This window comes from Zootoca vivipara, chromosome 7 (assembly GCF_963506605.1).
Source record: "Zootoca vivipara chromosome 7, rZooViv1.1, whole genome shotgun sequence".
Lineage (NCBI taxonomy): Eukaryota > Metazoa > Chordata > Lepidosauria > Squamata > Lacertidae > Zootoca > Zootoca vivipara.
Genome location: NC_083282.1, coordinates 17,104,756 through 17,329,451, shown reverse-complemented (window position 1 = coordinate 17,329,451; position 224,696 = coordinate 17,104,756). Strand labels below are relative to the sequence as shown.

Here is a 224,696-nt window from a genome sequence, read left to right as displayed (position 1 = left end):
AGCCTAGCAGTTTGAAAGCACACCAGTGCAAGTAGATAAATAGGTACCGCTGCGGCGGGAAGGTAAATGGCATTTCCATGCACTCTGGCTTCTGTGATGGTGTTCTGTTGCACCAGAAACGGTTTAGTCATGCTGACCACATGACCCAGAAAGCTGTCTGTGGACAAAAGCTGGCTCCCTCGGCATGAAGCGAGATGAGCACCACACCCCATAGTTGCCTTTGGCTGGACTTTGCCATGCGAGGGTCATTTACCCTTCTTCTTTTTACATTACTGTCCCAGCACAGCAGGTTTTGTAAGGTGTCATCTGCTAAGAACTATAGAGGTAGTTCTTCCAATTACAAAGGAAGTTAAATTGTTTTTCCCTCAGCTTACATCCAAACACAGCTTGATTATTAAAAGACATGTTCTTTGAATCCACAGGACACAATCCAACCATAAAATATTTTTAGGTCCCATTCATTTCAATGGGAGACTTGTCTGGAATATAAGCAAGGAACGCAGTGGGAATTAATTCTGAATAAACATGCATAGGATTTCTCTGTAAATCTAACCAGCTGAAATCAATAGAACTTGTTTCATGCTTCGCATTGGCTAGATCGTGCCCAAACTGTTTATTTTGGTGATGCAGTTACAATGGTAGCATCACTTCCATTTTCTTTAAAGAATTCACATTGTAGTAACAAAAGCTGTATAGTGGTGGTTGTCACTTGTAATGACTGCTATGCTATTTTAGATATTCCAACCACTATGGAAATTTTCAGTACCTACTCTTTGAAGACAACAACTTTTAACTACTGTACCTCTCAATTTAAAATTATGCAACAGATTGTTGTTGGTTTGCAGAGTGGTGGAAATTATTTGCAATATGGCCTTAGAGTTTGGCCAATGGGTTTGGCCAGTGTGGGTTTAGTGTGAATCGTGCCAGAATGACAGGAAATACCTCTGTTGTAACAAAAGGAAGATCCTGTGGATATTGGAGAAATGAGCATGAAAGTATATTGTGCATATAATTTGAGGTTAAAATAGGGCAGGTGTATTCTTTTCTGGACACTGTATCTCTTTAAGAGCTTGGACAATAACCCAAGCTCCACAGGTATGCTTAACGTTACAGTGAGGAAAGAAACAACACCTGTTCACTTACATTTTGCTTTGGGACTTTAAAAGGGACATATTACCTGTTTTAGCTAGAACCTTAGTGCTGAGAGACCTGTGCTGTCAATTCACAGTATTCCTTTATTTCTCCATCGTATGTTACCTGAATGTCAAAAGAGCCCCTTTCCTTTGGCTTTGCTAGGTCTTACCCATACTGCTCTGGTTTGGTAGTTAAAGGAACATGTCCGGCATCTGGGTTCTAAAGTGCCTGTCCTTGTAGGACTGCATTGTCATTTTTGCTTAAGAGAAGGCTGGCTTTGATAGGTAAAAGATGCATGTGATGTGCAGACAACTCTACTTTATGTTGGTGAGGTTCCCCATGAAAGATCCTCTTGTGGTAAGAGAAACCAATACTGCCAACCTGAAGTGGAAGCGAATGTGCGTCAGAAGGGCTTTATTCTTGTTCAGCATGTCCAAAATACTCTTAGTCATGTGCTTGAAAAGTCAGAGTCACTAATAAAGAGGCAGAGTAGGCGACATGCGGCAACATTATAATTTGCTGAGCAGCTTTGCCATTTCAAAGATCACGGCCATTAATTAGCAATTGACTTTGTACTTAACAATCCAGTGTTTTCCTCCTAAATGAGTCTCTTAAATTCACAAAGGAAAAGAGGTCTGTCATGGAAAACTCCTCCGCCTTTATTACATGCATTAATTCCGTGTCCAGGAGAGGATATTAATCAGACAGGACTCAATAGCTAACAGGGGCTCACTGTATTTTAAAAAAATAATAATAATTCAAGACAACAGCTGCTCAAAGCATAGCTGGAAGGAGAAGGACAGCTCTTCTTTATAAAGCTTCAATTAAGAAATTGAATAATTGATGAAAAACTTTTTTTTCCTTCCAGGAAGTTCCAGGCTAATGTGATTGTGGGAAGTTGCCTTGGGTTCTGTTCCATTCTGTTTTTTCCCCTTCACTGTTACAAGTCTCCCATCTTGATTAGGATCAGTATCCAGAAGCTCTCTCCAAGATGGCCATGGTCATTCAAGTCAGGTGAATCAGCTGCTAACCCAGTGATGAGCATGTTGTTTGATATGCCTGTCATCACTGGCAAAATGCCTCCTAAGAACCTAGGAAGCTGCCATAAACCAAGTCAGACCATTAGTCCAATGAGTTCAGTCTTGTCTTCGCTGACTAGCTGCAGTGCCTCAATTTCAAACAAGGTTCTCTCCCAGCCCTACCTGGAGATGGCAGGAATTGAATCTGGGATCTTCTGCACACAAAGCTATCACTGAGCTTTTGCTCTTCACCATAAGCACTTAATAAGAGTTCCGACTCTCTTGCGTTGTCTGTGATAGCCATTTCATGTGATAAGCTGACTGTGGAAATGCAGCATTCTTGCCTAATATAGTATGATAAGAGCATGGCTTCACCTAGCTATTTAAATGTAGACTGGTTACAGGTAGGTAGCCGTGTTGGTCTGGATCGAAGTAAAATAAAAAAATTCCTTCAGTAGCACCTTAAAGACCAACTAAGTTTTTATTTTGGTATGAGCTTTCGTGTGCATGCACACTTCTTCAGATACCTGAAGAAGTGTGCATGCACACGAAAGCTCATACCAAAATAAAAACTTAGTTAGTCTTTAAGGTGCTACTGAAGGAATTTTTTTATTTTAAATGTAGACTGGTAATTCTAACTAACACTTAATTTGAAATAAAATATGGGAGTTATCACAGAGCTGTCAGAATGCTATACTAAAACAAGAAAGAGGGAAATGTTGCAGCTAGTAACTAGCAAGCATAAGATTTTGGTGCAGCACAGCAGAGACATAAATATGAAGGCATTGGGCTACATTTTTCTATCAGCAAGAGATGATACCTGTCATTTGAATGCCTTGTCCCAGTGACAGATTGCTATCTTGCGTTTTCCCTTGACTTCTCCATAGCTAAAGAGTTAGTTCACATGTTGAATTTTTACTTTCATGCACCCAGAACCTGGTCTATTGAAGGAAATAAGTCTCCATGATACTTCAGGGCACAAGGTTTACCAAAACAGGCAGTTGCATGGACAATCAAGCATCCACTTCCTTCTTTAGCTGTCAAACATCTCCAATCAGTATACCCCCAGTTCCATTCATCCCGATTCATGATGGGCATTTTGAGGGGAACAGCCAGTGAACATGTGATGGGAGGCACCACACATTAAGGTTGAAATAAAAGTCATTCACATCCCAAGTGGCAACGCCACTTATACCACACATATTTGTTTTATCTATTTAAGGATTTCTATCTCATCCTTCTAAGAATTCTCCAGGGCAGATATACAACGTATATAAACAAAATAGAAACAATAAAAAACTAAAGACAATTAAAAATTCATATAATCATAGCATAAAATCAGATTCTCCAGGAATGAAGATCATTTTAAAGGCCTTGGGAAATGAAAATGATTTCATCTATTGCCAGAAAGATAGCAGAGTCAGTGCCCAACAAATCTCCCGAAGGAGAACATTCCATAACTGGTACATCACCACCAAAAAGACCCTTTTCACCTCAGATGGTGGAGTACCTAAGGGAAAGTCACTGAAAACTACCTTAATGTATGTACAGGCTGAAGTAGAGTCAGGTGAGCTTCAGGTACCTGAGACTTAAGTCGTGCACAGCTCAATTCACTAATCTTTTGAATTGAACTAGAAATTGGATGGGATTCAGTGCCGCTATTTAAGCACTGATGAGGTGTGAACCCAACACCCATTCTCATCATCTTAGTGACTGTATTTTGAACTAACTAAAGACAATCAAAGGCCGCCTCATATAAAATGCCACAAAGCAATCTAACCTAGAGGTTACAAGAGAATGGATTACTAGGACTAGGCCATGTCTGTCAGAAGGGGTCATAGCTGAAACATGCCAGCTGCAGCAAAGGACACTCCAAGCTGTGGAGGCCATGTGGGCCACCAGAGGCAAAGGTGGACTAATAAGCACAGCCAAGCTGCAAATGTGGTCCTTCAGGGGGACGGCAAGCCTACCCCCCCAAAAAAAAGTGCATTTAGCGTTCAACATGTATCATGAGAAATTCCCAATAATGCATTCAGCTTCTGGCAAAATCACCAGGGTTTTTGTATTTATTTTTTAAAAGGAGGCTATGACTGCACATTATGCAAAAGCCATCCCACAAAACCCATGAAAGGTTTACAGCTGCAAATGCTTCTGCTCCATTAGACCTACAGATTATAATACTACTCTCAGTGCTATGTAATGGATGTCTAATCATTCTAACCTGCCTGAAAAGAGATACCACCTTCATGCAGTCAGACATCTGTGGTTGTCCATGTACGCTACTGTAACATTAATTAACATGTTGTGCTGCTGTTCATTCATAATCTATTCATGCTTCATTTATTTAAAAGAAAAAGAGCATGTGAATTGCTATAACTGCTGCAGAATACCCTTTGTGTACATTTTTGTTCTTCCTTGCAAGACTGTGAATGCTTCGGCCACTCCAACCGGTGCAGTTACATCGATCTGCTCAGTGCATTCATTTGTGTGAGCTGTAAACACAACACTAGAGGGCAGCACTGTGAGTTGTGCAGGCTGGGCTACTACAGAAATGCTGCGGCAAAACTGGACGATGAAAATGTATGCATAGGTCAGTTTCATTCTAATTCTGGCGTTTCGTTCTCTGCCTTTTTTCAGCTGTTCAGACCTCTTTAGTACATAAGCAAGACATTTCCAACGTTTCGCTTCGTTATACCACCTGAGCTAGAGCTAGAGTGAGCTTTTATCAACGGAGGAGAATCTGCACACTTTGCATGCATTTGTTCTAAGAATCTAAGCCTTAAGCATCTAGTTTGAATAAGGACGACATAGGGTTGTGATGGTCATGGCTCAGTATTTTAGACATTTCCCCCCCCTTCAAAAAAATAAACCTGATATTGCCAATTGCTGTAGATCTAGACCCCGTTCCCAACAATGGATTCCAAACCCGCTATTACAGCCATTTATTTAAACACCAGCATGAGATTCCATTGGAGAATCTATATAATTGGATCAAAAATTTCAGGATTCACAGATCACAGCACCCACCCATATGTAACCCAGTACATATAATAGAGTACAGGTCTTCAGCCAGTGGGTCGGGACCCATAGTCTACGTGGATCATACCAAAGCAAGACTCCTCAACCAAGCCTGGAGACTGCAGCTTCCCCCCTCCCCTTATGTAAGAGAGCTTCCTCCCCACATTGCCTCTCCCAGCCTTACTGCCATTTCCTCCCCACTCCCTACTGGGAACATGCTGCCTGGCTATCCATCTCATTTTCCATGGCCCCAGAATGCGTTGTAGCAGGATGCCCAGAAGCCATGGGATTCCTCTCCATAGAAGAGAGGGGCTGTATTGTTTCTGTTGATGGCACTTGTGGGGCACTCGCTCAGGGCAGGAATGAATCCAGGCATCCCAATTCTAGAGAGCAAGCCTTGTAATGTGAGGGTTTGCTCACTAGTAATAACTGCTACTCCAGTGCACACTTGACTTGGAGTAGAAGGGTTGGACAGGAACAGCGGGGGATCCCACTAGAGCTTAATGGGCAACCATGCCTAAGATATTCAATTTTGGGTGTGCCCTCTATTTTGGGTCCAGTCCCCTTGAGATTTTTATAGTTCCCCATCACCTTTGATTATGAGCATGGATAGATTTCTCTTGCTGCAGCTGGATTCCCAGAGGAGGGTTACTTGGGGAGTAAAAGCTGCTTGGGTTCAGCTATGGTAGGGCTTTCCCTTTTTTTCTTTTTACTCCCAGTTTAAAGTTAGTGCATAGGAGTTGTACTGCTGTCACTTGCAGTCCAACTTTCTGAGGACGCTCCTCAGAATACAGTTGTGGGGCTTTACTGCCAGGAAAATGTGCCCATATAGGATTGTGACTTTACAACCTGGTTTGGATTGCTATGTGTTTACTGGAGAGCAGGTCTCATAGGATTATTGAAGAGTTTCAGTCAAATCATTTGTTCATTCAGGAGTACGATTGCAATGCCGATCTCGCTGACCTGGGAATATGCCCCATTGAATTCAGCAGGGCTTCCTTTTGAGTAGACATGGCTAGGGATTCGCTGTAATGCTTGCTTTACACACTGACTAGGCAGCCAGGCATCTTGCACACTCAGGCCTCTTACGCACCAGCCCCCTGCCTGCCAATAATACTTAGAAGTAAGGTCAATTTAGTTAAATGGGACTTACTCCCTATTCAATGGCTTAGGACAACAGCAAGCAATTGTTGTGTAGATTAAGTTGTGAGGTTACTGAAGCATTTTGATTTATTCTGTGTACATTTGATTTCAGGCACATTGATACAAGGAGAGGACAGATAGGGAGGTGGTTCTGAGAGAGGGAAAGAAATTCATCTACAGAAGCTGACAAAAAAGAAAAGGAGAGGAGACTCAGCTCTCCAGATTAATTCATTAATTTTAAATTAATATGCAAATCTAATGCATGTCTACTCAGAAGTAAGGCCCATTTATTTTATGGGCCTTATTCACAAATAAGCATGCAACCTTAGTATGTCAGGGTTGATTTGGAATGCAAATTAGCTTTATTTAGTTGATTTTTTTATAAAGAATTATAAGATGGCAAGACTGCAAATTAAGAGGGGGGAAATGGATGCTGTTTTGAAATGACAACTCTTAGGTTGATTCAGTGAGGAAGAATCTGGGGAGTTCCTTCAAATCATCATCCAACACAGGGGCAACAAAGAACAACTGATATCTATATTAGGTTCTGAGGCTGCTGAACCTCCCTGATAAATCCTGCTCATTTTTATTTCAGGCAAGCTGACATTAGGAAGGGGACAAGGGGCACCAAGAGATGAATTAAAGGTGGCAGAGAAGGTAACACAAGCTGGAAGAAAGTGAGGAAAGAAAAAGCCGAAAATGAGAGGGAGAAATGTAATAGTGAGCAGGTAAAGTGAAGTACAGTGGTGCCTCGCTAGACGAATTTAATCCGTTCCACGGGTCTTTTCTTATAACGAAAGAATCATCTAGCAAATCCCATAGGAATGCAATGAAATTTTTTTGAATTTTTTTTGCCCATAGGAACGCATTAATTGAATTTCAATGCATTCCTATGGGAAACCGCGATTTGCTAGACGAATTTTTCATAAAACGAATTTGTCTAGCGAGGCAACCTCCGCTCGAAAAATCCTTTCATTAAGCGGAAATTTCGTTAAGCAGGGCATTCGTTAAGTGAGGCACCACTGTAAAAGGAAGAAAGTTTGAGAAGGTAAAGAGAATGTAGAAGACGGCATGCACAGAGAGAAAGAGGAAACAGACAGATTGTGAAAGGTGGTGACAACAGATAAAGAACTGAGAAAGTGCAAGGAGGAGGTGGAAGAAGAGAGGAGAGAAAAACAGAAGCAACGCAGGTGATGGAGGACAAAAAGTGCCAGAAGGTAGGGAGAGGAAAAGGCAGCAAGAAGGGATAGCGAAATAAAGGAGGTGACTTATTTTACTGGAAGTGATAGAAATACTTTTTTGGTAACAAATCACAAGCATGAATGACGGTGCTGGCTTGTCCTCTTGCTCAATATTGGCCCCAGCCCCAGCTCCTGAATTAAGAATAACCGGAAATAAAAGACAGGATACAACTATTAAAAGGGTTCAAATGTTTGACCAACAATACAGGAAATATTGGTTCACTTTTATTGAAAAAAAGAATAGTACCCTGATTCCCCAGGGTTTGATATGTGGTGAGGTACTAGCACTATTAAATATAAATCAAAAGTGAAAATGTGAAAGTGGATCCCATGTTCTTAAGGTGTGTCTTCAGTTTGGACTGGTTGAAGACCCCTGTAATAGAGCAGTCATAGAATATGGAACTGATTTAATTCCAGTAAATTCCGTTGTATGAATGAGAAATCTGCTCAATCCTAACAGAATTTGAAGACTTTATTAGCATCTATGTATTCAAGAGCAACGTTGGTACTCCTTGTTCCTGTTCCCTTATTGATATGTGTAAACATATGCAGGAACGTTCAAAAGCAAAATAAGATTGACCACAGGAAAGTATCAGGCGTAAAGACCAGCTGCACAAAATATTGAAAAGAATAATTTTTAAATATGCCACAATATGTGCTCCTGTAAACCACAAAAAGGTGGAAACTGGCAGCTATTTACAGTTGTAGAGTAGATCCCCCGGAACAAGTTTGTTCACACAGCCCAATGCATACTAGATTCCATTGGTCAATGCTTAGTTTAGACAAAACCTCAATCATAGATCACATTTACTGAAAATTGAGCTTTGCCCAAATACAAATGTAGAGAATTTCACAAAACAGGTGTGATGAACTTTCAACACACACCATCCATTTGGAGGAAACTCGCCTGCAGTTAACACACTCCTAACTTTTTTACCACAACTCGGCAGGGTACCAACTGTGTGTAGAACACGAAAAAGAAAAATCTGTATTCAAGATCTCTGATAATGTACAGAGTTCATACAATCTCCTGCACAGAAGAGTTGTCCATGTAGGAAATCAATCCTAAACCAGCCCTTTAGACCAGAATACAGTTCATAAATTGGACTGACCAAACCAGCCTACCAGTTCTGTATTGCCGGCTGCCAGGGGATTGATAACCCTATTTTTTATTTTTGCAGCACAGCATTATTATCATTGTTGCTGTTGATACTGTTTTTTACATTGTTATCCCACATTTTTGTCCATAGTAGGCTGTCATGCATTGTTGGGTTACAAATTCTGCAAGACTGACATAAGGTTATGAAGTTAAATGTGTTTTCATAATCAGCTATCTACTCCAGCTCCTTGCCAATGCCCGATTCTATACACATAAACTATAGATGGTACTTGTTTGCCAATTCCTTTCTTCAAATAGAACACCATTAGTCAATTACAATATACTGCAAAGTCTCAAAAAAACAAGCTACACTACAGCAACAACCATTTCCTTCAGACATTGTTCAGGGAGCATGATTGTCAATTTCCCAGATTAACATTTGTCATAAATATAGCCTCACACTATGGTCATTAGCTACCAAATTATCTTAAAACCATGATCTGCTGAGGAGGTTCTATGTTGTTTTTTAATTGCACACCTGAGACGTTTGTACAGTATTGTATTGCTTAAACAAACAAACTTTTGTGCTTGGATTAGAATATCCTCTATCCACCACAATGCCTTCTATCATTTATACAAAGAGATTTTTTATTTATTTTCTAGCAATTTAAAGTATATTTTGTGCAATAAAAATACAACAGATCCACATTAATCTACATTTTTAAATAATCAGGGTAGGGTGAGGTGTCAATCACAACTTATTTTGCTCTCGTGCACAATCTTTCAAATACCTTATTTCATAAAAGAACACAGCATCCAGAAACATGCATGGACATACAATAGAATGCTCACATCCCTTTTAAAGTCATTTGGTCCTAAGTGAAACGAAAAGATTGATTCCTTTGAACTTAATTATGCTGCACTAATACTAACTACGTGTGTATGACAAGTAACAAGGCAGCCATTCATACTGCCCTGCTCAATACAATTAACACATCTGACAAGCACAGGTCTTTTAAACAGAGCATCATTTGCTAATTAGCGCTTGATAGAGACAAGGAACATTATCTTTCTGATATCAGAGGTATGTGCCTAGCTTCAGAGATCTGTGAGGAAGTTACCTCATAGTTTCCTTCTTTTGAACTGGAAACAGGCAGGAGAAAAGGGCACCAGTAACCCAGCTAGTGGAGTCTGAGGGGGTCCTTTAGAGCAGCTCTCTGAAGTAGGACGACCAATTGCCTGTGTAAGAGTTTCGGATCAAGGCCAACAGGGAACCTAGCTATTTGTAAAGCTAAAGAACTGGCTGGACTTTGAAAAAGCCAGCTTGGAAGGAAGGAAAGATAGAAACTTGAGTGCACCAGTGTGATGTTGGACTCTGGTCTTCCAGACAGTGGTTCACTGAGAAGAGCCTGGGCTCAACTCTATCTGGAAATCATAGCTTGGGGGCCCCTTAAATGTATGGAGATGTTGGCCCAGCTCCCAGAAAAATCAGTACCCTTTGAAGATGGAGAAACTTTCTCCTTGCTGTCTTCAGCAACCTAAGCAATAGAAGCATTTTTTTAAGGTTCCAGTGGTACCTGGGTTTTTGCAATCTGATTAGGCCCGTCGAATGGTATTTAACTGTTTCTCATTGGCTTCTGCACTTACAGTCATGTACAGAAGATTCATGTTCCTGGTCCTCTCTATGTGCATGTTCGCATTCATGGGGAAAGCATTAGTGTGAAACAGGTTGCAAGAGATTTATAGTCACAGCATTTTGTCCGTCCCTCCCCTCACACACACACACAATTGTGTTCACACTTTCCTGTTGCCATATCACATGACTTGCTGTAGCTGCAGCCCTGTGTCACTTGCACCATGCTAACATTTTCTCACCCAGCCACAGGCAGACATGTAATTAAAAAAGCGGCTATGGCTGGTTTAGCTGAAACGGATGCATGCACAGACCCCTAGAGAAAGCTTTTCACTGGCTCCAGCTGCTCTTCACCAGAAAACATGGGCAGCATAAGCAGAATGTGCAATCAGTATTCAGAACATTGCTTTATTGCACCCTCACTGAATAATGTCAAACACGAAAGACAATTCCTTAACTTTTATGCTTAGTTTAAACAGTTGTTGCTTTGTTAAATAAAACGTGAAGAGTCAAGGAACATCCTTAGAATAATTATTTAGTAGAGTAGTGCTCAGACAACCGACTATAAATAGAGCATACATGTTTGATGACTAAACTGCTTTAAAAAAACAACAACACCCAACTCATCACAAGCAGAAAACTAGCGCATCAGGAAAAGAGCTGGGCTAGAACCTTCCTTCTATACTAGTTTTCCATCTTCCGTGAGGTGGGGCTGTCCCCCACTCTCAGTCTAAAGTGATTCTAAATTCGTAAATTTGTTCTCAAACTATGTCATGTGATATAATCCTATATAATAAAGTCCAAGTGTCTCTGCATCCAGATTTCCCGTGTGTCCCTGGGTTACTGCGCATGGGCCCCAGGGACACAGGGATTGGACAGCAGAGACTGGACGCACACAGGCGCGCGCTCTCCCCCCCACCTACCGTTTCCCTTCGGCTGCCAACCACCGCTCCTGGCTGGACTGAGCGTTGGCGGGGGGGGAGCGCGCACGTGTGTGCGTCCAGCAAGGACAGGTCCCGGGGTTCGGAGAAGCGCTGTGCAAGCGCTTCTCCGAAACCCGGGATGCCTCCTTCCTGTCCGCGGCTTGGGGAGAGGAGCGGAGGAGGAGAAAGCAGCGCTTTCTTCTCCTCCGTTCCTGTCCCCCTGCTGCCGACAACAAGGACAGGTCCCAGGGTTCGGAGAAGCGCTGCGCAAGCGCTTCTCCTCCAAACCCCAGGGTGTTCTAGCGCCCGTTATTGAACAGGCTGAAATACACTAGTGGTCCAATAAAACACCACCCATCTACATTTTTCTCAAAGGCCAGCAGTTTTGTAATAAGAAATATGTGTGTGTTCCTTCAGGACCATGAAAATTTTTCAAGCCTACATTTTTGCTGTTTCAAAGGCTGCTATGCATTGAACTAAAACAATGTGTGCCAATGGAGAGAAGGGGAGGGGGGAGTATGTGGAGTCACTTACTTAGTTCTAGGTGTGCCCCTTCAGTCAGTCACCTCACAATTTGACCCAGACATTATTTTCCAGCCAGGGCTTCAACACATCTCTTAAGATAATGGGTGCTTTGAGAGTTGCCAAAGAACTGTGATTATTTGAGTACAAGCTCTGACTCACCATTCTTTATCTCATTCGGCTGATACATTAGAGTCCTAGCTATAGCATGTATCCTTTGCCACATCATTGTCTGTATGACGTCTTTCACCAACTTCTAAAAAGGTTTCCATCACCCAGATTTTTTCTGCAAGATGGTATACTGCAAGATGGTTCCCTACATTTCTGACAGCCAGTGTATGTATCCCACTACACACAAAAATATTGTAGGTGCATGCACCTTTCCTTATAATGCCTGAAAGAAATGAGTTTGAGAGGGATAATTAAAAACAAAACATCTATCGACCTGCAGAGAAGCTCATTCCCTTGTGTTTCTGTGCAGGTTAATATTCGGGGGGGGGGGTAACTCCTGGCTCCAAAACAGAACAGTAATTCATATGGAGATTAATTACACCGGAAGGTATCTTTTTGTCACACTAAGATGCCTCATTTGACAGTTCAGGAATGATCAGCCACGCTGCATATGTGGGCAGCATGTCCAGTCATTAATACTTCTTTGGCCCATAACTCACTTTGCACCAGTGAAATCTGCCGGGTTCTGGATCTAGACACATCAAAGAAGCGTTTCAGTTAAATGCTTTGTAAACTTTGTGTGAGAAATCAGGTTGGGGGGAAAAACGGAACTCCACATCGCCATCTGGTGTTACAGTGTTAGAACACATATACAACACATATAAAACGCTCTTTCTTTGCCAATGTAGCTGTGTCCAAGGTGAAATACTAGCACCATTGAACTCAATGCCAAACTTTGGCTGACTTTGGCAATGACAGGATTTCTCCCTCTGTTTGTTAAACAGGTAAAGGCCAATCGGCTCTTATTTCCATGTAAACACCTGACTTTAAATACATTTATCCACCTCTGACAACCTTGGTTCTGAACCCATTTAAAAGTAAGTTCTGAATATAAATTTCATTCAGAATTGTCTCTTTTTTCTCCTGTGACATACCACATGGTTGGATGCCTTTGCCGAGGGCAAAATTCTCAGGAACTTTGTTAATGTATTGCAGATAACCAACTGACAGGATTAGCATTATTTCAATTGGCACATTTTTCCAAACCACCACCAATAGCACTAACCTACATTCCTTTGGAAATGCCACCTGTAATTTGTAAGGATTGAAATCCTGAGCAATAGATGCAATATTTGCTACTCTAAACATTTTCCCTCTAAGCTTCTCCTCTCCCCCCCCCCTCCATTTCTATTTGCAATGTTAAAATATTCTAAGTTTCCCCCTCCTGTTTTGTCATTTCTGATCTCACGGATTCATAATGAAATCCCAGGGAACAAATCTAAATGGAATGATTAAAAGAAAAAATAGAGCTGTTCACCCAGCATGGTCTCTAAATTCAAAAAGAAATAGTCGCACTCTTTGCATTTGATAGCAGATATCAGGGGGGTTGGGAAAGTTATTATTAACTTGAAGTCTCAATTCTAACTACACAAATCAAAATCAGATCCTCAAGGAACTACCAGAAGTGCAAACAATGAGATAAACAAGGCAGGGATATATAGGGAAGATGCGAATCACATAGCGTTCCAGACATTGACAACCTGATTTTTTAATTTAAAAAAATCATGATTTGCAATAGAATCATACAATTGGAAGATACCTAGTTGGTCATCTAATCAGAGGCAGCAACCAGCCTCTGCTTAAACACCCCCAGCATGTATACATTACAGCCCTGGGCCAAATCTGACTCCCCAGTTGCCAACCAGGAAAGGGGAAAAAAAACATGACCAGAGTGTGACTGCACTGCATGTATAGACCTGCCAGCACCCTACTTGGGGGAGTGTCAGTGGGAATCTGGCTTGCCATTATCACAGCAGCAGCAGCACCCTCCCTGCAACAAAGCACTCCAGAGATTTAGAACCAATAGGAGTGCCAGATGAGAACATACATTTCCTAGAAATAAAATATGAAAACAAAATAGGTTCAATAAAACTGATCCAGTGGTTTTTATAAGGCACACATTATCACAAAAATCCATATGGTCAAAGTTTGTGCATTTTACATCTGTATGTTTTTACATTCAATGCGGCAACAAAAATGACAGGCTTAGGTTTAAGTTATTATTGGCCAAGGCTCTGGGACACTGTCATTCATCTTCTGCCCATTGAGTTCTCTCAAGTAGGATATTGTGGCATAACTTAAAAGGTGTACTAACATTGCAAGAGAGAGAAAAATACAGCCTGTAAACTCCAATCACTAAAATGCCATGAATAAATTAAGCTCATGCCCATAAACATAAAGGAAGACTGCCTTGGAAATTAGTAAAGTGCATTTATGTTGCCATTTAGAAAATATTCAGCATCAAGTGTGGAGTCTTACCTATTTTAATAATTTAAAACGAGCTTTAACTTGATGGTCTATTGATGTTTCCTGAAATACCAAGCTGTCTTAACGTTCATTAAAATGATATAAAAACGTGAAGACCAAGTTGTAAGTGCTGTCACAGTTAGTTACTTCTGAGAACTTCATTCTTCGCTTTATTTCTGCTAATTTTCTGCTCATACCACCATGGAAATGTGCCATTAAGGGTGGTATCCCAACTAAACAGTTCCACTAATGTAAGAACTTTTGGAATCTAGGGAGCCAGACCATTAGTCCAGCTTGCTTACTGCCTGATAGTGGTTCTCTGGCATTTCAAGGCAAAAGGTCTCTCCTAGCTCTACCTATAGGTGCCAGGGATTGAATTTGGGACCCTCTGCCTGCAAAGAACATGCTGAGACCCTTCTGGAGGGCTGGGGAAGACCTCAGAAAGCCTCAGGATAAATGGAGGGAGCAAAGTTTCATTGCGCAGCAAAAATCAATTACACTAGTAGAACTGCTTAACTGAATACCACCCTAAATGTATAGCAGTAGTTTTCAGTAGTTCAAGCAGGGACCCACCTTTAATCAAAAAAACTGCAACACAGGACCCACTTTCAATCTTTTTATCATATCTTTCTCATTTCTCCCTTGTCATTTTCTTTATTAAAAGTAAACACACAAAAATAAATTTTGTTGTGTGTTGTAATGGAGTCATTGCTGGGATCCACCTTGGATTGGGGGTATGACTCAGTTATGGATCCCCTTGCATCAGTTGAAGACTGATATTCTCAGTGCTTCCCAAACTCGGCCCTCCAGATGTTTTGGGACTACAACTCCCATCATCCCTAGGTCAGGGATGATGGGAATTGTAGTCCAAAAACAGCTGGAGACCCAAGTTTGGGAAACCCCATTCTAAACCAATGAGCAAGTGGACTTTCCAGCAGTCTGCCCTTATAAAACCATCTTCCTTTATGGTTAAACTTGGCTGCTGTTACCCCTATCAGTAATGAATGACTTTTAATCTTTTACCCCTGTACCAAGTTCATATGTGTTGTCTTGTTTCTGCAGAATGTAACTGTAGCCGTTTTGGCTCAGTCCATGATCGCTGTAATGAAAGAGGAATTTGTGAGTGTAAGCAGGGAGCAACAGGGCCTAAGTGTGATAAGTGTCTGCGGGGATATAACTGGCACAACCAGGGTTGTCAATGTAAGTAATTGCCCTACATCTGCCCTCCTCCTCCTCTTCTCCCCACGCTTTGCTGCCTGCGCTTCTGTGTGCCAATGTGTGCAGTCCCTCAGCACTTTTTTTTATATAAAAAAAAGAGAAACCTTTCTGCAAGGTCTCAAAACTCCTTCAGCCTGAAGTTTAATGAAAGCACTCAAAAGGTAGCAAATTGGCTATGCAATTTATTTCGTTTCAACATCCTGCATAGGTGCAGTGCCATCTCCCTTTCCTTCTGCTAATGCCTGGAGAAACCTTTAACTAAGATAGCACATATATGCACCTTGTCAGCTACAATCAACTAAAGTATGATAAGCTATATCACCAGTGTCTTTGTTCTAAAGGCATATTGAAAACAGAAAGGCGAGAAGAATTGTGCATGTACATTCATTTCGTTGCATTGCCCTTTCCTAGACCCTAGAAATTTTAATTAATATATTGAGCTGTTACTTTCTATACCAGGCTTAGGGAACCTCCAGATGTTGCCAACAGCCCCCGCCAGCATGGCCAATGGTCTGGAATGATGGGAATTGTAGTCCACCAAAATCTGGAAGGGCACGGTTTCCCCCTCCATGCTCTATAAAACCCTAACTGTGGATGTTCTGGTTTACTATCTATTGTCTAACCATTCAAAACTGAATACGAAGAAATGTGACAAAGTTCGTTTGAACTGTAGGAGACAAATCTATGTAGCAAATATTTTTCTGGATCGCTCCAATAATACAGTGCTACTTGTTCATTTTTCCAACAGAGCAGGAGTGGGAAATGTGTGGTTTTCCCCTTGTTGAGGGTTTGCAGTCACTTGGGAGAGGGGGTAATCTACTGGGGGGGTTGTCACATGCAAAGATTTAATAGAATGGGAGCCATTGGAAGGCACTGACAAAGGTCACACACCATATTTAATGTGGCATAAGTCATGGTAATTTCTTAAGGGTGCTGAGGGGCATTAAGATGGAGACACCTTACAGAGCCACAATTCCAAGCACTCTCAATGAACTACAGTTCCCAGGATCCTTTGGGGGAAGCCATGACTGTTAAAAATTGTAAAATTGTGCTTTCAATGTATATGGATGTGACCAAAGCCTGGGAGGAGCCCAAGCCTAATATTGGCAGGGACAGAGCTTTCCCTTTTCTCCAGTTTCCTCCTTGTCACTCACATGAAATTAGGCCAAGGACCATATGAAATTGTGTCCCAAGGTTGCCCACACAGAGAAGCTCCTAAGTAAAGGTCTGCCTACCAAGTGGTCCACCAAGCCATGGCCCTGTGCAGATGTAACACTTTTCAAAGTCACAAACATAGTATTCTTCAAATATAATGCAAACCATGGTTAGCTTTAAACTGGAGCTTTAAAGCAGGTTTGTAAACCATCATTAAAGCTAACTATGGTTAAGTGTTAACCTCAGTGTAGAAATAATGCTAACACCAGTATATACTAGAAAAGGAAAGGGAGCAGGACTTATAAGTAGGAAAGAAGAGGGAAGGGGGACTAGTATATGAGTCGAGGGGGCACACCCATTGTTGAGCATGGGAAATATTACCTGTGCCACTGGGCCAATATAGTGCAGGAATCCTGGTCCTTGAAGGTGCAGTGCAGGGTGGGTGCAAAAAAAAGGGAGCTTAATTGAGTAGAAACAAGAATGAATTTTCAGGTAGGTGAAATGCAATTATCCAATTAGAATTCATCAACTTCTATAGTCTTGCAGTGGAAGTCTCTGGAGCAGAGTGAGCTATTCAGAACAAACATTTCATTAAACACATCTTGCCTAGCTCTCCATTAGTGGATTATCAAGAACAAGCTTTGATTTGATGTGTTCATTACTTGATGTTGTGTGCTTTACGCAAATGTATTTCCATTTGTGCCTTGTTTATTGGCTATTTGCCAGTTCCACCCTGTGGTCATTAAGTGCATTTCCCTTCATCTTCCAGCAAGCATGCAAAATCACCTTCATCTTCTAAAGTTAGGGTGCGCCCTAAATCTACAATGGTGTACTAAAGGTTACAGGATTTGGGCAACCTTTAGGCAAGTTAGCATCAATATCCTGTCCCTCCATCCTCCCCCACCCCTTTAATCTGGAAGTGGGTTCCTGCAGAGTAATAATTGTCCCATGCAACCTCCATCTGTCTCAAGTACTTAGTGCAGTGCAAGAATAGTTTGGGGACTGGTGGGTCCTTCAGTAGTTTTGTAGCTTTGGCACATATGCAAAGGGAAACTTGCCAGCCTCTGGCACTCTTCCTGGTAGCTTGCTTTGAATGTAGGGGTATTACACTATTAAACTAGATGTCATTTGGAAATCTCTTGATATTATCTTAATGCTACATCCTTGCTCCTGGTGCAACTGCTGAAGGTTCCACAAGATCTAACAAATACTGTTGTATGAACCCCTGACTTCATTGAATGGCCTCTCATTTCAGACCACCACCATCCCTCAGAATGCAAGTCCCTTCTTTCTACTCATTATACATTTATCAAACATAATGGAAGGCTACTCCAACTCTAAACTTGCATGTATGTCTATATCTCCCATAGAAATATGGCACTTTAAGGTGTTTGACTTTGACTGCATCATATACTAAATTTTGATAATGTGGGAGACCGCAGAGACAGAAGGGAGTAAAGGAAAGTGGGGATTCCACGACAAGGGACAAATGTAAACAAACGCCATTTTAAGTTCAGTTAAGTTGGGGGTATTGCATACAGCATTAGCCTAAAGGCAAATCAATATGCAACTTGAGCTGCTGGCAGAGGTTCAAGTTATGGTAAGCAACAACCCCTGATAACACTGGTTCTGTTCCCGATGCTTATGCAACACCAGTTGAAACATCATTTTCCTGAATCTAAATATTTGTCAGTGCTGTAACATCCAGTTAGATTTTGATATATTTTAAAGTTACTGAAAGGCTGCTGTTGTACTGTTTCTGATTTGTTTTTATACTGTAATCTGTCCTGAAACCCCGAGCAGTATATAGAGTTCAAGGAAGGTGCAAATCAACTTACACTTTCCCAGAGTACTCAGTAGACCAAATGTTTTCTGAATTCATTTGCGTGTTTTTAAAGAGAAATTGCTGTGCTGGATACAGCTCATATCTCTACTTACCTTGATACCCATGCATTCTATTAGTCTAGGTTCCCACCCCTCTTACACTTTAATTTAGCAAAGGAGACATCATGCAAATGAATCACTATCAAGGTACACCATTTGTTACACATTAATAGTTGCCCAAAACTGCTACCAGATTGGGATCTTGGCATGTAAAAATAGCTGCTATTGATTTGCTTAAATCCACACTGACATTTTCAATTGATCATCACTTTGGATTGAGTTAAGCTATAGACCCTGTTCCAAAAAAGTTTACTTAGGGGTTTCAGAGGAGGCTACAGGAGGTTCACAGACAGACAGATGAGTAGCCAGAAAATCTGAGGAGGTGTTTTTTCCATAAAATATTTTAAAAAGAATTGTATATATTTTACCGGGAACTAGCCTTCAAATTAGCATGCATTTTGAAGTGTTTTGATGTCAGCTTGTGCTACCTATAGGTCTTCTGCCCGATTCCCTATTTTTCAGTCCAGGACTCTGTAAACTTTATAATCAGCTCCTTTCATGTTCACTTCATTTATTTCTCAAGGAAATTTATTATAGTAGTACAGAAAATTACAAGAACAGCAACAGCAGCAACATCTCTCTAATGTGCTATAAAGTCTCCCAAAAGATTACTTGCATGAGCATGCAAAGCATACACTCAATATAAATCCTTGTCTCAGCTGAAACTAAGCTTTAATGACAACTAGTAGAATATGTGTAGCATGGGCAAAGTTAATGAAGACAGAGCCAGAGAACTGGTGTTATGCAGAAGGGGGGGGTATTTTTTTTAAAGGCAGAACCCAACAACAGGGAAGGGAGGGGTAGTGGGTCTGCTGTGAGATGTGTTGCAAGGTGGGTGGGAGGGGGAGAGAGAGAGAGAGAGAGAGATGCATTGCTATGTCCAATGGAAGGTATAATATATAGAGAGAATGAAGAAATATAAGGGCCCATGGCCTCAGCCACACTTGCATCCAAGCATGCAAATGAACTCAACAAACATATGTAATGAGATATTTAGCTCAGAGACAGTGTGCAATGGAGAGGTTACATTTTGCACTAGTATGTTAGAAAATCAGTACTTTGATAAAAGTCAAAAGCTTAACATCAACAAAATGTACAGTTTTATTGCAAGATATAAATATTGATTACTATGCAGTCTTCTGCTGAAGGAAGAAGAATTGGCGAAGCAAACAGCATGTAAATTGGATTGGTAGTATGTTTTTGCCTGGGGCAGAAGGAGTGGTGAGAGACAGCAAATAAATAAGTGGAACCTAATTGGCAAGAGGAAAGAGGAGGGGAACAAGATTATGTGTTACTAGCAGGCAAAATGCAGTAACTGGGGTCAAGGTACTTTGGTGGATATGCAAAATGACAGTGAGGCTGATTTCAGAAACAAAGGATAGTGTGGAAGGTCCTTTGGGGTGAAGTCATGGTAAAGGGAATGGCCCCGCCCAGAGAACCCTACAACGCAAGCTGTATTTACAATAGGCATATGCATGTGGAAGAGGAGTCCTTGCTGTTACCGTACACCAACCTCATGCAATTTGAAATTTGGCCTTCTGTCATGAATCTATGCAATTGTCCCTGCTCACATGGTTGTGTCATTCAGATACAGCTGCCAATTGCATGGGATGCATAGTGGTTCCTTGGTGGCTGCGGATACATCTAAAACATACCTTACAGAGCTCTGGTTCTGCCCAAGAACTATCCCTCCGGCACATTCCCCTGGAGGCCAAGTTCTCATCTGCATATGCAATCTGCTTCTGCAAGGCTCAACTAGATGTTACTACATGAGACTATACCTGTAAGGTTTCTGGTGTTAGAAATCTGTATCATGCTTCCAAGGAGACCCCCTGTATCAGTGCAGCATAATAACATCTGTGTGCCATGGCAATACAGGAGGTCTCTGTGAAAGTTACTGCATGGGCTACAGCATCTGACAACTCATGCAGATCTGCAGAATTCTGGATTCTGTTTAGGTTATTTCTTTTGTATATGTCTGCTGCCATTTGATTTAATTTATTAATATTATGCCTCAAGGGCCAAGAATGTTCATGCAATATCTTATTTTACAGAATTTACTTACTATTTTAATTTGATGTTAAGAAGACAAGCCACAGGACACCTAATTCATCACATGCATCCATGGACCTCTGCAATATAAAGTTGTTACTGATTTACTGATTTGAAATGTTCAAGGCAAATTTGTAACCATAGACAGCATAGATGCAAGATGTTACTGAAAATTGACAGTGGGTGTTATCTGCTAACGTGTTGGTAGTCAGGGGAAGGGGGTGAAACTGTCCATTCAATAAGCACAGCTGCTAGGGTCTGGGACCAGGGTTGCCACCAAATTTACCTACAGCAACATTTTATGGTAAACTTGAAGGTTCCTACACAGAAGAAATCCCAAGGAATTTTGAAGGGAGCAAAGAGTTTTAGTAAGTTCTTTTAAAAAAAAAGTCAAGGGGGCTTTACATATTCCCTGTATCCCTATTACAATGTCCTTTCTTATGGTAGTAGAGATGACCCTTGTGAATGTAGGATTTATACCAAAGAATCAGCACCCTATACCTTGTTTTTATCTGTGTTGATTCTACACTACTAGCTGGCAAATATATTAACAAAAAAGAGCAGACAAATAAATAATGACATTGCACATCTAAGGATTTCTTTTTCTGATATTTAGATAGAAACAACTTTGAAAAATGTGCCACATCACCTGCTTTAACATTTCACCTGGAGGGAATCTGTTGCACATTTCAATGCATTCAAATGACTATGTAACAGTTTTTAAGTTTTTCATTTGTAATATCACATATTCCTATGTTTCAAACAGAGACTAGGAAATATAGGGGGAGGGGAAAATCAGAGTGAGAATTGCTAAATCTTAAACTTCTCAGGAGGGACGCGGGTGGCACTGTGGTCTAAACCACAGAGCCTAGGGCTTGCCGATCAGAAGGTTGGCGATTCGAATCCCTACAACGGGGTGAGCTCCCATTGCTCGGTCCCTGCTCCTGCCAACCTAGCAGTTCGAAAGCACGTAAAGTGCAAGTAGAAAAATAGTGCAAGTAGAAAGTGCAAGTAGAAAAATAGGTACCGCTCCAGCAGGAAGGTAAACGACATTTCCGTACGCTGCTATGTTTTGCCAGAAGCGGCTTAGTCATGCTGGCCACATGACCCAGAAGCTGTACGCCAGCTTCCTCAGCCAATAAAGTGAGATGAGCACCACAACCACAGTTGTCCACGACTGGACCTAATGGTCAGGGGTCCCTTTACCTTTACCTTTAAACTACTCAGGAGGCAGCTTCTAAAGCAGTGACCCCAGTAGAAGCTTCCATGTGACAGTGAGACCTCCATCTCTGTTTCTGAATGAGGCACCTTTGCTCTCTCTCCTAGTTTCCAAAGGATTTTTCTCTAAAGCTGCTGGCAACACTACACACACACACACACACACACACACACACACACACACACATCCATGCTCCTAAGTCAAGTGAGAGCAAAAGCTTTTCCAAAACGGCTGGAGTGCATGTCTGCATAAGAAGACACAGATGTCTTATCCTCCAAGAAGGCTCCCTTCCAGGAAGTCAAGACTTCTTTGCTAGAGTATATAAAGGAGGGGTGACAACCTATAGTCCTCCATATATTTCTGGACCATGACTCCATCTCCCCTGGCAAAAGCTGGCTGGGGCTTGTGGAACCTGGAGATCCATAGGTGCTCTATCCCTGGTATAAAGCATCAGTCAACACCAAACACTTCCAGTGCCTCTGAGTCTTGTGTCTGGCCTAAGCCTGTAGTTTGGGAAGCTCTCCATGGTCCTGACTCTTATCTGCCTTTATTGCATTTCGCCACATCTGACTGGAATATACCCACAGACTCCAGCCTGGAACAGGAAGAGGATGTGGTTTTATTAACACTGAAGGCAGAGATATTTGCAAGTTTCACTTGGGGCAACATTCAAACACTGTTCAGGCGACTACTCTGCACAATATTAAGTGCTGAGATAGCTGGCTTGCATGGCAATGGTCAAGATTAAAAGGCAATGGTTTGCCTAAAGCCACATAATGAATTAATGACTGAATTGAACTTCATGTCTGGAAGTTATCAGCTCAGTTCTCTTAGATATTTCACTTCACTCATAACCATGTATTTAACCTTTCTATGCATTTGAGATCATGTATGACCTCAATGGGATGTAAAACTGTAAAATGTTTGCCCCCTAACATGTGTGACTTCATTCTGCCTGTAAAATGGAATAGTTCATTATTTGGAGGTGTTACAAATCACATCCTTTACTTACTGTGCATTTTTTATCCCAACTAAACTGAATTAGGGATGCAGGCATGAAACACTGAACGTCTGTGGCCCTATTGTGAAAATTTTCATTTAAGTGGAGGACATTTAGATAAAGTGTTAAGCATTATTTATTTTATGATACCACCAATATAGTTTGATTTGAAAGGGAAAGTGAATGAATAATGGTATCAGGTTTGTGTGGATCTCCATAGGAAATTATCTTTTAGAGATCCCAAATTACATTCCTGTGCATACTTCTAAACTGTGTTCTAAACAATCTGTAATACATTTTTTTTTGATAAAGATGGCCTAAATACATCTCATTTTAACAAAGCAAAACAGAAAGACTTTATTTGGTTACATTTGACAAAATATTATCAATAAAGTGTAGTGGTTGTTTTAGTGTAGTGAGTTAAATGGCACATTTGTTCAGCTCTCACTATGATGTGTTGTTGCGATGCAAATAAACACTAATTTAGCCACATGGGAAACTTTTATAACATGTCTGACACTTGTTGCAACATTCTAAGTTGGAAAAATGTGATGATGCCCTGAAGCTGCACTTATGAATTTACCATCAACTCTTTTAAATGAAGGCAATGTAGTGGAGTTATTATATGAGGGCTTCATGCCAATTGGAGAACAAAATGTGTCCCAGGGGCTGGTTCAATAAGTTGACTCTGGCCAGGAAGTACATTGGTCTGCTTTAGTAATGCTGTTCTTATGGATCTTTAAAAAAAAACAAAAAACCCACTTCATTTTCATACAACCTCATATGTTGGCCTTACATCAGTCAGAGTATAATGTGTTGCCATGGATGTAGTAATGGGGCACCATACTAGAAATGCAACTAACAGTTACCTGTAAGACTTCAGTACTGTATAGGCAAAGAAGCATAATTTTTCACATCTGTTGAGGTAGATGTCTCAGACGATGGTCCCAGTGAAGCATGACCGTTTCTTAGGAGGCTGTCAACTCCCCTAGATGGTCTCAGCAGAAACCGAAAGGGTTTTTCATGCCCTCTCCCCAAATTAAAAAAATACAGTTGTATCCAATGCTGTTGTCCCATTAGCACAAAGACTTCCTCCTGCACATCAGGGACTTCCTCTCCCTGTGCGCCTTCCACCCACCCCCAAATCTAGAGGGAAAGGGAGTTCTTGAACTAACAGGATGACTTTGTTAGATGCAACCCATAATGTTCGGATGAAGTTGACTATGCTGGAGGAGAGGCATTCAGCTTTGCTGAAGGTCCCAAGCATCTCCAGTTAAAATAACTTTTGGCTGCAGGGCTGGGAAAAGCCCCCTTTCTGCTTCAGACCTAGGGGTCCACTGCTACTCAGAACAGCACTGGGCTAGATTTCATTTATTGCATTACAAAATATTCTCATAGCTGCCAAGTTTTCCCTTTTCTCGCGAGGAAGCCTATTCAGCATAAGGGGAAATCCCTTTAAAAAAGGGATAACTTGGCAGCTATGTATTCTGTCCTGACCTTTAACATGAAAGTTTTCAGACAAATGGCAGCTTCATATGTTCATTATGTGTTCATCCATATCCTTGCAATCCCATCCCCACAGCCAGAGATTCAGTTTTAGTCCAGGAAACTCCAAGAGGATACTCGCTCAAATTATGGTGAAATATTAGATATACCCACTCATAAGTGTCCAAAAATTACAGTCCAAGGAAAGAGCCATCTTGCTTTATCAGCAGGGTCACATGTGAGTTATTGGCACTTCTGTAGCATGCAAACAATAATGAATGTATAAAAAGTTAAACGAGGAGCCTGTTTCTTCTCTTCAGAAAGTATAATTTTTAAGTGGTTAATACTTGATAGCTTGGTAATAAATATTTCAGTACAAGATACGGCAATCAGAAGTAGCTTGGAATGAAAATGCAAAGGGAGCTTAGAACAGAAAGAGACAGAGCTTCTATTGGGTGCATGAAATAAACCAGCTTGAAAGATTAAAACAACAATTGCTACGTTGGACTGCAAATCTATTGAAGGGGAAAAATATAATGTTGTTTATTGAGAAGAATTATTCATTGCTCATTTGAGCAAAAGTAGACATGGGCAGCTGGTATTGTGAAATGACAGGTGGGCAGACATTACTGTAAAAGTTTGTCCTCAGTAGGAGTTGTGAAATTTGTATAAACTGCTTGCTCATCACTGACTTAGAACAGGTACAAAAAAATCCCCAACAATCCAGCAATATATAAACCTGGCATTAAGGCCAGATATGAATACATATGAAATAAAGAAGTCATTAATATTAAACCCCATTGCATTTTTTAAAAAGTCAAGATCATTAAAAAGAAATGTTGCTAGATATGCGGTGTGTCCATGGATAGATCCCCTCAGTTTGTGGCAAGTCTGGTGGCAGAGCAACTTCACCTAAGGTGGACAGCTATTTCCCCGCCCCACAACTCTACTACCTACTGCCAAATACTATATAACAATACTACCCAAATGACAACGGGGCCACAATCAGAAAGCAAGCATGGATCCTGGGCTAAAGAATTCCCACCACCACCACCACCAAATGATGCAAATCAAATAGGGCGAACCCACCAGGTCACCATGTGGGGTGTTCTATGGCTCACTGGCCCCTGACTGGGCCTTCGGACACAACCTTCCCCCTGGTCTCCTTTACTGGCTATGGATCCAATCCAATGCCTCTTTCCACCAAAAAGTTGTGGCAGTAGCTATGAGGCAGGCCCAATTTGTGGGCAAGGGAATTCTTTAGCCCAGGATCCATGGGCCTGAATATTGTGACTCATCAATTCCACAAGGAAGTCTCATGCTGACTGCTGACTGCTCCCAGTGCAGCTGGTTTAAATGCTGTGGCAGTGGACCAGAGTGAAGCCTGGGTCCATCGCCAGAGCCCCGCCCACCCAAATGGCCATGATTGGCCAATTCAAATAAAATTCAGTGGTAAATCTCGTTGACCCCTGCGGCCAGCTGAGGCTGATGATGGAGTCAGCCAGGTGTGCAGATAGGAACCCGCTGTTAATGGTAAACAGTCTTTACTGATTTTACAGATAGGGCTTCCTCCCAGGTAAGTGGTTATAGGATTGCAGTCTGAATCTCTTTACTTGCATCTGTTAAGGTTATTTCAACAGCAACAAAGAAATACCATTGGCAACAAAAAAGAAAAATTAAAGCAGCTCTACTACTAGCATTTAGCCGGGAATTAAGTGCTATGAACCGTTTAAGTCTTACATCTCAGTAAATATTGCATGGGATTGGGCTACATAAGTGTGAAGCAACAAACTGCATTTTTGAGAGCTACGGACAGATCGTTCCAAATACAAACAGGAACACGCAATCTCTCAAACATGTTCCCAGACATGTCCCCTGGCAGAGGATACATATGCAGAGATACACTGATTCTGGCCATTGAAGGAGCTTTTGAGCCGAAGCACACACTATATCCTCATTATATATCAGCAGGAGATTATTCAGCAGGGTGTTCAGTTAATGAGATGCTGCACTGTGGAAAATTTGGAAAAGTAGCCATTTTGGTGTCACAATGTGAAGTCCTCTTTCAGTGAAAAAGATGCTTAACTTAAATTGTTGTTACTGTCTAGGTTTTTTTCTTTCTTTTAAAAAATTCTTATTTCCAAGGCAGTTGTGGAGAGACAGTTTCACTATATGTGGCCCTCCCCAACCACAATAACTAAGACTGGGTTTGGAGAATAAGGCAGGAGCTGCTGGATATTATAATGTAAACGGGTCGGTATCTTTGAGCCCAGTCACCCACTTGTACCAATAGTAGAAGAGATTTTTAAACCTCTTTAACAGGCACAAGTACAGAAGCATTGGGCTGCAATCCTACACATACTCAGTAAGCCACACTGAATTCAGTGGGACTTACTTTTGAGTATGCACATATAGGCTTGTGCTCTTGTGACATACCTAACATCAACGCAGCTGTGCCAGTTTAATATGTTCTTCTTCATCCAGCTTTCTCACGCAGCAATACAAGGGACACAACTTAGTCTCATTGGCACAAAAACATACCAGAATTGCAGACCCAAGGTCAAACAGCATCACCCCAAAATGTACCCTGTCCACATTCACAATTTTCAAATACCAGGGCATCACCCATAGCACTTTAAACAAGCTAGCTATTATACATGATATGCTCGTGTTTAGTTTATCACCGTGCAGTATATAGTGGTACCTCTGGTTAAGAACTTAATTCGTTCCGGAGGTCCGTTCTTAACCTGAAACTGTTCTTAACCTGAGACGCCACTTTAGCTAATGGGGGCTCCTGCTGCCGCCACGCCGCCGGAGCACGATTTCTGTTCTCATCCTGAAGCCAAGTTCTTAACCCGAGGTACAGTACTATTTCTGGGTTAGCGGAGTCTGTAACCTGAAGCATTTGTAACCTGAAGCGTTTGTAACCCGAGGTACCACCAAATGTTTAGCTGCATGCCTGTAATATAAAGTTTTATGTGACTTTCAGATTCCTTTCCTCATGACAGATCCTTGCCGTATTTACCAACCTGGTCTTTCCCAATATGCTTCTCAAACACATGATAAACTAAGAAGATCCTTCTGGATCAGGCCAATGACCCATCTAACCTAGCATTATGGTCTCACAGTGGCCAACCAGCTGCCTTCGGGAAGCCCACAAACAGGGCCTGAGCACAACAGCACTCTCCCCACCCCCCTGTTCCACCTATCTGTTCTCTTCCAGCACTTCTACTCCCAGTATTGCTTCCCTACACATCTTACTCCTTTCCCCCTTCTTCCCTTGGATAATCTGACCTGCCATTTCCACCAATGGCAGCTGCAGGCTCTTCAAACTGCCAAACTGCTGTGCAACAGAAAGGCAGCTGGGGTCATTACTGAAAGAGGCTTCTTCATCGCCACTAGAGCCATAAAACAATTCCCTTTGTAGATTACAGTACAGATACTGAGAAGAACCAGGCTTCTCTGTTTCCTTTGAAAAGTGTTTAAAGTTCTAGCCATCATTTGAGAGCCTTGAGCAACTTCACTATGTTAGAACCAGGGCTTTTTCCCCAGCCAGAATTCAGTTCCAGCACCTCTCAGGTGGGCCATTTAAAAGGGAAAATATTGTGAGAAAACATTTAAAAGAGAAAATGTTGTGAACATTTTGCTTCTTATTTAAAAGTCTTTGTTGATAAGAAAACGTATAAATCTTAAATACCATTTCATAATTTAAAGAGGTATGAGTGGGAGGCATTCCAATAAAGAGATTATTTATTTTCACCTTATATTTTACAGTGCTGGCACAGTGACGTAGCAATAAATAACCTGCCTTTTTCCACACATAAAGCAAATAGGGGGTATTGCGCCTCATAACTAATATAAATCCTGATTTTTTTCCACCTGTTAGCTTGGTTCATAAAAGTAATATTATAATTTTACTTTACTTTGCAACCTCCACAGATAATTCTTCGGAGTTTGTCAATCTAAGCCTTGCTTCCATCGCCATACAAATTTGAGGGTTTGAAAAGGGACATCTTGTTCTGTGGAGAGCACCCCCTAAACTTGCATTCATCCGCGAGTAAAGCAACACAGGATGTATTTCACAAGGCCTTCTGCCTATATCACCATAACCACATTTGCAATCCCTGATCCCTATGGAGAAGGCCAAGAATGCAGTCCTTTCCTCCTAGCTGGAAGCAAGGTTTACAGCCAGATACAAAGAGCTTGCACATGTGGCTCTGCCATATTCTAATTATCCATTCATTTATTCATTAAATGCATTTATTAAATTTATATTCTTCCCTTCAAACCCAGAGCAGTGGATGACAATATATATATATAAAATATGGAGATCATAAAACAACAGTTATAAACTGGATATTTTATTTATTTATTCCTTCACTTAATTTTTCATTTGTGCCACATTCTGCTCTTGTAACTGGTGTTCCTACTGCTTTTTCGTTAGGTTTCCCCCAGAAAACATAACATTTAAATTAACTGATAACCTATTCAATTTCAAGCCATAATGTGGAAAAATGGCCTCTTTGCTTCTATTCAGCTCATATCAATACATCAAGTAAAATCCCAATTTGTGTGATTTATTTTAGTGGGGAGGAGGGAAATCTAAAATGGAATTTGCACAAATTGTCAAAACAATAAACTGCCATTTTGTTCAAAGCCAAAGCATTATTAAAAATAGGACTGGCTTCTAGTGCCCCCCCCCCAAAAAATGCACAACACTAAAGTGAAGCAGTAATTAAAGTTTTTAATTGGCATGGATAATCCAGACAGAAATCTAATATCTTTCTCATTTTGAGGAAATCCAAATCCAAAGGATTCTCTTTTAGCTACCCAAATGTAGAATAATTCTTTTCAAAGCATTTCCATAAGCATTTTGCTATGCACAGCAGGTATCTCACGTGAAAATTTACATAACAGACTTGACTTACCTCTTTGGATCCATTCTAATCTACTTATTAAAATGTGTAGGGCAGTTTTTTTTTCTTCCCTGACAAAAAAACTGGAGTGTACATATATAGCTCAGCCAGAACAAATTTCTCTTTTAAGTCAAGCATACAATTTTCGAATGTGGTATTAGACAAGAGTCTGTACGGAAACCCACCGTATTGCTCAGTAACCCTCTAATCACACCCCAGTGCAAGGTTTCCATAAAAGAGCTGTGCTCCAGTATTATCTGCACGCTTGTTAATAATTCAGAAAATGGGGAATTGTATAGCTATAATCCAGAGATCAGGTCCCCATAAACTCTCATTGCCAACTGTGGGGGTTTATACTGTGTACTGAATGCTTTTTTCTCTTCTGTAGTAAACAGTGCACCCAAGTTGCATACACAAGGCTATATTTAATATTCACATAATATGGAGGCAGTTTACTGAGAGCTGGTCCTGAAATGAAGGTGGCAGAACAGCCATTTTATGGAGAACAGTGAGATAGATTTCACATTTTTCACAAGCCTGAACCCAACTCATGAGACTAGTTGAAAGAAACCACCTTACTAACTGAATTCTTGGGAAATAAATAATTACTGATGAGAACAAAAGCTTTTATCAAAAGTCTATTGTTTTATCTAGTTTTGAATCCATTTCAAAAATTTCTACACACACACAATTTACCGTCCTTGAGAAATATACACATTGTCATTGCCCTCACTTTCTTTAACTGACTTTAGTTGCCTTCAGTGATCATCATATAGTCATATATCTTTATAGCATCATAACCTAATTACATCCACTATATCAAGGGTGGAGTGGAGAACTGGATTTGTCCAGGAGGACAAGTCCGAGACGTGAGCAAGGCCTCTCATCTGTCAATCAACTCATAGTTGGGTATGTGTAGCCTGGTAAAGAGAAGACTGAGGAGGTGATTTCATAGCCATCCTAAAATATACATGAAGGGTTGTTACATAGAAGATGGAGCAAGCTTCTTTTCTCCTGCTCCAGAGGGACCCAAACCAATGGATTCAAATTGCAGGAAATGAGATTCTGACTAAACATTAGAAGAACTTTCTGACAGCAAGAGCTGGCAGCTGGCAGTGGAACAGACTACCTTGGAAAGCGTATAATCTACTTCCTTGGAGGTTTTTTAAAAAAAACAGGTTGGATGGCTATCTATCAGGGATTCTTTAGTTGCAATCCCTGCATTGCAGTTTCAAGTGGGACCCAGAGAAGGAGCTAAGTAGTGCTGGCAGTAGGCCCTTCCAAGACCTGAGGCAAGTGCCCAACCATGTCAACCTCTGGTGCCACGGGTAGGAAAGGAGGAGTGTGTTCTCAGGGCAGGGAGTTGTGGGTGGGGCTTCTTAATAGTAGAAGCAGTGGGGTGGGCAGATGGGAATTTTGATTGAAACCATAATAATAATAATAATAATAATAATAATAATAATAATAATAATAATTTACTTATACCCTGCTCATCTGGCTGGGTTTCCCCAGCTACTCTGGGCGGCTCCCAAAAGATATAATAATAATAATAATAATAATAATAATAATAATAATAATACGATAAAACATCAGACATTAAAAGAATGTAGAGGCACATGAGATTCATTTCTCCCTTTCAAACATACCAAGCAGTCCAAATCACTGCCGTTCCTACTAGAAAGACTTCGTCTTCTGGTCTGGTTGCATACTCCTGACTCTCTTAAGACTGCCCAAGGCTCTGTGTTATGACATGTGGCTTTCCTCCATCAAAAAAAATTAGGTTGTCAGTACCTTCGGGGAAGAGGAATCTACATTTTCATGCGGCCTGTTACTGCATACTTGGTACAGATTTTCATATATAGATATATGTAATGTCCAACCTAAAGCTGAACAGGAAAACATTTGCTCTCCTTCATTGTGGGAATCTTTTATCACATTTGAATACTACTATGTTCCCTTCGTTTTCTTATCTCTAAGCCGTATGTGCACAGTTCCTTTGGCCTTTCATTACCAGCCTCATGCTTTTGAACTTCATTATCACATTTACAGCTTTCCCCAGTCTTCACCAACTGATTGTACCCCTCAGGTGACTCCAGCAGCTTTGGGGACTGTATTATGAACTGCCTGGTATCCAAAGGCAATCAAAAGGATTTATGGCATGGCTGGAGCTGAGGATTCCTTCCCACCCTTAAGAATCTTCTTCCTGAAAGCACTTGATCTAAATCAGACAACTGCACAAGCTTAGTTAACCGCGCCTCCCCTTGCCTAAGAACAACTGGAGGGCTCCATCCCCTCTGGGACAACAGTAATTCTAAAATGCCTAATCCTGGATTTATTTTCAATTTTGTCCGTTTTAGAAAGCAATCTCTTGTTATCCTCTATCAGGCCTGTCAAAACGACTATATGATGTGAGATTATTATCTCTGTCTGGAGAGAGTGCCCACTTATTCTTTTGTGCATTGCTGGATATTGTTCCTTTACTCTTTTACCTTTTCTGTTATTTCAAAGTCCTTGGTAGCTGCATTTCTACTGTCACACACCTCTGGAACCGATTGTGTGATTTCATAACATTTTTGAGCACAGCAGATACAGAATAGTTTTAAGTCTATTTCTCTATACCCCTGGTCTCAAAAGATCTTTCCTTCCTTCCTTCCTTCCTTCCTTCCTTCCTTCCTTCCTTCCTTCCTTCCTTCCTTCCTTCCTTCCTTCCTTCCTTCCTTCCCACCTTGAACATATTAGGAAGTGTTGAGGTTTCTAAATTGTGACTTACATTGCCCATATGCAAACATTCTGAATGAGAAAATCCAAACATAAGTTTCTGCTTCCCATATTTTCATGGAGCAGAGTCTATATGAATTACTACAGTCCTGATCCTATTTCATAGTTTAGCCCAAAATTGGGTCATCATCAAACATGGCACCACTGCCTTACTCTTCAGAAGCCGGTGGATCCTGATCAGAAACTGGCTTAAAATAACTTGCTACGCCAACAACTGTAAGATTTTTAAAAAAACAAAACAAAACAAAACTCATTCTCCAGAGATCTAGTATAACTTCAAATAAATACTTACAGAAGGTCATTATGTGTGATGCTTTGAAAATAATCTGATTTAATTCACTGGGACTTATTCCAAATTAAGTGTGCATAGCCCTATGCTACAGTCCTATGAATATTTACTTGGGGATAAGACCACTGAATGCATTGGGATTTACTTTTGAGTAAACACATGTAGGATCGAGTTGTTATTCAGCAATGAGTTGCCTTTGGGCAATATTGTTAAGTTGTTTTTATGATTTTGAATTAACTTTGTTTCAAATTAAATGGGTAGCTACCAAATTCCTTTCAGATGCAATAGTCGAAGAGGCACCCATCCTCCAGCTCTGTGGCTGATCTTGAGTTTTCTTAAGCACTCCCCACCCCCTTTAATATGCAATTAATTACTTCAACTTCTCAAAGACCATTACTTTCACTTTTTTTGTCTCATGGGGGGGACGGGGGGGGACGTTTCTGTTTCAACCTAGTCTTCATGTTATAATTATTCATTCTTTCCATAGCGTTGGAGTAAGTGGTTGTTTTTCGTAGCAGCATATAGCTTTCTTTCACATGATTTCACATTGTAAAAATAGGAAAAATGATATAATGTGTGTGTGTGTGTGTGTGTGTGTGTGTGTACTAATCCACCACATGAGTGTCACTTTTTAGAAGATCTACTGCTGTGCCAGAGATCAGAAGCTGTTACATTCGTTTTCCAGTCCATATTGCTGGAATCGTGACTTCATTCAAAATCGGGGTCGGGAAAACCTTAGGTGAAATGTTAAGAAGCATGAAAAGCCTGCAATCAGCAGCACCTAAATATAGTATACTGACTCTCATAATCTTTAATAGGGTCATCCATTATGCTATAATGATTATAGGGTGTCTGCCTTGAGTGGCTCCTTTCCCTTCAGTCTTAACACTTTGGGTCAGTCTCAAATGCCACCTTTTCTCAGCTGCTTCGGCATTAATCAGCCACCAAGTGGAAGAAATGGCTGCTTTTCCCAGGAGGCCACTAGCAATTGCATCCCACATCTCCCATTGCCAAAATGTGGAAATCCATCAGTCCCAGCTATTAAGTGCTAATGAGAGCAAGGTTTCTGTGCATTTCATAGCCGTGTGGGAGCAGGGATTTCATCAGGTGATACTTGTCTCACTTGTAGATGACAAACTGCCACCTTTCTATGCAACTGTAAAAGTACGCCAGCACAGTGTGCTTCTGTGCATCTTCCCCTTATTGGAGTGATGCACAGTCCAATAATGGACTTGCACCAGTGATGGCTTGCACCAGTCTATTACTGGTATTCAGTATTTTATATTTATTCAATATGTTATCAGCTTTTGTCATGTGATGGTGAGACCTTTGTTCTTGAATCCTGTTTTAGGTACATAAAATACATGAAAGCTACTTTTGACCTATCTGGCCCCATATGAAGCTGTGGCATCCCCAGACACTCTGAGGTTCTCCACTAGTGTACTATACATCTCAGTTGCATCTCTTCCCTGTTAGTGAAAGGGATTCACATGCCCAAGAACGCTGTTCTCACTGCAGCATACATTGATCAAAACAACTCTTCCTTCTTTTTTGCTAGATTAGCAAATATTAATGACACTGGGATTAGGAAAAAAATGGCTTCTTGTGAATCTATACTGCCATTTTCTAACACGTGAATTTGTGCTACAGTGTTGTGATTATGCCTCTGAAGTTGTTGTGCTTGCTAATCTGCCGTGAACCAGTCATAGTTGGAAGCTATTTACTACGGGTCCTACCAAATGTCCTTTTATTCAAATATTGCTTCTGTCTGATGGTGTGAGTGAAAGCAACTTGTGTGGCAGACAAGTCATCAAGGAAGAAAGAAATTTGTGGCGGTAGCCAAAGTTTGAAGAGTATAGATGACTCACCAGCTTCACTCAAACATCAAAGATAAAGAATAGAGATAAGAATTTGCCTTCACTTTTTTGGCTTGCATGTCATACCATGGGTCAAGCTACTAGTATCCTTTCTATATAGCGCTCTAAGTGCTTATGACAGGGCATTTAATTAACTATTAGTTTCCCATTTAATTATTTAAGGCTAGTAATGATCAATATCCATGCTATTGCATTGATACTCCATGCCTGGCATTGCCCAGTTTAGAAAGAAACAAAGAAACACCAAACCACAGCTGCCCTTTTCAAACATGCTGAATCTTTTAAGGGATTTTGCAGCTGGAGTTTTCTACAAAAGTTTTATTTCTTTCAAGCCAAAGATCATATGTGAATATTAGATATAAGCAGAATATTAGATATAAGCAGCATAGTCTACCTTATGCACACTTAAGTCCTATATATGTCTACTCCAAAATAGTCTCATTGGGTCAATGGAACTATACCTCTTATGGTAAGTGTTCATAGGATTACAGCCTTGCTGAGGGTATAGACTGTAAGGAATAATAATTGCTGATCATGTGACTGCAGTGCAAAGCAGTAGACACATCTTTTATCAACAGCACAAATCTTTGTTCTCTCCCCAAAGGCATTGTTTTTCAGTGCTGTTGGAAATGCATCACTTTACACCCAGCACCACAAACAGAAATAGAACTCAACATATGCTATGGTATTCACTGGAGTCAATTTATTAATCTAGATGCATATACATATTTGAGTGAACCAGTCTGAAGATTTCCAAACAAATGTGGAAATTCACAAAATATAATATTGCTATGAGTATCTAAGAAAAAGTCTAGTTCCTTATTCTGCATTTATTTCTTCTGTTGCTGCTTGCAATCTTTTCCCAGACTTGAAATCTCATCAGACTTGCTTTATGGTTTATTATTTCTCTTGGTTTATATTTGCAATATAAATATGCCCAATTAGGCTCGTCTAGTGTGCTATATTAAAGAAGTCTAAAATGCAGACATATGGTCATCATCATCACAATTCCCTGAGCAAGCAGCATTTATAATGGCTTAATATGCAGTTGTGACATTTACAGATCAGAAACTGTGGATGCATTTCAGTGTTGTGTCAACGGGTCATAAAAAATACATTAGTGCTGTAAAAGGAATCACAGAGGAAGGTGACGAAGGAAGAACATGTTTAGATGCTGCCTGTTGGTTGCCCTCCTGTTAATTATGGCACGGTATGCTGGAGAGGAAGTGAAAGAGCATTATTATTCAACACATTTGCATGAACAGAATTAGAAGTCAACTGTGCATCGGGAACAAAGGGCATGCTTTATAAGCAATTCCACCAAGCACTACTTGTTGCTGCAACCTCTGTTGATTTGAATATAGCGAACACATGAAACTTCCTTATATATGTGTCAGGGTTTGGTCCATCCTGCCCAGTGCTGGCAGCAGCTCTCCTAGTCCTACTCAGGTTTGCTCCCTGAGATTGTTCTAACTAGAAATGGAGTCTTGGATTGAACCTGAGAACTTCTGCTTAAACAACATGCATTGAATTACTGAGCTATGGCCTTCCCTCGATAAAGAAGACCATGGGGGATTTATTTGATTCGTACTTTGAGTGTTTAAACTCCTTTTAGAATATATCATAAAAAAAAGAAGGATTAGCAAGAGATTGGACAGAGAATGCATGCTGGGTGGGTGGGTGGAAGGAAGGAAGAGAATATACATAGGAAGAAATATTTTAAAATGTGACATATGTACTTCTCAGTTAATTGTTGTCTTGTGTCTAGTAGTCACTTTGGTGTTGTTGTTGTTTTAAAAAGGGGGAAATTTGTCCTATTTCTTTCTTTATTCACTTGCTTATGAGATTCCCCAGAAGCATGCTCTCATTGCTCTGCTATATCCTCCTCGTGCTTTCAGCTTACCTTCTACAGATAAGTTCGCTTAGTGTAATGGCATCATGTCTCATACTGGTATTTTGCTTTCGGCAACTAAGTGTTGCCTTTTTGTTAACGTACAAGTTTTGTCCTGTTTGCTGCAAATATCATCATTGTATATAAATATGACTATTAATAATTCCAGTTCAATAATAATAATAATAATAATGACAACATATAGAGATTCTGTATGACAACATATAGAGTCAATGGTGTTTCCCTTTGCTATGCCTTGTCTGTCAGGAAAACTGCACCTGTAAGGCACTCCAAAGGCAGGGCCGGCCCAGCTCAAAGGCAATTGCCTCAGGCAGCAGGATCCACAGGGACAGCAGATACTGATACCAATGTTCACTCACCCCTTCTTCCCTGGGGGGGCACCAAAATGTCTTGGGCTGGCCCTGTCCAAAGGTATAAAATTACTTGGATACTGAATAACTGTGAGCCTGCAATCTGACAACAAATTAAGTAGGCATTGATCCCAAAAAATCCCCATTGCATTTCTGTCCGTGTAACTGGGCACTTGAGCCTTGATTAAGCATTCACCTGAATGCTTGTGTGGGCTAGAAGTAGAGAGAGGTGACGGTGTTTCTGGACATGCTGCCTTCACTTCAGAACTTCCTGCATTTGGAGAAGACTGTATCAGGGCACATGAGTATGCTTAGCATCCCCCTTCAGACCTCTCCTCTCCAGACAAAGGAGGTCTGAAATGCAGCTGGTCCACATGGGAGGGTTGGGATCAGGACTTGCATGCTCCCCTCTGCCCTGCCTGCCCTCTTTAAGCGCACACATGTTCACTCCGAAAGCCTGGAGAAAGCTACCAGTAATATTGATAGCACAATCCTATGCATGTGCATTCAGAAGTAACTCCCACTGTGTTAATCTGGGCTTACTCCCATTTAGGGTGCATAGGATTGCCGCTTAAAGCTTTTGGCTTCCATCCAAGAAAGTCATTTACATGCAAGTAATACTTGGAATTTATATAGACGCTCAAAAGAATTGCATAGAAGTCAAAGGAAGGAATCAGTTGAGTTAAAGGAGCAGGCACTGCTGCAGAGAAATCTTCAAAGATCCTGTTATGTGCCTGTGACTGAGTTTATTTGAGCCAGGTTCACTGTCTCCAATAATTCAAAGTGGACTAGTGTATTTTGCCATCTCACAACAAAAATCTAATGTGAGCATGGTAAACATAATGGGTTGGATCCATCAATGCCCTTCTACCCACAGAGGGAGGCTTCTACTAACAAAATGGCTATTTCACATAGCACACAGAAGGTTTGTATGAGAAAGATGAAGCAAACAGCACAATCCTAACCATTTCTACTCAGAAGCCAGTCCCGTTGAAAGCAACGGAGCTTGCTCCCAGGTAAATGGGGTTAGGATTGCAGCGTAAAACCACAATTGTTATTCTTTTGGTGCAGTATCAAATTCAACTTCTTGCACAAGCTGGAGAATTGCTATAGAACCTACCAATTTATAGCGCTGCATGTATTTGCAGAAAAGTGCTGTGTGCTATTTTCCTTCCACTCACTGTTCTTTGAATCTCAGCTCTATAGTTTGCATTTAAAGCAATGATTACCAACGTATATACAGATTTTGGAAACACACAGAGCCACCTGTTACACAGAACTGTATGCCTGGTTTTCCATTATTCACCTAATTATTTATAACTTTTGAGTGTTGGTTACATGCACCCAAGAAGATTTCTTCATGGGCATCTCATCAGGGTTATGCCACAGTATAATTTTAGCGCTGAATTAGTGGTGTAATCTCTGGGCATATTCACATAGCTTTCAAGTCACATTCAGAACATTCATGAAGCATAGATCTCCCAAGACCGTACCACCACTGTAGGTGGGGCAATAGCATTTTCCTGCGTGTGGAAAAGTGGCATATCAGGGAGTGAGTTGGACTAGTAACCTTTTCTCTAACATGTTACATTTTCTGGATGGGAATGCTCAAACATGTGATCCTACACCTGCTGTCTATAGTGGTACAGTCCCAGAAAGTCTATACTGTAATTTTTTTCTGCATGCATAGCTTGGATAAATCTGCACAATACACAAGTGCAAAATTCCACAGTCTAAAATGGTCTAGGTTTTCCCCTTTGATCACTGAACTTAAGCAGATTGCCATAGGCTGGTGGACAGCATGTCTGGCTTTCTTATGTTCACCATGAGGAAAAGGTGATGCCTCCCCCCGCATGAGATTATATGTATCCCAGACTGGCAACCTTGTGCGTGTTCTATCCTGAACACCAGTGTCTGTGGTAACCCTGGTATAACATGAACATGGGAAGGTAATTTAAGCCTTCAGCTGGGAGCTGTAACACAGGTTGGTTTATACACAAGTTGGAAAACCAGCACATTCAGTGTGCATAACTGCTGGCTGTGGGGGGCAAACACTTGACTGCTTATAGGCTGCGTATATAAAGCTAACCCTTTCAGGGAGGTGAGGGGATGAAGTCACAGAGATTCATGACCAAAGAGGCAGGCCCACCACTCTCATGCCACATTCTTCAGTACATTTGCTGGTGAGTAATTACCATGGGTTTAGCAAAGCTACTCACAAGTAAATGCACCAAGTACTGAAATTATTGGAGTTTGGGGGCGGGGCGAGTTGAAGAACCAATGCTTTTATTTTTATTTTTCCTCATTGCTTGTCATAACCAAGTCACTTACACTGATTATGCTTTTCTCTTTCCACTCCTCCTTGCAGCAAACGTATGTGACAATGAACTTCAGATTTGCCAGAATGGGGGAACGTGCCACAACAATGTCCGCTGCCAGTGCCCCGCAGCCTACACTGGTGTGTTGTGTGAGAAGCGGAGTTGTGAAATGGACCCAGACGGTTGCAGTCAAAGCTCTGCGCAAGGGGCAATATCATTACCACGTGTTATACTCCTATTACCACTTATTGCTCCATTAGGATTAAGTGGGTTTCTCATATTCTAGGCAACCCAGCTTTGGAGGATCGACTTCAGACTGCTTAAAAGAAAAACAAAAAAAGAACATGCCACAGGAAATCTGGAGAAAAGAAATTGCAGCAGCAGCAGCAAGCAGATGCTAATAAGTCTTTCAAAAACATAAAACGGGGGGAAACTAAAATCTCCACACATATATAGACTCTATAAAGGCCCAAACGAACTAAGCCATATCTATCCATTGTGGAGAACCCAGCGAGTCAAGACTGTTATTTTCTGACTCAAGCTTAAGTCAGCAGCTGCCAATACTATTACTACTAAGTCACGGCTGCAAAAGCTTAACACGGGATCGAAAAGGCTTTCGTAACCACCCCCAGACGGGAATACAAAAAGAAAGAAAGAAACTACAAAACCTTGCTCCTCCAATCTGGTGCGCAACTGTACCTCTTCCCAGTGTGTGGACCAACCAAATAGAGGCAATTCTTTGCTGTCAGTGCATTGTGGGTATAAGGAAATCTGTTTCAAAGCTGCCATATTGGCCTGCTTCAGCCCCTGAAATTCCCTTTCCAACTGTGCTTTAGTGAACGTTGCTCTGTAACCCTTGTTGGTTGAACGATTTCTTTGTCTGATGTTAGTAATGCACATGTGTACCAGCTCCCTCCTCAATAAATCTAAAGCCAGTCATACCCTTGTATATTTTAGAAGCACTGCATCAAGTTCATGCAGTGCTGACCTACTGTACAAGAGTGGCTATAGGACAAAAAAAGAGTGTATTTATCCTTTTGTATTCAAATGAAGTTATTTTTCTTGACTAACGTAAGACGTAGATTTTTTGTATTATTGCCAATTTGTGTTAACAGACAATTTATTAATGTACTTTAATCCTAATCAGATTAAGGGGGGGAAGTTATTTTTTATTTTCATCCTCTTTTTTATTTCTTTTTTCTTTCGCTTTTCATTTAATTGTGCAGAGATTTCTCTGTATGGGCAACGTGCTGGCATCAAAGAATATCAGTTTACATATTATAGCAAGTGTAATAAGATTCCACCAAAGGACATTCTAAATGTTTTCTGTTGCTTTAACACTGGAAGATTTAAGAGAATAAAGATTCCTGCGTAAACGATTTCAGGGATTAGTACTGCAATTTCTTAACTGCATTTTACCAGGTTGATGGAATAGAAATTCAAATGCAGAATTGTGCAAACACAATGAGATGGATGTGAAAGAAAACTCCCCAAATGATTCAGAGATGGCAATTATGAGTGGCAAGACCATGGTAGATAATGTTTCAGCTGGCAGACAAGCTCAATTCATTTCCTTCTAATCAATTCATTTTAACTACAATCTTATACCAACTTACTTGGGATCAAGCCCCATTAGCTTCAATGGGACTTACTTATGGGTAGGATGCCTCGGTTTACAACTGTCAAAATACTTATTATAATTTCTGCTAACTAATTTATTCACAGCAATACATATAACTCATATAACATGTATCAAAATAGCTTTATAAAGCTGAAATGAAAATTTGTAGAAGCGTCAATGTTCGCAATTCATATTTCGATGTTGATTTTTTAAAGTCAAGCTTCAATATATGAAACTTACAAGTCAAAATATGACATGAAAATTCAGCATTCAAATATTTGGACTGATTAAATGAATGAAGGCAATATAAAGTACTTAAGTATAAGTAATCTATGCAAAACTGCCAAATACTGATTGCTACTATGTCAGATACAGTCAACTTATCTAATTAGTTAACTGTATAGCATGCTTTCAACAAAGAGGTTCCCAGAATAACTGACAAAAGATAAAAGAACAAAACACTATCATAAACAATTAATCAAAATGGTACTAGAATAGCAGCTTCTAGCAGCATTTTTAACAGTTTGAAAAAGCCAAGAGAATGCAAGTTTCATCACTGCAAAGATGAAGGCCCTAGGCAAGTCCCTGGGAAGGAATTTCCAAAGGCAGGGTGCCACAACCAAGAAGGCCATATTTCTAGTTCCCACTTATGAAGACAGAGGCACTCACAGGAGAACCTTTGTAGATACCTTCGGTGCACATACTGGTTGATACGGAATGAAGTGCTTGTTGCTGTTTATTGCCATGTGTTAGAAACTATCAAACACTGATTGGTATTGCATGTCAGGTCTCCAGTAGTGTTAAACACTGATGGATACATGTCAGCAACTGACTAGGGCTGAATGCCACTTGTCAGATATCAGATATATTGACTATTGTTGCAAAACCTTTGGGTGTCAAGTGCTGAATTTTCAAGTATATGTCAAATATGTGCACATCAATATCATATCCGTGATCAAAAATCCTGAACGCATTATTTTGAGAACTGGGGCGGGATGGGTGTGTTTTGCTATACACCTAAGCTAAAATAGGTCTGTGGTTAACAGATGTGTGGTATGATTGCCAGCGCTGTGGAGCAACAAATGTCTTCATTACAACCCCACTCCCCGATAAGCGTTCTGAGTACTTTGCTAGGTGATCTGTTTGCCTCCCAATGTTAGACTCTGAATAGGTACTACCAGGAGAATGATTTGCATCTGTTTTACAAAGATAGTTAACTCTATGGATGCATATAAGTGAGATGCAAGATCTCAACTTACCTGATACACTGCTTCATGCCTCAACATAACAGGAGGAGCCTGCACAGCACAAGGCTATGGTAGTATGATTTACTCTACAATAGTTCTTCCATGATCTACTTTCTCTGTGCAGTAAGAGATTGATCAGATGGATTCACATTTTTGCCATGTTTTCGGGAAAACTTAGCAGAACTGGCTTGTGACACATCATTAAAATAAAATAGACTGAATATTGAAATATTGGGAGTGTTTGGACATACGTAGCTGAATAAAAGCCATAATTGTCTGTATTTGATTGGAATGTGTTCAGAAGTCTGAAAGGCTTCCACAAATAGGCACTAGATGGAAATCATGGTGCTATAACAGAATGCTAGAAAGAAAAGTGGAATTCCTTGGTCTTTACAATAGCACTTGCTAAGTTTGCATGTAATGACGCTCCCCCAAATATTATCAATCCACTGCTGTTTAGAAGGCTGCCTGGCAGACTTCCAGGTACGTGCTAAACATTGCTTTCCTGTTGCATCAGGCATCCAGAGTTGTAGGTTCAAAACAATGAAGCAGCGTAGCTTCATGAATTACCGTCCTATGGTCTAGTGTAGAGAAAATTTTGGTAGTAATGAATCACATTCCCCAAACTCATACACAGCTGGACATGCCCGTCAAAAGTGGAAGAACACAGCTCTTCCAAGAATGCTAACTATGGTTTGGATGCCTTGTGGTGGTAAAGAACCACATACTGAGAACTTTACAGGATATATTTGCCCCAGAGTCATCTTTTCCAATACTTAAGCCTAAAATTCATCTTCTTAACTCAAATTTATTCTGCTGCAAAACATCTGGAGAAGGTTGACAGTAATGAAGTAGCTGCAGATTCCAACGGCCCATCATCTGAATATTCATATGCATCCCAAACCTTAGTCTGTCTAAGGAAATGTATGGACAACCCCCACCCTATGCATAAAAGAGCACAGCTGCATGATTTAAGTTTTAATAAAGCCAAATTTAGTATTTAAAAAGAAGTGTCAAAATATACAGTAGCACGTAGTGGGGAAAGTGCTGCTCTAGCAAATAAAAGTTTGTTTAAAAGTATTGCCCAAGGTGTAATAAATTCCTGTTTCTGCCTTTTATTAGCCCAATTACCGCATGTGACAGCAAGAGATGGAGCAAGGAGTGGAAGCAAAAAATACTAAACACAGCAATGTTTCAAAGACAAGGAAGAGTCAAAAAGTGGCAACACAGGGCGAATTTGCTTAGGAGCAGATATTCTATCACACATAATGCAAATATTTTACCAATATAATAGCCTCGAATGGAAAACAATTAATCAGCACAGACAGAAAGCCCAAGAGAATCCAGCTATTTTGTTCCCTCCAGGCTCTGTATTCTCTGAATTAGGCAGTCTATAGTCTTTGAATCATCTTTGATAGACTTGCCTGCACCTCAAGGGAATAATGATTTGGCTGGCAAATACTCCCCAGGAACACCCACCAGGGGAGAAGTCTGTCTTACCAGTTTTGTTTCTCAGAAAGCCAATATAGAGAATGACAGTAGCAGTAAACTGGTGATATTTGTGGAGTCCTCCACAGCAGCACAGCTGATGGACTGTTTGTTATTTGCACCATCAGGCTTTTTGGGTGTACTGGAATAAGATAAGGCAAAGATAAATTAAAGCTTTGGCTGACTGCCAGCAACGACCTACATGAAATTGTAGATTTACACCAGAAGCGCACTCATGATAATAAACAGAAAATTATATTGCAGCCTCACAGAGGAGTGTAAATGCAAATACAGCTGACTGACACATGGCACCAAGGATTACTTATAATTAAAGTGGATTTCTAATATTAAAATGTGGAATTTAAGCTGCCTTGAAATTTATTAGAACAGAACAAAACAAAAAAAACCCAGGCTATGTAATTATCAGAAAAGGTGCTCTTCAGCCATCATTGTACACTTAAAGCTTTCCAGAAATGCTCAGGATTGTGCATGTTTGATTATAGAGGAATTTGCAAGCCAATGGCAAACTACTATGAATTTCATACTTTGGCCATTCGAATTCAACGTACCCTAAGGGGAATCTCAACTTGTGTTTCTCTAAGAAGAGCCTGCCACAGTTTATAGCAGGCATCCCCAAACTGCGGCCATCCAGATGTTTTGGCCAGCAACTCCCATGATCCCTAGCTAACAGGACCAGTGGTCGGGGAAGATGGGAATTGTAGTCCAAAACATCTGGAGGGCCGATGTTTGGGGATGCCTGGTTTATAGCAAACTGCCTTTGAATTGAAGGAGAATTTCAAAAGCAGTTTGTGGGGTGGCATGCGGATTTGTTGTTCAAAGAAAAAGCCAAAAAAACACGACCCACTAGGCACACCCAATCCCGTGGACATGCTTCTAGTAGCTCTTTGAACACTGACCAGGATGTTCCATTTGTGCATTGAATGATCTTAGGGGTGTGTGTTCATTTCAGGAGCAAATAGGCCAGATTCATGGAAACAACATGCACTGACAACATTAAAACGAAAAACAAAACTTCTGCATATTCATAGCTCCAAAGGGATGTCCCTATACCAAGGGCGGTCCAACACACAGCATTTTATGGCATCTCCTAGGTGAGACATCTTAGTGTTTAAATATTGCTCTTTCATTATCCATTATCATTCTTGCTTACTTTAATTCCTGTTTAATTTCACAATATTCCAGATAGAGATTTAAATAAGCAAAGGCTTTGGTATTCCTACATTTTTTCTGACATGAAATGAATAGGTTAGTTTATAATTAATGCTTTAATTCCTGCCTTGCTCTACTCTCATATTGGGGCTGGGGGGGGGCTAGAAATCTGGATGGCAAATTAAAGAGTGGCAACATTTAAGATTAAGTGATATTTTTATTAACTTCCAATAATTGCTACTGAAATAGGCCATTATTCCATGATATGTAATTATGGTAATATTCAGACCTGCTGAGGAAAATTAGGGAGATCTCAAGAGTAAAAATAATGTCCATTTTGTTCCCCTTGTCATAAAAATTTTCTCAGATGTAGTTTTTACTGTTCTTTCATTAGGGAACTAAAAATTCTGGTGGAAGGATGATTTATGAAAATTAAATGTGCAAATTCCAGTTTTAGCTGCATAATCCCTAAGACTCCCACATACGGCAGAATAACACTTTAAAAGTAGTGTTCGCTTCACAGGGCTATTTGGTTTTTGGAAGCAATAGGGGACAAATTCCACTTATATTTGGGCCTATGGTCCAATGTCTTTGGAAGCTTCCATGACCACTTAAATTGTCAGCAAATTTACTATGGAAAAGTAGTGTGTGGTATTGTTTTAACTTTAAAAAATCTGGTGCAATTTTTTAAGAAAATTCGGCTGTCCATTCAGACCTTCTCCTGGAAAAGATAACCCGCACAGTGGCAGGGGATTTGCGAAGGCCTCTGAGCATCAGCTCCACCTAGATTGGGCTTTTCAGCATACACAACACCCGTTTTCATGCTTGTTTTCTCTTTTGGATTAGGACATTTGGGGACAGCCAAATATCTAGTGTACCAATTTACATGATGGGAGTCACATGGATTTTCATCACCAGTTGAATGCAGTTTTTCTTTTTGGTAATGCAACTTGGCACAGCTGCATCTGACTCTTGGCAGGGTTTTTGTACAGCAATCATAGTCAGCCAGAACTGCAATCAAACCAGCCATCTTCAAATTATTATGTAAAATATTATCCATCTAATTTACAAGTAGGTGTAACCAGGCATATTAACCCATTAGTAATTCTAAGGCTGCAAGCCTCCAACTATTTTGGTTGGAGCAATTTTGTTGAGTAATTGAACAGGCTTACTCCAGAATAACTTGTTGGAGGCTACAGGCAAAAAAAAAAAAAAATCCGCTTTACCTACAGCAACAAACAAACTGTGAAAGTCAAATAAAGGAGATCCTAAATTATCCCAACGAAGGAATTATTTTCATAAAAGTGATTTTTAGCTGCTGTTTAGAATGCAAAGTTAATTAACGCAAGGCATTGGGATATATCTGGAGGACAATAATGCTTTAATAGAAACATTAATGTGCATCTTTTAGAAATAAATTGAGAACATATTGAAATATAGGAGGATGGAAACAGTAAACAGAAAAATAAGGAAAATGTCAAAGTAGCACATGACTTCATTGGTTGCATTCATGCATCCTAAGCTTCTATTGTCATTACATCTCTTAATCCATGGATGATTCAAGAGTATAAATGGAGTTTCCATATTATACTCCTGGAGCTTACAAGGCGCCATTTTGACATGACAGTACAGCACTACGTGGCTGGCCCTAAACATTTCCTTACCCCAGAAAAGAATGCAAACCTCACCACTCATTCTCACTGTCTTCTTTTACCCAGAGGTTTAATTACAAGTTATAAGACAGATAAATAAATGATACATAAGATTTTTCTCATTTGTTTGTTATATTGAGGAAGGTGCAAGACTCATTGTTAAACCTAGAGAAAGAGGTGAAGGGTTTGAGAAAAGAGGGTGAGCTTAAGCAGACAATTAATGCATTTTACCTCTCCCAATAATATTTTCCAACCCAATTTCCCCTAATTCAGGAATAAGAAAAGAGATTTAAAAAAACAACAACCTGGATACAAGAAATGGAAGGAGATTTTCAGAGGAGAACAGCAAGCATGGGAAGAATTATGTGTCTGACTTTTTTGGTTTTTCCTTTACAAAAACCTCCTACGTTTGGATTACCTTGGCAAACTCAGTACCTTGTACAGCAGTCCCACAAAATATACATGCATTTAACCTGTGCACGTTCAGTTTTGTGTGTGTATTGCAAAAAAAATCAAATAAATAACACTAAAAGGGGGGCAGGCATCCAGGAAAAATGACTTTGGCAATCCTGCCCACCATCGCATTGAATGTGTTTTAACCATACACGATTTTGGCTTTAGGTGCAATCCACAGAATGTAACCCCTGCGTAAATTGAGGGCTTACTATAGTTCAACCTCCTCCCCGATACAGTACTGTTTTTGCTTGCTCGTGTTTTACACAAAATGCCTTTTACACCAATTCCTTTCTTGCCTACTACGTAAGAACTACTTCACCAGTCTCTTCCCCCGCCTCCAGTCAGCTGACTGCTCCATACCTCCCATAGGTCAAGCAGTGAGAGAAATCCCATGTGTATGATACAAATGAGACACCATTGAACAGAAATGTTAGGGACCTGGAGATCCAGGGAACCCATGGAGAGGTCAGGCCTCATTGTACCACAAGTGTTATCCTCAGTGCCAACCATAGAAATGCGTGGTTACACATTACCTCAGATCCTTGTTCTTCTCCATCTGATGGTCACCGCTTCAGGACTTCAGGAAACAACGATTCATCACAGGAAAGCTGCAAGGCCCATTGGCTCATATGTACCTTCTTTCATTCACCAGCAAGCACAGCTCTAGCCTGCTTTCTGTGTGAGAATTTTTCCACATGTGAACCCAGTCAGGGTATGATCTCTCTTAGTGCTCATTGCACACAATGCAGTGACTGTTCTTGTCCCACCACTGTGTCATCATAGGCTCATGTGTATACTTAATTAAAACAGTGGGGCCAGCTGCTCAGCTAACCACCATCAGCTTCTATAAGTGTCATTGATTGGTTCAAGCCTACTTCTTTTTATTATGTTTCTTCCCTTATAGCTTGCTCATGAAGGAGACAATGCCTCTGTTCACTTGCTTCTGAATGTTCTTGCAGCAGGAAAGCTCTGCTTCCAGAGATGAAAAAGAAATGCTGAGTTCTTTCAGGTGCTGTAAGAGTCTTTGTAGTTTTGCTGCAAATGACTAAACACAGCTGCCCATCTGCAGAACCAGTATACTGTACTCAACTGAGCTCACATCCATGCAATTAATATTTGAAAGGCGGTTTTCTACCTTCATGTTATTCTGAAGCAGAAGCAATTTAGAATTTACCTATTTCTGAGTGATTGCAACAGAGCTAAAAAAGAAAAAGAAAGCAGTAATATATCTGCCTTATTTTTCAAAGAAACTGGACAGCTGCAAAGCATTTGACACCTGCCCCCTTTCGTTAAATTTATTAATGCCCACATAATGTGTGCTGCATTAAGCCTCTAAATTAATGCGTAAAATCTATTGCACCTTGAGAATAAATTCATTTGCAGAGGCCTGGGATTCTGACATTATTGGGGTTTGATACATGGATATTTCGGCTTCCTAGAAACTTGGTTTTGAAGGACTCTCCATTTTGAATGGCCTCATAAATATATATTGAATTTAATCTTCTCAGATGTAAAACCCATTTTCCAGTTGTTTAGGTGGTTTGGGGGCTGGTTAGGAGAAACAGAATCTGCAAGTATTTTTGTTGTATGGAGCTAATTAGTTCATAAATCAACATGTCTAAGTATGGTGGAGATTACCCTCAAGCCAGCAGAGAGTGAATTGCCGCACACATAACTGCACTTTTAAAGACCTTTTACCTATCTCTAATGTCCCCATCTTCTCAGACTATTAACTTTTCTGTAGCAATTTAGCTAAGTACTTAGTGGTAACTCAGCAGGTTTTTATGCCACTTCCTGTCTGGGGGACTTGGGGGGGGGTTACCTTCCCTCTCCTTCTATTTACCTCATTCAGGCTGTACATTAATGCTCCACACACCTCAAAAGTAATTTTTGAAGTTCATAACCAGCCACACCGCATTCGGTGTAGAACTGAATGTACACAGCACTTGATGAATTGTTGTGATTACTTTTAATATACCTCTGAAGGGTGACCAGAATGAGGTAACAACTGGGATCTCATACTGTTCCTAGCTGTGAGGGAATGTTAGCACCTGTGGTGTTTCTCGCCCCTGCCTGCCTGACCAGCTGCACCTGGCAATATTCCTGCATGTTCACACTTATTAAAAACACAGAAACCCTATTCTCCTTTGCATTTGGCTAGCTGCTTCAAAGTAACTTTAGAGAGCCCTCAGGTGTTTCCTATCAGCCCTTCCCCCCAAACATGATTTTCCTCAGCCATATTCTCCCATGTAAACTGAGGGGCAATTTTGGGGTTCTCCAAGCCCTTTGATTTTTCCTCCCTCAAACAAGTACCCCCCAGCTTCCAATTTCCTCTGAGGTGCATGAAGGGAAGAACTTTGCAAAAGCCCTTGGTGACATTTGTTGGCATTTCAACCCTCCCATTGCGATTCTTGCAAGAATCGCCTGATCTTTGTTTTGCTCTCATGTTACTGAGGGCCAGTGTGGTGTAGTGGTAAGAGCAGTAGACTCCTAATCTGGTGTACCAGGTTTGCATCTCCGCTCCTCCACATGCAGCTGCTGGGTGACCTTGGGCTAGTCACACTTCTCTGAAGTCTCTCAGCCCCACCCACCTCACAGAGTGTTTGTTGTGGGAGAGGAAGAGAAAGAAGAATGTTAGCCGCTTTGAGACTCCTTCTGGTAGTGATAAAGCGGGATATCAAGTCCAAACTCCTCCTCCTCCTCCTCTTCTTCTTCTTCTGAGAAAGGAGGGGGTGGAAGCTGCTCTTTGGTTCTTCCATTTCTTGCCTGAAAGTTTTCGCTCTTATCTATGTAGAGATAAGATGGCTACATGGGAACTGCTCTTCTCATCATAGCTGCCAAGTTATCCCTTTTTTACAGGGATTTTCCCTTATGCTGAATAGGCTTCCTCGCGAGAAAAGCGAAAACTTGGCAGCTATGCTTCTCATGTATGGCTGTAGTGTTTTGTAGTAACTGTTAGAAATAAATTAGGTATGCTTCAAAACCTCCACAGCTTCGCTTCCGTTACTCTACTGCATTTGAGGTGCTCACAATGAGCAGATGTGAGTCCATTGCACCAGGACCTTTTCTCCGGGAATTCTGTCTTCGTTCCTGTGATCGGAAGATCAGTGAAGGTGCTCCAGTTGCCTAGCCCATGCACGTGCTTAAGACGTGGGCTGAACAGGGCGTACTGTTGACTTCACACAGGAGAAGTTTAGAGGAAATTGGCCTGGGTGCGACTTGGGCAGGAGGCAGCACAGTTTGTTCATGGCCCTTCAGCCCTTGCTTAATGTTGTCATTTTAAATTAGTTGCCCACAAGGTCTTGGCAGTTTTACAATGCTATACAAAATGAGTTTGCAAGTATGGGTAGGGGGTTGGGGTAAAGTATGTGTGCCCAAGTGAGGACCTCTGTGGGCAGATGTGTGCCCACTGGTGCCATGTTGGTGACCCCCTGCTTCAGAGGCATCTTGCAAGACCTTTTGCACCCTGCAGAACTCCCGAAAGGAGTTCTTAAAACAATACACCTCTCAGGCGCTGTTACACAGCATATTTCCTTAAGCATGTTTTCAGAAGCAGGTCTTGTACATCTGCATAGCTATGAAACTGGAGGGTAGAGAGCTGCTGCTAGTCATTTTAAGCGATCCTGAGCTAGTTAGTCAAGAATCTGACACTTTATAAGGAAACTTCTTACAGCAGGAAGGTAAAGGCAGCCCAAGACGTTTTGATGGCCAAGGCAGAATAGTCCAACTTGCAACTTCCCCCTGGTGGTAAAAGTATCATTATGATAACAAAATAATTGTCAATTTGCTGTTCTTTAGTGTTCTTTAGAGCCAGTGTGGTGTAGTGGTTAAGAGCAGTAGACTCGTAATCTGGGGAACCAGGTTCGCATCTCCGCTCCTCCACATGCAGCTGCTGGGTGACCTTGGGCTAGTCACACTTCTCTGAAGTCTCTCAGCCCCATTCACCTCACAGAGTGTTTGTTGTGGGGGAGAAAGGGAAAGGAGAATGTTAGTCGCTTTGAGACTCCTTTGGGTAGTGATAAAGCGGGATATCAAATCCAAACTCCTACTCCTTCTCGTCCTCCTCCTCTTCTTCTTCCCGTTCAAATCACCAACCGCCTAAAGGCCACTTCATCCCACTTAATAGTAGGACTAGGCCAGGTAACTGGTTCAGTCCTCTCTTGTTGCCTCAGCCCTATTTCAAGTCACCAGTTCCAGGTGAGAACTCAGCAACTGTAACTCCAGCCCATTTGAATGGGCTTCGAGTCAGAAGGGGGGGGGGGAGTTTTACGTGGGAAAGTGACAAAAATAACCCCAGAAGGCTTGCCTTCTCAGTGCCATTTCTTCCTCCTGCATTTCTACTTTTGTCATGCATTATTGCAGAATAGAAATTATCTTCTTTCAAACGTTCCCACAGCTACAGCAATGCTGGTAACAAATGTCTTAATTTCAAAAGCAAGGGCAGCATAGTGGATACCATTTCAATCCAGAGGGAGAATAAAGTTCTCCAAATGAAGTTGTTTGCACCTGCAGTTTGCTTGTTTGTTTGTTTGCTTGTTTGTTTGTTTGCCTGCCGCCGCCGCAGTTGCTGCCGTCCGCTGCATCACCACAACTGTCTTAATCTACATAAGCATTTTGTACTGAGCTGTCTTAACCGACATGATTTTTTTTCTGATAAAAAGCACTGCCCTCCACCCCACCCACCCTCAGAACAATTATTTATGACACTATTGTGAGATAACTAGGCAGCCGACAGGGAAATACACTTGCTTTCCAACAAATACCAAATGTATTGTTAACTGTGCTGTTTCTCTGCGTTCTTGGTTTGAAGTGAGTGTGAGAGCAGGCCGGTAGACTGAACACTGGGTTGGGAAATAAGAGGGCTGGTTTCTAAGTTCATTGCTAGCAGATTCAATGAAATCTTACTGTCTCTTAGCCTTCAGCTGCAATTCTACATAAGCCTACTTCTGGCACAATTACATCTTACTAAACATGCCTAAGATTGACCTGCATATTCCACACAGCAACAAATTGCTTTAGGAGTCAGCTAGGCACAGATGAAGGGACGCGGGTGGCGCTGTGGTCTAAACCACCGAGCCTCTTGGGCTTGCCGATCAGAAGGTCGGCAGTTCGAATCCCCACTATGGGGTGAGCTCCTGTTGCTTGGTCCCAGCCAACCTAGCAGTTCGAAATGGCGTTTCCATGCACTGCTCTGGTTTCAGTGTTCCGTTGTGCCAGAAGCAGCTTAGTCATGCTGGCCACATGGCCCAGAAAAACTGTCTGTGGACAAACGCCGGCTCCCTCAGCCTGTAAAGTGAGATGAGCGCCGCAACCCCAGAGTCGTCCACAACTGGACTTAACTGTCAGGGGTCCTTTACCTTTTTAGGCACAGGTGAAGCCCCAGTTTAGGAATACTGAGGCAAGCCATTATTCTCTCAGTCTGTCATATGCAGGTAGTAGTAACACAAACCTTGCTTGAAGGGCCATTGTGATAATACATGGAATAAATTATTAACAATGGGTTGGCTCTAGAGAAACTGGTGGAAGAGGATAAACAGGTGGTTTTCCTGTCCCATCCTCTTCCCCCCAAAATAGGTCAGGGGACCCCAGTGAATGTGGTGTCATGTGACATAGGGTGTGTGTGAAGGGGAACAGAAGGATAACTGAAGGTCAAGCTGACACACCCTCCACGAGCAACATAAATGAAGGAGGTGCTTAATTTTTAAAGGCTCGGGATTGCTAGAGTATCATTGCCTCTGATTTAGAATCCTTAACCCAGCTCTATATGTCTAGATGATGATCGCAATTCCTCAAGGAATACCCCCTTTTTAACATTGCAGATTGTACCAACAAAACATGTAGGCCACCAAGGAGCTTATTGGGACCACGGTGTAATTACAGGTATCTAGTTGCCTACTTTTGATTATTAAATATGTTAGGAAACAGGTTGCTTTGGGAGCCCGATGACCGCTCCTTATTGCCTTACGCAGTAACTGCAGCGTGCAGAGTTGATCTAAACAAAATGTCAACCACTTCAATTATAAAAAAATTCCTTCAGTAGCACCTTAAAGACCAACTAAGTTTTTATTTTGGTATGAGCTTTCATGTGCATGCACACTTCTTCAGATACACTGGAAACGGAAGTGTCAGGCCCTTATATATAGACATCAGATTCTTATCTCATTATGCATGATCAAGCTTTCTTTAGCACCTCAGCCCTTGTTTTTCCCCCCAGGACTAATTGCAGCCATCAGCAGCCGTTAACAGCCATCCACAGGTTTACCACTCCCATCAGCCCATCACCCATCCCCACCACCCTCTGTATATATATATAAGGGCCTGACACTTCCGTTTCCAGTGTATCTGAAGAAGTGTGCATGCACACGAAAGCTCATACCAAAATAAAAACTTAGTTGGTCTTTAAGGTGCTACTGAAGGAATTTTTTTATTTTGCTTCGACTCAGACCAACACGGCTACCTACCTGTCACTTCAATTATAGTTCTCTGAAGCGACTTACCGGTACCCCTATTGGTTCTCTCTTTTGAGCGAACAGTGTTGTACCTTGCTTCCTCTCAAGTGATTTTTCTCGATTTTGGTGTCCTATCTTTTTTGTGTAAACCACTTTCACAGTCAAGCGCTATATAATATTTTTAAAAAAGAAATATTTAAAATGCTCATTTTTGAAACTAAAAGGCAGGACTGATTAAAGATGGCTGAGAGACACACAGTTCTGCTTGCTGTAATAATATGAACAAACTCTCTGCATATGTGACTCTGTCCATAAAAAGTTCTCTCACTGTTACGAAAACAGCTCTAGGAATGCTTGATTTCCCAACAATTCCTTCCTCCTGTACCTTTAACAGTAGCCTGGGGATCAAAGTAGACAAGCATAAAAAGAGAAGTTCATACAAAAGCCCTCATGTCTTGGCCATGACCCTACTATGCCAATGCATCTACTTACCAGGAAACCAGAGGTTTACTGTTAAGGAGGAAGAAAGCTGTATGCACAGAGTGCCCCCCCCCAAAAAAAATAGGCCAATCAGGAGTGAAGGAGCCTTATGCATTTGCAGGATACTGGCAGCATGGTCAGCAGCTCAATTGGTATGGGGGGCATGGGCAGAAGGCATATTCCTGCCACCCACTTCACACATTCATTGAATGTAGAAAATACCTCCCCAAGGTTGCCACTAAAAATGACAAAAGCCTTGCTGAGTCCCCCACTCCTTCTGTCTCCATAATCTAGTTACAGGAATGATTGATATGACCGTGTGATATGGTGATGGTTTCTTTGCTTTCATGCTGGGCTGGAGGATGAGAGAAGTGTGCATGGCATGATTTCACACATTTCCATAGCTGGGGTTGCCATTTTCAGCATCAACCTTGCATTTGGTGTCATGACTAGGTCGGTGCTTTGCCAGATTGGCATGTATACATTTAGCAGCTTTTTAAAGCAAAGGAGCAAAGGGGAAATAGAAATGGAGAAACAGAGAGAGCCCACCCCCCCCCACCTCTCTATCTGTAAAGAAAGGGGAAAGGCACTGGGCAAAAAAGTGATATAATTGCAATATCATTGACCCATAAATCATAATAAAGTGAGGCCTTTGACTGAACACGACGGTCCATTCACTACAGAATAAAAGATAAACAGAAAGGGGGGGAAGGGAGCAAGAAAACAATGACATTTCAAGCTCTCGCTCAAACACATTACCAAACTTTTTTTTCCCCTTTCAGGCCTGATTCGTCACATTTCAGCCATTTAAATGAACTCAATGTGAGTCAAATGTATAGCTGAAAGGATAAAACATTTGAGTATGTAATCTGTTTAACTGAGCCTCAGTACTTAAGATTGTATTGCTGTGGAAGAGAAAGAAGAGACTTAAATTTTCTCTAATTTGTCATGCTTTTCAGTAGCATTTGAATGGTTGCCGCAAGAAGGCCCTCACTTTGGCAAAAATTTTTTGCTGTGCTCAGTTAGCTTTATCTTTTTCAAGTTGGGTGGAGGGTAGCCAGGTGTCCCAGTTTATGCAGAGCCAGTCCTCTATCTGAAGGGCTGTCTGAGGGCAGTCCTTTGTATGAAGATGCCCTCTGTTTGAAGGGCTGCCTGTCCAGTCCAGTCCAAGCCCTGTTTAAAGAACTGTAAGAAGGGAGAGGGCACAAGGTGAAGGGGATGACAGAGGACAAGTTGGTTGGACAGTGTTCTCGAAGCTACGAACATGAGTCTGACCAAACTGCGGGAGGCAGTGGAAAACAGGAGTGCCTGGCGTGCTATGGTCCATGGGGTCACGAAGAGTCGGACACGACTAAACAACAGAAGAAGAAGAAGAAGAAGAAGAAGAAGAAGAAGAAGAAGAAGAAGAAGAAGAAGAAGAAGAAGAAGAAGAAGAAGGGAGAGCACAGTGTTTCAAGAGGCCTATCAACAGAGAGCACTCGGACAGCATACTGAAAAGGCACACAGGCCAGCTGGCCCCAGTCTTCCCCACTGTGGTGATGTGCACCGTATTTCTATTTAAATTATAGCAATTGTTTCTAACTCTGCATCAATACATAGAAAATTAGTGTGCAATTTTATGCAAATCCAAGCCCTCTTTTGTGTGGTGCACAAGCAGCCACTACACCAGTGTTGTTGGTTACTTATTTGTTTAATAAACTGCACATGCCGTTTGTTTGTATAAATACCGTAAAACCCTCAGCCTCATCAACTCAGCTCTACCTCATTGTATGTCCAAGGTCACATCCACAGCATACACTTAATGCTCTTGGCTTCTGCTAAAGGATCCTGGAAACTGTAGTTTATGCCTCACAGATCTGCAAAACCCTTAATAAAATACAGCTCCAACCTTCTTTTGGTGAAGCCACTTGCTTTAAAGGTATGGTGTTGGTGTCATGGGAACAGAATATACAGAGAGGATAATGCATTGGTTTGTTTTTACACCCCGACTAGGGGTGAGCAAAAACCTGAAATGACAGGAATGAAGTGTCAAGACACAGTACTTTTTTATATTAAAAAAACCCACTCTGTCCCTCCAACTAAACTTTTCATAAGTTTAGGGCTGCCAGATTAGAACCTAAGGGTGGTAATGTGAGGCAGAGGATGTTCTGTTGCTTCACTTGTAAGCACGCCTTTCTTTGTGAGCAGTAAAAAGGTAAAGGTAAAGGGACCCCTGACCATTAGGTCCAGTCGTGACCGACTCTGGGGTTGCACGCTCATCTCGCATTATTGGCCGAGGGAGCCGGCGTATAGCTTCCAGGTCATGTGGACAGCATGACAAAGCCGCTTCTGGCAAACCAGAGCAGCACACGGAAACACCGTTTACCTTCCCGCTGTAGCGGTTCCTATTTATCTACTTGCATTTTGACGTGCTTTCGAACTGCTAGGTTGGCAGGAGCTGGGACCAAGCAACGGGAGCTCACCCTGTCACAGGGATTCAAACCACCGACCTTCTGATCAGCAAGCCCTAGGCTCAGTGTTTTAACCACAGCGGCACCTGGGTCCCTTTCGTGAGTAGTAAGTATGGCTTTATTCGTGAGCAGACTATTCCACATGAAAAGGCCTAAGTCCAGGTAAAGGAAATTGTTACTGAGCTCTTTAGCAGGTACAGTATGTCTCACTCCCTTTCTCCATTCAGTTTTCTTTTAAATGCACTGATGCGAGAAGAAGCCCCAGGTTGCTGCCGCTGCTCACACTAGTTCATTTCTTTCATGGCTCTCCCTTACCCTCCAACATTCCTAAGATGTTCCAAGAACATTCCAAGCACCGGTTCATCCTCCTCCCCCCTGAGCTTGGCAGCAGCAGTACCGGCTGAGGAAATAGAGACATTCAGGGATGGCTTTCGTAATTTCGAGACTGTCCCTGAAAAATCAGGACACTTGGAGGGCATGCTCTTCCCCTGCCCCCTGCCCCCTCCAACAGAAGTCAGGAAAAGGTGGAGTTTTGCTTACCATTAAAATGGATAGATAAAAGGAGTTGAATTTCTGTTTGTTGACATGATAGTTAAAAGGTACAGGAGCCTGGCCATCTTTGTTTGTGCTCATTTTTCCATTTTAGCTCACGTGGACTGCAAGGGCATGCATCTGCAAAGTAGCAGAGAAGCACTCAGCAGACATTCAACAAGCACATCTCCTGCACTTCAGGACTTCTCATGATCTCAAGTTTAGCCACACTGGATTGCCTCTAGTCCTATACTAGGTTCTCACCCCAATGCCATTTTTACCTGGAAATGATTCCCCATTTATCTCAATAGTACTGCCCCCGGCACCACCGACATGTGGGGTTACAACTGCAGCTATAGAGTGATGCCAACCATGTACGCTCAGGTATCTGACTGAGTCCAGCTGGACTACTCCTAATAAGCATGTTTTAGGATTATAACCTTAAGCGACAGTCCCATTCCTTTTATTGTTGCAGCAAAGGCAATACATGAGCAAGTGTAGTTTTTCCAAGCACAGTGCTGCAATGATTGCAGGAGATGTACCAGGGGGATCCCTGCCCCCCTCACTAATGCCAAACTGGTAAAGGTCCAATTGTCTTTTTACCACTGGACAGGATAACCCAGCGTTCAGATAGCTAAAAGTGTCCTATTTTATTAAACCACTGAACTGCTTAACTAACTGAGGCATGATTCTGAATCATAGGATTTTAAAATAATAGATTTTTTAAAAACAAACAAACCAAAAAGCTGGCAAATTAATTACCGGTACTACTCGCTTTCTTTTGAGCAGAATGATTCTTCAGCCATTTGCTCTTGCTCAGGTAAGACTGACATCTTGTGGTCACCAGGAATATTTCAGTCTATTAACCAAACATCTGTATGCCCCCTCAGATACAAGCAAGCATGCTAATGACTGCATTATCATTTAAACAAAACACAAAACAGTCTGGAGCAATGTAAGATGCAATTATTTCACCTAATTAGATCTGGTGCTGGTTTCAGTCCTGGATGCTGATGAGACAAGCTGAAGCATAATTGGAAAGATTAAAACGCAGCTATCGGTAATCTGGTTGTTTGGTTAACTAGATTATTTCTTGCAAGGTTTGGAGAATCCTAAAGTGAAAACAATTTTGGGAAGGAGGGGAGGGGTCAAAACAAAAGAAGCATATAGTATGTTTGCAGGGTGAGTAAATGCAAAAAGGTTGTTGTTATTTTTTAAGCACTTCTGCAGAGGCAGGAATTTTGGCAGGTGCAGTTTGACTTTGACATGCTGCAAGGGATGGAAAAGTTGAACCAGCTGAAATTCATTATTCTCCAGATCAAGCAAAGATATATCTGTGCCAGATATTTAAACTAGCTTATTATTATTTATTTCAAAATATCTACCCACACACCTACAGCATTTTCCCTAGTGACATGCAGTTAAAAACATTCTGTATAGTTGATGGAATCCAGTTGCTTTCCTTGCAGGTCCCCCGGCAGCTTCTGATTTTGCAGATGCCTCTGCCAACACAAAAGGAGGGGAGGCGATTTTTGCCCCAATGACAAATCAAAAAAATCATATTCAGATAGTTGGGGGATTCTCTGGAGCAGGGTGGAAGATGGTGTGAAGTTCTACTGAATGATGAACAAAACAGCAAAAAAATTGCTTCCCTGCCTCATCTACTAGTGGAGGCACTCACTTGATTAGAAGCCTTTCCACAGGCACAATGGGAATTAATTGACTTCTACCCAATACAATCAGTAAGATGTGCCCAGGTCTTCTGTGATGCTACTGGAATAGTATATGTAACAGTGGAATGCACATGACCCCTTCATGTTCCTGATTATTTGAGAAAGTGATGTGGTTGAATTGGGCTTTTTCTAACTTCTTAAGAAGACATCTAAGTTAGGCTGAGCCCCAATTACAAATGATGGTCTATCCACTACTAGACTGCTTGGTACAGCCTGCACGTTTGAATGTTTCTGTGTTGCATATATGGTATCCACAAGTGTGGGGTCGGCTTATGGGTGGCACAAATCCACACAGCAAATATTCCCCATAAATTACAGTGGGGACGGCAATGTTGCAACGGGGATGCTACTTTTGTATTTATTGTTTCACAATAAATGGAGGACTCCCTTGTCCTGCATGGGGTAACTGTTCCCCTGAAGGACCAGGTGCGCAGCCTGGGAGTCATTTTGGACTCACAGCTGTCCATGGAGGCGCAGGTAAACTCTTTATCCAGGGCAGCTGTTTACAAGCTCCATCTGGTACGCAGGCTGAGACCCTATCTGCCCGCGGACTGTCTCGCCAGAGTGGTGCATGCTCTAGTTATCTCTCACTTGGATTACTGCAATGCGCTCTATGTGGGGCTACCTTTGAAGGTGACCTGGAAACTAAAACTAATCCAGAATGCGGCAGCTAGAGTGGTGACTGGGAGCGGCCACCAAGACCACATAACACTGGTCTTGAAAGATCTACATTGGCTCCCAGTATGTTTCTGAGCGCAATTCAAAGTGTTGGTGCATTCCTTTAAAGCCCTAAATGGCCTCAATCCAGTATACCTGAAGGAGCGTCTCCACCCCTATCGTTCTGCCCGGATACTGAGGTCCAGCGCTGAGGGCCTTCTGGCGGTTCCCTCACTGAGAGAAGCCAAGTTACAGGGAACCAGGTAGAGGGCCTTCTCGGTAGTGGCGCCCGCCCTGTGGAACGCCCTCCCACCAGATGTCAAAGAGAAAAACATCTGCCAGACTTTTAGAAGACATCTGAAGGCAGCCCTGTTTAGGGAAGCTTTTAATGTTTAACAGACCATTGTATTTTAATATTTTCTTGGAAGCCGCCCAGAGTGGCTGGGAAACCCAGCCAGATGGGCGGGGTATAAATTATTATTATTATTATTATTAATAATAATAATAATAATAATAATAATAATGTAATAATGAGTGCTATAGTTCAAAGAAGACATAATGAGAAAGGGAAAAGAAAAGGGATTTAGGGTTGGATGGAAGAACATTTTGCCAGTTACTAGTTTGATCTGGAAAACATTTAAGAGAAGTAAACCACTGAGCCTAGGGCTTGCTGATCAGAAGGTCGGCGGTTCGAATCCCTGTGACGGGGTGAGCTCCCGTTGCTTGGTCCCAGCTCCTGCCAACCTAGCAGTTCGAAAGCATGTCAAAATGCAAGTAGATAAATAGGAACCGCTACAGCGGGAAAGTAAACGGCGTTTCCATGTGCTGCTCTGGTTTGCCAGAAGCGGCTTTGTCATGCTGGCCACATGACCTGGAAGCTATACGCCGGCTCCCTCAGCCAATAATGCGAGATGAGCGCGCAACCCCAGAGTCGGTCACGACTGGACCTAATGGTCAGGGGTCCCTTTACCTTTACCTAAGAGTGTAAAATGTTTAAGGCACAAGCAGTGGGAACTGGAAAAGTGAAAGTTAAAAGCATCTGTGTACATTGCAGGGCTATCCAGTCCAGTCCACAGAACACCCAAAGTGCCTATAAAATGCTTGGCAATCCAGTATAACTTTGGCTCGTTTTAGTGGCCATTATAAACACATCAAAACAATTCTTGGTTAACATGGTAGGCAAAATTTGAGTGCAGGGGAAGGACGATTGCAGACAAATGATATCAAGGCCAAGAGAACTTTGGGCTACAATTAGTACTTCATTGCTCTTTAAACTGCCCAAACGTTAGCACATACGAATTCTGACAGTTTGACAAAGATGTATGTGTAGCCTTGCCAATGCCATGCAGGCAAATGTCACTTATGTCGTTATTAGAAATCGCCCTAAAGCTAACATCGTATGTCTTTTTGACAAGATGAATGGTTGGCTTCTGACAATGAATAATTTTCATTTATACTGGAAGAAAACGTTATAAGGCTTCTTCAATTAAAGAAATGCATACAGTATATGGGATTGCAGATTATTAATTAAGAAAGTTATGCACATGTTCAGATATGGAGGTTATCTCTTTGTGGTCTTCCAGAAGTTGATGACAAAATGAGTATGCTTAAAACCATATTTACTCAAATCTAATGCTCAACTTTTTTGGCCAAATTATGTTGCAAAAATCAAGGTGTGCATTAGATTTGATGGCACATTTACATTTGCCAGCAAATGCTTTTTTTGTTTTGTTTCAAGCTTCTGAAAAGTGAGGAGCATGTTAGATTCAATGGCGCATTAGACTCGAGTAAATACAGGTATACTGTATTGCTGGATAAATGCTTATTTTCCTCTGACTCAAGTATTTGTTGTGTTTATAAGTACTATGTGAAGCACAAGCTTAAGAGTTAACACCTGCCCTGCAATTATTATTTATCATTTAAGTGACCTAAGTCTGTTTTCATTTAGCACACTTGGGATAAATAAGGAGCCTAGGACAGTATCCATAGATCATCTTTATCCTTATAAAGAAAATATGCTCACAGAAAGCTATATCCAACACTCAATAACCACGGCATCAAGGTAGCGACTTGCATCTTTGAATGCACCACCAATGGAATGGTGATATAATTTCACATCACCTCAAATCCAGCACTTTTGAATGAATTCAGTTAACACATTTAGCTGCAAGTTATGCATTTTTGAATAATGAAGTGGTGAGAGATCTCATCCACTGCCAATGAGAACCATGGCTGATGGGGATTTCTCCAAGTCCAATACTCTGTACCCTACCTGGAATACTGTGTCCAGTTCTGGACACCACAGTTCAAGAAGGATACTGACAAGCTGGAACGTGTCCAGAGGAGGGCAACCAAAATGGTCAAAGGCCTGGAAACAATGCCTTATGAGGAACGGCTTAGGGAGCTGGGTATGTTTAGCCTGGAGAAGAGAAGGTTAAGGGGTGATATGATAGCCATGTTCAAATATATAAAAGGATGTCATATAGAAGAGGGTGAAAGGTTGTTTTCTGCTGCTCCAGAGAAGCGGACACAGAGCAATGGATTCAAGCTACAAGAAAGAAGATTCCACCTAAACATTAGGAAAAACTTCCTGACAGTAAGAGCTGTTCGGCAGTGGAATTTGCTACCAAGGAGTGTGGTGGAGTCTCCTTCTTTGGAGGTCTTTAAGCGGAGGCTTGACAGCCATCTGTCAGGAATGCTTTGATGGCGTTTCCTGATAGGCAGGGGGTTGGACTGGATGGCCCTTGTGGTCTCTTCCAACTCTTTGATTCTACATCACACTGCCTCTCATTGCCCTTTACTGGTTACATCTCATAATGGGCAGAGATAGTGCATGTGTATATATAACATATACAGCCACAGACATGCATACAAGTACAAAGCAAGAGACAATAGGATTATAATAAACTCCTAAATGCCTTCCAGTCATTTCAATTTTTCATTGCGCAAGGACTCAGAGGATCCAGCCTCTGGGTTGGAACACTGGCAGAAGTGCAAAGACTCAGCTCTGAACAATCCCACAAGCGCTGCAATTCCCAGTGTGTTTTTTTCTTCTCAGTTATGGGTCATGCATTTATCTCAAAATATTCCTAGCATACAAAGCATGCGCGAATGGATGGATGGGCAAGTGTAATTTGATATGTGTTCATTTCTCAAGAAAAGATACAAAATGTGTCCTCCATTATGCACTCTCATCCTACCAGAACTCAGAGCCAGTCAATCACATCTGACTGGTAGCAGATTCAAGACAGTTAAATGCATGTTTAACTTACATAGCTTATACAGATTCGTGGAGGACAGGTCTATCTAATGGTTATTGGTCATGATGATAAGGTAGAACTTCCATGTTCAAAAGCAGAATTACTTTGAATACCAAGTGCTAGTGACAAACCATGGGCAACTACTAGTGGTGGTATCTGGCCCCCTATGGTTTGAAAAAGGATGCCGCTAAAATGGTCTAATCCTGCAGGGTTGTTCTCATGATTTCTTGACTCTGTGATAACTTGCTAATATTTTCTGGCTTCCAAAATGAGCAATTTCAACATCATCATCATCATCATCATTATGAAAGGAAGATGAGAGTGTTCCACATCAGCTAAGCTTTAAAAAGAAAAGAAAAAAGACGGCTGTATTTCAGAACTGTGTTTTGCAGGGACATAAAAGAAGGCTTTTAAAAGCCCAGGGAATGATTCCTAGGGTCAGAAGACCTTTTCAGATTTGAACTCGTGTGTCAAAAGAATGGAGCTATGAAAGAGAGAGAGATATTTAGCACAAGGTATCTTGTTTAGGATCTTACTGATGTAGCAAATGAAGAAATTAACGGATGAAAGGTATGGCGAAGCAATTAATAGTAGTATAAGAAAAAAATATTCCATTAATTCACAGTGATGACATAGATCAGCAGTTTTCAAACGTTTTGCTTTCAAAAGAATTTCTTTCTGCATTAGCTCGTTCAGCACAGCCCCCCCCCCCACCTATGTTGCAGAGGATTCTGGGTCTTGTTCTGTGGTGATATACTCAGCTCTTGTGAGGCGCTGTTTGGCCCACTTGAACACACCAAACGGTCCTTAAAAATTGAAGAACTGGGCAATTAATAGTGGTGGGCAACACTGATTTTCAGAGCAGCTTATCTGCCATTATTGATGAACCTCTGGTGCAGTTTCTGGTGGAACCTCTAAGCTGGATCACAGGAGGAAATGTTATAATAAATAAGGAGCGGGTATAATTAGAGAGTAGCCAAAATATCACTGAGGTGCTCCTTCGGCTTGAATTTGGCAGGGGCACAGTACAAAATGCCCCCTTAAAGTCCTTCCCAAAATTATTTTGATTTTGTTTATTCTGTCGTTGTTCATTGTTGTTTAGTCGTTTCCGACTGTTCGTGACCCCATGGACCATAGCACGCCAGGCACTCCTGTCTTGCACTGCCTCCCGCAGTTTTGTCAAACTCATGTTCGTAGCTTCGAGAACACTGTCCAACCATCTCGTCCTCTGTCGTCCCCTTCTCCTAGTGCCCTCAATCTTTCCCAACATCAGGGTCTTTTCCAGGGAGTCTTCTCTTCTCATGAGGTGGCCAAAGTATTGGAGCCTCAGCTTCACGATCTGTCCTTCCAGTGAGCACTCAGGGCTGATTTCCTTCAGAATGGATAGGTTTGATCTCCTTGCAGTCCATGGGACTCTCAAGAGTCTCCTCCAGCACCATAATTCAAAAGCATCAATTCTTCGGCGATCAGCCTTCTTTATGGTCCAGCTCTCACTTCCATACATCACTACTGGGAAAACCATAGCTTTAACTATACGGACCTTTGTAGGCAAGGTGATGTCTCTGCTTTTTAAGATGCTGTCTAGGTTTGTCATTGCTTTTCTCCCAAGAAGCAGGGGTCTTTTAATTTCGTGACTGCTGTCACCATCTGCAGTGATCAAGGAGCCCAAGAAAGTAAAATCTCTCACTGCCTCCATTTCTTCCCCTTCTATTTGCCAGGAGGTGATGGGACCAGTGGCCATGATCTTGGTTTTTTTGATGTTGAGCTTCAGACCATATATAAAAGTCGTTGTTCATAGCTACAAAAATTGCCTCTTTCTCACAGCCTCAATGCACTGAGCAGGAAAGTAAGGGAACTTTCCCCAATTGCCCAAGCAATTGTGCTCACTAACCTCTGGTCTTTGAAAAGACATATAACAAACAATCCCCACCCCCAACAAACATTCTTTGCATATACAATGTAAACGTTAAGCAGGTTTGTGTAATAGCTTAGAACTGATTACATCGGTAAGGTGTCTTCTACGCTCCACCCTAATAGATTGTCCCAGAGTGAGAGGTGGGTACCTGGTATATAAGGGGTCAAAGTCCTTTCCACTGTGCTGAATAAATCTGTGCAATGCCATGTCAAAATCGCTTTCAGTCTTTTATGTCCCTGATTGCTCTAAGACTCTTTGTTAGTTTCCCCATAAGGGCTATATTACATAGTCTTCTATCCCATCATGCCTCTACAATTAAGTTAGTAGCCATTTTCCAATATTGTGTTAGTATATTGCTTAGCTGCAGACTTGCAAAAAGTAGTGTTTTTTATCCTGCTTCTCTGTTATAAAAACACACAAAGCTGCTTACAGAGATTAACATAGTGGAAGAATAAACAATAAAAACTAAAAATGCACAATACCAGTGATAAGACCAAAGCATTTAAAAACAGCCGATTATAAGTAAAACGATTGACTTCTTTCTTTTCTATTCCCCCCTACCACCTACCACAGTTGGACCAACAAATAAATGACAAAAGGAGAGCTCAACTTTGCAGCCCATGGAAAGAGCTGTGAAGCTGGAATTGATGTTTCAGCTGAGCTCTGATGGCCTCATATAGACATATAACTGAGCCTTACAAAACAATGCATAATCAAGTGTTCAATATGTTGCTAGAAAGATATGAGACACGTTGGGAATAATAAGGAACCTTTACAAAATAGCAAGCCAAGCCATTGCAATATAACCAGTCATAAGATCTGAGTCATTAAACAAGAAATTAACCAGTTTATTAATATATTCACATATTTACACAATATTACAAATTAAAGTACTGCCCCAGCTCCCCGAGTGAGAGCAAGGTCAGGCAGAGAGGCAAAAAGAAAATGCATTGCAGAAAGAAGGGGGGGAAAGCAATGGCTCTGGCATTTTAAATCTTTGGTATTTGAAATATAATACAATGCAGCGTTTAATTTGTTCAACACAGGGCATTACAAACAACACAACAAGCACAGTCCTGTCCAGAGTTCTGCAGGTGCACACACAGAGCTTCAGAATGACTAAGCTCCTACATTCGCTACCCTGGAAAGAGAAGAGAAAGCCCGGCAGTGCAAAAGGTTTCATGTTGGATTGCAAAGTCACAATCCAGAGACTCTGTTCAACCCTTAATAGATATGCAACAGTAAAAGAAGATGGAGCCTTGGTCCACCCTTACCCTCTCCTCCCCACTGCTGTGAAACCAAGAGAAGTCCCTCCTTGTTCTAACAGGCAGGTGGAGAGAGTGATTTATGGAACCAAGAGATGAGCAAGGTGTTTATCTGCTATTGAAAACTGACCACTTCAGTTGCACAAACCATACTGTTTCTCTCCTCTTGCTGAAGTTAATGCAGAAGCTCTTCCACAAGTGGAAATCCCCTGCCCCTAAAGAACTGCTGGGCCGAGGTGCGTGAATAGGAGGGAAGTGTTTAGATATGACATGACTTCACTGAGTTCCATTAAGCCCCTGAGTTGCAACAATTAGCAAACAGCAACTTTAGGTTACCTAAACTATTAATCAAAATCTTTTCTTGAAAAGATACATTTCTTAATCTTTACCTTAAGCTGCTTCTCCCTCTACAAGACAGATAAACACTGATGACACAGCACAATACATTTCACAGACCTAGAGACAAAACCATATCCCATTAAAAGTCAGAAATAGCTTTTGGTAAAGCAATTTTGCCCATTTAGAGATCAAGTCCACTAGACAAAACTAGTTAGTACAGGGGAAAAAAGCACCAAGGGAGCATTCCTAATCTAACATTTAAGATCAGGTCATTTTATAAAATACATTTCTGCAATCTTTTACAAATGCTGCAGCTGGTTCCACCAAAATGATGTATTCAATAAAATCAAAGTTGACATCATTTTGAACTTCTGTAGGCTACAGGTATACGCAGAGATATCCTCTTTGCTTGATGTAAAGCTCCTTGATGGGGGCAGATTGGAGAGGCCTTGCAAATTCTGGATCAATTGGCAACTGAATGGCCAAGCATTCAACTAGAGGCAAGTGAGCATTAGGAATGGCAAGGGGAGAGAGGGGGACAGAATGCGCTGTGTGCACCAAGTTGGGATGGTCTCTAGGCACAATACACAACCTTGTGAGATGGAACAAAGATATCCAAGGCTTCTGCTAATTTTATGGGTAATGACACTCAGGCAAAACATCATCCAGAGATGTGTTGTTGTTTTTCTGATGGTGGATCCAAGAGGCCCTCCTTGTTAATCCAGAGTGCTTTTGCACATGCAGGGAATTTTTTTTGGTTTTCACTTCTGCTTTCAGCTTCTCACAAGTAGGGAACCCATGGTGGAAGTATGCTCTGACCTTCAGGAGCAGCTTCTTGGTGAAAGAGGTACAGGTATGGGAAACTTGGGTCTTCAATCAGTTCAGGAAGCACCAGATCCTTCGGATCCCACCCTATGTATTCGCCAGACAATTTGCTTGAATATTTTCTTGTTACGTGTTGTGTGTGGCATCATTCTCTACTGTTTTAACTCTTGGGATCTGGGCATCAGGTATTACTTGCTCTCCTATACAGTTCTGCAATTCTGCTCTCTACTTGACAAAACGGAGGGATGAAACATGAAGGCGAGAACCCTCAGAGATCTGATTGTTAGTGTCCTAGAAACTGCAAGGAGCTTATTAACTTGTACCAAATATTGCAATTTACTATTATAAGTGGAAAAAATATGAGTCCTCCAGCCCAATAATGAAAGCCGGTGAATGAGGAAATTACCATTTGTCTCAGAAAGAAAGCACAGTTCAATCCCTTTTTCTAACACAACTGTATGGTAACCCACAAAACACTTCCTGAAGTTTGCTATTTCATAAAACTTTTTAAAGGGGGGTGGGGAAGAGAGAAGACGACACAGACAAGCCAGTTAAAATGACCCTTGAATTAAAGACTGAACTCCTTTGTATTTTTCCTCCCCAGAATTACACGCAGAGCTGTGTTGAATTTAGCTTAGTCCCCATAAAGTGTGTTTAGAGGCTGCATCCTTGATGGCTATGCAGTCATTGGCAAGGTTAATTGCTGCTGCTGGATATTTCAAGACAAATAATATTGACCACATGACTACTGGAATGCTAAAACTCCCCCCACCCCTCCTCCTGGAAGCTATGATAGGCAACAATAAAGCAAGCCTTCATCTCCTAATGCCATCAGAGATGTTAGCTAACAGGAAAAGAAAAAAGAAACGAAGGTTAGTAAATAGCTACCCATACTTAGTATTCAATGTGTACAGCAGGATGGAATGAAAAGAAGCGTTTTTTAAAAAGTCTGTTTTGAAGTGATTTTTCAGGAAGGTGAAGTTAGAGTTTTGAACTGGTCCCCAGTGGTGATGGGCAGGCAGTTTGCTTCTTTGCACAGATCTGAGTGAGATATTAATCTGTCAACACAAACTTCTTCAGTAATCCCAGTGTTAAGACTGGAGGGTTTTAACAGACAGGAGCGCTGCATTTCAAATACTTAACAAGACGAATAATGCTTTGCAGATGGCTGAAATTCACAGTCCCTGAAGTTTATGATCGAGAGCACCAGCTAAGTCTCCAAATCATTCATCCTCTTCTACATACGTTGAGGGAAACCAACCCACCTAAAGGGAACATCAAGAAAGAAAAGGCACAACATATTAAATTGATATTCCTTTGGCACAGAATAATTTTCTTCAGAACCCACCTGTTCAAATTAGGTATGATTCACAACAGTGAGAAAGGGGATGAAAAGGGTATGACAAACTAATTTTTGTGGCAGAGCATTCAATGTCTCTCTGGATAAAGATATCAAGTTAATGACCCAAAGCGTGCAAAAAATAGGAATGTGATCAGAAATAGGGCTGACTGCCAACATTAGATTTAGCAATTCAGGAACTTTTGGCATTCAGCTGAGACAGGAATACAATCATGCCAAGCGCAGACTCAGTACTCAGCAAATGAGGCAGCAGACCTGCTTGTACCACTTCAAGCAGCAAGTGGGCACTCATATGATTGACTGAATGTGTGTGTGTGTGTGTGTGTGTTTGTATACCCTCTACACAGAAAACTGAGGGTTAAATTACTCTCACTGCATAGTCAATAAGGACTGTGAATGCACTCAAGACATAGAAAACTACTCAAGCAAACCAAACAGCGGTTGAAGCATCTGTCTTGCTCCTAAGACTAGCATGGGACAAGAGGCGAATTCTATTAACTGCATTGGCCTTGCACTGTCTTTGAGAAGAGGTTTCTCACATGCTCACATACAGTTTCCCATGCTTTCATCATGCCTAGAATTGATTTCCACAATGTGTTTTATTGGGGGGGGGGGAGACTGCCCCGAAAGACAACTCAAATGCTTAAGCTGGAACAATCCACTTGATATTGGTTTGCTTCCAGACTCAATTTAAAGTGCCAATGCTTACTTTTATGCCATTTGCGGCCTGGGGCTCACACATCTTTTGAGATAGCCTCTTCCTGGACAAGCCCTGCTGCAGCTGAGTTCTGCAGTTTGGAACCACTTCGAAGTGCCTTTACCTCTGGCTCAGAAATGAACTCACCAGTAAGGTAGAGCTGCTCTGGGTCTCCCATAGAAATGTTTTGAAAGCTATATTGCTGCTGCTTATGCCATTTTAATTTGCTAATTGTTGAGCACTATTCATTTTAAGTATTTTATTTTCTGGTTTCGTTCAAGACCCTAACAGTGCAACCTTGGGCATCTCCACTTAAGAGTAAGCCCTACTGAATACAATGGGACTCAAGGAATAGCGTGTTTCAGCTCAAACCTCAGAAACTTAGGATAAAAAATAGTTCAAATAAACAGAACAAAATTAAAGAAGCATTTGCTAACATTCTTCAAAGCATGGAATGTACAAAAAGTATGCTGTCAAAAACATAAACCTACCCTTCCATTTACTTCACCTCTCCACCAGCCATTGGCACTAATCTTGGTGTAAATTTTGACCACATCTCCTTTGACCAGGGACAGTTCACGCATATCTCGCGCACAGAAGTCATAGCGGGCAACAGCTATACCGAGAACCTTGGGACTCAGCACTGCTTGAGAATACAGAAAGGCAACGTAATTAGAAATTCACTAAACTGTGTAGCTGTTGAATTATTTCAGCACAGCATACAATTGTAGTACAAGTGCAAGCAAATGTATTTTTTAAACACAGAAATGCAAGCGGACCGTGTGGAAAAGTGCAAAAGAAATCCATTCAGTGTGATGTTTTCTTGACTAGACTTTTCTGTTTGTTTGTTTTAAACAAAGCCAAAACAGAAACCCAGAAAAAGCAGGGGAAATCATCCTAAATAGACATTGACTGGGAACCAAATGGGTCATAGGTATTACACACACCCTGAGGCTTTTGCACGTGAAATGTTGGGAGATAACTTCCGAGTAACATGAAGGGTTGCAAAAAGAAAGAGAAAAAAATCAGCACCTTTGCACACACACAAACACACACACAGAGATTTCTCATATATGGGGCTCATTAGATGTTGGTCATTCTGTTGAAATAAACGGAACACATTTCTAAGGACATCTGCTTCGGTTCAGGATGGTATAAGTAATTAGACAATCCCAACCTATTTTCAAAAAACAGAAATCACTTCACTAAGCCTAAGCCTAATTATTACTAAGCCTAATTATTCTATGCACACTTTCTTGATAATAAGACCCCCATGGAGCTTATTTCTGAGTAAATATGCATGAGAATGCACTGTAAGAAACAAAGGGCATGGGCCAGTCAAATTTGTTTTATCTTTTTGCAAACTGCTTTTTAAAACAAAAAACAATCAAGTGCTGTCATGTATTATCTCGCTGAGATTCCTGCATTGCAAGGATGATCCTCAGGCTCCTTTCCAATTCTACAATTCTATTATTCTACGTATAAATTTAAATAAATAAATGGCTTTTAAATTCCCCTCTCCCCCCCCCATACACAAATACACACACACTGCAACTATGTGGAGCATTATCACAGATGAACACCTCCTTCCCACACAGGCTGTTGTGCATGTATCAGTGGGGCGTTAATGATCACAAGCAATCAGCCAGAATCTTAAAAAGGACATATATCACACAGGAGAGAAGGAGCTGCAGGGACCTACCGTTTGGTCAGCTGAGACACTGGCAAGTTCTGCCTCCTCCTCTTTTTGAACTGTTTCCATTCCAGGAGTTCCTTACAAGAACTATTTAACTAGCTCCTTCAATTTGCTTTCCTCCCCGCATCCCTCCCCAACCTTTCTTCCATTTGTATAACTTCTCGTAGATTGCAAGCCTGAGCACAAGGACTGCCTTACTACTACTTATACAGAATCATTGTAGAGTCGGAAGGGGCCACAATGGTCACCTATTCCAACCTCCTGCAATGCAGGAACGTTTTTGCCCAACATGGCGCTCGAACCCATGACCCTGAGATTAAGAGTCTCATGCTCTACTGACTGAGCTGGAAGTGGAGGGGATATTACTTCACTCTGGAAACCCTGTTTTTGTTGTTCTTGAGGGGATTTAGATAAGATGCTTTAGATAAGTAATTAGATGACAAAACTGGACATTGTTGTGCTCTTATTCAGGAATGAAGCCATGCAGAAGACTTTAAAAAAACCTGCAAGGGACCAGGAACGGGACTGAATAGTGTTATCAAGTCAATAAGAATTATTTGCAGCATGACCAACCTCCATGCTTAACCTTATCATGAATTTGGGGGATTCACCTTAAATAGTGTTGGCACTTTAAGGAAGGAATGGAGATCATGTGACACTTCATATGCTGATGGACTCCAACTTCCATCAGCCCTAGCCAGCATGGCCAATGGTCAGGGATGGTGGGTGTTGGAGTTCAACATCATCTGGAAGGCCACAGATCCCTGAGGAAACTAGCATTCAAGAAGCATCCACTGTTCTCTCATGTCACCTTTTCCTACTATATTTTTATTTCTGGATCTAAATACCAAATGTGACATGCAAGAGACAAAATCAATATAAGTGCTAGCAACCTAAGCATGGAAACAGCAGGGGGGAATACATTATAAAACATGCACAACCAAATCAGTCCACAGTTAAAAATGATCAGAAAGTCAAAAAGTTTTAAGCAGCTAAAAATATATATTCTGGTGTTTTTTTAAAATCCTTCCTTAACAGGAAGAAATCAGTGGGTAGAGCTAAGAGGAAGGGCATGCCATAATCTGCATTTCCCTACTTTAAAAATATCATTGGCACAATGTCCAAGCAGTTCAGTAAATGATGGGGTGTGTACCAAAGTAATGGCTGCTGAGCCTAAAGTGGAGAAAGAGAGACAGAGAGAGGCAAAGCCACTCCCTTCAAGCTAGTCTTAGAAGTCAAGCAAAGTGACTTCATGATCATTCCAACTAGAGCAGTGAAGACGGAAAGAAATTTCTCAGATCACTGCAAAAAACGATTCTTGGGTGCAAAGGCACAATCATTATCACAGCAAACTGAGGAGGGGTAGAGGTGGTTACATTTACTGAACCCAAATTATTTCATCATGGGGGGGGGGGCATAGCTGCAAAGTTTTCCCTTTTCTCGCGAGGAAGCCTATTCAGCATAAGGGAAAATCCCTGTAAAAAAGGGATAACTTGGCAGCTATGGGGGGGGATGCTTCCACCACCCAGCCACCACCCCAACAAAACAAAAAGGCCATTGCAGACAGAAGAACTGGCTCCCCCCAATATAAAACCACAAGAGTTATATATAAAATGGCATCCAAAGGAGAAAAATATATACACAGCTATGATGAAGATCACCATTTGCGTTCCAAAATTGCTGCATACGCTTTTGTGTCATAGTTTATTGTGGACTCATATGGTAAAGGTAAAGGGACCCCTGACCATTAGGTCCAGTCGTGACCGACTCTGGGGTTGCGGCGCTCATCTCGCGTTATTGGCCGAGGGAGCCGGCGAACAGCTTCATATGGCACCAAAAGACAATTATTTTACACACTGCGGCAGTTTTCCCATAACAGTAATAGATACAGTGGAACCTCAGTTTATGAACACCTCGGTTTATGAATTTTCGGTTTATGAACGCCGCGGACCCATCTGGAACGGATTAATTCACTTTCCATTACTTTTAATGGGAAAGCTCGCTTCAGTTTATGAACGCTTCAGTTTATGAACAGACTTCCGGAACCAATTACACCCATGTTTCAGTTTATGAACGCTTCAGTTTAAGTACTTCACGGACCCGTCTGGAACGGATTAATCCACTTTCCATTACTTTCAATGGAAAAGTTTGCTTCAGTTTATGAACGGTTACTCCGCGGACCGTCTGGAACGGATTAATCCACTTTCCATTACTTTCAATGGGAAAGTTCGCTTCAGTTTATGAACGCTTCAGTTTATGAACAGACTTCCGGAACCAATTGTGTTCATAAACCGAGGTACCACTGTACTGTACTTTGGGGGGAAATAATAACTGTATAGACTTCAGTGACCAAAATTGAAATGCCTCATATAAAATTGCAGCCTGAAAATAAATTATGCCCTATTTTTGTCACTATAGTACCTAATGCACACTCCCTTTAAGCAGCCAGTATTATAAATATAAGACCACATCAATACTTTGGGGAGAAAAGGTAGGGGAGGGAATAAGAAAATCCGCCATTTGATTATCGCTTACATTTCCAATATGTAAACATTGTCCACTACTGTTCATAAACCAACACTTTTGCCAAAGTTGTCAAATGCTGTAATTTTTTGCTTACATCACTTTAGGAGAGATACATCAACTATGACAAGAGGAAAGCAGGAACCATGAGGATAGGAACTCCAAGAATGCACAGAGGCTAAATAAGGAGGACTTTAAGTAAGGGGTTGTTCACATCAAGCAAGATTTTGTGACAGGTGTTCCACTAAAGCCAGGATTTCATTTGAAATCCTGCTTCCAATAATGTCTTGAGAAGCCTACAAACAAGTCACGAAGACACCAGTCCTTCCTTGTTATTTGTATCCCCTTGGAGGTACACCAGGTCTATAAACAGAGGCTCCATTTAGTCATTGTGGCTGTCAGTAACCTCCAGAAAAATGTCTAATCTTCTTTTAGTCACTGTGTTTACAACCAGAAGCCCCAAGAAGATTTGCAAAGCAGAGGAGCTAACAGAGTTGCTGACTGCCATGCATCCTACTTGCCATTTGGTAGATTTGCCTCAAGTTTGTGGAAGTTTCTTTCCCACCCATCCTTTTGCTACTGAGACTACATTTGTCAGCCTCCATCTCCTGGCCCACCAAAACATCTCATCAGGGATGGGGCACCTATGGACTTCCAGATGTTGTTGGATTCCCAACTCCCATCAGTCCCAGACAGCATGTCTAATGGTCAAGGTCTGCAGCAGTTGTTGTCCAGCAGCATCTGGAAGTCTAAAGGTTCTGTTTCCAGGCTATACTTCAATCCATCCCTCATATTTTTAACCGACCAGATTGGCAGTCCTAGGTGTAGATAGTTATATCCTAGTTACAGGTAGGTAGCCGTGTTGGTCTGACGTAGTCGAAACAAAATATAAAAAAATCCTTCCAGCAGCACCTTAAAGACCAACTAAGTTTTTTATTTTGGTATGAGCTTTCGTGTGCATGCACACTTCTTCAGATACGTATCTGAAGAAATATGCATGCACACGAAAGCTCATACCAAAATAAAAAACTTAGTTGGTCTTTAAGGTGCTGCTGGAAGGAATATAGTTACATCCTGTATTTCTAATAAAATATTCTCGCTCTGACTATGGAGGGTCTCTTTTAGCTATCAAGTGATGATTTTTACTCTAGGTAAGACTTTTTTTTTTATACTGATATCGCACACAACACACAAACACATTTTAGGGCTGGGTGAGCTGTGAATATAAATAGATATATAACAGAGAGGTCACATCCGTAGAGCTCTCTCTGCTCTTAAAAGAAAAAAGAAACTTGGCCCTTTGTGGCATCTTAAAAAATTCTAAATGCTTCTTGACGTACAATGAAAGTTTGAAAGAGAATAAGAAACACAATAAAAATGCATAGAAAATAAAAAACAGATGGACAGTGTGCATGCAAAACTCTAATGAAGGTTGTTGTTTTTTTAGACTGAAGTATTTTACCAAAGAATGCTGTTGCATTAAGCTCTGACTTAGGGATGGGACGAATATTTTGATTCACAAATGCATTGTTTTCAGATTTTGAGACTATGTCCAGATAGAATATGGTAATTTGAGATGTTCAACAGCTATTTATAGTATCATCGCGATCATACATATTAGGCTTAGTTCAGCCACAGCTGTGTAGAACTGCAAATTCTGAATGCATATTATTATTATTCCAAGATCAGCCTTGATGGCCTTTCACCTTTCTCACAAATGTATGGGAATCATCTATTTGAGAGCAGCACCTGCATAGCTGAGAAAACACTGGCTAACCAAACTTTGTATGTGTTCATCTGTGTGTGAGATCACATGGCAATCCCACTGAATGGTGTCCCATTCACTCGTTTGGCCAGGTTAAATATTCTCCCAGCCGTGGAGCAGCTGTTCAGAAATAAGTCACTTTCAAAAGGCTAGGAGACCATCTTTATAAACCATAATTTGATGTTTAGTCAAATTATATTCAACTGGGGGGGGGGGCAGGGGAGAATCCGTCCCTTCCCTAGCTTGCACTGCACACAGAGACAGAAATAATTTATTTGCAAAACAGAAGCAAATTGAGAAGAAATATAAAAGCAGTAAAGCAGTACCTGACCAGAAAGGAGTGGAGGAAGGGGGAACAAAGCTGTAGTCTGGAGGAGTTACAAAAGAAAACCCACAGAACAAAGAAGGGGCTTAGAGAAAGAAAGGAAAAAGAGAGAGAGAAGCAAAATGACATTGAAATATCGATAAAATAATATTGGTAATATAATACTGCTGATAAAATTAGTTAAATGATATTGAAATATTAGCAACCCACACCATACATTTAAAACACTCTTCTATTTTTAATTACAGAATCCTGGGAACTGTAGTTTGTTAAGGGTGCTGGCCTCACAGACCTACGCAATTCCAAGCACCTGCAGCGAACTACAGTTCCACGCATTCTTCATACCTCATACCTCATAAAATGGTATAAGAGTGTTTCAAAGGTATGGTGTGGCTGCCTCTCTTAACAAGAAACATGGATTTCCCGGAAGAAACTTGGTGTTTTTTTCATACTCCCCAAACTCAAAAATCTGTGCCTTCTTTTTTTTCTTTTTTCTTTTCTCTTACCGAGCTGAGGTACAGAGGCTGTGGATTTGCTCTAACTCCTCCACTTGCATAGCTCCATTCCTCACCACTTCCTCCCCCACCTCAGAATAAGTATCAATGCACAGTGTGCAGAATGAAGCCATTAGTCAATGCCTTCCACCCTGGAGCAGTGGCATTATTAGTGCTTAGAGCATCAAGACTATGGTGAGGAAGACCCAAGGTTCAGACTTCCAATCACCCATGAAGCTTACAGGACCAGTCACTCTCTCTTAGTCTAACCTTTCTCCCAGGATTGTTAATTTGGGGCATGGGAGAAGCAAGGAAAGGAAAACGCGTGTGTCTCTTTGAGTTGGGGGGGGGGCTGTTAAATAAATAAATAAATAAATAAATAAATAAATAAATAAATAAAGCAAGTGGCTTCTAGATAAGCAAGCAAAATAATATGAATTCAAACTTCCCAGATTTGTGGCTGATTTTCTCTCAAAAAGGTATGCACGCAGAAGTTGGTTGCATTGTTGTTTCAACAACACCCCTGTTTGTGACAGGGCAGCAAAATGTATGCAGAATGCTTACTTTTTAGGCACTACTTGCTAGACGCTTAAAACTTCCTAACATAGATGTACCACTTTGTATTGTGGGGAGCACCATGCAGAGCATAAATAAGCACCTCGCTGCTATCATTTCCTGAATCAAAGAGGACACCAGTGCCTTTAACAGTTGCATAGCGGGAGATGTTTAATACCGTATGTGCAGCTTCTCCTATCACATGTGGTACGCAGACCCTCCCAAGTGTCCCTATTTTCCAGGAACAGTCCCTATTTTCCAGGAAGCCCATCCCGGTTTCTGATGTGGACCCGGAATGTCCCGCTTTTCCTTAGGATGTCCCTAATTTCATCAGAAAAATGTTGGAGGGTATGGAGTTAGGCGACTCCCAAGCCAAGGAGATGAGTACAACTTTTAGCAGACATCTGAAGGCAGCCCTGTATAGGGAAGTTTTAAAATGTTTTATTATGTTTTTATGTATGTTGGAAGCCGCCTAGAGTGGCTGGGGCAACCCACTCAGATGGGTGGAGTATAAATAATAAAATTCTTCTTCTTATGGAATAAGAATAATAATTCATTGGAGAAGTGTTGAAGGGTATGCAATAGGAGAGTTCTTTAGGGACAGAACTTGTGTTCTTTTCTTTCTCTCCTTGGAGGCTACATCTGTCCCCCTTCCCCTATCTTACCTTGCACATGGTACTAGCTCATATGAGAAGTGGCTGTGACTTACGTCACCCCTTCACTTTCCTGACGTTCCACTGCAGCAGAAAGCAGAAGGGTCTCGGTACTACACCATAAGGTAAAAAGGTAAAAGTAAAGGACCCATGGATGGTTAAGTCTAGTCAAAGGCAACTATGGGGTTGCAGCGCTAATCTTGCTTTCAGGCCGAGGGAGCCAGCATTTGTCCACAGACAGTTTTCTGGGTCATGGCCAGCATGACTAAAACACTTGGCACAATGGGACATCGTGACAGAAGCCAGAGCACGTGGAAACGTTGTTTACCTTCCCGCCGCAGCGGTACCTATTTATCTACTTGCACTGGTATGCTTTCAAACTGTTAGGCTGGCAGAAGCTGCAACAGAGCAACGGGAGATCACCCCGTTGTGTGGATTTGAACCGCCCACCTTCCAATCGGCAAGCTCAAGAGGCTCAGTGGTTTAGACCACAGCGCCACCTTTACCTTTACTCCACCATAGCCCAAATCAACAAATAATGTGGCACAGAACTATCTGACTCCAACCTTGCCCCTAGAAACCACATAAGCCCAAAAATGCACAAGTAATTATCATCGGCTGCAGTAAAGCTCACTCTGCTATTTCCTGGATCCCACAAGGTCATTGTGAAAGAACCACATAATTATGGCCTCAACCACATTTTGAATAGAAATAAGAAACCAAGAAAGAGCTGACAATTTTCCAATCTAGTTCAATATTACTTCCCCCCCCCCCAACAACTGAGCAATGCTGCAGGATTAGCAGGTTGAAAAGGAAGGCTGGTAAGGTATACTTCTCTTTCACATTCTATGGAGGAAAATTGTTCCTGGGTTGGGACTGCACCTCTTAGCAAAACCCTTGGCCAACTCCCCTCTATTAGCCTGAGGTGAAGGGAACATTTTAGATCACTATTTTCTCTTTTAAAAAAATTTATATAGAGATATAAGATGAGAGGATGCTAGCCTGAGACTTTAAGAAGATGAAGGTTCAAATTCCTAATCAGCTATGGATTTCCAGTGCCACTTTGGACAAGTCACTGATTCGTTTTCCAAAAAGGAAGGTCAAGAAAATAGTTTTTACATACAGGCTCTGGGAGGGCATGTGGAGTCTTTCCATGGCGAGACTAAGGAATGGAACATTCTTTTTATTTTTTGCAACACAGCCGAGAAATCCTTAGAAACACCTTCCCCTGAAAACCTGCTGCTTTTCAGATGTTTTGGAGTACAACTTTCATCAGTCAGAGTCAACATGACCAATGACTACGACTTCCATACAGTCCAAAATACTGTATAACCAGGTTGGGGAAGGCTGGGTTAGGAGAATCCAGCCTTTAATTACTTCACTGGTGATTTATCAGCCACTTTACCCTTAGAGCTCAGTGTGGCTTCTTAAATGTGCCTTTGGATCATGTTTTCAAATTGTATCAGAAATGTGTGCAAGCATTTGTAAGGCAAATCAACAGAACTTCTGTAAAGGAAAAAGGCAAGATTCTTCTGGATATTGAGAGACTTGGATGAACCACATGAATATGGGTAAATCAAATATGAACTGGTTGGACTTTTGGAAAGTGTGTGTGTGTGTGTGTGTTTTAAAATAAAGGTCATCAATGTTGCACCCATGGGTGGAAGCCTTCCCTGGCACCTGAATAGCCCTTGCCGTTCCACCTGCTGAAATGAGGCTTGAAAGAAGCATTTATGTTATGGCCAACATAATAACAGGTTGTGGTATGTACTTTGGCACCTAAAACAGTTTGCAAATGTGCCCATGGACCCAAAAAGATTGGTGCACCCTGGCATGGTGAATAAACAAGAGAGTAGATTTTTTTTCATTAACTACTATTCACATGGTAGAAAGTAGGTATAAGTATAAACTATTAGTTATTATAGTAGAATTATAACAGTGAAGTGACTCAGGACCTAACTTTAGATGAGGATACATAGTATGAGGTCAGAAGAAGATATTAATCCCATTAAAACTGTGAGTAGACACCTAAGCCCAGTTCAAATGTAGCAGTAATATATGATGAGTACAACCTTAGTACACACACTCCCCAAACCTCTGCTTCCAGTTGTAGAATACAGCAGTTTGACCACTACATGTGAACGCTGAGAACTGGTTTTGTGTTCAAAGCAGATATAAATGAAACCACAACAGATTCCGGTTTGGAAACAGATTCCGGTTTGGAAACAGATTATGGCTTGCACAAACTACTTTCTGCTGCAATGGCAAACATCAGAAGAAGCAAAACTTGAAGCAAACGCTTCAGATCTCTTTCTCCTTGAACCCAAAGGATTTAGTGTGGCTCCTTCTAATAACAAACCACATTTTTGTTGTCCCATGCAGTTACTATCCTCCTTGGTTACAATACTTGGTTCCTAGCTGTGGGATCATAGGCACATTCCATACACCTACAATCAAGCTTTAGATCTTCATGCTCAACAGGGGAAAGTCAGGGGAAGAGAAGCAGGAGTTAATTATATTAACATTAGCTCCATTTACTAATTTAACAAGAATGTGTGTACGATACCTGTTCCTGTTCCTACACAAGAATAACTAGAATTAAAATAACAGACCCATGAAATAAAGTGAGACAAGAGAAAGAAGTAGGGATTTTAAAAGCTCTCAAGCAAATGCAAGGGGAAAGGAATGCATATACACGAATTAGAAACCAAAATAAGCATTAGAAAGGGGTGTTAGGCAGAAAAGAAAAGAAAATCATAAACTGACAAAACAACAAAGACTGTTTGATGGGGAGAACCGAATGGGGAGTATAGAACACAATAGGAAGGACAAGATAATTTTGTTTAATTCTATGCACACGCACACACGCAACTAAGTTCTGCTGAATTCAATGGGATTTATGTAGATGGCCAAAGGCATATTTTTGCCTGAGACAGACAAGATGGCACCCCTCCCCATTCCACATACAAAAGCTGGTTGGACTGGCAAGTAGATCTTACTACACCACTACAGACAAGGTAGAACCGTAGAATTATAGAGTTGGAAGGTACCTCAAGGGACGTCTAGTCCAACCCCCAGCAATGCAGGAATTGGTTGCCCTCCTCTGCACACATTTCAGATTGTCAACAGCCTTCTTAAATTGTGGTGCCCAGACCACAGGTGTGGTGCCCAGACCACAGGTGTGGTCTGACCAAGGCAGAAGAGAACAGTACTTCTGTTGATGCAACCTAGAATAGCATTCACTTTTTTGCTGCTGCTGCATCACACTGTTGATTCATGTGAAGCTTGTGGTCTACTAAGACCACCAGATCCTTTTCACATGTACCGCTGGCAATACAGGTGTCTCCCATCTTACAGTGTGCTGTAGGCAATGCAGGTGTTACATCCATATTACAAAGTGATAGAAAAACTGCCTGATGTGAGAGTGTCCTATTTATTTTCCTACAAACCTCATCTGCTAAATAAGAAGCTCTTGGAAATAAGAGGTGAACATCTTAAATGAGCAAAAAGTGACGGGCTCTTCAAAATCAGAGTTATGAATGGCCATAATGGGATCTTTTAGTTTGTTGGTCAAAAGCATTAAAAGCAATCATTCCTCCTTATCTGATATTGAGTGTTATATGGACCTACTTCGCTTAAAACACTGCAATTTTGTTTTTTAAGAACATCTACAAATCATGTGGCAGTTTTTTCAACATGCTTCCATTTATCAATGGAATATTATTAGGCCACACTCAATTCCTTATGTCTAAACATATATACAGTCGTACCTTGGTTCTCGAACGCCTTGGTACGCGTTGAACGGACGTCCCGAAGGGATTCCATTCAAGAACCAAGGTACGACTTTACATTGTCAATTGCTGAGCAAGTGGTAATGAAGACATGCTTTTGAGTGGGGTGGGGTGTGCAAATGTGTGCACACAAAAGAGAAGGAGAGAGAGAGCACATTCAAATGACATCAATGTTATTCATTCTGTCCACTGGGTACTCACCCCATAGTCCAGGGATGGGGAGCCTGTGCCCTCCCAAAGGTTGTTGGCCTACAACTCCCATCAGTCCCAGACAACATGGTTAATGGTTAGGGTTTATAGGAGTTGTAGTCCAGTAACACCTGAAGGACCAGGGGTTCTCCATTGTGACTACTGTATATTCAGAAGATAATCATTAGATGTTAGGGGAGAGGAGAAGTGGGAAAGCTTAATCCTTCCCCTGCCTATTGCTTTTTCCCTGCATTCCCCTTCCGGAACTTCTTTTCTCTAGCGATTGTTCATTGTCTACTGCACACATCCAGCCTTTTCTCTTCAAATATGAGCCCTTTCCCTAAGGAATTTTCGATGTTTGATGGTTATTCAGGTTCTCGTGCCAAAGCCTTCCATTCAATATCTAGTCAGGCCCCAGAAAGATATTCTAACAAGAGCAACATTGTAGAGGAAAATCTGTTAAGAACTTAAAAGTTTCTTCACAGAAATTCTGCTCTTTAAATCACACAAATTATTCATTTAAATGCCAAATGCAAGATTAGAATTACATGTTTATTAATTCATGTAGCCGAAAACAGCGCAGCCAATGCAAAATGTCTGTTTACAAATCAATCGCTCACTTACATTTTTAATAGATGTTTGAGCGGTGATTTGATTTAAGGACAGGCAGTCAGGAAGTCTAACTAGACCTGTTCATAAACCTGTCAGCAGATCCTGTTTCTGCTTAGCTGCAGGGAAACAAAAAAAAAAAAACCTAGCTAAAAGCATTATCATATTAATTGGTTCTGTGTCAAAAATGCAAAATGAAGATGTTTTTAACCTACTGCTATTCCTTTGTTATTAAATGACAGCAAATTCTAATGCTCACAGTTGCCACATGCTCTGTTGCCACTTGCTCTGTTGCTCCGTTGGTCCAGCGAATTTTCACATTCTTTGTATGGGTACTGAAGAGTTGTATCCAGACTTCGGAAGCCTTCTTTGAGAGAGTGGTGCTTGTAATACTCCACAAGTTCCTTCCAGAAGACAGGGGGAAATAGATTAGAAATCTTTAGTTTGTGCTTTCTCCCACCAGTATTTAAGGCACATAAACTTTAATGCAGCTTTATAGAAATAGATGCACCCAGTTCACAACAGTGGTACCTCGGTTTGCGAACGCAATCCATTCCGCGGAGGCGTTCACTCGCCAAACGCATGCTTCTGTGCGTGCGCGAAGCGCCGATAGAACGCTTCTGCGCACGCACGCGCTGCACAGATCGCTTCTGCGCATCCGAGTGCCACGGAACCCAGATGTAAACACTTCCGGGTCCGCGGCATTCATAAACGGAGGCGTTCATAAACGGAGGTAGGCGTAAACCGAGGTTCCACTGTACTGTTGCAGGAATAGTACTGGAACTATGTCGGTACTCTTTGCTTGTTATTGAAGAGGTACTTGTGTGATGAAAGATCAAAGACAAGGCACATCAATTACACAAACAGTACAGGTTTAATTCATACATGAGAGATACAGTGGAACCTTGCAAGACGAATGACTCGCGCAATGGAAAACTCGCAATATGAAAGCGTTTTGCAATCTTTTTGTTGACTCGCAAGACGAACTTCTCTATGGCCGTGCTTCGCAAGACAAATTTTTTTGCATTGATTTGTTTTAATTGGAAAACCACAAAACGGAATTTTCGTAATACAAAACGACTCGCGGAACGAATTAATTTCGTCTTGCGAGGCATCACTGTATTGCATTTGCATTTTCAGCATTCAGGAATTAAGCTGGAGGGCATCTGCATATGTGAGATTGGCCTATTTATCATAAAAAGCTGGTGGGGGTAAGCATGTCAGCTTCTTAGTGAAACAATTCTCACATTAAGAAGAAAAAATCCTGCGCACTGAAACAATCATGCCAAGCTAGAAACATTCACCATGACACCTACATTTCTATGCACAGGGAATTGCGAGCCCCTCTTCAGGGGTGTAAAGTCCTAACATATGTTTATTACTTTGCCTGGCATTTGTGACTTTCACCTCACATTCCTTTTCCCCATGTGGTTATCATTGCCTCTACACTTGTACTTATTCTTGTACATACAGTTCAGGTGTATGCGACATATTTTTCTCATATGGTTTGGCTTCCTGACACACTTGCAAACCATTCACATGATGTTTTGACCCTTGGAAAGGCCATTACTCGTAATGCACACCAGGAACCTATGCCACACAGGTAGAAGTTTTTGCATGCGCTCAAGCCAGTGTGCAAATAAACACACACACAAAACAACAACTAAAACTTGCTAAAGTTTCTCGTTGTCCAGATCAGTATACTGTATACATTTATCCAACTCCTAACAGTCAGCTGTAAAAGTTAGCAATCACCATCTGTTAAAACACCAGTGACAAACGTACTGACTAATCCCAAAGCAGTAAAAACAACCCACCAGACGTTCTCCCGCAGCTTTGAAAGTGAGGTTTTAAAATGATGATAAAATGAGGTTTTCTACATGTACAGTTTTGCAATCAACAAACCAGACACTCCTGTCCAATTGCTTTGTAGTTACATGTGCTGAGGTTCTTTAATGTTAACTCCTTACTCTAAACCAGGCATAGGCAACCTTGTCTCTCCAGATGTTTTGGAACTACAACTCCCATGATCCCTAGCTAACAGGGTCAGTGGTCAGGGATCATGGGAGTTGTAGTTCCAAAACATCTGGAGAGACAAGGTTGCCTATGCCTGCTCTAAACTCTCAATTGTTATTGAGAATTCTGTTAACTGTACGATCAGACCATCCAAGCAAACGGCCGTTCGTTTTTCAGAACCTTATTTTTGTGCGCCAACTATTGTTTCTTTCCAATATTTTATATGGCTGTTACGGAAGCATGAAGAATCTTTCTGAATTTCAATATGAATTGGCCCTGATATGGCTGTTCCAAACTAAGGTGTGGATTGGCACATAGCTATGAACCGTTTTCATACTTCCTGAATCTTCTGACTCAGTTCTCCACTTATCAAAATGATTGTTTAAAATGCTTTAGAAACATGTATTGAAATATTTATCTAAATGCTGATTTAAAAACAAAAATACAGACAGTAGGGAACAGACTTATGAGCAAACACATGCAGAAGTAACAAGCATCAGATAAAGACTGATTCTTCCATCTCTAGTTACTACCCTCCAGCCCAATTAAAAACCCTCTCTTGTTCTCAGTTGTGTTGCAAGAAATAGTTGAATTTTCATGGAGCAACACAATAATGTGCAGGCATGTGGCATAATGAATACATTACAAGGTGAGAAAAAACTCAGTAAGCAAATGATCTTTTTTTTTTAATGCTCATGAGTCATACCGCTCATAAAGGAAACTCATATACCAAACTACAGTAATTCTTAATTGAAGCTTCCAAATGCCTTTGAGCTCCTCACATGCAACTGTATGATCACACGTTCCTTAAAATTAAAAATGACATGGTATAAAATCCTTTTAACTATGTCTTCTCACAAATGTAGGTTTATACATTCACACTAGAAGCCGATTTAAGCACAAAGTGCTTAAAACTGCACAGGTGACCCAGAGATTTCTAAACACTGACCACAATCCAACCAAAGCTAAACAGTTAAATCCATTTCGATTTCCACTGCAAGAAATTCAAGTACACACTTAATACACTTACTGGAATGAATGGGACTTAGAAGTGATTAGCTTTGGCTCGATCATTAAGATCGGCTCAGTTTTGAACTGCTTATGAGTGTGTACTGTACATGATCTACACAGGGACCCTTGCCAGCATGAAAACCTTTCGCTACTGCTGGGTTGGTTTTCTCTCCAAACACAAAATCTGTCATAACACTATTCGTGTTTTACATTTATCTCGACAGTGTGCAATAGTATCTTTTCAGCTGACGGCAACATATGAGAAAACTAGCTGAGCAGAAGATCGTGGAAGGCCTCACATGGGTTCAGTTTCTGATTAGACAGCAGCCCCATTCAGGTGTTTGAGCAAACACATAAGGGCTTAAACTGTGGAGGAAGATAGGGGTGTGTATACAAGCCAAACTCCAAATGCCCCACATGCTCTGGCACCACATTAGACCCCCATGCATTCAGTTGAACACGCTCCAAAGATCGCTACGATCAGGAACACTTCTTCTTCAAACCTTCATGTTTAAAACACAGCTGGCACATTTCGGGGTACAGGGTGGGGCTTACATGTGTTCTCCCTTCTCTTCCACAGTTTAAGGCCACATAAACATTTGCCTGAAAGCCAATATAGGGCTAAGCTGAATACTGCGTGTGCCCATGTCTATGTGTGTGTGTCGAACAACTGTGTGCAAGGAAGCTCCAGTTCCGCTTGTCAAAGGATTGCTTCCCTCTTCCTGTGCCTTCCAAGTGTTCCCAAGAACAGCAGGTCAGCTGTCTGTGAACATGCCACCGTCTCATCTCCCCACTTTCTGCTGGCTTTTAAACAGTGGGGGGGAAGGTTGGCCTACAAGATTCTTACTAAGCACACAAGACATCAGGACTCTTGGAAACAACAACTGCTGTCTTTCAAAGAAGATGAGCCGTGATAAGAAGGGTTTTTAAAAATAATAATAATAATAATAATTCATCAGATGGCATTAGGAACAGGTCAGGGCAGCACCTCCTGTTATCTTTGGAAAGCAGAAAGCACACTTCCAAGAGCCACCTGTATATCAGAAGATGAATGCAAAATGAAAGGTGATGGTGGAACTATAAGGTATATCTCTGTGTCACAGATGATACACTAAGAGCTTCAGTCTGAAAGTGATAACTGTAGCCTGCATATCTGCTCTGCAAGACGGAAGTATTTATTATAATTCACTGCCATATCGCATGATCTTGAACAGCATACACCATTGTGACTCCCCAAAAGTGCAAGCAACAAGACAAACTACTCAAATGCACAGATTCCAAATTCCCCTTTAAGAGTCAGTATAGTGCAGTGCTTCGAGTGCCAAAGACCACAGAAACTCACCAGCCTCAGTACTTCTCTTTCTCTCTCTCTCTCTCTCCTCCCCCCCCTGCATAACCCACCTCACAAGGTTGCTGTCGGGCAGCTATAGGCAAACTCGGCCCTCCAGATGTTTTGGGACTACAACTCCCATCATCCCTAGCTAACAGGAACAGTGTTCAGGGATGATGGGAGTTCTAGTCCCAAAACATCTGGGGGGCTGAGTTTGCCTATGCCTGCTGTAGGGGGAGGAACCTGCAAGTCACCCCGAGCTCTTTGGAGCAAAGCCGGAACAAAAACGTAGTAAAATCAATCAAGATAAATTATATAGCATTTCCAGATGGCGCTTGTATTGAGTTGTGGGGATGCTGTCATTTTTCTGGTTCTACCAAACAGTTCATATGTGAACACTTTCCAAACCCCAAGATAGTCAAGGCACAGTTGTTTTGGGATTTTATTGGAGGCACACTTCAGTCTCATGTTCCAAATACTTTTCAGTATGAAAAAGTGCTAGATGAATTCAACTTCTGCCTCCAGGGCAAGTGCCATCTTGGCCCCGTGACCATGGGTGCCCAGGGCTGTGGGTGCCATGCAGCCCTCTCACCTAAATTTGTGGGTGCCTGGTCCCTTCGTGGGGAATTTTGTGGGTGCTTGGGCCCCCAGGGCCCCCGGGAGTTGACACCTATGCTCCAGGGCTTGGAAGAGCTACACTCTAGGGTTTGTTTCTTATTCAGGAATCAGGATCAAAAAGATTTTTGGCATATAAGACCGTCTGCCTCGGGCTTTCATTGTGGCCCCGAAAGTATACAACTACAAGGGAGTAAAGTGAACTAAACTCAGTGGGACTTGCCTCTGAATAAGCATGCAGAGGAGCAGGTTTTAAAACACATTTAACAATAATTCTCCTGCCTGGTGTAATGCAGACCATGCCTTTCTAATGATAAGCTAGATGATCCTACAAAGAACTTTAAAAATCTAAAGGAAGAGAAGCAGGTACCCACACCCCTTGCACGACTCTTTTCTTCACTAGCTCTTCTACTTTTAATTATTTATTTTTGGTGGGATTTTAGTATCTTACATTTCAGGGCAACAGTTTGAAATGCTAGAAATTCTAAATATTTGTTCTGACTTGCATTTATGGAGGAAATCAAGCTCAGCAGGCACACCCTCCCATTGGTTTTTTATTCTGGAATCCTTGCAAGCTCCAATTAGCAAAGATGTGATAATTGGGGCCCCACCCTAAGCACTTTTCCAGTTTCTTATATCTCCACACTTCATTTGCATTAATCACTTAAACAAACTTCAAAGCCTGCCTGGGCCTCCTGTTGTTATCAATTCACTTGAGTCAAAGAAAAGCCACTCGCCAGAACAGGGATGGGAATCTGGCATGACCTCCTTGCCAGTGTTTTTGTGGACTGCAAGTTAGGTGGGATGCTTGTTTTGGGATAAACATCATCTGAGTTACAGAGGCAATCAAGCATTTAACTGGATCATTTCTATCATGCCCTTAATCCAAAGATCTCAAGACGAGTAAAAACAATTTCAAGGAAATTGGAATACTGATAAAATCATTTTAAAAAATAACTCTAAAATACATCACAAATATATCCAAGGAACATCAGTGTTAACTCCCAAACAGCTGTGTTTAAAGCCATCTTTTGAGCTTGTGACTAAACAACAGCAGTGACGATGCAAACCAAATTTCAAGGGATAGGACAGGCATAGGCAAACTCGGCCCCCCAGATGTTTTGGGACTACAACTCCCATCATCCCTGACCACTGGGTCCTGTTAGCTAGGGATAATCGGAGTTGTAGTCCCAAAACATCTGGAGGGCCGAGTTTGCCTATGCCTGGGATAGGAAGTTCCAGAGCTGGGATGCTACAATGGGGAAACCCTCCCCCCCCACACACACCCCACACACCCAATGCACAGATCCCACTGATGGGACATAAAGAAGGGCCAGCCTGGCTGATCTTAACTTCTGGACAGAGTAATTTAACACAATACAAAAAAATAGCAAAACTGAAACAAAATCAGTATGTTCCCTTCTATCACACCACGGGCTAATCATTTATTCTGGGAGAACTTATTCTGGAAAACTTAATACAACACCTCATTCTGTTACATTTTAAAGGCTGCAGTGGAGGCAACACCTCCTCAAAACAGTATTAGTTATCACTGCCATAAAGATACAGTGATCTGGGAAGAATGCAAGAGACATTTTAAAGAAATCTCTGAAATTCCTTGTACAAGCAGACTGAGCATGATCCCTGAATTCTGGTTATGCTAAGAAGTTCAAAGATCAAAGCAAAATCATAGAGTCATGGAATTGCGGCGTTAGAAGGGACCCCAATGGTCTGCTAGCCTAGTCCAACACCTTGCAGGGAAGGGATCTCAATTAAGCATCCATGACAAATGACCGTCCAACAATTCCTTAGAAACCTCCAGGGAAGGAGAGTCCATCACCTTCTAACAGAGTCTGTTCCACTCTTGAACAGTTTGATGTATAGAATCTCCTTTCTTGTAACTTGAAGCCACTGGTTCAGGTCCTATTGTCGGGAGCAGGATAAAGCAAGCTTGCTCCATCTCCCATGTGGCAGCCCTTTAGATTTTTGAATATGGCTATCACATCTCCTCTCAGTCTCCTCTTTTCCAGGCTAAACATACCAACTTCTTTAACTGTTCCTCTTAAAGCTTGGTTTCGAGACCCTTGATCATCTTGGTCACCCTCCCTTGCACACGTTCCAGCTTGTCAATATTCGTCTTAAATTGTGGCACCCAGAACTAGACACAGTACTCCAGGTGTGGTCTGACCAAGGCAGATTAGAGCAACACTATGACTTCCCTAGATTGGGACACTAAACCTCTGTTGATGGCAGCCTAGAATAGCACTAGCTTTTTTTGCTGCTGCTTCACACTGTTGACTCCTGTTAAGTTTGTGGTCTACTAAGACCCCTAGGTCCATTTCGCATGTACTGTACTACTGAAAAGCCAGATGTCCCCCATTTTATATTTGTGCAGCTGGTTCTTCCTGCCTAAGTGTAGAACCTTACTTTTGTCCCTATTGAAATTCATTTTGTTTATTTAGGCCCAGTCATCTTGAATCCCAATTCTGTCTTCTGCGGCATTAGTTCCCCTCCCAGTTTGATGTCATCTGCAAATTTGATGCGCATCCCCTATTCCATCGTCCAAGTTGTTTATAAAGATGTTTAGCATAACTTCTAATCATTCTATTCTTTCAAATCACTGCTTTAGGCTTGCACAATGGAAGCATAATGCATAAGCTGTTCTCTCATCAGAAATTCATTCAATATTCTCATTCTATTCAGCTACTTTTAAGTCTCTAAAAGCAACATCAATGAGGGCAAGCTTTAGACCAAATAAGCAGAGGGGAAATGTACTGTTATTTATGAAACACAGTAATTGCACGGTTTGACTGGACCAAAGCTCCACCCCAAATGATTGCTCAGGACTACTTCAGATACAATAATCTGCATTAAAAAGGGGAAGAATTGGTGACACACACACTTCTTTGGAAAAGTCCCCATTTAAGACTGCACCAAAGTAGCACGACAAAAGGATGAATGAGTCATCACATCTAACACCACTACCAAACAAATCCCTGAGAAGCAAATTCAGAAACTGCAAGAATATATAACTCATCCATCTCTTGGTTACTGAGAGACAATAGTGTTTGTGAACATAAAGGGATCATTATTGGACCTTGAATTTACTCAATCCATCAAAAAACTGTTTTTTGACAGTTTCCATCTCAACAGTGAATTCTACTGATTATTATGCATTGTATGAAAACTACTTCATTTCTCTATCATAAACCTGCTGCTTCAAAATCCACGCATTTGGAGAAAAAGTAAACTATATTTTTATTTTATCTGTGTTTACAGATCAAAATAATTCTAATCATTTAGTAGGATGGATTGCCTGGACATTCACAACTAAGTATATTATTAATATTTTAGTTACAGGTAGGTAGCCATGTTGGTCTGAGTCGAAGCAAAATAAAAAAATTCCTTCAGTAGCACCTTAAAGACCAACTAAGTTTTTATTTTGGTATGAGCTTTCGTGTGCATGCACACTTCTTCAGAAGAAGTGTGAAGAAGAAGTGTGCATGCACACGAAAGCTCATACCAAAATAAAAACTTAGTTGGTCTTTAAGGTGCTACTGAAGGAATTTTTTTATTAATATTTTAATTAGTATAATGAAACACCACAAACTATGGAACGTTCCTAGTAGGACAAATCAAAGAAAAAACTAGCAGTATAGAGAAAGACTACATCCTGTATTCTTGACATGTTTGTAGGGTGACTCATTTGCTAGGGATAAAAACTATATAAATAAACCAAGGCAGTTTGATCTGTTTATCTGCAACATATACGCATGTTGCTTGATGACCTCGAAATGTGTTCTGATAAAGGGCAATCTTTTTTCCCACAGCTACTGGGCTGGGGATGGAGGGGGGTAGGCAGCTTTAAAGCCCTTGGTCGCATTTGTTGCCTCAGTTGGAAGACAGATTCAACTTTTTAATTACCACTTGATCACCAGGATTGTGATTGCAAACAGTCTTAGAAGTTAACCAATTCACTGAAGCCATATTGAGTATTTGTCATGCATTCTAGCAGTAAAAAAATATACTGACTGTTTTAGCATTATTCTGCTGTGTTTGTTTTTTCTAGAACTGCAAAGAATCAGTTTTCAAAAAGATAAAGTTAGATGATATATTTGCAAAGAGAGAAACCAAAACTTATGCTTACCATTAAACTTTTAAATTTCCTATTTTCTGCAATGTGAAAAAAGCATTCTCTTGTGAAAATCTTTATGTGCTTCACTTCATTATTGTACCTATGGGCAATGAATAACATGAATATAAATGTGTTTTTAATCAGCAACAATCAATAAATTACTTGAGGGCATGCCCCACCACTACACAAATAAATTCTTAAGACAAAATGTATATCCATGCCAATACACCCTTGACACCTAATTAACAAAACACATTTATTAGGGTTTGGCTCAAGATGCAGACTCAATTCAGATTTTAGAAAAGGCCTCCCAGCAAGATCTGATTATGGGATCCTGTAATGCTGATTGCATTCAACTTCATATTGACAAAACAGACCAGCAGCTTTATTTAAAATTAATATTCCTTAGACTTTAAGCTTGTTTCCATTTGCAATCAATTCAAGGGAAATATTCTATTTGACTTCAGTTGGTAGTCAAATCAATTTTAAACATTTTCTAGTTAAAATGCAAATGGACCACTAAATCACCTTATGCTAACTAGCATAAAGTCATTTGTGTCCTAACTCATACATTAATTAGCGCACTGCACCACAGCCTCCACTGAATAGATTACTAACAAAAGAGGATGCTTGAAGATCAAAGGAAATGAACCTGATTGGCTTTGTGGGAGATGAAGAAGGATGTGCAGACTGAAATGCAGCACAGTTGCAATGCAAGAGCATTTGTATCTGTGCAGCAGCAGATCCTTACTAACACACACACACACACACAGTGTGATTCACAAGCAAAAATGGTCCACTGCATATTTAACTATCCTTGTGCTGGATTAGGGAACACTGACCTTCAATAAAAGTTTCATGAGCTGTATCAACAAGGCAAAAGTACTTCTCAAACTATCCAGATTTTCATAAATGACAGAATATATTATTTTTCGCAAAATGTAACTGAAGCAGGCAATGAGAATGTCGTCTATTGGTCACATCTATTCACACAAGAGCTGAAACAATAATGGAAAGGAGAAATGCATTTGCAGGAGGCGAGAATTAATTCTCACTTACTTAATGCTAATGCTGATGGCATATTCTCCCGATTCCGTAGTCCTATACCGCACTAAGTATGTGCTGTTTACCCGGTTAATAAGTTCAGTCTCTGCTTGCGGCCTTTCCATCATTCCAGCATACCTGCAACAAAGTGTGTGCAGTGTTACTAACAACATTTTCCTTAAAAGGGGACACTAAGCAGATGAACCAAAGGCACACTGCAGTGGCACTTCCATGAGCTGAGCGGCTCATAGCTCCACCCACCCCATCACAAGCGAGGCTGGGGTTTTCGGCTGGTTTGGCAAGCGGCTTGTGAGGTGGCATCGTGGGGGAAATTAAGATTTGCTGAAGTTTTGTGGCATGTGCCCAGTCCCTTCCACATAGGCCACGACCTAGCACTGAAACAGGATAAATGATTGCACCAGCAAGAATCATGAGCTTGGATAGAGGTGGACCATGCATGTCCTGATATTCATCAGCAACTGATACCCACCTCTATTAAGTTGGTTGCTACATACTCAGTGGCGAATCCAATTATGGGAATTTCATTCACTCGACTGTGTTACATTGTTATTATTGTTATTCTTATTAGCCTTTAGACAATAAAATCATACAGAGTCATCCAAACACATTAGTAATCCAAACACATACAATAAATAAAAGACTAGATAGACTGCGTTGCATTGTACCAGTTGCGGACTTAGTATTCTAGCAGATGGGCTGCATGCACAGAAACATTTCACATGTGTGGGGTCTACAAAGGTGTTCTGTACATGAAATCCATGTCTGCTTACTGGATTGAATGCAATGGCACTTCGCTTCTATGATTAGAACAGAAATTCCAGTATAGGTACAATCAGGGCTTTTTTCAACCGCAACTCAGTTCCAGTACCTCTTGGGTAGACACCATTGCCATGAGTTCCAGCACCTCTTTTCCCAGAAAAATCCCTTCATTGCTGTATAACCAATATCTTAGCCATTCCAAAATGTGCCAAGACATAATAGTGTGACTTGCAATAACCACTGCTGTGCAATAAAAATTAATGGTTTCTGTGGGATTCTGGTTGAGTCTCCTTCACCTATCAGTAGCTTGTGAGGACCAGTACTTCTGCTGAATTACTGTATTTCATCGGAGATGCATCAGAATCACCTGTCCCTTAGAAGAGTTTTGTGTGAGAGAGAGACAGTTGCCAAAAGTTGGGGAAACATCACATTATATGCTTGCATATAACACATGATCCTGATTTATCATCAACATCATTGTGGATGGCCATTCAAACATAGGACACTGTTTTTTATTGGGAAACTAGTCAGGTAAATGTCTAAGCAAGAATTGAACATTCACAGTTGATGGAAATAGGAATTGATGGGAAACTATTAGAAATTAAGTAAAAGTATTTTATTGTGAGCAGCAAAGGAGGGAGGGTAAAGAAGCATCTTGAAGGGTGGGGTGGAAAAGTCCATTTTAACTTTTGTGTTAAATTTGAATTAATTTGTTGTTAATTTGGAAAATGAATACAAATTAGTTGGCAAGAACTGGAAAATGAACACAAATTAGTTGGCAAGAAAGGAACCTGTTTTATACTGGTAAGACTATTGGTCCCTCTGCAATCTATGTTGATGGCAGAGGCTTTCTACGGTTTAAGACAGGGAACCTCTTACAGCCCAAGCCAGAGATGCCAGGACTGAACTGGGGAGCTTCTGCTTGAAAAGCAGATGCTCTGTCACTTAGCTACCGTCATTCCACCAAATGGGAGGTTCCAGGAAGCCAGGCAGTTCAAAGACAAACAGAAACTGGAATTCGCAAGCAAAATCCTTATTTCCCATGTGCACTTGGGCTGAATAGATACATCACTATCTATTCCTCCAATGTCTATGGGACCTCTCTCATCCACAAACTGAGATCAGAGGAACCTGTAAGGAGGGGTGTGGCTGAGGTTCATGAACTTGCATAGAGGAGTTTTATCTTGTATTTTATTCTGTGAACCGCCCTGGGGTCTCTTGATGAAGGGCAGTAAAACAACAAGCAGCAGCAGCAACAACAACAACAGAAAGAGTATGCTGGTGATCAGGGACTGTCTCATCTCAGATTTGGCATGAGATTATTAGATTTCACTCTAACGGAAAGTGTGTGTGTGTGTGTGTGTGTGTGTGTGTGTGAGAGAGAGAGAGAGAGAGAGAGAGAGAGAGAGAGAGAGAATGAATTTGTATAAAGAGACTGTCAAAATCATAAAGTATGGTAAACCTATGAAAAATGCCGTCAGGCAGTGATATTCAATTATTTTTGCCTACATTGCAACAAAATGCCTTCTGCAGAAGATCAGGAAGGTTAAACTACAACAAATTAGATTGCTATTAATAACAGGTTTTTTGCTCAGGCTATTTATTTAAACTCCCAGGCACTACCAAAAACTAAAACAAACATAGTTTGGAAGCACTCACCATGGTTGGGAAGAATAGTCTACTGGTTTAGGAACCTAATATCGAAAAAAATAAAAGAGAAATAAATTACATGCAGAATATTGTGATGTACTGTATTGAATAAATAGCGTTGTGCTACGGCTTTAAGACAAGGATACAGTGGACGCTCGGGTTGCAAACGTGATCCATGCGGGAGGCACGTTTGCAACCCGCAGCATTCGCAACCCGCAGCGCCGCATCTGCGCACGCGCGGGTCGCAATTCAGTGCTTCTGCACATGCACGAGCGCTGAAACCCGGAAACAACCCATTCCGGGACTTCCTGGTTCGGCACAGTGCGCAACCCGAAAATACACAACCTGAAGTGGCTATAACCCGAGTATGACTGTATAAGTGATCGTAAAATTGAGGAAACCTATAATTCTACCCATTATTTAAAATTAATGACTAAAATAATGTGTTATTACAGCACTGGTTCACATAATTACATCTGCACAGCTACTTAATTATGATAGGTGACAACTTTAGAAACCTGGCTATGCCCCACCCCCACCCCGCTATATATATATATATATATATATATATATATATATATATATATATATATATATATATATATATATACTGGGTGTCTGCATAACTACATTTGGTAATAAATTTGTCTACTTCAGCCAATAAAATGGTCATCTATGTGGTGCTACCTTTGAAATTTACTCGGAAGCTACAACTAATACAGAATACAGCAGCTAGACTGGGAATGGGAGTGGCCACAAGAACCATATAACACCAGTTCTAAAATCTACACTGGCTCCCAGTACATTTCCAAGCGCAATTCAAAGTGCTGGTGTTGATCATTAAAGCCCTAAACAGCCTCAGCTTTGTATATCTTAAGGAGCGTCTCCACCCCCATCGTTCATCCCGGACACTGAGGTCCAGCTCTGAGGGCCTTCAGGCGGTTCTCTCACTACGAGAAATGAAGTTACAGGGAACCAGACAGACAGCCTTCTCGGTAGTGGCGCCCGCCCTGTAGAACGCCCTCCGAGTGTACGTCAAGGAGATAAACAACTACATGATAGTCAGAAGACAGCTGAATGAAGGCAGCCCTGTATAGGGAAGTTTTAAAATATTTGAGGTTTTTATATTTTGTTGGAAGCTGCCCAGAGTGACTAGGGCAACCCAATCAGATAGGTAGGGTACAGATGAAAATAAAATCATTGTCATCTACTGAAACATGTACATACACTGAGTTGTTTTAAGTATCCAGCCAAACCATATGGTGTAGACTCCAACTCCCATCAGCCCAAGCCAGCATGGCCAATGGTCAGAGATGATGGGAGTTGTAGTCCAGCAACACTGGCACAGCACCGTGTTGCTGATTCCTGTACTAAACTCTATATACCAACAGCATTTATTTAAAAGGGGGAAAGGGAAGAGAGGGTGGAGGAGCCAAGTTATTTTGAGAGTGATATTTCTGCCTGGGAAACGAGTGGCTTCTGTAGATATTCTGTAGATGTGGCTTTCTGTAGATGTTGCCAGGAGGAAGCAGAAGCCCCACCTTACCCCTGGCTCCTTCCCCTTGTACTCATACACACTGATGGAGATGCAAGTGTGGCACTATGGTGTGTTTAAGCCTGGGCCCCAGACTACTGCTTTGGCAAGATGATTTTAATGGTTGGTTGACTGATTCTACTATTCCATCTGTTTTTGGTTGTTCTGCTATATATGGCGCAAAATTGCCAGTTTTAATTTTAAAAGGGTAAAGGGACCCCTGACCATTAGGTCCAGTCGTGACCGACTCTGGGGTTGCGCGCTCATCTCGCATTATTGGCCAAGGGAGCCGGCGTATAGCTTCCAGGTCATGTGGCCAGCATGACAAATCTGCTTCTGGCAAACCAGAGCAGCACATGGAAACGCCGTTTACCTTCCCGCTGTAGTGGTTCCTATTTATCTACTTGCATTTTGACGTGCTTTCGAACTGCTAGGTTGGCAGGAGCTGGGACCAAGCAACGGGAGCTCATCCCATCACAGGGATTCAAACCGCCAACCTTCTGATCAGCAAGTCCTAGGCTTAGTAGTTTAACCACAGCGCCACCTGGTATGTTTTATAGCATTTGTTAGTGGATCTACGTATTTGTAACTGTTTCGCAACTGCACACATTCAGGATATAAATAAAATATATTTATCACCATCTTCTGTCTATTTCACATGCACAGTGAATAACGTCAGCACCACCACCGCCTCCTCTCTGTGCTGGGTATGCCATGGCATATCTGCTAAACTGTAATATACAAAACAATCCCGAACCCTGGAATGATATCATCATCACAGGACTGTCGAGATAATAAATGGTGCAGATTTCATATGGTAACTAACCGCAACAAAAATGGAAAGAAATAAAGTGAATTATAAGCTGTTATTTATCCAATACAGAAGACTTCTTGCTGCCATATATTCCATACTGCAGATAGGGGGAAAATGCTTTATCAGTGTATCTGAGAACACACCATAGTATAGATATTCCAGACCTCAGCCATTTTTCATTCAATATTTATTCTTCATGCCTTTTGATGTATGTATTTTATACTGTTTCTGGGCACTTTTATATGGGCTGGTTGTAAAGGCTGTTATTTAATAATAATAGTAAAAGCGATGGTGCATTGAAAATTTGATAGATGTTTCATCATCTCCGTTATCATTTGTCATAAGGGAATGTTTATACTTTGCCCTTCCAGGTGAACAGTGGTGAAGCATCAATTTATCTTTCTAGCAAGAGTCTGCCTGTAATATGCTGAAAATGGATGTTTATTCATATTGCAGATTTATGCAAGCTTCATGACTGAACTTCTCCCTGATAAGAATGCATTCCACTGAAAACTGTATCTTAGACGGCAATTTTCATTCTGCTTTGGGGCTTCGCTGAGTTTTGCTTTTAGGTGTTTCTCCTTTTTTTGTTTCTTTTTCTTTCTTTTTCCCCCTTTTTCCTGTTTTTTGCTACTTGCAGATGGATTCAAAAGAGAGGGGGTGGGAGCACATGTGCAATTGTCGCACACATGACAACATTCAAATATTCTTGACCTCTCTATGGAACGTTATATCATGTAGGTCAGGCATCCCCAAACTGCGGCCCTCCAGATGTTTTGGCCTACAACTCCCATGATCCCTAGCTAACAGGACAAGTGGTTGGGGAAGATGGGAGCTGTAGTCCAAAACATCTGGAGAGCCGAAGTTTGGGGATGCCTGATGTAGGTAAACTGTAGCTGTGAAACATTATGTCCTCGCTTCAGAAGAAGCTCAAGAACAGGAATGAAAAGAAGCCCTGCCTACAAATGGATTGTTCACAATTTAAAACTAGAGTTCAGAAGGAGGTTTTGAAACCTTTAGCAACAAATGACACATTACATTAAATGCTCGAATACATGCAATGTATCTGGTAGGGTTGCCATATTTCAAAAAGTAAAAACCAGGACACCCCAAAATTTTAAGAAGCCACTGGAACTGTTCAGCTTTTTCTTTTTTTTGAGAAAGCCCCCAAAATTGTTGAGCACCCACTGCCACTTGTAGCACTTCTGCTCAGGTGCAAGGAGGCTTACCTGGCAGTGGCTAGGGTATAATTCTCTGCCAACAAGGATATTCAAAAGCAAGAGGAGGAAGTTGCAGCATCTCCCTTCCCTTTGCTCACTTACAAGCTTACAATCAGCAGAGCTGAGCATCTGCTTAGTTGTCAGACCACTTCTTCACAGCTTCTGGGTAAGTGAGCAAGGAGAGGGGAGCAAGGAGCAAATATATGTCACCAGGGGACGATGTAGAGCAGCGATCATCATCAATGGGAAATTGCACTGAGACCTATATTACGGGGGGGGGGGGGGGGTGTTAGCGTTTTTCCAGACCAGTGTAGATACAGCCCAAGTGGCAGTGGGTACCAGGTAGAGCAGGCAACATCCCAATCCTGTGGGACTTGTTTAGGGCACATCATGAGCCCCAGTAAAAGCCTCTACATGCTGGGTACACATGGCATGCCTGATTTAACATAAATGCAAAACTGTGTATGTTATTATAGAAGCAAAGAACCTCACAGGAGGTTCATATCTTATTGTATAAGCAAAGAACCTCGCCCAGAATTTGCCATACTTATGATTTCTATGTTGTGATTTGTATTCCTGTGCTTCAGTTGTGGTCAAAAAGTGGCTCCTATAAATCTAACCTCACTGGATACTTTTTAAAAAAATCAGATATGGAATTGCCCGCTATTATAGGTTTCCACTACAGTAAAATTGGAAAGACTTGGGTAATGGAAGTTGTTCACTCTTAACAGCTATGGTAACAGTCCTTTAGGAGACTGAAAAGCCATTTCTACCTTAAAATGTTATTTAGGTTTCCCAACCTTCAAGGAAACGTCCTTTAAAAAACTCCCTCTGTGGCATGGATCTCTAGCTTGAGGCATGAGGAACAATTTGCCTTTGAGTCACATTTCTTCAGTGAACTTACTGTGTGACTATAGTATCCTGAAGACAACATTCCAAGGGCAACAGGAGAATGATGGGGCGGGGGGGGGGGGCAGCAATTTTGTCCAAAGTTACAGCGTATAGCTGGAGCCACCACCGTTGCTCCTTCCAGTCCTAATCCAACTGCCTGATTCTACAAACCTGGTATAAAATGTGCTGACTCAGGCAGAGCTTTGCTGGCAGATAAAATTATAACAGCACAAGCTGCAAGTCATGGGCAATTTAAAACATTCAGAGATGATGCATGCCTTTGATAGGAAAGAAGGAGAAGGGATCTAGGAAAGTCAAACCAAGCAGACATATTACAAAATGGGCCAAGAGCTCTGGCTTGATAGCTTTTCTTGTTTTCAGATGCCTTTCTGAGTCCATTATTATGGTCTAATCTTTTTCTATAACCCAAGGTGACTGGGGAATGTATTAGAAATGGAGTGTTCTTGCCCCACTTTTAAGACAGCAGCTTTATTGCACAATACATTTATTGTAGTTATGACTGTATCTTATTTGAAAACTAGTTAGACAATTTAACTTATTAAATTCTGACGAGTTAAACCTGTCTCTTGTGCAGGGTTCCTTCTGACTTCCAATTTTAAGTCCAATAACAAAGAACATAACCATGTTACATTTTAAAATAAAATTAAGTGTAGCATGTAAACAAAAGGAATCACAAAAGTAATGTAAATCCCACTAGGCAGGATTAATAAAAACCTTAGAATGAACCAGGCAAGCTCACTGCAGACATTTTTGTGAAAACAATTATACTGACAAACACAATTACATCGGTCTACTTACGCAAGGGCAAGGCTTTACTGCATCACTTGGAAAGAAACCAAGCTCCCGGGTCACTACATTTCTACCCTAAAAAGAAACAAAAAGATCCAGTTAGGGGAAAACAACACACACAACTCACCATTGTGCATACAACCATACATCCAAAGCAACTCCAAATTTCCATATAACAGTTATCAACATGTGCATAGTAATCTGTTCATATTCCATAGCTATTGGACTGGCCTACGTTACATGAAGATACAGTGGTACCTTGGTTTACAACCATAATCTGTTCCGGAGGTCCGGTTGTAAAAGGGACATGCACTTCCGGATTTGACATGGTTGTAATCCAAAACGGTTGTAATCCAAAGCGGTTGCAAACCAAGGTACCACTGTAACTCTGCAGGCAATGACTTTCAGTGATGGGATGAATTCCATCATTTGGTGAACACCAGATTTTTTGCATCCCTCCCCCATTTCAAATTAGTCCCCAGAATAGAGATGGTTGAATAAATCTACATCTGGTCCATGTCACAAACGTAAATTCATAAATCCATTTTGTCCTTTTTCTGCATCAATATAAGTGGTACCTCAGCTTAAGAATTTAATTCGTTCTGGAGGTCCGCTCTTAACCTGAAACTGTTCTTAACCTGAGGTACCACTTTAGCTAATGGGGCCTCCCGCTGCCACCACACAATTTCTGTTCTCATCCTGAAGCAAAGTTCTTAACACAAGGTACTATTTCTGGGTTAGCGGAGTCTGTAACCTGAAGCGTCTGTAACCTGAAGCGTCTGTAACCTGAAGCGTCTGTAACCCGAGGTACCACTGTACTTTTTAAGCCCAATGTAATTGTTTGTAGGTTCCCTGTTCAGAGGTTCTTTCACTGGGCCTACCTGAGGAGGTACATAGTTGTGGGGTCAACCAGGGAGCGAAGCAGTCAATACGGTAGTTGCTTTTGTGCACAGTAAATCCTTCCCCACAGAGCCAGGATACTTTCCTAAGGAGCTACACACCCCTACTGTAGTAATTCCTACCTTTATCTCTACCTTTACAGTCCCCTGTGATCTCTCTGAGTACCCAATAGCTACAAACATTGATTCTGATACTTGAAACTGGAATTTTTTGAGCAATGCATATGTAATATGTAGATGTAAGTTTGGGGATGTAAAACAGGTATATGATTACTTCTTTGTACAAACCTAAATTCAAAGTTTTTTTAAACAAACAAACAACAACAACAACAACAACAACATTGCTATTTCTCCACAGTGCTGCTGACTGGCTTCCAGAGATCCTTGCAAGGCATAAAACTCTTTATATACAGTGGTACCTCGGGTTACGAACAGCTCGGGTTACAAACACTTCGGGTTTCAGACTCCGCTAACCCGGAAGTAGTACCTTGGGTTAAGAACTTTACCTCAGAATGAGAACAGAAATCCCGTGCCAGCAGCGTGGCAGCGGCGGAAGGCCCCATTACCTAAAGTGGTACCTCAGGTTAAGAACAGTTTCAGGTTAAGAACGGACGTCTGGAACGAATTAAGTTTGTAACCAGAGGTACCACTGTAATTGAACTAACACCAGGTAGGTAGCCTGATACTGAAGAGGTGTGCATGCACACGAAAGCTCATACCAATGACAAACTTAGTTGGTCTCTAAGGTGCTACTGGAATGAATTATTTTTGTTATGTATGAACTAACACCGTTGCTGAAAATTAGGCCCTTGCCAGTGTTTTGAGTCCACAAAACTCTCCAGTTTTCAAATTTTAATGGTAGAACTCTTATGCCATTAACAGGTCAACCCTTGAGAATAACTGCACTGGCAATGCAGAGCACTGGTCAGCAATTAGCTTTCCTGATTTTATTTTAGTGAGGAGCTGCAGGCCAAGGAGCTCTTCATCATTCCACAAACTGGGACGGCTGACTAATTTCAGCATCATAGATGCTCCTCTATAGGAGGAGGGGGCAGCTCTCAATGGTTCAGTATCAACGTGCAGATCAAATGAGTTATGGATGAAATCCCTGTGTACAGAGAAGTATTACATCCATTTTTTAAAAAAGAACTCTGTCCTAATCCTCTCCCTGATGTGCTAGTTTTCTTTACACAATAAAAGTCTTATATATTGCATTCAAATAAGCAACACACAGATTGCATTTTTAAGTAGCGTGATTCCAGATGGGATCTACCACATTATTATTCTGAACATGCAGATTGGCTTTAATAGATCTGGATTTCTTTTCTTATGAAAAGGCTTCCTAAAATGAGGCATGATGGTTGCCATGTGCCAGTCCTGGGGATTTCCATTCTTAACAAGCAATAACATCACTTCAAATGCAAGACAAATGAAGCACAAAACTGACGAATTAAGGAGGAGTTTCAGGCACTTGTCTGGAGCGCTGAATAAAGTTGCAATATTGGGCCTTTGAACTACAACCTGCCTTTATCATAGATGGGTTTTTTGTTTTGGGTTTGCTTTTTTAATTTGTTCCAAGCCAAGAGGTGCATTCCTAACCCTGGGGATAAGCTCTCAGCGATAACAAAAGACAGTATATAACGTAAGCTCTGATGCAATGCTGCCTTTGCAGGTTCTCTTTGCAATTGCACAATATCCACTGGTTTCTTTTACCGTAAAAAGAAAAGACAAGCGTTTGGGTTTTTTTTGGTACAGATGAAGGCTATGTTCAACAACTTTACCAGAAAGCCAGTGCCATTGAACTCAAGTGGAATTTAACTTGGAACTACATAAACATGTTTAAGATTGCCAATTAGACATGTCTAACCAAATTTCTATATCTATCTATCAAACCAGCCTTTTGATTATTTAAGATAATTTACTCAATATAAACCTTGATGAGTCAGCACAGCAATGCAAGTGACACAGACTCTGGTCCCAATTGATCCACAGCTTTTAGTGAAGCTCAAGTAAAAGTACTGCCCTCCTCTTTGTTTTGATTCTTTGTGGTGCTTCCCATCCCCACCTCCCACATTCTTGCACATGACATAGTCTGGAAGGGGGCAGGTTAGCATGTGATCTAGTGTTCCAGACAACCTTTGGAGAAGACAAAAAAGCCTAGAAATTGTATGCAAGTAAGGATTACTGATCAAATGCTGCGCTCTTTTAAAAGCTCGTGAAAGAAATGTCTCAAAAATCCCAAAGCATTTCAATAGCAGCCACTTCTGCCCCTTCTCAAATGACAGGAGTTGTCAACAGCTCCCTGCAGGAACAAACAATCCCTGCAGAAACAAATGATGTCAGAGAGCTGAATCTGGCAGGGAGTGCACCCAGAAATCAGTAAAAAGCAAAACAAAACAGGTTTGTTTGCTTGTTTACATTGGTTGCTGTGTTTTCTGGAAATGACAGCACATCAAACTGGAAAGTAGCACAGATGACCTGGGTGAGAGAGATGCAGAAAGATACATGCCCAGGATACTGCTGGCTGCCAGGGGATTCAGACGGAGAGAAGAATATGAGCTGAGCTGAGCTGAGCTGGGCTGGGCTGGGAGGAAGGGCAAAAAGCAAGAACAAGAAAAGACCTTCCTGCAATGATGAGTGGAACAGAGGGTATGAGAGAATTGAGAGTGCTGTACACCCTGCTGAACAGGCTTATTTTGGCCCCTATAGTCAAAGAGGGAAGTTATTATGCTAGGGAGCTGTAACTGTAATAAGAATTAAAATGCATTTAAAGCTGCAGTGCCTCAAAGCTTACCACAACCTCCTCATAGGTTTAGCTACCCTAGGTAGCTCTGTAGGAGGCCTGATTGTTGTTGTCCCCCCCCCCCCCCGCTCCCCCAATTTGATTTGGCTTGAAGCTGGGCTATTGGTTAAGTGGAAACTTCCCCAACATTACACAAAGTAGGAACCATGGCTTCTCATACAGAGGCAACCGATTAGCCCTGGGGAGATGCAGTGGGCCTGGTCGTGGGCACCAGTCAGTGACATCTTCAGTTTCTTCTGCTAATGAAACAGAACTGCCAAGTACCTTACCTGCCAAAACAAGCTGTGTGCATCCCCTTTGATGAGTTCAATTATGTCCCCGATCTGGATATGTAAAGGAGGGCCGTCATGTGGAGCTGGCTGTGGTGTCCCGCTATAGTTTCGAATTACTTGCATTTTTGGCAAGCCTGAAAAGAAAAACCGCATATACACACACGGGTTAGCTATATGTGGTGAATTATCCAAAATCAATGGCCCTACCAATGGACTCAGATCTAGAGCAGGACCCCTCCAATAGGGCCAGCTCAGTCTGCAGAATGAGCCCCCCCCACCCTCTCTCCCAAAGGACAGCATCACATTGATAGGGTTGATGTTTTCAATCCCCCAAAGAATTTTGTTTTGAGTTTTATGCTGGCTGTTGTGTCATCTCCTGCTGTCATGTTACGTGTTGTTGTTGTTGTTGTTGTTGTTGTTGTTGTTGTTGTTGTTATACCTATGTTTTATTGTTTTAGCCACTATCATCTACTTTAAAGATCATTTGGTTGAAAAGCAGGATGCCAGTGGGAAAATACACACCAAAATCAGATTAAAATGAAAAATACAAAAGCACAGTGCAAGCCAATGAATTGCTTATTCAGAAGTAAGCCCTAGGGAACTAAAGGAGACTTTTACTTGTAGGTACATGTGTATAGGATTGCAGCCACAAGGGGGGGGGGGGGAGACAAAATCTGAATGCTTCAAATAACCTGACTACATCCAACAAATGGATTAGGGTGGAGGAAGAGTCAAATTGTACGTTGACATATGGACTAAGAAATGAAAGGAGGAGACCCTTTTCACTATCAAGCCTCCTCCCCTGTATTATTTTTTTTAATGTGGTTGCGCAAGAAAAAAAATTTTCTCTAGGCTGCTGCTTAGTTCATGAAAGCACAGCACGTACAGTTTAATGGAAAATAATCAATTTTTTCATCAGTTCACTCCTGTCCTCCTATTAATTCTCTCTTGAGGCACTAGTCAATTTCATCGCCACGGAGGCTCATCCATTCCTGAGTGTGCATACAGCTCTGGCCCTGTAAAAGATTTATATCTTAAGGTTATCTTTCTAATTTTAGAGCCATAAAGAGGTGATAGATGTGATGAGGTAATGCTTTAGACGCTGATATGGAGAAATTCCGTGCGTTCACATCAGTCTTCTTTGAGTGCATCACTGAAAGGGAAACGTGCCCAAGACAACTGGAAATCACAAGTCACTCCATGTTTCTGATATAATCATCTGAAAAGGAAATCTATTTTTTTTCTTAAGTGTTATTGGATTTACAGAGTAATTCAATCGTTCAATTGCACTCTACAAGCAAAGGAACTCCAATGCAGTTGCTTGTAGTGGCCTCTCTGCCAAATTGTCTTGTTAAAAGGGCATTTTCTAACAGAAAAAAAGCTCTTCACCAGCTCAAAAGTTTTGTTTTTAGTAAAGAGAAAGAAGAAGAAAAGCTTTAAAAAAATAGTTAATGTGGTTCCTCTAATTCAAGGTTATGACAGGTATTTACTAAGAGCTTATCCTGTTGATCATGCCCAAGCCATATTTTAGCTTCCATAGGACACTTGCTAAGTCTCCAATGCAAATGCAATATTGTGATAGTTCTTATGCAGCTTATGGAGAAAGACCGTGTTGCAGGAGATTTGACATAAGGGGGAGTGAAACCTTCCCTATTGCTTCTGCAGATATTTCACCATCACCCAGAAATGATTTCACAGGTCGGGACATTTATGTACAAACATGGATGTGGCAGGTAGGATTTTCAACATTACTAGTTCACACGAGCTCCTAACATTGCTCTGTCCCCTACTTAAAAGCACAGAGGCCTGCCTTGAAATTGTGGGCTGTTTCCTGCATTTGAATGATCCAGCTTCTATAGTGTTTTGGAAAATGATACATGAGGCCTTATTAGAGAACTCTAATCATTTAGCTGTTGTGACATCCAAGGAAGCTTGAAACAGGAAAAAAAACACTGGCCATGTTGCACCTTTGATTAAAACAGAGCACTTATCCCTGATGTGCTTGTTTTCCTCATGCAAGGAACTTGCTTATATGGAGGAGCCCTCAGTTACATAAGCCCTCACCTGCAGCCTAAAATGCAAGCTACCACAGCAGCTGTTCCAGAGCGCCCGGCCAGAATTTCAAGGCTAAGCAAAGTCATATTAAAGCTATTGACTTAACGAGGGAAGGTCACATCAGGTGACATTTTACATCAGATGTTTACTGTGAGCATGCAAGGCATGCACAGACTCATCTGGAAGAGCCACTGGCAATTGTAATCTATCTAATCTGGCAGCTGTAACACTTATGTGCATAAGGTTTATGCTGCTCCACAAAGCCACCTTTTAAAACCCCAATTTTGTGCAAAATCATTTGTGCAAATTCATGCAAAAGTCACTGGTTATTTGTTCACGAACATAGTAATGACCTGTCTAAATTGCACTCATATGGTGTAAAGCCATCCAAGCTGGTGGTCCTTACTGCAACATCTCGGAGAAAATTTCACAGTTAAACTATGTGTGAAGAAGTAGTTTCTTTTGTCTTACTTGAATTTCCCAACATTCAGCTTTGTTGGATGGCCCCGAGTTCTAGTATTATGTGGGATATTAGCTTACTGAATGTGGCACAAGGATGTCTCAAATACAAGCAGCAACAGAAACACAAAGCTCCATGTACCAGTTTCTGTTTGACTCCAATTTACGAACATCATTTTACAAATTTATTTTACCAATTCTGCTCATAGTTAAAAGGCGAACCAGAACATGTTTATCCTCCAAGCCCAATAACCATTCAACACTCCCTCCTCCAAACGTGTTAAGGCTCCTCAGGTAAATGGAAACTTTCTGACTCATGCATAGCATGCTCACCTGAGAGTTCAGCCTACCCAGACATCTGGAGATTGCCTGTATTGATTAAGGATATAGAACCAGCATTTCTAGAGGTAACATGCATTATTCACTACTTTCAAAGTTTCAAAAGCAGGAAGGCACATGAGCCTTATCATGTTAAGAAGCAGAAAAACCATGCTACTATGGTATGGGGTATGGGCGGGGGAATAGAGAATTGTTCTCCACCAGTTTGGGCAATGCACTTGAGAGTATAGTAGCAAGTCAGTTTCAGGAGTGCTTGAGAGAAGCTGATTGTTTAGGCCCATTTCAATCTGGCTTCACACTGGTTTTGGCACTGAAATGGCTTTGGTCACCTTGGCCGATGGCCTTTAATTGGAAGAAGGAAAGTGGGAATGCCAATTCTCCTTGATGTCTCAGCAGTTTATCATTATGCATGGTATCTGGTGGGTTTAGGAGTTGGAAGCACATTGTTATAGTGGTTCCACTCCTACCTACTGGGCTGGTTCCAGGTAGTACCATGTTTCTCCGAAAATAAGCTATACCCCGAAAATAAGCCATAGTGATAGGCTGTTTAACCTTGTAGGTTAAACTGTACCATACTGAATAAAAAACAGTAAGACATCCCCTGAAAATAAGCCACCGTGTGTTTTTTGCGGAAAAATAAATATAAGACGGTGTCTTATTTTTGGAGAAACACGGTAGCAATGGAGGACATCTGCTTAGCTGCTTGGCAACTGTGCTGTGGGATCCACGGGGCTCTATGTTGTCCTCCACACTATTTAACATCTATGGATTACTGCAATGCACTCTGCATGGGGCTGCACTTGATGACAACTTAGAAACTTGAACTGGTCCAAAATCCAACAGCCAGATTACTGGCTGGGGTTACATTCAGAACTCATATAACCCCTGGGTTAGAACAGCTATGTTGATTGCCAGTTTGTTTCTGGGCCCAATTCACGGTGTTCATGTTAGTGTTTAAAGCCTTAAACGACTTAGACCAATATCTGAAAGATAACCCCCTTCCCTATAGACCCTCTCAAGTGTTAAGATCAGCAGAGGTGGCCCTCTTGGTAGTTCCACTGCTCTCAGAAGCTGATGTGGGGTAGCCTGGGAGAGGACATTCTTTGTAGCAATCCCCAAGTTGTGGCAAAAATAATAATAATAATCAGAGTTTTGTTCATTCACTCAGCAAATCCCCCTCTTCTCCCTAATATGCTTTCATAGTTCTCCTTCCTGAATGTCTAAATGCTTCTCTCCTTTTCCCAGTCTTTTGCAGGCTTCAAGTGGGAAGTAGGTAAAGCTTTGTGTTCTCTGTTCAACCTCTCTGAATTGGAGACTACAAACCACCATCATTCAAGTTGCTACTGTGGCGGCTGAACATACAATTTATTTAAAAAAAAGCAACAGAGAACATTTATTCATTACATCCAACAATGTATCATTAATATTTTAAAACTTTATAATGGAGTAGCAATAGCATGACAGTACACTTTTTTAAAATAACGATACCTCCCACAATACAAGCCTTCACTAGGAAGCTTTGCTTTTCACTCTCACTACTAAGGAAAGCAACCATCTCTTTTTCGTGTGCAGATTATAAAGTTGGGAGATTTCTCTGATGGTCATTTAATAAAATTATTCTGACCACAATTATGATGTCTCACAAATTGATGGAAGTTTTAAATTAACTAACAGCCTCTAAAATGAGCCAACACCAATGCAATGTATCTTCTCAGGTCAGAGGAAATGGCTTACAGAATAAAACTAACAGAACCTTCTGCACCATTTGTTATCAAGGGTAGGCTCATGTGAGAATGCACTGCAGTAGTCTAGCTGAAGAGTTCGATCGTGAACATTACCTTTTCTAAGTACAGCTATGAATACTTTTATCTTGCGTAGCTCTGTCTGGAGTGCTACCTCCACATGGCCTTTCTTTACATCATAACATGTCACGACAGCCTGTTCCTATCAGACTCAATTCTAGCAGAATTCAACAGCAGTGTCAGGCATGCAAGTTCATCCTCCAAGTGACTTAGGGGTGGGAGCTGCAGTACTCCAAAATGGCCCATGCAATAAGTTAAACAATAACCTAAGAAATTAAACAGAATCAGGCAAGGGTTCTAGTGCTTCAGATGGAAGTTACTATTAAATTCAGTAGCTCCCGTTAAAGATTAATCAGACAAACTGATTATGTGACTACATAATATGGAAGTGTGACTGTGTTAGACATCAAGGTCTTTAATTTTAGCCACAGAAAAGGAAATTACTTGCAGTGTACTTCTGTTCTTCATTATTCAAAGAGGACATTTTAGGAGTTATTGAGGACAAGAGTAGCTACAGGGTTATGGGGTTCTTCAAGGGGAGTCTGGAAAGGCAGGAGGCAGCCCCCCCCCCTAATCCTGCTTCTGGACCAAGGTTCCTAGTCTTGAAGGCATCCCTCCAGAGCCAGGAGGGAACTGCAAGTATTCCTCTCTAGGCTACCCTTTCCATTTACTTTATTTCCATTCATGAATCATTTCATAGGAAACATCTCAAGACAGCTTCAAGAAAAAACATATACTGTACAAACAATTTCAAATCCCATACAGGTACCGCCTGGGATAAATAATTAATTTTTAAATAAACCACCTTAAAATGCTTGTTGAAGGAGGAAGATGAGAAAGCCTACATGAACAGAGTCAACAGAAGATGTACACAGCAGGTGATTTGAGGACAAACATCTCATCTTCTTAAAGGGGAGGGATTGTGTTAGGTTTCTGCCCTTTCCCCCTTCTTGGGCAGCAGTGGGAAACCTCCAGCTCATAGGCATAATAAGGCCTGGCATGGGCTTCTACTTTGGCTCACAGGGCCACTTTCCCCAAACTATGCCCACCTGTACCACACCTGGCATCCAATGTGCCATCAGGTGTAGAGCAGCTAAAAACATAGCTGCAAAGGAACCATCTTGGACGTACGAGTGTACTCCTGGCTGTTCTTTGGCCACCAAGGCTTCTTGTAACTGTGAATCAGCTGATTGGCACTGATACCAAGGAAACTTTGCAATGCAGTCAGATCCTGCCCAAAGGGGCATGCTTTAAGTGTCGATCAGCTGATTAGTACTTATAGTAAGCCTTGCAATGAAACCCCTCCTTTGACTGTGCAGTTTGAAATTAAACTCTATGGACAAAGAAAGTGACATTTCTCCTTGCAGACTAGCTTGAATTGAAACTACTTGTAAAGGAAAACACTTCATCTGACATCCATGGTGGCCTCAAGAGAGATAGATAGGTGAGTGGGCCACCCATCAGTCACAGTGGTTCTGGGGGGTATGTCAGGATCTGGCCTGCCAAATGAATCCAGTTGCTCACTCCACTTTAGAGCAGAGCATGGCAGCAGCTCCACACAGTTCCTTCAGCAAGCTACTGAAGCAGAATTTTCCCCCACAAGAGATAAGATCATTTAGCCTTCAGTAGTTTTACAAAGCTTTGTTAAGTCTCCATGTGAGAAGTGCTTTGAAGCAGCAGTTAAATTATTACTGAATTAAATGAATGAGTCACCTTTGGTGGAGGGGAAATACTCCCTTTTGCTTTGTGTTAACCTTCTTAATAGTAACGACAACAACATTCCTAACATTCAGTGATTGATTTCTTGGTTAGGCTTCTGAGGAAGAGTGTGATAATTAATAACAGTAGTGACTATACTTGAGAATTACTGCAAGAGTCAAGTCTCCATTGTTACAGCACATGAATCCCAAGGGGTGTCCAGAGCACAGTCTAGTCCTCTTGTGCTGGATGAGTTTCAGTTGGTAAGGCTTGAGGACATGGACAAGGTGACTGGAACGGTCAGGGCAGCCACTTGCGTTCAGGACTCTTGCCCCACTTGACTGATGGAAACCAGCAGGGAGGGGAAAGCTGGCTGGGCCAGGGAGGTGATTAATGCCTCCTTGTGAGAGAGAGGGTGTTCCCTGCCTGCTTGAAGGAGGCACTGGTAAAACTACTCCTAAAGAAATCCTCCTTGGACTCAGAAAACCTAAGTTACTACCAGAGGTGTCTTTTCCATTCGGTTTAGTGGCACCCTGCGTGCTGCTCATGTTCGGGGAAGCGAGTGAGGCGCTGCTGCTGAGGCAGCCGGCTCCAGGTGCCCGCCGCGTCATGCCATCCCGCCAACTCATCTGGTCGGCGGGGGGCATGGTATGCTGGGTTTAAATGGCAGCGGGTAGGCTGTGCAGACCATTCGCCTCCTCTCTGCCATCCGGGTGGGCATAAAGTTGGAGTGCAGAGGGAAGGGGGGGGGTCTTCCAGGCCAAGCCAGGTGCGTGTGCCCGGCTGGCTTGTCTGGGAGGCAGGCGCTGGGCTGGCTGGCTTGTGTGCCGCCCCCCGGCCCCCCTCCTTTGGCTGCGCCGCGCAGGCTCTATGACCCCCGAGGTTCCAAGCACTGATGACACGGATTCTGAGGCTCAGTTACAGAAGCATCAGCAAGAGGAGGTGGAGAAGCAGGCGCTCCTGCAGCCGCCACTGGCGACAGCGGCTCAACTGGGCAAGAGAGGAGAGTGCTGCGTGCGCAGCCCCAACTCTGCCTCCCAGCTCTGGCTGACGAAGTTCAGTGGCACAGGAGGAGGAGGAGGAGGAGCTGCAATATGAACCACTGCCTTGAAGCAGCAAGTGCAGCCAGCTGCTTTCCCATAATAATAATAATAATTTTGACACCATCGACCATAACATCCTTCTGGACCATCTAGAGGGGTTGGGAGCTGGGGGCACTGTCATACAGTGGTTCCGCTCCTTCCTCCTAGGCCGTGTTCAGAAAGTGGGGGGGGTGAGTGTTCGGACCCCTGGGCTCTCACTTGTGGGGTGCCTCAGGGTTCCGTTCTCTCCCCCATGCTTTTTAACATCTACATGCAGCCGCTGGGAGAGCTCATCAGGGGGTTTGGACTGGGTATTCATCAGTATGCGGATGATACCCAGCTCTACCTCTCTTTTAAATCAGAACCAGTGAAGGCGGTGAAGGTCCTGTGTGAGTGCCCGGAGGCGGTTGGAGGATGGATGGCGGCTAAAAGATTGAGGTTGAATCCTGACAAGACAGAAGTACTGTTTGTGGGGGACAGGAGGCGGGCAGGTGTGGAGGACTCCCTGGTCCTGAATGGGGTAACTGTGCCCCTGAAGGACCTGGTGTGCAGCCTGGGAGTCATTCTGGACTCACAGCTGTCCATGGAGGTGCAGGTCAATTCTGTGTCCAGGGCAGCTGTCTATCAGCTCCACCTGGTACGCAGGCTGAAACCCTACCTGCCTGCAGATTGTCTCACCAGAGTGGTGCATGCTCTAGTTATCTCCCGCTTGGACTACTGCAATGCGCTCTATGTGGGGCTACCTTTGAAGGTGACCCGGAAACTACAACTAATCCAGAATGCGGCAGCTAGAGTGGTGACTGGGAGCGGCCACCGAGACCACATAACACCGGTCTTGAAAGATCTACATTGGCTCCCAGTACGTTTCCGAGCACAATTCAAAGTCTTGGTGCTGACCTTTAAAGCCCTAAATGGCCTCGGTCGAGTATACCTAAAGGAGCGTCTCCACCCCCATCGTTCTGCCCGGACATTGAGGTCCAGCTCCGAGGGCCTTCTGGCGGTTCCCTCATTGCGAGAAGCCAAGTTGCAGGGAACCAGGTAGAGGGCCTTCTCAGTGGTGGCGCCTGCCCTGTGGAACACCCTCCCATCAGATGTCAAAAAGGAAAACAGCTACCAGATTTTTAGAAGACATCTGAAGGCAGCCCTGTTTAGGGAGGCTTTAAATGTTTAAGAAATTAGTGTATATTAATGTTTCTGTTGGAAGCCGCCCAGAGTGGCTGGGGAAACCCAGCCAGATGGGTGGGGTATAAATAAATTATTATTATTATTATTATTATTATTATTAATACTTCGCCCATCTGGTCGGGTCCCCCCCCCCCGCCACTCTGGGCGGCTTCCAACAACATTAAAATATCACAGATTAAAAACTTCCCTAAACAGGGCTGCCTTGCTCTTGCTTTGAGAAGTCAGGCAAACACACAGCAAGAGTAAGCGAGTAGGTTCTGGGGCTCAGCAGGGACCCCCCTGCTGGGGTTGAGGGCTTTGGCATGTGCCTCATGATGCAAACCCAGGATATGTATTTGTCATATTTAATATTATTTGTTACAGTATTGGGAACACACTTCTTTGGCAGGGGGGGTGGGAATCGAGTTCTGTAAGGACAGGTAACGGAAGGCACCCCACCTATCAAGGCTTTTCTGGAGAGAAAATATGTCTGAAGATCTGCATAAATATAACCTTTTCCACCTGCCCCCCCTTTCTTCTTTTTTTCTTCTTCCCAGGAGGGGTGAGGGGTTAAAATGAGAAGGAGCTGGATTTGTTTTGATCGCTGGCAGTTTATTAATCTTTAAATCCTACCTGAGATGAAATGGATCAGCCCTATGGGTAGATACTAAATGTGAGTGTGTGAGAGAGAGAGAGATCAGACATGAGCAGCTTTTGGGCTGAGTAGCAAGGCTAGGCTTACTGGTATTTGCAAGTTGTATGGCAAGTTTGCAGCAAGATCATATGCATAACATCCCATTGTAGAGCAACTTGGGGGAAAAGAATAAGGGAACACAGTACAGTTAAGAAAATAAGAAGTGTGCATGCACACAAAAACTTATACCCAGTGGTGGTGTTGTATACTTAATAAAAAGTGCAATGTTAATAAATGAGCAAGTAAAAAGTTTGTTTATGTTTCCTGTTTTCTTTTCCCAAGCAAAGATAATGTGTAAGCATGGTGTCAGCCCCCTTAAAAAAGGTCGAAAACTCTGGGAAACGGGGGGAGGCCACCGGAGGGATCTTTGCACCACGGCACCACAGCGCCGGATATGCTTAAGACAGCCCTGGTTACTACCGGCCAGTTGCTAATCTTCCCCTTCTCTGCTTTTGTAAGATTCAGCACTCAAAATACACAACAGACCCTGACCATGAAGTATACCGTGGTACCTCAGGTTACAGATGCTTCAGGTTACAGATGCTTCGGGTTACAAACTCTGCTAACCAGGACGTGGTTGCTCCAGGTTAAGAACTTTGCCCCAGGAGAAGAATGGAAATCGTGTGCCAGTGGCGGAGCAGCAGCAGGAGGCCCCATTAGCGAAAGCAAGCCTCAGGTTAAGAACAGTTTCAGGTTAAGAACGGACCTCTGGCACGAATTAAGTTCTTAACCTGAAGTACCACTGTAATCAGGCAGAATCACCAAGTTCTGTTGAGAAAATAAAACTATATAGAAGCCAGACTTGCAAGAAAGTGTCTTAACAGAAATAAGCCAGAGCAGGCCATGTGGTACTACAAATTCCATCCACATCTTTAAAAAACAGGGGGACTTTGCTGCTGCTCCCCTTCCCTGCCCCATCGTCAACTTGAAGACAACAGCAAAAACTATCAGCCAAGTTGTACAGAGGCAGGGTATTTGCCCATCTAGCAGTACATAGGCTTTTAAAAGTTGGTTGGAGGCAAGAGGCATGCTGGTTCTTGTCCTGCAACTGAGAGTTAATGTATTATTTAGGGGCGAGGCAGTATAGTTGGCATAACTGCAACAGTTGAAATAATACTGCCAAGCATTGAACAAGAGATTTTACAGAAAATAAGCATATCAGATGGTGAAACCACTGAGTTGGTTTAATTGCCGTTGTTGAGTCATCTAGTTTTGTACCTAGCTGCAATCATCAGAGGCGCAAAGATAACTTCTAACCTGCAGGGTTCAATGTAATTATGGGAGGCAGTTTAAAACTCTTTGTTTTGGTTTAGGGGTTGTTGTTTTTTTGCAGCCGTCATGAGACACTTCAGCAATGGACGTGCTAAGAGACTTAAGCTGCATGAATCATAAGGATAATGGCAGCTGTAAAAACAGATTCTGGAACTACACGTGCTCCACCATGAATAATTACTGGCATGGACCTGTGCAATGAGATTCCCGTTGTGCCCAGAAGTAATGAGATATTACTCTCTAGGCATCAAGCAATTTTTAAAAAATGGGTTAGGCTGATGGTTCTCAGACTGTGAAGCATCATGGGGGAGGGTGAAGCAAAGTGGCTTCTGAAGGGGTGTGTGCATCAATCCAGGTGCATCAATCCAGGTGTGTGCATGAGTTAACAGGAAAAATATGTTCTGTAGTGGTGGATGAAATGGAGCCCAGCACCAGGTACAATGCTTTTGATTAAAGCAATCCATTGGGCACAGGACAAGCAAAATTATATCAATGTGGAGAATAGCCACTCCACCTCCCTGTCCAATCTTGACAATGGGTGCTGGCCAAAACATAGCTTGCTGCACTACCAAACCAGGTTTCAGTAATATGTACCAGATAGGCTCCTTCCTTCAGGACTTGGGAATCCTTAATTTATTAAGTCCTTAATTCATTAGCCTCTGTGCTAATTTATTTATAACTTTTCAATGTGGAAAAGTATCTCCAAGGGCACAGTGAAGCAACACTTGGCTTCAGGCCACAGCTATATTTCTTTCAAAATGCCCAATCTGGTAAGGTTGTTTTTTTTACAAAGGGAGTGGTTAGTCAAGACAATTTAACCATTTGCATTTCAACTCCCATGCAACTGAGCAGTAAGCACAGCAGCTCTTTTTTCCTGCAGATATGAAGATTCCATCATCACCTGCTTAGTTCTAGACTTGGAACTCCAGTTTCAGATGCAAATCATTCTTACATTACTAGATTTAACAACTCAATAATTTGACTTGCTTTTGAAAAAGAGCTCATTAAAAGGAGAGGGGGGAAAGAACCACCCTCCTCACACAGTTACTGTATATATGTGCATTCAACGCTTACGAGAAAGAACTCGCATTTGATTTTATCAGTCAAACGACCAGAACTACATGTTTATTCAGTCAAACCACATTTGCAAAAACCCTGGTACTGCTTTCTTTGACAGAATCCTGGGTCTCATGAGAGGTGGGGGAGACAGTTGTAGAGGGAATGAGGAGAAAGATTAAGAACATAAAGAGTCAAAGTGCATTCTGTTTGGAGTCTGCTACCTTCAGACTCTATGAAAAACAGCAGCTGTTGAGAATAGAGTGTTGCAAGATTAGGCATCGATTTTAAAATACTTGCTCTGTTTAAGCAGCATAAGGAGAGGGAAGAGTTACCAAAAGCCCAGAGGCTTCTAAGTATGTAAGCAAAGTTTAAGAGCAACACTTGTAAAAGCAAAGCAGCAAAGCACACATACAAACACACACACACACAGTTCAGATAGTCTTATGATAGTCATATGACTGTACCCTTGAAAACACGGTCAGGAAAGTGATTAGCAGCCTGAGAGCTTATTTGAATCCAGGCCATAAAATTCAGCAAAACTAAAAGGTCCTAGTGCTGAAATAATGATTTCCACTAGTGCAACATCAAAACACACTGCACTGACAGTCTTGACTGTTTCAGTGAATATAGCAGCAGCTGCATGCAGGAGAGTGCTACTACAACAGTGCATGCAACTTTACTTTTAGTAGTAAGAAACTATTACACAGAGATGCCTGCAGCCTCAACGCTGGCAATATTTTAAGCGGGCTTAAAAACCTCTCGGATCACTTTCTCTTAATGGCTGTTTTCTCAGAATTGGTTGCTTTCCTACGAATAGTGCTGATGGTTGAATGTTCATTTGTTTTGATATTTTTATCAAAGGAAAGAGGCTGTATAAATAACATCTGATAATGAGATCCAAACCATTAATTATCCTGTGCTAATTCTAAAGTTTTAATGATGAAAAGGAGAAACACAAACCTGGGTCCATATGCCTGGAGCTCTTTCGGAGTCCATTTGGCCGTCTCTGTGTATTTGAAAAGCACAAGTTAGATACTTGTTTTGAAAACCCATTCCTATCCAGTTAGTCTCCACACTCCTTTGACTTTCGTTTAAGGCCTCTTCCTAGAAGGGCTGGCCCAAGACATTTTGCTGTCCTCAATGGAAGCCAAATAGTGCTTGCACACTCTCCCTCACCTTGGACAGGCACTGCAACAGTTCCTGCCCCCCCGTCCCGGCATGTTCCATGTCACAGTGCCCAACAGGCGAGGCGGATGCAAAAAATTATAATAATCCCCTCTTCCTAAAATTTACTTTCAAGGTAAGGCATAAAATGTGCAGTAGTGTGGAATATAAATTACAGACAAAGCTCACCACGTACAAAGAGTGTTGTTTCCCATCCCTCAGACGGAGCACCTGTCATTAAAGGTTTCTGCAGAATTTACTTGGTATAGGCAGTGATGAGCAGGTTGCATTTGTGTGTTTAAAAAAGCAGGCAGCTGTTACTCTGCAGAAGATGTTCTGCATGTCTGTTCTGCCCATGATCTCACTAAAAACGTGTGCAGCTTCCCAATTCACATATAACTAAAGCCATTTTCACTTTCCAGAAAGAAGAAGAAGGCTTCAAAAGCTTCAATTTTCATTTACAGTGAAGCTCTAACTGACCACATAAAAGCGTATGAGGCTGTTGCAAATGTAATTATAATAAAAAGTAATTTCTACTCCACTTTTATGTTCCTTGCTAGAGTGGAAGAAATGAGCTGCAATTTTGAGAGCGAACGGAGGTCCTGATTATTTTGCACGCTACCATGAGATAATTCTGCAACAGCCGTTTACAGAAGAAACTCCTTTTTAAAATATTTTTATTAACCTCCAAGGCAAGTTTGGGAGGAAGGGGAAAGTAGAACATTACACAACATTACATAATAATGACTACCTTAAAAGACCAAGTCAACAAGAGTCTTGTAAATTGCAGGGCCCAAAGGGGGCCCTGTACTTTCTGGTGCTGAAGGCAGAATGTTCAGATGGGGGTTTAAAAAAAAATCTTTTACTTTTTAACAACATTTGCCTGTTACAAGTTAGGAGGTACAATGTATGTTTTGAAACACTTAAAAATGCAACAAAATACGCATTTTTATAAAGTAATTAACAAGTCGCTGCCCCTTAGCACTATCCCAAACTCTACTGCCTGAGGCAGGCCAACTCAGCCTGCAAAGCAGTGGCAATGGCTTCAGCTAGGCCTCCTCCACCAAGCTCTACGGGGGAGAAATGCTCTCAAGGAACATTCAGTAGCTTCAGCATCACATCACCAGACATAAGAAACATCTCGTGCAGGCAAAGACGACTCTGGTCAAGAGTGTGACACAAACAATAGTTATACTGCAGTGAACTTCTCCCTCCTTCTTGAAGCTCTGCAACCAACCAACCTGTACTTTGAGATTATATAATCTCCTCAGGAAACAGAGCACCGTTTTACAGCCATGCGTGCTGGGCCTCTAGACTGAGACCAAATTGTGCAGACCCTACTAACCAACAGGAATTGGTGTGTAACCATTTGCACATGCAGGCACCACGTTGGCCTGAACCTCTGTCAAAGCAGGTGCAAATCAGAGAGCCCAAACACCAACTGACTCATGTTTTTATGGCCTTTACTGCTTGGTAATCATTAACTGGCTGGTTCACACAAGAGCTTTCCGGGACATGGAAGCTCCCAGTGGTGTTCATCCTGGATTTACCACCTCAGGAGCCATCTCACTACTGTCCATCTATTTTGCAGAATGTAATGTTTATCATTCCTGTGCATCAATGGAACAAGGGGCGGACTTTTAGTTCATTTGCTTTTTGGTGGATCTTCTCAATAAGATTATTATTTTGCACCTGTCCGCAACACCCTAAATCCAGTGCTAATGGAATCATCCCTAAGTGTCCAGCACTGTTCCACAGAGAATGGAGAACATAATGCAAGGCAGGGAGAGAATTTCTAATTCCACTTTTATTACTTAAGACTTATTGAGAACCAACTTCATTTGCTTAAGGATCAATTGTTAGTTCCAAGTAATTTCCCTGTATTGCCTCATTGCTGGAGAATGTATGGAACATGCTGCTTAGGGGTAAATCCACACTTCCAATGAAGTCTTAAGCTCCCAGTTGACATAAATCCCCTTCCAAATGGAAACGAAACAGGCTACCGAAAAATGTAAGCATTGCACGATATAATACAATGTACAGTTAAGTAACGTTCCCCATGCAGCCTTTTCATTGTCCACATTTAACCTAGCCCCACATTTCAGGGCAGTATAAAAGGATAAAAGAGAATAAATGCAACGTTGCTTTCCAAAACCAAGGAAAAAGAAACCTTTCTCAAAATGGACCAAAAATAACACAGTATTCTGGGATTATCGTTATCTCATTGAACATGTGCCCATTTGCCCATTACTATTCTGTCACAATATTAAAGATTCTCCAAGTGATCCCATGGCAAAGGATTCAGCTTCGGAAATCGGCATTTGACTGCACATTTTACAGCACACAGATTGAGAACTGCTGAACTTTATACTCCTGCATTACTCTTACATCAGTAGGTTGCGAAAAAAATTAGACTGCTTGTAATTCTTCTGCTAAATCCCATGGTAGTTTATCACACTGAACCATTACTTTTTATACATGTTCTGCTAATGTCTTGGACACCAAGGAAGTCTGGAGAAAACATCAGCCCCATGAAATTAATAAGAAATCTGGGGCATGAGGCAACTAAAGTATCCTTGTATTTTTCTTTTTCTAAAGAGTATTATATGCTATCCCCACTGAAACCAATGGGACTTGAAAATTCTTAATCTTGAGCAGATTCAACACTTTCGCTATCTTTTAAATCCAATTTTGCCAGAGCACAAGCACAAAAGCCTTAAATGATCCCAGCACTAACACCAAAAAAATGAAATGTTTTAGATCAGCCACAAAATAAATGTCAACCCAAACTTCAAAAAGTTACACTTACCTCATGTTTCAGGCTCCCGTGTTCTGAAACAAATGTAAAAATTGGCATGGTCAGAAACTGAAAGTTCACTCCGTTCAACAGTAATTCTTTGCTGTGTGGTTTGGTGAGAGTACACGGAGCTGCTTTGTTTAGCTAGCTGATACCTGTTTTATGCTCCACCAGCCCTGGGGCTCAGCTCGTTATTTTGCACACCGTGTTCACTTAGTTTTATTGGCTCAGGTTAAGCAGCACTGAACAGCCATAAACAGATTCAAGTTTATGCTTAACTCTGACGACACGCAGCTTTCCAAACCAACAGATCAACTATATACATTCTGAAATAGTTTGATGAAAGGAAAAAACTCAGAAGCTCAGACTTTACAGATTCAACACTGCAGTGCAAGACTTCAGGAGACAGCATGAGAACTTCTCTTCCTAAGGGAAATGAATCTGGGAACTATTACGTCACAGAATGCAAAATCCTTATTTATTTTGCATTCTGGCAATAATGTTTTCCAGGAAGTTTTTGCATTCATACAATATATTGTGATGCCATGGATATTCCCAATAAAATAACTTGTTATGCTGGAATTTGGACTCTCTTATGTGGTACAAGCATACATAAAGCAGTAGCAACAAATACAATTACTAAGAGCTGCATTTTTCATTGCTGGAAATCTTTCGAAAAGTCAAGGAAACTTCAGCCATATGAGGTGGGGATGCCCATACACAAAAGTTTATCGGAAGAAAATGAACATTTTAAGACAGAAATTATCAAATAACACTATACTATTAAACTTGCTACCCGTTTTTCAGCCTACCCAGGAGTTTTCATATGAAAGGAATGTAAGGTTAGTTATATATGGTAACAACTGCTAGTTTTTACTAAATATTGGAAACTGCCCACACCAAACTTCAAAGTTTTTAAAAGATATATAATAGGTTTTTTAAATAGATATATATCAAAGCAGAATTGTCAAAAACTTTATGGGAAAATGGCCACTGTTTATTGATTTTTGTAACCTGAATTTATTAATGGTAAGCTGGCAATTATACTCTAATATGCATAATTTTGAAAAAGCATTTTAATAATGTGTGGATGTTACTTTTAGGTTAGAGTGAGTTGCATCAAAGCTGCAGGAGCAGCATTTCGCTTGCACAGTACTGTATTTGATTTCAATCAAATACCTCACCAGTCATACCCCAAGCCGTTGCTGCTTAGAAGCTCTAAGTTTTGCAGATGGATATTGAAGATTAAGAAGAGGTTTCTGGCTTTCCGAAGTGCTGTAAATATTGCTTAGTACTAAACTGATGTTCTGCAGGGGAAAGGCTACCTTCTCTCTTTCAATTCCAGCTGTATGTTTATAAAGTAGATATTGCAAAAACAAGAATCTGGATAGAAAGGAGGAAAAGAAACCAGAGTTCTGCAGCTGGCTGACATGAAACAGTCTTGTTGTTAGGTTGTGCTGGTAGTTTTGAGGCAGTAATCCTGCTTTAAAAACAAGCACTGTCTTACTGGTATGCGCGCACACACACACACACACACTGCTTATATGCTGTGTTAAATGCTGCAAAACACACCCGAAGAGCACAATCATACTTATACTACTCAAATATAAACCCCACTGTATTCAATGGAGTTTCCTCCATAGTAAGTATGTTGAGGATTGCAGCCTAAATCTTCAAGTACTATCTTGTCATTATAAAACTGATCCTGCAACACTACTATACCACATTCCCACTACTTAGGAAAGTGGAGTGTTTGAAACAACACTGTTTCTTATAAAAAGACAGAGAAAACTAAGAAAGAAACTGCATGTGCCACATCTTAAGATGGCCACTCCTATGAACAAAGTTCAACTTTGGGCATTTTTTTAAATGTATGCTCAGAGTATACAGTCCAAGACATGAGTGGGCCTGCCCTCCACTTTGTTTGAATAGCTTATCTTGAAATGAAGCACAACTCATGCTGTTTGGCAATACATATTCTGTAATGCAACTGCTAGATCTGTTTATTTCCAGGCAGGTTTCCAAGTTTTATCCCTGCACGTTGCCTTACTGAAAACACAATACTGAATAGACCACTTTGGAAACATCAAGTCCAAACTGGCCTTAAGAACATGAGAATCTCCTTGTGGGATCACACCACCGACTTAGCAATCCATCTCTCACACCTGGCAGCCAAGTGCCCTTAGGACACAATGTCTCAAATCTCAACATGGCGAACTTAAAAATGCATGCCTCCACGACATTTTTGATGTACACATAAAACCACAACAAGGCCATGGTTCTGTGTTGCATCTGCATGTTACTAAAACAAGGGAAGGCATGAGGGCAGCCAAGCTTGGCTAAGGGCCAGTTCATGTGTTACATTTGATAACTCAACGTTTGAGATGTTTCAAGTGCATGTGTGAAAGCAGCAATGTGTTCACCACAGGTGTAGGCTCACAAGGGAACCATGAACTGCATGTACACAGCAAGGCCAAAAAAAAAGGCAATTTGCCTCTGCTAATGTATGGATTAGTTACATATGGTAACTACGAAGACTGAATATTTCTACCTATTTTTGTCAACTTTTAGCTCTACATTCATCCCTCTTCAACAGTAATACAAAAGGATACATGCTGATACTACCTCTGATTGAATCAGATTCAGCTTACCACTGGTCTGGTGAAATATGTCTCCATCAACTTCTGCAGGATTAAATCTTGCCAAGGTATATTCATTCACCTTATCACATAAACTTCTAATTAGAAGTTCAGGAAGAAGGTTCTGCTTTCCTTTCTTTTCCAGTTATCTACTTGGCAGGTAACCGTGATGGAAAGTGGTGGTGGTGGGGGGGGCGCACATGCAATAAAGCAATCAGTGGTTCAGCAAAGTGTTGGGGAGCACCTCAGTCTACACTTGAGCAACAAGTTGCTGAAACAGAAACCCTATTAGCTCCTTGTATCACATCCTGACTAAAACTGTACAGACTCCTCTTCCTGGTCATCTGCAGACTTGGCACTGAAGATGGCAAAGGCGAGACCAGCAACTCTCTAGCTTGCAAGCTACCATGATGGCACAGGGAATAAGAGGGTTAAGTCAAATTACTATATATGCCTGGACAACAATGCATTTCAATTATAGTAACCACCCTGAAGCCCTGATTAATGAAACCTGATGCAAAAGAACAATGTTCCTATACCTATAATAGTCCTTCAGAAGCAGCAATATAAGCATGTGAAAAGTTGCATCTTCAGAAATTATCCTAGGCACAACTATTAAAAGGTACAGGAGCCCTGTAGTTATTTGCATTTTGTCACCCTATCAACTATACTAAGGTTTGCATATTCTTCCCAAGTCCTTTTCAGGGTGCAATTAAAAAATTTCACCTTGAAAGCTAGAGGCACAGATCACACATAGACAATCTCGTGGATTAAGGAATTGAATAAATTATCATTTTACAACAACACAGCGGCAATATGTTCTTTTTCAACTTTATTTAAAACCTCTGTCCAATTTCCTAAAATTAGAAATGCATTAAAAATGACCTAATCATGAACATACTTAGATTGTTTTGTCAAAAGCATAACGGTTTTCAGCTCTGGCATCTAATCTGAATAAAACCTAAAGGGAAGGAAAACATTTCAAATGCTCTCCACAAAGGCCTGGCCTGGACATAACACTAATTATAGTTTCTTTAACCCCGAGTTTATTGTTGGCTTACAAACATTGGTTTGTTTTAACTATGGCTTGGTGTTATGTGCAAGCACAGCACCTTATCTGAACTATGGTTTGTCTGACTACCCTACCCCAACCACACATGAAGCTACAAGAACAACAGACGTGACGATGCTGCTGTGACCTATAAATGCAGGCTGGTGGGTGGAGCTGGCTATCTCTGTTGTATTTCAGAAGTCTAGATCTGCTGCAATTTATTATACTACCCACATGATGTCGTTCTCATTTATAGTGGTGTTTTAAGAGGATCTCTTATCTATTTGTTTTGAGTTATTTTAAATGTGGATTTGTACATTCTTTTGGCATTTATTTGTGATTTTTATGGTGCTGTAAAATGCTCAGAGATTTCTTTGAAGTGGTATATAAAATACCTAAATAAAAAAAGCACAGCCTGAGGCAAGAGCCGCTAAAACAAAGCAAACTTGGGGGGATGGGAGTCATGGTCAGCTTGATAATCCGTGGGAAAACTTGTGGTCAATTTGTGGCTTGTTAAACAAACCATGGCATAGCATTTTGTGCGGACCTGGCCGTTATGTCATGCCCCTGGGAGTGATAAATCAAAAGGAAAATGCTATGAAAATGTCTTCAAAGGGAACCTTACATAATTATAGTCAAATGTCTTGATAGGACAACATATCCATGTTGATAAGAGGCAGGGAAGTTTAATCAGGGAAGTATCTCAAATATATTTATTTTCAGGGATGGGTTTTTTGAATTGCAATAGCTTTGAAATCTAACTTTCACTACAGCACTGGAGGATTTCTGGACCCATTTTGAGTTGAGCCCAGGTATGTAAGAAGGCATCGTTTTCTGTTCCACCATTCCCAATATGCAGCGCTGTCTGTTCTGCTGCAGGTTTGTCTTCTTCCCAAAACTACATGATTTGTCTTACTGTCCCACTGTGATGAAATTTCATGGCTTACGTAAAATGCACAATTACATAAATCATATTGTCATCACATTACTGTTGCCACTGGCTCCATCTACATACACTGGAATGCAGCCCCTGAATCACTGTTGTGTGTGGCTCCCAGTGGAAAAAGGTTGAACAGCCCTCAGTTGTGTGGGGGGATCTGGCCCTCCACCAGAATTCTGAGGCACCCGGACTGTAGCTATCCCACCCTTGCTGTTTCATGTTGCAACATACTGAGGTAGAGCATGAGACACTTAACCGCAGGGTCGTGGGTTCGAGCGCTACGTTGGGCAAAAGGTTCCTGCATGGCAAGGGGTTTTACTAGATGGCCCTCATGGTCCCTGCCAACTCCACAATTCTATGAGTCTCTTATTCCAGGACTTCAAAATGCAATTATAATTATGATTATAAAAGATCACTACAAAAAAATATCTGCAATGCAATGAACACAAATTAGAAGACAATTAAGCCTTAATTATAACTGGCAAGCTTTATAGTCTAATTAAAAAATTTATCCCAAACAATAAAAATGACTTACCACCCAAATTAGCTCTGCCACAATTGTCTAGCCTTCCCAAACATTCTTTGTGGACTCCAGCTCCGCACTTTGAACATAAATAGCCTTGACAAAAGGTTCCCCTACAATACAAAGTAAGACGGTGGGGAAAATTAGAAGAAAAAACTCGACCTTTTGTGTACAACCATGTTATTTGCAAGGCAGTTTGGAAAGTTGTATCCTGTAGTCTCCAGAATGGGCCAGGAACTGGGGGGAAACAGGCCTGGGTTTAGATACCACAACAAGCCAGACTCTGCCTTGCTTCCCGGCAGCATAGCAACAGGAGGATGGAAGGAGGAGCAGGGGGAGAAGTTTTCAGCACTGTACACCAGCATTCTGTTTGTCCACATTAAACCATAGTTTGCTTTTGACTATGGTTTAATATGACAGGCAAATCAGAGTGCAGAAATTCATAATTTCCTTTTTTGCTTTCACATAAATGCACTGGATCATCACGATTTCTGTATTACCTTCCATAGCCAAGAACACATTACAATAGAAATACATTTTTTAATGTGCAATAAATCTTTCAGGGGCAATGAAGAAAGAAGAAATGGCTTATCTAAGGAAAAAATAACTTTATGGCTCATTAACAATAAAGGCTTCTCAGGGTTTGGGGGCCATCCAGCTGAGGTTCCACTCTTTATTCCACAAAGAGTAAATTGTGTTTAGTAATAGCCACATGTTGCTTCAAACTGTTCAAGGAATGAGGTTTGATGGTTTTTCATTTCCATTGACTTTAACCGACCAAAATCTTTTCATAGACACTTAACCTCCCAATCACCTCTCGTTCATAGAATATTCTCTGTGTTCTGGCCATAGTACAAGTTTACAAGAGAGAAATTTCTTTGGACCACTTGTGGAGAAAACAAGACTGCAAATAACGATTGTGGCTCATAACAATGAGCAAGCTGTCAGAATGCTAACTTCAGGAACACCATGAAAAAACCTTTTGAAACTGAAATAATGAAAGCAACAGAGCGTTAGGATCAAAAGAAGCTGCATGTGTATGCAGAGGAAAATTGAATAAGCAACCAGAATGTTCATTATTGATTCCAGAGGAGACAAGCCACTTTTTAAACTTAACAACAGCTTGGCTCCTCAGCATTAGAAATTACTAAAAGAAAAACCGTTTTTTTGTGTGTGTTTCTGGTTATCCAGACACATGCTACTTCTTTGGGTCCAAACCTTGGTCTGAAAATTCACACTAGAAATAGTTATGGCATGCAGTGGGTACAAATTACAGCTACAGAGTTTTAAAATGATTCAGTGCTAGAAAAACTAAAGTTCCATTTTGGAACCTTTCCAAAGCTTACTCACCTATTCTGTCTGCTTTTCATTTTAAAAAATATTATTGGTGGTTATATCTAGTAAGTGATCTACCATTTTTGTTTTCACAATTTCTACTTCTTTTCTAAATGCAGAGGCTATTTTTACCAAGCACCAGCTTTTTAAAAACTCTTTCAAATTACCACTAGGAAATTGCCAGCTTCCTTATTCTAAATCTAAACAAACTCTTCATTTACCAGACCACAGAGATGGAGGGCCAGGTTTTATAATAATGCTGTCAGCTCTGCGAATCTCCCTCCCTCCCTCCCTCCCTAGTTTCAGGTTTTTCAATGGCCTTGCTTTGGATCTTGGTTGGTCGCCGTTGAGGGGCCTGGTAGGAATTTTTCCCCTTGGCAGATTGGCTTAGCCATTTGGTTTTCACCTACCTCATAGCAATCGTCACAACTTTGCAAGGTTTGCAGTTAGGCATTGGATGACCTCATGTTGGGGGAGGGAACGCCCAGCCATCGCCTACCCCTCCAAGCTTAAGGGTATTCCGTTAAAGGAATCCGGGGGTGTGGATCTCGTCCAAAGTCCGGGCGGGGCTAGGGCCATGCCACAACCCCTTGGGGAGCTTGAGTTGGTTTGCATCGATGGGGCTCCCCCTACCGGTGGTTTATCCTTACCAGACTTCCTGCGCATCGGAGTCAGACATAGTCTGGTCTATCCAATGCCTAAGCCAATTACCGCTCACATTCTGTTACCAATAAAGTTGTGGCCTAAATTTGCCCAATAACATTAACCATATATTCTGTGTCCTTGTGACTTTATTCCTCCTCGAAGGGGTGGTTGCAGGGACTCGACACACAAGCCAGGCTCTTCCTTCTATCAACCGTCACATGGCAGCAGTCATTTATATATTGTTCACCATGCTACAGTCGAAATGTGAAGAAAAGGGGATGCAGGGCCATTCCATCTGCGTAGCTAAGAGTCTAGCAATGTTTGGGTCTCCCTTTCCTTGAACTGTTTCAATCTCAGTTCATCATTAGAACTTTGAACTAAGCACTGTACCTGAATTCACTTATTTCCCTCCTCTTGCCTAATACATTTTCCTTTTATGTTGTGGTTTTTAGATTAGCATCCCAAGGACATGGACTGCTCTGTTTGGATTGATATGTAAGGCACTGAAAGTGAGAGTAAACATTTGTGCCTTCAATAACTGTAGGTTTCACAGTTATGAGCTCAGACATAGCAAATATATTATGCATGAAAGAAGGGATGTAGCATTAACATTAAATAGTGGGATTTCTCCCTCGCTCCCTCTTTCACTCCCATAAATTTGAAAGCTTTTTCTTTTCTTTTCATAGAATCATAGAATCATAGAGTTGGAAGAGACCACAAGGGCCATCCAGTCCAACCCCCTGCCAAGCAGGAAATACCATCAAAGCATTCCTGGCATATGCCTGTCAAGCCTCCGCTTAAAGACCTCCAAAGAAGGAGACTCCACCACACTCCTTGGCAGCAAATTCCACTGCCAAACAGCTCTTACTGTCAGGAAGTTCTTCCTAATGTTTAGGTGGAATCTTCTTTCTTGTAGTTTGAATCCATTGCTCCGTGTCCGCTTCTCTGGAGCAGCAGAAAACAATCTTTCTCCCTCCTCTATATGACATCCTTTTATATATTTGAACATGGCTATCATATCACCCCTTAACCTTCTCTTCTCCAGGCTAAACATACCCAGCTCCCTAGGCCGTTCCTCATAAGGCATCATTTCCAGGCCTTTGACCATTTTCGTTGCCCTCTTCTGGACACGTTCCAGCTTGTCTGTATCCTTCTGGAACTGTGGTGCCCAGAACTGGACACAGTACTCCAGGTGAGGTCTGACCAGAGCAGAATACAGTGGTACTATTACTTCCCTTGATCTAGATGCTATACTCCTATTGATGCAGCCCAGAATTGCATTGGCTTTTTTAGCTGCTGCATCACACTGTTGACTCATGTCAAGTTTGTGGTCTACCAAGACTCCTAGATCCTTTTCACATGTACTGCTCTCAAGCCAGGTGTCACCCATCCTGTATTATCCCTTTTATTATCCCCCCCAAGTGTAGTACTTTACATTTCTCCTTGTTAAAATTCATCTTGTTTGCTTGGGCCCAGTTGTCTAATCTGTTCAGGTCATTTTGAAGTGTGATCCTGTCCTCTGGGGTATTGGCCACCCCTCCCAATTTGGTGTCATCTGCAAACTTGCTCAGGATGCCCTCAAGCCCATCACCCAAGTCATTGATAAAGATGTTGAATAAGACTGGGCCCAAGACAGAACCCTGTGGCACCCCACTAGTCACTACTCTCCAGGATGAGGAGGAGCCATTGATGAGCACCCTTTGGGTTCGGTCAGTAAGCCAGTTACAAATCCACTGAATGGTAGCATTGTCTAGCCCGCATTTTACCAGCTTCTTTACAAGAATATCATGGGGCACCTTGTCAAAGGCCTTGCTGAAATCAAGATAGGCTACATCCACAGCGTTCCCTTCATCTACCAGGCTTGTAATTCTGTCAAAAAATGAGATCAGATTAGTCTGACATGACTTATTTTTCAGAAACCCATGCTGACTTTTAGTGATCACAGAGTTTCTTTCTAGGTGCTCACAGACCGTTTGCTTAATGATCTGCTCTAGAATCTTTCCTGGTATTGATGTCAGGCTGACTGGGCGGTAATTGTTTGGGTCCTCTCTTTCCCCCTTTTTGAAAATAGGGACAACATTTGCCCTCCTCCAGTCTGCTGGAAGTTCGCCTGTTCTCCAGGAATTTTCAAAGATTATTGCCAGTGGTTCTGAAATCTCCTCTGCCAGTTCTTTTAATACTCTTGGATGCAGTTCATCTGGCCCTGCAGACTTGAATACATCTAAACTAGCCAAGTATTATTGTATTACCTCCTTACTTATTCTGGGCTGTGTTTCCCCTGCTGAATCATCTGCTCCATATTCTTCAGGTCGGGCATTGTTTTCTTTTTTGGAGAAGACTGAGGCAAAGAAGGCATTGAGGAGTTCTGCCCTTTCTCTGTCCCCTGTTCGCATTTCACCATCTTCTCCTCTAAGTGACCCCACTGTTTCCTTGTTCTTCCTTTTGCTACGGATATACCCATAAAAGCCCTTTTTGATGCTTTTAACCTCTCTAGCAAGCCTGAATTCATTCTGTGCTTTAGCTTTTCTGACTTTTTCTCTACATGTGCTGGCTATATGTTTGAATTCCTCTCTGGTGATTTCCCCCCTTTTCCATTTTTTGTACATATCCCTTTTAAATCTTAACTCAGTTAAAAGTTCTTTAGATAGCCACCCTGGCTTCTTTAGGCACCTTCCATGTTTCCATCTCATTGGTATTGCCTGAAGTTGTGCTTTTAATATCTCCCTTTTAACAAACTCCCAACCATCATGAACTCCCTTCCCTTTTAGTATTTCTGTCCATGGGATCTCACCCAGCGTTTCCCTAAGTTTTCTGAAGTCGGCTTTCTTAAAGTCTAGGATCTGAGTCTTAGTATGCTTGGTTGCTCCTTTCCACTGAATAATAAACTCCAGAAGAGCATGATCACTTTTCTTTACAAACATTTTATTTCAGCTTGATAAAAATTTGGTAGGAACTCCATGAGCAAAAAAACCATTGTTCTACAGACCCCACAAGCCACCAGTTGCACAGATGAGATTTATCTATCAGCAAAACTATATCTTTAGCTACAAATACTCATGTAGTTTAGACACTACAGCCAGATTTATCCTGATACTGAATTATCAGTTTGTGCAAGTTGGATTTTAAATCCTATCAGTTTTTAACAGGAGACCTTGTTCTAGCCAGACGGATAATTTTAATTAATTTATTCAATGCAATAGTTTTTTTCCCCAACTTTGGTGTAATTCTAATTATTATTCGGCTCCCTTGACACTTACCTCAGAAGCATCTGACAGACTTTGCAGGATGTTACACGAGTGAAGGTATGCATTTTGAAGTTATGAGTATTTGTTTCTCCATAATGCGGCCTTATGTTGGACCTAGAAAAAGATACAGTTTTTAGTTCAATATTTGTAAATATTTGCAGAGCACAGGAACCAATATTTTTGTTGCTATGCTTAGAGCAATAAAATATAGTAAATGATAAAGCTGAACAAAAAGGGCCAGCAAGGAGCTTCAAAAAGATCTCTCCAAACCGGGCATTAAAACAGCAAATGTGGTTCAGTGTAAACAGTGTAAAGTGGTGCGTCTCTGGACAATATCAATGTCAGGAATGGGCCAGCCCAACTCATGTCTGCCTCTTGGCCTCCCTCCTCTTCTGCTGCCACTTCTGCTTCTGGACTTCTCTCCACCATAGAGTCTCCCCGATCATTAACCCTGTTACCTCTTCAGTTTCTGACACCTCCCAATCTTCTCCCTCTTCTCACTCATTGTTGCCCCACCACCGATCCCCTGACTCTGAGCCTTCTTCCCTTGGGGAAGAAGCTGGTGCCTCCTACCATACCTCTGCGTACAGCCAGCCCATGACAATCAATACTGATACTGATATTCAGTATATGCAAACACAGTCTGAACTAGCAGTGTCTGACCAGGAAAGAGACCCGGGGGTTGTGGTGGATAGCTTGAGAAAATGTGCAGCAGCTCTGAAAAGGGTTGATTCCAAGTGAAAACTGAGTCCTGCCAGAATCTTCCATAGCTGTGTAAACAAAGCTACTCAGCCCTGGGTTAGAACTGCTCCAATTTCTACCTTTCCAGAAATGCTACGAAGACATGCAAAATATTTCTAAACATTGCACCAAGAGCCATAAACACAGTCTTCCTGACCTTAAAGCACTGTGAAGGTTCTTCAAAGGCCTCGCTCTCACTAACCCCTTCCTGCTCCATCTTCAAATCTCCTACTCTTCTCTCTGGTTCCTGTTGCATTGCCTTTCAGCCACATTGCACCCCTGGACTCCCGTAACTTCCTACTGAATTATTCTGATAGATTTGTTTCTAGAACAGGTTATTGTGAACATTCCAGCTTCCTATCAGCTCAGCTAATCAATGTTAGAAGTTTCACTGCCATTAGCACAAAGCAATATAGATTTATGCAAAACATATAAAGAATCTGAATTGAGTAGAGGAGATTAATCAGAAAGAAAACCTCATACAATATGCCTGGAGGACATTCATTATGATGATGTTTCTATTATGGTAAAAACAATGCCAAGAACAAACATTTGCAGGTAGATTTAGTCATATCTAATATTGAAAAAGACATGAGAAAAATATATACAGACAGTCAAAATGTTATGTTTGGAAATGTCCTGTTCACTGTTTTCCATCACCTTACCACCATATCCTGTAGCAGTGTCTATAAAATACTCAAATGATAACTGTTTTATGCTGTTGTTTATGCAAATCTCTCAAACGCTGCTCATTCTTGGAGTCATATCTCATATGAGCCTATTTTAATGCACTTATTCCTCTTAACTACAACATTGCCTGTTTGTATTTCAATAGTTTATTGGTTAAACAGGGGGCACAAGACAATAACGCAAATAAGAAATGTATCAGTGACTTTTGTCTTTTGCTCCTGTATGGATTTTCCAGCAAAAGCTACATTTGCTCAAATTGTCATCTGCACACAGACCTGTCTAAATAAGCAATTGGAAATGAACACACCAGCTGCTAATAGAACACATTACCCTTATGTGTGTGACCTACATGTGCAATTTTTATAATGCCAACATTGATTTCAAGTCACAGTAAAATGTAGTTTGTGTCACAATGTGTAATGTTTATTTTATAGCTTTGTGTTTCGCCTTTATCACATTAACAAGTGAGTAGAAATATTAAAAAGTGTAGGACTACCAAAGTAATATACAGAAAACTACCGTATTTTTCCATGTATAAGACTAGGTTTTCCCCCTAAAAAATAAAGTCAAAAATTAGGGGGTGTCTTATACACGGATACATCTCCCCGTTTTCTTAAATCTGAGTCCCCCAAAATAGGGGATGTCTTATACATGGGGGCGTCTTATAGACGGAAAAATTCGGTAATTTTCTCCCAAGCTCATTAGGCATTTACATTTCATCTCCACTGTTGAAAATTGTAGAGTGGGAACATGGATAAACAATGAATTTTTTGTCACAGAAATTCTTTCATGATTCTGTAATATTACAATTGACAAGAGATGCCACATGGGATATATGAGAAAGAAGAGGAGGAGGAGGAAGAGGAGGACGACAGCTTGGATTCATCCTGATCTAGAGATCTACTGGTCAGCTAAGCCAGTGTTTCTCAACCTTTTTTGGGCCACGGCACACTTGTTCCGTGAAAAAAATCACGAGGCACACCACCATTAACAAAGTTTAAAAAATTATGCCGCCCTATATTATAATTATGACTGTAAGAAACACTTGCCAAATATTGCTTTCTGGCGGGTCAAGCTCATTGCGGCCACGGGCAGGGCGGGAGAAAGCGAGGCAAAGATGGGGGTATGGGATAAAAGGAAGGAGGGGAGAGGGGAGCGCTTAGTGTTGGGAGAATGGCAGCTGGGCTGGAAGAGCGGCGGCGGCGCCTGCATGCGCTCCCTCCTCGCGCGCTCTAGCTCTCCGCTGCCGTGTTGGCGCCTCGCAGTTCGCGAGCCGCTACCTGCGTGCGCGCCCCCGCACGCCTGCCTCGCCTTGCCGCGACTTGGCCAACTTTCCTGCCCACCAGCTCTCGCCTGCGCTCCTCCTTCCCCCCGCCCCCTCTCCCCCCTCCCACTCTCGGCGGCGGATCCCTTTACCTTGGGAGAGGAGGGAGCCTGGGCGCTGTACGGCGGCGCTGCTCTCTCTCGGGGGGTTTTCAGCAGCCGTAAAGCGGCGTGAGAGAGAAGCGGGTGGCTTTCCCTCAGTCTCCCTCCCAAAATTTATTTGCAAAAAAAGGGGGGGAGGCTCTGGCTGGCTTCCTGCAGCTAGAGCGGAAGGGGACCACGATGCTGCAAAATCGCCCTTCTCACGTCACGGCACACCAGCCAGCGTCTCGCGGCACAGTAGTGTTCCGGGGAACAGCGGTTGAGAAACGCTGAGCTAAGCTATACAATTTTGGTCATGCTCTGAACTAACAGCATAAAATGCTATCTTGCAAGAGAAAGATGCAATTTGCAACAGCAAATGTACCCAATAACAAACATCAACAATGTGTTATTTTCTACTCTGCTTTCCAAGACTTGTTTCTTGAGTTAGGTCTCATTGAAGTGGCAGGCTTATGGCTGGGCTGTACGACTTCAGGCTAGTGAAGCAAGCAAAGTTAAAACTTGGGGAGTTAAGAATACAAACTTCCTCGGTGAAAATTGCCTCACTGGGCAGTAAGCCACTATGCTCATTTCTCAAGAGCAGAAATACAAGCACAATGTGGGTTTCAGAAACACACACTGCAAACTCTCATCTAAAGTACTTTGAAGTTCCACAGATTTCAATGGTAAAGTTAGATCTTAGATTTTCACGCACTGAATTCATGCACAGTGCTTATATTTGGCTGGATCATGATGCTGGGATTGGAAATGGCAGTAGTGGCAGCAAATGGTTCAGGGCAGTCCCCAAAGGAAGCAACAACAAGTAATGTGAAACAGAGGCCACCTTCACCAAACCACAGAGTCTTAAATCTGAATCTCACCCCACAGCTCCCATCTCCATGCACAGTCTTTGCTCAATAATATTGACTCACACAAGACAATGTGAATCAATACTTCAGGCTCCATTCACATGCAGCTGAAAACCATCAATTTGTGGGAACATTCACAAGTTCTCCTAAAATTTCCATGTTATTTAATCACTCTTTCCCCATGGATTAAAGAAATATTATGATTCAATACTACACAATTACTTGCATTATATATAAGGACTTTTAATGTTGAATGTCTTACTGTGCTTTTATATTTTGTTGGAAGCTACCCAGAGTGGCTGTATGCTGTACGTATGGAAGCTGTACGCCGGCTCCCTCAGCCAGTAAAGCAAGATGAGTGCCACAACCCCAGAGTCTTCCATGACTGGACCTAATGGTCAGGGGTCCCTTTACCTTTACCTTTACACAGAGTGACTGGGGCAACCCAGTCAGATAGACAGGGCACACAAAAAATCATCATAATCATCATCATCATTATATGGATTCACATCAAGAGTTCCGTGATTGAACCTGCTTAGCTCCTTAAAGGTAAAGAGACCCCTGACCATTAGGTCCAGTCATGGAAGACTCTGGGGTTGTGGCACTCATCTCGCTTTATTGGCCGAGAGGGAGCCGGCGTACAGCTTCCAGGTCACGTGGCCAGCATGACTAAGCCGCTTCTGGCAAACTAGAGCAGCGCACGGAAACGCTCAGCTCCTTAGATCCAAATTTAATGTCTCATTTATACTTTTACGTAATTAGCCACACCTCAGTGTGCTAAAGGCAAGAGAGAGATAAGGACAGCCTCTCAGATGACAGTCTACCTTTCTTGCTAAAACCAGTGAGCACAAAGCCCACTTTGGCCTATTGCTGATAAGAGGCTTCATTGTTGGGTCTTCTGCGTAGCTCCTTGTGTTAGCCAGAGCTGACTACAGACAAATGTTGCTGGACTCCCAACACCCATGAGACCATGGTCAGGGATTATAGGAGTTGTGGTCCACAACATGTGGAGCGCCACAAGTTTGCAATCCCCTCCTTAGGTTTCATGTTCAAGTCCTACTAACACCACCGTGAAGGAAGATGGACACTGAAAACAGAATAAAAAGCAGATAGGAAAGTGAAATCCCTCCGATCCAATTTTCCTACAAATGGAAGGAGGAAAATCCTTATCAAAACACTATAATGCTGCATTAACTGTGGGCTTGAAAGCTCTTTTGCTCATTTCAATATTTGACCAGGCATTATGCATTGTGTCACAGTGGTTTATGTAGTCAAATTATATGTCACATCTGATGAGACTAAAATAATGTGATATGAAACACAAGAGCAAGATGTGTCAAATCATAAGTTTATTCGGGTACTTCCTACTGGGAGAGCTTCTGAAATGTTTCATTATTTCAATACTTCCTGCAATGAAAGCCAAAATATTTAATACTCAAGAAGTTTAATTCTTGGGGCATAAGCTTACTCCACTTGGGGATATAAGAGAATAGAGGAAATGACAAAGACCAATTAATACCACGTAACTTGAGGATAAATGTGTTTTTAGCATCCTAGTTAAAGCATAAACTATTTTTTTTATTTTATACCTTTTGGTAAGCCCATGTTCACTATATCCTCAATATGCCTTTTACTTAAGAGAAAAAGATGCCTCTCATTTAATTCCTGGTGTTCATACTAATTTTTTTGTTAACCTGACCTCAACATAGCCCATTCTGTTTGCAAAGATAAGTGAGAGGGAAGGTCATTGCCTTTCCCTTCCCCCCAAATTCTCTCCACCAGTGGGGTGGGGAATTGGTTGGCACCATAGAATCATAGAAATGCAGAGTTGCAAGGGACCCAAACAGCATCTAGTCCAGCCCCTGCAATGCAGGAATATCAAATAGATCATACATGACATATGGGCATCCAACAACCTCTGCTTAAAATCCTCCAAGGAAGGAGAATCCACCACCTCAAACTGTTCCGCCATCAAACAGCTCTTGCTGTCAGAAAGCTCTTCCTGATGTTTAGTCAGAATCTCTTTTCTTGTGACTTGAACTCATTGGTTCAGGTCCTAGCCTCTAGAACAAGAAAAAACAAGCTGGCTCCATCTTCCATGTGACAGCCCTTTAGATATTTGAATGTGGCTATCATATCTCCTCTCAATCTCCTCTTTACCAGGCTAAGCATACCCAATTCACCTCAACCGTTCCTCTTAAGACTTAGTTTCTAGTCCTTTTATCATCTTGGTCACCCTCCTCTGCACATGTTCCAGCTTGTCAATAGCTTTCTTAAATTGTGATGCTCAGAACTGGACATAGTACTCCAGGCATGGTCTGGCCAAGGCAAAATAGAGTGGGACTATTACTTCCCTAGATCAGGACACTATATGTCAATTGATTAAGCCTAGAATAGCATTAGCTTTTTTGCTGCTGCACCACATTGTTGACTCATGTATAAGCTTGTGGTCCTGCATCTTTTATCTGTGCAGCTATTTCTTTGTTCTTCCTGTCCAAGTGTAGAACGTTACATTTGTCATTTTGTTAGTTTAGCCACAGTTCTTTGTTAAGGTCATCTTGAATCCCTATTCCGTCTTCTGCAGCATTAGTTACCCCTCCCAGGTTGCTGTCATCTGCAAATTAGATAAGCATGCCCCTCAATACCTTCATCCAAGTCATTTTTAAAGAAATTGAACAACAATAGGCCTAGGTTAAAACCCTGTGACACCCCACTTGTCACTTTTTTCCAGGGTGACAAGGACTCATTAATAAGCACTAACCAGCTACAAATCTACCTAACACTCACCTGGTCCAGCCCACATTTTACCAGCTTCTCCTCCAGAATATCATGGGGGACTCTGTCAAAAGCCTTAGTGCAATCAAAATACATTACATCCACAGCATAATAACAATATTGTATTATGTTCTTCATCTCATAATAATGTTTCTCCGCTTCTTTGAAGATATGTAATTGGATACTAGTGTATTATCCACCTAAATTGGTTGGAGCCCACCCACACCCAAAATGTATTTTGGACAATTATGGCCACCACTGCCTAGATGTTGTCTAGTCAGACACTGCCACTTCTTTGCATTACTACCTGACAACATTTGGAACAATTTGATTCCTTGGGGGTGTGAAAAAAAGACTGAGTCCAAAGTGCTTGTTACGTGTCCTGAACCCTAGAGATAGTGCAGAGAGTAAATCAATAAATATGTAAATGCACATAACAGGACAGGGGCCAAATAATATTCCTACAGAATCGGTTGGTGTCTTAACACCAAAATCTGAGCTAGTGTGCGAGCTTAGGCCTAAATTAACAAAAAGGTAGAGAAATGCATTTCAGATTCCTGGGAACCAGCAGCAAATGTACGGGCACTTATCCAACCAAGAAGCATGAATGTTGTTGCCAAACCTGCTCAGCTCTTTAGATTCAGTGTGTGGTCTCCAGAATGCACTAGTAACATGGTTTAACTTATCATCAGATTTAGGCTTCTATGGACAGTTTGAAGTTACAACTAAGACTGCACCAAAAAGCAACTGTACTTCCATCTGTAATACTTTATCATGCACAGCTCCTGTATGCATCATCCTAAATAGGCGTTGGTATCTGATAACTTATCCTAGGATGATCTATTAGAAAAGGGTTGTGAAGTACAGTACAATGGGTTTTCATTCTTTTGGGAGGAATGACTCTTCATTCCCACAGAAGGTCAAGTTCCTAAAAATAAAACATGTCCAAATCCCTCCTGCAGAGATTCTGTAACACTAAAAAATCTATTTCCTTCCATGCAGTGTTTCTGCTAGAGAAAGAATTTTACACACCGCATTTCAACATTAGCTGCTTTTTTTAAAAAATGGATCTGACACACAAAAGGTTTTTTGAAAGAAAGATTGGGGGCTTATATATACGGCTTTAAATGACACTAACATGCTAGGAAGCCCATTGCATAATAAAATAAGTTCAGTTTGACATATGGCCAAAGTGAAGCATTGCGCTGCATAGCGAATGATAAGTTTTTAAGATTCCAAAAATTCCAAAATCGTGTATTGGAGAAACACTGTTATTGTCATGAGAGAGTAATTTTAGAAGTAAGATACTGAAATAATCAACAGCTCAAGTGGGCCTAAAGTTCCCAAGCACGCAGCAAGCCCTGCTGTCTAGCCTGCTAGTGGGGTGAAGAGTTATCTTGCAAACTTGCAATATGAGACTCATTCCTTGAATGAGCCTGTCCCATAAATATAATCTCACAAGTCATGAATTTCTATTCATCTAGTTTGCACGTTAATGCGCCACCCAAGACAGAATGTAAAAGGCCCTGTTAATTGGAAGATTGGGCTACTGATGGGTATCACTCATCCAACAACTAGGAACCAGTGGGAGAGGAAATAATGGTATCCCATATATATAAGCCATTTGTAGCCTAAGTGAAGGAAAAAATCGAATTTGTATAATCCTTCCTTGCATTGCTGCCTGGAGGTGATTCTTATTCACCACATGGGACTGGAGGAGTATCTATCTACAACCCTGGACTGAAGGTAGAATGCTTTCAAGGTCACTTAGCTATCAAAGCTCTTCTAGGGAGACTATTCCAGAGATATTCAGCTCCAGTAGTTAAGAAAAAAATCCCAATTCCCAGCCCTAATTTGTTAAAGACCAACCAATAGCCATTGGTTTGTATGCCCACAATTGCTTTTTAGCCTAATTAAGTTTGTTCTCTCTTACTTGTGTTGCTCCCACCGATGCATTTGAAGAGCTGAATCGCATCCTATCCTATCCCACCCCATTGCCCTTTTTGTTTGTCTTAAGCCGGTGGTTCTTCAGCAGCTATTCAATACTGACCAAGTTTCGGCAATTAAAACCCATGCACATTCTCACCTTTCTATGTCGAGGCCGCAGCAGAGTCATTGCTTAAACCCATTACAAACATTTCAATTAAATCTTGAAAAATTGCTTTCCTAGGGCACTTAATTAACAACTCACCTCTTCCCACCTAGATGTCAAGTAATTTCAATTTAATTAATTTCCCCCCAACAATTGGGGTGGGGGTGTATTTAAGGGAGGAAATACCTTTCTGCCTAAAATTTCAATATGAAATAAGTCATTTGTTGTTGTTTTCACAACAAACCTAACTAAACTTTAGTCCAAAGGAAACATTGGCCCAAAAGGACATGATTACACAAGTAAGCTTAGGCCTAGTCGATACAAACTGTAGATCGCATGATAAAACAATTCCTGGAATCTATCACTTCAAACTGTAAGTGACAGATCTGCATGACTGAATGCTCCCCTCAATATAAAGTTCTCAAGGACATAAAAAATGAGACACTGTGAATAGCTATAGCATAGCAGTCTAAAGTAGTGTACTTGTCAAAAACAGATATATTCTATATACGTTGCAACATAAAACGTATAATTCCCTTCAAGACTTTTAAAAATCTGACTCTAAGAGCCACTTCAGATAAGGAAAAATAACAAGGCAGATGTTTTTTTCTTGATGGAATGGGAACAGCATGTGAATTTGATGAATGCATTAAATACCAAAAGTGTGGTTAATCTCCTCCAACAGCAGGTGGAGCTGTACCCTATCCATGTTGTTTAGTTAAAGCAGGCATCCCCAAACTTCGGCCTTCCAGATGTTTTGGACTACAATTCCCATCATCCCTGACCACTGGTCCTGTTAGCTAGGGATCATGGGAGTTGTAGGCCAAAACATCTGGAGGGCCGCAGTTTGGGGATGCCTGAGTTAAAGATTGCTTGTTCCACTTTTTTTTTGTCTGATCCAAGCAAATCCTTGCCTAACTTCCTGTTTTTCTCTCACTAATCATGCTGTACTATGTTGCTTGCAGTCTGTTTCAGTAGTAAATGATTTCTAGTTCCAGTGTTTGGGGAGCTGTTTGGTTTTCTTAGTAATACTAGTGTTCTGATAACACCTTTTCCCATCGTTTGGGGTCTTCAACAAGAGAGAAGAGGTGTGTCATGTTAGAAGAACACCTCTATCTGCCCACAGATAAACGTGACTTTAAATCCACCAAACAGTGTAGTTGGTGCCAGGTTGCTCAGCGGAGTAAGATGGTCTGAGCACATACCAATCTTGGCCCAACTGCACTGGCAACCAATTAGATCTGGGTCCAAAACAGAATGCTGGTTTTGACCTATAAAGCTTGATATAGGTCAGAACCCCAATCCATCAAGCATATGATACTGACCCAGACCTTGTGACTGTTGACTGAGGCCCTTCTTTGGCCCCTCCTGAGGAGGTCAAGAGAGTGGCAACACAAAATGGGCCTTTTTCAGTGGTGGCTCCCCATTTGTAGAACACTCCCCCGGTAGGCCTGCCTCGTGCCATTATTACATAGCTTTAAGCACCAGGCAAAAACGCTTTCTTTTTTGCCATGCCTTTGGCTCTGTGACCTCATTGAGTGGGATGTTTAAATCCTGCCTTTTAAAAATAAAATTGCCTGTCTTTGTTTATTTTATGCTTGTTAATAAATATAAATCAGGCTTAAAAAATATACAAGGCAATTCAAAAGAAAAATCCATAAAAGCATAGTTAAAAACCAAGATAAAGACCAATAGAACATTTAAAACAAACAGAACTAAATCATCTGACTGCATAGGCTCACAGAAATATAAAAGTTTTTCAGCACTGCCTTATATTGCTTTAGTGTCACAATATCTGTGCTCTGGAATTCCCTATTTGTGACACTAAAGCAATGACTCCTTGTAAATGAGGAACGAACACTGTGCGGCATTGGAAAATTCAAGTTCTACATACTGAAGTGATCAAATGGGCTTGTATGGTACTTTTATGCCAAAGGACACAAGGACCTAGCAAGCATATTGCTCAGGGCTTGAAAGCTGAAAGGGGAGAAGTCCCCAACTTTTAGGGAACAGGAGTGAAAAAGGAGGGGGTGAATTCGCTCAGAAAAGCCACAGTTTATTTATAAGGCTAGCCAAAATGCAAAGCGGTTTTGTTCAGAATTTAAAACTGTTGTGACGTGGGGTTTGTGATTTCAGCTCTCTTGACAAAACATGCTGGAGACAGTTCTCTAGTAACAGCTCTTTATTAAAGTGAACAAGACTGAAGACTGAGGAGAGGAAAGCTACATTTATAGGGACAGGGGACTAGCTAGGAAGGGATACATTTTGGAGGGAACAATATCACGCAATCACAGTGCTGCCTTTTGGAGGAAACCAATAAGACAGAGGATCCAAATACAGCAGCTTAAATGAACCAATAGTAGCTGTACCCTCTGGGACCAAAAGGCAGTTACTTTATCCTAATGCAAATACAGACAATAATAATACAGATATAAAATCCTTTGACTCAATACACAACACCCCTCCCCCCCTAGTGAGCACAGCAGACGTAATCCCTCAGGTACTGTGGGGTCCTACAACGTCTACCTGATCTCCTGACAACAGGTGTTGCAGGTTCTGGATTGGGTGTTACCTGTGGTGGAGGGGCTGCTATAGGGGTTTCATCAGGAACAGAGGGAGTCCCAGACATCTCAGGGTCCCCGACCTGTACCTCGTCATCATGAGGACTAGCAGACCCTGGTTCATTTGCTGAAGCCCCTGGTGACTGCACCTCTGGACCATTTTCACTCTGGTCTCGCAGCTGTGCGTCATTAGCCAGGGATGAATTATCTGACTCCTCCCTGCTGAGCGCCCGGCGCCTCAGCTGATCTATATGTCTCTTCCAAACTTGCCCATTTTCCAAGGTCACATAATAGGACACAGGTCCACTAGCCCGGGTGATCACACCAGCCACCCACCGCGGACCTCGTGAATAGTTCCTCACCCAGACCAGATCTTCAGGGGCGAGATACCTTGTTGTGTCAGTCTCAGCCTGGGGGGTTGCTCTTGAATTACGGTTTGGCATTTTATCTGGGTGGACATAATCCAGCACCGTTACCAGTCTTCTACCTAAGAGCAGCTCGGCTGGCGACTTGCCCGTCGCAGTACACGGCGTCGCATGCTGCAAAAATAACATTCGCGCAATGCGAGCCGACCAGTTACCCTCCATTAAGCGCGCAATGGATTCTTTGGCTGTTCTTACCATGCGCTCAGCCTGCCCATTGGAGGATGGGTGAAAGGGCGCGGATGTGACCCCTCTTATGAAGTTATCAGCCAAGAATGCCCTGAATTCTTGGGATACAAAAGCTGCCCCATTATCTGATACAATGGTCTCAGGTAACCCGTGGGTAGCAAACAGCTGCCTCAACACCTTGATTACGGCAGCTGATGCCATGCTAGGGACCATCGCCACTTCTAACCATTTGGAATATGCATCAACGATAACCAAAAAGACCTTCCCTTGGAATGGCCCCGCAAAATCTATGTGCAGCCAGCTCCAGGGAGTCCTGGACTGCTCCCACCAGTGGACTGGTGCTCTGGCCACTTCTGGCCGCACCTCTTGGCATGCCTTGCATGTTCGTACCCATTGTTCTATGTTCTGGTCCATTCCAGGCCACCACACATAACATCGGGCTAGCGACTTCATCCTGACCATTCCCGGGTGTCCCATGTGAAGCGTCTCAAGAACCCTGTTTCTCAGTGGTGCTGGGATGATCACCCTATCTCCCCATAGGAGACAACCCTTATGCATGGACAATTCGTGCTGCCTTGTCGCATAAGGCCTGAATTTTTCTTCATGCGGACCACCTGGCCACCCCCTCCCCACCCAAGTGAGCACACGGGAGAGAACAGCATCTTTCCTCGTTTTCTCAGCTATATCCGTAGCTGTTACAGGAGCCCCCGGAAGTGTTTCTAGCATCATAATGTGCTCCGCCGGAGCAGGATCCTCATTGCTCCCGCCAGGAAGGGGCAAGCGACTCAGCGCATCAGCATGGCACAATTGTTTCCCCAGCACATGGGTCAAGGTGTACTGGAACCCATTCAGGAATATTGACCAACGCAACATTCTGGGGGAGAGAATTTGTGGCGTTTGTTTGTTTGGGTTGAACAACCCTAACAGTGGTTTGTGGTCCGTTTCAATGGAGAATTGGCGACCGTACAAATAATCATAGAACCTTTTGATTCCGGACACAATAGCCAGTGCCTCTTTATCAATTTGAGCATAGTTGCGCTCCGTGGGCGACAACGTACGGGAATAGAAAGAGATGGGCTTTTCCGACCCATCCGGTTCCCTATGACTCAGCACAGCCCCCAGACCGTATTGAGAGGCATCACATGCCAGGACCAGCGGCTTTGACTCATCATAATGAGCAAGGACGCTCCTGCTACTCAGCATTCCTCGCAAGGAGTCAAAAGCCTTCTGCTGCTCCCGCCCCCATCGCCACACATTCTTTTTCTGCAATAGTCTATGTAATGGTTCAGCTACCGAAGCTTTCTGGGGTAAGAACGAATGATAAAAGTTAATAAGTCCCAGGAATGACTGCAACTCCGTCTTGTTCTGTGGTCGTGGTGCCTCGATGATGGCCTTAATCTTAGCATCTGTGGGGTGGATGCCTGATGCATCAATTTTAAACCCCAAGAAATCCACCGTTGGCACCCCAAAACTGCATTTTTCCTTTTTCAGTTGCAACCCCACCTCCTTGAACTTGAGCAACACTGCACGGACACGCGCAACCAGTTCCTGTGGGTCTTTTCCAGCAATCAAAACGTCATCAAAAAATGGCAAGACCCCCGGCAGACCTCTTAACAGGCGTTCCATGAGCCCTTGAAAAATCCCTGGGGCCACACAAACGCCGAACTGTAATCTGTTAACTCTGAACGCCCCTTTATGTGTGACAATAGTCTGTGCTTCCGCTGATTGTGGGGTTACTGGCAGCTGTTGGTAAGCTTGTGCCAGGTCAATTTTGGCGAACACCTTGCCCCCAGCCAGTTTAGCCAACAGATGTGATACAACTGGAATGGGGTATGAGTTTCCCCTGAGTGCCTTATTGATAGTACATTTGTAATCTGCACATATCCTGACTTCCCCATTTGCTTTAAGGGGCGTGACGATTGGAGTCTCCCACTTAGCAGAGTCCACGGGTGAGAGAACTCCCTGCTTGACCAATTTATCCAGCTCTGCCTCGATCTTGGGTTGCAGTGCAAATGGCACTCGCCTTGGTTTGAGTCGGATTGGAGCCACCCCGGGGTCCAACTCGAAGTCAACTGGGGGCCCTTTATAACAACCCAGTTTTCCATTAAAGAGACCAGCAAATTCCTTGCATAATACCTCGCTCATCTCAGGGCAGGTTTGGATTGAATTAAGCCCTGAGATACTCAGTCCCAGGGCAGGGAACCAGTCAGTGCCCAGGAGACTGGGGCGACTGCCCTTCGCAATCACCAGTTTGAGTACAGCCTGTTTGTCCCGGAACTGTACTCTCACGGCACACATTCCCATAACATGGATGCGGCCTGCTGAGTACGACTGCAAGGTTGCCGGAAAGGGCTCCAGAGGGGGCAACTTACCCCTGGGGAAGAATGTCTTCGCGGTCTGGTCTGACACGATGGTGAATGCAGATCCGGAGTCCACCTCCATGTCGCACTGCTGACCCTCAATCTTCACCTTGACGTGTGCCTTGCCTTGCGCTGGAAACTGCACGGCCCTCCCATTGATCTCCGTTACGTAGTGGCAGTCCTTTAGAAAACGAGTTGCTGTGGGCGGTCTGCGATGCTCCAGTCTAGGTGCTCCTGTCGCTCCCGACGCCGCCGATCTACAGACCCTGGCGATGTGACCCGTCTTTCCGCACGTCCGGCAGATGGCATCCCTGAAACGACAACTCTTCCTTTCATGGTTTCCGCCACAACCTGGGCAACTGCCTCGGCGATCTCTGTGCACTGTGCAGGCCTGACGCACCGACTCAACCCCACGGACTGGGCTCTGGCTTGGAGTAGCCTCTAGCTCGTCCATGGCATGCGCAACTTCTATCTGTGGCTTAGTGGCCTTGCGACTGGCATCAAGCTCCTCTCTTTCATAATTCTCCGTGGCGGTGGCCTCCTTCAAGGCTGAAGCAAGGGTAACCTCTTCTTTAGCCACGATGCGTCTTCTGGCTTTCTTGCTGCTCAGACCACCAATAAACCGATCCAGGAGAGTCTCTTCCAGATTTTGGAAGCCGCAGTGCTGAGCGAGCTTCCGGAGTTCAGCCAGAAATGCGGATACAGACTCCCCAGCATGCTGCTGCCTCTTATGGAACTCCATCCGCCGGGCCATCTTGGTCTCAGTAGGCGCCAAGTGGCTTGTTAGTCAGGCAAGAATATCTTGGAGAGATGTCTCACTCAGCTTCGCTGGAGCAAGTAATGCCTTGGCTAGCTTGAAGGTCTCGGGCCCACAGTAGCTCAGGAATGTGGCCCTTCTTTTGCTGCCATCGGTGATCCCTTGAGCCACTGCGAAGAACTCGAAGCGTTCGACGTAGTCTCCCAGGTGTGGGGCTCTGATGGCTGGAAGGGCTCCAATACCCTTGGACTCTCCATTGTCCTAGCGGGCAGGGTCGTCTTCTCAGCTGGCCAGTGAGTCTTGTTCTCAGCTGCAATCCGGACTCTGAGGCAGGGTTGTGTTTAACCGCTCCTCAGCATTCCGGATCCCACCTTCGTCGCCAGTTGTTGTGACGTGGGGTTTGTGATTTCAGCTCTCTTGACAAAACATGCTGGAGACAGTTCTCTAGTAACAGCTCTTTATTAAAGTGAACAAGACTGAAGACTGAGGAGAGGAAAGCTACATTTATAGGGACAGGGGACTAGCTAGGAAGGGATACATTTTGGAGGGAACAATATCACGCAATCACAGTGCTGCCTTTTGGAGGAAACCAATAAGACAGAGGATCCAAATACAGCAGCTTAAATGAACCAATAGTAGTTGTACCCTCTGGGACCAAAAGGCAGTTACTTTATCCTAATGCAAATACAGACAATAATAATACAGATATAAAATCCTTTGACTCAATACACAACAAAAACAATGCAATTCTATATACACTTACTAAGAAATAGGTTCCACTGAATTCATAGACAAATACTTAATGTTGTTCTATATGTGTGCATTAGAGACGCAGGTGGTGCTGTGGGTTAAACCACAGAGCCCAGGGCTTGCCGATCAGAAGGTCGGCGGTTCGAATCCCTGCGACAGGGTGACCTCCCGTTGCTTGGTCCCAGCTCCTGCCAACCTAGCAGTTCGAAAGCACGTCAAAGTGCAAGTAGATAAATAGGTACTGCTCCAAGCGGAAAGGTAAACGACGTTTCCGTGCGCTGCTGGCCACATGACCTGGAAGCTGTACGCCAGCTCCCTCGGCCAATAATGCAAGATGAGCGCCGCAACCCCAGAGTTGGTCACGACTGGATTAATGGTCAGGGGTCCCTTTACCTTTATATGTGTGCATTGTGCTAGTTTCCAATTATTATAATAACAAATGGCAAATTGAAATATTATCCAGTCTCCAGGTTCCACTGAATTCAATGGGGCTCAACCCTGGATAAGTGGGTGACTGGTTACTAGTTATTTCCTGTGAGGGAGAGTTCATTTCCAAAACTCAGCAACATCAAACTCAGCCTAGACAAGAACCACCAGACCAAGAAACAGAACGAACTATAAATCTGACAGGGAACGTGTGTGGTCAAAGAGAAAAGATTGCTGGGCAGGCAATGTCAGATAGAAAATAGGAAGAGAGACCCCTTGAACCTGCTAATTTACCTATTCTCTAGGTCTCTTTTTTGCTAATTAAACCTTCCAGAAGCAACCCTCATTTGTAAGGGCAATGTACTTGAACAGCAAAAATGTACACTGGAGGTTCTTAAACACAATGGAAACTGAGTGCCATTTATGCATTCCCAGACAAAGGGGAAATTTACATTCCAGCCCATTTCTGCAGATGCCACCCACCATGCACCAACAAAACCACAGGAGACTGGATAATATTTCAATTTGTCATTTGTTATTATAATAATTGGAAACTAAAACAATACACACATATAGAAGAACGTAAGTATTTGTCTATGGGTAATATTGATAAACCAACGGAAGACATACAATGCAAGAAGGGATATTTCCACAACATCTCTCAACATTTCCACAAAATGTTTCCCTTCTGGAGAAATTCTCTTCATTATGTTTAGGACTTCCTAGCTGTAGCTCAGAAATAATCTTTGAAGAACAGCATTTACTGAATTAATCGATCAATCAAGTCTCCATATGTTAATACTCATACATCCCAGATTTGTCACATCAAAGGATTTCTAGCAGAAAGGCATGTTGCCTAATTAAATTAACTGTATCACAAATAAACTGTGCTTTTGATCAAGAGAATGCAATTTACTTCTAAGACTTTGCAAGAAAATTTGCTTATTTGATCATAGGGTGGCTGCCCTTTTAGAGATTAAAGGATTTAATCTTGCTAGCTTTCTGGGTATGTAGTGCATTGTTTCAATCAAGCTAATGACCATGCTTTAGCCTCTTTCTTCCTATGGAAGAACAATTCAGGTTCACAATGATTTATTCATGTAACAATCTATGGACTGTAATAACCAAGATATATGAAGGCACCATTTTTCATTCATACCAATCCACTGCTGGATAAAGACCTTATCAAACTGCATCCAACTTTCTCCTGACAGGTTGTTGAATAACTGGTTCTTAACCCCACATTAGGGCTTTGCATTTTATCCTGCAGTCTGCCCAGCTTTGCAGTTAAATTCAGCTGTAGAACAACCACGTGCTATGCTATGCCTATTACAGCACGACATAACTCAAGATTTGGTTCTATGCTGAACTAAAATGCTGATCAATAAAAGCCCTAGTTTACCTTTATCTCTGCACATGTTTGGAAATCTGAAGGACTAAACTGTGACATCAAGAGGGAGGCATACCCAGCTCCATTTGGACTTTAAATAGAGAAGCCTTATTTTAGCATTTTGCTTCATGGTCTGACACACAGTACCTAATCAAAAGCAGAGTCAAGAAGCTGAAAGTTTAAGGAGAAAACAGTAGGGAGAAAATGCTTAACCTTTTCATATTTACTTATTTCCCCACTAAAACTGTACCTACAACCTGCAAGCTGCTGCTTCACCCACAGGTGCATGTCATATCCATCCCAGACTTCAGAAAAGGTAGGTGTAAGCACTGATTTAGCTGAACTTTTTCCAGTGCAAAAGGCTCTCTACATAGGACTGCCTTTACAAACTTGAACTGTCTACAAACTTGAGCAGGTGCAACCTTCAGCCACCAGAATGCTTGTTTGACATCTGATGAGAGATGAACAAATGGGAAAGTACTAATACTAGCCTTTTTAAAGCCTTGAATGTTTCAACTCAGGTTTTTTTAAAAGACCACCTATGTCCATATGAACCTGATTGACTCCAAAGTATTTGGGCTCACCTCTGAGGTCAGGTTGGCAGCTACCAGAGACAGGTCTTTTAAGTAGTAACTCTACAATAATGGAATCACCTCAGCCAAAAACACTCATTGGCCACCTATCAACAGCTAAGCATCATGACATACCAATATATCACAATGTCTGAAATAAGGATGGAGCTATGTAGAGGCGTAGGCTGGCTTCATGGTTTTTCCCACAATATGGACTGATATATCAATATATTGCCCAGCCCTAATGTTCATCTTTAGCTCACACTGATCCTGTTCCCAGCCACTATGAAAATGGGCCAATATTATAATGCTTGGCATGAATCCAAATCAGTACAACATAGTACTGTATTTGGTGAAATGTATTTTACATGGGTAGCCATTACATTAAAGCTGTGCTGCTCTATTTTGAGTCATCTGCAGTTGACAGTCTTCAAGGGCAGCCCCCTTTAAAGCCCATGGTTGTAGTCCTAGTAAGAGGCTGCCAAGGCATGCAGAAGGAGAAATGTAATGCATCTGATAGCAATGTTGGGTAAGGTATTGCTACAGTATTTTCTTCTGTGTATCTTGGAAGGAGGCATCATCATATGAAAACAGAAAAAATGTTTGGTTTTTAATGGCCTGGAAGAGAGTTTGAATAATGAAGTGGAAAATTCTGCTGATGAAAAAAAAATTCAGAGAGGATTAAGGAGGGTTGTGAGAAAGAGCTGGAAGACCCTAAAGAAATGAATGAGCTAGTCATCATTATGACAGGTGAAATTTAACCTAAGTGAGAGCTTAAGATGCTGCACAGTAGATTGAAATAGAAAGCTTCTGAGGTAAACTACATGCTGAGTTTACACTCTGATAAGTCCCAAGTCAAGCGTCCGCAGGCTCTCAAGCAAAGCTATCCGGATGTAATTGTGAACAGCTCAGTGAAACCATCTGTTCACTGCACAGCAGAGCGAGAGTGCATGCATGTGTGGTCCGTGTGTGGGAATAACACAGTGCAGAAAATATACTGCCGGTAAATCAATATTTTACATCCTTGACTTGCATACTAACCTATACTGCTTCCTGATCCCCTCAGCAATGATTTAAAAAAATTTTTTAGGAAAAAACCCTGATGTTGGTAAAGTTCATAATTATTACAAATTTGTCCAGCTCCCAATGCTCATCTGTATTACAAAGTTATCATTTCCCCCAAACCTTATTTAATGCCAGCCCCTTACCTATGATAAACGTTACAGTGCCTGCCAGCCTTTTACATCGTCAATTCTTCTTTGTTTGGGTCTTTTGAATATTGCCCCTGTGTAGAGTGGGTTGTGCTGAGCACTCCTACAGAATGTTTTTCTCTGATTTATTTTCACCCAATTGAATTTACTTCCAGTATCAAAGCCTGAAGTGAGTAGAGTTACCTCAGGGAAAGGACAGCTCACACAAACACACCCGCTGTGATTTAAAATCGCACAATTACAGATTTAAAACCGCACAAAAAATGTTTTCCTGCTTGTCTGTAATGGTTTTCATGCCATTGTTCAGTTTCAGGAAAATTCAGGGCTGGTACAACTTGTAGGCCAGCTTTCATTATAGGCACTCATAGGTGGCGCCTGAGGTACCAGAATTCAAGACAGCCTGGAAATGCCTCAAGATGGTCACAGCCCCACAATTCTACAATCTTTTCAGTTATAGGTCTTTGTTTTGATCCACTGACTGAAGGTTCAGGGGAAGGACTGAACCTTGAAATGGGAACACAGTCCTCTGAATGACAACAGAATAACTAAACCCACTGCTCTAAGTCAGCGGTATAACTTAGGAAAGAAAATAAGTCAATGTCAACAGCTCTCAGGAGACCTACATTTCCAATAGTTCTCCACACTTTTGCACCCCAGTTCACCACTCATCAGCATGCTAGTGAGTGAATGAGAAAGGGAAACAAGGGACAAGCCTTTCTCCATTCTCCACATGCCCCCTGCCTCTACTCCAGTCACTGAGCCTTGCCAAGGAAGGGAAAGAGAAGGGTGTTTTGGGTGTGGGGGTTGGTGTCAAGGCATTTTGGAGATTTGGGTATGGTCATTTTTCTGGGCCTCAGATTGGCTTGGGGAAATGATCCAAGTTCTAGTTTGAGTTCCTTTTTCTTTTTATTTAAAGAACACAGATAATTAAAAATATATATATCCTTAAACATAGAAACACAAACAAGAAACAGCAAGTGGTTCGTGCTTTCTGTCCCCACATAGATTACATCGTCTGAATAAACTTACATGGTCGGTCCCCCCCGAGAGTCTGAATGCTCTTTTTTTAAGTTTTGAATCCGAAACAAACAAAGCAGAATAACAGTGTGTATCCCAAATATCCCTCATTTGGAGACAGCCTGTCAAATGTGAGAGAGTCCTTTTTGCTTCCTAAATGATCGGAGGAGAAGGCAACGTGCAACAGTAACAGATCTTTTAACAAATCCATAAGGGAATATGGAAGAGCTTTAGTTGCATGGGAATGTATGTGAGATATCCCTCACTTGAGCATTCTGAACATTAGTGATTGCCAAATTTTGAAATATAGGCATCACATGTTTCGATATACAAAGATGAAAAGTGCCAATGCAGCCTAGAAAGCAACGCTGTAGATTGCTTTGGACCTGTGCTCTTTAGATTGCAGGCTGTCCGTCATGAAGAAGAGTGTTCAGCCAGGTTTGGTGTGGACAGGGCCCCCAAGAGGAATGCATTGGCTGGGAAACCGCTAATTTAATTTTCAATCCAGAGTAAGCCAAAAGTGGAACCCACAGAGAAGTCAAGAGCATTAAGCTATAGTGAGCCTCCAAATCCCTTGGTTCTATTCAGTTATGATAATCAACAACAACAAATCACCTTTACTAAAGGAGGGTTATGAGTAGTGCTGCTTGTTGGCTGACGCCCAACACTTTTATAAGCCTGTGAGGTTTTAATAGCTGACAGCATACGTGCAGGAAAGCAGACAACTGGAAGGCATTAAAAACACTAATGTCTTCATCAAAACAGCAGCAGAAGCTAAGTAAATCACTCACAGCGTCAATTGTTGGTTCACTTAAAATGTATGCAATGTGCTTGCTGGGTCATTTGAGCTGCATGATGTATTAAAGCTCCTGGTGGAAATAATCAAGTTCTTGCTATCTCCGTTTAGGAACACATGATAAAGTGCTAGCTTTTGGAAAAAGAAACTATTACCCAAGCAGAAGCAACACTTCCTTATATTGTCATCATCAGAAGCATAGTTGGTGTCAAATAGTAACTTAAAGGTTGAGCTACACACGAGGAGTCCCTGGCGTGAATTGATTTGGTGCTACTCTTTCTCGGCTGCCCATCTATATAATATGGGGGTACAAATACTAAAACTACCTCACAAACTGAACTGCCTAACAATCATATAACAAGGCAGTGAATAAAAACAAAACAAAAAACCTGCAACAACATATGAAACCCAAACTAAGCCCCTGGGTCCCAAATCCTTTAGCATACAACCCAAATGCATGCTGAAATAACCCCACGTCTTCACTGCTTGTCAAGTACATGGCGCTAATCTGAAACATGGGTTTCAGACTAGAGTTGGGGAGAACCAGGTTGGAATCTCCACTCAGTTGTGAAGCTTAGATCATTCATTCTCTCTTAGCCTTACCAACCTCACAGGGCTGTGAAGAGGATGAAGTGCATACTACTTTGACATTGCTGGAGGAATGGATGGATAAAAATGTAATAAATATCAGGCCAGACATAGCTGGATGCTCTGTAGTATACATACCATGACTGAAAAGGCCCTTATTCCTGTGCTCACCTGTTGCACCTTAAATAGTGGAAGGACACAGAGCAGTGTCTCTGATGTTGATCTGAGGGCACAGGGAAGGTCTGTATGGGAAGTATGTTTCCTTCCAAACAAACCAGAAATGGAAGCCATGGCTGGTACTTGGCCTATCACAAAGCCATTATGTGGTTTGTTTCCTCCCTTGTGTGCCAACAACAGGAGCAGAGTGAGGTGAAAAGCAGAGGCTTTTGAGCAGCGAACACCAGCATGCTGCGCATCACACGAAATCCAGGTTTGCTGATAACTATGATTTAATGACAATTGAACCAGGAGGTGTAAATCTTCTGTACGGAAGTCAAATGGAAATCCTTGGGGAAAACACAGTGATGGAAATCCCTTGTTCCTAAGCTACAAAGCAGCTCCTCTCAAGACATTTTAACTTGTTTATTTATTGTTAGGAGTTTTATTTATTGTTAGAACTTTATTTGGAACTTCATGAAGTAAATCAGAAACCAAAGAAATGGCATAATAATTGATGGGGGTGGAGTGGGGGAGAGGCTGTTGGCAAACATAAGATACAAAACAGATATACTTCCAATATGCAGCACACACTTTTTAGGATTACAGGATTCTGTAATACATAAACTGTTGTTGTTGTTGTGTTAAAAAGCAGAGAATCAAATCTTTGAAGATAAATTTAATAAAACCAAGAAACCTGATCCAAATACCACATAATAAATTAGTTAGAAGCCACTAGGAAAAATGCCAACATCCCCATCTCCCTTAGTAATACATTTTAGTTTACCAAGGCAATGATAGCAAAATCAGCCACAATTATGTTAAATATTTATTGCTAAATCCATTAATATGTTCCCTAGATACTGGAGCACTAAGGCACAAGCTTTAGAGAGGAAAGCAGCCTACCAAAACATAGCTTAGAGCTCCCTCTTCCTTTCCTTGGAGGAATTGCACTTTTGGCAGCTTGGAGGCTTTCGAGGCAAGTATATTTGAAATGACTGCATGGTCATAAACACTGTCAAATCATTGGTGCATTATGAAATTAATTACATGTGCAATACTCACAGTGCCATTTCAAACTGCTCCAGCCACTTTTTCTTCAAATCTTTCGTTTTGCAGTAGAATTCTAGCCCATTTTGGCCTTGTATGTGGATGAGGTAGAAGCCGTAAGACCACTGTTTAAAGGACAAGGCAATGCTAAGGTTATCTATGAAGAATTCATGTGCAGCTGCTTCAGAACTTCTGAAGGCCAAACACTGCCTATTTCCAGTTCAATTACAACGATTAATAAATAATAATAATAATAATAATAATAATAATAATAATAATAATTTTATTTATACCCCGTCCTCTCCAGCCAAAGCCGGGCCCCAAGCGGCTAACACCAAATATAAAACAACTGATTAAAATACAACTCAACAACAAGACTACATACATCAAAATTAAATTAAAAATGCAGCCTCATATAAATGGGGGAGGGAATCAGGTTGGCTCCAGGCCAAATGCCAGGCGGAACAACTCTGTCTTACAGGCCCTGTAGAAAGAAATCAGGTCCCGCAGGGCCCTGGTCTCAGGGGACAGAGCATTCCACCAGGTCGGGGCCAGTGTTGAGAAGGCCCTGGTTCTAGTAGAGGCTAATCTGATTTCCTTCGGGCCCAGGACCTCTAAGGTATTACTGTTTATGGACCTTAAGGTCCTCAGCGGGGCATACCGGGAGAGACGGTCCCGTAAGTACAAGGGTCGTAGGCCATAATATATAACAGTAATAGCTAGAATTTACATAAAGCTTTAGTGTGTTTCCAAAGCTTCATACAACACAATTTATATGTGTCTACTCAGTCGTCATACACATTTTAGAGCCATTTTAGAGCCACCATGCAGAATAAGGGAATAACATTAATGACTCCAGGCGTTATGTTTTTGAGGGGGGGCCCTCCACCCACATAAAAAGGTCCTTATCAAAAGTGAACAAAACATTTATTTCTGATGAGGGTTTGTGGATAAATAAACATGGAAGGGAATGCTTTAAACCTCTTAAATACCGCAAAGCTCTGCAAATTTCAGCAAAACATCTTACGAATGAAGAAAAATCCTATACTTTTTACCTTTTTGTTCTCTTTGTCCGTGGTGGGGTTATTGGCTATTTTGTATTCCTGAAGATCAATTATTTCCTTCATTTCATAATTATCACCTCGCCGTTTGCATACAATTACAGCCAAGTCAAATAAGAATATATGCCTGTGAAGTAGAAAATAAAATATAATCAGATGTCATAAGTTGTCTTTTCCAATATTACCTGAATTCCAACAGCAATTGTTACACATTATATGTGCATTATATGTACAGCACATTGATAAATGTCACTGCATGGCAACTATTAAATGCCATTGTCATGCATTAAATCCCATGGTCATATGTAAGCTATCAGTTTCTGCAGGAAATCAAATGGCAAAAACCTTCTAATTTTGCTAAATATACTGATCCCAAATATTTCTATCCAATATCTAAGTCAAAAGCTGAATACTGAAAGAATATTACCGATTAAAATTCACAGAGGATAAATTTAGGGTTCAGTCGAAAAGTGTGGGGACCCTATTAACAAAGCATGATCTCACCACACTAAGAGGGCTTACATTTCATCAGTCTTTCAAGGTACACATGGATGGGGTAGATAGAACAAGTACAGCAACTACTTTAAAGAAGGCAACCCTCAGTAATATGTACAATATAACTATCCCTGACTTGAGAAGTGACTTGCTAAGAGAAGGCTGTTCTACAACTAGAACATTTTTTTGCCTAAGGAGCACTGCCCCGCCTGCAAAAAATAAAATAAAAAAATGGCACCTTTTGCTTGAAAAACAAAACCTGCAAAAATCAGGACAGTCCTAATATAGTTGAGCTTTATTCAAAATATGGAAGTAAATTAAACCTCTTGTTGCACAACAGTTTAACATACACAACAGTTCTTCTGTCATATTTCAAGAGCATTTATCTAGTATAAATTACACACCTTGTTTTGTTTTAAAAAAGAAAGCCTCATACTCTGCTCACCTATCCTGCCTTGCCCTTTTGTCCAGAGTTGTTATTCTTATTTCACCATCACCCTGTGGTCTTCCATACAGTAAAAGTGACTGGTTCTGAAAATGTAAGAATAGCATAAATTACTTAAGAGTTCACTGGCAGCATCTGTTTCTTCAAGAAACACCTTGGTGCTATGAACCTATCCAAGCTATATTTTTTAATTAAAAAAAATTATTGTCCCCAAAACTACTCCAGAGATTCTTTTTAGAACCACTTAAGATTGCAGAGGGGCAGAAATAAGAAAGTAACATTGCATTTTCCAGTTTCACCAAAGTTTTCCACCACCGTAATTTCCATAACCCTGCAAACATGGAAGAAGCTCACTTGGTCCCTTCTTACCTGATCAACCTACAGTGGTACCTCGGGTTACAGACGCTTCAGGTTACAGACTCCGCTAACCCAGAAATAGTACCTTTCCTTCAGGATGAGAACAGAAATCGCATGTCGGCGGCGTGGCAGCAGTGGGAGGCCCCATTAGCTAAAGTGGTACCTCAGGTTAAGAACAGTTTCAGGTTAAGAACAGACCTCCAGAACAAATTAAATTCTTAACCTGAGGTACCACTGTATATACTTTCGGGTCAACCATCAGACTCCTGCCTTGCCTTTATGGCTCTCAAGTGCTGATCTAGGTTATTTATGTCCCTCAGCTTCCATGTTCCTCTTCTTCCTGACAGCCTGCATGTCATCTCCCTCTTCCTTATTTACCTGATCACTGCTTTCCTGCATCTATGTTCCAGCCCCACTTGCAACATCCTGGCTCTGCCTCTGGGCCTGCCATTCATCCTGCCTCTCTCAGTTGGCCCCAGAACTCCACTCTGACTCCAATTCCAGTCCTGCCAGGATTTTCACTCTCAGCTCACTGTGTGCTCAAGCTCAGACTTTGCCTTTGTCCAAGCTCCTACTTTTAAGAATGAAGCAGCAGCAAGCTCACCCCAAAAAGGAACAGTAGAACAACATACAAAGTTTGAAGGGTAACACAGGACAGAGACATACCAAATTCTCAATTGATGACTGAAATTGTTTAATTTCACGGAGGGTTTCATTATCTCGCTTCACTTCATTTACATACTGTGCCAAGTCCTAAAACACAGAAGAGGGAATGATATCTGAGGTGCAACAGCCATGAGCTAAATTGTTACACTTAATTAGAAAAACTGACTACTACGAGACACTTCCCATGCTACAGTAGAAACAATTATGTATTAAAACATTAGCAGGTACAAACTGTATATAAATATAAATTGTGAGACACATAATCCACCCTGCAAAACATGTGGACAATACCACGTGTCACGTCAATCAAGCTTCCTTGACTAATTTTTCTGTAGTGAGGGAGGAGTGGGAGATGAGTAGCATGCTCACACTTCTTTGTGGGGCAGAGAGAACATTAAAGGTAAAGGGGCCCCTGACCATCAGGTCCAGTCGTGTCCGACTCTGGGGTTGCTGCGCTCATCTCACTCTATAGGCCGAGGGAGCCGCTGTTTGTCCGCAGACAGCTTCCGGGTCATGTGGCCAGCATGACAAAGCTGCTTCTGGCAAACCAGAGCAGCGCACGGAAACGCCGTTTACCTTCCCGCCGGAGCGGTCCCTATTTATCTACTTGCACTTTGATGTGCTTTCGAACTGCTAGGTGGGCAGGAGCTGGGACCAAGCAACGGGAGCTCACCCCGTTGCAGGGATTCGAACCGCCGACCTTCTGATCAGCAAGCCCTAGACTCTGTGGATTAACCCACAGCACCACCTGGGTCCTGAGAACATAGTAAACCTTTAAGTGTAAACCTCTTTCTACCACAGTGTGAGAACACACAGTATGCTTAAGATAGTAAAAAAAACCAAATAGGGCTCAGAACCAAGAGCTCTAGGAACAATTGAATCATATAGCAATAGCGCATATGCTCACTTCAAAAACTGAATATGAAAGCTTTTTTAAACATTTTCCTGCAGCAGCACAGTTAGAATGGGTCCAAGACTGATCTCCCTCCTTGAATTGACTCAACAGATAATAATATAAAGCTAGGGAATAAAACTAGAGTCAAACCAATTATGCGTGCCAGGCACGTAGATGATTTAGGTGGGGTCACAGCTCAACGACAGAGCATCTGCTTCATATCTAGACGATATGAGATTCAATCCCCAGCATCTGCAAGGAGGGCTGAGAGAGACTTCCTGCCTTAGACTCCGGAGAGGTGTTGCCGGTTAGTGTAGAGTACTATACTGAGCTAGAACCCATGGTCTGGCTCAGTGTGTACGGTAAGTCAGTTTCTTATATAGGTTTGTATTATACTTTGTGCTTTAAATGGGAGAAACAATGTGCAATCAAGCGGACTGAAGTTAACATGCATTTGACACACAACAACGCTATAGAGCCTTTTCCTTTCAAACATCAATATTAATTTGTTCTGATGAGCTTGGCTCTGAATTGGGAAAACTCTACACCTGCGTTTGGGTATTAGTGAACATACGAGCTGGTGTGCAGTAATGCAGAAACAACACATTGCAGGTAGATATATAATTAATTTCTCCCCAAAAAAGACTCTTACAATTTTACACCAGAGAGAGTTTACATAACCAATCTGTTAGTCACACTTACCTTCATTGCATCAAGCGCCTGTTTCAGATTGTTCTTCTCAGTTTGGTCACTAGTATGTTTTACCAACTCCTGTATTGAAGAATACACAGATATTTCTTGTGATAGCTATTGGCCATTCAACACAGTTTTTTTTAAAAAAAAATGCTGAACTTATCAGTTTTAAAAACAGAACCATTTTGCCTTAGGAAGAAAATGATGTGTTGATCTCATCATTATTTGTAGAAGCCCAGAATATGAGGTATATTATGTATATGCTATACCCCACATGCTTTTATTCAATACATGAAGTGAAGACACAGTTTTCACTATTAAAAAGCCTCTATCTGGAATGTTGCCCTCCACATAACAGTACCAAATCCAAGGATCTGAAAAACAGCCTTCTCAATAACTTTGAGATTAAATTTTCATGTTTTACCCTCAAAGTTTCAGAGGGCAAAATTGCAAAAGTCCTTGGGATTAATTTTCATTTCAGAACATGGGTTAAATTTCATAGAAATTCATCACAATTCCAAGCTAATTTTATCTATTCCAAGCTATAAAAAAAATCTTACACATTTATTTAGGCTGCAATCAGGCAGATTTACCAGAGAATATTAAATAAATGGGTTTCACTGCTGAGGGGGCTTCCAGATGGCCTATTTATTGAGCACTCATCCTGATTTGCTTGCAAGGAGATTACGGTATATGACAATGACTATTGAATGAGAATTCATTCTTATTTGTCTGTGGAGAGGCTAGGTGATCCTGTGTCAAGCAAGTGCTATTCCACACTTTCCAGTGTAATATCCTTGTTGCCAAAGGTCTGATCTTTGGGGGAAAGGTTGTTTTGTTGCCCAAGAGCTCCAAATCAGCTTTAATTGCGCAATGTGAATTCACCAGTATGTGACTGAACCCCACCCAAAAAAGGCAAAAGTCTGGAAGCACCGCGAGTAGACATATAGGTGATTGTACTGATATCCCCCTCCTCCTATACCCTGTGTGCTTTTGTGTAACTGATCTACACGTTCCCCATACTTATTTATAAACACTTCAAAATTTGTATGTAACTCCAAAAATCTCACAAGGCAAATTATTCCCTAACTCATCCTCAATAGCCAAGCCTTTTACATGTTCAGTTCCCTTTCTCCATTACTGGACTGCGTACTCAAGGATTTAATGGAAAACAGATTCCTTTCAAGAATCCTTTCAATCTTGAGCATCAAGGAAAAGGGCAGAAATTTAGGTGGGCCTTTCTGCCTAAAATTTCCTCTCTAGGTTTCAGCCTTAGTGGGAATGTTCAAGTAGCACTTGAAGTGTATAACAGCACCTATAACAGGAATTAGGGGGGGGGGGGGAGTAAATGTTTGAAAGGGGAATTAGACCAGTTTACTGAACTGGGCCCCCATTGCAATCAGTGACTAACTTGTATAATTGGTTTGAGACAATGCAGGACCCTTCTGCAATATACATTTAAAGGAGTATCATAGCACCTTAAGCAGTCATGGCTTCCGCAAAGAATCCTAGGGATTGTAGTTTTTTTAAGTGTGCTGAGAGTTGTTAGAAGGCTTCCAATCCCCTCTTAAGAACTACAATTCCCAGAGTTCTCTAGGAGGAAGGATTAACTGTTAAACCAGGCACCCCCAAACTTCGGCCCTCCAGATGTTTTGGACTACAATTCCCATCTTCCCCGACCACTGGTCCTGTTAGCTAGGGATCATGGGAGTTGTAGGCAAAACATCTGGAGGGCCGCAGTTTGGGGATGCCTGTGCTAAACCATGCTGGAAACTCAGTTCATTCAGATGCATTTCAGGAAGCATGATATGCACAATGGAAAAGAACACTGCAAAGGGGGGGCGGATTGCTTCTTGCACAGGTAGAAGTTCTTTTTAAAATGACGTTTTATAAGCATCAGCAAAGCTGACAGTCTAATGGAGTAATATATTTCCTTGCAACTGAACTAATGAGTCTCCCAGCACAGCTATCAAATGATATTTATAGGACTCTCTAGCATCATTATAGGACTAACTGCACCGAAGCCACAAGCTCCGTGGGTTATAATGGGAAGCATTCAAAATAACTATTGCTTTATTATAATTCAGTACAGCAAGGAAATAGGCTAGAAAGTGCTTGAGCCTTGTCCAGCTTCAACTTCAAAAAGCAGAGGCACGCACGAAAAGCATCACCCAGCATCAGCTTGGTAGCACTACCTGAATGCACCAGATTATTTTATTATTGTTTTGTTGTATTTTGACTGAAGTTACTGCGAAACCAGTCTTAAATTATTGTCCAACAGGCTTAGGGAATCTTTCTAAATAACGGCACTTTTCTGTGGTTTATTCTCAGTGCTTTACTGCAATTATCATGTGACTTGAAATCCCTAGGGCAAGCTGCCCATCCCTTGACAGGTGCATCATTAATACAACTCTCTGCATGAGTCAGGGCCATCATGCTGTTCTTGCCAATGAACGCCAGTGACATGGCTCATGGGTGGGGAAACTCACAAGGTGAAAACACTGACTAGCTCAGTGCAACAAGCTGCAGCCCTTGGCAAGCAAGTGATGAAGGGAGGGGGGGTTAAGATCACACCTGCACATGCAATCTCTCTCTTAAGACCATCATCACCACCACCACCACTATTGCATCTCTTTGTCTCACAAGCATGAAAAAGAGACAGAAACAGTGAATGATTGTGATCATATTAAGACAAAAACAGAGATTCTCTCCAAGGGAATGAAGCCATGCCGGGGGGTGAGGGGGGGGTTGCCCTGTACTAAATGATACAATGTGTAGCAGGTGAGGAGATTTTCATTTCCCCAGACGTTATCTTTGGATACGTTGTAGTGGTGTCATTACAAGCTGCTTGTTTTATTTTGATTTTATTCTGTGACTGGTGTTATTCTCTTTTAGAGAAAGACTTGACATCTTTCCGCAAGGCCTGCAAGATGGAGCTGTTCCACCAGGCCTTTGGCCAAGGCACAGCCTGACCCCCTTTTTCCTTCTGTAATCTTCATAGAACTCTAACCCAATGGCTGCCATTAATTTGATTGTGAATTGATTCTAGAATGTATTTTAATTGATTGTGAGATTTTATGTACAAAAAATTATTATTTTCTTGTTGCAATGAAAAAAACTGAATAAGGTAAGACAGGGGTCCCCAGACTTACCACCCCACAGCGGGCCAGAGGGTGGGTGAGCGCGCACACACACACTATTTCCAGCGCACTTCCAGGTCGCTGGAACAACGGAAATGGCTTGTGCGCATGGGTCTCCTCAGACCCGGAAGTGCACCAGAAATGACGCTTGCACACAAGCTATTTCCGGCGCTCTGGAAGTGGGCCGCCGCACCGCACTGCTAAGAGCGGGCGGTGGGGCAGGCCGGATAAATCGGTCCATCAGGGTATATCTGGCCCGTGGGCCGTAGTCTGGGAACCTCTGAGCTAAGGATACTGGAAGTGGGGAGAGAACTAGCACTAATCCTGAGAGACAACTACCAGTATGTTGCGTATCAAGGGAAGATGATACAACAACAACAACAACAACAACAACAACAACAACAACAACAACAACAACAACAACAACAACAAATGGCAAGTGCTCCACACCAATGAGGGTAAGCGTACAGCCACTAAAAAAGAAACAAAAAACAACAACAAAAGAAAGTAGACTACAGGTAAATTTGACAGGGTATTCTGAATGGCACTAGGTGTAGGACTTCTCACCTACCACTTTGTGCTTTGAATGGAAGACACAATCTGTGGCACTAACATGACCACAATTCTAAATGGAAAAGTTCCATAATTGCCGTGTTAGTTGGGGTTAGAAGAAAGCAACCTGAGCTAGTGGTTGAGTACTGATCAAAACAGTGTGAAGTTCATATAATTTAAAGGTGAAGTACCTGAAGCAGAAGGTGGTATTTCAGAACTCGCTGCATTGGAACCACAAGAAGATCCCGCAAAGTAAACTTCCCATTATTGGCTCTTTTGGAACATTCCTATTTAAAGAAGCAAAGGGCTCGATGTGACTTGGTATAATCAATACAGCAAAGTAACGTCTTTAATTTTCTGAAGCAGGCAGACCAGTTATCCAAACTGGTGGCAACAGGATGGTAGAGTTCTGAGGTTACAGAATGGACTGTATCACATAAGAGCATAAGGTCTGCAGGATCAAGCGAATGGGCCCATCTGGTCCAGTATCTTATTCTCACAGCAGCCAGTTGCTTATGGAATGCCAAAGGCAGGACCTGAGTGCAACAGCACTCTCTCACTTGTGATTCCTGGGAACTGGCATTCAGAGGCACACTGCCTCCAACAGTGGGGACAGAACATAGCCATGATGGCTAGCAGGTATTAATATCCTTATCCTCCATGAATGTGTCTCTTCAGACAAGAGGTGACAGGTTGTTTTTTCATACTGTCTTATATAACAATTTCCCCCATATAAAAATGCATGACAGCAAGAAGTGGGATTTGTTTAGTCGTGTCCGACTCTTCGTGACCCCATGGACCATAGCACGCCAGGCACTCCTGTCTTGCACAAGAAGTGGGATAGGTTACAAGATTTCTACCTCAAATGTGGAGGGGGTTTTTTCCTCCTATGGGGAAAAATTCAAACATGGCACCCCCCACGGGCAATTCACTCTACCACCTCAGGATCCTACCACAGGCCTAACTCCAATTTTGTAGAAATGAACTCATAAGACATAGATTGACATATAGGGTTGTCAGTCAATGAAATTAATGGACTAAATTATGTGCATTGACTTCAATAGGTCACTGTGGGTAGAACGTAGGTGAATACAATCCATACTCTCCATGCTACGATTCGAGATCGAGGTACAGTTTGTTTGTTTTTAAGAAGAGCAGTTTCAGTGATACCTCGAGTTTCAATTTAACATCTTCTTTGGTCTTGGAAATGTTATCCAAACAGGATATGGCTGTTTCTACTTGACTGCAGTACTGCCCATAAATAACTAATCTAGATCAAGAGGAAAGAGAACAAGCAATTAATCTTTTTATCAACTCCACCAGCTTCAATTTCCACACAAAACTTTGTCATCTCACAACCCAACCCTGTAAGGGGCTGCTGTTTTCCAGCTCCATCCCATCATTCTTGTTCTACCATAGACTGCCATCATTGCATACAGATTGGCCTCTTAGGAATGTGTGCAGTCCCTACAGGTGTTCAAAATTGTAACACCCACTTCAAAGTATGTGCTGTGGTTTAATGCCTACATTTTATTAACTTAAAAATACAGCTGCAAAAACCTTTTGGAACAGAACAAGTCTTATTAGTATTTGTTATGTTAATAGGCAGACTTCAAAGGATTTGATGAATAATACTCTGCAGTGTAGGATTAGCACCAGATTAATTACACAGAGTCCTTTTTATAGCAACAGCAGGGCAAGCATGCCCATTTACCTGTTTACGTTATATGAGCATTTAATTCAAGATAATAACATGTTGGCTCAAAGAACCAAGTGGCAATAGTCACAAAGATCAGACAGACTTACTTTGACTGATTTTCATAAGCTATGGAAAAGAAAGCACAAAAATTTCAAAACTCCCTTGTGCAATAAGCTATTCTGTTCCATTAACATTTTCTGCATTTAAAAATGGCTTCTTCCAACCCCAATAATAATTTTTCAAGTACTTGTGATTTTCAGTTCTCAGTCTTACCATTGCTCTGAATCCCGTTGTGAGGGAATATAAATGAAAACCAACCCTACAAACACAACCTACCTGGGGTTGACCCACTTCAGAATACAAACAGAAAGTGCATGTCATGGGTGAATCAAAAACTCCCCATCTATGGAGAGCTCGCATGTCTATCCAAGCCTTTGCCCCAAAATGCTAACTTGCTTTGTGCATGAAGCTGTGTTAATAAAAAATGGAACAAAACAAGGAGCAGCATTCAAAACATGCATTTAATCCCACTTGCTTTAGGAAATGGTGCAAACCTAATAATTCTATGCTTCAAAGGTATCTGAACATGTAGATCAATAAAAGATCAAGAGAACACAGCATAGAAAATTCTTGAGAGCCAGCATACAGAACTTTCCCATACACCTTTTCCCGATTGGCATTCACAGGAAGGAAGTGAACAGGCTTGCTTCTCTCCCCAGCCATCTATTCCCTCCCTGGTTCCTGAAAGATGGTAGGATGTGAAGCTACTGAAGGTTAATGTGAAAGAGTGGATGCTAAGGCACACAGAGTCGAGCCCTGATAAAGTCATGGAATGAATAACAGTGTTTTGCATCAGTCATAGGTTCTTGGTTATTTAAGATCAAGAGAAGAGGATGATGAGGTCAGATTGTCAAAATAGATAACATCTGAGCAGCATGTGGCCTATTCATCAACATGTGTATTGCACTTTGAGATAACATGACATAATGCTGTTTTATGCAAAATAAGGCTGAGAGTTGTGAAAAGAAAACAGCACTGCCAGAGAACAGGGAGACTGACACAGTATATGCTAAAGAATAATGCTCTCTGAAATTTGGTTTAGCATTCAGCACATTGAAAGCTATATGCTAATGTTACACATACTATTTCTGGTTATAATAAAAAAAAATACAGTTTCTCTAAAAGCACACTACACAAAACAAGAGCATATTTCTAATGCATAAAGGAATATGAATAGCTTATGTTAAAGTTATCGGCATTGTACATTTTAAAAACTCGGTTATTACCTTTCCTTGTAGCTTATAAAAATTTGATACAGGTTCTGGTCACTTTTGTTTACGATGGATTCATGAATATCCTGTGTTAAACTTCTGTGGATTTTCACCAAGTCCTACAACAAAAACATCCTATAAAACTTCTACAATTATGTTTGATACTGCCATGTAAAGCCACTGTTTTCACGTATACAGTAAAATTATACAGTAAAATAATTCATAGATTGATTCATCCTAGACACCTTCTAATTGAATTTATATTTTGAATGAAAAAGATGGCACAATAAATATATCTTGAATATACATAGTTATATATCTACTCATTAAACTTAAAACTGCAAATGTTTAAGAAATGCAAAACACCTTCCCCTCTATGTTGGAGACATAGAATTTGTCTCAGTTCCATGGTAAAATTATAACATTTTGAGGCAAGTAAACATGTTGGGCCTGGTGCAGACCTGGGTTTAAGACTGCAGGCTACAAAAACTCTCCCCCATCCATCCCCATCCTCCATTTAAGTCCATGGTTGAATGAGACTAAATTTTATTACAGTTAAAATGAACCCAGGAAAAATCTAAGCTTCATTTCCTTAACTAAAGCCGGTTTCTTAAAACAGAATTTAATGAAAGATCCAGGTGCAAAGGATGGGATGTATTTGCACAGGAAAAAGGGAAGGGAAGCCAAGCAATCACCAAGCGCAGTCTAGTCACTAGTTGGCATTATACCTGCTCCAGGTTTTAGAGATAAAAGAATTAAAGATTCACATCCCACTACTTCAACAAAAAAATCATTTGGCACATTACACTGGACAGCTTAATAGCATCATACTGACAAGCTACATGAAATCTTAACATCTTGCTCAAGAAACAGAAGGTGCTGAGACAAGCAGAGTGGAAAAGCAATAAACATTTCTATTTACAGAGTTTGTAGATACTACACATTTTCTAACTGTTCTCAGAAATATACAGGTATATATTTGCAAAGCTCTGCAAGGCTGAAATAAGAGCCATCTAAAATAACCCCTCATCTTTCAAGAATTTACAGTCAAGTGCTCTTGTGGCCAGAGACATATTAGGGACGCAAAACAGGTAAAGGACCCCTGGACAGTTAAGTCCAGTAAAAGGCAACTATGGGGTCGCAGCGCTCATCTCACTTTCAGGCTGAGTGAGCCAGTGTTTGTCCACAGAGAGCTTTCTGGGTCATGTGGCCAGCATGACTAAACCACTTCTGGTGCAACAGAACACCATCACAGAAGCAGAGTGCATGGAAACGCCGTTTACCTTCCCATCACAGCGGTACCTATTTATCTACTCACACTGGCGTGCTTTCAAACTGCTAGGTTGGCAGGAGCTGGGACAGAGCAATGGGAGTTCACCCCGTCACGGGGATTCGAACTGCCGACCTTCTGATCAGCAAGCCCAAGAGGCTCAGTGGTTTAGACCACTGCACCACCCACATCTCTTGGACAGGTAAAACAGGTGCAATATGCAGGACCAGGTCTGTGTTCATAGATGTGGACAACAAACATCATGAGGAACATCAGCTACCCTGCCCTCTGCCCGCTGCTGTGAGAAACATCATGGAAAGGGTATCTCTAGGACTAAAGTGAAACTGTAAAAACCCCTTTATTTTTTTGGTTATTGGATGCTGGATGTTGCTAATGGCTCTTATGTTATTAGGAAATTCTTTTTGCACTACTAGGTTTTGAAATGTCTTGTTTTCTTTGTTGTAAGCCACTTTGAGCATGATTTTTTTTTGCATGGAAAAGTGGCATACAAATAAAATGAATGAATGAAGCAGGTGATGATCACAGAGCTGCTCTGAATTATATTTACACACACTTCACACACCAGGCAGTTGAGTTTACAGTACCCCAAGTACACTGGCTCCTAATTTCATGCGTTTATAGTTGCCTAGATCAGTGTTCTTCAACTTTGGGTCTCCAGGTATGGGTGGACTACAACTCCCAACATCCTTGACCATTGAGCTAAACTGGCAGTGGATCATGGATGTTGTATCTATCCACATCTGGAGACCCAAGGTGGTGCCCACTTTTCTGTATGTTGTTATCTAAGCCCGTCTACCTATTAAACCAGGAAACCAGAAGGAAGCCTCCTTGTATATAACATCTATCTCTACCCTAACAATATTCTCAAACAGTATCTTGCAGACTTCCACCTATTACAGAGGACAACAGACAAAACATTCCAAGGCATTACATACGGGAATGTTGATGAATACTGTCTCAAACTCTGAAGTGGTCAGAAACCTTTTCAGGGGAACCATAAAAAACTGTAAGAGAAAAATGAACACATATTGCATTAACATATTTTGCCTTCCACTACAAAGGACATTTCTGAATATGTGATTCCTATTCAGAGAGGGCAAGGGTAACAATGACCCCCCCCCCACACACACACACACACTGTATTTTAGATGTATATGTTTTGTGACTGCCTAATTTGCTTTGCATACCCTACGTGATAATGGGTATAAACCAGTGCTGCCCAAACTTCTGGTAGCCAAGGCACACTCCCCCCCCCTTAATTAAATTTGGAAGCACATTTCGTTCCAAAGGATGAAAGGGCTAACTTTTTGAGCATGCATTGTAAGAATTACACATCTGCAATGAAGTTCATCCTCTGTGTTTTTGCTCTCAATGTGCCTTCCCACTTGAAAGAGGTAGCGCATGCAGAAATGAGGACAAGTCATTTGGCTATGTCTCTGCAATAAGAATGACTGAATTCCACAAAAGAGACTGCAGCATTATATGAAAGCTGAACAAAAGTTTCCCTGGTGAAAATTTCAGGGAGGAAAAATGAGCCAAATTTGTTTCAAGGTATGAAGCAGTAAACCTTAAATGTTCCAATGTTCCCTTTATTTTTGCATATACGTGCTGGCAACAGAAACAGTAGTGAAAGCAGAATTCCTTTTGATGGTCATCAGCTCGCCTCAAATATTCTCTGAACATTACAGTAAGTCACAATTTCCAAAGATGCTGAGCCACCATTTATTTACATCTCATAGAAAAGTCTCTTGGAATGTCACAGGCAAGCTGACTGAAAAGAGGCAAGTCCAGAACAGTAGGTCCCACAAAGATACAATGGGAAGCCTCCAGTTGTCTGGGCACATTTAATTTCAAGGGCCTATTAATTCATTTACTTCTAAAGGCACACAGTTTGGAAATTAAAATTAGATGGGCCAACTGACTATATTTACAAGCCAAACATATGGTTTACTTGTTTTCAGAGCAACCACAAGACTGTTCCCCCTCTCTCCCCCAGCTGAGAATGCTGCTGTAGTTACTGTTACTGCTCTTAAAATTGTAAAGTTGTTTTGGAATTTAATCTTCAGTATATCCAAGAGCAGAGTTTTGAAACATGCTAGTCTCTCTGCCAGTAGCAGCCAATGAGGCTACGCAGGTGCGTGCGGCGCCATTGCTCTCCTGGCTTCCCAACACAACAGGTAGTGGGCTGAGAATCCTTCTGCCACATGCTCCACTGGGTATAACAAGAAAACAATGAACAGGGTGGTGATACAATGACCACTGCAATTGACACAAGATAATATCACCAAGGCAACTATCTGTAAACAAGCAACAAATGTCCATAAAAATGGCAAAAATGGTTTCTTTCCCAAATTGGTTTTATCTTAAAAGGTAAAGGGCCCCCTGACCATCAGGTCCAGTTGTGTCCGACTCTGGGGTTGCAGCGCTCATCTTGCTCTATAGGCCGAGGGAGCCGGCGTTTGTCCGCAAACAGCTTCCGGATCATGTGGCCAGCATGACAAAGCTGCTTCTGGCGAACCAGAGCAGCACACGGAAACGCCGTTTACCTTCCCGCCAGAGCAGTCCCTATTTATCTACTTGCACTTTGATATGCTTTCGAACTGCTAGGTGGGCAGGAGCTGGGACCAAGCAGCGAGAGCTCACCCCGTTGCAGGGATTCGAACCGCCGACCTTCTGATCAGCAAGCCCTAGACTCTGTGGTTTAACCCACAGCGCCACCTGGGTCCCTAGGTTTTATCTTAAACAATTGCAAATGCAGTAAATAAAGAGCTCACTTGTAATATATCAGTGGTTCAGTGCTCAAAACATCACAAAACTTGTGATATACCACTGGTTCAGTGCTCGGACATTGTTCCGGTAATCCGACGTTTCATCGCTAAAGAGCATAGGCATCGAGCTTTGTAGTAAATAAAATACAAGAGAAGACAATACGTAAACGACTCAAAACATGTCCCCATCTGCATGTTTCAATTGGGAGGAGCACAGAAAGAGGGTTAACAAACTGAAAGACATTTTCCTCTTTCTAAGAGCACTGAACCACTGATCACAAGCGACCTCTTCATTTACAGTGTTTGCTATTAAGATAAAAACTATTTGGGGGAGAAACTACTTTTGCCATTTTTATGGAAGTTTATTGTTTGTTTACAACTAGTTGCCTTGGTTGATTGCATGCTGCGCTGGGCCAACCTCCTGGCACCTCACCCCTCACCTCTCTCTCTCAGTATGTGCCAGCAACCCATTGTGTTGGGAAGCTGGGAGGGTAATGGTGGTCCACCCAGACTGCCTCACCAGCCACACCCTTTCTCTACACTCCCCAGCTGGAATGGTGCTCCTGATTGTTTTGCCAGGTCACTTTACCTTTTCAATGGATTCCAATGTTTCTGTGTATTTCTCTTCTGTTTGTTTTATTTCAGAAAGGCAGCAGCTTCTTATGTCGTTTTCAGGACATTTCTGCCAAGCCAACAAGAAGTTATTTGTAAACGTGAAACATGTTGATTTCAGGACACTTTCCTATTACATCATATTGCTTTGAAAAGCTGTCAGAGTTTATGATCAATTTGCATCAAAATGTTTTCAGATTTATTATTTGGGCTGCAGGGGACATATGTGCTGAGCTAGCTCAGTTGGTAGAATTCCGGAGTAATGGGTTTGAGCCCCCAAAGGTTCCTGCATTGCAGGGGGTTGGACTACACGATCCTTGTGGTCCCTTTCCAACTCTACAATTCTATTATTTTACATTGGTTGTTGGCCAGCCTTCCCCAACTCCCCATCAGCCCTAGTCATTGTAGCCAATGGCTGGTGGAAGTGACAGACTAAAAAAAAACCTCTTGCAACAATTAATTTCCTGATTTCTGGACTTCTTTCTTCCACCAAGCCTCTGCATGAAAGGGCTTGGAGCTTCAAGGTGTCTGCAGACATTACAAACTTTGAATTTCTTGGCATTCTTACTCTTACATGTATGAGAATTTGAAGCTAGCTCTTCTATTTTTTTGTTTTTAATCCCTGTCTTCATATTTTTTTAAAAAAAAATAAAAGATGAGAAGAGATAGCTTCAATATTTTTCCATACACTGATGAGAGTTGGGGTCTAAAACGCCAAAAAGCACCAACATGTGGAAGATTGCAGTAGACAGAGAATAGAAATATGAGAGGTTCCTGCCACAGTAGGTGCAGCTAGACAAATGGGGCAGCCCATAGAGTTGGGGTCCTCTTGCCATATATATTTCACACAAGATGCCCGACCCCATGATTACTATAACTGACTATTGTAACTGGAGTTGGGTAAAGGAACTGTAATATTTGAGTCAGGAGGGGCACCGGAACTCTTCCCACCTGTCAAATCTGGTGGGTATATGTCTAGCATATAAATAACAGACAAGAAGCTGAAACAGAGGAAGTACTCAAAGTCTGCTGCTTGTTTTCTTGATAGCTGACATGTAACAGGTGGTTACAGATGAAAGGGTCTTCTCACTGGTGACACTATAATTGTGGAATGTCCCAGCCAGCTCAGCTCAGCTAGTGGTTATGACGTTGTCATTTCAGCAACCCCCTTTTCTGTTTTCCCAGGTCTTCTAAATCTGTTTCGGTCCTTAATCATTATTTTTGCCTCCATTTATTTTGTTCTCTGCTCTTGAACTTTATGCTGCATCAGATTTTACGGTCTGCTATTCTCTTTTTACCTTATTTGTATTCTACCCATGTGGCTTATTGCCATGGGGTGGCCTATAAAATATAATATAATAACAAATATAATTAAGCAACTACAATTGTTTTAAAGAAAGAAAGGAATCCCATCCCAAAACTACAGGAAGACAACAGCGTAGTCTTAGCAGAAAGAATATTCAAAATAAGAATGTCAAATATTTATTCAAATTGATCTGGTTTGATTTACCACCCTGTTTAAGCAAACAATAAAGCAACCAGACACTGTGATCGTCATCTGAGGCCCTTCTTCATGTGCCTCCTCCACGAAAAGTCTGGAGGGTGGCAACACAAGAATGGACCTTTTCTGCAGTGGAATGCTCTCCCCAGAGAGGCTTGCCTTGCACCTTCGTTACATAGCTTTAGGCACCAGGCAAAAACATTCCTCTTCTCCCTGGCTAATTAAACAATCTACTGCCTTTTAAACAGTGATGGGGGTTATTGTTTTTGTTTCTTACTGTGGTATGTATTTTTGTGTTCCTATATTGTTAAACCACTCTGTGAATCCTCGGATGAAGGGTGGTATAGAAAAATTAATGAACAAAGTGTTGAACCATACTGGCTGGTGTGCCGCTTCAGCTTTCATCAGGTCTTCATAGACTTCGCCACCTTCGTCATCCCCATAAACACAATCATAAAGGTCTTCATCTTCATCTACACCACTTTCACTAGAACACAAAGCGGAAGGAGAAAAGACAACAAAATTAAGAACATTAACAATAGAATTTGAAGAACGTTTAGGCCTTTTAAAATTATAGGTGTGCTGGGATGTAGAACAAGTCTTAACCCTTTTGGAAGGTTCTGATATTTCTGGAGGACGACAAGGAGGGTAGAGCAACATAAACTGGCGTGATGTTGATCTGCCCTCCTTGTCCTCCTCTGGAAATATCAGAATCTTCCACTTCCATTGAGATCAGGGGTGGCTAACCTTTTTGGGGCCACAAGGACCTCTGGTCCAGCTTCCAAAGGCCACGTGTCGAAATGGACATGGCCAAATTGTTAAAAACAGGCATGGTTGTGGTTTATTTTGTTTTTAATGTTGCATTTTGGTCCTGACAGGGTTACCAGAAACTTTTGCCATCACAGTGGGGGCGCCCGCAGGACTGATTGGAAGGAAATTCAATTAAATGGATAAATTTAGGGGTCATAGGAGTGGCACATAAATAAACTCTTGGCAGCACAGTACCTATGGGAGCAGTCAGAAAATATATACTTTTTTAAAAATTAAAAATTTAAATGGACAAATGGAGGGGCTTGAGGGGACTGTATGTAGTTGACAGGCAGCAGAATCTAATTAGATGTTTCGCAGACATATGTACAACACGGTATGTTTTGTTTGTTGGTCAAAACAGTTCCATTTTCTCCTTTACATAACTACAGTCATACCTCGGGTTGCGATAGCTGCGGGTTGCGTATTTTCAACTTAAGAATGTGGCGGACCCGGAAGTGTTTGCTTCTGGGTTTCGCCCCCACGCGCATGCGCTAAAGCGTTCTGTGTGCTTCGCGCATGCTCAAAAGCGCCGCTCTGGATGCGTACTTTTCGGGGTGTGAACGGCACCCCGGAACGGATTAGGTACGTATCCAGAGGTACCATTGTAATGCTGTAGAGTCCACAAATGTACAACCTACTCTATTAAATCTGGAAGGCCTTTGTAAATGTCTTCATCATTCACACTCTCTTCTGTAGGAAATGGCCTATGGAGACAAAATATAAAAGTAAAAAAAAATTGTCAGAAACCTGAATGTTCACCTTTCCCTAAATGTGCAAGAAATAAGGCACAAACACACACACACAAACACACACACAAATAAATGTGTATACCAAGTATGGTGTGAGGCTGCATTAACAGCCTGCGTGTATTCATGTACCTGAAAGGTTTTATGTTTCTACCAATTCTTTTTTAGCATATACAGGACAATTTTAGATATTTCTCACCTTTTGCCCTTGAAAGTCAGTTTCCAATCCTAGTTAAGTGGGGACTCTTACTAAGTTTAACCACAGTTAACATTGCTACCAATGCAATGCTTGATCAGCATTATGGATATAAGTAAGGCATTTACTCCAGCTAAGTGTGTGATCCTGCACAAAAGCCTCTTGTTACATTTGCACCAAGCCTGAGCATGTCTAAAGAATGAACAATTCAATATAATGCAAGTCAGACAAAAGTTGCTGGCTGTAGATGGCCATATGCCATCTTCACTCAGATGAATACATTGAGCCTCAAGATATGCACAGGTTTGGCTCTGTGCACCATCCTCACACTCGCTTCTGAGTACATAAGCCGAAAAGTGTAAAATAAACAATAGTTTTAAAACTTGTCAAAACTGGGAAGCTATGCATTCCTGGTTTGGGATAGGCTAGGATCTTAACCTAGCTTCAAACCATGACTTACAGCCCTGGCTTGTTATGACCTGGTAGCTTCCTGGTTTAGTTCATTGAAGCATTTCTGGCATATCACAGGACTGGGAAAAGAAAGGGAAAGGAAGGAAGAGGGGAAGAGCTGAATGCGTGGTCACAAAGCTCAGTCATATTTTCACTTGTTAGACAGATATACAGTCATTCCATAGTTACCATCATTGCAAAATTGCATGAATACCATCTTATTCAGCAGCACTAATAAGTTTGCACATTCTGCTTGCTGAATTTCACTACTACTCTGAACACCCCACCACTCCACTCATTTTGTTAAATTCTCAAATGACCTAAGTACTTCAGTCAGCACATGCCCAGTAAAGGAAGCAAAGGAAAAAACGCAGTAACAAGGTTTTTCTCCTACAGTCAAGTGATGTATAAATCAAACAGTGTATAGAAGATTAGATAGATAGATAGATAGATAGATAGATAGATAGATAGATAGATAGAAAGTCATATGTACAGTTAAAACAAAAATTAAAAATTCCTTCCAGTAGCACTTTAGAGACCAACTAAGTTTGTTATTGGTATGAGCTTCCGTGTGCATGCACACTTCTTCAGATACAGTATCTGATATATGTACAGTTATTTTATCATATCATTTTGAACTCTGCTGGTGCCATTGTGCACACATTTCCTTGTTTCCTCTATTTCTACTGTGTACATAGTGAATACAAGTTTAAGTATTTTATGCTGCATAAGGGAATAGTTTTAATATAAACCCAGTTCTTAAAGTACTCCTCCATTTTAAAGAAACAACTGTGTGGTAGCATTTTAACATTCATCATTTAACTGTAACTCATCTGCTAGATGGAGAAAGATTTCACAGATGTTACTCAAGCTATCGGCCACAATAAAAGTTAAAAACAGAATCAACAACTACATTGTACCTTATTCCGGTGACTAATGCAATAGGGGTGCGGGAAAGCTTGGATAATGTTTCTATAACCTGCAGAAAGAATTGAAAACGTTAGTTTAGTTACAGAAATAAAAACCAAAAAACATAATTGAAATGCCATAAAATAATGAGCGTAAATGGCTAACATTTCGTGCTATCATTGGTTGGGATGGGAATGAGTGAGGGAAAACGGGAATTGGACTGTTATTGTAAATTTTAGCAAGAAGCAAAAAAAAAAGACAACTTCAAAATTTAATCGATATTTAAAGCAAAGCAACATTAAATCCAGTTTATACAAAGACAGAACATAAGGACAAAATAGTCAAAATAGTTGAGGAAGAAAACATTTCTCTTCCACCTTGTCACCAAAAGGGGGAACTGTAGGACAAGCCATCGCTTCAGTCCAACCAGGTCTCTCAGTAAACATACTCCAGAAACACACAGCAAAACTAACAGTAAATTCCAGCTTTGTTTTTTAATTTTTAAGACATGAACTCTAAGAATAGAATGCAAGGAATCAATAAGTATAATGCATGAAGTGAGTGGATAAGCTAATTTGTTTGGTGTGTGGGATTATTCTGCATTAATTTAAAATATTAAGCTACTCCGTGTTCTGCAATGAGATGGTTTCTTTCAATTGGAGAAGAGTTAAAGCCATAATAGATCCAATATCCCAGTTAAACATTAAGTTCTCATTTATTTGCAGAGCAGAGAGTGTGCAGAGAAATTCATAACTGGCCAGCTGGCCAGATAAGCAGCATGCATGATTGCTTAATGCTCACATATACCAGTGCAATTTGAAATAATGTACTTATCAGCCTCAAACAAAGCCTATTTATTTAGTTTAAAATTCACAGCCCATTTTTGAATAGGTCCTCAGAGCACCTCACAATGTAAAGAAATGAACAAAAACATCACCCTTACAGGAAGAGTAATATTACACAATCCAGGAGGCTAAAATACCTGTCTAAATAGGAACTTGCTGAAAGGACCAATTATTAGGCAAATTTGGCAGTCTTCCAACTTTAAGGAGCTCCCTTAGGCACTCTGAACCCAAATCATGGGCAGATTTAGAAGACCAGACCAGCACCTTTAATTTATCCCTGAAACAAACAGGTTATCAGTGGCGCTCTTTTAGCTCAGGCGTGATACATACTCTTTAGCACTAGCACTTTTTAGAAGTCGCCATGCTGTGTTGGAAGTCATGCTCTATTCAAGACCAGGTCTGTTTTCAAAGTCATTCCATGTGAACACATTATAGCGAAGTGAAGGTGAGTATTCCAGGATATGCAGAACATTAGCTACAGATGGCATACCAGCAGAAGCTGGTAAAATGGGACCAGCCCACACTGCAGGCATTTACCACTGCTGAATCATGCTATTCCCCCAGGACTTGCAAGGTTCTACACAATAGAGGAAATGAAAGTCCCTTCCTGTATATATAGCCTGCAATGTTCCATCCATACTAATGGATGTGTGGGTGTTCCTTCTGTCTTCCCATCCTTAAAAAAAAATTATATGAAGAAGTGTGCTTCCGCACATACTTCTTACCCTCCTTAAACGTTCAGTGGTTGTGGTTTGGTGCCTTAGTCTTCTGCTATGGATATTAGAATCATAACACTATAACATTATATAGGTTTTTTTATAAATAAATTGTCACATATTTGCTCTGGTAATGGCGCCTAAGAAGACAGACAGAAGGTTCTGAGCAAAAAAAGATGATATATGGGGAGGACTAATAGTTGACCCAATTACAATACAAGCCACTGGGCACTCCACCTCAGATACCTGGGCAGTAACACTACTATCTGTACATATAGGAAGCCATTGCAATTCAATGCCATCTATAGCTACAAAGCTGCCACAAACAAACTCCAAGAAAAATATTAAACAACTGCAAAGAAAGCACGACAATGATCTGTGGACAATGCCATCATTGGTGCATAGCTGCCAAGTTATCCCTTTTTTAAAGGGATTTTCCCTTATGCTGAATAGGCTTCCTCGCGAGAAAAGGGAAAACTTGGCAGCTATGCATTGGTGCTCTGCGAAAAGTGAGTGAAGGGATGGAGAAAACATCACCACAACTGGATAAATAGAGCTGAGGTCATCTTCATATTGAAGATGCCTCACTATAAACCTCCAGGTCAGCCTTCCCCAGCCCTGTGCTGTCCAGATGTTGTGGACTACAACAGCTATCACCCTTGAACCCTGGCTGCAGCTGATGGGAGTGTGAGTCCAACAACATAATTAGTCACCAGGCTGCGTCAGACTACTCCACATCAGCCTGCAGCAGCTTCACGTATACAGTATGTTTAAAGCTATGGGAGGCATGAGATCCTTGAAGAGTAACTCCCACAGTGATTAGTAGACTTCCAGCTCCATGTTCTAAAACTTCCCAGTAATGTAGGAATGGTCCCATTTTAACACAATAGCTTCCACTCCCAGCCCAGGCAGTTCAGAAGGAAATCATGGTTAATGACACTGAAAAGTCACTGAGAGATCCAGGATATTAAACAATGTCACACTCCCTGTGCCTTTTCTCTTGGTTAAACTATTCAAATATTGAGCCCCGGACAGTCTCTATGGTGAACTTCATTCAGCTGAAAGCTAAATAAGGAGAGTGGAGGTTAAGGATTCTTGGGTTACTCAAAAACAATTTAGCATTCGGAACTTGCTTTTTCCGGTCACACCCAACAGTTGGCATTGCTTCTAGGCTCTCCTTGCCAGTGGACATAGACTGCATCCAGATCATCGGTCCTGGCTTCACCAACCATGAATGACAGTCAGACTTTTTTAATGTAGCTAAAAATCTGATTGGTCCCGGCTTATTAGTTTGGTTAGTTAATGGAGATGAAACGAGAGTTGCACATTTCAAATGGAATACCTCCTGAGATGGGTGCAAACCTGGTGGCCACCTACAAGAAACGTCTGACCTCTGTAATTGCCAACAAGGGTTTTGCCACCAAGTACTAAGTCATCTTTTGCAAAGGGATCAAATACTTATTTCACTCATTATAATGCACATCAATCTCTGACTTTTGTCTTCTGGGTTTCTGGGGTTTTTCCTGTTGTTATTCTGTGTCTCACAGCTACAATAAACCTACCATTAAAATTATGGACTGGTCATTTCTTCGTCAGAGGGCAAACGGGCAAATTTAGCAGGGGATCAAATACTTTTCCCCCTCACTGTAAATCTTCCAGAAGCATGTCAAAATTGAAAGTAGACATCGTTCTTAATTACTAACATCATAGCAGGCTCTCTCTTTTTCAGCACAGTGTGTGGGAAACAGCAAGCTATAAAAAGAAGTTTCACAAAAGATATTCCAGTGCATAATTAGTGCCCACCATATTGCATTATATAATAATACAATTCAGAGGGATTCTATGTACCTCCCTAATTGTTCTGCACTTCGTAGTGTGCAAAGTTTGTCTGTGTAGCATATAGATCCCACCTTCTATTTCCTCCCCCCTCCCAAATAATAATAATAATCTTAATCATCTCACTTTCAGCATAAACTGCAAAACTTAACAGTATAAGAACCAAAGGCTACAGAAAAATGTTAAATTTTGCAATAAATATTGTGCTGAAATTTCCAGGGCACTAGGTCACCACTGTTGGTCCCAGGCCTATAGCTGGGACTTTTGTGATGAGTGCTTAAAATGTGGCACCGTTACTGTGACAGAGCAAAGAAATGAAAATTAGAACTAGATGCTGTCAACCCTGATTCCAGTGCATGGGCACTTACTGAAACATACAGCAGAAAACTGGATACTATACAAATCTAAGGACTGCAGGGGCTAGCTTTGCTTTTTAAATGAAATGAAGCCATGCCACATGTTTGTAGGGCTATTTAATTATTAACTTAAATCATTTGTGCATTGCCCTTCTCTCATGCTCAAGGTAGCTTAAAGAATTAAAACCTGAAACATTAAACAGTTCTAACGCAAATATCAATGTGCAAATCAACTGCAGGTTCCCGGCTTACAGTGTTTTCACATGTGCTTCAGTAATGAACCAGTTCCCTGTGTTCATTCTACCATGTCACAATTATGATCTACACTCTTCTAAAATGTACATAAGAGGTTGTGGTGTGCATGAGGCTATTCAAATGTGGAATAAGGCCTGAGGCTGAATCTGGCTCATCAACCTTTTCTTTTCCCCCTGAAAGAAGTTTCCCTGCATCCCTGAACAACTGGCCCTTGTGGGTTGCCATGGTACAGCAACATAAAACCTGAGAGAAGCAATACGTTCTGTGGATTTTACCTAGTCCACAGCTGCACTAGAGTACACAAGCCTAAACCCTGTCTGCTTCTAATCGGAGCAGAATTAAATATTAGTTAGCCTAAATTCAGTCTAGTCAGCACACAAAGAGGAAATAGGGAAGAATCAGCCACCCCCATGTGAGCTACTAATCTAATTTTACAGAGGGCTGAACTCCTCCTCCCCCAGAAATTGTTTTTGTAGGAATCTCTGGGCCTCTTTCACTAAATGCTGCTAAGCAAGCCCAAGAGAAACCTCCTCTTCAGCTCTGCGGTACAAAGGAAACACACTCACAGATGAGACTCATTACCCTTTTGCTCCAGAGCAATGACACTGTAGATGCCAGGAGTACTTGGGAGAAAAAAACGAACATCCTCAGAGGTAAACCACATCATCCATTAAGATCTATTTATACATCAGAGCACCCTCATCTAGATGCTTCAGAGCATGGCAAGCTCACGCAAATTGGGGCATGAATTTAAAGAGGAAAAACAGTACAGCATGCTCCTTTTCCTTCTTAGATGCACAGATCATTGTTTGGGAGAATTAGGAGACAAGTATCACAAGTACCGGGTATGATACTTAAACATTGGGCTCAGCAGTGCAGACTGCTTCTGTTCAGAGTTCCAGCCATTCCGTTCCATTTCCCCTCCTGCTTTCCCTTTGATATCACCCACCTCAGTCAGTCAGAATTCTGTATGATTTTTCACAGCAGTCAGAACAATTACAGAGAGCAATACTAAAAAGGAAGGTGAGGAGATCTATCACCCGCATTTAAGATAGCAATGGAACATTTGCAAGGAGACACATCTAGGAATAGCATGAGCCAACACAAGCCTTAAAAATACTTAACCTAGATGTTTGTCTACACTGTCAGGAAGCAGCAGAAACTTCAAGGTCAGGGAGAAGTCTCTCTCTGACGACATCCATCTTTTAAATTTTGTGCTTGAGTCAGAAGCACTGACAACATAATGAGGCTCTTCAAAGAGGCCACCCAACAGTCTAATTAATGACACTGGAGAAAAGGCCAACAGGGAACAAAGTCCATATAAAGCAAAATCCAGTGACTTGCTAGAACATAGTGATCCTCAGGTTATGAGAACCATCATAGCTTGGCTCTCAGCACAGTCTGCCAGGTAGGTGAATAATGAATCAGCTTTGAAACATTTAAAGGAGGGGCCTATATCATCAAATATTTATTCTTTTCTACAGATCTTAAAGCAAAAAATGCACTATTGTGTGCTGCTCATCAACAGTCGTCACACCGATACCATAAGCAGAGAAAAAGAAGGGGAGTTGGATGGAAGGGGTGGAGAAACAAAAAAATGCATTCCAAATGAAAATAGCCCCCCAAATTCAAATAAAATGTGTTTCTATAAGTGATTTCTGGGGACACCCATAAGAAGTTTAACAGGGTGAAAGTATGCCTCTGTCGTAACGGTAAAGGCTGTACAACTGAAACGTAAGAACAGTATTCAACAACCTGGTGCCCTACAAAAGTTGTTTGGACCAAAAATTTCTTCTCCCCTAAGCAGTGCTGGCTGGAACTGATGGAAACTGCAGTCCAAAACATCTAAATTGCACCAGGTTGGGAAAGTCTGCATTAGAAGTACTAATACAGTGGTATCTCGGTTTATGAACACAATTGGTTCCAGAAGTCTGTTCATAAACTGAAGCGTTCATAAACTGAAGCGAACTTTCCCATTGAAAGTAATGGAAAGTGGATTAATCTGTTCCAGACGGTCCACGGAGTACTTAAACTGAAGCGTTCATAAACTGAAGCGAACTTTCCCATTGAAAGTAATGGAAAGTGGATTAATCCGTTCCAGACAGGTCCGCGGAGTACTCAACCTGAAGCGTACTTAACCCGAAGCATGGGTGTAATTGGTTCTGGAAGTCTGTTCATAAACTGAAGCGTTCATAAACTGAAGCGAACTTTCCCATTGAAAGTAATGGAAAGTGAATTAATCCGTTCCAGATGGGTCCGCAGCGTTCGTAAACCAAAAAATCGTAAACCGAGGTGTTCATAAACCGAGGTTCCACAGTAGTTATGATCTACAGCAGGGGTGGCCAACTTCCAAGAGACTGCGATCTACTCACAGTTTAAAAAAATGGCAGTGATCTACCCCCTGTTTTGGGGGGTTCAGGTCAAAGTTGTTGAGCTTCTTTAGGGAAGAGGGAAGCGACGCTGAGCTTTTTTTTTAGGAAGGAAAGCCCTGTTTTGGGGGGGTTCAGGTCATTTTAGGGGTGCAGGGCAAAGATGTTGATCTTTTTTTTAGGGGAGCCAAAGTTTTTTAGCTTCTTTGGGGGGGGGGAGCCACTGATCTACCAGTGATCTACCACAGACGTCCAGTGATCTACATTTACTAATGTATTATTAATGCTTATTAATAAAAGTTTACAAACTTTGGAGAAAAAGTAGCCCTTCCCAAGTACACTCCTTTGCTACCCTCTCTTACATTAATGGATGCCATTCAATCCCAAGGGGAAGAGAAGCATTGGACTTAGGGGCGGCATTTCCAAGGAGTGAAACCTCACACGTACATACACAGGCACACATATGGAGGCTTTGTTTCTCAGACTCAGTGCCACAGTGCTTCTGTGTACAATGTTCCATCCACCCTGGCTATCTTAATGATGTCATGTTATTTACACAGTATATTGATACTGTCCTATGAGTGCACCTTTCTTCCCAGAAGGATGTCAAGTTCCCATTTCAATGGTGACCTACATTTGAGGTTTGTTTGTTTGTTTTTAGGACTCTTCTTTAATAGCAGAAAGCCATTATTACACACACCCCAAAGAAATTTTCAGAATCTGGTGAAAGCTGGATTACAATGAACAGGATTACTTATCTGATGTCAATTTCCTCCTGAACATAACACACAGCAGGCTCCAGCAGAGTTCTGCTGCTGTGTTTTTGTGCATCACAAATTAGAAAGTGTTTTCATCCTTCTGGTGTGTTAAAAAACTCATGCACTGGAGTTTTAGAGGGTGAAGTGCACATACAAGCACTGAGCTCCCAACAATTCTTCTGAGGCAATGGAAACTGCTGCTTATTAGGACGGGTAGGGTGCAAGGTAGGGAGACCAACAGGAGATGGAAACAGAGCGAACAGCTGCTGGTGCAAAGTACAATGATAAGCAGAGCCAACTCATTCTGCTTTGGTTCGCATCTTTATCTCTCTTGATTTCTAAAGAAGCAACACTCAAACTAAGGAGGAAAGCCTGCCAGCCTAGACTGGTTGCAATCAAGCAGATAGGCAGAGCAGCCTCCACTGATCTGGTGAACAAATTTAGCTTAAGTGCACACCTGGTCTAAATTTACCGTAGTTTTTTTTTAAAAAAAATGTTGCAGTCAAACAAAGAATGATTTGAATCTTTTTTGCTTGATGTAATGAAATACGCAATTGGCACTAAAAAGCCTCAGGTGTTCGTCATTTTGATAGTTGATTGTATTTGCTTAATGGCCTTTGATGTTTGGTGACAATTCCAATGTGAAGGTTGTGGGTGAAGAAAACCATTTTGCAGTTTTAAAAAAACTGGCCAGAGGAGGGTCAGGGAGGGTAACTCAAATTTGTTGCTTGTTGCTGTGTTGAATGGGCAACCCAGGACCTCCATACACACTGCCCTAGCTTGTACTCCAAGGAGGTCACTTTGGTGCTCCAAATGCAGTTGCTTGAGGGAAACTGATACCTCTTTAAAGACTAGCAAAGCTTGTTGATTTGCCTGCTGCTTTCAGGTCTGCTAAAGTCTGTATCTGTAAAACAGATCTTGTATCCAAAATGTTAAATCAGTAAGAGAGATCAAAAAACAAAAAGACTCTCAAGTTTTCAGGAGGGGAAGAAACATGCATCTCTATGTGCTGATCAGTTCTTCATGGAATCTTGTTGGAGACCGGTGTTAAGTACAGCACTGTTTGCAAACTGCTACCTCATCTGGGTCACACTGTCCTGCTGCATCTTGGCCTGGATTTCCGCAGCACCAACCATGTGGCTAAAATGATTGCATACTTCATGACCTTTCTTTACATGTTCCTCTCCACCACCCCCCTCTCCCCCCTTTTTTTCCTGGAGCTTGCTGTGCCTCTATTGTCTGAGAAGTGAACAACAACTAAGAAGCATACTGAAAAGTTTCCAATTACCATCTGCATATTAGTTATGTCAGCGTTTCTCAACCACTGTTCCGCGGCACACTAGTGTGCCGTGAGACGTTGGCTGTTGTGCCGCGACGTGCGGCGACGAGAAGGGCGATTTGCATTGTCACGTGCCTGGCGGCCGCCAATAATCAGCGCTGACCCACCGGAAAGGAAGCCGGCCAGGTCACGACGCGGGGCGAGCACAGCTCTCAACAGCCACCACCACGGGAGGGTGGTTTTAGACAAACTTAAAGAAGCTGGCTGGATGAGCTCAACCTGAAACTTGCTGAGCAAAGGATTGTGCTGGCAGAGGAATCAGCGGCTTGTGAAGCCTTATTACAGGAGATTGCAACCAACACAGCAATTGGCAAGTGTTTCTTACAGTCATAATTATATAGTCAATATAGGGCGGCACAGAGTTAATTTTTTTAACTTTTTTAATGGTGGTGTGCCTCGTGATTTTTTTCATGGAACAAGTGTGCCTTGGCCCAAAAACGGTTGAGAAACACTGAGTTATGTCACTAAATTACCTTTTAACGTTTTAAAAAATGAATTTTGTTTTTATGGTGTGGAAAGTAATCTGAGCATCTGTTAAGCAAGTGTGTTGCAATAAAATGTAATTCCCTATCAGCTTTCCTGGGCTTTAGATCAATCACCAGATTCATTAAGAACTGCCACAATTAATATGCATTTTCATCTGGCTGTACTATTACAACAGGGACAGTCAAGTCCCAGATGCAGGACCAGGGATGCTGGACTCCAGTTCCCATCATCCCTGACCATAAGCCATACTGGCTAGGTCTTCTGGGAGTTATACTCTACAGCATCTGGAGAGTGCCATCCAGACTATCCCTGTCCTGCAAAATGGCCACTGGCTTACTTCCAAATACATAAATAAGGCAAACAGAAACAATGAAAAGTATATGAATTAACTCTCCTCCTTTGATAAATTTGAGGCCTTTAATGGATTTAAAAAGAGAGTAGGCCAAATCTTTTAGACCGTTATTTCTGCGCTGAAGCTGCCCACCCTGAAATTATTTGCAATTTATAATGGGGGGGGGGCGGGCAATACAGGGATTCAACTAATGAGGAAGGAAGACCTTCAACCAAGTATTCAAGTTGTAAACTATGACAGTATGTTTTTAAATCTCGTTTACTGCCGCTGTATTTCTCCCACCTCCCACTGTTGCAATGCTGTATTTTTCCCCCACTCAGAACATCGTGATCAGTATTAGTCATACTTGGTGCTATTTTTCTAGAAAAAGAGGTCCTGGAACTCACCATGAACACATCCCTCTTTCCCTTAGAATGTCAATGGCACCCAACTGAGGTGCTGGAAATGAGATCCGACTGAAAAAAAGCCCTGCTCCTACTCAGATTAGACTCACTGAAATTAACGGGCATGACTAATTTAGGACGATTAATTCCAACACTTTGAGTATATATCTGAGTACAACTCAGAGTCCTCATCTCCAATTTATTTATTTACAGACCACTATGCATAAATGTTGAAGCAGTATACAATAAAGAAAATTCAAATACGTACTCAAAGTACAATAAGCACAACACAATAAGCATGATTTCATTTTCATATATTCATTTTTTAAAAAACCTATCCATAGAACTAAGATTGAGGGTGGGGGGGACTACTCAGCAGCATGATACGAACACCTGTAAAACACGTTATTCACACAACATCACTCTCACCATTCATTCACAAAACAACTACAACCTTCTACCACCTCATACCACCTCAATCTCTCTAACAATCAACCAATCGCACACCCAAACCACAAACACTCAGTGAATTTTCTATATGGGTAACCACAGTCAATTACACATCAGGTACAGCACATAATCAAACTTGATAACATCACCGAGGACAAATGAAGCCAATCCAGAGTGAGGGTAATAATAATAATAATAATAATAATAATAATAATATATTACTTATACCTGGCCTCCCCAGCCACTCTGGGTGGCTTCCAACAGGATATTAAGAACACAATAAAAGATCAAACATTAAAAACTTCCCTAAACAGGACTGCCTTCTAAAAGTCAGATAGTTGTTTATTGCCTTGACATCTGGTGGGAGGGCATTCTACAGGGCGGGCGCCACTACTGAGAAGGCCCTCTGCCTGGTTCCCTGTAACCTCACTTCTTGCAGGGAGGGAACCACCAGAAGGCCCTCGGAGCTGGACCTTAGTGTCCCGACTGAACGATGGGGGTGGAGGCACTTTTCCAAAGAGATTCTGTTGCCAAATGGTGCTTTCCAGCTTTCATTTCCTTGCTCTCGCTCTCTCAGCACCTGTCTCAAAACTGCTGCTTCTTTCTCACAGCCCTAAAACCTGCTCCTTTTCTCATTTCCAAAACACTTCTGCTGTTTCCTCCGCTTGCCCTCTCCTTCCAGATGGAGGGAATGATCGAGTAACCTCCCTTGAGTTCTGGTGGGTTTCACATTCCAAGCCATCCTCCAACAGTTACCATAAAGAGACACTGCTTAGATATCCTGGGCAGGGTGGATAAAAATCAATGATTTTTTTAAAAAAATCAAAAAAATCGGATTTTTTTGATTTAAATCAGATTTTTTTGATTTAAATCGATTTTTTTTATTTAAATCAGATTTTTTAAAATAAAATGCTTTTTGAGGAAAACATATTACCATCCAAAGGTTATTCCATCATGAAATAAAGATTAGTTTTTTTAATTATGTAGTATAAGGTTGTATATGTTTAATTTTTGGGGTAAATAAATTCCATTAATCCATTCACCTCTTCCAGAGGTTTTTGTAAGATTATTGGGCAGTTTCTCTGCCCACAAGATATTATCACAGGTGCTTGGTTTACTTTTGCAGTTCTCAAAACTGAATTTGACTCAACAGAGATCACATGCCTCTTCTTCACAGCAAAAATGTTATAACATGAACAGAGTTGAGAAAAAGACCTTAATCCTATTGTTCTACAAACCTATGAATACAGAAGCAACCCCTTCAGTGCTAAGTTTCAAGAAGTTCAGTGAATAGAATAGAAACAATATTTTTCTGATTGTTTGGACAGTATTTAAGTTTTTCATGTGTAGGCTGGGCTGACAGTCTAAGTTTCTTAATATATATATATATTGTTTTTGTTTAGCCAAATTAGTTAACAAACGGATGTTTGTTTAAGCAAATAACATTTGCTGAAATGTTATTGTTTCAGTTGAATAAATCTATTTAAATTGTTATTATTAAGGTAATGATTATTTTTCTCCTTCCTAAGTACAACAGTAAAGTTGTCCAAATATGAATGATTAACCTATTAAACTGGGGATAAAAAAAACTAATATGAAAAGTTGTTATTCTAAAAATCTTCATCTACTTGCATAATAAAGTTATACCAGCAAGAATTAGTCTTTATGATTTAAATCAACTATGATTTAAATCAAGCCTTACTGACTAGTGATTTAAATCGTGATTTAAATCGTGATTTAAATCAGTTTGATTTAAATCAAATCCACCCTGATCCTGGGTCATTACCAAGCACATTTCCCTGGCAAAAGGCTGGCATGGCTTGGCCAACATTTGTAACAATACTTTGGAGCAATAAAAATAATCGCGGGGAGGGGGGAGAGAAGGGAGCGTGCTTTTTATGCCGCTCAAAATGTTCCCTTCAGGTTCGTGACACTTCAGATTAATACAGCACAACCTGAATTATGTCCATATGCCAACTCATAAGGAAAGAAAACAGTTAAGCAAATGAAAAGTGACTCTCCGGTACAGAATCCCAAATAAAGGGGGGGGGACACTTTCCTTCATGATCACCAAGCCAACACAACCGATCACAAATCCTCCAGGACAAGAGGCAACTATGACTAACGTTGTGCAAAAGTTCACAGAGTCCAAGCATTTGTAAAATGCTTCAAATAATATTCGCTTCTAAACAAATGGGTTTCCTGTTCAACAAAGTATGAGTGTTAAAAGTATCATTAGCGTAGAAATAAATATTTGAAAGATGTCACTGCTGCTTTCGTTATTTATGTGAGCAGGATCTATGAAGGGAAGTAGCAGGATAGCCTGGCCCCTACGCTTGATGTCATATCCCTGTTGGCCCTGGCCCCTCTCAGTGGCTTTGTTTGTACAACATGCTAAGCCAAACCTTGGCTTAATGAAGCCACATGAATCTGCAGGCTCACTGAGATGAGCTCACAGCAATTTTGCTCTCGTCTGGTTCTTTCTTGCTGCTATGCCACACTATAGTAATCCAAGGTTTGGCTTGGTGTGCCATGCAAGCCAGCATGTCCAAGCACAGACAACTGCGAGCAGGATAAAGTGGTCTCTAGTACACTAAAACTTATTCCATAATAAATATGTCATTCTTTAAGGTGCTATAAGATACTGAAATAGCCAAAATAAAAAGCAACTGCAGAGAGAAGAAATATGCATATCTTAATAAGGCAAGGGGGTCATACGCAGCCAGATAATCATTTTACAAATCTCTGTAGGCTGCCAATAATCCCCCCCCCACTTATTCGACATTTCCTTTTGCACAAACACAGTGCCTTCTCGAAAAAGAACCAACAGCTCGTATCAAGCCCTGCGTTTTTTTCCACAAAGCCTGTGAGTAAAATGTGGACACACACACACAAAATTCTTACGAATAGTTGGAAAGTACACTGGTTGTGTCATTAAACTCAAATCCTTAGGTACAAATAAGTTACAAAAAAGTTCCTGCTGCTTCTTTAAACACACACACACACACACACACACACACACACACACACACACACGCGTGTCTCAATATGGAATGTAAAGAGGACAATACAAGTTACTCCTGCCATCTGCTACTAGGATTTATGGGTGAGCTGGGAATGGCACTTCAAGGAATCATATAATGCTACTGCTACTATTTACCACATGTGAGTTCCCCCAATACAAAAAAGCTGCTAACAGCTTTCCTTGAAACATACAGAAGAAAGAAAAACAAACTGTCCATTTCATGCAGGACAGGAAAATATGGATGTGTTTTGCATGGATGTGCTACTTTCCAACACCCCTATTTACCAGATTCAGACCCCATATTCCAATTCTTGTCCTTGGTTAATCATTGCCCCCCCCCAATTTTTCTTAATAAGGAGGTTTGGGGGGAAATGCCTCCTTTAACATTTAGTCAATACTTCACAGATACGTTAGGGCACACCTGCTTCCCTTCCATTCTTCAACAGCATGTGCCTAGCCAGAGAGTAAATATTACTGAATGCACTGGAGTTGCAGATATCAGTCCTAACAGTGGAAAGGGAGGTTTCGAAAAGAATGTTAAACAATCTAAAGCAAGTCTAAGGAGTCACAGAAATAAACAAACCAGATTGAGAATGGCTGGCTTAAACCCCAAATGGGAGCACTTTTTAATGAGAAGGGATACACTGCAAAAAATAAAAATAAAAAGTTGCAGGTTTCAATTGTTCCATAACAAGCACAGCCAGATGCACTGTGAGTTTAAATTAAGGGAGAAAAATCAACAACAATTTGTTTACCAACACATCAGAAAGCAGTGCAAGGCAGACTACAGCACAGTAAATGAACACAGCATTTGGCAAGTGAAGAGACACTTTCTGGTGACTGTCCAGGAAATAAATCACATTTGTACCAAATTATCTCATTGACAGCAGCAATAGCACTCCTCCACCTTTCTGTTGCCGTAACTGGGGAAATAACCCAGCATGTAATGCTTTTCCTGCTAATTTTTAAAGTCAATTAGAGAGTTCAGGCTTCCCACCCCCCCTTAAAAATGACATCTTTCTAGAACACAGTTCTGTATTGTGCAAATGACAAATATGCAAAGTGTGGTGTTCCAGGCTGTGATGCTTATAAAGGTGTGACAAATTTAGCAGTGGCTGCCTGTAAAATTAGATCAGCAGTCGCTGTCTAACAACATGAATCTAATCTTGTGTATTAAAAATGTTATTATTCAAGGTTCAGTTGGTATTACATTCTTATCATACGGCCTTTGTTCAAAGCAAACAGATGTAATTACTGAGAAGCTTCTTTGAAATATGATGGATTCAGCTGAAAATGCTGCACCAGTGGCTACTGTATCCACAACGAACACAACACCAACCTACAAACAAACACTTGTTGTTGGCATCCGTCTGTCTCAAGGGACAATGGAGTGCACCCCCGGGGGCAAAGTCAAACTGCTGGAGAATCACAACAACTGCTCTGCCTGCAGAGCCAGTTAACTGCTCTGCAGACATAACTGCTGCCTCCCGTGTTGTTTTTGCTGCACTGAAGTGACCTCTCCGGAGCACAAGCCTGGGCAGTATGTATGGAGGCCCTGGGCAGCCTCATCTAAGCCGCACTGATGTGATCCAAAGCAGAGTAGAGCAGAAGGAGGCATACACGATGTCATCCAACCACCTTAGGTACACAGCTCTGTATTTGTATAGGGTTTACTCCAGGCATCCCCAAACTTTGGCCCTCCAGATGTTTTGGACTACAATTCCCATCATTCCTGACCACTGGTCCTGTTAGCTAGGGATCATGGGAGTTGTAGGCCAAAACATCTGGAGGGCTGCAGTTTGGGGATGCCTGGTTTACTCCTTAGCCTTTTCTTCTCCCAAAGATGTCCCGCAAGGCAGAAGGTATGGCTTCATAGCTGCCAAGTTTTCGCTTTTCTCGCGAGGAAGCCTATTCAGCATAAGGGAAAATCCCTGTAAAAAAGGGATAACTTGGCAGCTATGTATGGCTTTTCCCTTGGGATTTACTCCTGAAGCCTTTCTCACTTATGAGTATAGCCACAAGGGAAAGGAGATTGAGGATCAGTTTTCCTTCTCCTAGATTGGGCTACCTTTCCAGGTGAATGAGCCCCATCTGCCGCTCATTTTCCTCTGTAGCACATGCAATAACCACCTTCTTGACTGTTGAACCTACTATTGATCTTGTCCGCTAAATCTGCTGGAGCCTGCCTTTGCATGCAGGCGAAGTCCCTAACTCACTGAGGATTTGAGACCCACTGACTACCCTCACCTGGTTTAGCCGGCGAGACAAAGTCATTTTTCAAGGTGTGGCCGCTGCTGCATGCCGACAGCTTCTAGGAGTCACAGATGAGAGCTGAGTGCAGGATGGCAACCAAATTGGACAAACCACCCCAGAAATGTCCCCCACCAGAGGTACCACCCCTACACATGCCCAAATCATTATTATTGCTTTGCAGTGGGCACTTGGTACAGTCTTTAGAAAATTCTGGTCATCTTTGAACAAGTTCCGGTGATGTTATGGGTATATGGATTCCTTCTTTTGAAGGAGCACTGGAAACTCAAGAGAATCGGGGGCTTTAAAGACGAGGTACTTGCCTTCATTCAGTTTCATGCAGATGAAGGAAGATGTCAAATTGGGGCAGCTGCATTGTTTTGCCCATAAGGTAAAGGTAAAGGGACCCCTGACCATTAGGTCCAGTCGTGACCGACTCTGGGGTTGCGCGGTTTTGCCCATAGGTAATGATAAAAAGAACATAAAGGCATGCCAAACACCAGTATTTTTTTCTTGCTTCAATATAAGCATGTATAAATTCACTCTTAATTTTCCTTATCAACATGCCCCCATGTGGAGAAATCAAACCACCAACAAGGGAAATGTAGAGTTAAATTTTAATTTACTAATTTCCTACAAAAGCACAACCACCGTGTGGTCCATACATGGTGACATTTTCCCAGTAAAAAACGAACACATATTTTCATCGAGAATATCCAACAGCATAAGATGCTAATTGAATTATGCACTGATTTTAAATATACATAGAATTGGATGAGAGTAAAATTGTCAATACCTTTCCAAAATCACGGACATCAAACAGGTCAAATGCTTCAAAAAGTTCACTTTTCTTCATCCCAAATGTCTCACAGCAGGCCAAAAGGAATGTTCTTATATTCTTCAAACAGAGAAACTAAAGAAATAAAAAGAGAACACTCATGTTTGTTACCAAATTATCTATAAGTACAATACAATTACAGTTTATCAGTGGATATATAGCCTTCATAAGTGGGTTGTACAAGGATAGTGGAGTAATTGGTTGTTGTTTTTGCAATCACGTGGCATCTAAATTTTGTCAAACAAATAAACAAAAACTGAGCTTCTCCCCTATCCATTGTGTTATATGAAAAACTGCCTTTGAAATTCCCTCAATTTCAAGAGCAGTTTCTCATAGGAGGGTGGGCTACTGTTTCAAAAGAGAGGAGGAAAGTCACAAAAACTCATTGGCTTCATAAAACTAGTTTCATAGCTCTGTCGATTCTAGATACTCTCTTGAATTGAAGCACTACTATTTAGTTCCTTTAGTCCCAGTTTAAACAGCCACTAACAGGAAGTATATACAATGAAAAGTGCAGTACAGACATGGCACAAGGCAATCTGTTGCCTGAAACAGAATATTGAAGTAACTCATCCTTGGTAGTAGAAATATACCGGTACTAATAAAACTAGCCTGACTATTTTGTTTGCTGCCCTCAAGTAGTCAGTTAAAATTTGCCACCTGAGGCTGGCCCTCTCACCTTGAACCCTGTTGACATCCTTGACACAATGATCAGGATGCAATTAACCTATTTAAGGTGATTTTAAGGAACAACATTTTTTAAACTCTAGAAGTCTTACAGCTGTAAGTAAGCCAAAATGCTTCTGGCATTTTACAAGGCGTTGCCGCAGTAGAATTAATTATACAACATATGAAAACAAGCACTTTGTGATTGCGTACAGACACACCAAAACAGTTAATTAGAACCCTAGTTAAACAGATTCTGTAAATACATGCACTGTACTTACAGTTTAAAAACCACCACAAATGCATACTGCATAAACGGAATGTACTGTAATAACACCCCTGAGAATTATGCAATTATGAGTTTACAGTAAGTTATGTAGAAGTAATAAACTAGTACACAACGGTTAATGTGGAAAATATGCATTTTAGTACTATTTTCTCCCCTCAGAAGTGAATCAAAGACACCTGGTTTGCTTTGAGCAAAGCTACTGCTCCAAATAATGGATATTTCCAATAGCTACAGAAATTATGAAGAATTGGCAAAGCACCTTTCAGCTGTGTTTCCTGCCTCCTACCCTGTAACAGTACATCTGGGTCAGACCTTCTCAGTTTCCTCACCCCCAGTTTTTTTCCTGAACTGGAAGTGAGCGCATGAGGCATTGATTCAGGAAGGACGTGACATAGGAAAATGTGCACCATTATTCCTGTGGCTGACCAACATCGCTCCCAACACAAGGAATCCTTAGAACTCCTGCCAACAGCCCAAGTGAAGGGAAGAAACTAACTGTTGGGATTACCCATAGACACAAAAATGCAATCCAACAAAATAGGCAATGAAGAAACCCATTAATATTTCTTGTGCTTTCCAAATTCACTTTTAAAACAATAATACAACTCTCCACCCCACCCCCACACAATTATACAACTCTCTTCTAAAGCACAAATATTTTACTCTGAGCTACCGATATTTCAACATCCTGCTTTGAAGGAAGCCCATTCCCACATCAACCCATGAGGAACACCTGCAATTTGCAGTAATTCTGAGAAATTCTGTATGGTTTTTAGGTTTTTATATTGTCATAAACTGCAGTGCTTATATTTCTTGATACATACGTACTCTAAGGATCATATAACTTCTTATGGAACAGCTTTCCCAAATGAGTTTCCCCCTTTTGTTATTCATCTCCAGTTCCCATCAGCCCCAGCCAGCATGGTCAGTGGTCAGGGATGATAGGAGCTGTAATCCAAAACATCTGGAAGGAAACTGGATGGGGAAGGCTGTTGTAGGACATGCACTCATTTTACAGTTTTGCAGGAGAAGACTGGTTCAGGCAGGCAAGAGGTCCTTTTTTTAAGGGAAAAGCTCATCTGTCATTATGGAGCTTCCCTAAAGCAATATATCTTCCCTAAAGATATATTATATATCTTTCTTTGAATATTCCCCATGCATTTTAAGAGATGAGGTAAACCAAATGTAAAGAAGAGAGAATCTCAGTGACTGAAGTCTTTCCTCTGTACACCCTTAAAAGTTGTCATATATTCTTGCTGTGGCATGCTAGAGGTTATATTCAACTAAGTTTAAGTAAGGGTAGACCTATTGAAATCAATGGCGTTGATGTAGTCATGCTGAGTAATACCAGTGGGTCTTACTCTGAGTAAAACTTGACTGAATACCACCCTTAAGCTTGAAAATTAGTTACTTAACAGTAGGGATGGGTGAATCTTATCCATTTTGGTTTCTCATTTTTTCCATTCTTAAGTTCTGTTATCCACACTTCCACATCAGTTTACAATCTTTTTTTTAAAGTCCTCATGAAAATTCATCAGCATGACAGTGCAAATTTCTCCTAAGATACACATTTTGCATGCAATTTTCCCTAATATACACATTATTGCGAATGCAAACCCTAATATTTAGCATTTTTTGCATGTTATGTTTAATAACATATTCTTATTATGTGCTCTCTACCCTAGTATATGTATTTCCATGCATATTACTTGTGCCAAAGAGAGCTGCATTGCAAAATTCGGAGAAGGGTGAATTTCTAAGGAGGGTTGTGCTTCATCATGTGTATTGTTTTAGAAAGTGTGAAACTTTTAAATGCACCCAACCCTACTCGGCTGTAGCCATTAAGAAAATCAGGCAGGGACGTTCTAGTAAACTGGAAGAGTTCTGGCTCTTCTCCATTGTTGTTTCCATCTCCTCTCCCTGCAGCCTCCTTTCAGCCCATCAATATGATGGAAATAGCTATGTGATGATGGGGAGGAGCAGACGCAGATGACAATAAGCAAAAATTATGGGCTTGTAACTTTTGTGGGCATATTTGCATGCTGCTTCCACAATATCTTATGGTGGAATTCCTTTTAACTGCAGCCTTTAATTCTGCACATGATGCTAATTTTATGTTTAAGTTCGTATGGTAAATTAAATGGGAAATTACAGGGTATGATGTTGAATTTAGCTGCTCTCTGCAACATCCAACATTCAGGAGACACTGTGAAATGGCATTCCACATCTCCTAAGACTGCTTTCGGGAGCATGAAACCAACCATTTGTCACCATTCGTCAATCTTTCTTCCATCGGAAAGAGGGACACATCTTTAGTTACCATGCACAAAAGTAATTTCTTTAAAGTAACAAGCCTCTTGACAATAGGATGAAATCACCCAGTTGCCTGAAAGCACACTTAGCGTATTTGGTTTCAGTTTTTAATGGCTCAATAGTCAACCATTTTATCTTTCAAACAGATTAAAAGGTGTCTCTCTTAACAGTTAACCTAGCCTGATTAACAGACCAGATGTGTTATTAATACTGCACTTTTAAATAAAGATAACTTTGCACCCTTTATATTTTTTATCATTTGTTGAGGACCAGAGAGAAAAAACAAATTTATAAGCCACCTCCTGACATCACGATTCACGATCTGTCCTTCCAGTGAGCACCCAGGGCTGATTTCCTTCAGAATGGATAGGTTTGATCTTCTTGCAGTCCATGGGACTCTCAAGTCTCCTCCAGCACCATACCAGTACCCTATCCTGAATGCTTGCTTGCTTACTTGGATAGATGGAGAGATGGGGGGTGAAGGTGTAGAAAGCTCAGGCTGTTGAATGCCTAGAATGTAGCCTACTGTAGAAAGGGAAGAGCCACACTGTTCCTACACCTATTTTTGGCCTCTGGTCGCCACCAACAGAATGTGGCCCCTGGAAAGCAGCCTGCAAAATGGTATTAACCCCCTGCCCCTTGAAATCATACTGATTTTACCCATATTTTTAGACAAGTCCACTTGAAGAAACATTCCACATTTACCAATAACTTACTCAACATAGTACAAAACTGATCCACAGCAACTAGTCGGGGAGAGAGATGATTTTTATGAGGTCCAAATATATATCTGTTAACAAACAGGCACCTAGTTTCTACTTAAGCTCTCAGCTTCATAGCTCTTACTGCATAATCCCCAGTATCGAACCATATGTGCATCTCCAGGAGTGAAAAATAAATAGATGGCAATGTAGCGTAGATAGACAGGTTACTGACCTAAGAGCGAAGAGATCCACGTTCAAATATCCCCACCCCACAGGAAGTTCACTGGCTGGCTTTGAACCAGCCATTCTCAGACAAATCTACTTTTGTCAGATGTTGTGAGTATAAAACTGGAAGAATTCCATGTAGGTCATCCCAAGTTCCTTAAACAAAGCACAAAGTAAACTAACAACAAAATCCTCAGCATGTTTACTCAGAAGGAAGTACATCTTAATTCTATGGGAATTTAGTATGACTGACTTTATAACAAATGTGCTTAGGATTGTAGCCTATGTTCTAAAGTTTTTCTCCCCGGACACTAATCTTACATTTAAATGTCATGGAAAACACACTTTAAACAATATTAAAGATCTGCAAGTTAAAACAGCAGCCTAGTCCTCCAATATAGCTGAGAGCTTTTCAGGAGATTCCCCCAAGACAGAGATCCAATTCACACATAACATTAAACCATAGTTTAGGGTTACATGCACAAGCCCTGAAGTGAAGCATCCGACTGAGGAGTTCCCTCCCCTTTTCCCAGCCAAGAGGAGGATTCAGTATTGCTTTCTTTGGTTCTTAGGCAGTTATTACAGGAATAATGCCTAAAAACCTTGGGAATAATGACTAAAAACATCTCCCCTATTGTCATTGTGTGGATAATGTCATTATATGACACCATACTTAGTTGTATCTGGAAATTTCCTGTGCCTGTCTTCTTGTTGGACTGAAAGTTCTTCTCTAGTTTCCTGGCTAGGGTGCCTCTAGGCATTCCATGACAGTCAACAACCAACTTTATAATGCAGGTCCTATAGCTCAATGTTGCTGGACTCCAACTCCCATGCTGGCTGGGAATGATAGGAGTTGGAGTCCATCAGCATTTGGAGGACGTCAGGTTCCCCACTGCTGTTCAAATGTAATTGAGAATATACTGGTACATTAACAGAAGAGATGGAAGAAGACTGGGGAGGGGGAGAGAGAAAAGGGCAGTTTCAAAATAATTTTTATCACTCATCAGAGAAACAACCCCCAAAGGGCCACATATTTGCGAAGATGATTCTAACATATCCCTCTATCATATCATCAAACCTTTTATTGGCATCACACTGCAGACAATCAGTTCTTCAGATGCCAACTCAACATGCTTACAGGTCTGAATTTAAAAGGTGATGTACTTTACTTGGCGCAAGTTGGCATGTACAGCAGACATAGATAACTAGGTCACAAACCAAGCAAGGCTGTCCAACAGAGCCTGTCCTTCTCCATCCATGCTATGTTGGCTGACCACCACCCAGGTTCTCTGAGATATTCTGTGTGAAGTCAGATAATTAACTGCACAGAAAGGCCTGCTCTCTGCAGAAACAGGAGTGCAGCTATGTGAATGGATCTGGAAAAATGAGGTTACTGAATATTAAGCATGCTATATCTGTTTACTGCCCTGAGACTTGCTTGTTTAGGGCAGTATACAAAATAAATAAATAAATAAATCAGGGTGCCCAGCGGAAAAATGTACCATGCCTGGCATAGAGGAAGGAGAGGAAGGCTACACTAAACCCCAAGTTACTCCTTATTTTGCTCTGCACTGACAAATCAGAAGATTGCAGCTTTGTTGTTTAACGGTAGTAGCAGTAGGAATGATAAACATTTTGCACTGCAAAATAAATTGTTAATGTTCATAACATGATTCCTTTGCAGGAATCTAGCATCAACTTTCCTAATCACAATGTCTGATCATGGGTCACAGAAGAGGACACATACTTGATGTTTATTCAGTATGGCACAGCCCAATGTGCAGTGACACAGGAAATGTACAGAAATCTAGTGCAGAAAGTACACACACAAAACAGCTATTAGACATTAAACAGGCAGGAGTTTGCAGCTGCCTTCAATAAGAAGAATGCCTCTGAACCACATTTCCAGTGAAACGCTGTGCAAGACGATGGAACATTAGGAAAAGGCATAGAGCAGCAGTACTGCTGCCCTTTTTCACATCAAAACTTTGAAAGCCAAAATACCAGAAACAGTGAACAGGTGGACTGTCACCATCTTTGTGAGGACAAACCCATGAAGCAGTAACATAACATATATTGCTAGATTACCTATCAAAAAATTGATTGATATTGAGTTCAAAAAGGAAACTATTGTTCACAGTTTTGAGAAATCATACTTCAGGATACATTTGAGTTACAATTATGCATACATACAGTACTACTTAGGTAGTACTGATTTCAGTGGGACTTTTAACAAAACTGTGGGTTGTATCCAATTAAGTCACTGTGTTAGCAGAGCACCTTCTGCCCATGTAACAGAATTTCCCCTCCCTCTCTTACCACTGCATGCCCCACCCCTCTGGCAGTTCAGTTCTTCCAACCCTGCAGAGTAGATTTAGGGGAAGAACAGGAAGAAGTTCTGTTGCGTGAGTTGAAAGTGTTCTACATGCAGAAGGACTTCACTGAATACAGACTTATCTCCGAGAATTTGGACAGCCCTGACAAATGTAATTACACCAGGTTTGCGCCCAACAAACCAAATGTCACCTACTACCTGGCTTCAATAAGCCATCCATTTTCACTGGATGACTGAAGGCAAAGCTAGGCACGATATTAGCTGTGTGTGTGCAATAAAGATTAGCATAAGGGGGGTTATTGGTAGTTTTACCACCCTCGGAGGTTCAGGTTGTGGTGACCTGGGATAGGGCATTACAGAATTCCCTCCCCACTGGGACCTTCAAAATACATCTTTTGGAGAATGCTGAAGACATACCTCCTTACTCTGACTTTTGACACTTGAGATGTGTGTTTTCAAGACCCACACTATTTCTATGGTTGTAATTTGTCTTAACTATTTTTAATACTGACTGTTAAATTGTTGTAACCCATCCTGCGACCTGCTGGTATAGGGGCAGGTAATACTATTTTAATTAATAATAACAATTTATTATTAATAACAACCTACCCCTTTTGCCATGGGAAGACTTGAAAAGCCGACCAACAGCTGAGGAGTGTAAGTTTCTCTCTCTCTGCCACAAAATTGCCTCTCCAAGCTGCTATTTGCATTTCAATGTAAGCTGTCATTGATGCCCATCAAGGTTTCCCTTGAAATGTGAAAAATGAACAAAAAATGAACAATGCATTTCATTCATGCAGTTAACACCCTATCTAGCTTGGCCCTCAGACTGCAAGAAATGGGGGGGGGGGAATCATCAAGCTTTTGGAAGGCCACAATAAATGGCTGGTGAGCTACATTCAACTGGGTGGGTCACACGTTGTACAAACTTGGGTAACACGTGACTCACACATGCCATTCTTAGATATTTGGGGGCTGGCATCCCATAGTCCAGTGATGGCGAACCTATGACACGTGTGTCAGATGTGACACACAGAGCCCTCACTGCTGGCACGCGCCCCATCGGCCCATTCACACTGTTGTTGTCCCCCCCCCATTTGTTCTCCGGCTCCTCCTCACGCTACAGCTTGCCTCCACTGTTAAAACCTGGATCCATTGTTGTTGCTGCTGCTGGTAGCCAGAGATTGGTTTTTTAACCCTTTCTGTGCTGTTTTTTCTGGCACTTTGGCAGACTATGATTGGGCATAACAGCGTTCGTTTTTTAACCCATTCTGTGCTGGGGGTTTTTGGCGCTTTGGCAGACTATGTTGGTGCTGCGTTTTAGTTCCAGCGAAGGTATTATTCATAATTTATTTCTGTTCTCTTTCCCCCCCAAAAAAGCGCAGCAGCGTTGGGGCATCCCACCCAAAAGCAAAGCAACTTTTGCACCCCCAAAAAAACCTCCAAAACTTTGGTCAGCAGCTCCCCCCAAAAAGCTCAACAACTGTGGACACTTTGTGATAAATAAGAGGTTTTTGGTTTGGTTTGGTTAAATAATTAGTTTTTGGTTTATTAAATACATTTATATATTACAATTATACCTTTTTGTTATTTAAACTATAAATATCATGAAATTATGGGGTTTTTTTCTTGAAGTGACACACCACCCGAGTTATGCTCGGGTTTTTTGGTGAATTTTGACACACCAAGCTCAAAAGGTTGCCCATCACTGCCATAGTCCCATCACATGCTTTCTGTCCTGTGATTTGCTGCACCCAACACCCACAGCTTGCCCATTTACCTCTGCAAATGTTTGTTATTATTTAGAAAGATATATAGACAGCTTAACCACAAAACCCTCTAAGCAGTGCACATAATAAAACTGTAAAACTTATTTTTTAAAACAACAACAACAAAGAAAGCTAAAATTATATGTTTGGATAGGCTTCCTGAAATTAAGAGAACTTTTCAGCAGGCATCTAAATCAATATACCTAGTGAGGATGCCTGCCTAATGACAAAAAGCTGCAGTCATCCCACCAGGCTATCAAAGCCTTATCCCCCTTCCCCATTCACTGAATTCAATGCACTCACTCAAACAGGCAACCATCGCTATTGCTCCAAACACTGGAATGCAAACAGATACAGTGAAAAGATCACCAATGGCTAGAGGACTCAACCGCTAGTGGTGGCAAGAGCAGATGCAAAACACATTGTTTCCAGTCAGGTGCCCTGATCAGAGGAACATGTGGGCAGAATTGGTGCAACACAGTAGCTAAAAGTGCGAGCTAGAAAATTCCCAGTTCACAATCTGTGATGCTCACTAGCCCAATTCCAGCAAAGGAAATGTAAAAAAAAATAAAAAAAAAATCTGTGTCTTCATAGATGCATGCACATGCAGCACTGCAGAAGAAAGGGGATAAATAGAGCTGCTTAAAAATATTTTGCTTTCAGAGTTAACAGTTTTCCTCAGAAATCATTCCTGCTCCTTAACAGATTTCAGCAGCCAAAACAGATTAAATTAGTTCTGCTCTGCCAGCACCAGTAATTGTCACTATGTTCAATAAAGATAGCTGAAAGCGTTCTGAATGAACAAAACACAGATCACTGATGAAGCCTTCATTCACAATGAATGCACCCAATGAATTCTCCATGAATCCCCCCCCCCCCGAGGAGGGGGAGGCAATAAAAGACTGCAAGAAGACTGCATTATTAGTTGTGCAATAAGGTACCTTAATTTTTATGCAAGGATAAAGAATTGTAGCCATTCTGGCAGATTGCTACATCACTTGGAGGAAAGCCACACAAGAAATCAAACCAATCTTCACCACATTCTAATATATTTCACTGTTGAGCAAGCAGCCTGCTTCCTCCTTCTTTCAAAATGATTTGAGACAGATCACTCTAGTTATAGATACCTTGGTGAATTTTTACTGCCATGCCATATGCTTATTCATTAATTCCATTTAGCCAACACTAAGCTTGAAGACTTTAGAATAATGACACCAGCTTACATCCCTTTTTCTGACATAGACAACATCAAGTTTCTTGGGCACGTATGGCTGAAACAAAATTAATTCAGCATTATTTTAAGAAAACAAAACCACAAATCCACAATTCTGCGAGAAGGAACAGTGGACACAGAGAAAGGGGGTGGAGATGCCTTAAATACTGGGCAGTATTTAAATACCCTCCTCCTATTGGGCACTCCTGTCCAGATGACCTGCTAAGTTTAAACATCATTGGCTTCATCTACTGCTATTCAGAAGTTTGCTTTGGAGACTTCCAGTTATGTACTACACACAACTTCACTGCTGTGCAGAGTTGCTTAAGAAGATCTTTAGAAGTTCAATAGGTTCAAACTGATGAAGCAATGCACCTGTGGTGTAATTTTTAAAAATACAAATAAAAAATGAAGTTGTGATCAGTGGCAATAAAAGAAAATAATGTGAAAAGGGGGGAATGCAAGCAACAAGCAGAGGTAGCAGATATAACAAGAGGTGTGCGTCACTGGAGGCATTCAAGTGACTGCGCATAAAAGCATTTATGAAACAGCAGTCAACTTATTGATTACAGTTCCCCATTTTTTATTTGTGTGTGTGGGTGGATGGGTGGGTGGGTGGGTGGGTGTTTCAGTTTGGAATGCACTTCAAGAGGCACATTGGTAAAATACAATGTTTCATGCTATGTCTTCCCCTGATTCCTGTTTAAGCTTCCTAATCTCTTACTTTCTCATTCAGATGAATCGTAAACATTTCTGGATTGCTTATCCAGAAGGGAGTGATACATTTTACATTCTCTTACTAAGCAGTGTGGTTGATTCTAAACAATTTTTTTTCAGGATCCAGAGAAGGTAAAAATCTGTCTCCATTTATAGCAGTATCAAAAAATATTTGATAAGAGTCTAGTATATTCAGGCTTTCTTCTGTATAAGCTTTTCCTAACTTTAATTTCTACATTCTGTTCTATCTGAGGTTCTAGAATGACACTACATTTTGGTAGCCCTTTTCTACTCAAAGAGTTTTATCTCCCACAAATGCTTAACAGCACAATTTACAACCCAGATTAAAGTAACACTAGACACAACCACCCACATTTAGCCTCTTTCATTCCTCCTACAAAACAGCTGATCAGTGTTAATATAGCCCATAGGTGTTAATATAGCACATGCATAAAATCCTTTTTTCACATTAAGCAGTATATAAATCATGAATAACTTCTAACACATACACATACATGCAGCTACCGGTAGTCTACGGCCATTACATTTTGAAGCATCTCTAACTATCAATTTACCTTGAATTGTGCCCAAACTACCCTTTTCCACATCCTTTACCAAAAATCCATTACACTGTACCTCCCAAAGTTTAAAATGGGTATGTTTGCAAGCACCCAGTTATAACCATACAACAATTTTAAAACTTAATTTTTAAGCTTTTTTTAAGCAGCATAATTTCTTATCATAGAATGAAGCCAACAACCAGAGTCCTTCTGTAAATTTTCAGCAGAGTCAGAAGTTAAAAATCAATTGCCACTGGATACACAAGGTATTAAATATCTACATTTTCTATACTTCGTGGCATTCTTTAGGGATTGGAGCCTGTCATTATATAGTTCATTGATCCCCGCCTTTGCCCTTGCACCAGCTGCCAATCCTTCTTGCATCAAATGTAGTAACTGAGGAACAGCTGACATGTTTCCTATGTCAGTGAGAGAGGAAGGAAGCAAACAGAATTGCTTCTCCTTTGATTATTTAAGGTTGCACTTGCAACCCCAGCCTGAAAGTACCTAAAAAATTGTTCCATATCACGGTGTTCAATCTCAGTACTTTTGTGGTTTACTTTACACCTTTGCCCCACCATTAACTGTCTGCACAATTTTTGAAAATGTAAAAGCTAGCTCTTGAGTTTCATGTTAGTATTTCCATTACGATTTATTCCTGACTTAAGTTTGCCTCCTTCACTAGCGAAGCAGCATCCTCTACTTTTATCTTATTTGCTGATAAATCAAGCACCCAATGATCCAACAACAATTGCAAGCAGTTCATGGAATTCAGGTTGAGTCCTTTTTAATATAGATTAGAACATGGGCTAGTTCTTTAAAATACCGGTACTTAGTGTTCTTAAGTACAACAAACTATTTTTTATATATATAAAAAAACAAGAACTGGTAAGAAATGTTATGATCTCATCCCTTGCATTAATGTATCAGATATGGCCTGTGCCTTCTAGCAATGAGTAGCTAGTGTAGGCCTCTCTTTGTGGAAAGGTTTTACTCTTGAGGCTATGTCAGGTTTACACAGAATCATAGTGTTATGACCCACAGCTCCAACTCCCCATCCTCAAGCAAAGAAACCTTGGGTTCATAGTACATCTCAAACCAGAAGGATAATGTGCCTTGGAACCAGACTTTCAACATCCCTGCGTCCTCAGAAGTTCCAGCACTACAGGAGCCAACGATGCCAGTAACACTCTGAGCTGAAGAAGTCACATTACTTCTTCAGACTATTATAGCTTGGATACCATAACAGATCTTCAGCTTCCCACCAGAAGTCAACAGCTCCTAAAACAGGCTGGGCTCCTTTACCAGTGGTTCATCACTCATCAGACACCAGCCAGTCAAAGGAAACTAAAGTCCTATTCAAGTCTATTTAGTCTTATATTTCTGCTTGTTGGAACGACATCCAGGTCTGCCTTGCTGGACTTCCATCCTTGGCTTCACTTGGAGCTATCCAAGGTGCTGCCCACCTTACTTGTTTGCCTTTCAGACTTTAGCCTCTGCTGGGCTTGAGCTAATTCCACCCTCTACTCTTGAGTGACCTTGCCTGGCTGGAATCTAAACAATTTTTGCTTCCTGAATTAGGAACAGGGACTAGCAGTACATGACCTGATGTCCAACCGACTGTGCACACCCATCCACTTGGGCTAGAATTTAATCCCCTGGCTGCACCAAATTATAAAGGCAACACAGACAGCTCTATGGTTCCATATTCAAAAGGGTCCCCCTGTCTTGCAAAATGGCAGTTCTCCACACTGATATGGCTATTACATGCTGGGAACAGGTGTGCAGAAGGCCCAACAGCAGAACAGCTTTCACAGGACTCCTTGCAGTACTTGCAGTGTTCACTATATTACTGTACTTTCTTCTACCTCCAACCAGAAAACAAAAACAAAGCCTATACATTATTGATAAGTCTTCCCAGCATTTCACAGAGAAGTTAAGAGGCATCAACTGAAAATACTGCCATGGTATTTTCACCCAAAGCTCAGCTCAATAATATTTATTTTATTTCTTTTTTACTCCTTTATGAGACATTCGCTTAGCAAACAGCACCTAGTTCCTTCCAACTTACAGATATTTTACTATTTTCTACTGAGCCGGTTTGTGTACTCTGTACTTGACACGGAAATGTTGGAAGAGGAAAATGGTACAGTTGCAATCATGATATTGGTGCATGCATGCCAGCATTTATTTAGCATTTTAAGAATCCTCAAAGCATTTCACATACATCATCCTGTAATCCTTAACAACCCTGTAAGGGGTATCTTTATTATCCCCCTGATACAGACAGAAGGCTGAAAGAGAGTCGCTTGCCTGAGTATTAACAAGTGAGTTCATGGCAGAGGTAAGTTTATCTGGGATTGTCTCAAGATGCCAGGGCTGGAACTGGGAACCAATTGCTCTGTACACAGATATCCCATGTGATGAATTAGTAGGGCTGCAGTTGGAGCATCCCCTTGGGCACTCATGCTGGCTATTGGTTGTCCTCAACAGGAAGGGCTCTGGTTTGTTCCGACTAGTAGCTTGATATTTTGGTTCTCCAAGTCTTGGCTCATCTCTTGACTACAACAGATTTCATTTCTACTGCCATAGAGATGTCAAATTAACCCCAAAGTGACACCAATTTGGTGACACTTTTTGCAAGTAGCAAATTTCAAGAGAAAATTGCCAAACCAATGTCTGTAAGAATTTATGCAGCCCGGTTTTACCAATTTTATTATGTGAGCCTTACTCTGAGTAACTGTGCACAGAGCTGCGGTGTGATCCACAAAGCAATGACCTTGTAAAAGTGGGGTTATTAAAGAACCACTAATTTCCTGTCATATGGGGAAACTAGGAGACTCAAGCAAGCAGAGTCTTGTCTGCTAGAATTAATTTAAGCCTCATCAATCTTATTGATCTGGAAATAAATGGGAAGTTCCATGGTGACTTTAAAAAATACATTAGAGCCCTTTTAATCCAGGAAGACAATACAAATGTGGCAAAAGCGCATTAAAAATATCCTCATAATTTTAGCATATTGTAAGTCACCTTGAGTCCTTGTTAGAACGACAATTTAGAAAATGTATAAATATATATGTCACAGACCCATGTTTACCCAAAAGCTTTTTAAAAACAAAAACAAAACCAGAGCAATGTCACCATACACTTCTACAGATTCATTTGGGGGGAGGGGAAGTAAACAGTGGTGTGTTTGCTAAATCTGTGACATGCTTGGTACCGCTGAAGTATGAATTCAGCAAGTCAAAAGTTAGAAACCAAAAAGGATAATCTGCCTGCAGCACAAGCAAAACCCAAAATGACATTTTATATGCATAAAGCTTTCCATAATACCTTTGCTTTATATAGATGAAAGAGCTTCTGTTTTCAAAGGCGTATTGTTGCTGTTCGTGATTAAAACATTGTCAACCGCCACCTACAGACTTAGTTACAGTTGGAAATAAGGAAAAGGGACAAGCAAAAGCAGGTCCATGATTGCCCTAAAAGGACCACAGACATATAGGCTGTACAAGCAACAAAATAGAGAAAGAAACAGGTAATCCAAGTAGATGCTGCAGGTGGGGTAGAGATATTATAGATGCTCCCTGCATCACAGCATTTTCATAATTTTAGACTTGACAGTGTCACTTGCAAAATGTTTCTTATTGCTGTACGGAAGCCAAAGAGAACAATTTTCAAAGTTCAGTGTACATTACAGTAAGTAAAATACATGCACCCAGTATTCACATTATAAATGCAGGACACACAAAGAGAGGGGTTCAGGAGAGGCATCATTTGCAAAGAGAAGCTATTTTTATGGTTCAGCTCTTTCAAGCCTGCAAACCAAGTGCTGAAGTGGACCAAAAGAAGTATGACTCTACTGTCATGTGTTGCTAGAGGATGGAAGTCAGGAGAGGAAGAGAGAGTTGCAATTCTGCAGCAAAACAAATAATATGGCAGGATTCACCCTCCTGAGAATCTCAGGGCCAAATCATGCAGTAGTCATGAGCCACATGTATGTTTTGCTGACATGATCTCCCCCTCCCTTTTTATCTGAATGTAACTTCTAAAGCTATTAAATGTCACTAAAGGCAGTGGGGTAAGTTGTGTACCCCTTTCCTCTTCCAGTCACCTACACACACAGAGAGACACACACCACTACCACATCCACATCCACATCCACCTCCACCCTCTTTGATCCACTGCTTTTTCAGAGAAAATATGTTTGGCTGAGTTGGTGGTGCTCAGCTAACATTTGTTTTCTTTTTTTAAAGGTGAGGGGGTGGACTCCTCCGTATTGCATAAAGGGGAGACATTCTAGAAAGCTGTGTGTGTATAAAATGTTTCTACATCTTCTAGCTTGAAAATATATGGACGAAACCAGTGGAAGTGTCAAAAGCCAAAGAGCTGGCTAAACAATATTCCCAGCAGTTGGTGGTAGGGCCTTCTTTCTTTCTTTCTTTCTTTCTTTCTCTCTCTCTCTCACTCTCTCTCTCTCTCTCTTTTCTTTTCTTTCTATTATTTACAACCCATTTTTATTGTTCACAGAGAGAGAGAAAGGAACAACAATAAAACACAACAGAACAACATTTTGTTTAAATATGGCTTAAAGTAAAAACAGACAACGTACTAATGTTAACTACCCTAGCAAGACAAAATGTATGCAAAACAAGTGAATATGCAATTTGACCCATTTATTATAATGTATGTGAGTTCAACTTTTCTTGGAGCAGAATTTGGGTTGAATCAGCAAAGTTTTGTGTTTCATTTTAAGCAGTATAGAGTAGACTCGACCCTGATGAACCCCAGCAATAAATGAGGGGGTTATAACAGAACTGATGTCAGGAGCTGTCAAAATATAGAAAGATAACAACAACAGAATCCCAATTCTAAAACTGCAATCCAGCCTTTGCTGAAGTGGATAACAAAACCTCTACTTTTAAACTCAACTGGACTGGATTAAAAGAAATGACCACCAAACATAAACCCATTTAATCGTGGTAGTAATTATGAAACAGAGAAAGGGGGAGGGGTTCAACAAACAAAAAACACTTCAAACAACTAAATTCACATAGAAAACAGGAAATCATGTAAAAGGCTTGAGGTCATATATTTCCCCTTTCCCTTTTCTCCTCTTTCTTAGCATATGTAGTAGACTGGAAGCTTTTGCTCCCAGTTTTAAACAAACCACACTTCTCTAAGTTTGAATGCCATGCAGCACTGTGGTTTCTTTAAAACTGGGAGCAAAAACTTCCAGTCTTGTACCCAAGAATGCCAAAGAGAAGGGAGAGGGTAGCAGGCAAGCTGAATACTCTCACAAGCTCATTCACATAGCACAAAACCATGGACCAATTGAAAACTTGCAAAATAAAACAAATAATTAGTTACGCCATGTTTCAAGTAACAGAAATAATTTTAGGTCCATATACAACTTGAAGATAGGTACAGCACCTATGGGCAGGTAGAGTATTATATTGAGGAAAACAACTGAAGACTAAATAACTGATAAGGGGAAGCAAAGGTAGAGTCACAGGTAGTCAGCAATTCAGTATTAACTCTGCACTAACATAAAAGGTATCCATAGCCATGTTCAGTGGATAATAAATGCACACAGATGGGTTGCAGCAAACTCTACCCGTACTCTACACATGTTCATTTGAATGCTTGAATGAAGCCCTCATACATACCACTAGCAAGTTCTGAATCATAGAATTGTAGGGTTGAAAGGGATCATCTGGGTCATCTAGTCCAACCCCCTGCAACGCAGGAATCTTTTACCTAACATGGGGCTTGAACCCACAACCCTGAGATTAAGAGTCTCGTGCTCTACCAACTCATGTTGCATAGGGTTCTTCATGTGTATACTGCATTACCTTCATTCAGGGATTCAAATGGACACATATAGACCAATAGGTAGATCTTGCCACAAGGATTTTTATTACTATTTTATTTAGTAGCCACAGATACAGCACTTAACACCTGAGCAGGCATAGTGCTTCTACAGCCAATATACAATGGAAGCTTAAGTTATCCAGGCTACTTCAAATATAAGCACATGAATTCACCTTTGAAACAGGCTGGTAAAGAGCCACTTGTCTGTGTTAGAGTGCAAACAAGGCAAAGATTTTGTAAACTGGAAGGGAGCCAATATTATTATTTCATGCCATCAAAGCTCACAAATGTAAGTGTGGACAAGACAACCAGGAAAAACACTTACTCACTTAACTGAGATTGCAGAAAGTGTTGGCGATTGGATTCCTGGGCCTGTTGGAAACACAGGTAAGTGGGGGCAGTGTGAGGGAGAAAATGGCAGCACCGGAGGAGAAAAGGACAATAAGGCATTTGGATCTGAGCAATCACTTTAAAAAAGGAAGTGTTAGAAATGTAACATGGGGTAGGAAAATTACATTAATTAAGGTGATTTGAAGGAGGTACAAAAGCAACACAAAACGTAAGAACATCTGTATTCTGCAAACTAAAAACAAAACTGACATAAGTCACAGAGTGTTTGGGGATTTCAGACTTTCTACTTCAGAGGCACAAATTGCAGGAAGTAAAAAAAAAAGTGAACGTTGCTTTCAAAGCATTTGGCTCTCTTTCAAGATAACAGCAAAACAAAACATTAGAAAAGAGGGTGGCGGATGATTCAGCCAGATAAAAATAATGTCCTTTTCGAAAGGAATGCAGTTCTAGACTTGGAGACATTAATGCAGGCTGTAAATCAATGGGCCAATGCTCCTTTATAATCATGATCTTCCCAGAACGGGTCTTGATGGGAGGCAGATATACTGCACCCTTGCCTCCTGCTTAAGGATTGGCCCAAAGGAGCTGCTAAATGGGGTGGGGAATCCTTTCAATTTGCTGAGAGCTTGGTGATGAATGTACTCCTCCCCACATCTTTTATTCCCCTATGTCCACAGCTCCTGTAGCCAATAATCAGCTTTACACATCCCACAGCAACTTATGGGGTCAGAAAGTCTGTGGTGCTTCAGCTGAGGAACCAGCTTTGAATTTCCTTCAAACTCCCCACCCCACCCCCCACCCCCAATGTGAAATTGAACTGCAAAGGGGACCGATATGCAATTTTCTATCGCGTTGCTCAATATTCTGAGCTGGGTGGCAGAAAGTCAATTGCCACAGCCATTCAAATTGTTAACACAGTTTTGTCCAGCATAGTCTGCACTCTTAATAAAAAGAGTACACCATTCCACCTGAAAGTGACCGGCTGACTTTACTACACTAAGTAACAGTTTCCAATACTCTCTATTGCACCGTGACCTCCATTCACTTCAATGTAACTTGGGCATAAGTTCGTCTTCAAATGGAGCTAGCACAGTAACTGTATTAGGTGGGATGTGATGAGAAAAGTCACTTTTATTTCCCAGTCCCATGTACCTTGATCTTGGAAATAATGTCACATTTTAGAGCAGGAGGGTAGTGATTTCTCAATTATGGGAGAAATTGATTCTGGATAACAAAATAAATTATTTCCCTAGAGCCAACTCTGCTTTTCTCCCATTTGATTACAGTCATGTAAAATAAATATACACTGACGGGGGGGGGGGTCTCTATCTTGCTACGTTTACTATTATATAGAAATGGAATCCATTTTGGAATCTGCCATCTATTGCAACCTATTTTGTTCTATGATGTAAAGCTGCACCATCATGCTAATAGAGGAGAAAGGTTTTTGCAGATATTCTCTGATCTGCAATAATTTCCAAGCAAATGAAAATCCTCTCTGAATAGCAGTTTTTATCTCCCAAGCACACTTTGCTACTACTCTAATTAACAACGACCCAGAACAGATCGGTATCTATTAGAGGAAAACTAAATATAATTTCTAATTTGGCTGGATGTATATGATTTCACTGGAGACAGGGGAGTTCAATTTGAGGCTCTTTATTATGTTGTATGTATTTAATATTGCATAACATGAAATACTATTAAAACAAAGAAAAATGGAATACACACTGCCCAGGCTTCCACCCTGGGGGAGTCACTTCAGTGCTGCTAACACAGCAGCTTGGCTTCACATCCAGATATGCACTCAATTGTTTCAAGACAGACAGGTGCCAACAACAGCATTATTATTATTATTTATTAAATTTGTATACCACCCTTCATCCAAAGATCACAGAGCGGCTCACAACGTAAAAAGACAAAATGAGAACACAAAAATCACAATATAAACAAGAGCAAGAACAAACCAATAGCACCCCTCCCAAAAACATTTTATGGGGGGGATATATAGCAGCCTGATGAAAATCTAAGATTCTACTCTTTCCCTCCAGAAGCAAAGTTCTTTTAAAACGCTTACCAAGCTACATTTGGATTTACGGACTGAAAACTCCCAAGGACAATAATTGATCTGTTTCCATAAAATTGCTCTGAGGTGTCGTATATAAATTTTATTAAATGAATATGCAAGCTATCGTTAAAGGACAGTTCTGTACAACAATATCTCTCCTTGCACCATCCATCTCATTATTCAGAAGAAACAAAGCCTATGCAACAGAGTGGCCATAAAACATGTAGCATTCAAGAGAAAGGAAGGTTCCTGGAGCAGGGAACGCACCACGCATAAATTAACTGGATCCACAAGGGATTCATGAATCCAAAACTAGTGGTAGCATGCTCCCGTTTGCAACATATGAGCCTACACATAGAATGTTACCAGCAACCCTACTGTTTCCAACACCACTCATCTGCTTTAACATACATGATCCTCTCTCATCCCCTCAAGACTGCTTTAAATTGCAAATCAGCATTCCAGTCAGTCAGTCATGGCTTTGATCTCAGCTAATCAATTTCTCAAGGCCTGCTGTACGATAGGAAGCTATAGGACTCCGCTATAAACCGAGCAACACTTGAAAAGGATTATAGGCCTACACTTCATTTTCATACATCTGACAGCACAGCTGTATGGCCGTTTTCATATATTCTTGGAACATTGTGGTTGCTGCTCACATAATATATTGGGGGGGGGGATAGGTGAGGAAGACTAACAATCGGTTCCTTCCCACACCAACACCAGCGCATTCACAGAGAGCAATGCTGGTATTTAACAATACCGTTTCGTTCACCCAACCCACATGGCAGACAGTACAGCAGCATGGAATCTAATGACAGGAAAACAACAAAATATGTATTTTCCCAGCAATCATTACCTGGCAGACTTTACAGGGAAGTGGCAGCTTTCGTGCCCCTGCAACATATGGAGTAAGCTTTAAAAAAAAGTGTTTTAAGGTGAGATAGTTATCGTGTGATGACTTTTTCTCCACATTTCCATACTTTTAAGATACCGGTATCTCATAGTCTTTTGAGTGACAGGCCACCACTTGGGGCAGTGAAAGGTAAGGTGATGCCCTAGCCCACAAAATCATGTCCACAGAGGCATGACTGGTTTTTAAATGACCCGTCCACCACAACCTCTTCCTCTCAAAGCTGAAAACATAGTTCCTTCCATTCAGCCGCATATCTAGTCTTAAAGTCCCCAAGTAAGAACCCAATGGTGGTTCAGTTCTCAAGGCTGACATGGTAGATCCAGTGCCTTGACCTTCTATATTATTTTTTTACAAAACAGAGTCCTAGGGGAATTCCTCACTAAGTTTGCTCCTTTAACTTAGCAGAGTTCATCTCACCATGCGTCTTTCCAACAGAAGCTCACATTTGAATGTGTGAACTCTACTAAGGTGAAGGGGACGAAGTGAGGCTTGCTCCCAATCCCTTCGCTGTCATTTGACAACCTGGCATTTGCATCTCTGACTCAGATGATGAAGCACTGCTGTGAAAACACACGTTCTATACCCAGTGTATGCTCAAAATTACACTGTAGTGGTTTAGACAAGGAAGCTATCACATCTGTTTCAAGTATTAATAAATTACACTCTCTGACCAAAGGAAACCAAGGTTTTAAAACGGGTTTTAAAACGCAATACAGTACATAAGGCAGTAATTATAAGATACATATTTTTAAAATCAATAGATTGCTTGTTTGCTTTGATCTTGCAAAGCAGGTAAAATGTTTTAGTATTCATATAGCACTTTAGAATGATCAAAGCACTTAGCATACATTTTCCAAGCAATCCTTACAACTGCATACTTTTTGACACATATGTAGCAAGCAAATGGAATTTAGGACTACTACACACATGCTTGCCACCCACATTTGCACAGGACATAATTTGAAATACCCCTAAAGTAATGGTATTGTGACCCGGCTACACACTCATTTGCCACCAGGTCTGGGGAAATACTATCTGATGAAGAATGATAAAGCAAGTGCTCTTGAGTGCTTCTGAGAATTAGACCAACCTACTTTCCCACATATGCGGCAGAGTTGTTGGAAATCTTTTCTTTCCACCTACTACATATATACAACCCCTGTACAGGGTACATGCTAGATCCTGTATGGCATAATGAGCACAATGTAGGGACCAGGACCTGCAAAGGGGATGGATCTCTTTAAATGCTTGGGCTGTTGGCAACAGTTTTCAATGTAGATTGGGCTTCGTACCCACCAGAGAATCTTTACAATGGAAGAACTAGATCAGGCATCCCCAAACTGCGGCCCTCCAGATGTTTTGGCCTACAACTCCCATGATCCCTAGCTAACAGGACCAGTGGTCGGGGAAGATGGGAATTGTAGTCCAAAACATCTGGAGGGCCAAAGTTTGGGGATGCCTGAACTAGATGAATCTCATAGATGCATGGAAATGTCTCAAGAGAAAATCACTTAGATGAACATCTAATGTCATATTCTAGCATAGACGTTATTGTTAAGCTGCCTTGGGCATTTTAGTTGGAAAGGAAGGTTACATAAAGTATTAAAATACAAGACAATAGGGAGGCCTAGGTTCAGATCCCCACTCAGACACACAGCTTATCGGTTGACCTTGGAACAATGTCCCAGACCAACCTACCTTATGAATGTAATACATAAAATGTTTCAATGCCAATTTGGTATCTTTATTTAGAACAAAAGCCCACAACTCTGGAAAAAAAACAGCAAAGATAGCATCATAATACAGACTGGACAAGAGGAACAGAAATTGAAGATGCAGCTACCTCATCAAAATATTATTACTAAGAATGGAAGCAAGTAGACTCATGACACTGTTTTTTCCATCAACAACAACAGAAGAACTTGGGAGGAACAAACAAGGATGGAGCAACAATGGAGAAGATACTTCAAACACAACCCATTGTTTGTTAGCAGTTCCATTTCCGAACGACCCTTCCTCCCCATGAACATACAATTCAGTAAGTCAAGCTGCAGTCCCAGAGCAGACTGCAACATGCCAATTTGTTCCACAGAACTGAATGTGAGCCACTGAAAACCAAGTCCCCTTGTATCTCTATAGTTGTCCCATTCGATACTGCAGTACATCAAGTGAATTCTGACTGCAGTGGCAAATCTATAACTTGACTGTACCACATCATATTGTAGGGGCAGAATGCTGCTGCATACAACAGCAATAACAATACCCCTCCACACATAAAAGTAAATGTCAGAGAGCAGAATTCAATACTTGCCTCCTTCCTCCATGTTTTCTGTATGGAAAGATTTTTTTTAATGAAGAAGCATTTAATCAGATGAACCTCATCTGCCAGAATAAGTAGCGCAACCCATACACAGGTTTATCACCTCCATAAATTTTAGACCTTACTATTATGTTTCATGTAATACCATGCAGAGCCTCCCATTTTCCAAAACAAGAAACAATTGTACCGTAATTAGGAACTGTGAAGTGAAGTAGGGCCCAGTGTGTCAGTAGGGAGAGCCATCTCAATCCTTTTTTTGATGGCCCCTAATTCTTTCACCTTCAGAAAGAAAAGCCACTATTTTGAGAGAGAAAACAGGGAAAGGATTATGCATTCCCTCCTTACAGGCTTTCCTCGACTCTTATAACTAACCCTGCATCTACTACTTTTCCTATAAACATGCCCCAATAAATCTTTCCCTTCTGGTTTCAATAAAACTTTGAAACTGAATGAGGTCAGAGGTAAAATCCAAGATCTTTTACTTTCCTGCTAGTAACACTGTACTCTTACAAAACAGAGAGCACAGCAAATGCTACTGTCCTGGCAATGAGCCTTAGTCACCAACATGTAATTAGCCTGGCCTCATGACACGGGGCCATATGATAGCCAAGGTACAGCCACCTCAACTCATATTTGCTTGAAGTTCAAACAACTCCAAAATTGCAAGGGGGGTCCTTTTTCTAAATTCATAGGTTTGGTTTTTGCACTTCCGTATCTCTTCTTGGGCAAACTTCATTCTTCACTTTGCTTTCTCCACACATGCACATGTATGTAAAAGGTAAAGGGGCCCCTGACCATTAGGTCCAGTCGTGACCGACTCTGAGGTTGCGCGCTCATCTCGCATTATTGGCTGAGGGAGCCGGCGTACAGCTTCCAGGTCATGTGGCCAGCATGACAAAGCCGCTTCTGGCGAACCTGAGCAGCACATGGAAACGCCGTTTACCTTCCCGCTGTAGCGGTTCCTATTTATCTACTTGCATTTTGACGTGCTTTCGAACTGCTAGGTTGGCAGGAGCTGGGACCAAGCAACGGGAGCTCACCCCGTCACAAGGATTCAAACCGCCAACCTTCTGATCAGCAAGCCCTAGGCTCAGTGATTTAACCCACAGCGCCACCTGGGTCCCTTTGCACATGTGTGTATTTGCTCCCAATACCTCATTCTGCCGCTAGTGCGGCTCCTTTCTGCTTCTCCCTCTGCTTACATCTGCTTCAATGTCTTTCTCCTTCAAAAGAGACACAGTGGACTGGTCAGCATCTCATGCTAAGCAAAACCATAGCTTCGAACGTGCAGGCTCCAGGAGAGGAGACTTTGATCGTTGCTTGTCATTTTGCTGCTGCACCACACTGGGCTAAACCATAGTTTGGCTTAGCATGTTGTCCAAACCAAGGCTCATGATTTTGCCACAGTGATTCAAATAGCAGCTTCCACTTTTATCACACAACTTCCTAAATACTGCCATGCTGGGCTGTAAATCTAGCAAATAGCATCACAATACTTCAAGTAAAAGGATAAAAATCATGAAAGTACAACATGCTCCCTTTCTTCTTGAATAGCCTCAAAATAGAAGGCACATCTCAGGACATCTTCAGATGAACCTCTGCCCTCTATCTCCTTGGCAAAATTGAAATATTGTTAGTAACGCCAAAAAGCTTTCTCTGAAGAAACATAGTAAAAGTCCTTGCTGTTCTTTCATATATACGCCTAGAGAGAAAGAGAACTTTTTCAGATCACTTTCCCCCAAGTGGTTTATGAGCAGATTGACTTTAGTGGTGTCAAACATTATTCTACAAGCATGGAAAAATAATTGGGTCTCAGTGGGGCTACTTACAGAAGTAGTTTTATATGCGTTATTAAAGCAGGTGTCCATTATTCACAGATACAAACTACACAATTCAAAAGGTCTCTGTGTACTTATACAAAGAAAATGTATCTGCTGTTCTTTATAATGTTCTCCAGCTCTTCATCAAAGAATTTCGAATTCAAAAATTGCCCCATTCTTAAGTCTTTTTTTGTCATTTGAACTGACACTATATATATATATATATATATATATATATATATATATATATATATATATATATATATATACACATACATACACACACAAACACACACACACACACACACACACACACCGTTTCCCCTTTTTTAATACGTAGTCATAAAGTAAGCCATGGCATGGTTTTTAAGCATTTGAGAAATATAAGACATACCCCGAAAATAAGCCATACTTCCGCGCCACGGAAACCAACCCCCACAGGCCCCTCCACTCACAGAGTCACTCCATGCGGCCAGCACTGCAGGAGCGCAATCAGCTGTGAACAGCTGATCGCGCTCCCACCTTGCTGGCTGCATCCCCGCGCTCCGCCTTCTCGTCCACCGCCGTCCCTGCCGCTTCCGTGCTTGCCGCCACTGCTGGGCTCACTGCTTCTTCCTTGCCTGGCCTGGCCAAGGAGCTTGGAGCGCCCTGCAGCGGCGGGCGGAGTGCCTCAGCCAGCGGCCTCCACCTGGCCCGGCCAAGGACGCCTGCCGCCCCGCCACCCGGAACCGGTGGCTGCTGCAGCGCCGAGCACTCAAGAGAGCCCAGCAGCGCCCTGATCCAGTGCCCTGAGCCGTAAAAAACCGTACCGGTAACAAAAAAATAAGACATCCCACCGGAAGTAAGCCACCCTGTGTTTTTTTTTATCTCCATGAAAATTATTGAGCACTTTTGCTCTAATTTCTCTCAATAAATACTTTTTTATGTAGTTTTGACTAATGTACACATTTTTGCAAGTTTTCTGAATGTAATGCATTTTTGTACATCATTTTTGCAAATATATTCGTATTCATTTTTATGCACACTTTTACCAGATATATGCATTGTTGTAAGCACTGTTTGGCAGGAGAAGCATGTGTTTCAAGTTCCTGTATTGTTTTGGAAAGTTTGAATCTGACTTGAAAGGTAAAATGAATTGAATTTCTCCCCCATTAGGCTACATGTGGTAGTAAAGAATGATCATGCCTCCTTGTCCCGCATCCACACATAGTAAGCCTGTGTGTGTGTGTGTGTGTGTGTGTGTGTGTGTAGGCCCATAAACCCAATGCACGTAATCTCCCAGATTCCACGTTGTCCAGGCCTATGTTCACAAACCACCCACACCAACCAATACAGGAAATGATAAAAGGAACTGAAGGCGTGGCACCGAAAAAATGTTCAAATGGATCAACCCCCATTTTATGTTTGGCCCCTTAAAGCTGGGCCAAATTAAAACTGGTTCACACCCCCAGACCCTCCAAGTGCCCCTATTTTCCAGGGACAGTCCCAGATTTACAAAAGCCGTCCTGGTTTCTGATCCCGGAATGTCCCGCATTTCCTTAGGACGCCCCTATGTTCATCAGAGAAATGTTGGAGGGTATGGAGTTACATGACCACCACCACCCCCAGCCAAAAAGATAAGTAACTAAACAACCTTCAGAAGACATCTGAAGGCAGCCCTGATTAGGGAAGCTTACTATGTTTATTATGTTTTTATATATGTTGGAAGCTGCCCAGCGGGGTTGGGGCAACCCAGTCAGATGGACAAGATGTAAATTATTATTATTATTATTATTATTATTATTATTATTATTATGGACATCCCTATTTTCATCAGAGAAATGTTGGAGGGTATGCACCCCACCCTCCCTGCTCCCCTCAACTTCTGCAAAATGAGGGGGATCTCAATTTGGAAGGTGATCGAAAGTCAAGGGACAACACTACTCCAGGCAAACACTCCTTCTACCACCAGTTGCCCTATGTTTGTAGGAAAACTAGCGCCAAGCCATAGGGGGAGGATGTGGGGGCACAGATGAAATGACTTGGCGCTAGTTTTCCTACAAACATAGAATTCTTTTTTGAGATAAGCATTCAAGCAAGCAATTTTTAGTCGCAGCCAGAAATAACATTTATCTATGTTTAACATTTTATACTTACTGCTGAATGTGTAAATGGACCCAAATAAATGTTTGTTTAGACTGGATCTTTCTCCATTACTATTTTCCTCAATTCATTTCTATGCACAGGGATTTCAGAAGTCAAAACGCCTTGTCTATCAGTATTTTTGTTTTTAAAAGCCTCTGTTGCTTTAATCCTCCAGGAAAAACAAAACAAAACCCTCAAGAGGCACTATGGAAGCCAAGTTCCATGGCTCACAGATAATGCATACATCCTTAAACTAAGCCATCCTCACTCTTCAAAATTAAACAACTATTTAATAAAGCCACCCAGTTAATCCAAAGTTTACTTTTAAATATATTTAAAACAAACATCTGCGTTTTCACACAGGCTGCACAGCAATCTTAGCCTTCCTGTTTAGAAATCTGATGGTCTAACAGATCTCTTTGAAGAAAGTGTTTCAAAACCAAATTACAAAGCAGCTATCCCAAGAGTTCTAAAACAATATAAGCCTATTTTAATTCATGTTTTTGAAACAGGTGATTTGGTCTAAAAGCAAGCAAAATTACCACTCATCTGGTTACCTGGTCTAAGTATAACTGCCCATTGGTGACCACAGGACTGACAGACATGGGTATGGCAAGAAATTCATTCTGTCTAATGGAATAATTATTTCAGGGGACGGGAACACTTCTACAAAAGTGGTCTCCCAGAAAACACTTCCCTCCCTGATCCATTACAATAACGCTGCTGCCAATACAATATATCTTCTTAGTTATGGACAATAGTCCAAGCAATTGAGGTTATTATGTATCATTTTTTGTTTGTTAAACTTGTGATCATTTTAGCATATTCTCACCGTACATGTTATATCTCAGATTTCTGCAAGGATCTGAGTTAAGCCCAATGCAGGAAATGGGGCAACTCATTTGTACAAAACGCAGCTACACTACAGCGCTAGAGCTCATTGCTATGAATACAAAAGTTCAGTATATAGTCTGTATAAGAAGCAATATTGTCAAGCTAGACCGAAATAAGATGATCCCACGACCACACCATAAAATACTAGGGAAATGAATAAACAGCTCTCCAAGGTTTGTTCCACTGGAAATGCGCCCAAGTTATCTGCACCCAGATAAATCTCTTATCAACCTTAGACACATTGGAACATGCCTTTATTTGAGTCTGAGGTTCCTACGAGCAAGCAATTCTTCTTTCAGAAACTAATCTTTCCACATTGAGGCCCGAAATAAATGTTTTGTGCAAAGTCACAATCTGACCTGAGCAAAGATGGAGCAAAAAATTCTGTGAAATGCAGAATGCATGCACAGGAAGTGAACTGTCTTCCACTCTCACTGAAATAAATTGTTCCATTTACACTGGAAATGAATGGCTGATCAAGAAACATGCAATAGCAAGTATTAGCAACCCAATTTGAAACATTATCAGCTCAATCCTATCGATGTCTACTCAGAAGTAAATCCCACAATTCAATGAGACTCATTCCCAAGTGAATGTACAGGACTGCAAACATGCAATCTTAAGTAACTTACTTTCCAGGACATTCAAGCAATATTGAACTCAGTAAGATTTACTTCTGAGTACTGTACAACATTCTGCTTGTTGGAAATATTTCTCCTTCTCCCACACACCCCTCGGTATTTGTGAATTTTCCATTTAATTCTTCACAGTCATAATATTATTTTATTATTTGCACTATGATTTATATTCTATTTTTGTACACTGCTTCAGTATTTTTTAATATACTGAGCATCTTATAAATTCCGAAGAATACATAAATAAGAACAATCATTGCAGGTCTTAAGAGAAAATAGCCTTTGGGCAAAAAATATGCCAGTGAGTGCTTTGCTTTCAAAATCTATCCAAACCACTCCTGTGTCTTACTGATGATGGCTAAAATCAATTTTATTAGCCCAGACAGCTAATTTTAATTAGCAGATGATGAAGAAAAGACAGGAACATTACTTACTGTATGGAAACCACTCCAGTTCATCATCCAAACAGGATCTTTAAAGGCAAGCAAATCACAGCACTTGAACACAGTATTTTCAATAGGCTGCCTAAAAGAGTTCAGGTATTACAGTTCACTGAAAACTCACATGCACAACAAGACCTAGCAACTCCAGGCTGTGATCTTAGGCCACTTAAATGGCATTAAGCATGGGAAATGGGACTTAGAACACTATGCAATATGTTATGGATCACAGTAATAGAAAAATCACAAGGAACTAGATCCATAACTGGAGTCCAAGAAAATAGCAGCAATTAGCAACCCTATCATAAACATTAGAGGATAAGCTCATTGCCTACAGGGATAAGGAACAAATCCCACAGATGAATTCTACATGCATAAGAGCCTCCCTGAAGTGTGTTTCACAGGTTTTGCAAACGCAAGCAAAAGTATTTTGCCTTTTAAGAACTTAGGCATTCTGCTTTTTAGAGGAAAGTTAGATGAACAGTGTACAGCAAGACATGTCTACTCAGGCATAAATCCAGGAGAGCTGAACAGAGTTTACTCTCAGGGAAATGAAGAAGCCCTGCTGAATACAGTGGGGCTTGCTTTCAAATAAACTGTATGTGACCCAGTGCTTTATCTCAACCAAGTGCACTACTGAAACATAGCTCCTTTTGAGATACATCTTCACAGCTGAATGTCTTCAAATGAACCAACACAGTGTTCCAAGGGCAGGCCTCCTTAGCACCAAGGCCACACTGAAAATATCATTTTGATCAGGTGAAAAAGAGGACAGGATACATTCACCTTTAATAGAAGAGAGAATTTCAGCAGTTGTAGCAGGAGAAACCACGCCTGCTGGAAGTCCCTCCTTCTACACAACTATTAAAGATGCAGGAGTCCAGCCAGATAGGCATTTTATCCACAGAGCTACAGATAAGCTGCATCGTATTTCCAAAAGCCGCATGTGGCACAGCTTCCTTTGCTTTTCAAACTTTTGTTGCATATAACGGACACTGTTTGCATCTTGTTTCCACAAATACTGCAAGTGTCATGCACAAGCTAAGTTTAGTGAACATGACACACTTATTCTCTGATACGGCTGATGTAAATGCTTCCCTCCCCCCCTATCAAATGGGAAGCTTGACTCAACCTCTGAAATACTGTATATTGTTGTAGACTTTAAAGAAAACCATAACCCTGTATATATTGTTAGGCTACTTAAATCCTCAAGGGAATTAATGCAAGCTTGTGTGCTGAGATTTAAGTAGTCTAACTTTTGGGATAATTTTCTCAATTGTCCCAAAAACATGGCAGGTTTTTCAACCTGGGCTAAATGCATATCTGCAATACAAAGGGAACTGTATTCCATTCTAATATGGTATCATTAAGCTGATGGGAGCTGTAGTCCCAAAAAAAATATGGGAAGCACCATACTGGCTACCTCAGGTGCCCAGGAAGCTGCTAAAACAACAAGCCCTCCCTCCAAATCAGGAGCTGGCAACCCTTGGAATTATTTCTACTCTATAATAATCAACAAAACATCATGTTTTGGCATTCATAAACATGCATACCCTGAATATGTTCATACAGTAACTAGCACTCACTAAGCTCTATGGATGTATAAATTACCACTCATGAGAATTATGCTATTTTGCAGCTTTCTCATATTGTTGAGGTTAAGCCTCTACAGAATGTCAGACAAAATCACCCATCCTGCTGCCACATTTTGCTTCTCAGAAGCCTTACCAAAAGAGACTGTTTTTGGTTAAGTCCCACTCACAAAAGGCAACTGTTGGCACTTGAATCTTCAAAATGATAAAGGGCATTTAAAAACCAGTGACCACCACCCAGCAGCCTTTCTCTAACAAGACTGTCCCTGTCTCTGCTATGGAAAGGATGCATACAAAGCACGATGGGGAAAGCACCTGTGTCTGTGTCTGCATGTGTGTGTGTGCATGGAGCTGGGTCATAGCCAAGATTAACATTGCATTTCCAGGACACTCGAGCCAAATCATGCAAATGAGAAAACTAGAGGCTTAAAAAATATACAGGGTGTGCAATTCATGGCACACTTAAAAACACAAGGCTGTAATCTCATGCACACTTACTGTGAGCATTCATAAGATCAGGGTTTACCCATAATATTGAATTAAATACAATACATAAGCATGCTGAAATGTTTCCTGGTATTTCACTGTAAGGCTGCAACAATGAACAGCGAATGTATGGCATTAACTGGTTTATACATGCGGACCTAGTGAAGTGGCAAAGAGATTGAGCAGGGGGATTCGTGTTCCAGTCACATCCCATTCAAACTCACCTGGTGATCTTAAGCAAGTCACTCTCCTAGCCTCCCTCCACTCGCCTCAGAAACAGGAGTCCAAAAATAATACTAATTACTGACCTATTTTATAGGACACCTGCGAATTAATGACATGATAATTGGTAAACCACTCAAGGTATTCAAAAGTGCTATATAAACGTTAAGTATTATTATTAAGTTGTGCTGTGGATTTCAACAAGGTCAAGTTTTCAGATGATGATCTTCTATGCAATAAATTGATAGTCTTGGATAGGGGAGCCAAATGAAAAATAGGACAGGGCCCTTGCACCTTTAATACCTGTTTAGAAATGGGAAGTCCAGCAGGTGTGCATTACAAACTATGCTACATCTGCTGAAATTCCCTCTTCTAAACAACTATTAAAGGTGAAAGAGCCTCATCTCCCTTTTTCATCTGGCAACCCTAGTCTTAGGTATGAGTAAATACAAAACAAGAAATAGACAGTGCTGGGATAACAGCAGGTCAGATGCCAGTTCAGCTAAAGCTATTCATAGATAGGACTGCACACTTAGGTAAAGAGACCCCTGACCGTTAAGTCCAGTCGTGTCTGACTCTGGGGTTGCGGCACTCATCTCGCTCTAAAGGCCGAGGGAGCCAGCGTTTATCTGCAGACAGCTTCCGGGTCATGTGGCCAGCATGACAAAGCTGCTTCTGGCGAACCAGAGCAGCGCACGGAAACGCCGTTTACCTTCCCACCAGAGCAGTCCCTATTTATCTACTTGCACTTTGATGTGCTTTCGAACTGCTAGGTGGGCAGGAGCTGGGACCAAGCAACGGGAGCTCACCCCATTGCAGGGATTCAAACTGCCGACTATCTGATCAGCAAGCCCTGGACTCTGTGGTTTAACCCACAGCGCCACCTGGTTCCCAAAAGTGCATGCACACTTGCATAAGAGTAAATACGACTAAACACGGGAGCCTTACTCCTGAGTAAACATGCTTAGGTTCATGGTGTACACACCATTGAAAGAAATGGAGCAGACAGTACAATCCTCTGTGTGCTTACTTGGTAGTAAGTCCCATAATGTTCAGTGGAGTTTACTCCCAAGTAAGTGTGCAGTGCCTTAAGACAGTTGTATCACCACCTTGTCTCATAGGTTTCAATGACAGTTAAAGTCAACTCTCTCTATATACAGTATTTACCTATGAGGTAAATTTGGGCTTACTCCCAAACATGACAAAAGAACTACAGTCAGAAAATTTAGCTGGCACAGGAATGAAGTTGGCAAAACAAGCCAAAAACTGCCAACCCTGAAGTTTATTCATTTTTAAGATATCATAATAAACAACTAACCTAAAAATTCTCTCTCCCTCTTCCTTCCTCAAATATAAGAAGCTTAACTCAGAGAAACATTTTGAGAGGGTCACTTCCCTTTCTTCAGAAATCAGACAGCACCACACAACCAAAGTGAAGCACTTTTAGCTGTGTATTCACCAAACATTAAAAGCACACCCACCCAAAGGATCCTGGGAACTGCAGTTTTCCCCTCACTATTCCCAACACCCTTTAACTAAAATTTCCAAGATCCTTTTGGGAGGATTGCTTTAAAAGTATAGAGAGTATGCACCCTAAAAATCTCTCATTGAAATCAATGGGGCTTAACCACAGTGACATTGTGCCCATTATATTTGTATGTTAAACCATTCCAAACTACATTCACAACTAAAGCTCATCCCATACAAAAGCCCCAGGACAATATACATCATTCAAGGTGCCAGAGTGCAACTCTGAGTTACAGCTCTGGCTCTCACTTTTGTGTTTTTTGTCTCTGGAGGCCAGATCCTTCATAAAAGGCATTCTGGCATTGTTGTGAGTTTCCCTGTGATGTGCATTATACTAAGGGACAAGTGGATAAATACTTTTAAACCCTCCCACAAAACCTTCAGAGGGCAGCAACAGCAGCAGCTTCTTTTTGCTTTGGGGCTGTCATTTTATCCTTTCCCCTGTCTATTGTAATTACAGATAACGGTAATGGAGGCAGTCAACTTCCTAGATGCTTCGTTTTACATGACACAGTTCCTCTTTAGTTTCTCTTTCCCCCCCTAATTGTTAACCCAAGTGAATCCAGGAAGAAGCAGGAGAACAGCCACAATTTAAAAGATACATAGATACACACACTAGACGGCAAAGTAATATTAAAAATACCAAGTTGAGCATTTTAATGGAGCCTAGTATCCTTTCACCCCATCCCCCAGTGAGTTCAAATTTTAAAAGTACACCCCCAAAATATGCAGTGGCCAGCACAAAGCGTTCAATTCTGGGGTTTAAATTATTGCTGTTATTGTCATCACTTCCTTTATCTCCCCAAATCATGGAACTACAACTGTTGTTTTTATTTCCAAAATGCTACCTGGAACTCTATACGGGGTCTCTACCTTTGTTTCTTCATGCCACACACATAAATACTTCTCTGGCAAAGTATCTTTCTCTCTCTCGATATATATATATATAATCTGCAGCCCGCAAAAGAGCATCTTGCAACTCTGCCAAATTCAAACATCCCCTGCTGAGAGCTGCTGGCTAACAAAGTGAAAGCAAAATACAAACAAAAGTGACACCCTGGAAGGACCCCTGCATTGGAACAAAGGCATTAACCAGGCGATTAATAACGCGGGATGGGGAAGGGTGGAGAAGGGGAAGAGGGACTCGGAGGCACAATAGCGCAGGCAGAAACCCGGAAGAGCCCGGCGTTGCACATCCCATACTTCTCTCTCTCTCTCTTTTTTTTTTACCTGGGACATCTGAGGTCTGAGGTTGATCTCCTTGAGATTGATGGCGTGAGGGCGCAGGTTGTTGAGCAGCTGGCAAAGCAAGACTCCATCGCGGAGGGTCTGGGCCAGGTCGAACACCTGCGCCGTGTCCCAGGTCACCCGGTGGTTGACCGGCAGCACCCGGCACTGGATGAGCCAGTGGGCGCATTGCTTCCAAGGCTCCATGCGCGCTCGCCGCCTCAGCCCCGGGAAGAGAGAAGAACCCGCTTTTGCCCGACGCCGAGAACTCCAAAGGCAGCCGAAGCCGCGCGCCCTCCTCGCCTCTCCGCCTCTCCTGCTGCCGCAGCGCCTCTCCTGCTCTGCCCCTCGCCTCGCACACACTGAGAGGAGCGGCGCACAAAAAGGCAGCCGGGGAAGCTGGTGCGCGTGCGGGTCCCCCTCGCGGCGCAGCGACACAGAGTCCGGCGGCGCCTGAGGGAGAAAAGAGGAACAAGGCAGCGCGCGTGCGCCCACCCAACCCGCGCGCTTTCAGGTTGCGACGCCGGCTGCCCTCTGAAGGGACCCGGCGCGCTCTACCTCACGCGCCAGGCGCAGCGAGGGTGTGAAGCGCAGAAAGCCGACGGTGTAGGGGAAGCTGGAAGCGGGGGGGGGGCGGGGGAGGGAGAGAGAGAAAGAGAGAAAGAATGCCGTGTCTCGCGCCGGTATTGCACTGGCTGACAGGACGTATCCAGGCGCGTTTCAAAGGGCGGGGTGTGACCTTTAAAGCCCCCGAACAAGGAAAGGGGAACTTGTGCGGCTTTCCTGACGCTATTGGACTACAATTCCCATCATCATTGGCCGTGTTGGCTAGGGCCATCGGAGCTCACCATCAGCCGAAGCAGCGTTTCCCAAACTTGGGTCGCTTTTTTTTTTTACTACAATTCCCATCATCCCTGACCACTGGTCTTGTTAGCTGGGGATGGTGGGAGTTGTAGCCCAAAAACAAATGGCAACCCAAGTTTTGGAAACACAGGCCGCTGGTTCACCACCTCTGCACTCTAAGGTAGCATTCTAAGGTCACCAACCTGGCACCCTGCAGATATTTTGGACCACAACATCCTTCACCCACACCCAGCATGGCCAATGGGCAAGAATAATGTGAGATGTGATCGGAAGCATCTGCAGAGTTACTGGGTCTATAGCCATATCAGTCTGACCATAACTTTGGAGGGGGCGCTCACCTGTAAAAGCAGTTAGGCTGCTGGACAAACTGAACAGGGACTTTTCAGTGCTAGTCCCCAATGATGCCGTTTGATTCCAAGTGATAATTTTAATCTGATCTTAAAGACCCATTTTTTTATCATGGTCCTTGGAGGCTATCCAAGACTATTGGATATTGTTCTTGAGCTTTAAATGGGTTGTGTTGTTGGTTTAGTGGCTTGTATATTTCTAGGATGGAATTGGATGTTTTAATTGTTTTAACTGTTTTTACAGTTGGGTTTTATAGATAAACTTGTGCATGGTTGTAAACTGTGCTTAAAAAGCAGCCTAGAAGCTAATGACCAGAAGGGCTGGTGGTTCACACATGTACATCAAATTTCTTTTCATATAATTACTGTGCACTTCCACACATTTCAAAAGAATGATCATGGAGTTTGTTTATACTATTTATAGGCATCCTATAATATACATTCTCTGGGCAGCTTACAAAGAAAATTGAGTTAGAATAATTACAATTAACTACCTATGAATATAAATATCCAGTAGGCAACCTTAAATTGAACATGTGAGCACCCAAGATCTGAGTAACTGAAATAAGTATATAGCATTTTATTTTGCAGGGGATTTGAAGCGATACTTTGATTTGCCTGCTGAGACACAAAATAGGGGAAAGTAAATAACATGTTCCTGACATAAAATTGATACTTGCTTTTATGGGCAACAATCTTTAAACAGGCAAGACAAAAATACAGTAATTGCTTGTTTACAAGCAGTAGGAAGCTTCTGTGGTTATCTACGTAATAATTCCCGCAGTTTATTTTATTACATTTTTATCAATGGAGCTGAAAGAATGCCTAGGAGTAACTCCCATTGAATTCAGTGGAGCTTACTGCTGAGTAGACATTCAGAAAATTCCACTGTAAAGTTACAATGCGCCCCATTGTAATGGTTCTCTCACCCCCATCTTGTCCTAACAACAATCCTGTTAGGTAGGTTAAGCTGAGAGAAATAGACTAGCCCAAGGGGACAGAATCAAAATCATCATGATTCATAGTTCAAAATCTCATCTGTTCTGTTTCTGCCTTTTTTCTGGCAGGAGTCCTGCATGCCAAATTTTTTGATAGGGCACGTTTTTGCAGTATGAAGGTTAAGTAAAGGAAAGCCTTCACTACTGAATTTCTACTAAAACAAAACAGAACAAGGGCACTGTGAGGAAAAGGTAGTACCTTACCTAATTATTGTATCTGCAACATTTATACATAGCTTAAGGGTTCAGATTTTAAGGTAGGCTATATAAGGTAGAGTCCCATCCTATGCATACTTATTCAGAAATAAGTCTCATTATGTTCAGTGAGACTTTAATACTAACTGTGCTTGGAGTAGCATACCTGCAGTGGAAGCCTAGGCATGTCAAATCAGATATGTGGCATCTGGATCCTAAAATACAGCAGCCTGAATTGTAGTAAAAGCTGGTAGATAGATTTATTAGATAAAAGATAACATTTTTCCTATGAAGCTGTGTTTTAAAAAAAATCTAAACCAATTAGTACCTGCTACATCAGTTTCTTCAACCTACATGAGGCACCAGGGTTTCTGTTTATTTTGTATGTGGGAACACCCCCAATCTTCTGAACACATTCCGATAAAGTAGGGGTGCCTATATTTATTCTAACCATGATGGTACATATAACTTAACAGATGCTATGGTTAGCAAACTCCTAAGACTGTTTTAACATGGTTCTTCCTCAAGCCACAATATTCCAAGGATATTATTCCTTTAACAATCTTGCTTTGCTGTTACATGTTTTTGTTGCTGCCTGCATTTTTAATTTTATTTCAAAATAAAATTCCATGGGGTGGAGGTGATACCTAGGGTGGCTTTTATTGAGGTGAT

The 224,696-nt window shown here is 41.5% G+C and overlaps 2 protein-coding genes across 7 annotated transcripts in view; one reads left to right on the top strand and one right to left on the bottom strand.

Annotated features, from left to right (window-relative positions):
* The window catches only part of NTNG1 (netrin G1), a 210,248-nt gene extending 170,148 nt beyond the window's left edge, over positions 1 to 40,100 (top strand). Inside the window, exons 8-10 of one of the 2 annotated variants that reach the window (XM_035123309.2) lie at positions 4,576 to 4,743; positions 15,273 to 15,410; positions 38,774 to 40,100. In XM_035123309.2, coding sequence (XP_034979200.1) covers positions 4,576 to 4,743; positions 15,273 to 15,410; positions 38,774 to 39,009 — 542 coding nt within the window. In that variant the 3' untranslated portion in view covers positions 39,010 to 40,100. The remainder of the gene's footprint in view (positions 1 to 4,575; positions 4,744 to 15,272; positions 15,411 to 38,773) is intronic. The other variant, XM_035123311.2, reaches the window with a different exon arrangement.
* Positions 40,101 to 64,656: 24,556 nt separating this feature from the next.
* On the bottom strand, positions 64,657 to 222,061 carry VAV3 (vav guanine nucleotide exchange factor 3). Of its 5 annotated transcripts, none has more exons than XM_035124355.2 (27): positions 221,624 to 222,060; positions 188,295 to 188,411; positions 172,090 to 172,148; positions 170,416 to 170,481; positions 169,346 to 169,454; positions 167,444 to 167,536; positions 165,022 to 165,090; positions 162,811 to 162,914; positions 160,996 to 161,095; positions 160,017 to 160,112; positions 156,143 to 156,211; positions 154,546 to 154,632; positions 153,523 to 153,608; positions 152,577 to 152,709; positions 151,537 to 151,646; positions 128,718 to 128,819; positions 123,493 to 123,593; positions 118,340 to 118,362; positions 115,327 to 115,372; positions 102,740 to 102,876; positions 98,778 to 98,843; positions 93,509 to 93,543; positions 91,085 to 91,207; positions 90,038 to 90,125; positions 81,178 to 81,322; positions 68,810 to 68,964; positions 64,657 to 67,526 (listed from the first exon to the last, which is right to left on the bottom strand). In XM_035124355.2, exons 1-27 carry the CDS (start codon positions 221,825 to 221,827, stop codon positions 67,485 to 67,487), a joined length of 2,565 nt encoding a protein of 854 aa, XP_034980246.1. In that variant the 5' UTR covers positions 221,828 to 222,060; the 3' UTR covers positions 64,657 to 67,484. The 5 variants fall into 5 exon arrangements, 4 of the variants coding, with proteins under 4 accessions (XP_034980246.1, XP_034980247.1, XP_034980248.1 ...); XM_035124356.2 differs by having other exon boundaries at positions 68,810 to 68,961; positions 221,624 to 222,058; XM_035124357.2 differs by lacking the exon at positions 221,624 to 222,060 and adding an exon at positions 195,478 to 195,504.
* Between the last annotated feature and the right edge of the window lie 2,635 nt (positions 222,062 to 224,696).

Bases quoted from the DNA above. Each gene is read 5' to 3' on its own strand.
- VAV3 (XM_035124355.2), bottom strand. From the start codon at position 221,827: ATGGAGCCTTGGAAGCAATGCGCCCACTGGCTCATCCAGTGCCGGGTG. The intron at 156,212-160,016 runs GTACTTCACCTT...TCTTCAATACAG, and splicing joins AATACCACCTTCTGCTTCAG to GAGTTGGTAAAACATACTAG. The intron at 118,363-123,492 runs GTAAGTCATTTT...CATTTGTTTCAG, and splicing joins TGGCAGAGCTAATTTGGGTG to AACACGGGAGCCTGAAACAT.